Source organism: Salvelinus alpinus, chromosome 4 (genome assembly GCF_045679555.1).
Source record: "Salvelinus alpinus chromosome 4, SLU_Salpinus.1, whole genome shotgun sequence".
NCBI lineage: Eukaryota > Metazoa > Chordata > Actinopteri > Salmoniformes > Salmonidae > Salvelinus > Salvelinus alpinus.
The window spans coordinates 77,948,379-78,221,567 of record NC_092089.1 but is presented as its reverse complement, the minus strand read 5'-3'; the positions used below and the strand labels follow the sequence as shown (position 1 = coordinate 78,221,567).

Below are 273,189 nucleotides of genomic sequence, written 5' to 3'. Positions count from 1 at the left end.
TATGAGGGGGAAAGTAAAGACACTTACTTTACATACGGTATGTTCCTGGCAACCAGTCAGATCCAGTAGCAGCTGGTTTTTCTCAGCTAGAGGGCAGTAGTGCGCTATAGAAGATTAGGATTTCTGACATACGCAGCATTTCTCAGAAATTGAGAAGTAGGATATTACCACATAAGACTGGGAAAAATCCAGTTGAACGGCCCTCCAATTGGTAATTACTAGTGGGAAACTCGTCCTCATCCTGAGCGCCCACTTCTCCCACATGCTGACCTCTGACGTCACCTAGAACGTGACCCCGATAACAGCATTTTCAGCAGTTAAATGCAACTATAAAACATTACTTATAAAAAGCTATGTATTAAATTGTTTTTGAACACTATCATTTCTTTACAAGCATGATATCTGTAGTTTTAGTTTACGCAGCCAATCTGCGTTTCTTAACAAGTTCAAAGCATGTCAATGCATTCAACTGGTAATAATGATTTAACTGGTAAATTCCAACCTCCCACTTGGTTATGAACGCAGCATTAGGTCACAATTGCAGATAAAGCAAACACTGATGCTTCCCTCTAACTGTTTATGCTGTATTGTCAGGATATTTGTACATTTATGTTTTTACATTTTAGTCATTAGCAGACGCTCTTATCCAGAGCGACTTACAGTTAGTGCATTAATCTTAAAATGGCTAGGTAGGACAGCCACATATCACAGTCATACTGTAGTAAGTACATTTTTACTCAATAAAGTAGCTATCAGCAAAGTCAGAGCTAGGAAGGGGTGAAGTGCAAGTGTTTGTTCACCAAAATCTTTAAACAAAATAAATTGGTCGGGGTGAGGAGGGAGTGCGAGGGGGACGTTTTGGGATTATTTAAGATACTCTTTGAAGAGGTAGGGTTTCAGATGTTTTCGGAAGATGGGCAGGGACTCTGCTGTCCTAGCTTCAGGGGGAATCCGGGGTGGTGTGTATTGTTTGAGCAGGACAGTTTCTCTTGATGCTCCGTAGGTAAGCACCATGGTCTTGTAGTGGATGCGAGGTTCGACTGGAAGCCAATGGAGTGTGCGGAGGAACAGAGCGACATGGGAGAACTTGGGAAGGTTGACAACCAGACGGGCTGAAGCGTTCTGGATAAGTTGCAGGGGTTTGGTGGGGAGCCCAGCCAACAGCGAGTTTCGGTAGTCCAGACTGGATTAGGAACTGCGCCGCTTCCTGTGTGAGGTAGCGTCGTACTCTACAGATGTTGTAGAGCATGAATTTGCAGGTGCGAGTCACTGCTTTGATGTTTGCAGAGAATGACAGGGCATTGTCAAGGTTCATGCCAAGGTTCTTTGCACTCTGGGAGGGGGACACCGTGGAGTTGTCAACTGTGATGGAGAGGTCTCTGAACAGGGAGGCTTTCCCACGGGAGAAAGAGCACCTCCGTCTTGTCAAGAATGAGCTTGAGGTGGTGGGCCCACATCCAAGCTGAGATATCTGCCAGGCACGCAGAGATGCATGTCGCCACCTGGGAGACCATGTGAGGAAATGACAGAGCCAAGTGATTTGGTGTTTAGAGAGAAGAGGAGAGGGCCTAGAACTGAGCCCTGGGGGACACCAGTAGTGGGAGTATGTGGTGCAGACACGTGGTGTAGATTTAACTCTGGATATTGACGTGAAACTACAACCACAAAGACAATGTTTGCAAGGGAAGAAGAGGAAGAAGAAGTGAAACAGTTTCAGGAGTTTAACTTGGTTAACACGTCCAATACAGCATACATATTCTGCAAGATGATAACTCTAAAACACACCTGTCCTGAAATTAAAGTGTAGACATTGAATGAAACATCAGTGCAGTTTTTGCAATTGATTGAATTGTGGCCTAACACTCGCTTATTGTACGTAATTGACATAATTGCTCACCCAGAGTATTACTGTGACCTTTCACCAAAGTATTACTGACCTTTCACCAAAGTAATTGAAAAAGCTGTATGTCAGTAAATGTCACTTGCATTCCAGAATATCATCAGATACTTGTACATACAGTACCAGTCAAAAGTTTGGACACACTTACTCATTCCAGGGTTTTACTTTATTTTTACTATTTTCTACGTTGTAGAATAATAGTGAAGACAAACTGTGAAACATATAATATAGAATCATGTAGTAAGCAAAAAAGTGTTAAACAAATCAAAATGTATTTTATATTTGAGATTCTTCAAAGTAGCCACCCTTCGCCTTGATGACATCTTTGCACACTCTTGGCATTCTCTCAACCAGCTTCATGAGGTAGCCATTCAATTAATGCATTTCAATTAGCAGGTGTGCATTGTTAAAAGTTAATTTGTGGAATTTCTTTCCTTCTTAATGCGTTTGAGCCAATCAGTTGTGTTGTGTAAAAGACCAAGTACTTATTATGGCAAGAACAGTTCAAATAACCAAAGACAAACATCAGTCCATCATTACTTTAAGACATGAAGGTCAGTCAATCCGTAAAATGTCAACAACTTTTAAAGTTTCTTCAAGCACAGTTGCAAAAATCATCAAGTGCTATGATGAAACTGGCTCTCATGAGGACTGCCACAAGAAATGAAGGCCCAGAGTTAACTCTGACGCAGAGGATAAGTTCATTAGAGTTAGCAGCCTCAGAAATTGCAGCCCAAATAGATGCTTCAGAGTTCAAGTAACAGACACATCTCAACATCAACTGTTCAGAGACTTCATGGTCAATTGATGCAAAGAAACCACTATTAAAGGACACCAATAAGAAGAAGAGACTTACATGGGCCAAGAAAAAAGAGCAATGGACATTACACAGGTGGAAATCTGTCCTTTTGTCTGATGTCCAAATTTGAGATTTTTGCTTCCAACCGCAGTGTCTTTGTGAGACGCAGAGTAGGTGAACGGAGGAGCATGTATGCTTCCCATCGTGAAGCATGGAGGGGGAGGTGTGATGGTGTGGGTGTGATTTATTTAGAATTCAAGGCACACTTAACCAGCATGGCTACCACAGCATTCTGCAGCGATACGCCATCCCATCTGGATTGCGCTTAGTGGGACTATCATTTGTTTTTCAACAGGACAGTGACCCAACACACCTCCAGAATGTGTAAGGGCTATTTGACCAAGAAGGAGAGTGATGGAGTGCTGCATCAGATGACCTGGCCTCCACATTCACCCAACCTCAGCCCAATTGAGATGGGTTGGGATAAGTTGGACCGCAGATTGAAGGAAAAGCAGCCAACAAGTGCTCAGCATATGTGGGAACTCCTTCAAGACTGTCAGAAAAGCATTCCAGGTGAAGCTGGTTGAGAGAATGCCAATAGTGAGCAAAGCTGTCATCCAGGAAAGAGTGGCTACTTTGAAGAATGTCAAATATAAAATACATTTTGATTTGTTTTACACTTTTTTGGTTACTACATGATTCCATATGTGTTATTTCATAGTTTTGATGTCTTCACTATTATTATACAACATAGAAAATAGTAAAAATAAAGAAAAACCCTTGAATGAGTAGGTGTGTCCAAACTTGACTGGTACTGTATATCAGATACAAGATATTCTCAGCCGACCTGTGAATGACTCAGCCAAAATAGTAATACAGTTGACTACTATTACTGCAGTTGCTTTCTGGCAGGCGTAGGCCAGAGGATCCAGTTCAACATCGCGTGCATCCAATGCATGGACCAGTCATGTTTTTGCTTATGCAACTCCCCAGACAATAAAGCATGAGTCATTATGACTCCCTAGCCTGGTCCCAGATCTGTTTGTGCTGTAAAGCCAACTCCTATGGTCCTTGTCAAACCAGTTTGGCAAGACAGCACAAACAGATCTGGCACTAAGCAAAGCACTCTATGAAGTGAAGCGAACATAGCACTGTGGAAAATGACACCGTCTATTGTAATACATAACCAACTCTCCAGCATTTTCACAATCTGAACGTGCAAGTCAAAATAACAAACCAACAAGTTAAAAATGTCACCCTAACTATACTTGACTCTACAAACCACAGCCGATAACAGAGAGTAAGTGAATGCACAGAAACACTTAATCTACTGGTCTTGCCTGTTTAGTTATAGATTATTGTTGATTTGTATAAAAAGGGTAAAAAACATACACATTCCATAGATTTCTGCAGTTGCTGGATATGCTGTAGGCAACTGACAATAAAGAAAATAAACTTTGCACTGTGGACCACTATATAGAGACTTTTTTAAATCTTTTCTTTCTTCCTAATAATTACTGGGGGGTTTTGTTTTCTTTTTAGTGTCTTTCACGCTCACATATTTTCCAGTTCGAGGTATGTTGACCTGATCAATGTTCCACCATAATTTAATGAACTTTTCAGTTTTGAGAATGGACAGCTATTGAAGTCCAAAATACTGTAGTCAACCTTTAACCTGGTTGCCGGTCTGTTTCTGCTCTCTTGCCAACTCCTTATGGAAGTGGCATGTCAAACTTGGCTATTGAAGTATAACCTTTTACCTTTAACCTTTTCTTTGAAACACAGAAACAATTATTGATGTGCCTAAACAGAACATTTTATTTTGCCCTAAACTCTGTTTGTAACCTTGTTGTAAGAACCAGACATCCTGATGTGCTGGAAGTAGGCCCTACTATGTTTTAATTTGGTAGAGATTGTTTGTCTGCGCTATAACAGGTTGTGCTGAGGTCATCCGAGTGATGCTCAAAGACCAAGGGGCAGAGTTTGACAAGAACGTTGTCACCATGGAGATGTGAATGGAGGCCACTCAAAGCCAGCTGTGTGAGTCTGACTACTACCAAGGTAACCAGTGTACCCTAGTCACGTCATGTTATCGCATTTCACCTCACATTTACAGTACATGCAAACTGTTATGCTGGTGAATGAGGACCCAAAAGCGACTTAATAGAAACAGAGTCTTTAATCCAGTCTTAAACAAACAATGATAAAATCCAAAACAGGAAACTGAAATCCTCTCGTCAGTAGAGAGGAACGACTGGAGACGCGACCACAGACTGCAGGTCGCTTCAGGAAGGCACAGGCCGTAGCTGACATAGACACCTGCTCACACGCAGCATCTGAAGAAGGCAAAAACACGACAGGGCGGAACAAGGACACAGAACAGCAAACATCAAACAAGAATCCGACAAGGACAGAAGCGGAAAACAGAGGGAGAAATAGGGACTCTAATCAGAGGGCAAAATAGGGGACAGGTGTGAAAGAGTAAATGAGGTAGTTAGGAGAATGAGAAACAGCTGGGAGCAGGAACGGAACGATAGAGAGAGAGAGCGAGAGAGGGAGAGAGGGAGGGGGAGAGAGAGGGATAGAAAAAGGGAAAGAACCTAATAAGACCAGCAGAGGGAAGCACAGGGACAAGACATGATGATCAAAGACAAAACATGACACAAACAAAAATGTCTTCATTAATGCAGTTTTATCTGGGAAGGGAGTAACCCTCGAAAAAGATTAACCTTCAAGCATTTTATAAATGTGTATCCTGATGATGTATGCTCTTAATATCAATCAATTGAAATTAATGTTGCTGTTTTACACAAGGTCTCTAGGACCAGCTTATAATAAAAACATTTTTTTATTGGAAAACAGTCATTTTGACAGTGAGTTTTATTAGCACTATGGGTTCACTACTCACTGTAGAAATTCTGCAAAGCTACTTGCAAAAATGCTGCAACACCCCCGAGGGCTTGTTCAACTTGCCCTGATCTGGGCATTGGCTGAATGTTTACTGAAACATCCTTGACAATGTTCTCCTAACAAGGCAGTTTAGATAGCAACTTAGCAAACATGACACTGGCATCCCGGGCTACTAAGCAACACCCATGTGGGCCTTACTGAGACAGAGAGCCCTTAACAAGCTCCATAGGGGGAAGATGATGGATGCAAGATCAGCCAAACATATCAATACAAAATACAGCTGCAACAAATACTGTCTCATAGCTCATGCACATAAGGCGTTGTGAATTACTTATGTATTCATAGGTGTTCTCAGAATCATGAATTTGAATCAGGACTTTTAGATGCTAGGTGATTGAGGAAGTGACTCTGATTTTTGAATTAAGTTTAGAAGTGAAGTGCCCAATGCAGCCGTTTTTTTAAATATATCAATATCAAATCATTTCTGGGTAACATTTAAAGTACCTTACTGTAGTTTTCCATCAAAAGCTTTTTTTAGTAAAAAACTATTTCTCAAGTGAGAATTTTGCTGGGACTGTCTAGGACTGGTCTGTGTGGGGAGGGGAAAACTTACAACTGTTATTGGCAGAGAGGTTTGGAACTCTTTGTTATTAGTCTATTTACCACCTGGTGTTGTCACCAGGCAAACTGAAACTCCCACCCATGCAAACAGGCTGTTCAGAAAGTCCTTTGTAGATTGCATTTTCAACCAGCATCAATTAGGAAATAACCCAATAAAAAATTATCACACTAAGTGTTAGTTTCATCAGCTGTTGTATAATATGATACAAAACACAGGAAACAGAATTTTGACTGCACAGGGACTTTAAATATTTTCCTTTGGATTTCGTTCACAGTTCTTTGGTCTGTGAGGTCTGAGTTTTATTGATTGTATGGGGGGGGGGGGGGGGGGAGATAAGTACATTGAACATATGTGTGTGTGTGTGTTATAATTGTGCAACAAAGTGTGGCTAGACATATCGCATGACTTGACTAATCTTGGGAGAGGAGGGGTGCACATCACGAGGGGTAGCAGGGATGGGAAAGTACCGAAAAGACACGATAACAGGAACTGTGAGTGCAACAACAGGAATGAGGGGACAGACAGCAACACTCAATCAAGATATCAGCGGACCCTCCGAAGCGCTAAGGGGCTGGACTAGCTTAAGCGCCAACACCAGCGATAGGCCAGTAAGTCTAAACCAAACTGGACCTCTACTCTAACAGGCCTGCTCTGAAGCAGGAACTAACACTGTTAGAGTATATAGGGGAGGGGTTTTGGGGTGTTGCCCAGTTCTGTGTCTCATCCTGCGTGATGTTATATTGAACCCGTATATATGAAAGTTGCATTTGCCATTTATTGCTTAGTTAATAAAAAGTATATAGTATACAATCGGTGACTCATCGTCATACTTGTCCTTATACCAGATTGAATTGACGCAACCCTAACAGGTCAGCTCCCTAAATTTGAAGACTGTGGCTTCACTCTGTACCAGATCAATGTGGTAAGGAGACATCTCGCACGGAAACTTTGTAGGTGGAGAAATAACATAAAAGCCTGCTTGTGTTACACCCCTGAAAAAGGGGAGAAAGAATCACGAGATTGATAGGTTAATGTTTACTCATTGAGAACTTTTAGTGCAATGAGAAAAAGACCGCGAATTCTCCGTGAACTTGAGTGGAGACCAGATCAATCGATCTCAGGCTCATAGATTAAGAGCATTTAGTAGATCACAGATTAACACTTTTACCCACGACAACATAAAGTAATCAAGATAACGTTTACACATTCCTCTCACAATTCGTACCCTTTGTATGCTTGACGGATTTTAACACAATTATATAAATGTTATCAATCTATCAACTAATACTGAGTGCATGATCTTCTTAACCTTAGATGTTTTAAGATCCTCACATACTATGAATTTACTAATACTGTTTAATGTATAACAGGCTATTAGTATTTCCTTTAACCTGTCACACTTGCAACATAATGACATTCCAATTGACTCACCCATTATGTGTAATATGTTGTCACGGCCGTTGAAAGAACTTGACCAATGCGCAGCGTGGTGAGCGTACATTTTCTTTTTATTTGAAAAGACGACGAACAAAACAATAAACACTACAAAACAAACCTTGAAGCTAAAGGCTATGTGCCATAAACAAAGTCAACTTCCCACAAAGACAGGTGGGAAAAAGATATTTCTGTTATCAAATTATCATCAAAGATGTCAACTGGCATAGACTGTACATGGTGGTAGGGAGGGACTAGGGGTTGTTTCATAGACTTCTGATAGACTGTACATGGTGGTAGTGGGTAGGGAGGGACTTGGTTGTTGTTTCATAGACTTCTGATAGACTGTACATGGTGGTAGGGGGTAGGGAGGGACTAGGGGTTGTTTCATAGACTTCTTATAGACGGTACATGGTGGTAGGGGGTAGGGAGGGACTAGGGGTTGTTTCATAGACTTCTGATAGACTGTACATGGTGGTAGTGGGTAGGGAGGGACTAGGGGTTGTTTTGGACTGGGACTTCTCATGTTCTCATGGTCTCTTCCTCTTTCTTGCAGATGTCCTTAGCCGACTACGCACTCATGCTCCTGCTGATCCACCACCAAGTCCCCAGCCCCCCCTGCCTTGATGCCTTCCCCTCCTTCCAGAAGTACATGAGGAGGTTGTGTGCCCGACCCAATCTGCATGCTTACCTCGAAAGTGAGGACTTCAAGAACAGACCCATCAGAGCCTAAAGTGGATGTTGCCCTAGTCCTCTTACTGTACCTCAATATTATATCATATCCAATATGCCTCAATATTATTAAAGCATGTATACATTCAACAAGAATGGATCACCCTGCATTGTCATGTGGCGGTTTATTTAGTACTGTGTGTCTTGGAGTATGTATCTTGCTTAAATATTTTGTATATAATCTCCTTTTCCAATTAGAATAAGTGATGCTGAAACCTATTGGCACTTGTAGAGAAAATTGACTGAAACGCTGCCTCAAGTATTGCATTACAAACAGCAGCTCAACTTACATACTGTAAGAGCCAGTTATGGTTGTTGTCAAGTGTCAAATGAAAAAAAGAGCGTGAGAGACTGTACAGGGAGGAGGATCAGGTGTGGTATTTGCAGTCCTATATAGTGAGCATTTACTTTACTACAATATGAATACACAGTTGAAGTCGGACGTTTACATACACTTAGGTTGGAGTCAACCACTCCACACATTTCTTGTTAACAAACTATAGTTTTGGCAAGTCGGTTAGGACATCTACTTTGTGCATGACACAAGTAATTTTTCCAACAATTGTTTACAGACAGATTATTTAACTTAGAATTCACTGTATCGCAATTCCAGTGGGTCAGAAGTTCACATACGCTAAATTGACTGTGCCTTTAAACAGCTTGGAAAATTCCATAAAAATGATGTCATGCCTTTAGAAGCTTCTGATAAGCTAATTGACATAATTTGAGTCAATTGGAGGTGTACCTGTGGATGTATTTCAAGGCCTACCTTCAAACTCAGTGCCTCTTTGCTTGACATCATGGGAAACTCAAAAGAAATCAGCCAAGACCTCAGAAGAAAAATTATAGACCTCCAAAAGTCTGGTTCATCCTTGGGAGAAATTTCCAAACGCCTGAAGGTACCACGTTCATATGTACAAGCGATAGTACACAAGTATAAACACCATGGGACCACGCAGCCGTCATACTGCTCAGGAAGGAGACACCTTTTGTCTCCTAGAGATGAACGTACTTTGGTACGAAAGTGCAAATCAATCCCAGAACAACAGCAAAGGACCTTGTGAAGATGCTGGAGGAAACAGGTAAAAAAGTATCTATATCCACAGTAAAACGAGTCCTATATCGACATAACCTGAAAGGCCGCTCAGCAAGGAAGAAGCCACAGCTCCAAACTGCCATAAAAAAGCTAGACTAGGGTTTTCATCTGCACGTGGGGACAAATATTGTACTTTTTGGAGAATTATCCTCTGGTCTGATGATTGTGGACTACAGGAAAAGGAGCACCGAGCACGTCCCCATTCTCATCGACGGGGCTGTAGTGGAGCAGGTTGAGAGCTTCAAATTCCTTGGTGTCCACATCAACAACAAACTAGATTGGTCCAAACACACCAAGACAGTTGTGAAGAGGGCACGACAAAGCCTATTCCCCATCAGGAAACTAAAAAGATTTGGCATGGGTCCTGAGATCCTCAAAAGGTTCTACAGCTGCAACATCGAGAGCATCCTGACCGGTTGCATCACTGCATGGTACGGCAATTCCTCGGCCTCCGACCGCAAGTCACTTCAGAGGGTAGTGCGTATGGCCCAGTACATCACTGGGGCAAAGCTGCATGCCATCCAGGACCTCTACACCAGGCGGTGTCAGAGGAAGGCCCTAAAAATTGTCAAAGACCCCAGCCACCCCAGTCATAGACTGTTCTCTCTACTACCGCATGGCAAGCGGTACCGGAGTGCCAAGTCTAGGACAAAAAGGCTTCTCAACAGTTTTCACCCCCAAGCCATAAGACTCCTGAACAGGTAACCAAATGGTTACCCGGACTATTTGCATTGTGTGCCCCCCCCAACCCCTCTTTTACGCTGCTGCTACTCTCTGTTTATCTTATATGCATAGTCACTTTAACTATACATTCATGTACATACTACCTAAATTGGCCCGACCAACCAGTGCTCCCGCACATTGGCTAACTGGGCTATCTGCATTGTGTCCCACCACCCGCCAACCCCTCTTTTTACGCTTCTGCTACTCTCTGTTCATCATATATGCATAGTCACTTTAACGATACCTACATGTACATACTACCTCAATAAGCCTGACTAACAGGTGTCTGTATATAGCCTTGCTACTCTTTTTCAAGTGTCTTTTTACTGTTGTTTTATTTCTTTACTTACCTACACACACACACATACCTTTTTTTCCTGCACCATTGGTTAGAGCCTGTAAGTAAGCATTTCACTGTAAGGTCTACACCTGTTGTATTCGGTGCACGTGACAAATAAACTTTGATTTGATTTGAAACAAAAACAGAACTGTTTGGCCATGATGACCATCGTTATGTTTGGAGGGAAAAGGGGGATGCTTGCAAGCCGAAGAACACCATCCCAACCGTGAAGCACAGGGGTGGCAGCACCATGTTGTGGGGGTGCTTTGCTGCAGGAGGGACTGGTGCACTTCACAAAATAGATGGCATCATGAGGCAGGACAATTATGTGGATATATTGAAGCAACATCTCAAGACATCAGTCAGGAAGTTAAAGCTTGGTCGTAAATAGGCAATGACCCCAAGCATACTTCCAAATTTGTGGTAAAATGGCTTAAGGACATGACCTCAATCCCATAGGAAATTTGTGGCAGAACTGAAAAAGTGTCTGCGAGCAAGGAGGCCTACAAACCTGACTCAGTTATACCAGCTCTGTCAGGAGGAATGGGCTAAAATTCAACCAACTTATTGTGGGAAGCTTGCGGGAGGCTACCCGAAACGTTTGACCCAAGTTAAACAATTTAAAGGCAATGCTACCAAATACTAATTGCGTGTATGTAAACTTGGAATGTGATGAAAGAAATTAAAGCTGAAATAAATTATTCTCTACTATTATTCTGACATTTCACATTCTTAAAATAAAGTGGTGATCCTAACTGACCTAAGACAGGGAATTTTTACTAGTATTAAATGTCAGGAATTGTGAAAAACTGAGTTTAAATGTATTTGGCTAAGGGGTATGTAAACTTCCGACTTCAACTGTTGGTCCAATCTTTGGATATAGACTCAATGCCTTGAGGGAAGGTGTGTGTGTTTGTTTTTTTGTCTCTGGAAGGTTATTTGTGCAAATACTGTATGGGGTACATGTGAACAGTAGAGGTGTACTGCAGACAACTCATTAAAGGAGACACATTGGGCCTAGGAAATGCCAACTTTATGAAGCTCAATTTTACAACATGCTGTGTGTTGGCCTAATGCCAGCATGCATGGAATGTATGGCCAGTTGAACTGAAGTATGGTTCTCATGGACTAGGCCTCGGGGAAGATATTTCTTGAATGCTCACATAAGAATCTTGATATGACTTCAAGATACAGTAGGGAAGAGCAGTGCAGGATGACTCTGGCTGGCTACAAAAGCCTTTAATCCAAACTTTAATTAGGTTTGACCAAAACCTAGAAACAAGTCTGACCATTGCAATTTCAACTATTTTGATAATAAGCACAGTCTTGTATACTATTGTGACATTGGGACTTCTTTGGACTTGAAAGCAACCCTTGAGACTACATGAAATTAGTTTTGCTTTTGTATCAGGTTATCATTATTGATTTAGGCTATAGCACATTGGGATTCTTCAATTCATGGCAACAGCGTAACTAACTTGTAAGTCAGTATGACTTTGCAGAAAGTGACAGATGTGGGCGTGTAGTTGGGAGTTTAGAAAGGGACAACCCCATTCCATATTCAAACGTGTTCATTTCACTGGTCACTGTCAGAGCCACCTAGAAGTCACTGCAACACAAAAGTAAGTAGCTAGCGTTAGACAACAATTGCAAAATATAGTTACGTTATAATAAATAAAACGATGTGCAATAGATGGCTAGGACTTTAGGATTTATACTGCGCACAGTCAGATGTTTGTCCTATAGTCGGTCGTGCACGCGGGCGAGCTATTTGCATTTGAATTAGGTTAACTTTAGCTAGCTTACTGTTGATAAAACGTTTACTGGAGACAGGAGACCAAGTGGAGACATAGGACGAGGTGGATAATTTTATTATAAGGCCGTTTTATTAAAGTGTAAAGATATCAGGCAAAAACGTGCACGGCCCCTTTCTGTCAGATTCTTATGAAATCGTCGGAGAAGAGACCCCTCTAAGCAGTACATACAGATTATATAGACAACAAGCAAAGTAGGTTGATCTTGTCGTCTGGCCTTCCGATTGGTCGATCTGGGTCGTAGGTAGTCCTGTTCGGCCTGATGTCGACATTCCATTGGCTTTTCACACAGTTCTTTGTCCTATTCACATCCAAAGGCATCCTGCATGTGCGTTTGTTTTCACAGGCCCTATTCATGGGGGAGGGGATGTGTGTGTGGGTCTGACAAAGTAGAGGGGATGGGTGCATGTTGTGCCAAGAATAGCTTATGTTGAGAAGTGGTTAAAACAAGTTACCAGTATCTTATACAATTTCTTACAAATCCCCCTCTTCACGTCTCACAAGAGACGTGACATAAAAGTAAAAAAGACAAAGCTATGGGATAAAATTTGTCAGAGGACAAATTTTGTAATTCCCCCTCTTCACGTCTCACAAGAGACGTGACATAAAAGTTTCTTAGTCCTCAAATAGATAGACAGGTCCAGCTTCCCCATCATCAAGCAATGGGAACATTTGGGCCCTTTCCTGATTAGGGTCTATTGCGGCAGTGATAACACGGCTAACAAGCGTGCGCGCACATGGAATGCAACAGCATCCACAAAGTACAAGAATGGCCGCAAGAACAGAAATTGATACTAGGATGGAGGAAACCAGCGTCTTATATTTACCAAAGGCATCCATCCATGAGTCCCACATAGAAGTGTCCACTCCAGAATGCTGTTTCATCTTACCATTAAGGGTAGGAAGTCCCTCCAATGCTACAGTCAGACTCCCATTCGTAGCTGTGTTGTTGGGAATTAAAGTACAACACTGTTCACCAAACATTGCACAGACCCCCCCCCGTTCAGCCAATAACATATCAACCGCGATTCTATTTTGAAATGCCATCAGGGACGTAGCTGCCAATTGTCCATGGACCGCCTCAAAGCCTTGTTGATTCCAATTGCCCAGTTTCTGGACATTAAAATGAATGTAGTTAATTCTGTCCACATTTTTACTAACTGTTCACCACCAACAGACAGAAGATTCAAACCCAGCTGTCACTTGGTCCACCAGTTTATATTCATCTGGCACCCCCTAGGGACACCAATAGCATCAATGTAAGTTGAGTCGTAAATGAGCAAGGACCAAAAAGGAGACCACTCCAATAACTACACCTGGAGTGGCCAACCACACATTAGTAAACCAAAAAAACGAGAATATGTTAAACCCTCAGGCCCATCCCTCTATACAACCTGTACCAGGTGGGCTCGTCGCCACCCGGGAACTTCAAACCTTCACAACAGGGAGGACAAACATCACTTTTTATTCATTCAACAACATCAACTACAGCAAACCAAGGGTCCTCCTCTGTCAGCCCACTCTCCTGCGGAAGCTTGTTTTCGTATCAGCCTCTCCAACTGGAGCATCAAGCAACGGCATCATACCAGAGGCCCCTTACACATCTGTAACAAACTTCTTCAAACAAGGTATGATACAGGCAATACAGAAATGAAAAACAACAACTATTGTCAGAAATCCAGTAATCATCATTGCAGTGTACTTACCAAAACAACCACCCAGCCAGGGGAACAGTCCACTCTCCTCCACACCTGCAAGACCCTTCATCTCCACTGATAACCTTGCCAACCCACTCAGAGCTTTTGAAATGCTCCCATCCGGACTAGTATTGTTAGGAACAAACGTGCAACACTGTTCTACAATCTTGTTACATACACCTCCCTGGTTGGCCAGACTTATGTCTAGTGTTAGTCTATTGTGTCTACTGGTTTGAGAGGTAGCATCCAATTGTTCAGCCATCCCTGTAAGTCCTTTGTGGGTGTGTTTAACAAATCATCATTAATTATAGTAGATATAATTGATCCAGACCTTTTGTTTTAGCATCAACAATAGCTGGGCCAATGATGGGCATCAGATGCCACAGGCCATCATTCCTGTTTAATGTCTGGAATTCGGGGGGGACCCCTATTGGGACCCCCAACAGGTTGGTGTGCATGTTATCTGTACCCTCGGACCAAGGAGCGTCACGTTTCTGCCGTCTCCTGGGTTGGTACCGAGTCTCTGTGTCATGTGCAGCTCCCAGAAGTTGATTAGCTATAACCTCAATAATAGGCAATGGTGGTATCAGACTGGCCAAAACACATGAGCAACGACAATTTCCTTTCAAAATGGGGTCAACCGCCTGGCAGGTCCACACATCCACCATACATCAGCAACACCTCTAGTTAATAGTGGCATTAGTGATGCAGTTTGTAGTAGGGAGCCTCCCATAGTCCACACCCCTACCTGTACCAGTGATACAGCTGTAACATCCTCCATATGCCTTAACTCCCCACGGTACCTTCTGGGGAGGTACTTCTGGGAACACAAGACTCAGAGTTTTACACCGGGTTGAATTTGGCTTGAACTTTCCAATATGCACATCCAACCTTCCACATTACTTAGGGCAAATGGGTGAGCAGCCAGAATAGGTCTGGCATGTCCACATACGACACAGTCCTTTCTATTTATTGTTTTGTAGGCCAACCACATATTCTCCCTTTCCTCATATTCAGTTTAAGTCCCCAATTGGTCACTATCTGAGATGTCTTTTACATTTATTACCTGTACCAGATTGGAGAGCTTAGGTGATGGCGTGGGACTTGGTCTTGAAGTGGTGGAGGAGGCCGGCTGAACCCTGGTCCGTTGGAACTGGTGGTGGTTCTGGCAACACTGCGATGGTAACATCCCCATCGTATCCTAATCAGACAGCTCAGGACTACAAGCAGTCCTGTAAAACCCCACCCTCTCCCAAAGAACACATCATCAGCCAGAGGTCAAACAACACTTTCACTTCTATGAACGTACACAGTGAGGAAAGGTCGGGGTCAGGGAATTTTCATTAAGGAGTTGACCCCCGAGCTTTATTAGCAACAGTTCTTCTCCTTAACTCTGTGATCATTCGGCAGTGTCAGTGTGTCTCACCCTCCAAGTGCGATATGCCCCCAGGTCGAGTGAATCACCTTCTCCTTTAATTCACCTGCAACGCATAAAATCCTGGACATACAGATTTGGTTAACCACCAGTTTCTCATTTGTTTTATCTGATTATATATTTAACTTCTATACCTATTTGTTAGCTATAATTTTGAATTTTACATTAGTTTATTTTCCAATAGGCCCCATCCTATCCTAGACCACAATGTACCCCTCCCCCGTTTGATACCTGGCTCTGGCCAGGTATCAACCTTACCTACTCTAAATAATGACTTAGTACATTATAATATGGAAACGCCCCATTCATTCGCCGCATATCCAATTCTCCCTTGGGCGTACATTCATATCTATTCTTTTCCAATTCTCTGTCAAGTGACTTATCTACTTTAAAATGTATCTGTGCTGCTTATATATGTTAAACCCTTTCTCTCCTTTCTTATTTCACAGCCTACCTTGCTCATTTCCTGGTCCACCCTCCCCACTCTACTCTCAAACCTTCAAGGTCTCAACAGTGCGGGGTAGACCCATCTGTCTGCCTTTTTCTAATAATAGTCAATAACAACTATGTGTTCTTTTGCAATATTAACTAAGTGTCTCACTGTTTTGACTTTATCTATCCCAAATGGATTTAAAATAACAACATGTCTTATAGTGTAAATCTCTAAAGTCCTTACATAACCTTAATAAACCTATCTCTATCTTCTAATGGCCAAAACAAATGCTAACCTTATGGTCAAGAGTTATAAACTAGTATCCCAAATGACACAAATTCATTATTCCCACTACATTCTCCCGTGAGTGATCAAGTCACCGGAAAATGCAATGAAAATAGGTCAAAAAGGTTACACCTACATTCGTGTTCCATACCATATCTAGGCATACCAAAAGAACCCTTTATCTTCTCAAAGTCCCCTGCCTAAATAAAACTCAGAAAGTAAAACTCCTATTCCAATATGAGTGTATTCTTTTAAGATATCTTGTCTCTGGGAACACGGAAAACCCCTTAACCCAAACGTTTACCACAAAAACAAAACCTAATAATTATGATAATACCCTTAAATCATTCGTTCTAAATTTCCCCGATGTTTCATGTAACACAACTGTGATAAACGTGTACTGTCCCTTTAAAAACTCCCTGCCAGCACCAGGTTGCGAGTCGTTCATTGTTCCCCATAATGAAAACAGATCACGTTTAGAATACGTTTACTTATTGTTCGAATTCTCTGGTGTTACCTAAACAAAAACCAATAACTTTCAACAACTTTTGAAAAGTATCTCAAAGCTATAATGTACACATTTTCCCTCTAAATGACACAACCAATTTTCTCTAGCATAATTTAATACGGCCACACCCGGTGGGGAAAGTACACATTCTATCCCGTTCCTCCTATAATACTCAATGCTAAATTCAAAGTTGTGGTTAAATATATGGATTTGCCAATCATTATCAAATGTTAAATATACAGGTTTAGTACTTTTATCAAATAGATTAGTATAGTTCAAATAAAGATATGCGTTTACTAGCGCTCAACCTGTGTTCAGAACGCAGCAACTAGCCAATATAATACCAAAAATGACTGTCTTATTCCTGCCTCTAGGCAAAACATCTAGTTACCCCAACTAAGTTTGGCAGCAAAACTATCGTATAAGTAAAATCGACTTCTCAACTTTCTCCATTCCAAAGTGTAAACTTACCATATACTTCGCTAAATTTATATCGCATGTCACCCAATCCATAACAATAATATCATTAGTCTGTAAATTTAACCTGAATAAGTTATTAAACGTATTCTCTCTACTCCGAATTGGTTTTAAGTTTTTTCTCTGTCACCAGCACTCAAACAGGCTCCTGGGAGACCGTTGAGTGCTGCAATACTGCCATCTTCTGTCCATTCTCTGTATAGCTCTCCACCCCCAAACTATCCTAAGAGTTATGAGTGTGTGGAGTAATATCACAAATAAGGGGCCAGATACCCCTAGTCTTGCCCAGGGAGGGAGAAATGTCCCTCTAAATGGGCGAGGTTCCTTTTTCAGGGGAGGCGGAGTTTGATGCCGCATCCCCTGAGTCAGGAATGTCTTCATTTGGAATCGGATTCAAGCTGTTTAAATCAGCTCTGACTTCTGTCAGTGTTCTAGAAGGGATTGGGGCTGGAGTGCAATGTGTGAGGTGGTGCCAAGGTGCGCCTGATTTACCTTTGACCTGGACTGAGTGTGAAGTAACCTCCCTCACTTCGTACTGTCCAGTCCACCTGGGTTCTAGCCACTTTCTCTTGTGGACTTTAACCCCACCCAGTCACCAATTTTTTTTTTTTTACCTTCAGTGATGGCGGATCTCCTGTCAGCTTCCCCATTTGGACCTTGTGAATCTGTGTGGAGAGAGCTGCAGAAAGTTCCGTCAATTATCAGACATTACAATTTGTTATACATCAAGGGCGGGCATATGACCTCCCTCCCTTGGTGGACCGAGCATAATTCTTCCAACCATTATCTCATGAGGAGAGAGATGGGTGCCTGCACCTGGAGAGGCTCTCATGGCCAGCAACGCCAGGGGCAGGGCTTCAACCCAAATCAACTTCAAACCTGCACATACATTTGATTGGCGCGTTCCACGAGACTTTTGAGATTGTGGCCTGTACACTAACCCAAACTTGTGTACAATACCCAATCTTTCCTCCACCTGTCTCAGGTGTTGGTTACTGAAATGGGACCCGTTTGTCGGATCTGATTTGCCTTGGAACTCCATACCTTGGTATGAGTTCAGTTTGGAGCCACTTAATGATCGATTTTGCATCCTCCCTTGCTGTTGGCATTGCCTCAACCCATTTAGAGAACCTGTCTACCATAACTAACAGGTACCTATTTAGAGAACCTGTCTACCATAACTAACAGGTACCTTTTTCCATTTGTCACATTGTCTTGCCCCATATCTGTGTAATCTATGCTGATGTCCTGCTAACCCATTGTGGTCCAACAGTATGGACTGCTCCATGAGCATACGCTGAGTCGGTGTAGATGTTTACAGTCTTTCCTTCAGCTCTTTCCAGAGCTTGTGTCAACCCTATGATTTCAGCTAACTGGGCTGATTCAGGTGTGTGATGATGGCAGATTCCAAGGTCACGTGTGACCTGTCTGGAAGCTGTTGTACCACTGCGTATGCTGCTATGTTCCCTTCCTCTCCTCTATAGCAGCATCCATCTGTGTATAACCATAGGTCCGGGTTGGTGAGTGGTTCGTTCCCCAGGTCAGGTCTCAGTTTCAGTTCTTGTGCAGCTCTTTCTGCACAGGAGTGGGGCAGACCTTCTTCAGCATTGAGTGCGTCTGCCATGTTTTTTTCAGTGTTGACATGTGATGTGTGATTGTGTGCATTTATTCTGGTGGTGCACTTAGCCCATCACTGGCCAAAACTAACAATGTATCTCTGGTGCTGACACAGTCTTATCTCTGGTGTCTGTCTCCCCCTTGTGTACAAAGAATGTTATTGCTTTATGTTTGGCGAATTAATTAAATACTTTCCCAAAGTATTTCGGCAATATCCTTTTGGAACACTCTACTAGTATTATCTAGCGCTTCTATTTTAAATATAATAATAATTTTAGGAACTATTTTCAAACAGTTATTATTCGTTTTCACTTTTTCGATTATTTAAATACTTTGCCAAAACATTTCAGAAATGTCCTTTCGGGACATTATATTAGTATATTCAAGCGTTTCTAGAATAAATATTTAATTAATTCTAGGACTCATTTTTCTCAAAAACTAATTAAAAAACTGAAAACTCAAAAACTAACTTAATTAATTAAATACTTTCCCAAAGTATTTCAAACGTGTCCTTTTAGGACAATATATGGTGTATCCTAGCGTTTCTAGAATAATTATCAAATTAATTCTAACCCTTAAGGATTTACCAACAGCACGAGAGGGAAAAATCAGGTCAACTTATCAGCAGAAAATAGCTGCTTCTCTGACCCGGCGGTCACTTCCAACACAGCCTCAACTTAGCATATGGCTAATTATTAGCAATCGGCCTCGTGGAACGTTCAATCACTCACATTGATTTGGCGTTATCGACTTGTCTCGGTTCTGCTCATGCAACTTATTTCATCGATTCCTCACTGGTATATCAGACTACTTGGAATACATTTCAGCATTTAATTCCTCACTGTTATCAGACTACTTGGAATACATTCAGCATAGCCTTCTGTCTACTGGAATGCCAACTCCAGTAGGCTCAGGTTCGCTATTACCACAATTCCTCACTGTTATATCAGACTACTTGGAATATATTTCAGTTAATTCCTCACTGTTATCAGACTACTTGGAATACATTCAGTTAATTCATTTAATTCCTCACTGTTATATCAGACTACTTGGAATATATTTCAGTTAATTCCTCACTGTTATCAGACTACTTGGAATACATTCAGTTAATTCATTTAATTCCTCACTGTTATCAGACTACTTGGAATACATTCTAATTCCTCACTGTTATCAGACTACTTGGAATGGGATTTTTAACGCAGATATCCTTACAGCATGCCTTAAATTCTAGACAATTCCACATAAATTTAGCAACAATTCACACTCACCTCAGTACTCCTGATCATAATTTAGATATTGGCTATTATACAATATGCAGATTTTGATTAAACCGGCTCTGCTTACCTTAATATTTTCGAGCTCTTTGATCAGTTTCCTGGGTGAGTTGAATCGCCGACGTCTCCCTCGAGCGGGTCACCTCTCCTTCTTGAATCTTTCTCCCACTCGCCTCCTGTCTGATCAACTTTCTATGGACCGAAATCAAAGGTGTCTAATTACCATCCTCTGCTTACCAAGTCTGTTGATAAAACGTTTACTGGAGACAGGAGACCAAGTGGAGACATAGGACGAGGTGGATAATTTTATTATAAGGCCGTTTTATTAAAGTGTAAAGATATCAGGCAAAAACGTGCACGGCCCCTTTCTGTCAGATTCTTATGAAATCGTCGGAGAAGAGACCCCTCTAAGCAGTACATACAGATTATATAGACAACAAGCAAAGTAGGTTGATCTTGTCGTCTGGCCTTCCGATTGGTCGATCTGGGTCGTAGGTAGTCCTGTTCGGCCTGATGTCGACATTCCATTGGCTTTTCACACAGTTCTTTGTCCTATTCACATCCAAAGGCATCCTGCATGTGCGTTTGTTTTCACAGGCCCTATTCATGGGGGAGGGGATGTGTGTGTGGGTCTGACAAAGTAGAGGGGATGGGTGCATGTTGTGCCAAGAATAGCTTATGTTGAGAAGTGGTTAAAACAAGTTACCAGTATCTTATACAATTTCTTACATTACCTTGCCATTCAATTCATTTTGCAACTAAAACTAATCCTCGACGGTATACGAAAAATAAGACCAATAGCTAGCTATTTGGAAGTTATGCTAATTTATTGGCTAATAAGCTAACTGAACAACAGATTACCCTCCCACCCAGTTATGCATGGTGGTTGAGAGTTGGAGTGTTTTTACTTTCAGAATTCATTCAAGTTTCATATTCGAGGATATCTATGCTTTAGTTGGTTGAAGTGCTGTCAGACTGACTGGGTGAATTTGAGCGTCCTGGCTAGCTAGACTAGGGGTGTATTCATTAGTATGATTCCGTTGCAAACGTAACGTTTTGCAACGAAAATTAGTTTATATTGGCCAAACTCGGGTATATCCCTCCCCGTTTTGTGACATTCACTCTGGTTGCTTCCGTTTGTTTCCTAGAGTAAACGTTTTGCAACGGAATATGACTAATGAATACACCCCTGACAATCCGGCTGCTTGATCTGCTAAAATGCCACAGACGCCAGACTGACCACACTGCGAGATTTGTTTGCTAACAAAAACAATCGTTTATTCAAATATTCCAAGGCGCATGGGATTTTCACATGCAAATTGCACTTACAACTTGTCCTATACTAAAGCAATAAGGCATCTCGGGGGTTTGTGGTATATGGCCAATATACCAGGGCTAATCGCTGTTCTTACGCGCGGCTCAACGCAGAGGGCCTGGATACAGCCCTTACACGGAACCCAAACCGGTTGACCAGACCGGATACGTCGCGTGCGCGAGCGTCGCAAAATAAATGTAGAAATCAATGTTATTCAATTATTGCACCCACACTGCTCGCGCGCGCAAACTAGCGTCTGCGATGCCAAGGGCTAATACGGAACCCAAACCGGCTGCGCGCGTGCGCCATCGTCCATACATTTATTTTGCCCCCCCCACACCAAACGCGATCACGGACATGCAGGTTAAAATATCAAAACAAACTCTGAACCAATGACATTCATTTGGGGACAGGTCGAAAAGCATTAAACATGTATGGCAATTTAGCTAGTTAGTTTGCACTTGCTAGCTAATGTTAATTTGTCCTATTTAGCTAGCTTGCTGTTGCTAGCTAATTTGTCCTGGGCTATAAACATTGAGTTGTTATTTTACCTGAAATGCACAAGGACCTCTACTCCGACAATTAATCCACACATAAAACAGCCAACCGAATTGTTTCTAGTCATCTCTCCTCCTTCCAGGCTTTTTCATCTTTGAACTTATATGGTGATATAGGTTATTTTGCCTCTATACCATCTGATATACCACGGCTGTTAGCCAATCAGCATTCGGGGCTCGAACCTCCCAAGTTTATATTATAAACCACAGGTATGACAACATTTTATTTTTTCAGCTCTAGTTGCGTCTTGCCTAAGAACAGCCCTTAGCCGTGGTATATTGGGCTCCCGGGTGGCGCAGCGGTCTAAGGCACTGCATCTCAGTGAATGAGTAATCACTACAGTCCCTGGTTCGAATCCAGCCTGTATCACAAACCCTTTCGTGATTGGGAGTCCCATAGCGTGGCGGTCAATTGAATAATTTTTGTCTGAATTATTTTCATCAAAGTGTATTTTCTTGTAATGAATTGACACATGTTTTGTATCTCTTCTCTCCAGTGGGTCCCTACACAATCACCTACTTTGGAGTCCGAGGTATGTGGAGCCAGTTAATCCTATTCAACATCACATGACAGAGCCTGGTTATTGTTTTGAAATAATAATAATAGCCTACCATTGGAGAGTGCATGGTTGTTCATGTATTCCCTATTATAATACGCTTTTTATATTGATAATATAGCTAACTATTACCAAATCTTTCCTGCAATTTGACCGTCTCTTTAAAAAATGGTGAATGTATTGTAAGACAAAAGCCTTGCACCTGTTACTGCTCACATTCATGAAATGTGAACTTATTTAGTGTCATATCCAAAGACCTTATCGCTGTCATTCATTACCAAGTAGCCTACTGCAGCAGCTTGACTCAATACTCAGTATTGTGTTTCTATTGGTTTTCTAACATAAACTGGAGGTGAAGTCATTCCAGGTCATCTTAACACCATGTGTGATCTTTCACACAGATTTTATGACCTGGATTTCACCCACAATGGCTGTTTACCTTGCAGCCTCACCCATCAGTTTTGATTGTTATCACAGAAAATACTTGGACTACTAGAATGGCTCAGCTGGCCTCCATGATCACCGTTCATACACTTAAAACAGTCTGTGTTCCTTCTGTGTCTGCTGCTTACATTATTCATGGTGCTTTAGCACTGAGAAGGGCTGGCTTTCAGTCAGGAGGAGCATGTGACCCAGGTTAATGTGGGGTGAACAATCATGTCATGGGACTAGGGTTGCACATTTTTGGGAATATTCAGAGGTGGGAATCTATGGGAATTAACAGAAATATATGCAGATTAATATTAATACCATTTAAATGTAGATGTTTTTTTTAAATTGGATATATTTACCATATCATATGGAGACAGAAACATAAACCTTTTACCTTATCATAAGTAGACATAATTGCAAATTATTAAATCCTTCCAATAGAAATTTTCAAAACTATTTAGTTACAAATTGAACTTCAATTAAATTAGTTGACTCTTCACATGGGATAATTTCACTGAGCAACAAAAGGGAATATTGAATGATCCCCAATGATACATCGCATCACCCAAAAACGTTTTCAACATGCATTTGTGAAATGATAGTCTAGACCCTAAAGCGTTGGTTGTCTTCCTCTCAGGCTTTCATCTCTTCTCCCTGGACCTCCTCAATGTCCACCTCTTGAACAGCAGACTCTGAGGCCTCATCTTCACTGTCACTTTCCAACCTTGTTGAGGATGGCTCGTTGTCAGGCTCAAAAAGCCTCAAATTTGCCCGGAAGGCCACCAATTTTTCAACCCTTGTATTGGGCAGCCTGTTGCGTGCTTTGGTGTGTGTGTTCCCAAACAAGGACCAGTTGCGCACTGAGGCGGCTGATGTTGGTTGGAGTTGGAGGATGATGGAGGCAACAGGAAAAGAGCCTCAGATCCACAAAGTCCCTTCCACCAGGTGGCTGATGAGATATGTTAGCACGACTGCCAAATTGCATCTCCATTCCAAAGCCTTTGCTTGGAAGTGTCATTCGCTAGACTGCCAAGAACCTTGCCCTCATCCAGGCCAAGGTGGCGAGACACGGTATCGATGACACCATAGGCCTTGTTGATCTCTGCACCAGACAGGATGTTCTTGCCAACATACTTGGGGTCCTACATGTACGCTGCGGCGTGTATGGGCTTCAGGCAGAAGTCTTCGTGCTTTTTGATGTATTTCAGAAATTCAGTTTCCTCTGCTTGGAGCAACAGTGAATAGGTTTCAGGCTGCTTACCACTCTCTCCTAAAATACATAATCCAGGAAGATCCTCTTGATGGGCCTGTCCATATTGACAGACTGTGATATGGCTATTTCTAGGAGAGACTCCTCCCCTCCAGGAGACTATCAGACATGATGACAACACCACCCCAACGGGTGTTGCTGGGCAGCTTCAGTGTGGTGCTCTTATTCTTCTAATTTTGCTTGGTGAGGTAGATTGCTGCTATAACTTGATGACCCTTCACATACCTAACCATTTCCTTGGCTCTCTTGTCAAGTGTATCCATTGTTTTCAGTGTCATGATGTCCTTGAGGAGCAGATTCAATGCATGAGCAGCACAGCCAATGGGTGTGATGTGAGGGTCCACTTTAGACCTAGCAGCCTTCATGTGCACAGCATTCTGTCACCAGTGCAAATACCTTCTGTGATCCAAGGTCATTGATGACTGCCTTCAGCTCATCTGCAATGCAGAGACCGGTGTTTCTGTTGTCCCTTGTGTCTGTGCTCTTGTAGAATACTGGTTGAGGGGTGGAGACGATGTAGTTAATTATTCCTTGCCCACGAACATTTGACCACACATCAGAGATGATTGCAATGCAGTCTGCTTTCTCTATGATTTGCTTGACCTTCACTTGAACTCAGTTGAACTCTGAATCCAGCAAATGAGTAGATAAAGCATGTCTGGTTGGAGGGGTGGGTGTATGCTGGGCGAAGAACATTCAGAAATCTCTTCCAATACACATTGCCTGTGAGCATCAGCGGTGAACCAGTTGCATACACAGCTTGAGCAAGACATTCATCAACATTTCTCTGACTACGTTCCTCCATTGAGTCCAAAAAAAACTTCTGATTCCAGGAGGACCATGAGCTGTTGATATCGATAAGGTGTCTGATTCATCATTTTCACCTTGAATGGAAGTAGAGGAACTTTTGTCCGAGGTTGTGAGCGCTGAGGGAACTTTGTCACTTGGCCAGATGATTCTGCATCTTTGTTGGAATTCTTCACATATGATTTGGCACATTATTTGCAAATGTACACAGCTTTTCCTTCTACATTAGCTGCAGTGAAATGTCTCCACACATCAGATAGTGCCTGTGGCATTTTCCTGTAAAGAAATGAAAGAATGAGTTTAAAAAAAACAAATACAATTCCATGTACAGATAAATAGTTAAGCAGTTAGATTAAACAACTCCTTTGTAAGAGAAATGTTTTAAATTTAAACATGTATGGAAACAGTTGAATTAACATTCCTCAGTTAGCAGGCTCAAGCAAGCTACAACCCACATGGTAGCAAAAATTAACTAGCAGAAATTGTTAACAAGTTAGAGATTATGTAAACACACTTTGCCGTAGGCTGCTATTTACAAGTTAACAAAAAATCATGTATGTCATAAAATATATTCACCCCACCCAGTATTGTAATCAATCTTGAGAATCAGCTGTACATGTGATGGAAGAATGCACTGTGCATGCAGAGGATTGCAATTCCATTGAATTGGGGATAGTTTAACCAAAATATGCCACAAGACCTAGAATTGCCTTGTGTGTATCCCACAAAAAAAGGTTCACTGTTATAAGCTAACTTTTTTTGACGAATTTAAGCAAAATTCCCAGGCTTAATTTCCCATTCAAATGTTTTATTAAATTTACAGGTAAGTTTCCGACCCTTTGTAACCCTACATGGGACTAAAGGTTCATTGACTTGAACCCGAAAAACATTTTGTACTTGAATAATCAAGAAGGTCGTATAAATAATCCCAGAGATAAAATAGCCTTTTTATTTCTGGATATAAGCTGCCTTTTTATAGACCTACTACTATACATCAACAAGAAAGCAAACTTTGCACCCCTTCATATTTTACTTCGGTTTACAGTATTAACTGTTTATTTTTTTATCTAGTCTGGAATGCATATATTTACACAACACTAGTGCTATTTATAACGCGTTAGATCTGTGCCAAAGCGTCTCATGATGCCAGAGTGTCTTATGATTGAGAGCTGCTTTGTTTTTGTTGACCTGTTCTAACTGTCTCGTGTACCACAGGGCGCTGTGGCGCTATGAGGATCATGATGGCCGACCAGGGCCAGGAGTGGAAGGAGATCCTGATGGACTTTGCTGACTGGACGAAAGGAGATCTGAAAGCCTCTTGTGTGAGTGGGGAATGGATCATTCTTTTGTTACCATCTTTCATTTGTCAACCTGTTCAGTTTAGCCAGGGATGATGGTCTGTTAATAACAGCTGGGATGTGCTTTTAAAGGACAATTGGTTTGTTTAGTGTATACTGTTTGTTTCAACAATCTCTGCCTGTACATTCCATTATTCATATTGAAGTAAAGATATTTTACCTCTAACTCAGTTGCCATCAATGTAGAGTTTATTCAGCTACAATAAATATGTAAACCCCATGTCCCTATTAGTTGTTACAATCTATAATAAATAAAACAACTTATTCTTTTGGTTTTAGATATTTGGTCAGTTGCCCAAGTTTGAAGATGGAGGATTGGTCCTGTACCAATCCAATGCCATTCTGAGACACTTGGGCCGCAATCATGGTAATTGATCTCAATTGTAATGTCATATACACAGAGTATACAAAACATTAAGAACACCTGCTCTTTCCATGGTATAGGCTGACCAGGTGAAAGCTATGATCCCTTATTAATGTCACTTGTTAAATGAAGGGGAGGAGACGGGTAGAGGGATTTTTAAGCCTTGCGACATGGATTGTGTATGTGTGTCATTGAGGGTGAATGGGCAAGACAACAGATTTAATTGCCTTTGAATGAGGTATGGTAGTAGGTGCCAGGCACATCGGTTTGTGTCAAGAACTGCAACGTTGCTGAGTTTTTCACGCTCAACAGTTTCCTGTGTGTATCAAGAATGGTCCACCACCCAAAGGACATCCAGCCAACTAGACACAACTGTGGGAAGCATTGGAGTCATCATGGGCCAGCATCCCTGTGGAACGCTTTTGGAGTGGGGGGGGGGGGGGAGGTTCTAATGTTTGATATTTACATTGTTTTCCTCACTCCATTTATCCTTTATAATCTCTCAAATATTAGACTGAAATGTTATTTCTACTTTCACCTAACTCGAACACACACAGATGCCTATGGGAAAGATGGAAAGGAGGCCGCCCTCATTGACATGATGTGTGATGGCGTTGAGGACCTTCGTCTTAAATATGGAAAAATGATTTACCAGGAATACGTAAGTATTCACCAAGGCTGAAATTCTGACTACGGGTACAGTTAATACAACATTTTACCTTTACTAATGCAGTGCAGTAAAAAAACATTTGGTTCAATGTGTGGCGCCTGACAACGTGACAGGGAAAATAAAAAAACATTTGATATCTGAAATGTACAATACACCTGCAGTGAAGCCGCTCAACAACTACATCATACCAGTCATCCAACAGACTCCCATTCAGAGCGACACACAGGGTCAATGCCCTGCTCAAGGGCACGTTGACAGCTCTCCCACCAGGCCAAAAAACGTGGACCCGAAACCCTCCAAGACCCCCCCCCCCCCCCCCCACAGTTCCCCAATAGCTGTCCCTCAACTATTCGAGACCCTGCCCACGGTCCCACCTCCCCAAGAAGAAAAATAAAAAATACAATTAATTCCATTGCCAAGAACCCCCCAATGCACCAACAACTAATAGAATGAACTAAAGAGAAAAAAGGAAAAGACAGAAGAAAACAGCAACCAACAATGCAAAGTAAAAAAATAAAAAAAATAATAGTAAAACAAAGGACAACTAAAATCATAACAGCAATGCCAACTGTATATGTTTATGTGCATGTCTGGCACTATTACATGTGTGTCTTCTAGTATGTGTTTTTTTGAATGAGAGTGTCTGTATATGCATGTGTACAAACACCTGCACGGCATCAGACTCAGGCAAACCGGCATTAGTTGTAAGAACACTGCCCCTCAGTGTCATTCAAACATACGTTTTATTTTGACGTTTTCAAAAGTGTGTCTTTGACCATCATTCTATCTACCGAACAGCAACTCCACTTGTCTCCAATTCCACATCTCAACCCTCAGCTTCACGCAGCCCATCCCATCTATCTCTGCTGTCCACCCACTTTGGGTTTCTATGCGACACATATCTTTCAACTATGCTGTGATGTTTAACGTACAAATTCAATCTAATTGAATAGAATCCACAGATTGCGAGTTGAAGATAAATACTTTTACTAAGAGTGTTAATATAGAAGTAATTGACTGACCCGGTCGTTCCAGAGCTCCTAACAGTACTATTTCTAGGGTCAATTTTATCTCAATGCTATGCATTTTCAGCCATTGCTGAACCTGAGACCAGAAACGGCCTACCTGAGGGCAATACCAAAATAAATGGTCTATTGATTCTGTATCCTCACAACAAAATCTGCAGAGCTTCGATGATTTTATGCCCCAAATATTCAACATTTTGTTGGTGGCAAGAATTCTATATAATAATTTTACCTGAAAAGCACGAAGTCTTGAATCTTGCGTTGTTTTATATATTAACTCATACACCCTGTACCATGGAATCGGTACATCAAAAATCTCTTCCCAACTATTTTGGAATCTGTATGGCACAGTTGTCAACATCCTGGTCCTCAAATGAAACTGGTATACTTTCCTATTTATGCTATTTTTATTCCTCCGCAAGTTTTGATCCTTTATATTGGACAGAGACCAGTTCCCTACCTCCTCCCGCTGCCACCTGCCTCCATTTTTGGGGTAATGCTGTAATCAATTGGTTGTACTCTTGGATTGAGTAGACCTTCCCGTACAATTCTGATAACTCCATGAAGGACATAACTCTACCATTCAAATTTACAATATAATTTAAGAACAAAATACCCTTTTCAAACATCTTTCCCATAAATACAGGTATTTTATCAACCAGCACATTTGATTTCAGCCATAATATTTGTTGTAATATTTGTTCTATCTTTTCAGAGGGATGAAATTGAAATTGTAGCCAGCTCTGCAATGTTTGTTTGAAAAGGAGAGATACTCTGAAAAAAAGTATAATTTTCAATTAATCGTAAATGAGACATGGCAATCTGCAAAAAGGCAATTTTAAAACAATGGATGAGCTTTTCTTAGTAATCTACTTGAGAACCATTTAGGGTTCAAATAAAACTTTTGAATAAGTGAAGCTTTTAGAGTTTTAGTGCTTTTTATATTTAATCATCTCAACCCACCCTATTCATTATATGGATAGGCGTGTTTTATTTTGTCTGGTTTAGCATCCCAGATGAAGCTAAATATTTTTTGCTCATATAATTTGAAAAATGAATCAGGAGTAGGCAGCGCCATAAGTAAGTGAGACCGGGAAGATTTTAATTTACCCGCCATTTGAGACATTTTTCGGGTAAATTGGGTGCATAATCCAGTAGGGCGTCCACCCATGGTGCTCAGAATGACAGAAATCACATTTTAGATTATGGTAATGCATCTTAACAGAACATGCAACTCATGTAATGAAGCAGCTAATGTCATTTTCAAACATTTGCCAAAATGCAATTTGGGGAAAAACACCATTCTAAACTGCGCACCTGGGAAACACTATTCTAAACAGTGCACCTGATAGCGGTTCCATATGTGACAGAGATGTAAATCTGCTATCTAAAGATGCAACAACTAGGATGGGTTGCTAATATGACTATGATTGTGCATTTGGCTGCGTTAGGCTTTAAACGTTTTATTTTAATTATGATTTTTATGATTAACCACATGACAATGATTTTGAGAAACAAAAACATTGTTATTGAAATGAAGCTGTTCCATAAATATCAAAACTGGCACACAGAACAGTGGGAATGGTAGAATAAATTGTATGCTAACCCCAAACTTGAAATTCATCTGCCGCCTATAAAGTCTTTATAAAATAATTGCCTCCACGTTGTCATTGTCAGATTTTTCCTTTAGGCTACTTTGAAGCAAGGTAAGACAAGCCTCATAATATGAAATGAAACATTCAAATTTCAAACAATTAAGTACAATTTGAAGTCAGAAGTTTACATACACCTTAGCCAAATACATTTAAACTCTGTTTATCACAATTCCTGACATTTAATCCTAGTAAAAATGTCCCTGTCTTAGGTCAGTTAGGATCACCACTTTATTTTAAGAATGTGACATGTCAGAATAATTAGTAGAGAGAATGATTGATTTCTTTCTTTCATCACATTCCTAGTGGGTCAGAAGTTTACATACACGCAATTAGTATTTAATAGCATTGCCTTTTAAATTGTTTAACTTGGGTCAAACGTTTCGGGTAGCCTTCCACAAGCTTCCCAAAATAAGTTGGGTGAATTTTGGCCCATTCCTCCTGACAGAGCTGGTGTAACTGAGTCAGGTTTGTAGGCCTCCTTGTTCGCACATGCTTTTTCAGTTCTGTCCACAAATTTTCTATAGGATTATGGTCAGGGCTTTGTGATGGCCACTCCAATACCTTGACTTTGTTGTCCTTAAGCCATTTTGCCACAACTTTGGAAGTATGCTAGGGGTCATTGTCCATTTGGAAGACCCATTTGCGACCAAGCTTTAACTTCCTGACTGATGTCTTGAGATGTTGCTAAAATATATCCACTTAAGTTTCCTGCCTCATGATGCCATCTATTTTGTGAAGTGCACCAGTCCCTCCTGCAACAAAGCACCTGCTGCCACCCCCGTGCTTCACGGTTGGGATGGTGTTCTTCGGCTTGCAAGCATCCCCCTTTTTCTTCCAAATATAACAATGGCCATTATGGCCAAACAGTTCTATTTTTGTTTCATCAGACCAGAGGACATTTCTCCAAAAAGTACGATCTTTGTCCCCATGTTCAGTTGCAAACCGTAGTCTGGCTTTTTTATGGCGGTTTTGGAGCAGTGGCTTCTTCCTTGCTGAGCGGCCTTTAAGGTTACGTCGATTATAGGACTCGTTTTACTGTGGATATAGATACTTTTGTACCTGGTTCCTCCAGCATCTTCACAAGGTCCTTTGCTGTTGTTCTGGGATTGATTTGCACTTTTCACACCAAAGTACGTTCATCTCTAGGAGACAGAAGGCGTCTCCTTCCTGAGCGGTATGAAGACTGCGTGGTCCCATGGTGTTTATACTTGTGTACTATCGCTTGTACATATGAACGTGGTACCTTCAGGCGTTTGGAAATTTCTCCCAAGGATGAACCAGACTTGTGGAGGTCTACAATTTATATTCTGAGGTCTTGGCTGATTTCTTTTGATTTTCCCATGATGTCAAGCAAAGAGGCACTGAGTTTGAAGGTAGGCCTTGAAATACATCCACAGGTACACCTCCAATTGACTCAAATGATGTCAATTAGCCTATCAGAAGCTTCTAAAGCCATGACATCATTTTTATGGAATTTTCCAAGCTGTTTAAAGGCACAGTCAATTTAGTGTATGTGAACTTCTGACCCACTGGAATTGTGATACAGTGAAATAATCTGTCTGTAAACGATTGTTGGAAAAATTACTTGTCAGGCACAAAGTAGATGTCCTAACCGACTTGCCAAAACTATAGTTTGTTAACAAGACATTTCGGTGTCTCAGTGATTTTGGTGATTTTGCGGTGACGTATTGTCCCCATGAGTGACAGAACACTGAGCCAATCCCGGCACAACGCGAGAACATTACCAACCCATATGCTCCGTATTTTCTGCTGGCCACCCCACCGCAGAAAGCACTGAGCTAGTCTGAAACACCTGCGTTTTGAAACCGCTTTACTCAAGGAAGCAAAAAAAGAGACTGTTTTGTATGCGGCTTTATTACTCAAATTTTTTTTTTTACCTTGTTTGCAAACTGATATGTGACATGTATTAATACCAAAATAACATGCAAAACAAATGCTAATAGCTAAACAGATGGGGCTGAAAACAGGCTCTGCCCTACCTGCTCTGAATGATGGGTTACCACTGAATAAGATACATGATGACTAACAAATACACACAGGCCAATTTTTTATTCCCCCAAAAGTATGCAAATGAATCTATAGACCAATAAGCATTATGTTGAAATGTATTTCCATCAATTAATAAAAAGCATTATTTTGCAACGTTTTCTTTTTTTTCTCCCGGTCATTTTGGCAGGCAACAGTTGTATTTATTGGCTTTTCATTTGCAAGCTAACGGAAACCCTGGTAGCTTAATGTGTAAACATTTATGAAGTGTCATTATTAAACATTTTCTCTTTTTTGTAGGATACTGGTAAAGACCCATACATCAAAGACCTTCCTAACCACCTCGACAAGTTTGAAGCTGTGATGGCCAAAAACAAGACTGGTTTTCTCGTTGGTGACAAGGTAACCAATCCTGCAATGCACAAACAAAAAGAGGGCTATTGAATTATGGAGTAAGTTACCAAAATGTATTCATTAAATGGTTTGGTTCTCAGGTAACAGACAGTACTGTGATTACAAATCACAGAACTAGAATGAGTAGAACATGCATCGCCATTCAAGTTATATGCCAAAATTAGAGTCTATTTCTCTGTTCCCTATCCTACATAGCCTTCGTTTGCTGACTACAGTCTGTTTGAAGTGCTGCTCAACCACCTGGTGCTCTGCTCCAGTTGCCTGGATACCTCCCCCTCCCTGAAGAGCTTTGTCGAGAAGATGTCAGCCCGTCCCAAAATCAAGGCCTTCCTGGGCTCTGACGCCTACAAAAAACTGCCCATTAATGGCAATGGCAAACAGTGATATTCCTGAACAAAGAAGGCTAGATTCCATCCATTTACCTTCGCTGTAACCTGAACGGTTTTGGATAACAGCAATTTTTTACAAGTCCATCTTACACATTAGCCCACAATAAACGTGTTAACTATATGTACAATTGTTAGCTACTGAGTTGATTCATTGTAATTTTCATAAAAAATAAAGGGCTTTTTGAGAAGTATCCAGGTCTTTATGGAAAAAGCACTTTTGAACATTACTTAAATTATTTGTATACAGTTATCACTTTTATTCTCTGCAGTTCTGTGAATATTATGATAACCAGCCATGTAGCAGAATGGTACATACAGTATGGGGATTCCTGGTCAGTTGCACAACTGACTGCATTCAACCGAAATGTGTCTTCTGCATTTAACCCAACCCCACAGAATCAGCGAGGTGCCTTAAGCAACGTCATGGCCGAGTAGTTGTTGGGGCAGAACGGCTGATTTTACCTAAATCCGCTTCTGATTTGTATTAGTCTATAAATAAATCTCTTTGCCAAAATTCGGCATCTCTCCAATGTCTTATTCGACTAGTATTTTTGAAAGTGTAAGGATAATAATTCAGCCATAGTTGTTCTGAAATGTTTGTTTACCAACATTTTACTCCCTCTGTTTAATATAAAAACATATTTATTAATTTGGGTTGCCTATGCTGACATGAAGTTTGTTCTATAGAAAATATTTGACTCTTGCCACAAAATTAAGGAAATTAGAAGAGGGAGGGGGGGGGTTCTGTCGGGGGGGGAGATTTTTGGCACAACACCGGCTCGGAGATTTGAAATGGCAACCTTTCAGTTACTGGCCCAACTCTCTGAACCACTAGGCTACTGTACATGTCGCCCCGCTCCTGTGCCGGGGGAATTCTCTCCTCTGGGAAAATCCTGTCTTCGGTTACATTCAGTAGATGATCAGTAAGGAGTACTCCTCTCCTTGGTTACATTCAGTAGAAGGTGTAGGAGAAAATTCATGACTATGGGTGATTTTCCAGTATCTAGACTGTTCTCCCAGAAGTAGTAAGCAGAATCAACATAAGGTTAATTAATAGACATGTGCAAGCAGAATAAAGGCTGAGCTTAGGTGAATGAACAGAGCTGGGTCAACATGTAAAAACAGAATGTAAGCAGAAAATGTATGCCTGTGCTGTTATAGGCCTGAGGGAAGTCATTACCTGGTCCTGTGACTAGCATTGAGACATTGCATTATGTATGTATGCCTGTGCTGTTGTAGGCCTGAGGGAAGTCATTGCCTGGTCCTGTGACTGGCTTTAGGGCATGTAGTTGTATTGTATGTCTGTGCCATTACAGGCTTGGGGAGAGCCATCGTGTAGTCCTATGAGTATCATTGGACAGACACCTGCATTATGTGTGTGTCTTATTTTTTGTATCATTGCCATGGTTACGTCACCAACAGAATCTGTAAACAAGCAAGAATTGAGACTGAAAGATAATGGTGGCGAGAGGCCACGGGGTGTTAATCATCTACATAGAGGGGAGTGACCATGTGTGTTATCTGAAAGTGGAAACCTATAAAGCCTGAGGTCTGTGACTAGAAGGCAGTACTTCCATGGAATTGCACGGCTTTGTTACTTTTTGTAATAAGGTCTATTTGAATTCACATGCTCCGGTATCTGAGAAATATTTGATTCAATATTTCCACGACAATGGTCAGTAAGAGGCACTCCTCTTGTTGGTCTTTGGGCAGTTCTGGATGGGTGGCAGTAATGGGATAAATTCTTGCTAAAAGGTGTCATCCTTTTGATGAAAAGTCAAAACAATGTCCTAAATCTCACTTGTCTTTTAAGATCCAAAACAATGGTCGCGTTCCCCTGCTCAGATGTCACATGCATCAACCAACGGTTGCGTGCCATGTCATCGACTGACAGATTTCTATAATAAATTGTGGTTATCCAGGCATTGTAAGAAATGGCATGTGTCAGCTTCGCCTGGGCAGAGGAATGCGTCCGTCCACTTTGTCCAGTCCACATTTAATCCAGTGCAGGGAATCAAATACATGTTAGTGCCCAATGTATACTGAACAAAAATATATAAACGCAACAATTAAAGATGTTGCTTAGTTACAGTTCATAAGGAAATCAGTCAATTTAAATTCATTAGGCCCTAATCTATGGATTTCACATGACTGTGCAGGGGCGCAGCCATGGGTGGGCATAGGGCGACCAATTTGGGAGCCAGGCCAAGGCAATCTGAATTGAGTTTTTCTGCACAACAGGGTTTTATTACAGATATAAATACTCCTCAGTTTCATCAGGTGGCTGGTCTCAGACAATCCTGCAGGTGAAGAAGCCGGATAGGGAGGTCCTGGGCTGGCGTGGTTACATTGCTATATTCTCTAAAACAATGTTGGAGGCAGCTTATGGTGGATAAATTAACATTCAATTATCTGGCAACAGCTCTGGTGGACAGTCCTGCAGTCAGCATGCCAAATGCACGCTCCCTCAACTTGAGACATCTGTGGCATTGTTCACATGTTTGAGTGGCCTTTTATTGTCCCTAGCACAAGGTGCATATGTTTAATGATTATGCTGTTTAATCAGCTTCTTGATATGCCACACCAGTCAGGTGAATGAATTATCTTGGCAAAGGAGAAATGCTCACTAGCAGGGATGTAAACAAACTTGAGCACAAATTTGGAGAGCACAAAATTTCAGGGATCTTTTATTTCAGCTCATGAAACATTGGACGAAAACTTTACACGTTGCATTTATATGTGTTAAGTATAACAAGGGCCATGTTCGAAATAATCAAAATCGTAATGTATCATGGGTAACTTGTGACTGACTGACTGGTCTACAAATAATAATGAGTCATTTTTTATGATGCAATGTTCTTTGTTGATCAGTCAGTCCACAGTCGCCTGCAATGTCGGAACAAGACCTCTGTCTTTGGTAAACCTGTGTGAGTACGCCACATTCAAAACAACTGGGAACTCCGACTTCAGTGCGTTCGAGACAATAGGGCTCTGATTAAAGCGACTGAGAAAAATCGTTTTTAACGGTCATCCAACTCGGAATTCCATGTCGGGAACTCGGGCTTCTTCCTAGAGCTCTGACTTTCCGATCTGAAGATCACTGACGTCCACGGGAGGTTTGTGGCACCTTAATGTGGAATGGTATCAAGGTGTTTGATGCTATTTAATTTGCTCCGTTCCAGCCATTATTATCAACCCTTCTCCGCTCAGCCGCCTCGCCTCCTTTGCTGACGTCATGATTTGACCTAGTTTTCTTCCGATTTCCCATGCCGCGTTTAAAGCAACTGGGAACTCGGAAATCTCCGACCTCAGTGCGTTCAAATCAACTCGGAATTCCAGCTCGGGCCTTTTTCTAAATCTCCGACTTTCCGACCTGAAGATCACTGACGTCATGATTAGACCTCATATTTTCCCAGTTTTGAACGCGGTAGCAGTTGTATTGAAAGTACCAATACTTACAAAACAAACCATTTTGAAAACCATTTATTTGATAATGAGCTAACCGATAGCTGACAAACACTCAACGTTTTAAAACGTTCCTCATTGATATTTCTTCCTCTCATTATTCTTCTTCTTCTTATTATTAACATTAATCAACTACTGTATTGCTATCGACACCTACGCGGATCATACATGCTCCAGTACACTGTACCTTGTAAAACGGTTATCCGAGTTGCACAAAACAGGAAATTACATCAATGAGTGCAACAACACAGAGGTCCGACGTTGCAAATAAGGCAGCACTTGTTCAGCCTGCAACCGAAAGACCAGCTTATTACAGAATGTCAGGCATTGAAGAAACTTCACATGTATCCTCAGAATTGCAGGATGAGAGGAGGAGCGAGGAAGGGGTTGAAGAGGAGCCCGAGATTGACTATGAAAACCCGTTCCGTTATATGTTTTACAGGTAGGCTAATTAGCTAGTTAGGCTAAGTAGCTAGCTAACGTTAGCTAGAAAAGTGAATGCATGTTGTGGTTAGTGATGCAAAATTTAGCCATGCATTCATCATAAGTCGAAGATGCATAAAGACTGGTTCACATTGCTATCAGAGTGTAACGTTAATTAGCTAGTCAAAGATCGTTCTCTGTGGAGCAATTTGGTTATTTTTTCCCAACTCCCTGAGCCGGTTTGAATTTGCTGGCTAGCTACGTTAGCTTGCTCGCCGTGAAAGGGAGATTCGATTGATCTGTAATTGATAGTACTCTTACAATTATAGCTAGGTATTAGTGTTTTATATTTTGCATTGATTTAAAAGGGATACCTGAACATGTGTCGTAGCCGCATTGGCGGAGAGAACAGTTGCCCCATTCACTAATGTCCCTCTAGCTTTACCCTCTCTCTCTCCCTCCCGCTTCTGCTCATATAAAAGAGACAGAAAAGAATGGGCTGATTTAGAACCGGTTCCACAAGATGATGGTCCCAATCCTGTTGTGAAGATTGCCTACTCTGACAAGTGTAAGATATTAAACTTGGCATATAATTTAGAACCATACATCCATATTGTTTTATGCATATCATCTCATGCATTTAGCCTACCAAATGACTCCGTAGTCCCTTTGAGTAGTTACGATTTATGTCAAAATTATTTCACTTTGCATCAGAAACTTTTCATTTCACACGTACCCAATGCAACCAACATTTTTGTCTCCAATAGTCACAGACGTGTATGACTATTTCCGAGCGTTATTGAAGAATGATGAAAAAAGCGACAGGGCATTCACGCTGACGGCTGAAGCTATTGAACTGAATGCTGCAAATTACACTGTATGGTAAGCCAATGTTATTATGATTTATGAACACAACAACAGTAGAATACCAATAGTTTTATTTGGTATAACCCTCTCTTCGAAAATGACAAGTGCAAGACCCTAAAGAAAGGGTGTACTTTTTCTCTTTCTGTGTCTGTGAAGGCACTACCGGCGAGTGTTACTGCAGGCCCTGGAGAAGGACCTGAGAGAGGAGATGAGGTACATTACAGCCATCATTGAGGACCAGCCCAAAAACTACCAAGTCTGGTGAGCTCTTCCAATCTAAATTTGTGTCACTATACCAGTATCACGATCTGACAATACTCAATTTTCCATGGCAAAAAGCAAACACGAAGCAGACTAACACTATAATCCTTTAAGAACCTACTTTATGTAAAATATTGTGTGCTGTACTTTGGAAAATGAACAGATGTGACTGGATGACATCATCAGGCTGTTTGTCTCCAACATTTGCTTTTGAGCATATAGATACATTTTCCTTCTCAACAAGTTGAACAATAAACTTGTTCTTCTGTTACACAAAGACTTGTGTAGAACCATAGAATGTGTCAATAACCGTCTTCTCCTTATCCTAGGCACCATAGACGTATGGTGGTGGAGTGGCTGAACGACCCCTCGGAAGAACTGGAGTTCATTGCAGAGATCCTAAGTCAGGATGCTAAGAACTACCACGCCTGGCAGCACAGACAGTGGGTCCTCAAGGTAGGAGCCTCAACAACCAGGTTGTGTTTGTAACTCATGGTGAATTGTTAGCTGTGTGCTAGTAGCGGTCATCGTGCTGGTGACATCTCTTGCCCTGACACATAGAATTACTGTTGTCCTGGACCAAGTGACATCTCCTGCCCTGACACATAGAATTACTGTTGTCCCGGACCAAGTGACGTCTCCTGCCCTGAGACATATAATTACTGTTGTCCCGGACCAAGTGACATCTCCTGCCCTGACACATAGAATTACTGTTGTCCCGGACCAAGTGACGTCTCCTGCCCTGAGACATAGAATTACTGTTGTCCCGGACCAAGTGACGTCTCCTGCCCTGACACATAGAATTACTATTGTCCCGGACCAAGTGACGTCTCCTGCCCTGAGACATAGAATTACTGTTGTCCCGGACCAAGTGACGTCTCCTGCCCTGAGACATAGAATTACTGTTGTCCCGGACCAAGTGTCATCTCCTCATCCTCACCTTGGCTTTTATGGGTCAGTGGTATTGATGGTGCTTATTGAGTAGGAAGTGTTCCTGTGCAGTGTGTCTCTGGATAAGCCCAGTTTGGGACAGGGACTAAACCTACTCTGTTACACATTCACCATCACATATCTTCTTATGAAATGGAAAGTATATGGCTGCCTATAGAGTATGCAAATAACAATCTATTGCTATCAGAAAGGGTCAAATGACAATCTGTTGCTAGTAGAAAGGGTCAAATAATCTATTGCTAGTAGAAAGGGTCAAATAATCTATTGCTAGTAGAAAGGGTCAAATAATCTATTGCTAGTAGAAAGGGTCAAATGACAATCTGTTGCTAGTAGAAAGGGTCAAATAATCTATTGCTAGTAGAAAGGGTCAAATAATCTATTGCTAGTAGAAAGGGTCAAATAATCTATTGCTAGTAGAAAGGGTCAAATGACAATCTGTTGCTAGTAGAAAGGGTCAAATAATCTATTGCTAGTAGAAAGGGTCAAATAATCTATTGCTAGTAGAAAGGGTCAAATAATCTATTGCTAGTAGAAAGGGTCAAATAATCTGTTGCTAGTAGAAAGGGTCAAATAATCTATTGCTAGTAGAAAGGGTCAAATAATCTGTTGCTAGTAGAAAGGGTCAAATAACAATCTATTGCTAGTAGAACGGGTGGTGCCAAAGATTTCCTCTCTGTCTCTGATTGGAAGGATAAGCTGACACTTCTGCTAGACGAGCAAAGCGATGAACCCAGTTTCGGTTGTCCCTTTCCTTTCATTCTCTCACTCCACTTATTACAGTAGTGTTGCATGATTTGCGGTCAAACTGCAAAAGCATTGTGAATGTAGCCTACCTAAGACTCAATGGCCCAATTTTGAAAACGTTATCAGCTCCAGATTTGTGGTAATGAAACCAAATGGCCTTGATTTGCATAATTTATTTTCGCATGTCTATGCAAATGAAGTGACATTTGCATTCTGCCTCCGAACAGACCTCCTGTGGCTCTCTGAAATGTGCTGCATTGATCATATGACTGTGCAGTTTTGTTTTCCTAGTTATGTGTGATTGAATCACTGTATAGTCTTGGAAAGTATCTAGTAGCGGATGGATCAGAAATGTCTCTAGGATATCAGCATGAAGGGAGATTTCTGAACCAGAAGATCCTTTATCTGCAGTGCATATTAATCACTAATCAGTGGTCACATGCCATTGGAATACTGTATAGCAATGACAATGGTGTGTTTGTCTCTGTCATTACTAAATATGTGTATGGAGTGTGTCTGGTCTAAATACTGTGTGTGTATCTGGACTAAATACTGTAAGTGTGTCGACTAAAGTGTATGGCGTGTCAGTACTAAATAGGTGTGTATTGTTCTCCAGGAGTACAAGCTGTGGGACAGTGAGCTGGAGTATGTGGAGCAGTTGTTGGAGGAGGATGTGAGGAACAACTCTGCATGGAACCAGAGGCACTACGTCATCTCCCACACGACAGGCTACTCAGATCCAGCCATACTCAACAGAGAAGTACAGTATGTACCTGCTCTCCCTACATACCATATCTCATGTCAGCCCCACACCTTACTACTCTTGAGTAGAAACTGAAAATGGGAAAGAAACAACCTCATACCCACAAGACACTTAATCCTCCTATCCCCTACCCAATAGACACTTAATCCTCCTACCAACTAGACACTTCATCCTCCTAGCCGCTACCCACTAGACACTTCATCCTCCTAGCCCCTACCCACCAGACACTTCATCCTCCTAGCCCCTACCCACCAGACACTTCATCCTCCGAGCCCCTACCCACCAGACACTTCATCCTCCTAGCCCCTACCCACCAGACACTTCATCCTCCTAGCCCCTACCCACCAGACACTTCATCCTCCTACCCACCAGACACTTCATCATAGACACTTCATAAACTCAGCAAAAAAAGAAATGTCCTCTCACTGTCAACTGTTTATTTTCAGCAAACTTAACATATGTAAATATTTGTATGAACATAACAAGATTCAATAACTGAGACATAAACTGAACAAGTTCCACAGACATGTGACTAACAGAAATTGAATAATGTGTCCCTGAACAAAGGGGAGTCAAAATCAAAAGTAACAGTCAGTATCTGGTGTGGACACCAGCTGCATTAAGTACTGCAATGCATCTCCTCATGAACTGAACCAGATTTGCCAGTTCTTGCTGTGAGATGTTACCCCACTCTTCCACCAAGGCACCTGCAAGTTCCCGGACATTTCTGGGGGGAATGGCCCTAGCCGTCACCCTCCGATCCAACAGGTCCCAGACGTGCTCAATGGGATTGAGATCCGGGCTCTTCGCTGGCCATGGCAGAACACTGGCATTCCTGTCTTGCAGAAAATCACGCACATAACGAGGAGTATGGCTGGTGGCATTGTCATGCTGGAGGGTCATGTCAGGATGAGCCTGCAGGAAGGGTACCACATGAGGGAGGAGAATGTCTTCCCTGTAACGCACAGCGTTGAGATTGCCTGCAATGACAACAAGCTCAGTACGGTGATGCTGTGACACACCGCCCCAGACCACGACGGACCCTCCACCTCCAAATCGATCCTGCTCCAGAGTACAGGCCTCGGTGTAACGCTCATTCCTTCGACGATAAACGCGAATCCGACCATCACCCCTGGTGAGACAAAACTGCGACTCGTCAGTGAAGAGCACTTTTTGCCATTCCTGTCTGGTCCAGCGACGATGGGTTTGTGCCCATAGGTGACGTTGTTGCCGGTGATGTCTGGTGAGGACCTGCCTTACAACAGGCCTACAAGCACTCAGTCCAGCCTCTCTCAGGCTATTGCCGACAGTCTGAGCACTGATGGAGGGATTGTGCATTCGTGGTGCAACTTGGGCAGTTGTTGTTGCCATCCTGTACCTGTCCCGCAGGTGTGATGTTCGGATGTACCGATCCTGTGCAGGTGTTACACATGGTCTGCCACTGCGAGGACCATCAGCTGTCCGTCCTGTCTCCCTGTAGTGCCATCTTAGGCGTCTCACAATACGGACATTGCAGTTTATTGCTCTGGCCACATCTGCAGTCCTCGTGCCTCCTTGCAGCATGCCTAAGGCACGTTCACGCAGATGAGCAGGGACCCTGGGCATCTTTCTTCTGGTGTTTTTCAGAGTCAGTAGAAAGGCCTCTTTAGTGTCCTAAGTTTTCATAACTGTGACCTTAATTGTCTACCGTCTGAAAGCTGTAAGTGTCTTAACGACCGTTCCACAGGTGCATATTCATTGATTGTTAATGGTTCATTGAACTAGCATGGTAAACAGTGTTTAAACCCTTTACAATGAAGATCTGTAAAGTTTTTTGGATTTTTACGAATTATCTTTGAAAGACAGGGTCCTGAAAAAGGGACATTTATTTTTTTGCTGAGTTTATATCTGAAAGGATGTGATCAGTATGAGCATCATAATAGTAGCTCCACCTTGCCCTCTGATAGGTGTAATGCTGGAAGACCCATCTAGCCTATCAAATTGTTTTGGGTCTCCTTGGGTAAGGGATTCTTTCTGGACTGGACAGAGATTTCCAGTGTGCTACATCAGACACATAACTGATCAATGTGTTCTCCTTTGTCTTTTTTAAGGTACAGTCTCAAACAGATCAAGAAGGCTCCCCACAATGAAAGTGTGTGGAACTATTTGAAAGGGTAGGTGTCATACAGGATTCATTCAGTAGGGAATTAAATAATACTTAAAGGGATATATAGGGATTTAGGACATTTGTATGTCTCTGCATTAAGTATGGAGGTAGTTTCGTGAGCCAATGTTAACTAGAGTTAGCGCCATGATGAAGTCTATGGCATCTACTAGCATGCTAGCAGTTACCATAGACTTCCAGTCACTTTGCTAACGCTAGTTAGCAACTTCCTTCAAACTGCACACATGGACATAAAATGATATCCACGAGTTCATCTACACTCTGCGAAGTACTGTAGATAAAGAGCCTCATTGCAAAAATTCTTAAGTATTCATATTTAAGGTCCAATGCAGCTGTTTTTATCTCAATATCAAATAATTTCTGGGTAACAATTAAGTACCTTACTGTGATTGTTTTTCCATTAAAATGGTCAAAAAGAAACAAAAATAGATTCTTATCAAAGAGTAATTTTTCAAACAAGAATTTTGCTAGGACTGGTCTGAGTGGGGAGGGGAAAACTGAAAACTAGCTGTTATTGGCAGAGAGGTTTGGAACTCTTTCTTATTGGTCTATTAATTAATTTACCACCTGGTGATGTAACTAGGCAGGACAAAACTCCATCCCACCAAAACAGGCTAACATTTCAGGCAGTCTTTTTAAACCACTCTTACACTAACAAGGACATTATCATAATTTTCACAATTTCACAGTATTATTTCAACCTCGTAGTGTGGAAATATGTATAAAACACTGGTAAATCAAGTTTTTTACTGCACTGGGCCTTTAATTTGTGAGTCTACAACATAATGGCTAATAATAATAATGCACTTATCTTGCAGTTTCTATCCTCCACCAGCAGATGTCAGAAGTCACCATGTTTAGTGTAGGAGCTCAGAATTGGGATACTGCTTCTGTAGAGTTGGCTGAAGCTTTTCACACCCCTTTCCTCCTCCTTTTCCCCCAGGATTCTGCAGGACCGGGGCCTGTCGTCCCACCCGGGTCTCCTGGAGCAGATCCTGGAGCTCAAGGAGACCCACTGCTCGCCCTACCTGCTGGGCTTCCTGGTGGACATCTACGAGGACTCCCTGGAGAACACCTTAGGAGACCAGGAGGAGGTCCTTAGCAAGGCCCTGGAGGTGAGCAGCACTGGGACCTATCGGACTTAAAGGGATAGTTCAGCCCAAATGTATGGGAAATGTATGTATGGGAAAATAGGCATAATCTAATTTCACATTTGGGATTACTTTATAGTAGTGATATGCATATAAAATCAAATACAATTTTATTAGCCGAATACAACAGGTGTAGACCTTACCGTGAAATGCTTACGTACAAGCCCTTAACCACCAATGCAGTTTTAAGACAAATAAGAGTTAAGAAAAGATTGACTAAATAAACAAAAGTAAAAAATACACAAAATAATAATGAGGCTATATATACAGGGGATACCGGTACCGAGTCAATGTGCGGAGGTACAGTTGAAGTCAGAAGTTTACATACACTTAGGTTGGAGTCATTAAAACTAGTTTTTCAACCACTCCACAAATTTATTGTTAACAAACTATAGTTTTGGCAAGTCGGTTTGGACATCTACTTTGCATGACACAAGTCATTTTTCCAACAATTGTTTACGGACAGATTATTTCACTTATAATTCACTGTATCACAATTCCAGTGGGTCAGAAGTTTACATACACAAGTTGACTGTGCCTTTATACAGCTTGGAAAATTCCAGAAAATGATGTCATTGCTTTAGAAGCTTCTGATAGGCTAATTGACATCATTTGAGTCAATTGGAGGTGTACCTGTGGATGTATTTCAAGGCCTATCTTCAAACTCAGTGCCTCTTTGCTTGACATCATGGGAAAATCAAAAGAAATCAGCCAAGACCTCAGAAAATAAATTGTAGACCTCCACAAGTCTGGTTCATCCTTGGGAGCAATTTCCAAACACCTGAAGGTACCACGTTCATCTGTACAAACAATAGTACGCAAGTATAAACACTATAGGACCACGCATCCCTCATACCACTCAGGAAGGAGATGCGTTCTGTGAACGTACTTTGGTGCGAAAGTGTAAATCAATCCCAGAACAACAGCAAAGGACCTTGTGAAGATGCTGGAGGAAACAGGTACAAAAGTATCTATATCCACAGTAAAACGAGTCCTATATCGACATAACCTGAAAGGCTGCTCAGCAAGGAAAAGCCACTGCTCCAAAACCACCAGAAAAAAGCCAGACTACGGTTTGAAATTGCATATGGGGACAAATATCATACTTTTTGGAGAAATGTCCTCTGGTCTGATGAAACCAAAATAGAACTGTTTGGCCATAATGACCATCGTTATGTTTGGAGGGAAAAGGGGGAGGCTTGCAAGCCGAAGAACACCATCCCAACCGTGAAGCACGGGGGTGGCAGAATCATGTCTGGGGGTGCTTTGCTGCAGGAGGGACTGGTGCACTTCACAAAATAGATGGCATCATGAGGCAGGAAACTTATGTGGATATATTGAAGCAACATCTCAAGACATCAGTCAGGAAGTTAAAGCTTGGTCGCAAATGGGTCTTCCAAATGGACAATAACCCCAAGCATACTTCCAAAGTTGTGGCAAAATGGCTTCAGGACAACAAAGTCAAGGTATTGGAGTGGCCATCACAAAGCCCTGACCTCAACCCTATAGAAAATTTGTGGGCAGAACTGAAAAAGCCTGACTGTTACACCAGCTCTGTCAGGAGGAATGGTCCAAAATTCACCCAACTTATTGTGGAAGGATATCTGAAACGTGTCACCCAAGTTAAACAATTTAAAGGCAATGCTACCAAATACTAATTGAGTGTATGTAAACTTCTGACCCACTGGGAATGTGATGAAAGAAAGACATCCGGGGGGGGGGGGGGGGGGGCTGAAATTAATATTTCTCTCTACTAATTATTCTGACATTTCACATTCTTAAAATAAAGTGGTGATCCTAACTGACCTAAGACAGGGAATTTTTACTTGGATTAAATGTCAGGAATTGTGAAAAACTGAGTTTAAATGTATTTGGCTTCTAACTTCAACTGTATAAACAGCTATAAACTAATTTAGAGACAGATGGTGGCAGAAGTAGGATTTAGTTGTGCACTCAGCTGAAAGGAGTCTTTAGATCACTGTTTCTCAATCCATTTCCTGGAGGACCCGAAGGGAGTGCACATTTTTATTCTAGCCCAGCAGTAGCACACTTGATTCAACTAAACACCAAGCTTTGATGAGTTGAAATGTGCTAGTGCTCTGCCTGAACAGAAATTGTGAAACTGGTGTAGACGCTGAAGAACTTGGCAACAATGTGCAAAGAATGAAAATGGAGTGTTCTACCATAGCTGGGACATCTCCTTTCTTAGTACATTTCCAGTATAAAACATTGACTTCGAGTCAATCAGTGTATAACAGCCCTCGCACCAACAGTTCAAGGCTGAGGAAAAAGGGTAAATCAGTAGGAATTATTCAACGAGTCCACGTGTTGGATTTGAAAACTCTTTCGCCTATCGCACCGGATGTCTTGCGTGCTTTTCCAAGCCTCCAATGTCTACCTGGCAGTTTGAATGACAGCTGGTATGCTGCCTCTGTATTGGGGAACTCAATGCTCGGCTGTGTGTGTGTGTCGGAGTTAATTAGGTTTCTTGGGAGTTTTTTCTTTCTTCTGCTGCTGTTTTCAATAGGCATTGGCTCATTCAGGAAAAGTCACTGCAGGAGCTCTTATACTTATTTTAGTTCCGTCTACTCGGAAATGCATGGACGGGATTGCTTTCAGTTGGATGTTGAGAATATGATTTGTATTTTTCCTCTATTTACTTTTTTAAAAATTGATGTTTCTCGATGCTAGTGCCACCTCGAGAGATGTCAATGTACAGGTAACTGCTAAAATAATGGAAACGCTTGAGTAAATGAGGGATACAAAGTATATTGAAAGCAGGTGCCTCCACACAGGTGTGGTTTCTTTAGCATCCCATCATGACCCTAAGCATGTATAAAAATGCTGGGCAGGCCATTTATTTTTTACATATAGGATGACAGTGCTCCCATCCACAGGGCATGGGTGGTCACCTGAATGGTTTGATGAGCATGAAAATGAAATGCCATCTCAGTCACCAGATCTCAACCCAATTGAACACTTGTGGGAAATTCTGGAGCGGTGCCTAAACCCATTTGTCACCACCACCAACAAAACACCAAATTATGGAATTTCTCGTGGAAGAATGGTGTTGCATCCCTCCAGACTTCCAGACATCTATGCCAAGGTGCATTGAAGCTATTAAGATACGTTATGTTGGTGTTTCCTTAGTTTTGGCAGTTTACCTGTATGTTGAGTAGCCATTAGCCAACTTAATTCACTACCAGTACTCCTACCATGGCTGTGTTAGCTGTGGTAATGGATATAATATAAATAATGACCAGGTAATTTGATTTGCACATAATCAAACGAGCAAGTTTTTTTATTACTGTTTTTATAGGGGGTAGATCAGCTTTAATGTTGCAGATACTGTAGATTGTAGCTTCTATCAATGTAATTGTCTGCATCATTTAAAATCCCCCATATATATTTTTTGTAGATACATAGTGCATTTGGAAAGTATTCAGAACCCTTGACTTTTTCCACATTTTGTTACGTTACAGCCTTAATCTAAAATTGATTAAATAATTTTTTCCCTCATCAATCTGCACACAATACCACATAATGACAAAGCTAAAACATGTTTTTGTTTTTTTGTGCAAATGTATACAAAATAAAAAACTGAAATCACAGTTACATAAGTACTCGCATTTTACTCAGTACTTTGAAGCACCTTTGGCAGCAATTACAGCCTTGAGTCTTCTTGGGTATGACGCTACAAGCTTGGCACACCTGTATTTGGGGAGTTTCTCCCATTCTTCTCTGCATTCAGAGACTTTTCCCGAAGCCATTTCTGCATTGTCTTGGCTGTGTGCTTAGGATCGTTGTCCTGTTGGAAGGTGAACCTTCTCCCCAATCTGACGTCCTGAGCGCTCTGGAGCAGGTTTTCATCAAGGATCTCTGTACTTTGCTCCATTCATCTTTGCCTCGAGCCTGCCTAGTCTCCCAGTCCCTGCCGCTGAAAAACATCCCCACAGCATGATGCTGCCACCACCATGCTTCACCGTAGAGATGGTGCTAGGTTTCCTCCAGACTTGACACTTGGCATTCAGGCCAAAGAGTTCAATCTTTGTTGTTTCATCAGACCAGAGAATCTTGTTTGTCATGGTCTGAGACTCCTTTAGGTGCCTTTTGGCAATCTCAAAGCGTGCTGTTGTGCCTTTTACTGAGGAGTGGCTTCAGTCTGCCCACTCTACAATAAAGGCCTGATTGGTGGAGTGCTGCAGAGATAGTTGTCCTTCTGGAAGGTTCCCCCATCTCCACAGAAGAACTTGCAGACCGTTTCATTTTTAATAAATTTGCAAAGATTTCTAAACCTGTTTTTGCTTTCATCATGGGGTTTTGTGTTTAGATGGATGAGGGGAAAAAATCTATTTAATCAATTTTAGAATGTCTGTGATGTAACAAAATGTGAAAAAAGTCAAAGGGTCTGAATACTTCCCGAATTCACTGTATAACATTCTATTGGTTGCAAGAATTTTGTGTAATTTTTTTATTGAAAAATGCAACGTTTTTTTGAATCCGGCATTGTTTTGTGTATCAGTTTATAAACCATGTACCATGGAATCGGTATATCGTAAATCGCTTCACAGCTATTTTGCAATCTATATGGCACAGCTGTCAATTTTTTGGTCCTTAAATGAAACTGATATACTTTTTTATTTATGACCATTTTCTTTAACCAATTTTGGTCTTTAATGCAGGGCGGACAGACAAGTTCCTTACTTTTCACCCCTTCCACTTGCCTCTTCCATTTTTGCGGTAATGCTGCAATTGTTGTAATTTTGGGTAGAGCAGACATTTCCATATGTTTTCATTAGCTGCACGTGTGACAACTCCACCAGTCCTATTTATGACGTAATTTAAAAGGATTATACTCATGCTAGTTTTTATTCCAAAAATGCTTTTTTAAATAATTTAGTATATTTGCATTTTAACCATAATATTAGTATTCTTTTGTTCTGTCTTTTCTGGTTGATTAAACTGAAATTGCAAACTTTAACAAACTTTATGGTTTGTTAAATATATATATATCTGAGATGATTTTCATTTTCAAATAACAGAGTGAGAGGTTGTAATCAGAATGAAGCGAAAAAGTCCATTCTTGTTCAAGGGGTGAGACTTTTTTACTAATCTGCTATAGAATCAGTTTGGATTTAAGTATAACTTTTGTATGACTGAAGCCTTTAGTGAGAGGTCTGTTTTAATATTTAATCATTTCTGCCCTCTGAATTCATATTCATTATATAAATAGGCTCCTTTGCATTTTGTCTGGCTTGCCGTTCCAAATAAAATATAGTTTTTTTGCTAGGTGTAGTTGCTAGGTGTAAGTCGCAAGGTGTAGGCAAGGCCATAAGCAAATAGGTAAACTGCTGGCACATTGTAGAACCGATGTGAACAATGTAGCCCAAAGATATTGCTTTTGTTGTGTTGCATTTGACAGTAACACTTGTGAGAGGGGATTATAATTTTTTTTTACTCCGTGAACGTTATTTTTGCACACATGTAGCCTTGTGCACTAGATCGATGTCTACTATAGTGACCACTATAATAGAGCAAAAATAGAATGCCTGTTCCCCAAGTGGAATATTTAGATGTGTGTGTGGTCACAAGCATTCTATTATAAAGGCTGTCATGGCTTACTGCAATATTAGTATTGTTTTGTTTTCTCAAGACTTGAGTGTAATTTGCAGTAAAGTCTAGGCAACGAATAACATTGAATTGCTTTCCTTACACTTTTTTAGCTGTGAGTTAGATTCACATGAACCACTTTATCTTACACACAGACTGATCATGTAGATCATTATTCTTTGTTGTTTTAATTAGTTAACCTGCATCCCACCTAGCAGGGATTTGTTTTGCACGTTTCAGTGAGAAAAAAGAACGTCACCTTTTTGGGCCCTCACCAGTTTGCATCCCTGTTTTAAGCCCTGGATTTCTAACCCCTTGATATAATTGTTGGATCTTGATTTTAATAGCTAACATTTCGATGGCCATAATAAATAGATCTGCCGATAGTTGACAGTTTAATACTTTCTGAGAAGCAGCCATTATTTAATATTTTACACCTAGGGTTAATACACATAACTTTAACCCATTGTATAAGAAGTTGAAATATTCCAGGCATTTATAAATACATTTCAGTCGTACTTTATCGAAAGATTTAACAAGCAAGTATTAGCAAATCAGCGCAAAGTTCAAAACACATGGGTTGCAAGAGTGCAAAAAAAAACAGAGAATTGGCATTAATCAGCAACAAAGTGAACATTCTGATTACACCCGACACAGCATTATCTTACCACATCAGTTCTTTCTGCTGTGTTGTGTAAATGGATCTCTTGTCCACTCGGTCCGTCTCTCGTGTCTTGCCCCTTCAACCCTTTAATCCTGCTATAACTCTAACCCTCTCCGTTTCTCTCCCTCTCCTCCTGTTCTCCCCCAAGCTCTGTGAGCTCCTGGCCCAGGAGAAGGACACCATCCGGAGGGAGTACTGGAGCTACGTAGGCCGCTCCCTGCAGACAAAATACTGCTCTAGTGACCCCTCTACCACCAACAGCGCCCCAGAAACTGACAGAGGATCAGCCTCAGTCTCCATTCACCAGGAGACCACCTGCAATAGCTAAAAGAAGAAGACATAGAACCCAATGGGAGTCGAGGGAGCAACCGCTTTTATTCAGCCTGTGTTTGTTTGGCAATAGCGCAGCATTACCACATTGGTTAAATAAAATGCAAAGAGAAATAACAAAAGAAACACTCTAAGCTTACTGTAAAAGAGAACTCACTGCAGATAAGTATTATGACTTAGGGTAGAAGATATGAATGCCTGCTGTCATTGTCATGTATTAAGGTTTATAGCCATAGGTGAGCTAGTTTGGATGTTGATGACTTGAGTGTGTGCTAACCAAGAGTCTTATTGCTGTGGATGTTGGCTTTCAGATCATACTGTATCTAGAAAAATGATGCTTGTTTTGGATTTCTTCTGCTGCGCAGTACACAGGGATATTTGTATGTGACACTGTAGTTAAGAAGATGTTGCCTCTTGCCTAAAAGCCCTTAAAAAATCTCTGTGTAGATAGATATATATTGCTGTCGTTGCCAAAACACTGTATAACCAAACTCGGCATTGCTGTAGGCTACAGAGTCTTTTGTACGCTAGAACTAATTATATGGTTATTCTAAACTGGAAGTTCTGCCCTTGTCTGTTTTCTCTCTCGATTACGTGCCTCTCATTCTAACATGTACCCACTTTTCCCCTTTTTCCCCCTAGTGAGACATTTCTGTCGGCACTACTGGGCATAATGGGCCTGTGTGTTTGAGTTCATACAATAATTGTCTCATCTGGATTCGGTCCCACTAACGAGCGAGCGAAATGAATATAACACATCCGCTCATTGAACAAGCATTTCACCGTATTAGCAGTTGGCTGCTGAGCTAAACTACATTTACCAGGGATTTTGGGGGGTTCATGTAGAAATTGTACATCGAAAGCACGACCCAATCGTAATGGCTTTCCCCTTATGTTGAAACTAGAAAATCTTGACTAATTTATATCTGAGGTCAGGAGGGGAAAAGGCATATCTTAAATCACGGGACTAAAAGACTAATTACAATGAAAAGGAGCAGTGTGAAAGTCCCATACTAGGAATGAAACCATAACGATGTGTGCTGTAAGTGCAACATTAACTTTCCAGTATACCTGCATTGCAAATTAATATTTCAATGCAGACATTTCTCAAGACTGAAACAAGCTGTTTTTTAGTCAGGATCATGTATGACAAATCTTCCAGAACAATACATTATAGCCATATAATAATGCATTACACCAGTTGGCTTCAAAATGCTACCCACATCAGTTGTCAATTCTCTGTAATTCCTCCCAGTCACATCAGTATTTAAGGGCATTAACAAATTGGGCAGAATGTAATCAGACCTCATAGATGCTGGACTGTCCAGGGAGAGGCCAGCCAGACGGCCTAGAGTCCGTTAGCACACGCCACGCTCATTAGCAGCATTATGGGCCTAGCGTCAGTCAGGACACGCCACGCTCATGAGCAGGATTATAGGCCTAGCTATGTTAGCACAAGCCATGCTCATTAGCAGGATTATAGGCCTAGCGTCCGTTAGCACACGCCACGCTCATTAGCAGGATTATAGGCTATGTGTGATTACCGCACCGATCGCTCCCACGAGCGCCCTGATTGCATCATCATAATCACAATGTAATGGCTGCCTGCCAGGGGGCATTGGTAGGCTGGGCACGCAGGCAGGGGGGTGCAGTAGTTGGGGGGGAGGTGGAAGTTAAATCTGTGTGTGTGTTTAAGGGCCCGATTCCGACCCAAGTTAAGCGAGCATATATTGAACATAATTCCCTTTTCTCTCTATGCGTATTTTGACATTTAAACATGAGAATAGCATACTATTCACCCGCTATTCGTTCGGGTGGACATCTAAGAAATGAAGGTGCGGCAGAGATGTCTACAGATAAGCCGTGTACTTTTTATAACTTTTTTTTACCCCCTTTTCTCCTCAATTTTGTGATATCCAATTGGTAGTTAGTCTTGTCCAATCGCTGCAGCTGCCTTACGGCCTCGGGAGAGGCGAAGGTTGAGAGCCATGCGTCCTCTGAAATACGACCCTGCCAAGCCGCACTGCTTCTTGACACACTGCTCGCTTAACCCGTAAGCCAGCTGCACCAATGTGTCGGAGAAAACACCATACAACTGGCGACCAAAGTCAGCTTGCAGGAGATAAGTTGTGTTCTGACCTTGACTTAATTCCCTTATAATTCCACCACCTTTATGTGTGAGGAAACCTGGAATAAGGTCGAGCAAACCTACCGATTCCAAATGGAAAAAGCAAATATTGCATTCTTTCATATAAAAGTAACACCCTTCTCCATGCACTGTAATTTACAACTTGATACGAGCTATTGATAATAGCTAGGTAAATGAGTAATTCATTTGGATAAGGGAATTGTAAATATAAGTGACACCAGTTTTGGATCTATTTTACCTTATAATCGCTGGAGACAAATGTGAAACCAGTCATATGGCAGTAATCTGAAGCATATCAACTTTCCACCAGTAAAATGTATGAAATGCTGTGCCATTATTCAGAATTCTTATTGTGTAGTCTTTTAACTTGCAGGGATGGGCAGTCTTGAATGACTTATTTATAGGCTACCCTATTTCTAGCATGTTAAATAAAAGCCACTATCAGTATCGACCGTCAGTTGGCCTAATAACACATTTTCAACTGGCAATTTTCTGTTAGTTCCCTTCTGTTGGTATAGCCTACATTATCATTCCATTTAATGACATTGTTTCGTTCACCTTCATTTGCTTCCTCTGTAAACTCCGTAATGGCCGTGTGGTTGTTGCTGAGGATCATTAGTAACAGGTGATAATATAAAAAAAAGAAATGTAGGCAAATTAAATCATTATGGAGCGGAGTGTCAGATCAAGTGCTAACAGTTTGAAACTGACGCATGGCACAGTACTTGGTCGTGTCATCACACAGTTCCCTGGTTAGTGCAGGCAATAGACCAGGGTATAGGCTACTATTATACACTGTTCTCCCTATTATAATTATATGTACGCTAATCTTCCAACATTACCATGTGTTGAAGAACAGAATGTGGCAATTTTCTAAATTAATCAAACCACTTTTGTTTTTTTATGATTCATGAATACTTTACTAAATCTAAATAATCTACAAGAAAATAGTATTTTTAAATCTACCAATTGGTGCTGAGACAGAGACAAATATGCATATAAACGGAGTATACAAAACAACAAGACGCCATGACATTAAAAAAACATGCATCTTTGAAATGCAAGAGAAAGGTCAAAATGTATTATTCCAGGTTAGGCGCAATTTTGATTTTGGCCCCTAGATGGCAGCAGTGTATGCGCAAAGTTTTAGACTGATCCAATGAACCATTGCATTTCTGTTCAAAATGTTGTATCAAGTCTGCCCAAATGTGCCTAATTGGTTTATTGATACATTTTCAAGTTCACAACTGTGCACTTGCCTCAAACAATAGCATGCTATTATTTCACTGTAATAGCTACTGTAAATTGGACATTGCAGTTAGATTAACAAGAATTTAAGCTTTCTGCCCATATCAGATATGTCTATGTCTTGTTACTTACAACCTTATACTAATCACATTAGCCTATGTTAGCTCGGCCGTCCCAGGGGGGCTGCTGAGCGAAATCATGTTCAACAGTTTTCCGTGTGTATCACATGGACCAGCATCATTGTGGAACGCTTTTGACACCTTGTAGAGTCCATGCCCGAAAATTTTTGTCTGTTCTAAGGGCAAAAACGGGTGCAACTCAATATTAGGAAGGTGTTCTTTGATCCCTAATTTTCTGAACCCATTCTCTCAATATATTCTAGTGAGTCTGTGGACAAAATTCTAACTAGAAGGTACAGCATATTTAAAGGGATGGCTTAAGATAAATGTACTGAAATCCCTATTGAATGAAAACTCCACCAAACAATCTGTTGGCCAATAAGTGGGACGGTTTCCAGCGGTTGAATGAAATCTATTCAGAGCGTGTAAAGAAGCCACACCTGCAGAGCGTGTTATACGACTGAATAAGGTAAGACTAAATACTGAGAAGTGCGTAGGAAAGACGTGTGAAGGAAAGGTGTAAATTCCTAGGTCGGAATCAGCCCCAAATAAAACTTTGTGGTGGGGGGGGACTCACCAGCGGGGAGTAAACATGTCAGCTTCTATCTATCGGTGGGGCCTGTGCCACATGCCTAATGGCTGAACCGGAGGATTGGAGTCTTAACGTTCTTAAAAATCCAATTTGTTTTGCACAGTGCATTTTGCGTTTGGTCGGTCGCATGCGGTGAAAGCTATTTTAGAACTGGTCTCTCCTTGTGAATGGAGATAGTTAGGTTTGTGTTGTGTTTGTGTTAATGTCGGAGAGGACATTTGAACTGAGACACGTGGAATCATCACCATTGGCTGCACGGAGTGCAGCGAACAACAAGCGAACATTGCCATTGGCTGCACGGAGTGACATTGACATAAATCCCATGCAGCCTTGTTTACAAGTTTGAACACTAGAATGTGAGATGTAATCTACACCTTGATAAGGCTGATAGAAATCCTAATTATTTTCATTTATTTTCAATTTGAGCATCATTATTTCTATATAGCCTATACCAGGGGTACTCAACTACTATTTGAGAAAGTCCAGTGACACAAATTTCCTAGGTGGCAAAGGTCCAGATGGATATCGTCCTTGATCGGCGCTGTAGCACAGTGTAGTAACAAACATGGTCATCTACGATTTAGGAAACATGTTATATAAAATGTACATTAAATACATTAAATGAGACTAAGAGCTTTAATTAATTACAATGTCTTTCGAATGTAAACATGTGCAACATTGCTGAAGAACAAAAGTGGTTGCATAATTGTCTATGCAAAATAGATAAAGTGTTTAAATAACGTGTTTGTTTTATGGAGAACAAAGGAGAGTTGAACAAAAATAATAATCTGAATGCACAGAAGGTCACTGTGGGCCATGCAATGTTAATGTATAAGTCACTCTGGGCCTTGCTCTGCATTAATGAGAGAAATTACACTTTCTGTCTCCTGCCAATGCTTTGAACTTTGGCACAAAGTGTGAGAGAAACTCTGAGACACTGGTGCAGATGTTCATTGGTGAGCCTGGTGTGGTATTTGTTTTTAATAAAGTTAATTGTGGAGAAGGCTGATTCACAGCTGTATGTGGAGCCAAACATGGTAAGGATGTATAGTGCCAGTCTCTTGAGAACAGGGACATCAGCTGCAGGCACCATCTTTCCCCAGAAAGTAACAGGGTCACAATCACCATTCTGCTCCTTCAAAGACACATTTTATTGCAGCTCAATCAACTCCATTTCAGTGAAGCAACATCTACCCATTTGAAGATCTGTTTAGCATCTTCTGACAACTTTGTCACATTTGTGACCAAGAAGGGGTTCTGGATGGGCAACAGCCGTTCTCTTCCAACAGTGAAGTCATCAAAGCGTGCCTTGAAGTTATCCATCAGCTTCTGGGTGAAATATATATGGTTGGGAACATCTTTGTCTCTCTGCGTTTGCACCAGAAGATTGGGGAAGTGGACAATTTCTCCCAGGAGATCATTCTTGAAAAGCTCCAATTTCTTCTGGAAAGTCCGGTCTGCTGTTATCATATCACACACTGTGTTGTCCCGTCACTGCAGCTTAACATTCAGTTGATTAAGGTGTGATGTAATGTCTGCCAAAATGTCTTCCATCTTCTCCTCATTTTCCAAAAACTCTGAAAAATTAGTTGCCTTGTCACTCTTTTGCTTTGATAAGAAAGCTTTGATTTCCTCCTGAAAGGCACAAAAGCTTTCCGAAACCCTGCTTTTGCTGAGCCATCTGGCATTGTTGTGCAGTAGTAAGTCATCAAAACTGGCATTGGCCTCTATCAGAATCCCTCGTAGCAGGCAGTGTTTTAGGGATGATGTTGCTCACAAAAAGTTGATCTGTTTCCTCATTGTTGTCATGACCTCAGAATACTATTTTCCCAGACTGGTACACAGGACAGATTGATGGATGATGCAGTGATATGATGTCAGGTCAGGGTAGTCCTCTTTCAAAATGTGCAACCAGTCCCCTCCCTCTTCCTATCATGGCTGGAGCTCCATCTGTGGTGATGGAGACCACTGAATTCAGATCTATCCCCCTTCTTGTCAGCATCCCTTTGATAGCCTCATAAATATCCTCTCCCTGTGTGTGTGCTTCTAGATTTGTTAAGCCCAACAGCTCCTCACAGAATTCCTTATTTGTTTCGTTATAAAATCTGACAAACACCAGAAGCTGGGCATTATCAGTGTTATCTGTTGATTCATCCACCGCTAATGAAATGCATGGTGCATTCTGAATGACCTCGTCAAGTTGTGAAGTTAAATCTTCAGCTAATATTTCAGTTCTCCTCATTGCTGTGAATCTGACAGTGGGATCTGTTTGATCTTTTCTCTGAGCTCATCTTTTTGTTTCCCTTCAAGGAAGGTGTCAGCAACCTCACACATGCATCATTTTACCATCTCACCATCTGAAAAAGTTTTTTGGGGTGTTTTCCCAAAACCCAACCTATCCTCAGTGAACACTCCATTGCACGTTGTTGGGCTGTCAGGGAATTGACATGGACTTTGGTGGACCTCTCATATTGGGATTTGAGTTGGTTAATCTTGTTTGTTCTCACCTCTGTGTTCAGAGGATACATCTGATCGAATTTACTATGCCTGGTGTCCAGTGGAAATTTTAGCATGTCAATCTTGGTGGGGCAAATGTCGGATGCATGCATGCAAAGCCACTACACAACACTAAACAATACATGAATTGCACTATAACGGTGACAAACGGTGCCCACAAACTGTTAGGGCCTATATAAAGCTGTCCCAACAGCAGTCCCAACACCTTACCACCTGGCTATCAGCAGTCCCAACACCTTTACAGTGCCTTGCAAAAGTATTCATCCCCCTTGGCATTTTTCCTCTTTTGTTGCATTACAACCTGTAATTTAAATGGATTTTCATTTGGATGTCATGTAATGAACATACACAAAATAGTCCAAATTGGTGAAGTGAAATTTAAAAAATAACTTGCTTAAAAAGAATTAAAAAAAAAAAAATTAAAAGTGGTGCATGCATATGTATTCACCTGCTTTGCTATGAAGCCCCTAAGTAAGATCTGGTGCAACCAATTACCTTCAGAAGTCACATAATTAGTTAAATATAGTCCACCTGTGAGAAATCTAAGTGTCACATGATCTGTCACATGATCTCAGTATAAATACACCTGTTCTGAAAGGCCCCAGAGTCTGCAACACCACTAAGCAAGGGGCACCACCAAGCAAGCGGCACCATGAAGACCAAGGAGCTCTCCAAACAGGTCAGGGACGAAGTTGTGGAGAAGTACAGATCAGGGTTGGGTTCTAAACAAATATCAGAAACTTTGAACATCCCACGGTGCACGATTAAATTCATTATTAAAAAATGGAAAGAATATGGCACCACAACAAACCTGCCAAGAGAGGGCCGCCCACCAAAACTCACGGACCAGGCAAGGAGGGCATTAATCAGAGAGGCAAAAAAGAGACCAAAGTTAACCCTGTAGGAGCTGTAAAGTTCCACAGTGGAGATTGGAGAATCTGTCTGTAGGACCACTTTAAGACGTACACTCCACAGAGCTGGGCTTTACAGAAGAGTGGCCAGAAAAAAAGCCATTGCTTAAAGTGTTTTCCAAAAGGCATGTGGGAGACTCCCCAAATATATGGAAGAAGGTACTCTGGTCAGATGAGACTAAAATGTAGCTTTTTGGCCATCAAGGAATATTCTATGTCTGGCGTGAACTCAACACCTCTTATCACCCCGAGAAAACCATCCCCACAGTAAAGCATGGTGGTGGCAGCATCATGCTGTGGGGATGTTTTTCCATCAGCAGGGACTGGGAAACTGGTCATAATTGAAGGAATGATGTATGGTGCGAAATAAAGGGAAATTCTTGAGGGAAACCTGTTTGTCTTCCAGAGATTTGAGACTGGGACAGAGGTTCACCTTTCCAGAAGGACAGTGATCCTAAGCATAGTGCTAAAGCAACACTGAGGGGTTCATGGGTAAACATTTAATTGTCTTGGAATGACCTAGTCAAAGCCCAGACCTCAATCCAATTGAGAATCTGTGGTATGACTTAAAGATTGCTGTACACCAGCGGAACCCATCCAACTTGAAAGAGCTGGAGCAGTTTTGTCTTGAAGAATGGGCAAAAATCCCAGTGACTAGATTTGCCAAGCTTATAGAGACATACCCCAAGAAGACTTGCAGCTGTAATTGCTGCAGAAGATGGCTCTACAAAGTATTGACTTTGGGGGAGTGAATAGTTATGCATGCTCAAGTTTTCAGTTTTTTGTCTTATTTCTTGCTTGTTTCACAATAAAAAATATTTTGCATCGTCAAAGTGGTAGGCATGTTGTGTAAATGAAATAATACAAACCCCCCAAAAATCTATTTTAATTCCTAGTTGTAATGCAACAAAATAGGAAAAATGCCAAGGGGGGTGAATAGTTTCGCAAGCCACTGTACACCTGGCTATCAGCGGAGCCTTGTCTGGCAGCGAAACAGTTCAATCAGCTTCATTTACTGCCTTTTAAAAAACATATCTGATATGGCTGACTTGCTTAAACAAATGTGGTTTCTACTGTCAATTGAGACGTACAAACTATGGCATAAGGGGACGACAAGCAGATAAGAGGCCATGCGTAATTTTGATTAAAACATTAATGAGCGAGCTAGGACAGACGTAGTCAATATAACTATTTGATCAACACTTTTGAAATGTACAGTGACAGAATTTAGAACATGGGCCATTCTTGCAGTGTTCTCCCTGTACACCAAGTCAGAACCGTAGGATAAATGAAGGAGGCATATAAGCAGACAATGAAACCTCTTAAAATATTTGACGATTACATTTCTCAAAAACAGGTTTTAGGCTACATATGCACCACCAAGTCAGAACAGTATGTGAAGTTAAGAGGTGAAAATAGTCCAAATTATTAGAGTGAGGCGGATTGGCTGCTAACAGCTTACTACACAACATACACTTAGTATTACTTTGTTAGCTACAGTATACATATCTCCCTGGAATATTACATAATTTATGCAGCAGCATACAAGACATTTTTGGACTCACCTTGTTGTGCTGTGCTCACTTGAACAGGAAGGTAGCGCGTCTAGTTCGTGGGCAAAGTTTCTCATCAAACTTTGTCATCAAAGTCTGGCATTCTCTGGATTTATGGTGCTTTCAAGACAACTGGGAATTCAAAGAAAAAAAAGGTAGAATCAGAATGACGTCAGTGATCTGTTGTAGCTCTGGAAAGAGGCCTGAGTACCCGATTTACAATTCCGAGTTGGATGAATGTTCAAAACTTATTTTCCCAGTCGTAACTTGTTTTTCACGAGTTCCCAGTTGTCTTGAACTCACAGTTAGCCACTGATTCCTTCCAAACCACTCATTGTTGAATTTGCGATTTCTAACTTGTTGTGTAATGTTTATGTCCAATAATTTCTCTTAATTATTTATCTTCATATGACAAGGATTAAAAAGGATTTGCCAGTAGATTGTCAACTTGACACGACGATGACTGGTAGCTAAGATTTTGAAAGTATGATGTTGACATGATCAGTCCAATCAAAGCTACTGTAGATATAACATGATTTGACGTCATTTTATCTGTGGCCAATAACCTTGAGCCTTCTTGTGTAACTCTATGGCAGCACGCAAGGGGCTAGATTTTTTAAAGTCTACCCTTAGACTTTGAGGTGACGTAGTTTCCCCATGAGTGACAGAAAACTGAGCCAATCACAGCGCAATGCTCCATATTTTCTGCTGGCTTGCCCCACCACCACAAAAAGCGCGGAGCTAGGCTGAAACACCTGCATTTTGGAGCACCCTTACTCAAGAAAACAAAAAAGAGACCATGTTTGTATGCGGCTTTATTATCTCAATGATATATATATATTTTTTACATTGTTTGCAAACTGATATGTGACTCGTATTAACGCCAAAATAACATGCAAAACAGGCAAGCCGCCAAAAAATGTATATTATTTTTGCTAAAAATTTGGGGCTGCCCTGAATGACGGTTCACCACTGCTGGTGTCATAATGGCGCTTAACATTGGCACTTGTCACGAGAGCTACAGACTCGCTGCATATCAGGCATATTGGTTTTGTGTTAGTTGCAGGGAGAATGAATAAATACTGTTCCGTCCACTCGCCTTTGAATATACGGTTTTCAGAGTCAACTTTTTAAAAATGTTTTAACAAGCTATATTAACAAAGATACTGGTAACTAAGCTCCTTCTATCTATGATATTAACAGTTGAACCGTGGTCAAATCGTTCTGTTCTTTCTGCCTGCTTGTCCCAAGGTTCCGCGGAGGATATTTGGATTGATGTGATTGGATAAGTCTTGTATTTGCATATAACCACGCAATTGGATTAGACAGGGCACTAGTAGAGGTGGGCGTTGCTTCCTGAGGGAGTGAGAAAGAGAGGTTGCTGAGTTAGAGGCCGCTGCGCCCGGTAGATTTTTTTTTAAGCTGTCAAAAAATAATGTAACTTTTATATAACAAAATGTGATGTTGTCCGGTTCGGATTGACCCTTCTCTGGGTCCAGACCCAGACCGCGATCCACCAATTGAGTTTAGCTGGCCTATACTTTCTCGTTCTGAACTAATATGAGTGGGATGGGTGTGGCTTCATGACAATGATAAAGAGCAGCTGCTCACCGATTTGACAACTCCAAAGTAGTTACACCTCCAAAACATCTGCTAGGCGGGTGTAGGCTATCGCCGGTTAACGCTTGATCTGATTGAATCTAGGCCTCAGTTTTAGTTATCGAAAAGCTTTATATAAAAACGAAGGGCTCTATTCAATCTGTAAAGCTAAAGCATTACAGATTCTGCGATAGAATGTAAAATGTATGCAGCGGTTTACCGTGGATGCAGTCTACGCTAAAGCGGGAACATTGCCTTTAAATTTCAATCATGCTGTAAAGATCTACTTCCGCCATGCCCCCTAAGGGCTCGTTTCAATCCGTAGCGTTGAAGGCCTGCGATATACTTCAAGCCTTTTCAGTATTTATGTAGCCATCAATTGAGCAATTGCGGTGGTTAGAACATCAATATCAAATTGACATTGAAAACAATGCGGATCATTAATTAAAAAGTATACTGTTATTAAAGTATAGGATTGTTTTTATTAGACAGCGTTGCTGCTTTTGGATACCTGAGTTTACAACTCATAATTGATCAGCAAGCTCAGTCCTGTGACTGTGATCTTCATAAGTTATTGAGGGAAATGCCAAGCACATGAAAAGAAATGGAGTAGAAAGGCATTCGAGGAGGTGTGTGGGAAAATACTGTCAGATATTTCCTTCCCCTACAGCTATCCAGAACTAATCAGAGGCTATGCTGAGCCCCTGTCAGGAACAGAGGTTGGTTTCACACCTACGCACCCACACATATTTCCAAGGTTGTGTGATATGATAAGATGGTTGTGTACTGTACAGATAAAGGAAGCAGTGATTCTGGACTCCAACCAAACACACCGTCCACTATGACCCTGTCCACCATCACCCAATCAGTTAGCAGCAGCAATGGGCCCAGTTCCATTTCACACAAAAATGCTACACTATCATTTGACAGTAGCTAGGTTTCCATCCAATTGGCGACAGATTTTCATGCAAATATTCAAAAATCCGCATTAAGAAAATATGCACATTTTCCCTAGAGGTGTGTTTCCACCAAACAGACTTGTTGCGGATAAAAATCAGTGCGTGATGACAACTTTCACATAAGTTTTTGTGTACCGAATAAAAATCTAAAGTTCTATGAGTTTTCATCGCATTTTCAACACTACCGATAGTTTTGTCACAAACACTTGTGTTAAATAGCAAATGTGCCTACTATGGTCTTGGCACGTGCTCTCTAGCCAACAGCTCGCAGACACATGCCACCAGAATAAGAACCTCAATATTTATTGGAAAGGAGCATCAAGATCATTGTGCACTTTCACCACCCTGTAAAGTCCATCATCGTTTATTTCATCTGTAGCCTAATAAACTGCATGGTTTCCCGAGTTGTAGTGGGAGGATCACACACCTTAACTTCGCGTGAATCCAAGTTTACTTCGATATGATGGTTATATCAATATTTATGCATGAAGGCATTTCCAACACCATTTCTCACATAATTCATTTTATCAACGCAAAAAGATCCCACCATGTCGAACGAACAAATTATTTATAACATTTAACCAAAAGTTCCAGTTTCCAAAACAGCTGTCATGTTTTTTTTATATGGTATGACTTTACTCACATACAAACTGTGGATAAAAATGTGTTTAGAGACACATTGTCTTTCTGTGATTCCTCCCCTCAGACCCTCTTCTCCAATGCGTTTTAGGAAGGAGGGGAGGACATAGGATGCAAGGAATGGAGGAAAGATGAATTAAGAAAGAGACAACATATCCAATATTGGGAAGCAAAGTTCAAACAAAGGCTTTTAGTATGTGACAGCTACCTGTTAGCAGTGGGCTTTGTTTGTTGTAAAGTTTGCTGGCTTTTGACCTAATTACCTCTGACCTAATTACCTCCTACTGCAATGAACTCCTACTGAGATGAATCAAGACGTTCCAATAACAGATGAAAAAAATTAAGCTGTGTGTGTGTGTGTGTGTGTGTGTGTGTGTGTGTGTGTGTGTGTGTGTGTGTGTGTGTGTGTGTGTGTGTGTGTGTGTGTGTGTGTGTGTGTGTGTGTGTGTGTGTGTGTGTGTGTGTGTGTGTGTGTGTGTGCGTGTGTGCGTGCGTGCGTGCGTGCGTGCGTGCGTGCGTGCGTGCGTGCGTGCGTGCATGCGCGTACACGCTCAAGAGTGAGGCATTTGTATTCTTTTTCACAGGTACGATATTTGCCTGATTCCTTCTGAAGTGTCCAACATAAATCTTTGGAACATATAATCCCACAAATATAACATTTATTGTAGTGCCAAGTCCCAACATCCATGACTTTGCTTATATAACCTACTGTACATTTCCATTGATGTCCACAGCTCCTTGTTCGCATTCACCATCAAGCCTTTAAGCTCTACACTGCATTTTTTCCTCGTTTAGGGAAGAACTTGAAATAGGGAGAGAGACGCATACAAAAAATATTGCCGTTTTGAAAGTGCAGTAAAAGTGCAGTAACTGCAGTCAACTGTGTTATTTTGGATGCAATGATTGCAGCATACTGCAGATATACTGCACTCTGACAAAAATATTTTTTAGTAAGGAGTGAGAGCGACCAAGAATATGGTTGCTTAGCGACAACAGGTAAAACTTGGTTCACTCAGCCTTCATTATTTCTGTATGAGTGAAAAGAGGAATGAGTTTGGAGGTGAGGAATGGAAAAGCCCTCCTCCCTCACCTTGTCACGGCGCAGGTAAACCTTCATTTTATGGCCCGACTGGGGACGAGAATACTGATGAAAGAGGGAGGGAGGGCTGTCTCGCCTAAATGTCTCAAGTAGGCCTGTGTCTGTCTGGATTCGTCTGGCACTTATTTTTTGAAGCGTGAGAGCATCTAGATTTTCAATGTACTGTATGTGTTTACATGGCAATATACTGCATTTTGGCCTTTTCTCCTGTTAAATCTGTTGTGATTCCATTGTCTGAGTAGTTTATCAAGAAAGCTGTCAAACTCCATCCAATGTACTGAGACCTGTAGTGAATCATTTGACCTTTGGCTTTGTAAGTGGCAGTGTCTAAGGGACTGGACTTCTAGGGTCGCATACATCGCACTGAATGTGGTTCTCCCATTCCTTTATCGATCGTTCAGCGCGATTCTACATGTAAAGTCGTTTTGAACTCGCTATTCGTGTGTTCGAGCCCTACACCAGCTGCTTTGCACCATAGCAACCACAGCAACGACGGGATCGAAGTAAAAACATGAAGGCAGAAAATAGCAATCTCATCATCTGTCATCTGTCCTCATTGTGACTTTTTTTTTTTTTTTTTACCTGTCAAGCATGAACAAACAAGCTGGCGACACAGTCTTAACAGGACACAGGTACAGACGTCTCACACCAACACAGTCTAACTGGACACATGTACAGACGTCTCACACCAACACAGTCACCAACACTTGCACAAGTAAAAAATAAATACATAAGCATATGTTGCTCATGCATATGTTTGCTGGATGACATGCAGACACACAAGTAAGCATGTGTCTAATATCAAAGATGGCTATAAGAGAGCAGTGTGTATGGATTAATAACCTTATGGTATGATTAATTGATCCCCTTTGGTAACACTTTTTATGCCTCCTGGCTTGTAATGCATCATACATACATAGGCATTCAAACATATAGTGAGCTTTCATTTAGTGCTTAATGGGCAATTCTACCACTGGTCAACCTCCTTTTCATTATCTCCAGCACAATACCAGTGTCTACATATGTGAAAACCATGCATTTCTACGTTTTGTTTGATTTTTTTTTACAAAGTTCTACCTGATGACGTCATCAAAAGTTACATTTTTTAAATAAAAACAGTGACACAGAGATTTGCTGGGAGTGTTAGAAACTCGTTGCAGGTTTTGAAAACCACAGTTTTTCATAGGGTTCTATTCAATATGTATAGCGGAAATTCAGGGTTACAGCATGATTGTAATTTAAAGGCAATGTCCCTGCGTTAGTGGAGACTGAATTCACGGTAAACGCTGTATAGGCTATGTCAGCTCAATCGGAAATGACCTTAACATTTCTATCACAGAATCTGTAATGCTTCAGTTTTACAGATTGAATAGAGCCTTTACTTTTAATCCTACCCTGTGATGCCACAGAGAAGCATTTTTTAGGACCTTTCTTCTTCTCTTTTTAACCACAGATCATAGAAACGTGATGTTTTCACATATGTAGACACGGGTATGGTGCTGGAGATAATGAATGAGGTTGAAAAGTGGCTTAATTGCCCTTTTACATGTTGGCTTATGTCATGTTGTATAATGCATACAGCCATATTTCGAGCCAGTAAATTTTATGAACGCTTATGTTTTATATTGTATATGTCAATGTGTGTAATCCTTCAGGAATGCATATGTAGCATTTAGACATTTATAAAGGGTGTTAAAATGCAATAGTTATGAATGCTTATAGCAAGTCTTATACGTGCACTATGTGGTGATATTAGGCACTACAATTGCATCCATAATGTATTCTAAACAGGTGGCTTTTAGAAACGGCTATTATTATGCCTTCTTCAAATACAAGTTTATGAAAGATGTTTAGTTTAAAACCGCTGATTTGTTATTTTGCTTGTCTAGTTTCAGTTTCACTTTCTCTGGAATTAGTACATTCACATGCGTTAATACAATAACGCCATTGATCTATTGGGAGCGCGGAGGCCACGGTATGACCTGAGCTGTCCATGGTGCTGAAACGCGCGCGCGCGACACACACACACACACACACACAGTTTGGACCAGTGTTCAGGGGTATTCTCTTTTAAGATAGCAAGTCAATCAGACATCGGGATCAGCAGTTAATTGCAGTGATTACTTGCTTAGCGGGATAATGGAGGATTTCACTGGAGGGTTTCATTAGTGCCTTGGATGTCTATGGATTATGTGAAAGGAAACACTTGGATTTGTCAAAATGAATCTGTGGATTTTGGAAAATACATCGTCTACCTCCACAGGGTTTTAGTTCCAGTGAATAGATAAGGTGTGTGTGCTCTCTAGTGTGAATTCTAGATAGAGTCAGGGTTACAGGTGCAGAGAAAGTTCTCTCCTACATCCGTTTAGTCACCTGCCAGTCAGACTGTTGACATTCGCGTTCTTCTACAAGGAGATCTAATACACAGAACATAATCTCAGTCTCTAAAACCCTATTTTATTCAATAGCTAGGCGATTAATTTCATTATCAAGTTCCACAGCTGGATATTTAAACAGCATATTGAAGGCCTACAACATAGAATGTATAATGTCAACATGGTGCATTGATAAAAAGTGTTCTTATGTTCAAAGAATGGATCCAAGGTTAGCCGTACAATGGTTGGATTTAATTATTCTCCCCACCAAGTTGCAGCTATGTCCCCACCACCCTAAAGTTGCTCAAAACAATTTATCACCATATGACCCTGGGTGCTTGCTTACAAATGGGGACTAATATGGCACTAATTCCTGTCACTAACAAAAACAAATTCCATCAGTCCAGAAATTGATTACGATTGGATACCTGCGCCTCCCTGAACGAAAGACAGGTAGGCTAATCAAATGATGTGGACTGTAATGCTTTAAATCACAGACATGATGTTACGTTCCTAGGTTGCCTAGCCCTAGAATTTCCTCAAATTACTTTTCCAACTTTACCAACTAGGCCTACATCCTCGTTAAACTCTGTATGTCCTCACTACCAGTCCCCTCTCGGTTGAGGCTGAGGTTAACGCAATTTCTGCACAACGCACAGCTCGTGCAATACTGAACAGCAACAACCAGGCGTTTATCCTCTTAAAGCCGTGATGCCCCCGCCAACCCCTTCTCCCCTTCGTTTGGCCGAGGTTTCAGCACAATGGACAGCGCATGTAATACTGGTTAGGGACAACGCTTGTTAAAATGGACACAGACTAAAAAGCATGGGGCTATTTGTTTTCTTTTCAAAGCAAAACCACATAGCAATTTTTCACGATTCTGTTTGTACATGAGTGATGGGTCAAAAGGTGTAACAGGCTAGATAGCGGCAGCCAGTATGGCCATTTGCTAGGAGCTGCAAGCCGTCTGGATTCTGAACAATTTAATAGCCGCCTTCTCTCCTCCCTCCTCCCGGAAAGAGTTGTTCTGCGCTCGCAGCGGCACTCCACTGCCGCATGCCGTTTAGCACTCACTGTATGATCGCAATCACGCAGGTTTGAGCTAATGGTCCTACCTTAACAATTTGCACTCGCGTTTGGAGATGTGGCTGCTTGCATAACGGTGTGGATGGGGGGCGAGCAGGGTCATGAGGGTGATCATTACCTTTGAGTTGGATTTTGGGGGTCGCTACCGTAGAAGGAACGCGCTCTTCCTATCAATAATTCATCCATCCCTGAAGCAGCGGGAAAGGGGGGGAGAGCACACAGCTCCGGAGAAACAGGTTTTGAACTGCAGTCACCGGCGTATTATGTCACAATCTGACAGTGCTTCGAGACGGGCTGACGAGGAGGACAAAGGAGGATGAAGGAGGGAGAGGGACCGGGAGAGGCAGAGGAGGAATATAATGAAGTTGAGTGGGAAAGGACTGTGTACCATCGTCTCCAGCGCCCTCCTCTTCGTCTGCGCGGTGAGCGAAGTTGTTGTCGGATTCAAATGCATCTCGCTGGGCACCAAAGTAAAAGTGCATTTTCACCTGTCGACCGCGGCCGGGGCTTTCTACTCGGGGATACTGGTCGGACTCGGGCAGGCGCTGCTGGGCTTTGCGCTGCTTTGTTGCAAAGGGACGCCCGGGTGCCGGAATTTCTTTCTTCTGGGTATCCTGGTGTTTTTGTTGGGAGTTCTCACCGCCTTCTCCGGCGCCGTGGTGGACGGGGACACGGTGTCTCTGGTGGAGCGCAAATATTCCCATTATTGCCTAGACATAGACTCAGTGGAATTAACCGCCATCTGCAACCAACTGAAGGAATATCAGAGAAGTCTAGTCATCTCAACCATTCTTAGCACTTTGGAATGCCTTCTCGGGCTTATGAACTTGGTGATCATCAAAAGGTACAAAACAGCGCAGTTTTACAGACGGAGGCAATCACAGAGGCAGAGCGTGGGGACTATTATTTTCAGTGAGGAGCAGGACTTTACCGTGTCCGAATTCCAACCGGTTTCCTACATTAACTTGGGGGTATTTCAAGTGTTCGACGAAGCAGGTGTTGAAGTACAATGCGGGGGCCACCCGTCTATAGATCTCCCGGGTTACTCACCCACGGATCCCGAGCTCAACCATTCCTACCCCTTTTCTTACCCGCTACCGAACGAGTTACCGCCCGCGTACGAAGACATTTTCCCTGGAGATGAAAGTAACAAATAGCAACTCACTCTGAACAAACAAAAAAGTTGGAACATGAGCTCTAAATTCTGCAGTGACAATCACTGGCTTTCTCCCTTCGGTCTATTCAGTGCTGGAACAAATCATGGAGAGATTCTTACCTAAACCTTTTCCGTTTCCTTCATGCTTATTTTTCTCAGCAAAGGTAGCCTTCTGGTCCACTTTATGCTCATCTACCATTATGTTGCCAATTAACTAGTCTATTGCCATCCATCGATATAGTCGAAATTCCATGGTAATAAATACCAGATCCATAGACCATAAGATGCTACCATACCAGTCCAAATGTCAAAGCAGCAGTTGTTTTGAGTTCAGATTGGATACACATCAAATGCCCATATAGTTTGCTGTTGTTATTGTTTTCTTTAACATATGAATAAAAGTGTATTTACTCTCACCTGATGTTAGAAGTTCTATTCAAAAACCAACCTGCATTTTACCTGCCTAATACTCTAACATCCACAATGGGCTTGTAATGTGTCTTGTACACCCAACAGGTGTAGCCCATTAAATTAGGATAGTGCTTGATTAACAAGACCACAGAAAGGCCCACATCATTCCGAATCGGAAATTAATTCCCGTAGCCATATAAATACAATACATTAGTAATGAAAAAGGTAGATGTATTCCCCTTCCACCTTTTTGCAATCTTTGCGGAGCCAATTACTCTTGTTCTCACTGCAGTATAACCTAATGGGTAGCCTGCATTTGTTTCACATGCTTAACTAAATAGCCACTAAACCATTGAGTATTATGTCTGCATCCCAAATAGCACACTATTCCCATAGTGCTCTGGTCAAAAGTAATGCACTGTAAAGGCAATTGGATACCATTTGGGATGCATCCATTCACTAGTATGAGTCACCAGAGCACCACGCCTCCCATTCACCCCCTAAGTGGCAGATAAAAACTCTCATTGATGACTTCTTTGCTGAATTTCACCCACTGTTGAGTGGATGTGATGCTCTCACTCTCACCTGATAAGATTACTCAAGTTGGGTGTGAAATCACTTCCTCAGCCGTTGCTAGGAACTTTGATATTACCTCTGCTTCTTGTGTGCGACTAGCGAGTATAATTGGATATAAATGGGGTTAGATATTCATGTGATCTTGGAGTACAGGAGTTCAACATATTTAGAAAGACATGTACCGTACTGTATGGGACAGTGGAACTGTAGGGCTGTATGCCTCTGAACTGTAGTGAATCATCTGATATATACACTGTATGCTCAATTCAAAGCAAACTGTGACAATTGTTCAGTTCAAACTGCTGTCTTTACATGGTCATAGTGTTGTAATTTTATTAGGGATAAAATATATTGTGAATTGAGATAAACAACTCGTTTGTTTGTTTCAGGGGGAGAAATGGATTGAATGGGTCTACATGCCCATATTGGGGGTCTTTTGAAAATCGGGCACAGTCATTTGAGCATAAAGACACACAAAACTGCAGGGCCTGCTAGTTGTTGCAGTTCATTATAGTCTATCTGAGATCTCAATGAGAAAGTGATTTCTGGAATTGCTTAGGGACCACGGATATTTTGTTGTTGTTAGTTCTCAGTTTTACCTTGGATATTTTACAGAACAGTTTGCATAATAGGATACCTGTATGATTATGCTTGCATATAGTTATTCCCTGAGATATACCATAAAACTCTTTATTTTACAGTGGTACTAATGGAATCATGTCATTACCAAGCAACAACATATGTAGAATATGTACTTGCAGTTACAGTATATAGTGCTCAGTGGGGATATATCAGTATCCAACCTGGCATGTATTGCTGCAAAGCTGCAAGTCGTTTAGAAGATATTTGACATAATTTGGGTCATATGTTACATTAACACTGTGATGTCAGTCATGTTTAGAATGTTACATTGATGGCATCTTGGCACCCTGTCTTTCTGAATGGTCTATTGTACATCAAAACATTTAAAGCTGACTGAAGTTATCCTTGATTTATAAAATCACTGCTGGTTAATTTGCTTAATGTAATGTATTGCAATGCAATCTTCTTACTTCCTTCCTGCTCACCTCATCCAGTTAATGATTATTCAAATGACCAGGATAAGAACATACAGGGCTGTTTATTAATTCATTTTCAGAGGGCACATGCCCTAGGGCTGTTAATTAGGCAAATTAATAATATTTCCAAGTTGTAAATTCTAACTACATCGCTTATTTGTCAGACAGATAAATGGGGTAAGGGTTATGATTTACATGTATATGGACACGCATTGACTAATGTGACTTTCCTGTGATGTAATCAGGTACAGTAGGGTTCTTTGAAAGCAGTGTAACTTTAATACGAGAGGGCAATTTAGGCTCACGGTTTCACAGGCAGTTTAACTAAACTGATTTACATCATTTGGGCCTTTATGTTATCACTACTAATGCACTTTAGTTTGTAATGAAGTTCTCTAAGACTGCCAGCCAGGAGATAATGGTGGATGTCATGGTGCGTATTCTTTCTGACTCTCCAATAGATATTCATATGGAACTGTAGTACTATCACAGTGGGTTATAGTATCCATGTTAAGTCAAGGTACTGTAGTACTATCACAGTGGGTTATAGTATCCATGTTAAGTCAAGGTACTGTAGTACTATCACAGTGGGTTATAGTATCCATGTTAAGTCAAGGTACTGTAATGCTAGCACAGTGGGTTATAGTATCCATGTTAAGTCAATGTACTGTAGTACTATCACAGTGGGTTATAGTATCCAGGTTAAGTCAAGGTACTGTAGTACTATCACAGTGGGTTATAGTATCCATGTTAAGTCAAGGTACTGTAGTACTATCACAGTGGGTTATAGTATCCATGTTAAGTCAAGGTACTGTAGTACTATCACAGTGGGTTATACTATTCAGGTTATGTCAATGTACTGTAGTACTATCACAGTGGGTTATAGTATCCATGTTAAGTCAAGGTACTGTAGTACTATCACAGTGGGTTATAGTATCCATGTTAAGTCAAGGTACTGTAGTACTATCACAGTGGGTTATAGTATCCATGTTAAGTCAAGGTACTGTAGTACTATCACAGTGGGTTATAGTATCCATGTTAAGTCAAGGTACTGTAGTACTATCACAGTGGGCTGGGAGAGGATGGTATAGATATAATGATGTTGTAGGTAGGCAATCTTACTCTGCAAAGTTCCAGCCAAGCAGTAACACATCTAATTAAACTAATCAGCTAACCACAATCTTCTATGTTTACTTTAGAGTTGTTGAATCATATGTAGCCTAGCCCTTGGCTGGAAGAAAAGCCTGCACCCCCACTGCCCATCCCTTTCTAGAGAATACTGGGCACCTTCTAATGTGGAGAGGAAACATTGGCATCAGAGCCCCTCCATCTTGGACGGTGTTACGTGTAGCTCTCGGTATTGTAATGTAAAGTAGATGTCTGAGGCCAGTGTTTTTTCTGCAGTGTTTCTGTTTGTTTCTCTGTCAGCACTGGCCTCCAGCCAAGGTCCTGACACCCGCACTGTGGTTACTGCACTCAGTCAATTGACAGAGAGGAGGAGGAAAGGAGGAATGGTGGAAGGGAGGGAGGGAGGGTGAGTGGGATGGCGGGGTGAAAAAGAGGCCTACTTCATCTTTCTGCTCAGCAAAAAAGAGCTGGCAAAGTGAAAATCACAGCCCTGGGAAAGGTGGGAGCAAAACAAGCATCCTGGCTAGTGGCTAACATCATATTTTATCATCTGAAGACTGGATTTTTCTTGCACTATTTTTCTCTCAATTTTGTCTCTCTTCAAAAGTTGTTTGATATAGCTACAATCTGGTATTTGTGTGTCAGCCCAACAGCAGCCCCACAACTTAAATTGAGGGATTAGGCTGGAGAACTGTAACCACTCTTACATTCATAGGCACATTTCATGCAAATATTCCAGACTGCACCTTTAAGACAATTTTTGTCAGCCTGAGCAATCGCAGATGGAAGCTTTAAACCCAATGAGACACGTTGCATTAAAGCATCCCATTAATTTGACTCCTATCCAGTGTTTAATAAAACCTGTTTATTCAGTTTGTCTTTATTGCTTGGCCTTTCTGGGCAATTCCACTGAAATCAAGATGATTTACTGCACTGGCTCTCACCGACTAACAGGTGGATCATTTAAAATAGAGGACTGTGATTCCCTATATAGTGCACTACTTTTGACTAAGTTATTATTGTCTTGTTTTTTTTAATTCTGTGCTTGAAGGGCTCTTGAACCATTTGTAATGAAAGACAACAGCTGGTCTTTGGGGAGAACTTTCAGCTGTCTTTCTACTGCCTGGTACAAGGCTCTTATGGGGCCTGATTCAGACTTAGGAAATGTACATCTTTTCTACGAACCCCTTTCCTACGCACTTCTCAGTAGTTGGTATTCAGACTTACCTTATGAAGGTGCACAACAGACTTCGCAGGCGTGGTTCCCTTGCGCGCACTGAATACATTTAATTCAACCGCTGAAAACCCTCCAGCTTGCTTGCCAACATATTTTCTTGTGGAGTTTTCATTCAATAGGGTTTTCAGTATCTAAAGCCATCTCTTTTATCTGAAGCCATCCCTTTAAATTTGGTGTACCTTTAATTAGAATTTTCTCGACAAACTCAAATATATGGAGAGAATGGATCAGAATATTAGGGATCAATGAAAGGAAGCCATATATGCATATTCGTCTACTTTTCGGCACCAATTGGTAGATTTAAAAATACTCTGACGTTGTATATTATTTAGGTTTGGAGAGCCTTTGCGCATTAAATATAGATGAATAAAAAATACAGTGGTTGGACGCATCCTGAAAGTTGCCATATTCAAATGTCCAATCCATTAAATATTAGAAAGTTATGAAAAGCGTATAATAGGTGTTGAACTGTAATCCTATAAATCTACCCTAATAATCCTCACTAATCATGGAACTGTATGACAACAGTCCAGTCGTCTTGAACCGTGTGCCAGGCACAGGTTTAAACTGCTACATATGGTCTGTGTTCCATAATGATTCAAATATGCTACATGTCTTATTGCACAACTTGTAATATGTTAGCCTAATATGATCAACTATTGCTAGCGATCCTCAGGAACAACCACACGAATGTGACAGAGGAAAGAAAGGTAAACTAACAATGGATAACTTGGTAGGTTTGGCACTATACTGTCATTTGCGCTTGGCTACAGAAGCCAATAGCTTGGGTCTCCAAATTTTAACCCAGGTTATAAGCCAGCATTTCATAAACTTCACCATGGAAAAGGTGATATGTTAATATGCTTCAGTTTGCCTGCATATGACTGGTTTCACATTTGTCTCCAGCGATCACAAGGTAAAATAAATCTAAAACAATTGTCATTAATATTTACAATCAACTATCCAAATGACTAATTTACCTAGCTCGTATCAATAGCTCTTATCAAGTTGTAAATTTCAGTGCATGGAGAATGGTGTTATGTCTATCGGAAAAAATAAAGTAGATGTTGTTCCACTTGGAACTGACAGGTTGCGCCACCTTATTCATTGTTTCATTGCATGTAAAGGTGGTGGAATTAGGAGGGAATTAAGGTCAGAATACACACACCTCCACCACACCTTCATGTATTAGATCTCCACCCAAAAGGAATAGCAGGTAAATAGCTTGCTATTCTCATGCTTAAGTTCAAGGTCAGAATACATATAGAGAGAAAAGTGCATAAAAAGGGAATTACCTTCCATTTACGCATGCTTAACTTGGGTTGGAACACCCCCCCCCCCCCCCCCCCCCCCAGGATGCCTATATTGCCTATGGTTTGTGTTGCTGTCCATGGTTCTGAATCTATACATGATGGTGACATTGAGTCTTAGCCACCAATAGCACCCTATTCCCTATATAGTGTACTACTTCAAATCAAATTAAATCACATTTTATTTGTCACATACACATGGTTAGCAGATGTTAATGCGAGTGTAGTGAAATGCTTGTGCTTCTAGTTCCGACAATGCATTAATATCTAACAAGTAATCTAACAAATTCACAACAAATACCTTATACACACAATCTAAAGGGGTGAATGAGAATATGTACATGGATGAGCAATTGCCGTGCGGCATAGGCAAGATGCAATAGATGGTATGAAATACAGTATATACATATCAGATGAGTAATGTAGGATATGTAAACATTATTAAAGTGGCATTATTTAAAGGGACTAGTTATACCTTTATTAAATATATTTATTAAAGTGGCCAGTGATTTGGGTCTGTATGTTGGCAGCAGCCTCTCTATGTTAGTGATGGCTGTTTAACAGTCTGATGGCCTTGAGATAGAAGCTGTTTTTCAGTCTCTCGGTCCCAGCTTTGATGCACCTGTACTGACTTCACCTTTTGGATGATAGCGGGGTGAACAGGCAGTTGCTCGGATGGTTGTTGTCCTTGATGATCTTTTTGGCCTTCCTGTGACATCGATGCTGTAGGTGTCCTGGAGGGCAGGTAGTTTGCCCCTGGTGATGTGTTGTGCAGACCGCACTACCCTCTGGAGAGCCTTGTGGTTGACGGCAGTGCAGGTGCCGTACCAGGCGGTGATACAGCCCGACAGGATGCTCTCGATTGTGCATCTGTAAAAGTTTGTGAGGGTTTTAGGTGACAAGCCAAATTTCTTCAGCCTCTTGAGGTTGAAGAGCCGCTGTTGCGCCTTCTTCACCACGCTGACTGTGTGGGTGGACCATTTCAGTTTGTCCGTGATGTGTACGCAGAGGAACTTAAAACTTTCCACCTTCTCCTCTACTGTCCCGTCGATGTGGATAGGGGGTGCTTCCTTTTGACTGGGTCTATAGGGGTATAGTGCACTGTAGGGAATATGGTGCAATTTTGGACACAGTTATACCTGGAAGCTATATCACTCCATATTCATCTCTCTGACTGGTGCATTCATTTAAATACAGTACATGTATTCTTCCCTATCAACTTTTAGGCCTTATTAAGATGTTCAAGATGGGGTTTTGGATTGTATCTAACATAACTCTTGATAATGTACTTGGCCACTCAGTGAGAATTAATGTGCTGTCAAGTGATGTGCTGTCAAGAGCCAACCTTTACAGACTGGAGTGTGAAAAAGTAATTTCCTTGTTAGTTCCTTTCACGTGAAAAAACAGTATTATATGGAGGTTTAACAACTCAAAAATGAACACCTGTTTTTTAGAAGACATCATTGAAAGTAACCATTTTGCCAAAAATGATTCTGTCTGTTTGAGGACTTGGAGACAAAAAATATCAGGAGGATAACTACACATGATTTTACAATTGAACCTCCACTGTGTCCACTGTGCCAATATAAAGGTGAAGTTTGACAGGAAATGTTGTTGATACAGAAACACTTATGTATAAACATAATGACAAACATAATATACTGTAAGAATGTGTCTCAAATCATGTTTGGGGTTTATCTGCAAACCTCCCTGGAAATATGGCATCAGAGCAATTTTCTCTCCAAAAAAGCAACAATTATAAATCCACAGATGATGTTTATCTTTCAAATTGCCTCCACTGCTCCATTGCCCCCACAATTGTATTTATTTGATAAATAATGACTGGCTGATAGAAGACGGACAGAAATATCAGCCAAAGACAACAGGCCTCATTTATTGGCCCTTTCCATGATTAAATTTACCCTGAGCAAATTTCTATACGTTCTGTAGACAGAGAAATGCTTCTTTGAATAAATTGCTCTTCTTTTAGGATGAGGAAGATAAGCACCTCACAGCCTCACACAGCCTCTAGAAGCCTCCCAATTCCCATCTTGACAGGGGAGTATTCTGTGGGCTGCATCAAACACTGATTGTAAGCCTTTCCACGGAACAAAAACTGGTTGAATCAACATTGTTTCCACGTCATTTCAACCTCAAAAATGCAAAGTGATGATGTTGAATCAACCTGGAAAACTGATTGGATTTGCAAAAAGTCATCAACATAAGGGGATTTCATCACTTTTTCACCCAAACTTTAACCTAAATCCAATGTCATGGTGACATTTTTTGTCGTTTTCAGTTTGAATTCCCATTAGTTGAACTGACGTCTGTGCCAAGTGGGTTTTTTCCTTTCTTCGATCAGTTGAGTAGAAAATACAATACCACAAGTTAGTTGTCAGCTTATCCCCCTGACCTTGTGTTGCTGACTCCCCGAGCTGTTGTCATGAAATGTCCTCCGCTAAGTTCATCAATCACAGAGACAAGACTGCTGAGAAACGATGCTCGTTTTGAGAAATGGCCTCCTGCCATCCCCCAATTGCTCTTCTCTTTGCCTGTGAAGATATAACGGTTGAGAGCTGTGCCAAGAACCCTGTCTATGATTTCTCAGCCCCCAAGTCTCAGACATACAGGGAAAGCCTGTTGGTACAGTCACCCTCTCCCTCCAACTCGTTTCACATTTCAAATACTGCTCGAGCAACACCCAGGGAATGCCAACATCTCTGGTAGCCATTGTTTTTTTCTTGTGCTGCCTAGCATACTTTCTCCCAGCTTTTAGTTTTGTTATTGAAGCTTGGTTTGGTTAAGAAATCAAGACGAGTCGTATTTTGCCTCTACTTTCTCTTACCTCCTTGTAGTTCTCAGAATGTCTAAGCCTAATGGCAGGCGGTTCAAATCATGTGTCACCATGACAGTGACGTTATCCTTTAGGAGATGTGGACAATGTCACTGGATACAATAGTTAGTACAATTTCTTAATTGTTTGGCGCTGTCAAACTGTTTGTTCATGCAAACTGTACTATCATGTCCCACTTTACAAATCAGTAGTTAGAGTGCATTTAGAGTGAGATTAGACGAGGCTTCCAGTGCCCAGGCATCATCAGGGAACAGGGGCAGACTGGCCATAGGGCAATTCTGGCAAATGCCAGAAGGGCTGGTTCCTTATTCAGAGAAGTAGGCCTGTCTACATTTATTTATCTTTTTGTTGCGCAGAATTACCATTATTTTACTAATAATGGGGGCTTCAAGTTAAACATGTCAGTGTGGGGGCTTTGAGTGAATAAATGTGCTGTTAGAAATGCTCAGTCCGATTTCTGGTCCAATTCCGTCCCTGGAAACCACTCTAATATTCTCCATTACTGGTGATAATGGGATAATAACATCATTAGAGGTGAGACTGCTGAGCAGTGATCCCTGGTGATTGTCTTCTCAGTTGCTGTTCAAACAGCCAGTTGATGACTTAATCCCTTTGTTGGGGCTCCTGGGTTAGGCTGCTCACTGGTGGCAGCAGTGGGATCCATATCACTTTTCCTGTAACTGCTGTTATCTCTAACTATTGATTGGGCGCTGTCGCCTGAGTGGTTCGCTGAGGGACTAACTGAGGGTGTGGCCTGACTGGGATCAACTGGGGGTGAATGATGTAATGTCTCTGAAAAGCCAGCTCTCTCTCTGGGCTGCATGTGTGTGTGCGTGCGTGCGTGCATGCGCGTGTGTGTGTGTGTGAGAGTGGGTGTGTCTACCACGGTGACGTGACTATCATTAATGTGATGACATGCTATTTATCGAATAATTAACTATGTTTAATTATTACATGATTAATTTAATAATTTACAATTAGTAAATTAGTAACTTGGGGCACCACGGGAAAAGTTTGTTTAACAACTGTATGGACGAAATACTGTAATGTGGGAAGGATACACCCTTAATTTGTCAAAATGGCTCCGGAAGAGATGGCCGCCATTTTACGGTCTCCTAACCAATTGTGCTATTATGTTTTTTTTCCCGCGATATTTGTAAATTATTTTGTACATAATGTTTCTGCAACCGTATCTTACGGAAGAAAAGAGCTTCTGGATATCAGGACAGCGATCACTCACCTCGGATTAGACGAAGATTTCTTCAACAACAACAAGCAGGACTCACACGATATTCTCCAAACACCCCACAGGGCAGACATCCCAATTATTCGCAAAAGGAAGCGACGCAGTGGACGAAGAGCCGGATGCCTCGTCCAGACCCGCAGAAGGCAACTAGGAAAGCTGCCGTTACCGTCAATATTACTCGCCAACGTGCAATCATTGGACAATAAACTAGACGAGGTACGATCACGAATATCCTACCAATGGGACATCAAAAACTGTAATATCCTATGCTTCACGGAATCGTGGCTGAATGACAACATGGATATTCAGCTAGCGGGATACACGCTGCACCGGCAGGATAGAACAGCACACTCCGGTAAGACGAGGGGGGGGGGGGGGGGGGGGGGGCGGTCTGTTCATATTTGTAAACAACAGCTGGTGCACAAAATCTAAGGAAGTCTCTAGATTTTGCTCGCCTGAAGTAGAGTATATTGTGATAAATTGCAGGCCACACTACTTGCCTAGAGAGTTCTCAGCTATACTTTTCGTGGCTGTTTATTTACCACCACAGACAGATGCTGGCACTAAGACCACACTCAGTCAGCTGTATAAGGAAATAAGCAAACAGGAAACCACTCACCCAGAGGCGGCGCTCCTAGTGGCCGGAGACTTTAATGCAGGGAAACTTAAATCAGTTCTACCAAATCTCTATCAACATGTTAAATGTGCAACCAGAGGGAAAAAAATTCTAGATCACCTGTACTCCACACACAGAGGCGCGTACAAAGCTCTCCCTCGCCCTCCATTTGGTAAATCCGACCACAACTCTATCCTCCTGGTTCCTGCTTACAAGCAAAAATTAAAGCAGGAAGCACCAGTGACTCGGTCTATAAAAAAATGGTCAGATGAAGCAGATGCTAAACTACAGGACTGCTTTGCTATCACAGACTGGAACATGTTCCGGGATTCTTCCGATGACATTGAGGAATACAGTACATCAGTCACTGGCTTTATCAATAAGTGCATTGAGGACGTCGTCCCCACAGTGACTGTACGTACATACCCCAACCAGAAGCCATGGATTACAGGCAACATTCGCACTGAGCTAAAGGGTATAGCTGCCGCTTTCAAGGTGCGGGACTCAAACCCGGAAGCTTACAAGAAATCCCGCTATGCCGTGCGACGAACCATCAAACAGGCAAAGCGTCAATACAGGGCTAAGATTGAATCATACTACACCGGCTCCGGCACCTGTCGGATGTGGCAGGGCTTGCAAACGATTACAGACTACAAAGGGAAGCACAGCCGCGAGCTGCCCAGTGACACGAGCCTACCAGACGAGCTAAATCACTTCCATGCTCGCTTCGAGGCAAGCAACACTGAGGCATGCATGAGAGCATCAGCTGTTCCGGACGACTGTGTGATCACGCTCTCCGTAGCCGACGTGAGTAAGGCCTTGAAACATGTCAACATACACAAGGCTGCGGGGCCAGACGGATTACCAGGACGTGTGCTCGGGCATGTGCTGACCAACTGGCAGGTGTCTTCACTGACATTTTCAACATGTCCCTGATTGAGTCTGTAATACCAACATGCTTCAAGCAGACCACCATAGTCCCTGTGCCCAAGAACACAAAGGCAACCTGCCTAAATGACTACAGACCCGTAGCACTCACGTCCGTAGCCATGAAGTGTTTTGAAAGTCTGGTAATTGCTCACATCAACACAATTATCCCAGAAACCCTAGACCCACTCCAATTTGCATACCGCCCAAACAGATCCACAGATGATGCAATCTCTATTGCACTCCACACTGCCCTTTCCCACCTGGACAAAAGGAACACCTATGTGAGAATGCTGTTCATTGACTACAGCTCAGCATTCAACACCATAGTACCAAGCTCACCAAGCTCATCACCAAGCTAAGGAACCTGGGACTAAACACCTCCCTCTGCAACTGGATCCTGGACTTCCTGACAGGCCGCCCCCAGGTGGTGAGGGTAGGTAGCAACACATCTGCCACGCTGATCCTCAACACTGGAGCTCCCTAGGGGTGCGTGCTCAGTCCCCTCCTGTACTCCCTGTTCACCCACGACTGCATGGCCAGGCACGACTCCAACACCATCATTACATTTGCTGACGACACAACAGTGGTAGGCCTGATTACCGACAACGACGAGACAGCCTATAGGGAGGAGGTCAGAGACTTGGCCGGGTGGTGCCAGAATAACAACCTATCCCTCAACGTAACCAAGACTAAGGAGATGATTGTGGACTACAGGAAAAGGAGCACCGAGCACATCCCCATTCTCATCGATGGGGCTGTAGTGGAGCAGGTTGAGAGCTTCAAATTCCTTGGTGTCCACATCAACAACAAACTAGATTGGTCCAAACACACCAAGACAGTCGTGAAGAGGGGACGACAAAGCCTATTCCCTCTCAGGAAACTAAAAAGATTTGGCATGGGTCCTGAGATCCTCAAAAGGTTCTACAGCTGCAACATCGAGAGCATTCTGACCGGTTGCATCACTGCCTGGTACGGCAATTGCTCGGCCTCCGACCGCAAGGCACTTCAGAGGGTAGTGCGTATGGCCCAGTACATCACTGGAGCAAAGCTGCCTGCCATCCAGGACCTCTACACCAGGCGGTGTCAGAGGAAGGCCCTAAAAAGTGTCAAAGACCCCAGCCACCCCAGTCATAGACTGTTCTCTCTACTACCGCATGGCAAGCGATACCGGAGTGCCAAGTCTAGGACAAAAAGGCTTCTCAACAGTTTTTACCCCCAAGCCATAAGACTCCTGAACAGGTAACCAAATGGCATTTCACTGTAAGGTCTACACCTGTTGTATTCGGCGCACATGACAAATAAACTTTGATTTGATTTGAAGTTTCCATCCAATACGTTGTCTATGTGATATGGAAATTGATGAAAGTATTTAGGTTAAGATAGGAATGGGATTTTAGGAGTCATAAGAGATAACTTCTAATCATATCCTTTGCACTTTAAGTAGCCACGCCCGAGTGAGGTCAGAAGAGCGTGTCAGTGTGATGGAACCGTCCTTTTTGACCAGAGTGCTTAAAAGGACTGGCTATGAATTAACATACGAGACCATAACATTCCATGTTGCTGCTGTGCATGTAAAGTTGTCTGGATCCTGAACCCTGAATAATCAACATGAGGTGTAGGCAAGAAGCTCACTTCCCAGACAATCACTGGTACAGCTCATTAGCTGCCCTAAGTCAGATATCAAGAAAAGCAAATCGAAGTGGGACTATCATACTATGCTGGAAACCATCCCATCCTACCAAGAGTCTCAACTAACTATATGCTCCTAATCTCATCACTGAGGGAAACCGTCGACACGGCTGTCTATCCATCACCCTAGGAGCATTGTCCAGAGTGAAAAGATGTAAGAAGAGGGAAAAGGGGGGACCCTCCCTTTTGGACACCAGAGCCTTACAAGCGTGCTGCTGAAAGGCCAAACCAACATTCTTCCGAAGGATGGCTCATTCCAACAGAGAAACGGTGAACCGCATTAACACATAAATACATGAATGATTTCCGATTCCAAACGGACAGCGGTTTGTGTGCACGATATATGATTAATGTGAGGACAGTCCTCGAATGTATCCACGATAAGTGTCATTTTTCTCTCTCTCTCTCCTCTGCCATATCTTGTCAGTCTACTAGGGACCTTTCTTCTCATGTATTATGTGTGTATTTTATCCTGTTTTCTCATTTTAATTAGCTAGTAAATAAATAATCAAACCAATTGGTGTTTTATTGAATCATGAGTAAGGTTGTGTTTTTTGCAGATGCATGAGGTTACGACATTCAGAATTAGGATATGATTAGAGGTAATAATTAATAAGGTGACTGTTTATCGATGAAATAGATACACAGCTCTGGAAAAAATTAAGAGATCACTGCTAAATCAGTTTCTCTGGTTTTACTATTTATAGGAATGTGTTTGGGTAAAATGAACATTTTTGTTTTATTCTATAAACTACTGACAACATTTCTCCCAAATTCCCCCCCAAAATATTGTCATTTAGAGCATTTATTTGCATTTATTTGCTAGTTTTATCTCCATCAATATATTCGGAATCAATCATGGCCACTCTTGCTGACACTTGTGGCTGCTTCGTGTGATGTATTGTTGTCTCTACCTTTTTGCCCTTTGTGCTGTTTCCATGCCTAACAATGTTTGTAACATGTTTGTGCTGCTACCATGTTGTTTTAGTTTCATGTTGTGTTACTGCCATGTTGTTGTGATGGTGTGTTGCTGCTATGTTGTGCTGCTAGCATGTTGTGCTGTTGCCATGTTGTGTTGTCATGTGTAACTGCCATGTTGTGTTGCTACCATGTTGTTGTCATGTGTTGCTGCCATGTTGTGCTGCTACCATGTTGTGTTTTCATGTGTTGTTGCCATGTTATTGTCATGTTGTGTTGCTACCATGCTGTGTTGTCATTTGTTGCTACCATGCTGTGTTGTCTTCGGCCTCTCTTTATGTAGTGTTGTGGTGTCTCTCTTTATGAGTGTTGTGGTGTCTCTCTTTATGTAGTGTAGTGGTGTCTCTCTTTATGTTGTGTTGTGGTGTCTCTCTTTATGTAGTGTTGTGGTGTTGTTCTTGTCGTGACGTGTGTTTTGTCCAACCAAGAGAGGCCTTTTGCCTTTCATTGTAAATAAGAAGTTTTTCGTAATTGACTTGCCTAGTTAAATAAAGGTACAATATATACAGTATATATAAAATAAAAAGACAGAATAAATGTGAGTGAAAGAAAAGCAGAAGAACAGTATTCAGTCATGAGGGTCAAGATAAAAAGAAACAACACTAACCTATATATTCCCAGTTACAGTACATGGCTCTGATTTCAGACAGAAGGCCAGAGCGTGTCAGCACCTATCTGCTTAAGTTCTTTTTGAGCCTATTTAAAGTCTAATGTGGCCCTGCTGTTCCGTTCCATAAGCCTGATGCCAAAACGTTTGCACAACTCAAGATCATAGTCTGATATAGCTAAGACATGTCAAGGTTTGAGGTAGTCAGATATGGAGGCTAGGCCATTAGTCATGTGATAGCCTACAGCACTGTCCGTACCAAGCCAAAGTCGCTGACTTGCAAATCAAACTAGCTACTGTAATTCATTCTCAGTGATACGTGGGAGGGATTCTTACACACCTGATTACACAGAGGAGAATTGAGATGAATGATAACATATCAACAGCGGTACATGTTTGGAAGGAGTTGGCTGAGGTAGCCCTGAAGGTAAAGTGCTGGGAGCGCGTGTAGGAAGAGGGGGAGGATAGATCAGCAACACAGACATGATTAATCGATTTGATCCACACAACAGTGAATAATGACCTTTATTAAAGTCATCGGTGCTGACTAAGGAATAATCACCTAACCTTAGGGGAACAATTAGTTTATATCTTGATTGAACATAGGGTGGTTCATTTCCTTATACTGTATATCCCTCAAACTCAACTCTGGACCTCCACTCCATTTTTTTTTATTGTTGCCCTCTAATCAGGAACTGATTTAGACCTGGGACACCAGGTGGGTGCAATTAATTATCAGGTAGAACAGAAAACCAGCAGGCTCCGGACCTCGTAGGTTAAGAGTTGAATACCCCAGCTGTATATCACTGGACTGGCGCCACGACCAAGTTTGTAATGGAATCGTAAAATATATCTAATTACCACATTTTTTACATTGACGTCATGTTGGTCCTTTGTAGCTCAGTTGATCGAGCACATCGCTTGTAGTGGGTTTGATAAGTAAGCATTTCACGGTAAGGTTGTTGTATTCGGCGCATGTGACAAATAACATTTGATTTGATTTGATTCCCAGGACTACCCATACGTAAAATGCAGGCATGCATGACGAAGTCGCTTTGGATAAAAGCGTCTGCTAAATGGTATATATTAGATAGCTGAAAGTAAATAGTGCTATAAAGCAACTAAGAGGCAGCTTTGACATCACATTTTTCAAAATGGGCAAATAATGGCAGACAATCTCGATATTAGAAGACAGAGACAAACCAAAAGGGACTTCAAAGCCAATTATGTGTTTAAGTGTTTTCAGGCGGCAATACTTAGTCCCAGTAGTTTTTCCCAGCCATCTCCATCCAGGGTCCAAATATATTTCCAGGGTAAAATATCCAGCAACACCGGTGGGGAAAAAAGTCAATACCCCCCTAAAAGCCTTTCATTAAATGCATATCCATTTGTCTATGCAGGGCTGCCAGGATGAAGTCAATGCTGGAGGGACTCCAGTCCAGTGGGTTTTAAAAGCCAACTGTGGGCCTTCATTTCCTGTGACCAAACCTGCTTCATTATCTCTGTGTGACATTCCAAGCCATTAGCCTTGTTTCGATTCTCTCCGGCTGCTCACACGGTTAACAGCACCTGACACGCTTTAATCTTTCTCAGTAAAGCAGAGACAGAGAATGAATCATGAACCTCTTTTGACAGACAAAAGAAAGCATGACATGATGTTTTCCTTACAGACAGATAATAGCCAAGGTCATATCGGACAACATGGCATGTTACTTTCAGTCTGACAGAAGAAGCGTTGGGTGCAACAGCTCTTTGTGTCAAGGCAGCATTGGTAAAACCATGTTACAAGAAAGGGCTGCCAGTTGAACCTCATTTTTAAGCACTTTCTTTCAGATACAGTCAGGTCCAAAATGATTGGCACCCATGATAAAGATGAGCAAAAAAGACTGTATAAAATTAATAATTCAAATACTGAGCTATATTGTATGCTCAAAAAAGTGAACAATTATATTATTTCATACTAATACAATTGCTCAGAGAAATAGATTTAGTTTAACAAGTATTACTTTTTCCTTTCAATACTTCACCTTGAGAGGATAACGGCACAGCCTTTTTCTAAAATGTTTTATGAGATTGGAGAACACAGAACACATTAGGATGGATCTTAGACCATTCCTCCACACCACAGGTTTTCAATGGGGTTCAAGTCTGGAGACTGAACAAAATGTTGATTTTTGTGGTCAATTAACCAATTCTTTGTGGATTTTGATGTGCGCTTGGGGTTATTGTCTCGCTGGAAGATCCACTTGCAGCCAACTTTCAGCCTCCTGGCAGAGTCAATCAGGTTTTTGGCTAAAATGTCCTGGTACTTGTTTAAGTTCATGATGCCGATGCCCCAGGACCAGTGGATGCAGAATAGCCCCATAACAACAAAGATCCACCACCATATTTTACAGTAGACCTGGGGATCTTTTCGGCATATACATCTTTCGACACCAAACCCTGCACTGGTGTCCATGACCAAAGAGCTATATTGTCATGACATCCAACAAATGTAAACGCCTGGAGTTTGCTAAATGTCATTGGCACTTGGATTGGAACTGGGTGCTATGGTCAGATGAAACGAAAATATCACTCTTTGGCCACGCACACCAGCGGTGGGTTTGTTCTCGAAAGAAGGATGCATATGCAGAAAAGAAGCCCGTACCTGCTGTCAATGGCAAGACGGGCAAATAAATCAGGCTTTGTTGAATGAGATGTCTTGCTGCCAGAATCCAGCTGTCACTTGGGCCCTAGCAGTTTATGATCAGTACTTTATAGGCTTTCTTGAGGTCTGCAAACTGACGTAAACCAGCATGAGCCAGATCTAAAAACTAGGGAGTAGAATTTCTATAATCACAAAGCATGTTATGAATGTCAGGTTTTTCCAATGTGAAGGAAGTGTCCATTGTGGTACAGCATTTTGGGATTCATATACTGTTATGGTTATGTTATGGCTATATAGCCTACTGTTATGATTATGTTATGGCCATTTAGCCTACTGTTATGGTTATGTTATGGCCATGTAGCCTACTGTTATGGTTATGTTATGGCCATATAGCCTACTGGTATGGTTATGTTATATTCAATTACATTTCTTATAAGGTTGTTTTTTCAACTGCAACACACACTCCTGTGACTCAATCTTATTTACCATTCCTTAAAAAAAGAAAAAAATATTGCCTATCCTGAAGTCAGCTACTTCTCTGTGACATCAGTTAAAGGGGCAATCTGGGATTACAAAAAGTTATATTTTTCAAGAATCAATGGTTCACAAATCGATGTACCAATTGCAACTACTGACTAGCAAAGACACCAAACATATCACGCATTTCTGGCATTTCTGAAAGAAAACAAATGAATAAACAGAAACTCAGAAAATATTCAGGTAGACCTACTTAACTTCACATATTTTTAGACATGACAAGGTGCTTTACACATCATCAAACAAGTAGATGAGTAGTCAAATCAAATCAAATTGTATTGGTCACATTCACATTCATATACAGTACCAGTCAAAAGTTTGGACATACCCACTCATTCAAGGGTTTTTCTTTATTTTGACTATTTTCTACATTGTGGAATAATAATGCAGATATCAAAATTATGAAATAACCCATATGGAATCATGTATTAACCAAAAAAGTGTTAAACAAATCAAAATATATTCTATATTTGAAATTCTTCAAAGTAGCCACCCTTTGCCTTGATGACAGCTTTGCACACTCTTGGCGTTCTCTCAGCCAGCCTCACGAGGTAGCGTCACGGTCGTTATAAGGAGTGAACCAAGATGCAGCGTGGTATGTTTCCATCCTCTTTATTTTGAAGAGAAACTCAAAGAAAAAAAACTATAAATCCAAAACAAACCGTGAAGCTGCTATAGTGCTCACAGGCAACTATACATAGTCAAGATCCCACAAAGCACTATGGGGAAATGGCTGCCTAAATATGATCCCCAATCAGAGACAACGATAAACAGCTGCCTCTGATTGGGAACCATACCAGGCCAACATAGATATATAAATCACCTAGATAACCCACCCTAGTCACACCCCGACCTAACCAACATAGAGAATAAAAAGCTCTCTATGGGCAGGCCGTGACAGGTAGTCAGCTGGAATGCATTTCAATTAACAGCTGCGCCTTGTTAAAAGTTAATTTATGGAATTTCTTTCCTTCCTAATGCATTTGAGCCAATCAGTTGTGCTGTGACAAGGTAAGGGTGGTATACAGAAGATAGCCCTATTTGGTAAGAGACCAAGTCCATATTATGGCAAGAACAGCTCAAATAAGCAAGGAGAAATGACAGTCCATCATTACTTTAAGACATGAACGTCAGTCAATGCGGAACATTTCAAGAACTTTTAAAGTTTTTCTAAAGTGCAGTCTCAAAAACCATGAAGTGCTATGATGAAACTGGCTCTCATAAGGTCTGCCACAGGAAAGGAAGACCCAGAGTTACCTTTCCTGCAGAGGATAAGTTCATTAGAGTTAACTGCACCTCAGATTGCAGCCCAAATAAATGCATCACAGAGATCAAGTAACAGACACATCTCAACATCAACTCTTCAGAGGAGACTGCGTGAATCAGGCCTTCATGGTCGAATTGCTGCAAAGAAACCACTACTAAAGGACACCAATAAGAAGAAGGGACTTGCTTGGGCCAAGAAACACGATGAATGGACATTAGACCGGTGGAAATCTGTCTTTTGGTCTGATTTTTGGTTCCAACCACCGTGGCATTGTGAGACAGAGTAGGTGAACGGATGATCTCCGAATGTGTGGTTCCCACCGTGAAGCATGGAGGAGGAGGTGTGATGGTGTGGAGGTGTTTTGCTGGTGACACCGTCAGTGATTTAGAATTCAAGGCACACTTAACCAGCATGACTACAACAGCATTCTGCAGCGATACACCATCCCATCTGGTTTGCGCTCAGTGGGACTATCATTTGTTTTTCAACAGGACAACGACCCAAAACACACCTCCATCCTGTGTAAGGGCTATTTGCCCAAGGAGAGTGATGGAGTGCTGCGTCAGATGACCTGGCCTCCACAATCACCCGACCTCAACCCAATTGAGATTGTTTCAGATGAGTTGGACCGCAGAGAGAAGGAATAGCAACCAACAAGTGCTCAGCATATGTGAGAACTCCTTTAAGACCGTTGGAAAAGCATTCCTCATGAAGCTGGTTGAGAGAATGCTAAGAGTGTGCAAAGCTGTCATCAAGGCAAAGGTTGGCTACTTTGAACAATCAAAGATATATTTTGATTTGTTTAACACTTTTTTGCTTACTACGTGATTCCGTATGTGTTATTTCATAGTTTTGATTCCTTCACTATTATTCTACAATGTAGAAAATAGTCAAAATAAAGAAGAACCATTGAATGAGTAGGTGTGTCCATACTTTTGACTGGTACTGTATATAGAAGATGTTATTGTGGTTGTAGCGATATGCTTGTCACATATCAAAGAGGGGGACAGATGTTGACATTGTATCTGTAGTTGTAGTTGCAAATAACAATAACAGAGCTCTTGCTCACCAGCGAAACAGAAGAGACATTGATCTATTTTTCATTAAACTCAGGATGTCGATTCAACAGTGCTCCACTGAGAATCATAATAAATACATTTGTCAGAGGTGAGCAATTTGTTGATGGATTTTGTTTCTCCGTAATACACAATGACCGAGTCTAAGCGAACAGTAATACTGATGCGAGGCTGACAGGCCCACAGAGTGAATCACTGCAACCCAGCTTCTGTGAGTGAGAGCTCAACGATAGCAAATGCAGAGCTTCTGCTGCGAGTGTGGGTGTATACTGCCTTGATATTGAGAGACATTACTTACATGGATTTGAGTTGGAGGAGAAAAGACTCCATTATCTTATCCCACTCACTACATTGTTTGCACACCTTTCCAGCTCAATAGATTTTTGCTTAGCCATTCTACCCTTCACTTAGTCTGGCAGAGATTTTTCCTCTTCCTCCTCTTTAAGACCCGTTTTTCCTCCCTACAGGCATCTTTGAAGCACTCGCCCGAGGGTTTCTCAACGTCTGTCCACAACACGCTCTGTTTCAGTTGGACGCCGTTTGCAAATGTTTAACTGTGTTGGGGAAATTTTCAAACTTTTTAAAGGGACATTAACACAAAAAAATACACATTTTGTCAGATGTTTCGACCTCAAATGTAGTCCAATGTCTAGATGAGTCCACGTCCCACACCATCGATAATGTAGATTCAGCTACTGTATATACCTCAACCCCAAATTAATGGAAAAGGTATGTACTGGTATGTACTTCTATCATGAACATAATATCACTTGAGGTCTAAAAATACTGGACAAACTTTGATTTTGAAGTGTAATGTCGCTTTAAGCTTTAAACACACACGCAACATTTCTGAAATGGCAGAGTTGCAAAACTATCGACACTGTGAGACACACCAGGGGTCCTCCTTGCAGACAGGGGGATAGAAGGGACGTGATTTGCAGACATGGAATACATGTCTCTTTACATCAGTGGCTATCAAATGTTAAAGGAGCTTGAAATATGGTCAGGATGTTGTCTAGGCACCACCGGTTCACAGAGAGTGCCCATAGAAGCTTTCACAATGTGTGGACCCCAGGAAGAGTAGCAGCTGATGGGGATCCTTGTCACGTTCCTGACCTGTTTTCCTTTGTTTTGTATTCATTTTAGTTGGTCAGGGCGTGAGTTGGGTGGGTTGTCTATGTTTGTATTTCTATGTTGGGATTTTGTGTTCGGCCTGGTATGATTCTCAATCAGAGACAGCTGTCAATCGTTGTCCCTGATTGAGAATCATACTAAGGCAGCCTGGGTTTCACTTGTGTTTTGTGGGTGTTTGTTCCTGTGTCAGCGTTTGGGCCACACAGGACTGTTTCAGGTTAGTCACGTTTGTTGTTTTGTTAATTTGTAGTGTTGGTTGGTTTGCCATTAAATCATGAATACTTACCAATCCGCATCTTGGTCCGATCCATGCTCCTCCTCGTCTGAGGAGGAGAACGACATTGACAGCCGTTACAGAAACACCCACCAAACCAGGACCAAGCGGATTGGAGAAGGACGGCAAAAACAAAAGCAATGGAGAGAAGAGGAATGGACATGGGAGGAGATCCTGGACGGCAAAGGACCCTGGACTCAGCCAGGGGAATATCGCCGTCCCAAAGCGGAGCTGGAGGCAGCGAAGGCAGAGAGGCGCTGGTATGAGGAGGCAGCGCGGCGACGCGGTTGGGAGCCCGAGAGTCAGACCCAAAAATGTATTGGGGGGGGGGGGGGGAACACGAGGAGTGTGGCAAAGCCGGGTAGGATACCTGAGCCAACTCCCCGTGCTTACCGTGGAGTGAGAGGGCGTCGTACTGGTCAGACACCGTGTTATGCGGTAAAGCGCACGGTGTCCCCAGTACGCGTGCTTAGCCCAGTGCGGGCTATTCCACCTCGCCGCACTGGTAGGGCTAAGTTGGGCATCGAGCCGGATGTCATGAAGCCGGCCCAACGCATCTGGCCACCAGTGCGTCTCCTCGGGCCGGCATACATGGCACCAGCCTTACAGATGGTGTCCCCGGTTCGCCAGCATAGCCCAGTGCGGGCTATTCCACCTCGCCGCACTGGCAGGGCTACGGGCACCATTCAACCTGGTAAGGTTGGGCAGGCTCGGTGCTCAAGAGCACGTGTCCTCCTTCACGGTCCGGTATACCCGGTGCCACCTCCAAGTACCAGTCCACCGGTGGCAGCCCCCCGCACCAGGCTGTCTCTCCGGGTTCTCTCTCCAGCTGCTTCCACCTGTCCAGCGCTGTCAGAGCTTTCCTCCTCTCCAGCGCAGCCAGTGCCTATACCACGCACCAGGCCTATAGTGCGTCTCAGCCGGCCAGAGTCTGCCGTCTGCCCAGCGGTGCCTGAACTGCCCGTCTGCCCAGCGGCGCCTGAACTGCCCGTCTGCCCAACGCCGTCAGAGCTGGCCGTCTGCCAAGCGCCATCGGAGCCATCCGTCTCCCCAGCGCCATCTGAGCCATCCGTCTCCCCAGCGCCATCTGAGCCATTCGTCTCCCCAGCGCCATCTGAGCCATTCGTCTCCCCAGCGCCATCTGAGCCATTCGTCTCCCCAGCGCCATCTGAGCCATCCGTCTCCCCAGCGCCGTCTGAGCCATCCGTCTGTCCCGAGCCGTTAGAGCCGCCCGTCTGTCCCGAGCCGTCAGAGCCGTTCGTCAGTCAGGAGCCGCTAGAGCCATTCGTCAGACAGGATCTGCCAGGGCCCCCAACCAGACAGGATCTGCCAGAGCCGCCAACCAGACAGGATCTGCCAGAGCCGCCAACCAGCCAGGATCTGCCGGAGCCGTCAGCCAGTCATGAGCGTCCAGAGCCGTCCAGCCAGGACCAGCCAGAGCCGTCCAGCCAGGACCAGCCAGAGCCGTCCAGCCAGGACCAGCCAGAGCCTTCCGCCAGCCAGGACCAGCCAGAGCCTTCCGCCAGCCAGGATCCGCCAGAGCCTTCCGCCAGCCAGGATCCGCCAGAGCCTTCCGCCAGCCAGGATCCGCCAGAGCCTTCCGCCAGCCAGGATCCGCCAGAGCCTTCCGCCAGCCAGGATCCGCCAGAGCCTTCCGCCAGCCAGGATCCGCCAGAGCCTTCCGCCAGCCAGGATCCGCCAGAGCCAGCCAGCCAGGATCCGCCCCTCAGTCCGGTGCTGCCCCTCAGTCAGGTGCTACCCCTCAGTCTGCTACTGCTCTTTAGTATAGTGGGATTGACATGGAGGGTGGACATTGGGAGGAGGCCACGGAAGCGGGGGTGGACTATGGTGGGGTGGGGACCACGACCAGCGCCAGAGCCGCCACCGTGGACAGACGCCCACCCAGACCCTCCCCTAGACTTTGTGCTGGTGCGCCCGGAGTTCACACCTTAAGGGGGGGGGTTCTGTCACGTTCCTGACCTGTTTTCCTTTGTTTTGTATTCATTTTAGTTGGTCAGGGCGTGAGTTGGGTGGGTTGTCTATGTTTGTATTTCTATGTTGGGATTTTGTGTTCGGCCTGGTATGATTCTCAATCAGAGACAGCTGTCAATCGTTGTCCCTGATTGAGAATCATACTAAGGCAGCCTGGGTTTCACTTGTGTTTTGTGGGTGTTTGTTCCTGTGTCAGCGTTTGGGCCACACAGGACTGTTTCAGGTTAGTCACGTTTGTTGTTTTGTTAATTTGTAGTGTTTGTTGGTTTTCCATTAAATCATGAATACTTACCAATCCGCATCTTGGTCTGATCCATGCTCCTCCTCGTCTGAGGAGGAGAACGACATTGACAGCCGTTACAATCCTAATAAACAATACATGGTTAGTCTTGGGGCTACATTTCCTCACTGCTGAACTCTGCTGAACTCTGCCAAAATACCTTTTCACTGTTGCATGAATGATCTTCTTTTATAATGTCCCTGGAAAGGTGGCAATTATTTATGCAAATATTAAAGTAAACAGCAAACAGACAGCTGCCCTATTCTAAACTAGTTATTGATTAAGTGCCATCTATTTTAAATGTTCTAGTTATTGTAGGAAACTGTGAGGGCTGATGTATCTTTTGAGCCTTTTAGTTTCAGAAGGTTCCAAACCACTCCAAAAGGCTTGATGTATTGCTCATACACAACTTAGACCTGTGGAGGTGAGTGGAAAAGTTGCTTTTGATATGTATCAGAATGAGTGACATGCATCAGAGGGACTGTCCTCAGAGAGAGACCATCCCCGTGTGTTGTGACGGCCACCACACCGGAAACGGGCTGCTGTGCTCATCTCAGCTGCAAACTGCTTAGTGACTCTATTTGATGCCGCCAGCAGAAACAAGTTGCCCATCAGCTGGAGTGTGGAGGAATATCAAGGCATACTGGACCATGCCCACATGAACAACATATGCTGTGGCAGTCATAACCTCATTTTGTGATCATAGTTCACTCTACTGGGACATCTAAATTGAATACAACCAGGTTTGATTTAATAGGGTCCTGTTCAGTTTTAGGGCTATATTCTATTCAGTCTATTAGGACTCTATTCAATAAATTAGGGCTCTATTCAGGCAGCTAGGGCTCTATTCAGTCAGGTGTGGCTCTATTCAGGTAGCTAGGGCTCTATTCAGTCAGTTTTGGCTCTGTTCAGTCAGTTAGGGCTCTATTCAGTCAGTTGCGGCTCTGTTCAGTCAGTTAGAGCTCTGTTCAGTCAGTTAGGGCTATGTTCAGTCAGTTAGGGCTCTATTCAGTTAGTTAGGGCTATGTTCAGTCAGTTAGGGCTCTATTCAGTCAGTTAGGGCTATGTTCAGTCAGTTAGGGCTCTATTCAGTCATTTAGAGCTATGTTCAGTCAGTTAGGGCTCTATTCAGTCAGTTAGGGCTATGTTCAGTCAGTTAGGGCTCTATTCAGTCATTTAGAGCTATGTTCAGTCAGTTAGGGCTCTATTCAGACAGTTAGGGCTTTAATCAAACAGTTGGGGCTCTATTTCTACTATGTCTCGCCTCTGGTTATCTTTTTCATTCCCTTTCACTTACAATCACTTGTCACTCATACCTTCTACTGAGGACATTGATGGACCTTGAGGATCTTGAGGATAGAATCAAGACATATTTCTGTAAACGTCAAGACTTATCACTGACATGGATCTTGGGGTGTGACATGGAGGCAATATCCTTCTCAACATTTCTGGCACATAGAAAATAGAACTGCTGTCATCTGAAGATTCCTTTATCACTTGCCTTCAGAATGATAAGCACCGCAGGCTAAATATGTTCTGATATTCTGTGTTTTTTTTGTGTGTGTGTGTGCGCACATGTCTGTGTAGGTGAGTGAGTGTGGATGTGTGAGTGTGTGTGTGTGTGTGTGTGTGTGTGTGTGTGTGTGTGTGTGTGTGTGTGTGAGAGAGAGGGATTGAACAGGAATAGCTTGTGTAGTTCAGAATACCGTTGCCAAGGCAAAGAATAGAGAAGTATACTACTTAGCTATTGGCGCTATAAGCTAGCAGGCTGAAATTGGTGTGCCTCTGCACTGAATAACTTGGAAACCATCCAATGGAAATCACATTCACGTCCAAAATGAAAGGCCAGGCGAGAGGCATCGTCAGTGGCACAGCTTGGGGAGAGCTACTCAGTGTATGGTAAACAGTAAACTGAATGAAGGAGAGTTCCATCACACAGATGGACAATCTCCTGAAACTCTTTATCTCTCTTTTCAAGTAGATTTCATTTAGTTATCCAGTCTAGATTTGAAATTGAAATCAATTTAGGCCAACCTCCAGCAAATAAAATGTACATTTTAATCCATTTATACAACCCACCGTCACCACCCTCCACCCCCACGCTTATACACAACGATTTGAATACGCAGTAAATGATAGGTGCAACATGCAGTGAGTGACATGCCGTGGCCAAACTCCAAGGCTATTTACTCTAATCGCTATACACCACACTTTGGCTCCTGCGCTGTCCTCGTGAATAGGTCACCGGCAGCAATGATGACTCATCAGCCATCCATCCTGTCGGCAACACTGAAGCTCAGTGGGAGATCAGTGGCCCAACATCCTCACCACCAGCCGGCTCTCCATGGGGACCCCTCACCTCCCAGCTACACTCTCAAACTTGGCCATCACTCAGCAATTAAAATCTTCTCCAAGGGGGGTCTCTGCCAGTACTATCTATCTCCGCTCCCTCTGCCCCCTTGTAACTAGGCTGAGCCTGGCCTGGGTACATGAGGATGCTGAGGTGGACGTTTTTTTCTCATGCTCAGTGGGAGGGATGACTACATCACATGATGCCAAGTTCCATCTCTGAACTTCTCTGTCATGACCACTACTATGTTTAAGTGCTAAGTTATCCGAGCTCCAAGCTAGAAAACACAGTACTAGACCACTGGTGGCTATAAGGAGGAACAGCATTGTGGGCATGCCGGTATCAGACCTGTGTGGACAGCCCATACCGCTAGCAGCCCAATAGCGCACCAACAGTGGCTAATGGATAACTAAAAAAGCTGCTGAGCAAAATGAGCAGTGGGCCATTATAAGCTTCCTATCAGGGATGTTTCCTGAGTATATCAGCAATGTTGCACGACAGTAGGCAATATTCTTATGCAACGAAACCCAACAGGAGAGGATATTGACTCTATCACCACCGTAAATGTCATACACACTAACCCAGCCTAAGCTGCCCTGTAAATCAACCCGATTGTGAGGACTCTTATGTGTCTCATCACACTGTATCCCAAATGGGACTCTTTCCCCTATGTGGTGCACTACTTTTGACCAGAGCCCATGGGCCCTGGTCAAAAGTGGTGCACTTAGTAGGATATAGGGTGTCATTCGGGACACACCCTCAGACTGGAGCATTGGAGAGCAACCATTGGCTCTTAGCACCAGGGGGAACAACACAACAAAACACCAGCATCCACTGGAGGGTCTACAGATACAGCCAGACTATCACTCAGCCTGTCTGGTAGCCACACACTCCTCCTCTGTCTGTTCCCAAGCCTTATTCGGACTCTGTTGAAAGTGTATTAGCATTCAAACAACAAATCCGCCATGCGTTTCCCATGTCACTGGGCTTGGCTGAGAGGCCACCTTTTGTCTGTTGCGCATAATAGCTGGAGTGGCATTAGCGACGTCTGGAACAGTGACATTCTGGGAGAAGAATGGGCCCTGTGGGATTAACATAAACATTGACGCCAGGGAGAGAATGTGATGGAGGATGAGGCCGTTGGTGGTTCAACAGTGCATCTGATTAGCATAACCAATCCTAACTGCGGTGTCAATTGACTTGGTTAGCATGCATGTTGACTTGGTTAGCATGCATGTTGACTTGGTTAGCATGCATGTTGACTTGGTTAGTATGCATGTTGACTTGGTTAGCATGCATGTTGACTTGGTTAGCATGCATGTTGACTTGGTTAGCATGCACGTTGACTTGGTTAGCATGCATGTTGACTTGGTATTTTTATCCAAGGCAGCCTTCATCACAAGTTTTTTTCCTTGATTGCAAGTTGACCCCTACTAAAGTAAGAAGAGGATTTTAAACCCCTGACACTCAGGAATGTCACCACAAACTACTGCATCCTTTAGACACAACAACAACAGGCTCTGAGCATAATAACAGAGGTTGTTCTAAAATGGACACCATACATTGGCACCAAATGAAGGTGTCAAAACCTCTACAAAGCAAGGATTAAATCGGAATGCAATGCAGACTATCATTATTTACTATTCATATGACAAGCATGATGGTTGTTGCTTTAGTGCCTGATGTGGTCTTAAGGTCAAGCTAAAGCTCTACAACTGATATTGTCAACTTTTGGATGACCTTATTTAAGATTGACATACCATTAGATAACATTTGTGGTTAGCACTTTTACAAAAATCACATTTGTGTTTTTAATACTCTGTTTAATTTGGGAACATCTCATTTGTAATGTCCTAATTGTTGGTAGTTTTGGGTATTACATTTCTATATCTATTGTGAATGTCAATTATTAAAATCATGCAAAACAAATGTAACAATTTTCATTATGAGCAACATTTTTACCAAGCCAAACTATATCAAGCATTTAAGTTGTTTACACATTCTACTTATTTGATCAAGAGCCAGTGAGACAAGAGTAGAAATACAGGCCTAACACCTATTTTAGTTCTCTCCCTGCATTGGCAAATCTGATTCAACTACTCAATGGCTAGGTGATTTGTGGATTAGTTGTGTGTCAGTGCAGGGCTATGACACAAATATGGGGAGCAATCCCAAATGGGACCCTATTCCCTATATAGTGCACTACATTTGGCCAGGGCCCATAAGGCCCTATAGGGTATAGGGTGCCATTTGGGACTCAGCATTGGCCTTCTGGTGGTCCCCCAGGAGAGGGGTTGGGTAACACCGTCCCACTGCACTAGGTACTCTATTGAATAATGGTCTCAAGTTTAAAAAAAAGTAGAGTTCCCTATCAACAAAGGGCTTCCAGAATGTGTGAGTGGTCATCCAGGCATTGGGTGGATTAGGGCAGGCAGGCTGGACAGGAAGCCGTCTGAACAGGCACCAGAGGGAGACTCAAATAGAGAGCAGCTTTTAGGTTGCTAGTTTCCGAGCTTCTCAGAGTGCTGTGTGGTTGAGAGGAAGCTTTTTAGCCCTGCTAGGCTGATAGCTCAAGCCCCTGACAGCTGTGTGATTGTAGAGTGGCTTCAGCATGAGCTGTCCAAGGTCCTGAATGGCTTGGGGTGGTGCTGAAGAACAGCTTTCCTCCTGCTCTGTAGTGCCTTCAGCAGCAGGGCTGGAGTGACCAGGAGCTGTCCATGGTCCTGAAAGGCTGGAGGGTGTTGCTGAAAGACAGCTCCTCTGTTCTCAACGGTCCTTCTGTAGAGGCTCAGCGGTTCTGAGAGACAGCGTCAAGGTTTATACCCTCTCACAGTGGCACTTGGGGTTGGGATTATATGTCAATATCTAATGAAAATGTCTGTGACATGTCAAGCCGCCAAGCAGTTGATGTGTATGAGTGTAAATATACTGATGTCCACGGAGTATACAAAACATTAAGAACATGCTCTTTCCATGACATAGACTGACCAGGGGAATCCAGGTGCAACTCGATATTAGGATGATGTTCTTAATGTTTTGTACACTCAGTGTATATACAGTGACAATAAAAAGGATGTGAAACCTTTGAATGACCTGGATTTCTGCATAAATTGGTCATAAAATTTGATCTGATCTTCATCTAAGTCACAACAATAGACAAACACAGTGTGTTACAACTAATAACACACCAAGTATTGCATTTTTCTTTTCTATATTGAATACATCATTTAAGCATTCACAGTGTAGGTTTTCTCCAAAAGCTAATTGGAGTCAGGAGTCAGCTAACCTGGAGTCCAATCAATGAGATGATATTGGAGATATTGGTTAGAGCTGCCCTGCCATATAAAAAACATTCACAAAATTAGAGTTTGCTATTCACAAGAAGCATTGCCTGATGTGAACCATGTCTCAAACAAAATATATCTCAGAAGACCTAAGATTACGAATTGTTGACTTGCATAAAGCTGGAAAGGGTTACAAAAGTATATCTAAAAGCTTTGATGTTCATCAGTCCACGGTAAGACAAATTGTCTATAAATGGAGAAAGTTCAGCACTGTTGCTACTCTCCCTATGAGTGGCCGTCCTGCAAAGATGACTGCAAGAGCACAGCGCAGAATGCTCAATGAGGTTAAGAAGAATCCTAGAGTGTCAGCTGAAGACTTACAGAAATCTCTGGAACATGCTAACATCTCTGCTGATGAGTCTACGAGACGTAAAACACTAAACAAGAATGGTGTTCATGGGAGGACACCACGGAAGAATCCACTGCTGTCCAAAAAAACCATTGCTGCACGTCTAAAGTTCGGATGTTCCACAGCGCTACTGGCAAAGTATTCTGTGGACAGATTAAACTAGAGTTGAGTTGTTTGGAATGAACACACACCACTATGTGGGGAGAAAAAAAGGCAAGGCACACCAACATCAAAACCTCATCCCAGCTATAAAGTATGGTGGAGGGAGCATCATGGTTTTGGATGCTTTGCTGCCTCAGGGTCTGGACAGCTTGCTATCATCGACGGAAAAATGAATTCCTGAGTTTATCAAGACATTTTGCAGGAAAATGTAAGGCAATCTGTCTGACAAATTGAAGCTCAACAGAAGTTGGGTGATGCAACAGGACAATGACCCAAAACACAGAAGTAAATCAACAACAGAATGGCTTCAACAGAAAAAAATAAGCCTTCTGGAGTGGCCCAATCAGAGTCCTGACCTCAACCCGATGTGGCATGACCTTAAGAGTACGGTTCACACCAGATATTCTCTTTTGAGCTTTTCTCTTTCAGCTCCCCAAAACAGGAACGCTTCCCTCTAATTTCTACAGTGGGGGCAGCATGTAGTCTCCTTGTGGGCCTAGATGAGCTCTGAGCTGGGCTTTGATGAGCTCTGAGCTGGGCCTTGATAACTGTCAGCAGTGTAGCCCAGACAATAGGTTGCTAGGCGACAGCATGTCAGACAGGCAGGTATCTCACCTCTGTGTGAGTGAGTGGGGTAGTGTCAGCACCCAGGAGAAAGCCTGGCTCTGGCAACTCTCTTTCTCGCGCTGAAAATTGGTTGCGGAGACGAAAAAGAGCTGTTGACTATGTAGAGACGAAACACAAACCTCCTCCGGTACTGGCATATAAGTCTTTATCTCTCTCTGTCGTTCAGACTGTATATGTTTGTCCTCTATTCTGCTAACAGTGTAAGTTTTAAAAGAATGTTTCCAACAATGGACACCATAAGGATACTGCAGTTATGAAAGAACAAAGGAGTGATTACTCAGTAGAGGCAAGGCACTTTAAAACTGGTAGACTGTAAGTTCTTCCTCGGACAAGGTTGTTATATCAAGTATATTAATATTTGTTGACCCTCTATAACAGAGTCATTTTAGAAAATAAATGCCCTGTGTTGTGCATCTTTGTAAAAGTAACTTTGAATGTCATTTTTTTTTCAGGTGCAACACATTACATCAGGAAACTAGAGGAGTAATCCCTTCAGAGAAACACAAAAAGGCAGAACTGATCATGCTCATCACACAGTCCTCACAGAATGAACCTATTGGGTGATATCCACAATGTCTTTGATGTAAACTGAAATGGAAAATACTATAGCATGTACTTGTGAACTCTGTATCAGTATCTCAGCCCAGTATAATTTAGTTGTCTGGTAGCTCTTGCACACGGGCTGGGGGTTGGTCAGTAAGATCATTTAGCACCTGAAACACCCTTTTCCTATAGTAATAATCATTATGCTTAATTCTGCATATCTAAGCATACCTCTTGAGCTGTCTGGATCCTCCTAACTGGTGTTTAAAAAAAAAAAAGAAAAAAAAAAAGAATGCTTATCTGCAACTGCTAAAACTGGGGTAAAAGATTTTAAGGAATGTGAGTCTTATTCAGTACATTTAGTAATTGCGTGCTGTCCTTAAGTCTACCAACCTACCCAGCAGGCATGCCAGCTAAGATAGTTAGACAAGCTAGCTACTCTAACTTCATTGACAGCCTGAAGTGGCTTCTTGGTAGCTAGTTATGAGTTTGGAAAAGTGGAAACCTTTCTGGGCTAGCTAAAGCCAACTTCATAAAATAACTAGATGTTTTTTTGACACTATCTGAAGGGGTACGTGACCCTGTGGCCCCTATGGGCATGATGCCTCTGCTTGCAAATCATGATCCTAATTGCTTGGAAGCCCAAGATACACCTCCCAAGATTTTTGCTGGCTTGACATCTCCTAGACATTTTCATTGGATATTGACACAAATCCACTCACATCTTTATTCACTCCCATCCTAATCCAATATTTTATGTGAATCCAGACCACACACAGGTCTCCCAACAAAATGTGTGATTGAATTAATACTTATATAATCCTATTTCTGGTATTTCCTGAGTAATGTGGTAATATGATATATTGTTTGGTACTCTGAAGAATTCATCACAATTAGTAGTCTAACTGCCTGCTACCAGGCAATACGCAGTGCTTGTTTCAATGAATCCCAAAGAAAAAAGTCATGAATAGGTAATGATTATGTAATCACCATGTTTGCATAGAATCCATAGATGTAATACCATGGTAATTGCAGGCTGTGTAACCAAAATTAAAAAATACTGTTCCATAGGTTACACTTTGCATGGACCTGAATGGATCAGCTTATCTATAGGGACAGCAGCAGTAACCTGCTAAGCAAGAGCTCAAAATATATTTAAATCATGACCCATAGCCCGAGGCTACTTCAAAACGTGTTTGATACAAAGACAGGTTCTCCAGAGTCTTAAGGTAAAACTCAAGTGTTTAACTGTGTTTAGATCCACCACCCTTACAAAGGCAGCCTTAGCCGATCAGTGTGGGAGGGCTCTGAGTCGATTAACCATCCTGATTTTAATGCCTTCTTATTTGGATACGCCAATGTCAGTATAGCCTTTCAACATTCTTCAGGATAAATCCTTAAAAAGAAGCCTTGATAAATTTTAAGGAGGCAGACATTTTGATAGTTTTCCCATTGAGGTCTTAAAATTTAATCCAAGTAACACTCTCAGTAGCCGATGTGAACGAAACCTTTAAACAGGTCAACATTCACAAAGCCGCTGGGCTAGACGGATTACCAGGACGTGTACTCAAAACATGCGCGGACCAACTGTCAAGTGTCTTCACTGACATTTTCAACCTCTCCCTGACCAAGTCTGTAATACCTACGTTTCAAGCAGACCACCATAGTCCCTGTGCCCAAGGAAGTGAAGGTAACCTGCCTGTGTCTACATCACCAACGAACTATCATTGTCCAAACATACCAAGACAGTCGTGAAGACGGCACGACAAAACCTTTTCACCCTCAGGAGACTGAAAAGATTTGGCATGATCCTCAAAAGGTTCTACAGCTGCACCATCGAGAGCATCCTGACTGGTTGAATCACCGCCTGGTATGGCAACTGCCCGGCATCTGACCGTAAGGCACTAGTGTGAATGGGGGTAGTGCAAACGGCCCAGTATATCACTGGGGCCAACCTTCCTGCCATCCAGGACCTATATAATAGGCGGTGTCAGAGGAAAGCCCATAAAATTGTCAGAGACTCCAGTCACCCAAGTTATAGACTGTTGTCTTTGCTACCGCAAGTCTAGGACCAAAAGGCTCCTCAACAGCTTCCACCCCCAAGCCATTAGACTGCTGAACAATTCATAAAAATCGCCACTGGACAATTTACATTGACGACAACCGCCCCCCCCCCCCCCCCACCCCCCCCCCCCCCCCCAAAAAAGCCTACCTGTGTTTTTGTCCAGTGCTTCTGCCTTTCTCTAGTTCCTGTTTTCTAGTTTCCAAGTTTTGACCATTTTGCCTGCCCTGACCGTGCCTACCAATCTGTACCTTGTCACACTACCCTGGATTACTGACCTCTGCCTGCCCTGACCCTGCCTAACGTTCTGTACCTTTCAGACTCTGCTCTGGATTACTGACCTCTGCCTGCCCTTGACCTGCCGTTTGCCTGCCCCACTGTTTTTGTAATAAACTTTTGTTACTTCAAAACTGTCTGCATCTGGGTCTTCTCCTGTACCTTGATAGTTTCACAAGATCAACTCCCAATAAACTGAGCCATTACAGGTATTTAGGAGAACAAAAATGATAAACGTTCCTTGACTAACTGCTATTCAATTCCTCATTGATTAATAGATTAGTATGTATAGGGCTCTGATGGTGTTTGGGCAGCATCTGAATATCACTCCAATGCATTAATGAACTAAAGGGGAAAGAAAATCTAATCTCAGTTTCCATTTATGGAGAAATTGCAGGACTTTCACAACACAACATTTGTTACATCAAACTGAATAAGGATGCAGACTTCAAAATGGGAGACATCACATCATATACCGTAGTTATATAGTAGTTTATAATGGGAGACAGATGAAGTAGTTAAATAGTAGTTTATAATGGGAGACAACATCATATACATAGTTATATAGTATTATATAATTGTAGACATCACATCATATACAGTAGTTATATAGTAGTTTACAATGGGAGACATTATATACAGTAGTTACGTAGTAGTTTATAATGGGAGAAATCATATACAGTATTTATATAGCAGTTTATAATGGGAGCCATCATTAGGTATATACATCAAGTACTGGGTCGAAACCCCCTTTGCCGCCAGAACAGCCTGAATTATTTGGGGCATTCTACAAGGTGTCGGAAATGTTCCACAAGGATGTTGGTCTATGCTGATGCGATGGCATCATGCAGTTGCTGCAGATTGGACGGCGGTACATTCATGCTGCGAACAGCCCATTCCATCTAATCCAAAATATGCTCTAATGGGCTGAGGTCTGGGGACTGCACAGTCCACTCAAGTAAACGGAACTTTCTGTCATTTTCCAGGCAATGTTTTTCCAATCCTCAATTGTCCAGTTTTGGTGATCATGTGCCCACGAGACGCTTCTGCTTGTTTTTAGCTGATATGAGTGGAACCCAGCGTGGCAATTCTAAACTGTTTGACAGAAGTGATCACCAATGGGGCTGAGTTCTTACCACCATCATAAAGGGAGGGGTTGAATATAAAGCCAGTGAAAGAGTAGATATGAGACCTGGCCTTTACATCATAGAAGGAGACCTGACCCTCCTCATAATACACAAACACCCCCATCTTCTGGGGGTTTCTGATTGAGATAGACGGGGACACTGGGGCCAGAAAAAGCTTTGTACTCTTTGTTACACAGCCACACAGACCAGAATCCATTGTCAGGGCTCAATGTTCAAATCAAATCATAGTTTATTTGTCACGTGCGCCGAATACAACAGGTGTAGACCTTACGGTGAAATGCTTACCGTAACATTTTTAAGTTAAGAAAAAGGTATTAGGTGAACAATAGATAAGTAAAGAAATAAATCAACAGTAAAAAATACATTCCTTTCCGGTTGATAGACTCCTGGGCCACTCCCACCGACCAGCCAGTCTTCTCTTTAATCTGCACCTCACAGTAGAATCTCCCTGAGGAAAAGCCCTCTTTTCCCTGGACACAGACATACTGATCAAACCTCTTTGGGTTGTCAGGAAGATTATGTCTGGTGTCTCCACCTTTCAGCTGTTTCCCATCACCTGACAGGATGAGATAAGGATTTTCTGTATCAGGGTCTAGAGTCTCATCCACTGTAGAATAAGAAATGAGTGTGTGTGTAGTGAAATAGAAATGTCGAAGAGTGTGTGTATAGAAATGTGAACATTTGTGAGCAGAACGTACTATACCTTCAGATTGCTGCATCCCCCTCAGTTCTGTGGACACAAAAGATACCATTCTAGTCTGATGATCAACTTTAAATAAACAAAAAAAGTATTATGTCATGAAAGTAACCTTACCAACATTTAGCAACACTAGATACAGATGAAGTCGGAAGTTTACATACACTTAGGTTGGAGTCATTAAAACTAGTTTTTCAACCACTCCACAAATTTCTTGTTAACAAACTATAGTTTTGGCAAGTCGGCTAGGACATCTACTTTATGCATGACAAAAGTAATTTTTCCAACAATTGTTTACAGACATATTATTTCACTTATAATTTACTGTATCACAATTCCAGTGGGTCAGAAGTTTACATACACTACGTTGACTGTGCCTTTAAACAGCTTGGAAAATTTCAGAAAATTATGTCATGCTTTAGAAGCTTCTGATAGGCTAATTGACATAATTTGAGTCAATTGGAGGTGTACCTGTGGATGTATTTCAAGGCCTACCTTCAAACTCAGTGTCTCTTTGCTTGACATCATGAGAAAATCAAAAGAAATCAGTCAAGAAAAGAACTTGTAGACCTCCACAAGTCTGGTTCATCCTTGGGAGCAAAAAAAAGCACAAAGGCTTCATAATTTATAAAGGTCATGTTAACAAAACATATAAGATCTTCTAAGTCTGTGTTAACCCCACTTTTTTTTCGACGTTTATCCTGAAACCCTATTCTTTCCCCATAGGAATGGCTGAACGAACCAGAGGTAACTCGTTTCCGTTTTTTAGGTCTATAAGCTGGCGAGTAACAGTAATATATTCTCGGGCATGTGTTATTTTATGGTTGCACCTTAAACAGTCCAAAGTATGACAGCTTGTTTTGATGCATCGGTATAGGTATATTCACAAGGGGTGACAAAAAACAAGGAAGTGGCCAACTGAAAAAGAGAGAAATAAAATAGTCATCAAAGCACTCGTATGTCTTTACGGATCTCTCTCCCCCGCCCACCTCTTTTTAACTTACCTGAGTGTGTGTAGACTCCCTTCTTTAGTATGAATCAGACAATGTGCTATGGAAACAATAATTAGTGGAGTTGTGTGGTGTAACTCGATAAGCAGGTTGAACTAACTGAAATAAAGTTACGTCAAGACAGACAATTTTTTTTTATCGGATTCCCAGTTGTCTTGAATGCACTGAGGTTGGAGGTAGGAGATTTTCTACTTCCCAGTCGTTTTGAACGGGCAACAGTTGTGTATAAGGAGGATGCATACTATGAGGCTGAACATACTTCCCTTTTCTCAATTGTAACATGTATAACGCCTCTTATTATGAGGCGTTAAACTGCCCTTTTCTCAATTGTAACATGTATAACGCCTCTTATTATGAGGCGTTAAACTGCCCTTTTCTCAAATGTAATATGTAATATTCAACTAAACACTGACAAGGCAATCTGCATTGGAGTGATTATTGGAAAAAATCAAACCACCCATGCAACGAGAACTGTGAGCGCCGACTGTTTGGGGAGAGGGGACGATTTTAAGTGGAAACATTAATGGATAGTAGAAGACTGTTGAAGAGAAGTGGAAGGAGGGGTGTACTGTGCCAGCAAGCTGCACCGTCCTACTGCAAGAGAAGTTACAGCACCGACTTCTATGGAAGGTTGAATGGAAGCTTTATGGTGGATTGACTAGAGGACCGAATGGAATGGAAGATAAAATGTCGGGGTTGTGATCGCGTGCTGCTAAAGACACAATTGTTGGTATTGCTAAGTAGTTATATAACTAACAAGTTACGTGTAGCTATGTTAATGTTAGCTAGTTAAACTACCTAGATTACATTAGCTACCTAGATTACATTCTTCTTCTTTTTAGTTGTGGTTCTTCTTGTGGTTCTTCTTGTGGTTCTTCTTGTGGTTCTTCTTTTGGTGTTGTTCTTGTTCTTGTTGTTCTTGTTCTTGTTATTTGTCTTGTTCTTCTTGTTGTTCTTCTTGTTGTTCTTCTGGTCTTGTTCTTCTGGTCTTGTTCTTCTGGTTCTTTGTCTTCTTGTTCTTCTTATTCGTCTTGTTCTTGTTCTTATTTGTCTTGTTCCTGTTCTTCGTCTTCTTCTTTTTCTTTTTAGTTGTGGTTCTTCTTGTGGTTCTTCTTCTTGTTGTTGTTCTTCTTCTTGTTGTTCTTTTTGTACTTCTTGTTCTTCTTGTTCTTGTTATTTGTCTTGTTCTTGTTGTTCTTGTTGCTCTTGGTCTTGTTCTCCTTGTCCTCCTTATTGTTCTTCTTGTTATTGTTCTTCTTCTTGTTGTGCTTGTTCCTCTTATTCTTCTTGTTCTTCTGCTTGTTGATCTTCTTGTTCTTCCTCTTCTTCTTCGTCTTGTTATTCTTCTTCTGTTCTTCCTCTTCTTCTTGTTCTTCCTCTTCTTCTTGTTCTTCTTATTCGTCTTGTTATTCTTCTTCTTGTTCTTCCTCTTCTTCTTGTTCTTCTTAGTCGTCTTTTTATTCTTCTTGTTATTTTTCTTTTTGTTGTTCTTGTCCTTGTTCTTCTGCTTGTTGTTCTTATTCTTATTCTTGTTCTTCTTTTTGTTGTTCTTGTGGTTCTTCTTGTAGTCTTCTTCTTGTGCTTCCTGTTGTTCTTCTTCTTATACTTATTTTTATTGTTCTTCTTCTTCTTGTTCTTCTTATTCGTCTTCTTCTTCTTTTTGTTCTTCTTTTTGTTGTTCTTGATGTTGTTGTTCTTGTTGTGGTTCTTGTTGTTCTTGTTCTTCTGCTTGTTCTTCTGCTTGTTCTTCTGCTTGTTCTTCTTATTCTTGTTTTTCGTGTTCTTGTTCTTGTTCTTCTTGTTCTTGTTCTTCCTGTTCTTTTAATTTTAATTGTTGTTCTTGTGGTTCTTCTTTTAGTCTTCTTGTTCTTCTTGAACTTCTTCTTCTTGTAGCCTTCTTGTTGTTGTTCTTGTTATTCTTATTGTTGTACTTCTTCTTGTTCTTCTTGTTCTTCTTCTTGCTGTTCTTGTGCTTATTGTTCTTGTTGTACTTCTTCTTCTTGTTTTTCTTCTTCTTCTTCTGCTTGTTGTTCTTCAACCACATCAAACACCTTTGGGATGAATTGGACCGCCGACTGCCAGCCAGGCCTAATCGCCCAACATCAGTGTGCAACCTCACTAATGCTCTTGTGGCTGAATGGAAGCAAGTCCACGCAGCAATGTTCCAACATCTAGTGGAAAGTCTTCCCAGAAGAGTGGAGGCTGTTATAGAGGCAAAAGGGGGACCAACTCCATATTAATGCCCATGATTTCGTAATGAGACGTTGGACTATATTTTTCATGTAGTGGATATAGGTCTGTTTTTTTAACTCTCTGTCTCTCACTCTGTCTCTCTCTTCTCTCTGCCTACCTGACAGGAATCACCCTCACAGTCCAGGTGAGTACAATACAATAGGCTTGGGTAACAGAACACACACACAGGACAGGCAGGTGAACATTGACTGGCAGAGAATTGTCATTTGGCTAGTCTGTTCCCAAATCTGTTTATGCTGCCACGCTTACTTTTGAATGTGATTTGTTCGTTTAGCACCTGCATGCGAGAACATGCGGTTATGCATTGTAAGGGGTGTAAATTGTTTTAGGTTGTGGCACTCCAGGTAGTGTGAATCATTGCAGACATCAGCACTAGTAAAGGTTGCTATACTGATGTCCCGTCTAGGGAATAGGGTGCCATTTGGAACACAGCCCTGGCATTGAAAGATGATAAACTTACAACGATTGTCAAGCAACTTGGGAATTGGCAGCACGCAACATGAGCTACAGAAAAAGATCTTGAAAATTGCGAGATTTTTTTTATTTACCAAATAAGAAAAACAATAGTTGTCATAAAACCCTAAACCTCAGAGGCAGAAGCACCGAAGGTAAAACCTCTGAAATACCAAGAACCTTAAAGAAAACATAAAGAAACCAAGAAGCTAATGTGCTATTAGCATTAGCCATATAAAAAACAAGCTTGTAACACATGCTGAACACATGCTGATAGCAAGCCATGCATGCCCAGGTGTATCTTTAGAAAATAAATACAAGGGGGTTGAAACGTAATACCCTAAAGATATTATCTACAACAACCAAAGCAAAGATGCGATTCAAAGAGAAGACCCTAAGGGACAACCCAGAGACCCTTTTGAGCGAGATGCAACCTGCTCTTCGTCACCCCACACCCTGGCACTCTGCCATAACTGTTGCCCTGCCCTATACCAGGAAGAGTGGCATCTGCAAAGTAGTGCTGAGCGATTAGTGCTTTTTGAGGTCGGTTCAGTTTTGGTTGGATTATGAAAAAATAATCAGGATTTTTTAGTCCGGTTTCGATTGATTTAAAAAAAACATTAAATCAAATCAAATCATGTTTTATTGGTCACATACACGTGTTAGCAGATGATATTGCGGGTGTAGCGAAATCCTTGTGCTTCTAGTTCCAACAGTGCATCAATATCTAACAAGTAATATATTGCGGGTGTAGAGAAATCCTTGTGCTTCTAGTTCCAACAGTGCATCAATATCTAACAAGTAATATCTAACAATTTCACAACAAATACTTAATTCACACAAATCTAAGTAAAGGAATGGAATTAAGAATATATAAATAAATGGAGGAGCAATGTCAGAGCACCATAGACTAAGATACAGTAGATAGCATAGAATACAGTATATACATATGAGATGAGTAATGCAAGGTATGTTAACATTAACAACATTATTAATGTTGATGATGTGGTTGATACTGACAAGGATCACATGTCTGAGCTCATTAATCACCACTTTATTAAGTCAGGAGTCCTATTTGACTCAACCATGCCTCCTTGCCCGTCCAACATTTCGTCATCTGCCACCCCTTCTAATGTGACTAGCCCCGATGCTCCTCCCTCTTTTTTCCCTTCCCCGCTACAAAGTTTCTCCCTGCAGGCAGTCACTGAAGGAGCTCCTTAAACTTGACCCCCAAGAAACATCTGGGTCAGATAGTTTATACCCTTTCTCATTTAAGGTTGCTGGTCCTATCATCGCCAAGCCTATCTCTAACCTTTTTAACCCGTCTCTCCTCTCTGGAGATATTCCCATTGCTTGGAAGGTAGTCCCGGTTCGTCCTTTATTTAAAGGGGGAGATCAAGCTGATCCTAACTGTTATAGGCCTATTTCTATTTTGCCTTGTTTATCAAAAGTGCAAAAACTTGTCAATAATCAACTGACTGGCTTTCTTGATGTCTATAGTATTCTCACTGGTATGCAATCGGTGTTCCGTTCAGGTTATGAATGTGTCACTGCAACCTTAAAGGTCCTCAACGATGTCACCATTGCCCTTTATTCTAAGCAATGTTGTGCTGCTATTTTTATTGACTTGGCCAAAGCTTTTGATACGGTAGACCATTCCATTCTTGTGGGCTGACTAAGGAGTATTGGTGTCTCTGAGGCGTCTTTGCCTAGTTTGCTAACTACCTCTCTCAAAGAGTGCAGTGTATAAAGTCAGAACATCTGCTGTCTCATCCACTACCTGTCACCAAGGGAGTACCCCAAGGCTCGATCCTAGGTCCCACACTCTTCTCAATTTACATCAACAACATAGCTCAGGCAGTAGGAAGCTCTCTCATCCATTTATATGCAGATGATACAGTCTTATACTCAGCATCCTATGACGGTTTGTGGTAGAGAATCCGAAGCGGTGGATCAGACAGTGAGGAGACAGACAGGATGTTCTGGTGCTTACCGCTCTTAGAGGCTTTTTTATTTACAAATATTGCAGGACTAATTGGCCAATACATTTTGTACGGAAAATACTTTGAAAGTTACTGAGCTCTTCAGTAAGGTCATTCTACTGCCAATGTTTGTCTATGGAGATTGCATGTATGTGTGCTCAATTTTATACACCTGTCAGCAAAGGGTGTAGCTGAAATAGCCAAATCTGTCTCACCCTGATCGGTTTCACCTGTCCTTGTGACTGTCTCCACCCCCCTCCAGGTGTCACCCATCTTCCCCATTATCCCCTGTGTATTTATACCCGTGTTCTTTGTTCGTCTGTTGCCAGTTCGTCTTGCTTGTCAAGTCAACCAGCGTTTTTGCATCAGCTCCTGCTTTTCCCAGTCTCCCTTTTTCTCGCCCTACCCTTGCTTGTCCTGACTCTGAGCCCACCTGCCTGCCCCTGAGCCTGCCTGCCGACCTGTACCTTTGCCCCACCTCTGGATTATAGATCTCTGCCTACCCTGACCCTGCCTGCCTGCCATCCGGTACCGTTGCCCCACCTCTGGTTTACTGACCCCTGCCTGCCTTGACCTGTCTATTGCCTGCCTCTGTTGGATTATTAAACCATTGTTAATTCGATGTTGTCTGCATCTGGGTCTTACCTTCATACCTGATAAAATCCGAAGAGGTGTCAACATACTTTAGTATATACAGTGCATTCGGAAAGTATTGAGACCACTTTACTTTTTCCACATTTTGCTACGTTACAGCCTTATTCTAAATTGTATTATATAAAAATGTTTCCTCATCAATCTACACACAATACTTCATAATGACAAGTCTAAAACAGGTTTTTAGAAATGTTTCCAAATTTATTAAAAAATATAAAAAACAGAAATACCTTATTTACATAAGTATTCACACCCTTTGCTATGAGACTCAAATTTGAGCTCAGGTGCATCCTGTTTCCATTGATTATCCTTGAGATGTTTCTACAACTTGATTGGAGGCCACCTGCGGTGAATTCAATTGATTGGACATGATTTGGAAAGGCACACACCTGTCTATATAAGGTCCCACTGTTGATAGTGTGTGTCAGAGCAAAAACCAAGCCATGAGGTTGAAGGAATTGCCCGTTGAGCTCAGAGACAGGATTGTGTTGAGGGACAGATCTGGGGAAGGGTACCAAAACATTTCTGCAGGATTGAAGGTCCCCAAGAACACAGTGGCCTCCATCATTCTTAAATGGAAGAAGTTTGGAACCACCAAGAGTCCTCCTAGAGCTGGCCGCCTGGCCAAACTGAGCAATTGGGGGAGACAGAGCTCCAGAGTTCCTCTGTGGAGATAGAACTTTCCAGAAGGACAACCATCTCTGCCGCACTCCACCAATCAGGCCTTTATGGTAGTGTGGCCAGACAGAAGCCACTCCTCAGTAAAAGGCACATGACAGCCTGTCTGGAGTTTGCCAAAAGGCATTTAAAGGACTCTCAGACCATGAGAAACAAGATTCTCTGGTCTGATGAAACCAAGATTGAACTCGTTGGCCTGAATGCCGGGGAGACTAGTCAGGATCGATGGAAAGATGAAAAAGCAAAGTACAGAGAGATCCTTGATGAAACCTGCTCTAGAGCACTCAGGACCTCAGACTGGGGCAAAGGCTTACCTTCCAAAAGGACAACGACCTTAACCACACAGCCAAGAAAACGCAAGAGAGTGGCTTCGCCCCATTTAACCCGATCGAACATCTCTGGAGACACCTGAAAATACCTGTGCAGTGTCGCTCCCCATCCAACCTGACAGAGCTTGAGAGGATCTGAAGAGAAGAATGGGAGAAAGTCCTCAAATACAGGTGTGCCAAGCTTGTAGCGTCATACCCAAGAAGACTTGAGGCTGTAATCGCTGCCAAAGGTGTTTCAACAAAGTACTGAGTAAATGGTCTGAATACTTATCTAAATGTGATATTTCAGTTTTGTATTTTTTATAGATTTGCAAACATCCGTATGTATGCTGTTGAAGAGTGTGTATATAGAAATAGTAATATTGAAGAATGTGTGTTTATAAATATAAATATTGAAGAGTGTGTGTATAGAAGTAGAAATGTTAAGGAGCATGTGTATAGAAATGTTGAAGTGTGTGTGTAGAAATGTTGAAGACTGTGTGTGCATGGAAATATAAATGTTCAAGAGCGTGTGTATGGAAATAGAAATGTTGAAAACCATGAGTATAGAAATGTTGAATAGCGTGTGTATAGAAATATAAATGTTTATAAGCGTGTGAATAGAAATGTTGAAAAGCTTGGGCATGGATATAGAAATGTTGAAGCGAGTGTATAGAAATAGAAATGTTGAAGAGAGTGTGTATAGAAACAGAAATGTTGAAGAGTGTGTATAGAAATAGAAATGTTGAAGAGAGTGTGTATAGAAATAGAAATGTTGAAGAGAGTGTGTATAGAAACAGAAATGTTGAAGAGTGTGTATAGAAACAGAAATGTTGAAGAGTGTGTATAGAAATAGAAATGTTGAAGAGAGTGTGTATAGAAACAGAAATGTTGAAGAGTGTGTATAGAAACAGAAATGTTGAAGAGTGTGTATAGAAATAGAAATGTTGAAGAGAGTGTGTATAGAAATAGAAATGTTGAAGAGAGTGTGTATAGAAACAAAAATGTTGAAGAGTGTGTATAGAAATAGAAATGTTGAAGAGAGTGTGTATAGAAACAGAAATGTTGAAGATGGGTGTATAGAAATAGAAATGTTGAAGAGGGTGTATAGAAACAGAAATGTTGAAGAGTGTGTGTATAGAAATAGAAATGTTGAAGAGGGTGTATAGAAACAGAAATGTTGAAGAGTGTGTGTATAGAAATAGAAATGTTGAAGAGAGTGTGTATAGAAACAGAAATGTTGAAGAGGGTGTATAGAAATAGAAATGTTGAAGAGGGTGTATAGAAATAGAAATGTTGAAGAGAGTGTGTATAGAAATAGAAATGTTGAAGAGGGTGTATAGAAACAGAAATGTTGAAGAGTGTGTGTATAGAAACAGAAATGTTGAAGAGTGTGTATAGAAACAGAAATGTTGAAGAGTGTGTATAGAAACAGAAATGTTGAAGAGTGTGTATAGAAACAGAAATGTTGAAAAGCATGTGTATAGAAATGTTGAAGAGCTTGTGTATAAAAATCTAAATGTTGAAGAGCATGTTTCTAGAAATATACAGTGCCTTGCAAAATAATTCACCCCCTTTGGCATTTTTCCTATTTTGTTGCAATACAACCTGAAATTTAAATCAATTTTAATTTTAATTTCATGTAATGGACATACTCAAAATAGTCAAAATTGGTGAAGTGAAATGAAAAAAATTACTTGTTTCAAAACAAAAACAAAAATGTAAACAGGAAAAGTGGTACGTGCATATGTATTCACCCCCTTTGCTATGAAGCCCCTAAATAAGATCTGGTGTTATGAATTACCTTCAGAAGTCACATAATTAATTAAATAAAGTCCACCTGTGTGCAATCTAAGTGTCACATGATCTGTCACATGATCTCAGTATATATACACCTGTTCTGAAAGGCCCCAGAGTCTGCAACACCACTAAGCAAGGGGCACCACCAAGCAAGCGGCACCATGAAGACCAAGGAGCTCTCCAAACAGGTCAGGGACGAAGTTGTGGAGAAGTACAGATCAGGGTTGGGTTATAAAAAAATATCAGAAACTTTGAACATCCCACGGAGCACCATTAAATCCATTATTAAAAAAATGGAAGAATATGGCAACACAACAAACCTGCAAAGAGAGGGCCGCCCACCAAAATTCACAGGCAAGGAGGGCATTCATCAGAGAGGCACGTTTGGTGTTCGCCAAAAGGCATGTGGGAGACTCCCCAAACATATGGAAGAAGGTACTCTGGTCAGATGAGACTAAAATTTAGCTTTTTGGCCATCAAGGAAAACGCTATGTCTGGCGCAAACCCAACACCTCTCTTCACCCAAAAACACCATCCCCACAGAGAAGCATGGTGGTGGCAGCATCATGCTGTGGGGATGTTTTTCATCGGCAGGGACTGGGAAACTGGTCAGAATTGAAGGAATGATGGATGGCGCTAAATACAGGGAAATTCTTGAGGGAAACCTGTTTCAGTCTTCCAGAGATTTGAGACTGGGACGGAGGTTCACCTTCCAGCAGGACAATGACCCTAAGCATACTGCTAAAGCAACACTCGAGTGGTTTAAGGGGAAACATTTAAATGTCTTGGAATGGCCTAGTCAAAAACCCAGACCTCAATCCAATTGAGAATCTGTGGTATGACTTAAAAATTGCTCAGTTTTGCCTTGAAGAATGGGCAAAAACTCCAGTGTCTAGATGTGCCAAGCTTATAGAGACATACCCCAAGAGACTTGCAGCTGTAGTTTCTGCAAAAGGTGGCTCTACAAAGTATTGACTTTGGGGGGGTGAATAGTTATAGTCAAGTTTACTGTTTTTTTGTCTTATTTCTTGTTTGTTTCACAATAAAAAATAATTTGCACCTTCAAAGTGGTAGGCTTGTTGTGTAAATCAAATGATAGAACCCCCCCCCCCCCCCAACCCACCCCCCCCCCCAAAAAAAAAACATGTTAATTCCAGGTTTTAAGGCAACAAAATAGGAAAAATGCCAAGGGGGGTGAATACTTTCGCAAGCCACTGTAAATACAAATCAAGAAAAAATAAGTACATTTTTTTCCAAAATGCCATGCCCAAATGCCACTGCAATTCAAGAATGACCCATTTAGCAAATGTGATAGCATGCACTAAATCTATGTAACCCCAGTTTTCTGAAGGAGATGAGGGAGACATCTCACTATGGGACCTGCATGACGGCATGTCGAACCGAATCGACAAAGAGAACTAGAGATTACATCTTTACAGCTATAACTGTCAGGGCAAACTTTCCATGGCAAATTGCAATTCAATTCCTCATGGATAAAAGATAAGTCAAGGGATGACTGGTTGTTTTGTGCAGCCTCTGAGCATCACACCAATTTAGAAATGAAAAAAGCTCGTACAAACAAATGAGGAGAAAAATGATCAAAAGTTGGTTCAATGCAACTAAGCAGGTTGTCTTTGTACTCAATACAACAAGATGAAATTCAATCTAATCGTCATTCTGAGAAAGCTTGTGGGTATGGCATAAACATTTTCATGCATGTCACTGATCCCCGTTGTGAAAATATAATGAGCTATTATAGACATGTTTGGTGGTAACAATATGTTCTGTGTATTTTTTTTAAAATAATTAATTACAATTGATGACTGGTATATAGTATGTGTGTAACAAAATGGATTTGTCGACGAAGAACGTGTGTGCCAAAACAGATGTTTCAATTAAGAATCAATTGTTCATGTTATAAGACCAAGTTGTTGCGTTCTGCTTTGGATGGAACCTATGGCAACAAAATACATGAAAATATGTCAAGGAAGAACGGGGGTAAACAGAGCAGAGAATAAAATGATACCCTAATCTCCATAGGATTTTACCAAAGGATCATCCTATACAAACAGATCAGCTCAGAATCACTTGTAAAACAAATAAACAACACTATTAATTTGTAGTCTTCCCCCACTGCAACAATAGTCTTTATTTACTCAATGTCGAACAGAGGAGAAGTCACCTGAAAGGCATCATTGCGAAGTAGCATCAATAAAGTTAACTCAACTCACTCTAAGGGTAACTCTTGGGAAATGAAAAGAAGATAGCGATTCCCAAATAAGTCCCAGGGATAATACAAACCAAACTAACAGAAGCAGTTACTTTAAAGCACACAAAGAAATAAAACAGTTTTCAACCAAAGTCCAACTATAACCAAAAAGAGAAGCGGGAAAAAAGTGGGAAAACTCTTTACTTGGCATTTTCACCACTGCAAAGTGTGTATTCTACACCTTTTTTTTAAGTAACATTTAAACATAGTAATCAATATAAATATATTAAAAAAAACTGAATATGAAATAAATCTGAGTGTTGTGTATTGTGATTTCTTCGTGACCTCCCTGTATGAGTCCTTTTGGACCAACTATTGAGGGAGTCGACTAAACCATTCCAACATTTCAGCAACAACCTCCCCATAACAAGCAACTTTTTAAATATGTTCTACCCTCTTGTGGCTTTGAGTCAGTTCCTGAGGTTCAAGGACAAGGTAGTTGCTCTGAAAAGAGCCAAGAACTTGAGAGGAACGTATATCTTCCTCAACGAGGACTATCCTGAAGCTGTGCGCCAGAAGAGGAAAGAACTTATCCAAGCAATGAAAGCTACCAGAGCGTGTGGGGACATTGCTTTAATCAGCTATGACAGGCTTATTGTCCACCCTCCCTCCCAAAAGCCTGGAAGGGACGAGAGAGCCAAGCCTATGGGTTCATAGTTTGAACCCCGCAGCACACACACACACCAACTGATTAGAATTGTTTTTAAATCTTGCTTTGTTTGCTCTTTTCCATATTATGTATATATCTGATAAGCTACCCAGGAAAGGGCTGAAAATAGCCCATATTAATATATGTAGCCTTAGAAATAAACTTCATGAAGTCAATAACTTGCTAACATCAGATTTCTGAGAATCACTTAGATAGTTAATTTGATGATACAGCAGTAGCAATACAATGATATACTGTAACATCTATAGAAGAGACAGGAATGCTTATGGGGGAGGTGTTGCTGTATATATTCTGAGCCACATCCCTGTAATGCTTAGAGAAGATCTTATGTCAAGTGTTGTTGAAGTGTTGTGGTTGCAGGTTCACCTGGCACATCTAAAGCCTTTTCTTTAGATGTGTTGCTTTAGGCCACCAAGTGCTAACCGTCAGTATCTAAATAATATTTGTGAAATGCTTGATAGTGTATGTGATGTAAACAGATACGTCTACTTTCTTGGGGACCTGAATATTGACTGGTTTTCATCAAGCTGTCCGCTCAAGAGGAAGCTTCTCATTGTAACCAGTGCCTGTAATCTAGTTCAGGTTATTACTCAACCTCCCATGGTGTTTACAAATACTAAAGGAACAAGATCATCAACATGTGTCAATCATATTTTTACAAATACTGTAGAACTTTGTTCTAAAGCTGTATCCATACCCATTGGATGCAGTGATCACAATATAGTGCGTATATATCCAGGAAAGCCAAAGTTCCAAAAGCTGGGCCTAAAATAGTGTTTAAGAGATCATACAAAAGATTTTGATGTGACTCTGATGTGGATGAAGTGAAACATATTTGTTGGTCTGATGTGATTAATAAGGTGCATCCAGACGCTGCACTTTTATCAATGATCAATTATTGATAAACATGCACCTGTTAAGAAAATGACTGTTAGAACTGTTAAGGCTCCATGGATTGATGAGGAATTTAAAAACTGTATGGTTGAAAGAGATGGAGCAAAAGAAGTGGCTAGTAAGTCTGGCTCCACATTTGACTGGCTGACTTATTCCAAATTGAGAAATGGTGTGACTAAACTCAACAAAAAGAAGACGAAACTGTATTATGAAGCCAAGATCAATGATATAAAGAATGATGGAAAAAATCTTACTTTAAATGTACTTTAAATTAAATTATGGTCAGAAAGATAAATTAAACTCCAACTTTCATCGAATCAGATGGCTTCTTCATCACAAAACATTTGATGTTGCCAATTATTTTAATGATTCATTAATTGGCAAAGTGGGCAAACATAAGCAGGAAATAACAATAACGAACATAAATCCATCTTACTCATGCATAAAAAACAAATAATCAAAGAAAAGCATTGTAAGTTTGAAATTTGTAAAGTTGGTGTGGGAGAGGTGGAAAAATTATTGTTATTGATCAATAATGACAAACCTCTTGGCATTGACAACATAGATGGAAAGCTACTGAGAACGGTAGCTGACTCTATAGCCACTCCTATCTGTCATATCTTTTATCTGAGCCTAGAGGAAAGGTTTTGTCCTCAGGCCTGGAGGGAAGCCAAAGTCATTCCGCTTTCCAAAAGTGGTAAAGCGGCCTTTACTGGATCTAACAGCAGACCTATCAGCTTGCTGACAGCTCTTAGAAAACTGTTGAAAAAAATGGTGTTTGACCAAATACAATGCTATTTCTCTGTAAACAAACTAACAGACTTTTAGGATGCTTATGAAGAAGGGCACTCAACATGTACAGCACTGACACAAATTACTGATGATTGGTTGAAAGACATTGATTATAAGATTGTGTGAGCTGTACTCCTAGATTTCAGTGCAGCCTTTGATATTATTGACCATAACCTGTTGAGAAAACAAATGTGTTATGGCTTTTCAACCTCTGCAATATCGTGGATTCATAGCTCTCTATCTAATATAACTCAGAGTGTTTTCTTGAATGGAAGCTTCTCTAATGTCAAACATGTAAAGTGTGGTGTACCTCAGGGCAGCTCTCTAGGCCCTATTTTCTATTTTTACCAATGACCTGCCACTGGTATTAAACAAAGCATGTGTGTCCATGTATACTGATGATTCAACTATATATACATCATCATCCAAATCGAATGAAGTTACCTTAGATTGCGGACGACCCTTGACCTAGTGGGGGAAGTATCATACAGCTTTAGGGCCGCTCCATCCTCTTCTGCTGGTTCCAGCTCTGTGACAATGCAGTTGGACAGTGAAGATGAAGAGGGTTTCCTTGCCAATCTATGATTTATCATATTTAAAGTACGTATGCAAGGAGTGGACTTTCTGGAACTGGCGAAGACACACAGCTGATGGTGACAGTGTGCACTGCAGTGTCAACGAGAACAGTGGCAATATCTGGAAGAAACCATTGAGCAGCTAGCCAGCCAAGCAGCACAACAACCTGGAGAGAGCTGGAGAGAGATGCCTAGCGCACAAATCATTATTTGGGTTAAGTTGCTTGTTCAATAAGAGCATTTATACCTTGTTATTAGCTTGTACCTATAATTGTTGATCAGTTAGGTAGCATGTTAACTAACTACCAATACACTGCTTCAAACTATAATTGTTCAGAATGTGTAGGTTTACTAGTTAAAAAGAAAATAAATAAAATGTAATTGTTCAATAATGTGGTATGTGTACATGTTCAATAATTCAATGTGTTGTGTTTAAAAAGAAAAATATCTGATCATATAAAATGTGTTGTGTTAATATTATAAAAATATGTGATAATAAACAAACAAATCTAAACTAACAAATGTCAAATCATATTTTTCGCCGAGATGGCCAGTCAATTTGAGTAACGTTATTGTGTATTCTACGTAATGACGCAGTTTTACGTTATTATGTAATGACTTCATCACGCAATGACATCACAATGTAATTTAGCTACTTTTAGCAACAAATCGCCCTGCCCCCTAGCAACTTCCCCTGAAAATTAGTTGGCAACACTTGGCCAGAACGGGTCTTTTCACAGTCCCCAGGTCCTGAACAAATTCAAGAAAACCTACAGTATTATACAGAGCTATGAGTGCATGGAACTCCCTTCCATCTTATATAGCGCAAGTGAACAGCAAACCTGATTTTTTTTAAACAAATAAAGCAACACAACGCCTCTCCCCTATGTGACCTACAGTACTTGTTGTGTATATGTACTGAAATGGCCTACAGTACACTACTGTTCAAAAGTTTGGGGTCACTTAGAAATGTCCTTGTTTTTGAAAGAAAATCTATTTTTTTGTCCATTAAAATAACATCAAATTGATCAGAAATACAGTGTAAACATTGTTCATGTTGTAAATTACTATTGTGGCTGGAAACGGCTGATTTTTAACGGAATATCTACATGGCGTACAGAAGCCCATTATCAGCAATCATCACTCCTGTGTTCCAATGGCACATTGTGTTAGCTAATCCAAGTTTATAATTTTAAAAGGCTAATTGATCAATAGAAAACCATTTTGCAATTATGTTAGCACAGCTGAAAACTGTTGTTCTGATTAAAAAAGCAATAAAACTGTCCTTCTTTCGACTAGTTGAGTATCTGGAGCATCAGCATTTGTGGGTTCGATTACAGGCTCAAAATGGCCAGAAACAAATAACTTTCTTCTGAAACTCGTCAGTCTATTCTTGTTCTGAGAAATGAAGGCTATTCCATGCGAGAAATTGCCAAGAAACTGAAGATCTCGTACAATGCTGTGTACTACTCCCTTCACAGAACAGCGCAAACTGGCTCTAACCAAAATAGGAAGAGAAGTGGGAGGCCCAGGTGAACAAATGAGCAAGAGGACAAGTACATTAGAGTGTCTAGTTTGAGAAACAGACGCCTCACAAGTCCTCAACTGGCAGCTTCATTAAATACTACCTGCAAAACACCAGTCTCAACGTCAACAGCGAAGAGGCGACTCCGGGATGCTGGCCTTCTAGGCAGAGTTCCTCTGTCCAGTGTCTGTATTCTTTTGCCCATCTTAATCTTTTCTTTTTATTGGCCAGTCTGAGATGTGGCTTTTTCTTTGCAACTCTGCCTAGAAGGCCAGCATCCCGAAGTCACCTCGTCACTGTTGACGCTGTCATTGCAGGCAATCTCAACACTGTGCGTTACAGGGAAGACATCGTCCTCCCTCATGTGGTACCCTTCCTGCAAGCTCATCCTGACATGACCCTACAGCATGACAATGCCACCAGCCATACTCCTCGTTCTGTGCGTGATTTCCTGCAAGACAGGAATGTCAGTGTTCTGCCATGGCCAGCGAAGAGCCCGGATCTCAATCCCATTGAGCACGTCTGGGACCTGTTGGATTGGAGAGTGAGGGCTAGGACCATTCCCCCCAGAAATGTCAGGGAACTTGCAAGTGCCTTGGTGGAAGAGTGGGGTAACATCTCACAAGAACTGGCAAATCTGGTGCAGTCCATGAAGAGGAGATGCACTGCAGTACTTAATGCAGCTGGTGGCCACACCAGATACTGAATGTTACTTTTGATTTTGACGGCCCTTTTTTCAGGGACACATTATTCCATTTCTGTTGGTCACATGTCTGTGGAACTAGACATCTATGAACTTATGTTCATAGAAATATTTATACATGTTAAGTTTGATGAAAATAAACACAGTTGACAGTGAGAGGATGTTTCTTTTTTTGCTGAGTTTATATATTTTTTAAATATTTAAAAAATATCACATTTACATAAATATTCAGACCCTTTACTCAGTACTTTATTGAAGCACCTTTGGCAGCGATTACAGCCTTGAGTCTTCTTGGGTATGACGCTACAAGCTTGGCACACCTGTATTTAAGAATTTCTCCCATTCATCTCTGCACATCCTCTCAAGCTCTGTTAGGTTGGATGGGGACCGTCGCTGCACAGCTATTTTCAGGTCTCTCCAGAGATGTTCAATAAAGTTCAAGTCCGGGCTCTGGCTGGGCCACTCAAGGACATTCAGAGACTTGTCCCGAAGCCACTCCTGTGTTGTCTTGGCTGTGTGCTTAGGGTCGTTGTCCTGTTGGAAGATGAACTTTCGCCCCCAGTCTGAGGTCCTGAGTGCTCTGGAACAGGTTTTCATCAAGGATCTCTCTGTACTTTGCTCCGTTCATCTTTGCCTCAATCCTGACTAGTCTCCCAGTCCCTGCCACTGAAAAACATCCCTACAGCATGATGCTGCCACCACCATGCTTCCCCGTAGGGATAGTACCAGGTTTCCTCCAGACGTGACGCTTGGCATTCAGGCCAAACAGTTCGATCTTGGTTTCATCAGACTAGAGAATCTTGTTTCTCATGGTCTGAGTCGTTTAGGTGCCTTTTGGCAAACTCCAAGCGGGCTGTCATGTGTCTTTTACTGAAGAGTGGCTTCCGTCTGGCCAGTCTACCTAGAAGGCCTGATTAATCGAGTGCTGCAAAGATGGTTGTCCTTCTGGAAGGTTCTCCCATCTCCACAGAGGAACTCTGGAGCTCTGTCATCGGGATCTTGGTCACCTCCCTGACCAAGGCCCTTCTCCACTGATTGCTTAGTTTGCCCGGGCGGCCAGCTCCAGGAAGAGTGTTGGTGTTTCTAAACTTCTTCCATTTAAGAATGATGGAGGACACTGTGTTCTTGGGGACCTTCAATGTTGCAGAAATGTTTTGGTACCCTTCCCCAGATCTGTGCTTCGACACAATCCAGTCTCGGCGCTCTATGGAGAATTCCTTCGACCTCATGGCATGGTTTTTGCTCTGACATGCACTGTCAACAGTGGGACCTTATATAGACAGGTGTGTGCATTTCCAAATCACGTTCAATCAATTGAATTTACCACAGGTGGACTCCAATCAAGTTGCAGAAACATCTCAAGGATGATCAATGGAAACATGATATGCCATTTAGTTTTGTTTTGTATAAATGTGCTAAAATGTCTAAAAAGCATTTTTTTTTCACTTTGTCATTATGGGGTACTGTGTGTAGGTTGATGATGGACAAATGTATTTCATCAATTTTACAATAAGGCTGTAACATAACAAAATGTGGAAAAAGGGGTCGAAATACTTTCCTTATGCACTGTATGTTTGGCTCTGTTAGGGACGAACAGTTCAAGTAAGGTCAACAAGCATTTACAATGTATTTCTTCAAGAATCAACGGTTATACTGTGCCTTGTGAAAGTCTCATTTACTATCCAGCCACACCAGCTCAGGCTCAGGGTGCCAGCCTTCAGATTCACATTTTGAGTATTTGGCGCATAGTGGTGTATGGTGGAGACAGTCCATCAGAAAAGCTGAGAGTGGAGAGACAGAGTCTGCTGGTAGGGAGACAAACAAGACATGTACTGTCGAGCACATCACTTTACATGTGGTTCAAATAAGGAATGGGATCAGCTGGAAACACTAATCATTCAACCTATAGAATTTTGTTTTACAATATAGCTTTTTAAATTTTTATAGATTTGCTTTCCAATGAAAGAAGACAGCAGCTGATTGACCCATTGACTGTATAGACTTTAAACGTATTGACTTAGATAGACACTATACCTTTCCTCTAACAGTTAGCTAAGATAGCTAGCAAGCTAACATTAACTTCTGCTGACGTTAACAGATAAACTTTGACAACAACCATGACCAGTCCAGAAATGAAGCCAAGTTAGCTACAATGTCACAAACTAATTAGCGACTATGATGAAATACACTACTACAATAGCTACAAATACCTATTTTGAACTTATTGGTATCTTCTCCGGCTGTTAACCAACTGACTGACTCTCACAGCGACCGTTTGAAAGTCAGGCGCCGAGGCAGGCTCAAGCTGCAAGGCAGACGGCTCGAGCAGCAGAGGCCAACGCTACTTGGATCATGTGTTTTTGGTTTCTTTAGAGGTAATGCTAGCTCCCTATTAAGGATACTTCAGCAGGCATTGATGTGGGCAACTGACGATACATGTTTGCTGCTATTTACTATGTTGAAAATTACAATCACAGATTTGTAAAACAGTCAATCAATCAAATGTATTTATAAAGCCCTTCTTACATCAGCTGATGTCACAAAGTGCTGTACAGAAACCCAGCCTAAAACCCCAAACAGCAAGCAATGCAGGTGTAGAAGCACGGTGGCTAGGAAAAACTCCCTAGAAAGGCCAGAACCTAGGAAGAAACCTAGAGAGGAACCAAGCAATGAGGGGTGGCCAGTCCTCGCTGGCTGTGCCGGGTGGAGATTATAACAGAACATGGCCAAGATGTTCATAGATGACCAGCAGGGTCAAATAATAATAACCACAGTGGTTGTATAGGGTGCAACAGGACAGCACCTCAGGAGTAAATGTCAGTTGGCTTTTCATAGCCGATCATTCAGAGTATCTCTACCGCTCCTGCTGCCTCTAGAAAATTGAAAACAGCAGGTCTGGGACAAGGTAGCACGTCCGGGGAACAGGTCAGGGTTCCATAGCCGGAGGCAGAACAGTTGAAACTGGAGCAGCAGCACGACCAGGTGGACTGGGGACATCAAGAAGTATTCAGGCCAGGTAGTCCTGAGGCATAGTCCTAGGGCTCAGGTCCTCAGAGAGAGAAAGAGAGAGAGAGAGAATTAGAGAGAGCATTCTTAAATTCACACAGGACACCGGATAAGACAGGAGAAATACTCCAGATATAACAGACTGACCCTAGCCCCCCGACACAAACTATTGCAGCATAAATACTGGAGGCTGAGACAGGAGAGGTCGGGAGACACTGTGGCCCTGTCCGACGATACCCCCAGACAGGGCCAAACAGGCAGAATACAACCCCACCCACTTTGCCAAAGCACAGCCCCCATACCACTAGAGGGATATCTTCAACCACCAACCACCAACTTACTATCCTGAGACAAGGCAGAGTATAGCCCACGAAGATCTCCCACATGGTACGAACCCAAGGGGGGGGGCGCCAACCTGGACAGGAAGATCACGTCAGTGACTCAACCCACTCAAGTGGCGCACCCCTCCTAGGGACGGCATGGAAGAACACCAGTAAGCCAGTGACTCAGCCACTGTAATAGAATCCCAGTGGAGAGAGGGGAACCAGCCAGGCAGAGACAGCAAGGGCGGTTCGTTGCTCCAGTGCCTTTCCGTTCACCTTCACACTCCTGGGCCAGACTACACTCAATCATAGGACCTACTGAAGAGATGAGTCTTCAATACAGACTTAAAGGTCGAGACCGCGTCTCTCACATGGATAGGCAGACTATTCCATAAAAATTTTGCTCTATAAGAGAAAGCCCTGCCTCCAGCTGTTTTCTTAGAAATTGTAGGGACAGTAAGGAGGCCTGCATCTTGTGACCGTAGTGTACGTGTAGGTATGTACAGCAGGACCAAATTGGAAAGATAGGTAGGAGCAAGCCCATGTAATGCTTTGTAGGTTAGCAGTAAAACCTTGAAATCAGCCCTAGCCTTAACAGGAAGCCAGCGTAGAGAGGCTAGCACTGGAGTAATATGATAAAAAAAATGGTTTTAGTCAAGATTCTAGCAGCCATGTTTGGCAATAATTGAAGTTTGTTTAGTGCTTTATCCGGGTAGCCGGAAAGTAGAGCATTGCAGTAGTCTAACCTAGAAGTGACAAAAGCATGGATTAACTTTTCTGCATAATTTTTGGACAGAAAGTTTCTGATTTTTGCAATGTTACGTAGATGGGAAAAAACTGTCCTTGAAACAGTCTTGATATGTTCATCAAAAGAGAGATCAGGGTCCAGAGTAACGCCGAGGTCCTTCACAGTTTTATTTGAGACGACGGCACAACCATCACGATTAATTGTCAGATTCAACAGAAGATCTCTTTGTTTCTTGGGACCTAGAAATAGCATCTCTGTTTTGTCCGCCATCCACTTCCTTATGTCTGAAACACAGGCTTCCAGGGAGGGCAATTTTGGGGCTTCACCATGTTTCATCAAAATGTACAGCTTTGTGTCTTCCGCATAGCAGTGAAAGTTAACATTATGTTTCTGAATGACATCACCAAGAGGTAAAATATTCAGTGAAAACAATAGTGGTCCTGAAACGGAGCCTTTGCGGAACACTGACATTTACAGTTGATTTATCAGAGGACAAACCATCTACAGAGACAAACTGATATCTTTTTGACAGAAAAGATCTAAACCAGGCCAGATCTTTTCCGTGTAGACCAATTTGGGTTTACAATCTCTCCAAAAGAATGTGGTGATCGATGGTATCAAAAGCAGCACTAAGGTCTAGGAGCACGAGGACAGATGCAGAGCCTCGGTCTGACGCCATTAAAAGGTAATTTACCACTTCACAAGTGCAGTCTCAGTGCTATGGTGGGGTCTAAAACCAGACTGAAGCGTTTCGTATACATTGTTTGTCTTCAGGAAGGCAGTGAGTTGCTGCGCAACATTTTTAGATTTTTAGAAGAATGGGAGATCTTTAGAGGAATGGGAGATTCGATAGTTTTTAAAATATTTTCTGGGTCAAGGTTTGGCTTTTTCAAGAGAGGCTTTATTACTGCCACTTTTAGTGAGTTTGGTACACATCCGGTGGCCTGAAAGACAGCAAAAATGTGGCATGCAACCTTGGGTTAGGACAAAGAAATACTATGTCAAAGTTACACAGTTGGTGATACAATTCAGAATTTACCCGGTTTAGATAAGCGGTTTTATTTTCTTGTCTTCTCAGAATGCGCAGGCAGCCCATAGATACTGTCAAAAGTTCCATGAAGGAAAATGTTCGATGTCTCTCAAATATGAGGTGTGCTAAAAATAATAAATGTGACATTATGGAGACGCTTTAATCCAAAGCGTCAGCATGCATTCATTTTCCATTCGTGGCCCCTGGAATCGAACCCCCATTAATGTATTATTTTGCTATGTTAAATAGGCTATAGACTAAATTTGTAACCGTTTAATAGGCTATTGGAGTAATTCAACATGCATGGTTGTAGGCTGCACTCCTTCAGCCTTGGTGCTGTAGCAGACAATCAAATGGAAGATATAGGCCTACGTTTTTAGAAAATACAATTATTCTACGTCCTAGGATACAACAACAAAGTGCAACGAGGAATGTATTATTGTTAGTACACAAGTATTGTCTAGGCTGTAAACTGCAGTGATGTAGGCTAATTTGAATGCTGAAATAAAGCCCTGATTGTACAACCATTTTGGATCAGTTATGGGGTTATTCTAGACAGTTTAGAAGGTCCAGAAAATTACATTAGGCCACTCATATGGTATATTTTGTCAGGATGTATCGGCGTTTACAGAAAGGCCTACCATAGAAAAATAGGCTATAGCCTATGACACTGAGATGGGATACATGATCCTCGACAGACAGCACAAGTCGTCCTATAATTAATGTTGCCACCAGCATATGCCTAAAAATTGCTAATGCCATTATATTAAGTCAGGATTGGCCAAATGACTGAAATTAATAGAATTAGTATGAGTGTGGTAAAAAACTAAATTCTGTAGTAAAAATCTATTCATTTATAGGGTCCTTCTCTATCTAATAGCCTAATAGGCCACATTTGCTTGCAAATGACTGAGCAAATTCAAGTAACCTTGATCAGACAACAATGGGCTGTGTGTTATGGACTGGTACCCTAAACAGCTATCATAATGTGTCAAATGTCAGAGATCTGACAGAATTTCAAACATTTAAAATATACAGGAAAGTGTCTGGAACTATTTTGGAATAGCTGCAGAAAATATTGTCAGGAATGCAGTCATTTTGCACATGTCCACACTGTTTGGCAAGTAACCGAAAGGTTGCTGGATCGAATCCCCGAGCTGAAAAGGTCAAAATCTGTTGTTCTGCCACTGAGCAAGGCAGTTAACCCACTGTTCCCCGGGTGCCGAAGACGTGGATGTTGATTATGGCAGCCCCCCGCACCTCTCTGATTCAGAGGGGTTGGGTTAAATGTGGAAGACACATTTCAGTTGAATGCATTCAGTTGTACAACTGACTAGGTATCCCCCTTTCCCTTAACATATAGAAAACGTCATCCATGAGGTCTGACCTGGATAGCTATCCGAATTCAAATTGGATGTAATATCTGTCAATTAAAGTGTATCTGATAGGTTCTGTTTAAATATCGAATGTGGACCTTCCAGCAAAGTTTCTAGCTCCAGTTAGAGACAGATCTGACAGCCTCGAGATCTGACAGCTCAACTCTCGTGTCACCCTTCCACCGCTTCTAAAATGGCAGTTTCATCAGCTCTGTCTCAGTTTGGAGCCATGCGGTATGGAGGCAAGCCCCAGATATAATCCTGCGGAAACAGGAAATCTGAATTATTATCTGGATTATAATTTATGGAAATGTTTGTAGGGGTTGATACATTTTTCATAAGAGAAAATTAAGTCTGAAATTTCAATGTGGAAATTACAAACTTCAGAAGCTTATTTAAACCTCAAATACACTACAAGTTTTAAAATGTCCTGCTTTGCAGGAAAGTTCTCCTGCAACAGGGTGATCAAATTAAGATCCTACATCTGTAGCTAGGCTATCTATCTTTCCAGGAGACATTTCCATGGTCACACACTGTTCCTCTGGCCAAAATTGCCTCTTTATCCTCTGCGATTATGTCCCAGAAAGGCATAATGGCAAATTCGTCTTTAACTCCCATTTAATCGGAAATTGATCAAGTGCGGTGACCACGGTAATTCACAATCTGGGAAGCTTCACCTTTGTCTAATTCCTTTTTGCAGAGAGAGCCCAGGGGTGTCGGATGGGGGTTATCAAAGTGAGCTTAAGACTTCCAACACATTCAATTACTAGCACTGGTTTGACAAGGGCACTCATTCTCCTGGTCGGGATGATGGCCTATTCAGTGTCTTCTGATGGCAGGCAGTCTCAATCCGGCCAGACTAACTTTGATTAGCAAGGGATCACCAATGAGCTGCCTTGCTGATTGGAGATGTGATTGGCTTAGCCTAGTCTAATGACAGGGGTCATGTCATAGTGATGTGCTCAGTTCATATCAATGAGTAATTTGACCTGATCACGTTTATAGCAGAATATGGTAATAGAACAATAAAAATGTATGCACACGCACAGTATGTGTATGAGAGATGTAGTCAAGAAGGTGAAGAAAGTTTCCCTCTATTTTGCATGTACATTTTATATATCCCCATCACCTTGCCTCCACTTTAATAACATGCAGTGAAAGACAGTGTTTAAAAAAAGGACCTAGCCAACATTTTGTACACTACCTTTCAAAAGTAGCAGACTATGTCCCATCCCTGTCACTAACTAATCACTACTTCAGGAGAGCTTTCTTTTGGGAGAGGCACTATGGCAGTTAATGGGTTATAAAACTAGCCATTCATCTCTGATAGCAGTTTGAAGCCTATTATTTTACCCAGACTGGCGGCTCACTTCGTATCCATGGATACCGGCGGGTGTCATGCAGTGTTGGTTCCACCACCTCTGTGCTAACAATTTCATATTAAGCCATGGAATACATTGTCCTCGCCTCCTCTCACATCATACATAATTAGTCATGTGTTTCATTCTTGATACAGAAGCTGTGTCACTGATCCATTGTGGGAAAGGCAGATACTGTATCTTGGTTAGCCTTTGTGGTTTGCAGTACCACCCTGAGTCCTACCTGAAATTCCCTTGGATGTTTTTCAAGCCATCAGAGCAGACCAAACAAACACCGTCTTGCTATTATGCTGTCAATACCCCTAACGTTAAGTGGTGTTGATTGTACATTGCTATAATGACAATATTAAGGGTAAAAAGCCTGTAAGGGTTGTATATTCCGGGATGTGGGCTGCGTACCAAATAACACCCTATTCCCTTTAATGTGCACTACTTTTGACCAAAGCCGTATGGGCCCTAGGGTACCATTTGGAACGCATTCCTGTTTTTTCCAGCGGAGCTAAGAGTAGCATGTAGTGATCTGGTAAAGTGGGAACCATATTTGGGAAAAGATTGGACGGGCATTCACTGTGCAAATAACTCTTTGTTATCAGAAACTTAACGAAACACATTGAATCAATGGGGATAAAAATGGTTGCTTTCTCCATCAGTCTTCAGCCTTTGGGGATGTGTGTCTATATTGGTGTGCAGGTTGTCATAGGGTATTACCATTTTATGAGGTCTACATTTGGTCTTTCCTACACACTGGGCACAGACGTCAGTTCAACGTCTGGTTTTGTTTAACATTTGATTTAGTTGTCAACTAATGTGAATTCAATGTGAAATCAAAAAATATGTGAACCATGAAATTGGATTTAGGTTAAAAGTTGGGTGAAAAGGAAAAACAAACATTCCCAAAATTCCTTTGATTCAACGTCATCACATTGAATTGTTTTGTAGGAATGACGTGGAAACAATGTTGATTCAACCAGTCTGTGCCCTGTGGGTATGAACATAGGTAATATAGTGTTTTCTGATGTATTCCATATGATTCTTTTATAAAATGTTCTGAAAACGTTTATTTTTATATATAATGATGCAAGTGACGTGTGTTCTATCACTATAATTTTACTACTGCCTTTTTTTTTACTACTACATTTTCATCTATTTATACATGTTGTCTGTAAGTATACTTACTACAAAACCAAATGCTTCTCTGGGTTAAATTAGGACTAGTGTACTTCAAGTAAAGAGGCTTCCCTGTTCAATGTGTGACTAATTGTGACTAATTTCAGGAAATGAGGCGTATGTTGCACGTCACTACATCACAGAAGAGGCATTTGAACGTAGACATACATTTTTTTTAGCAAATTCTTTGGCAGAAATGCCTTCTGGAACATGTGAACTTTCATGTGCTTTAATAACAAACTTGTATTCCATCTGTAAATACAAATAAAATTGCTAAATTACAAGCCTAGTTGGTTTAGGCACAAAAAAAGACAGGAAAACAACATGTTTCTATGTTCTCTAGTTCAAATTATAAGAAGACAATACCTAAAAAATGGCACGATGTCATCAGAAGTACTTCTTAGCCATTTCTAGGCCTGTCCAAAATGGCCGGACAACGTCTGGTTTCTTCTCGTACCTTCTCATGGCCAGATGACCATCATGATCAGCTAATATTATATATTTTAAGGATGATGACCAATATAGAACAAAAAAGGATGGCATGATGGGAATCAGGAACTAGCTATTTTCCAGCTAAAGTCAACTCCAGCCAATCTTATGGGTGTATGAGTGAACTATTACCTGGCTTGCCACTGGAAATAACTCTTTGAATTCGCAAGAGGTTTGCTCAGAGTGTACCCGTGTGTGCAATGATGCAGGGAAGTGTGATCTTTAGCCATTGACAACTGCATCTACCTGGGGCCTGCTATTTTGGCAGGACTGGTCGGACAATGAAGAAGTAAGATAATTACCCGTCTTGCCGATCTGTCGTCTGTCTAGCTGTCTCTTTGGTGCCTGACTGGCAGCCTCTCTGTCGCCTGACTGGCAGCCTCTCTGTCGCCTGACTGACTGCCTCTCTGTCGCCTGACTGACTGCCTCTCTGTCGCCTGACTGACTGCCTCTCTGTCGCCTGACTGACGGCCTCTCTGTCGCCTGACTGACTGCCTCTCTGTCGCCTGACTGGCTGCATCTCGAGTGAAAATAAAGCTTTTTAAATATTCAGCTATGGGGACTTCTGGGGACTGCCCTTTTGTCACGGAGTGTCAACATGCTCAAATGATTCAGTTTTGCATGAGAATGATCACCGTCAGGCTGCATATATTAAAAGGTTAGAGCTGTCCCTCCTTATCACAGAACCACACACCAGCTGACTGGCGGAAGGAAGCAGAGCGTATCCCAATCTCCTCTTTGTCACACTGACGCCGTTCTCTCCAAATACCTGCGCAGGTTAACAGAGAGGTTCTGCACAGGAGGACGGTCGCTGACACAAAGACGTGTGGTAATCTACCTATATTCACATTTCTCTGTGTTTCTCTTTCCTAATATTATTCCTGCTCCCTCTGGCATATCAGTATATTACTGAACTCATGACTTATGTATGGCGACGAAGGGTTATAATGCCAATAAATCCAAATGTTGTCAGGCACCGAGGCACACCATAAATTAAATATGAACGCTGGGGATGGCAAGGGTAATTTGTTTATCGTGAAGTTCTATGGGTAGAAGTTTCAAGCATCTGCGTCTATATGTGAAGAATGTCTTTCCTCCTACATGTTGGATAACATTTCAACTTCTCTGTTTATTATGCGGTGCAATGCATCAACAATGCTTAGTGATTGTTTATGCCCAAGGGAAATCTAACTAACTGGGCTTGTTGCACTAGGACTACTTTCTAAATAAACAGTATTGAGTGTATCTTCAATTATTTATTATGCTGAATTGATAGATCATTGTAACCAACGAATGCATTAGGAACAAAATTACCTGCTTGAGAATATTCTTATTTATTGCCTTGAGTTTGTTTAGAATTTTCTGCCTTTTCATTAAATGTCTACTTCTATTACAGAATGTTTTCCAAATCTCTACAAGTTATACAAATCATGGTTACACATGTCAAATGATGGTTACACATGTTAAATCATTCTTACACATATCAAATCATGGTTAGACATGTTAAATCATTCTTACACATGTCAAATCGTGGTTACACATGTTAAATCATTCTTACACATGTCAAATCATGGTTAGACATGTTAAATCATTCTTACACATGTCAAATCGTGGTTACACATGTTAAATCTTGCCTGACAAATGCAACTTGTGATTGTGGTGACAGTGTCATCTAAACTGGAACATGCAGTTATCAGGAGTCATTTACTGCACTGCGCTTCAAAACAAAGAGTAGGCACGTTCTCAAAAGTGCACTTATCAGGAGTCAACTGTATACTCTCAAACCTTGTGTTGTCTTCAAACCACCAAATCCAGACCCGGCAAAACCTGAAGCCTTCGGTTGCACCTCCATATATATTTGACACCGTGCAATAGGCCTGCTTAACTGTCCTGACAGGTAATCAACTGCAATTTCATGCGCTATTCTAATGCAGCCGTTTGACTGAATCCTGATGTTTTCCTCCTCTGCCTCGACAGACGAGCCAGGATTAGTTTTCGGTGGAGCGTCTCGAGCGAGCAGCTCTGGGAAAGTGACAGGGTCAGGAGCACCGGAACATGACCTCCTAGCTTCAGCGTGTGAGGTAATACACTCTCTCTCTCTTTCACAGACACAGCCCCTAAGTAACGGTAAACCTTGCAACGATGGCTGTCTATCTAAAGGGTAGAGTCTTGTCTGTGTTTCTCATTCCCTGTAAGGTTGATTGGCCCTAAGCAAATCCGTTTTTGTGTTGTCTCCTTTAGAGTTCGGTCTATTAAAGCCCCCCTCCAGTGAAAGTTAAAATGCTGATATTCTTTGATTGTTCATATAGCTTGAACTAAAGTTGCTGTTTTGCAGAAGTCACTGTAGGTAACAATGAAAATGCACAACACAACTCCCAGGAATTGCTAGATGATTTATCATGACTTGTTCTGGGTCTTCTCTGCATGATCTACAAATAGTAGATGAAGCAAGTCATCAAAGTCAATGGTCTTCAATAAGCACATCAAGATGACAGAGGAAGACTGGGGGCTAGGGAGAGAATAAAACTCCCATTAAATCTCAACATGGACTCCTCAGATCTAGCAACAGAGAAAACATGCCCATAGATGTAGAGAGATTTGACAGTGATGCCAAAAAAAAGACAAGCGATGAAAAAAGATCTATGTAAACAAACCATTAGAGGCAAAAAGCCTACAAAGTCCAGAGTGGCCCTGGAGTTTCAGTCTCCTTCAAAGTCAACCCCCTGATGCTTTCAATATGAGATCACAGTAAAAGTCCTATAGTGCTGCTGTATTGTACTGTTACAGCGATTGAAAAATACCCTGCTGGAAATGTTATTTCCGGACATTTGGATGCAGCTTCGATTAAAGCCTGGCTTATTTTTCACTTTTAAAGATGACGTTTTTTTCCTCCAGACTTCTGAAGGAGAAAGGCTAAAATGGTTCTGTGGCTTTGTGTAAACATGACAAGGCTGTAAAGCCACAGCCACAGCGAAAGGGAGTCTTAATACTGGGCTAGAAAGCTAGCGCATGCTGTTCTTTGGGATCACACTGTTTTGAACCAAAGCTGTTTTGAACCAAAGCTACTGCAAAATACAAAAACACAATCACTATACACTACATATTTGAAATTACATGGTTAGGTTCTCAAAGTATTGACAACTAGGTGAATGCAAGGAAACTGTTAAATATTCAAGGCGTCTGAAAGTACTTTCTTCTCTCCAGTGATACTCTTTCATCATGCTGTGAGTTTGTGAACGGATCACGAGGGAGACAGACATCATCTCCTCCTGAGAACTCTCCTCTCAGCCTCTACTCTCTCTCTGTTTACCTTCATTTCTGTTTCCTTGCCCTGTGAAGCTGGGTTGCAGGAATCCCCGGTGAAAGCAACAAGATGAAAGTCTTCAGGCAAAAGCAAAGCTCGGCCCAAAGTTCCATGGCAAAGCAAGGAGAAGAATGACGCAGACAGAGGGGTATTTTGCAAAGAGAGCTGAGCAAAAACCCTAGATAATTTAAAGGTAGACAATGTCAAATTGCGTCTATTTCTGGAATCAGACTCCAGCTGGATTCAACTCACAACCCTAATCAAAGCAGAGCTGAACATTTTGCTACCTGCTAATTCATTCTACACATTGATAGGTAGGAGTATCAAATACAAACATATATATTGGGCCAGTATCAAGAGCACAACAATATTGCTGCCAAGTGAGTTTACCTTTTCAATTATTATTTTAAAAAAGTGGAATTTGTTGCAACAAATCTATCAAATTAATGTCTAGGAGGAAACCTGATTTGATTGGTCAAGAATATGGTTGAGAATAGGGTTGAGGTTGCTCACATTGTAGCAGGTTGCAGATTAAATGTCGAGCAATTACCGGACTACATTTTGAACAAACCTTCAAAATATCTTGAGTTGTTTCTGTGTTTACAGAACAGTTAGGTCCCCAGCCCATTGCGCTGGCTATGTGAAATAAAGCTTTTCGTACAACTCCAAAAACTGGCCCATTTCTGAGCTTTAAGCGTGTGTTACATTGCTGTTTGATCATGTATTTCCTTTCCAAGAACAAAAACTGTAGGCTACTCACTTTCATTTCACAATCTCTCCACACACAGAGAAAGAAATTCAGGGATGTGCTCTGTCTAGACACACTAAACCCTCCCAAGGCCCTCCCTCCCACTCACCCTTCATCACACACACACACACACACACACACACACACACACACACACACACACACACACACACACACACACACACACACACACACACACACACACACACACACACACACACACACACACACACACACACACACACACACACACACACACACACACACACACTCCCCCCCTCCACCACCTTACATACACACACTAAAACAATCAACACACACCCATGCTCTCACATCACGCTTTCATGGTGGTTTCATTTCAGAACCCTTGTTTTTCGTGTCTATCGAGTTTCCCCGCCGTCTGTGAAACGTAAATGATCGGGCGGAGTGTTTCTGAGTGATTCAACAGTGCATCAGTGTCTGGGCCAAACTGGCAAAAACAAGCGATGCATATTGATCAGAGCAGTGACACTTGGAGGAGTCAGGGAGAGCAGAGCAAGCACACTGCTGCTACGGTGGTCGTCATGACAAAAACTACACTGGTCGCTATGACAAAAGCTACACTGGTCGCCATGACAAAAGCACAGAGGAAGCGTCAAGTGGCCACAAGAATATCTAAGCTGTGTCCACAGCACTTCCTGCATCGCAGTCAACGTTCATGCTGGAAATTGGTTTATTCTGAGAGATGCACAAAACCAATGGTAACACTTTACATGAAGGTAATTATAAACCCTTTATGAGATTGAGAGATTTTTTTTTCAACAGAACATTTTACAACTGACAGCAACATGCTGAACTGGGAAGTACAACTTACATTAGAATCCATGGTATGTATAAATGGCAACTGAAAGCAAAAAAAACCTTTGTGGCATCAATAGGAGTCTGAAACATTTATTCCAGTGTCAAAATTAACTACAAATTGTAAGTAGGATCATAATAGTCAGTATATTGCAAAACTGTAAGATCTGTGTAACTGAGATCACGACTTGCATGAGGGTTGTAAGACTAGGTGTGCGCTCTATCCAATCATATAGCAGCAGATGCTCCAGACATTGAGACAGACCCACCCATTACACCGCGCCTCGGACGCAGACTGGTTTACATAAAACAATACATTGCCAATATTATGTTGAAAGAACACTTGGCCCCTCAGCCCTTTATGGAGAGGCCACTTGCTGATGTGTTTTATAGGGATCACTTGAGTCTGCCACTGTTTTGGGAAAAATTCGCAAGCATCTTGTGTCCCCCACGACCTGTTTTGTAACATGATGTTCCAACTCTGGTAATAGATAGTGAGAAAGTTGGCACAACAAAACATGACTGAAGCACACACACGTCGCCACTCGCCAGTGACTTGATTAGCTGATTTAGCTATGTGGCCTGGCTGCTCAATGTGCCTACTAGCTAATACTAGCTAGCTTCATTGACAAACAGAGATGGAATGTAGCTAGCTAGTGATTTTAGGCACTAATAAACAGCGTGTAGATTATACATTATTTACGATAGTTCGGCAGCTTGCTGATAATGAAGTTGTAGACATGTTCTCAAAATTCAGTCCTGAGCGCAGCCAGCAGTGCTCTGACTAGTTATGAAATGTTTTTACTTGAGAAATACTGTACCAAACACCTGTAAAATGCACGACTAATGGTAAAATGTAAAAATGTCTTGATTTATCGTAGATTAATTATGACTATTTGAAGAATTAGTAGTGGCTATGTTGTTGCTACCGTGCCTCAAGAGGGACAAACAGTAACTGCCAGAGTACGATAGCGTACGTAACACACCCACATCGAACCACACACCCAAGACTCAAATCTCTTTATTCTTAATGAGCAGCAGAAAAATGTGGAATCGGTGAGTTCAGCCGCTCTTTAATGTCAAGCGTTATCAAACCAATTTAGAGTCAGCGTTAGCTGGCTGGAATAAGCCTGTGTTTTACAGTCGGTAATATGTAATCTCTCGTGGATATATTCTTGTGTACAGACGTAACGGCGTGAATCTGACAAGGCTCACATTGAATTATGTGAGCAGCAGTAGTTCCTGGTTTAGTCAAGTTATTATTTGGACGAATCAAGAATGGGCGTAGGTGGTGCGTAAACTGGCGCAGTGATTTTCAAGCCCAGATGATAAACGGTTTCCACATGATTCCACAGCCACAAAGTTAAAATTAGCTATATTGTAAAAAAAATATGAAAACAAACAATTGGTATTGTTTTGACCACGATAAACACAGGTAAATTCCCCCCAGAATTAAAACAGGACATGACATTTTTGCAAGACAATTTTACTTCTGGGTAACCAAGATTAGGTAATATGAGATTTCCATAAATATCATTATTTGTCTTTATGATGATGTCATACAGTCTTTTGCTGCCACCTGAGGCTTGGATAGATCTAGCAGCATCTAGCTCGGGGGATCCCTTGCTGCGGCATCAGGGCTGGAGTCAGTGTAGTGGGTGGGTGAGGGAAAAGGGGGATTTTTCTCCTCGGTACCACAACAGGAAAGGAGACAACCGGCATCCCTGTCTCAGCCCCCCAGTAAATACACATGTAAACACAGTTCTCCTAGGCTGGGTTGCCCTCAATTGAAGGACATAAACTTGGAGGGAAGAGATGCTGCCTAAAGAGGTGGCCTGGGAGAAGAGAGGTAGACCCCGCGGCAGGCCCAAACGAGCTGTCCACTGGATCAATACTTCATTCCGCCTCAGTATTTTTAGAACAAGCTCCTTCGCAGCTTTGCCTCCCATAAATTGTTTGGCTTTCTGCCAGCTGCCACTTGGCAGACAGTCAGCTCCTGGATCAAAAGGAGAGTGTGGAGAGTGGCGCCGCTGAAGTAAGCTCAGCCTCAGAGACACAGCTGGATCTCACCAGGGTTGCACAGGCTAATTCCATCGGCTGCGACCGCAATTGGAGAGGCTGCTGCAGCACCTTTACAAACGCTCCCTGTATCGCTGATGGTGGTTCTAAATCATGAGCTAGTCATGATGTGTAGACTGCACTGGTGTCTGACACCGCCAACATTGGAAGACACTTGAGGATGTCCTAAAATGGACACTTTAATTGTTCTGCCCTTACTCCTTCATGAGAAGAATAACCTGTCATCTCACTACAGTACGATTCATATGTTGCAAGTGCCATGCATCTTTCATGGAACTACAACTTGTACTGACATAATCCTCCACTTGGGCCCTTCAGTCCAAAACTGACTGTGTTATCTGATCATTAGATTACACATCACACACCACCTGCTCGGGCCGTTATCTCAACAGACCTTAGGGTTGCAGAAAGTCATTGGGTTCACACTTCAGTCACGGATGTAGCCTAATGAGCTGACAATGCTGGATGGCAGCTGAACACTGAGAGGCTCCAGCGGGTAGTATGGAAACCCAGGTGCACCTGCCTATTCACAGGGGGAGAACTGTGGGAGAAACAGTGTTGCTTATTAAAACAGTGACACATCATAGATAGAGAATAAGTCAGTGGCTTGATTAAAGTTCAACGTAGGAAAGGAGTTTGTTCAGAATGTTTATACAGGGAGTTATCTTGGAATATACAGTAGCAGTCAAAAGTTTTTACACACTTACTCATTCAAGGGTTTTTCTTTATTTTTTACTATTTTCTACATTGTAGAATAATAGTGAAGACATCAAAACTATGAAATAATACATATGGAATCATGTAGTAACCAAAAAAGTGTTAAACAAATCAAAATATATTTTATATTTGTGATTCTTCAAAGTAGCCACATTTTGCATTGACGATAGCTTTGCACACTTTTTTTTTTACCAAATAGGGCTATCTTCTGTATACCACCCCTAACTCGTCCCAACACAACTGATTGGCTCAAACGCATTAAGGAAAGAAATTCCACAAATTAACTTTTAACAAGGAACACCTGTTATTTGAAATGCATTCCAGCTGACTACCTCATGAAGCTGGTTGAGAGAATGCCAAGAGCGTGCAAAGCTGTCATCAAGGCAAAGAGTGGCTACTTTGAAGAATCTCAAATATAAAATATATTTTTATTTGTTTAACACTTTTTTGGTTACTACATGATTCCATATGAGCTATTTCATAGTTTTTATGTCTTCACTATTATTCTACAATGTAGAAAATAGTCAAACAAAAAATAAAAACCTTGGAATGAGTAGGTGTGTTCAAACTTTTGACTGGTACTGTTGGTTTACGCTCATGGCATGGCAAGCTTAACCTAGTTTGAATTTCAAGGCTCTGGGAAGTTAGCAATCAGTAGAACACAGAAAGTAGAAATTTAAAGTCCACATTTCTTTTACCATATACACTCTCCTTTGTATTTATTTGGACAGTGAAGCTAAAACGTTTCATTTGGATCTATACACCAGCATTTTGGATTTGAGATCATGTTTCATATTAGGCAACTGTACAAAATGTCACGAATGTCATGAATATCATACTCCCCCCAAAAGGCTAACCTCCACTGTTATTGGTAATGCCGAGAGGTTAGCATGTTTTGAGGTGCATGATCTTTGTGCCTCTAACATACATTATGAATCGTGAATAACATCATTATTCACAATTCAGTCATAGTTATCCGTAATCATAGTAGCATCCACATTAATGTAGAACTGTTTAGAAACATATTCTATTCTGATTTACAATAAAAGTGACTCCAAAATGACACGATACATTACTCACCATTCAGTTCCTATTGGGCAAAAAATTTACCGAAACAACCAAAACAAACTGTAAATGCATACACGTTTGCAGTCACAGGCTAAATGTAGTCATTGCGTGCTAGGAATATGGGACTAAATACTAAACTTTTGACTACTTTCATACACTGTAAGTGAATTTGTCCCAATACTTATGACACCTTGAAATGGGGGGGGACTAGATACATCAAGTGCTTTAATTTAATATTTCTAACTGGTAAAACAGATATGTATGAAAATACCCTCAAATAAAAGGTGGCATTCTGTACTGTCGCCTCATAAAACATTTGATCTCAAATCCAAAATTAAAAGTTTTAGCTTCACTGTTCAAATAAATATGGAGCAGAGTGTATTCTCTGTGTGGTGAAAATTACACCAAGCTTGAAAGTGCTGTGATATGGACTTCTCTCAGGATCCTCTTCGGAGCATTACAATGTCAATAGCCTACATTGTCATGTACCAAGGTGTGTTCAATTCAATTCACACCATTATGCTCCTATTTGTTGACTATTCATAGGACAATGTGCTTCAATACAAAGTGTTAGGTGAAATCCTCAGAGGTGTAAATGGCTTTATCCCATGTGACTAGTTCCAGTGGTGTGGCTAATCAAAACTTAAACATGAACCAGAAACCTACAAATACAGTGAAACACAAATTAAACAATTAAAATAAAATATATTTCCATCATAAATGAAAAAAATGTAATAACAATATCGACAACCTTTTAGTGTCTGGACGATTGAACTGATAATCAGCATTGACCTTTCAGGGAATTTCGCTTATAGGCTTAATACCAGGGTTTCATTTTTTTCAGTCATTCTCCATATGCTGAAATTAGTGTCACGCTTAAGTCTTTTTGAATAATAAAAAAAACAGGTGTGTAAGCATGAATGAGTGAGTCAGCGAGGCTAAATGAGCCAGCTAGCAATATTCTCCTGCATTGGCTGAATGACAAGATTGGGCTGTGAATTGTTGGCTGTATGAATGTAATATCTTTAATACATTGGCTGAAAATCTTTGTGGTAGTGTACAAAAAGTCACACTCTATTCGCCAATTACTTGAAAATGTGTTTAGTCATTCGGCAATATTAGATCTAAAAAGCCTGATTCATAGACTATCTGATGCAAGAGTAAACAAGGCCTGAAAGACTTCAGGGCTGTGGACATCCAAGCACTGCATTGAGGCAGAAATCTAAACCAGTCCTCTTCCTCCCTTTCTCTCTAGCCCCCCCCCTTCTTTCTCCATCCCCCTATCTCAATTAAGATGCAGACAGGAGCAAACCTCGTCAGTGAGAGAGAGGGAAAGAGACAGAAAATAAACCTTAGGTAACGTGTAATCCCTCAGGCCTTTTGTCCTGCATATTCATGACTTGTTCTGTACCCATCTCATTTTTCTTAGTTTCATACTTTTTTTCTTCCTCAAACGTTTTTTCAGGGATGGAAAGAAGGACAGGTAGGGAATGTTTACTGAACTTCTGAAGGACACTCTTTGGGGATATGGCACACCTGACGGTTCCCATTATCAGCGTTGCAGAAATGTGTGAACTATTACAAAGAAATGGGATGACCGCTGCTGTATTGCTTTCACTCTCGAAGGGAAATATGTCCAGTATTTTGCTCTGCCTGTTGTGTGGGAGGGTTGAAGGGGGATCGTTCTCGGTCTCAAGTGGGAGGTGTTGAACCACCATAGAAGACAGGAGAAGAAGAAGGCTCACTGTTAATGTCATCAGTTTAACTTCATTGCCAGCTTTAACTCAATCACACCTCTCTGGGCTTAGTCTTTTGGGCAGTGCACCACCCTAAATTTGGGCCCTGTTATGCTATGATTCCTTTGCCATAAACACAAACTCAATGAAACATTCACATGGCTGTACACGTGATTGCCACAATTAAATTAGCTACACACTCTCGGGAATGTTGCTTTTCAGTCCAACTGTTGCTTAACATCATGGTTCATCTTAGTCAAAGTGTTCATCTTAGTCAAAGTGATTTCAGAAGACCAATATTCTGATTTGGTCATAAGTAGTTTCAGAAGAGCTCTACTCTGATATGGTCATAAAGTGGATTCAGAAGAGCTCTATTCTGATTTGGTCATACAGTGGATTCAGAAGAGCTCTATTCTGATTTGGTCATAAGCGGTTTCAGAAGAGCTCTATTCTGATTTGGTCATAAGTAGTTTCAGAAGAGCTCTACTCTGATATGGTCATAAAGTGGATTCAGAAGAGCTCTATTCTGATTTGGTCATACAGTGGATTCAGAAGAGCTCTACTCTGATATGGTCATAAAGTGGATTCAGAAGAGCTCTATTCTGATTTGGTCATACAGTGGATTCAGAAGAGCTCTATTCTGATTTGGTCATAAGCGGTTTCAGAAGAGCTCTATTCTGATTTGGTCATAAGCAGTTTCAGATAAGCTCTATTCTGATTTGGTCATAAAGTGGATTCAGAAGAGCTCTATTCTGATTTGGTCATAAAGTGGGTTCAGAAGAGGTATATTCTGTATTATCTGTGTGTAGTCATATCAATCTACCATTGATCCACAAGTAGTTACACAAAAAACGACATGCTCAGGAATGGGCAATCTATTTGAAGAGGGGTGAGAATATTTTTTTCTATAGCAAGATGGGAGTGACATGAAACACGTGACATGAAACATGAAGTGATACAGAACAAAACCTAAAAGGTAAAAAAACAACCTATTATTTGAAAGGGATCATCATCTCTCCTTCACCTCTTCTGCCCACATGGCTTGAAACAAAATAATGTAACACACTAGCAAAATAGAGAAATCTTTGTTATCCACATCAGAAAACAATCTCTGGAGCTGTTGTGTCATATTCTATCATGTACAGGTTTAGAATTCAAGAGTGTATTAGAACATTTAAGCAAATCTATTTCTCCCCCTCCCAATCTCTACCACATCCACAGCCGAGGAGCTTAACTTTTAAAACTTTTTTGTCTTGGCCAAGGTCGACAATGCAAACATTTCTCATCAAAATATTAGCATTCTCATTCTGAGATGAAAGATTACTCTGGAAGCTGAGCTTAGCCATGTGCAATAAGAACTGACGCAGGTACACAGTGTGCAGAGAAGGCTAGACGACACCACGGGTCGCTTACATTAAGTTGTTTAACTGTCGTTGTGCCCTGGGGAAATAGTATTTTTCATTGAACCTTTATTTAACTAGGCAAGTCAGTTAAGAACAAATTCTTTTTTACAATGACGGCCTACCAAAAGGCAAAAGGCATCCTGCGGGGACGGGGGCCTGGGATTAAAACTAAAAATTACAATATAAATATAAGACAAAACACACATCACAACAACAGAGACAACACAACGCTACATAAAGACCTAAGACAACAACATAGAAAGGCAGCAACACATGACAACACAGCATGGTAGCAACACAACATGGTAGCAGCACAAAACATGGTACAAACATTATTGGGCACAGACAACAGCACAAAGGGCAAGAAGGTAGAGACAACAATACATCACACAAAGCAGGCACAACTGTAAGTAAGAGTGTCCATGATTGAGTCTTTGAATGAAGCGATTGAGATAAAACTGTCCAGTTTGAGTGTTTGTTGCAGCTCGTTCCAGTCGCTAGCTGCAGCGAACTGAAAAGAGGAGTGACCCAGGGATGTGTGTGCTTTGGGGACCTTGTGACTGGCAGAACGGGTGTTGTATGGAGGATGAGGGCTGCAGTAGATATCTCAGATAGGGGGGAGTGAGGCCTAAGAGGGTTTTATAAATAAGCATCAACCAGTGGGTCTTGCGACAGGTATACAGAGATGACCAGTTTACAGAGGAGTATAGAGTGCAGTGATGTGTCCTATAAGGAGTATTATGTGGGTAATAATAAAAAAATAAAAAATAAATCTTCTTCTGCAGTTCTTTGATTTTCCACTACTTATATCTGCAATAAGGTCTGACAGTTTCCAGATTACCATCAAACAGATTTTACGTGATTAAAATCATAATATTTAAAAAATTAACGTAGAAATGAAGTCCCAAATGTCACCAGAAAACAGCCAAATGGTTTCGAAAATGGTAAGTAAAAAATGTATTAATAAATAATAAAGGAAAATCTGGCTCTCACAGACCTGTTAGTTTTTCTTTAAGAAGCCCTCCTGTTCTCCACTCATTACCTGTATTAACTGCACCTGTTTGAACTCGTTACCTGTATAAAAGACACCTGTACACACACTCAATCAAACAAACTCCAACCTCTCCACAATGGCCAAGACCAGAGAGCTGTGTAAGGACATCAGGGACAAAATTGTAGACCTGCGCAATTATTAGAAAATAGAAGAAGTTCAAGATGACGGTCAATCACCCTCGGTCTGGGGCTCCATGCAAGATGTCACCTCGTGGGGCATCAATGATCATGAGGAAGGTGAGGGATCAGCCCAGAACTACACGGCAGGACCTGGTCAATGACCTGAAGAGAGCTGGGACCACAGTCTCAAAGAAAACCATTAGTAACACACTACGCCGTCATGGATTAAAATCAAGCAGCAAGGTCCCCCTGCACAAGCCAGCGCATGTCCAGGCCCGTCTGAAGTTTGCCAATGACCATCTGGATGATCCAGAGGAGGAATGGGAGAAGGTCATGTGGTCTGATGAGACAAAAATAGAGCTTTTTGGTCTAACTCCACTCGCCGTGTTTGGAGGAAGAAGAAGTATGAGTACAACCCCAAGAACACCATCCCAACCGTGAAGCATGGAGGTGGAAACATCATTCTTTGGGGATGCTTTTCTGCAAAGGGGACAGGACGACTGCACCGTATTGAGGGGAGGATGGATGGGGCCATGTATCGCGAGATCTTGGCCAACAACCTCCTTCCCTCAGTAAGAGCATTGAAGATGGGTCGTGGCTGGGTCTTCCAGCATGACAACGACACAAAGCACACAGCCATGGCAACTAAGGAGTGGCTCCGTAAGAAGCATCTCAAGGTCCTGGAGTGGCCTAGCCAGTCTCCAGACCTGAACCCAATAGAAAATCTTTGGAGGGAGCTGAAACTCCGTATTGCCCAGCGACAGCCCCGAAACCTGAAGGATCTGGAGAAGATCTGTAGGGAGGAGTGGGCCAAAATCCCTGCTGCAGTGTGTGCAAACCTAGTCAAGAACTACAGGAAACGTATGATCTCTGTAATTGCAAACAAAGGTTTCTGTACCAAATATTAAGTTCTGCTTTTCTGATGTATCAAATACTTATGTCATGCAATAAAATGCAAATTAATTACTTAAAAATCATACAATGTGATTTTCTGGATTTTTGTTTTAGATTCCGTCTCTCATAGTTGAAGTGTACCTATGATAAAAATTACAGACCTCTACATGCTTTGTAAGTAGGAAAACCTGCAAAATCGGCAGTGTATCAAATACTTGTTCTCCCCACTGTATATAATACAAATAAAAAAAAATATTCAAATGTATTTGACTAATTATGCACATTAATAGAATATTGTTAATTTTGATAACCTGACCAATTACGTGATGCTATGTCGTCCAGTGATAAAATGATGCGCCACAATGTAGAGGAAATTATCCTTGACAGTTCATCACTCATTTAATTCCATTGTTAATGAGATCTCACGAGTACGTGTTGTCAGAGATTCAGGATCAACTGTGCAAGTTGAAAAAGTAAATGTTTATACTTTAACATATTAAAGTCTACATAATTTATACTTTATTATAGTTTTATAATTGAATCTTTAACCTCTTGAGGATGTTCTCTCAAACAGTGCAATTGACAAATATTTTTTTTATTGTTCACCGAACAGAAATAAGGGGAAAATGTTAGCACAAAGCTTCTTTGAAAATCTGTTGGGTGAGGGAGGATAAGTAAGCACAGATTGTGCTGTTGTGGTCTTGGATGTCTCAAAATGTTAGTAATTATCGTCTAAAATAGTCCCCGATTTTTCTTAAACTAGAAATTCTAAAATAGTCCCCATTTTTCTCAAACTAAAGAGATTCCACAATCAAGATGCATGACTGAATGGCAGATATTGTGTCCACTACAGAATCAAGGCTGCATCTCTGTACATTTAGCCATAAATAAGACATACAGCAGCTTAGCCCTTCACAGTGGTCACAGCTAACATAAGGAAAACATATTTGACCCAAAAATTAAGACAAAATAACTTACATAGCTATTAGATTAAGGTGAGTAAAACATACATAACAATCACATCTAATATCATATATTAAAAGTTGTGTGATATGCTGCAATCTGCAACTTCATATGCTTATTTACCAGACATGTTATTATTGGACATGGAGAGTCCTTTATAAGGATATGGATCTCTGTTCAAGTTCTTCAAGTTAACCAATCAGATTGTGTCAAATTAACTAACCGCTTTATACATTGGAATTGCATTCAGTATTCACAGGGACATTTTCCTAGGGGATATCTTCATGAAAGAAAACAACTTTAATTTAAGTAAGCAATTTATGAGTTAATTTTGTAATCTAATTTGATTAGCGTGTTAGGGCAAGGGCTCCCATTTGCCAATGATTAGGTTTCACAGGTCTGGCAGAAGTAGGAAGACATCAAATTGTGGATTGGAGCACATATACAATTTTTAGATTAGAAATCAAATGAGAAATACAGAAATAGAAGTGAAATATTGCTTCAAACAAAATGTATTTATAAAAAATAACAGCTTTTAGATGGAAAATGTAACCCAATAAATAATCTTTGTCCCCACACAGCAGGTGAATCAAAATGATCTTTAGATTAACGACATTCACCAAGTGAATCAATTGTCATCTGTATACCAGTAATGATCCACTGTATTCACAAAGCTTTCACTGCATTTCTATATATTCCCAGAGTAAAACATTTGACATAAACAAACAGTTGAAGTCGGAAGTTTACATACACCATCGCCAAATACATTTAAACTCAGTTTTGAACAATTCCTGACATTTAATCCTAGTAAAAATTCCCTGTTTTAGGTCAGTTAGGATGAACCAGACTTGTGGTGGTCTACAAGTTTAATGACTGTTTACATACACTTAGGTTGGAGTCATTAAAATGTGTTTTTCAACCACTCCACACATTTCTTGTAAACAAATTACAATTTTAGCAAGTCGATTAGGACATCTACTTCGTGCATGACAAGTAATTTTTCCAACAATTGTTTACAGACAGATTATTTCACTGTATCACAATTCCAGTGGGTCAGAAGTTTGGGGGGGGGGGGCAGCATCATGTTGTGGGGGAGCTTTGCTGCAGGAGGGACTGGTGTACTTCACAAAATAGATGGCATCATGAGGAAGGGAAATTATGTGGATATATTAAAGCAACATCTCAAGACATCAGTCAGGAAGTTAAAGCTTGGTCGCAAATGGGTCTTCCAAATGGACAATGACGCCAAGCATACTTCCAAAGTTGTGGCAAAATGCCTTATGGACAACAAAGTCAAGGTATTGGAGTGGCCATCACAAAGCCCTAACCACAATACCAAAGAAAATTTGTGGGCAGAACTGAAAAAGCGTGTGCGAGCAAGGAGACCTACAAACCTAACTCAGTTACACCAGCTCTGTCAGGATGAACGGGCCAAAATTCACCCAACTTATTGTGAGAAGCTTGTGGAAGGTTACACGAAAGGTTTGACCCAAGTTAAACAATTTAAAGGCAATGCTACCAAATACTAATTGAGTGTATGTAAACTTCTGACCCATTGGGAATGTGATGAAAGAAATAAAAGCTGAAATAAATAATTTTCTCTGCTATTATTCTGACATTTCACATTCTTAAAATAAAGTGGTGATCCTAACTGACCTAAAATAGGGAATATTTTACAAGGATTAAATATCAAGAATTGTGAAAAACAGTTTAAATGTATTTGGCTAAGGTGTATGTAAACTTCCGACTTCAACTGTACACACACACACACACACACACACACACACACACACACACACACACACACACACACACACACACACACACACACACACACACACACACACACACACACACACACACACACACACACACACACACACACACACACACACATCTATACATATATATATCTATACATACACACACATATATATAAATATATATATATATATAACTAAAAGTATGCATATTACTTTAGGGTATGAAATAGTTGAATAAAGTTGAAATAAAAATGTTTAATTAAAATAAACAGCTTACGACCTGTGTATCCTATGGCAGAAAGTGGGAGGGAAGTATGGCTTGCTATCAGCTTGGAACACATCTACAGTATATCATTTATATAACCTATATAATTGATAAAAGTGTATGGAGGACTATTAGAAATATAATGCAACTGGGATAGAGCACTACAGAGCCGGTGGTCAATAGAAGAACTTACTACTCTACTGGGATAGAGCACTACAGAGCCGGTGGTCAATAGAAGAACTTACTACTCTACTGGGATAGAGCACTACAGAGCCTGTGGTCAATAGAAGAACTTACTACTCTACTGGGATAGAGCACTACAGAGCCTGTGGTCAATAGAAGAACTTACTACTCTACTGGGATAGAGCACTACAGAGCCTGTGGTCAATAGAAGAACTTACTACTCTACTGGGATAGAGCACTACAGAGCCTGTGGTCAATAGAATAACTTACTACTCTACTGGGATAGAGCACTACAGAGCCTGTGGTCAATAGAAGAACTTACTACTTTACTGGGATAGAGCACTACAGAGCCGGTGGTCAATAGAATAACTTACTACTCTACTGGGATAGAGCACTACAGAGCCGGTGGTCAATAGAAGAACTTACTACTCTACTGGGATAGAGCACTACAGAGCCAGTGGTCAATAGAATAACTTACTACTCTACTGGGATAGAGCACTACAGAGCCTGTGGTCAATAGAAGAACTTACTACTCTACTGGGATAGAGCACTACAGAGCTGGTGGTCAATAGAATAACGTATTACTCTACTGGGATAGAGCACTACAGAGCCGGTGGTCAATAGAAGAACTTACTACTCTACTGGGATAGAGCACTACAGAGCCAGTGGTCAATAGAAGAACGTACTACTCTACTGGGATAGAGCACTACAGAGCCGGTGGTCAATAGAAGAACTTACTACTCTACTGGGATAGAGCACCACAGAGCCAGTGGTCAATAGAAGAACTTACTACTCTACTGGGATAGAGCACTACAGAGCCGGTGGTCAATAGAAGAACTTACTACTCTACTGGGATAGAGCACCACAGAGCTGGTGGTCAATAGAATAACGTATTACTCTACTGGGATAGAGCACTACAGAGCCGGTGGTCAATAGAATAACGTATTACTCTACTGGGATAGAGCACTACAGAGCCGGTGGTCAATAGAAGAACTTACTGGGATAGAGCACTACAGAGCCGGTGGTCAATAGAAGAACTTACTACTCTACAGAAACAAAACAAACAACACAACAAAAGGAAGGAATACAAATCCAATGTCAAGTGATTGTGCTTTGACACATTCAAATTAAATAATTTATAACATTTACTCCATTACTCATTTACAGCCCTGCTCAATAAATACATGAACAGACTTCAGTAGAACCCACCACCTTAAAACATCTAAATCTTACTAAAAAAGTTGTGCATACAAGAGACAAAGTTCCATCTGAGAAAAGATACTGCGTACCAAAAGGTGAATTTTAACATTTTTGTTTTCATTTAGCAGACACTCTTATCCAGAGCCACTTACAGGAGCAATTAGGGTTAAGTGCCTTGCTCAAGGGTACATCGACATATTTTTCACCTAGTCAGGTGAAGGGATTCAGACCAGCAACCTTTCGGTTACTTGTCCAACGCTCTTAACCACTAGGCTACCTGCCACCCAAATGAATGCTGCAGTCCTAGAAGTCCAGTGCAGGTACATTCACACCTTCTCCTTCAGAGTGTAGGAGTGGGGTATCCAGAAGTCAACTAGGACAGTATCAGGACCACCATTACCCATGAGTCTTTTCCCTTTGGCCCTTCTCCTTAACCCCTTCCTGAAAGTTGAGAGCCCTCTGAGCGGTGGGCTCCCTAGGGCCTGCTGGAGCTGCGGCTCTGCTCCATGGTGGTGAAGAAGAGGCAAATTGCAGCGGTGAGCAGTGTGTGCATGGACTCATACAGCAGCTTGGGTGAGAAGACGCTCCAGATGAAGAGGTGGTAGCGCAGGGCTGTGACCAACACCACGTAGGCCGCCGCCGGCACGGACCGCAAAAGGGCCAAGCAGTAGCATCCATGGCCGACCGCCACTGAGCTCCTGGAGAGAGGAGGAGAAAAGGGAAAGATGGAGATGAGAGAGGGTGAAGAGATACAATGGGAGAGAAGAGAGAGAGAGATTGATTATCTTTCAATCAGAAGAATGGAAAAACAGATGTCACCAGCAGTCAAAACAACAAATGCCTACTGTACCTGACAAAACAAATGTCATTCGGCATGAGACATCACAGGATTGAAGGTTTGCATCTCATAGGTCACGTTTTAAAGCACAGATTTGAGTACACCACGTGTACATTCAACCTCCACATCTAAAATATTTGATATAAAATAAATGCTATTGAACCGAGGCCTGGACTCAGACAAATCCTATTGCATCTCTCTTAGCCTTGAGGCACATGCTTTCAATCAGCCTTTTAACCTGAGAACTTGTATCTCGTCTGTCTCAATGCTTACGGTTGCATTAGCCTGACATCGACTCCTTAGCACCTCTGAAAAGAGCCTGACCTCATTGTCTATTTAGATAGGGCTAATAGATGCCAGCACATGTAGAAAGTACAGGATATGACCTTCAACGGCAGTCTTTCAATTCAAATGAAAGGCAGAGATGGAGAACAAGTTGAACACTCTTCAAAGGGTTTCCCACATTCTCTCATTCGAAACAATCGGAAATACAGAGAATTGTACAAGCTGTTTGCACATGTTGTCCTTTTATACTGGCTCTCTTTCACATTTGATCTCTTTCACACACAAGTACACATGTGCACAAACACGCATTCAATCACAGCATCTGAAAGCTCCTCTGTCTGAGTCATTTCAATGCCTTTGTCGGTCTGAACAGAGCCACAGTTCATCCCATATTCAGACTGGGATATTGCAGCCATGTAATCTCCAAGCTCAGGAGGAGGAACTGCAGCCAGGTAATCTCAAAGCTCAGGAGGAGGAACTGCAGCCAGGTAATCTCAAAGCTCTGGGGATGGAACTGCAGCCAGGTAATCTCAAAGCTCTGGGGATGGAACTGCAGCCAGGTAATCTCAAAGCTCTGGAGGAGGAACTGCAGCCAGGTAATCTCAAAGCTCTGGAGGAGGAACTGCAGCCAGGTAATCTCAAAGCTCAGGAGGAGGAACTGCAGCCAGGTAATCTCAAAGCACTGGAGGAGGAACTGCAGCCAGGTAATCTCAAAGCTCTGGGGATGGAACTGCAGCCAGGTAATCTCAAAGCTCTGGGGAAGGAACTGCAGCCAGGTAATCTCAAAGCTCTGGGGATGGAACTGCAGCCAGGTAATCTCAAAGCTCTGGGGATGGAACTGCAGCCAGGTAATCTCAAAGCTCTGGAGGAGGAACTGCAGCCAGGTAATCTCAAAGCTCTGGAGGAGGAACTGCAGCCAGGTAATCTCAAAGCTCAGGAGGAGGAACTGCAGCCAGGTAATCTCAAAGCACTGGAGGAGGAACTGCAGCCAGGTAATCTCAAAGCTCTGGGGATGGAACTGCAGCCAGGTAATCTCAAAGCTCTGGGGATGGAACTGCAGCCAGGTAATCTCAAAGCTCTGGAGGAGGAACTGCAGCCAGGTAATCTCAAAGCTCTGGAGGAGGAACTGCAGCCAGGTAATCTCAAAGCTCTGGGGGAGGAACTGCAGCCAGGTAATCTCAAAGCTCTGGGGGAGGAACTGCAGCCAGGTAATCTCAAAGCTCTGGAAGAGGAACTGCAGCCAGGTAATCTCAAAGCTCTGGAGGAGGAACTGCAGCCAGGTAATCTCAAAGCTCTGGAGGAGGAACTGCAGCCAGGTAATCTCAAAGCTCTGGAGGAGGAACTGCAGCCAGGTAATCTCAAAGCTCTGGAGGAGGAACTGCAGCCAGGTAATCTCAAAGCTCTGGGGATGGAACTGCAGCCAGGTAATCTCAAAACTCTGGAGGAGGAACTGCAGCCAGGTAATCTCAAAGCTCTGGAGGAGGAACTGCAGCCAGGGAATCTCAAAGCTCTGGAGGAGGAACTGCAGCCAGGGAATCTCAAAGCTCTGGAGGAGGAACTGCAGCCAGGTAATCTCAAAGCTCTGGAGGAGGAACTGCAGCCAGGGAATCTCAAAGCTCTGGAGGAGGAACTGCAGCCAGGTAATCTCAAAGCTCTGGAGGAGGAACTGCAGCCAGGTAATCTCAAAGCTCTGGAGGAGGAACTGCAGCCAGGTAATCTCAAAGCACTGGAGGAGGAACTGCAGCCAGGTAATCTCAAAGCTCTGGGGATGGAACTGCAGCCAGGTAATCTCAAAGCTCTGGAGGAGGAACTGCAGCCAGGTAATCTCAAAGCTCTGGAGGAGGAACTGCAGCCAGGTAATCTCAAAGCTCTGGAGGAGGAACTGCAGCCAGGTAATCTCAAAGCACTGGAGGAAGAACTGCAGCCAGGTAATCTCAAAGCTCTGGAGGAGGAACTGCAGCCAGGTAATCTCAAAGCTCTGGAGGAGGAACTGCAGCCAGGTAATCTCAAAGCTCTGGAGGAGGAACTGCAGCCAGGTAATCTCAAAGCTCTGGAGGAGGAACTGCAGCCAGGTAATCTCAAAACTCTGGAGGAGGAACTGCAGCCAGGTAATCTCAAAGCTCTGGAGGAGGAACTGCAGCCAGGTAATCTCAAAGCTCTGGAGGAGGAACTGCAGCCAGGTAATCTCAAAGCTCTGGAGGAGGAACTGCAGCCAGGTAATCTCAAAGCTCTGGGGATGGAACTGCAGCCAGGTAATCTCAAAACTCTGGAGGAGGAACTGCAGCCAGGTAATCTCAAAGCTCTGGAGGAGGAACTGCAGCCAGGTAATCTCAAAACTCTGGAGGAGGAACTGCAGCCAGGTAATCTCAAAGCTCTGGAGGAGGAACTGCAGCCAGGTAATCTCAAAACTCTGGGGGAGGAACTGCAGCCAGGTAATCTCAAAGCTCTGGAGGAGGAACTGCAGCCAGGTAATCTCAAAACTCTGGGGGAGGAACTGCAGCCAGGTAATCTCAAAACTCTGGGGGAGGAACTGCAGCCAGGTAATCTCAAAGCTCTGGGGAAGGAACTGCAGCCAGGGAATCTCAAAGCTCTGGAGGAGGAACTGCAGCCAGGTAATCTCAAAACTCTGGGGGAGGAACTGCAGCCAGGGAATCTCAAAGCTCTGGAGGAGGAACTGCAGCCAGGTAATCTCAAAACTCTGGGGGAGGAACTGCAGCCAGGTAATCTCAAAGCTCTGGAGGAGGAACTGCAGCCAGGTAATCTCAAAACTCTGGAGGAGGAACTGCAGCCAGGTAATCTCAAAGCTCTGGAGGAGGAACTGCAGCCAGGTAATCTCAAAACTCTGGAGGAGGAACTGCAGCCAGGTAATCTCAAAGCTCTGGAGGAGGAACTGCAGCCAGGTAATCTCAAAACTCTGGAGGAGGAACTGCAGCCAGGTAATCTCAAAGCTCTGGAGGAGGAACTGCAGCCAGGTAATCTCAAAACTCTGGGGGAGGAACTGCAGCCAGGTAATCTCAAAGCTCTGGGGGAGGAACTGCAGCCAGGTAATCTCAAAGCTCTGGGGAAGGAACTGCAGCCAGGGAATCTCAAAGCTCTGGAGGAGGAACTGCAGCCAGGTAATCTCAAAACTCTGGGGGAGGAACTGCAGCCAGGGAATCTCAAAGCTCTGGAGGAGGAACTGCAGCCAGGTAATCTCAAAACTCTGGGGGAGGAACTGCAGCCAGGTAATCTCAAAGCTCTGGGGAAGGAACTGCAGCCAGGTAATCTCAAAGCTCTGGGGAAGGAACTGCAGCCAGGTAATCTCAAAACTCTGTGGAAGGAATTTCAAGCCTGGGAAATGATCCCTCCCAAACAAATAAAGGCTCTCTGAGAGCTGCACTGAGGCAGTGGGTGGTAGTGTAATTTAGGGTAGGTGTTGAATCAAACACCTGTGGGTTTGTTTGTCTGCGTGTTCGCATAATCAGTGAGCGTCCCCTCACAAGCCCCCATGTCGGTGCCAACATAAATGACTGTACTCAGCGACACACACTGAATGTGTCCTTCTATATCGCTCTCACAAACAGCCATCAATGCACATAGCACACACATTTTAGGCCAGAAGAAAAGTAGTGAAACAAAGTTCTGGACCTGAACTGTATGATGTTTTATCGCAAATCTCTTTAGCTCACAAACCATGAAGTTTTTTTATATCAACTAACATTTACATTTGTAGCATTTACTCTGACAACGACAATGCTATATGAACAGCTAATCAATGGGGTTTAGAATCTAAACATGATCAAGCACTAAATACATTTTAAACTATGTCATCTGCATAGGTGTGGAAGTTGGCACAATATTCAAAGATGATTTTGCTTAGTGGGAGCCATGTATAAGGAGAGAAGTGGACCAATAATAGATCCCTGTTGGACACTGGTAATACCTGTATACATGTTTAAGTAAAAGTAAAGTGGAACAAGAATAGATCCCTGTGGGACAACAGTAATACCTGTAGACTAGATACCAGCATTTTGACTTTGATACCGATACCCTTTGTAGTATCACAATACTCAATACCACGGCAAAACAATAAGGCCAAAGTCACAGAATGGCACTTGATCCAGACTCGGCTACTGCTCTGTTCAATCGTTGGGCATCTTTTAAGTTCAATATTTTACATCAACATCTCTCCCAAAGATGAGATGACATGGGTCACATTATGCCTAGCGAAAACCAAACACTGCATTCCATAGTAAGAACCGTATACCAATGGTCAAGCATGGTGGTGGTAGTAGTGTGATGGTTTGGGGATGCTTTGCTGCCTCAGGACCTGGACGACTTGCCTTAATAAGGAACCATGAATTCTGCTCTGTATCAGAGAATTCTACAGGAGAATGTCAGGCCATCCGTCTATGAGCTGAAGCTCAGCTGGGTCATGCAGCAAGACAATGATACCAAACACACAATCACGACTACAAGAAAACGTCTAAAAAGCAACAAATTTGAAGTTTTAGACTGGCCAAGTCAAAGTCCAAATCTAATCCCAATTGAGATGTTGTGGTAGGACTTGAAACTAGTAATTGATGCTTGAAAACCCACAAATGTTGCTCAGTTAAAGTAGTTCCGCATGGAAGAGTGGGCCAAAATCCCTCCACAGCGACGTGAGACTGATCAACAACTACAGGAAGCGTTTGGTTGGAGTCATTGCATCTTAAGGTGGTACAACCAGTTAATAAGTGTAAGGGGGCAATTACTTTTTCACACAGGGGCATTGGGTGTTGCATAACTGTTGCATAATAAATATGTAATTGTTGTATTTTGTTCAGTCATGTTCCCTTTATCTAATATTAGGTTTTGGTTGAAGATCTGTTAACATTCAGTATAAAAACATTTACAAAAGTAGAGAAAATGTGAAAGGCAAATACTTTCTCACAGCCCTGTATGTGTGGGTTACAGAGATGAGGTAGTCCTTCAAAAATCATGTTAAACAATATTATTGCACACAGAGTCAGTCCATGCAACTTATTATGTGACTAGTTAAGCACATTTTTAATCCTGAACTTATGGGTTGAATACTTATTGACTCATGTCATTTCAGCTTTTCATTTTTTATTAATTTGTAACAATTTCTAAAAACAGTCCACTTTGACATTATTGGGTATTATGTGTAGGCCATTGACAAAATCTACATTTAATACATTTTAAACTCAGACAAATTCAGGCTGTAACACAACAAAAAGTGGAAAAAGTCAAGGAGTGTGAATATTTTCTGAAGGCACTTTTTCTGTTACTCCTACACCAGAGGCGTATGACGCAAGTTACTGTATTAGGTGTAGTGTACTCTTCAGAGACTATACCCTCAAGGCATGTGTTGCTGTTCTGCTCAAGCTGCCTACGTAGCAGGTAGCATTGACTGCATTGGGAGTGTGTGTGCTCAGCTGTGGCTCCGGTCTGCCAAGCTAGTGTAGCAAACCACAACAATGTAATTATTACAATGATGTTGTGATGCAGAACAGGCCATATTACTCACACGCCTGATTCAACAGATATGTAATTAATCAAGGGATCCAGATTAATCCAACTCATTTTATGCCTAATATCTACGTTTTAACGGAATGCACAGGTGTCATGAAGAAAACTACAGATGATTACATAAAAGGTCTACATAACCAGTAGAAAGACATTTGTCTTGTCTTTGTTGTGGTGATCACATCTCTCAGCTCTATACATCCCCGTTCCTTTGCAGCAGGACAGACCTGCCCGGCATCTGGCGAATTATGTGTCTGTTCATGTCCTGTCCTAGGCAAAGGTCTCTAGCTCCCTGATGAGGTAGTAATTGAAGGGCATTCCCCTCTTTGGAAATGAGTTCAGGCATTAGTCAAGCACCTTCACGCCTGTCCCACACCCGCCCACTCTCCCTTTACTTCCTGTCCTCTTCTTGGGCTGGCTTTAGTATTGATCCAGTGCACTCCCTCTATCATGACCCAGGGAGCAGGACTAAAAAGGGATGACTGCCTGTAAAGGAGTGTGGGATACAGGATGTGCGTCAAGGGATACCACCTATAGAACTCTGGAGCTTTTGAGAATTGTCCCCTTTTGACACTCAAAAACACAGCCCTGGCAATGTGTTTGTACACCACATGTATTTTCCCATTTCTGGGTGCTGTCTGCACAGATTTGACCAGGATATATGTTTGAACAACAGTAGCAAATGTTGGGAAAGGGGGTTATTGAATTCTCTTTGTTTGCTTTGACTACTTTGGAGCACTTTTATCCTGGTGAAAACATGGCCCTAGACAGATCCTATTCAACAGTAATGAAAACTTTAGTTTTATCTTCCCCTGTGGTTTTAGGGTTTCCCGACAAGGGAGGTATTGATCAAAGCCCATTTCCAGTATTTGGTTCTGTAGTGTGGATGCTGATGGGGCATAGTGCATTATAAATGAGCTGCATTGTGTCAGACTACTTAAGAGGTTCATTTATCACGCAGACCTCTCAAACTGCACTTTGTGAGTGGGGCCATTCTGGTGGAAAACGGCAGAGCTGGATGGTGGGGATGGAGGATGTGGACAGGAATAATGAGAATTTACAAATCTCGGTCTGCTCGTATTATGTATGAGATACTCAGAGGGGATGGATTGTGTGACGCACGTTTCCCCAGATGAATCAATTGGTTTATGACAGTGTTACAAATATGGGACTTTACTTGAACTGGCTTCCTGCAAGAGCATATGTAAGGGATAAACAATGACAGGCTGACGTAGGGGGTTTGATGAGGTCCCCGAGGCTGAACTTCACAGTTAACAAACCAACAAACTACCTGTCGTTAATATTATTGATTAAAATAAAGAAGAGGGCCGTCAACTGAGAAGGTGACCAGTCTCAACTTGGCCACAGTTACAGTCTGACACAGACAACATCATCGTAGAACAAAAATTGTCGACATATCAGTGGCTCTTGTTAGGGGGGCACAACTGACTGTCCTTGACTTGACACCAGCACCACGGGTGGTCCTAAAAGCCACCCAGATATGCAAATGGTGACATTTCGTGACATAGCGGAACGCGACTCGGTGACATAGAAGCAGACTCCCAAGGGGCGAGACAGGGAGTAATGGGATTTGGAATGTTCTCCTGCATCCACACTATGATGCTACGTCAAAGAGGGGATGATGTGACAGACAATTCTACCCATTTCTCTGCTTTAATTAATGTGTGTGAATGCATGTGTGTGTATGTGAATGTATGTACAGTACAAGTCAGAAGTTTGGATACACCTACTCATTCAAGGGTTTTTCTTTATTTTGATATTTTTTTTTTTACATTGTAGAATAATAGTGAAGTCATCAAAACTATGAAATAACACATATGGAATCATGTAGTAACCAAAAAAGTGTCAAACAAATCAAAATATATTTGAGATTCTTCAAAGTAGCCATCATTTGCCTTGATGACAGCTTTGCACACGCTTGGCATTCTCTCAACCAGCTTCATGAGGTAATCACCTGGAACGCATTTCAAATAACAGGTGTTCCTTGTTATTTGTGGAATTTCTTTCCTTCTTAATGCGTTTGAGCTGATCAGTTGTGTTCTGACGAGGTAGGGGTGGTATACAGAAGATAGCACTATTTGGTAAAATACCAAGTCCATATTATCGCAAGAACAGCTCAAATAAGCAAAGAGAAATGACAGTGCACCATTACTTTAAGACATGATGGTTAGTCATGAGCAATGGACATTTGACTGGTGGAAATCTGTCCTTTGGTCTGATGAGTCAAATTCTTTGGTTCTAACCGCCGTGTCTTTGTGACACGCAGAGTAGGCGAACAGATTATCTCAGCGTGTGTGGTTCCCACCGTGAAGCATGGAGCAGGCGGTGTGATGTTGTTGGGGTGCTTTGCTTGTGACACTGTCAGTGATTTATATAGAATTCAAGGCACACTTAACCAGCATGGCTACCACAGCATTCTGAAGTAATACTCCATCCCATCTGGTTTGTGATTAGTGGGACTATCATTTGTTTTTCAACAGGATAATGACCCAAAACATACCTCCAGGCTGTGTAAAGGCTATTTGACCAAGGAGAGTGATGGATCAGATGACCTGGCCTCCACAATCACCCGACCTCAACCCAATTGAGATGGTTTGTGATGAGTTGGACTGCAGAGTGAAGGAAAAGCTACCAACAAGTGTTCAGCATATGTGGGAAGTCCCTCAAGGCTGTTGGAAAAGCATTCCTCATGAAGCTGGTTGAGAGAATGCCAAGAGTGTGCAAAGCTGTCATCAAGGCAAATGGTGGCTATTTTATTTATTTGTTTAACACTTTTTTGGTTACTCCATGATTCCATATGTTTTATTTTATAGTTTTGATGTCTTCACTATTATTCTACAATGTAGAAAAATAAAGAAAAACCCTTGAATAAGTAGGTGTGTCCAACCTTTTGACTGGTACTGTATGAGTGTAAGTATATGTGTGTTCACAATTCCCTTTTTCCCTCTCCAAGAGCAGGACTTCAAAGTGGTCGTTTTCATCAATTATTGAAACGCTGGCATGCATTAGGAGAAGGGGTCCCCCATGTTGGACTAGGCTTTACGATCTGCATCGGCTGCATTTCGGAGCTAGTTATCACTCAACCTAATTGGAATTAGATGCCAGTAACAAAGAAGCTTAGAGGCCCCTTTAAAGAAAAAAAACACCCACCCACAAACAGCTTTTTGATATTAACCACATCCTCCATCCCTTCTTTTTTCCATTCCATAACTGTTAGCTTATAGCGCTGTGATTCATACTGTAATGTACATTCAAGACACGGGGTAGCAACACTTATCTCATGTATTAATAATCACGTTCTTTTATCTTATGCTCTTTGAATTGTGCTCTAGGTGGATCACTTGTTGCCGGAATAAAATTAATTAATGAGACAATCAATTAGGGGTGCAAGCGTTAAAACGATGTACAAAGTGTTCCCGGATCAAGGCGATCTCTTGCATCTTTGATGATCACTTTTGCATTTCCAAATAACATCCAGGGGTAGCTTGCTGCGCTGCTGTTTTGAATCCAAAATATATTGGCATGTGGCCAAGGCGTTGTCATGACATTATGATCCTGTCCCAATAATTACACACTGCTAGTCTCATGCTAGACGGGAAGAATATACTGTCCTCTGTTGGGTTACTGTCCTCTTTTGTCTTTATGTATTATGGTACGGTAGTGCTCTATTCAGTTTCCATTCCAGTTCCGTAAATCAGTTGAAATTCCATTCATGAACAATTTAATAACTGGAACGTTTCACCAGCCTCTTGTTTTAGGCCGAATCAATGTTGTGGGTACGACGCCCTCCCTGCACAATAAAATTGTAAAAATGTAATTCAACCTTTATTTAACTAGGCAAGTCAGTTAAGATCAAATGCATATTTACAATGAGGTCCTAGGAACAGTGGGTTAACTGCCTTGTTCAGGGGCAGAACGACAGATTTTTACCTTGTCAGCTCGGGGATTCGATTTAGCAACCTTTCGGTTACTGGCCCAACGCTCTAACCACTAGGGCTACCTGTGAGTACATGGACATCCTCCCTGTACTAAATCATCATGTTCTGAGTACGTGGACGTCCTCACTGCACTAAATCATCATGTTGTGAGTACATGGATGTCCTCCCTGCACTAAATCATCATGTTGTGAGTACGTGGACGTCCTCCCTGCACTAAATCATCATGTTGTGATTACGTGGACGTCCTCCCTGCACTAAATCATCATGTTGTGAGTACATGGATGTCCTCCCTGCACTAAATCATCATGTTGTGAGAACATGGACGTCCTCCCTGCACTAAAACATCATGTTGTGAGTACGTGGACGTCCTCCCTGCACTAAATCATCATGTTGTGATTACGTGGACGTCCTCCCTGCACTAAATCATCATGTTGTGATTACATGGATGTCCTCCCTGCACTAAATCATCATGTTGTGAGTACATGGATGTCCTCCCTGCACTAAATCATCATGTTGTGAGAACATGGACGTCCTCCCTGCACTAAATCATCATGTTGTGAGTACGTGGACGTCCTCCCTGCACTAAATCATCATGTTGTGAGTACGTGGACGTCCTCCCTGCACTAAATCATCATGTTGTGAGTATGTGGACGTCCTCCCTGCACTAAATCATCATGTTGTGAGTACATGGATGTCCTCCCTGCACTAAATCATCATGTTGTGAGTACGTGGACGTCCTCCCTGCACTAAATTATCATGTTGTGAGTACATGGACGTTCTCCCGGCACTAAATCATCATGTTGTGAGTACATGGATGTCCTCCCTGCACTAAATCATCATGTTGTGAGTACATGGACGTTCTCCCTGCACTAAATCATCATGTTGTGAGTACATGGACGTCCTCCCTGCACTAAATCATCATGTTGTGAGTACATGGACGTCCTCCCTGCACTAAATAATCTGTTTCAAGGCTTTCAATCTACCAAATCTTCTACTTCATCATTGGTCTGCTACAGTAAGACAAACAAGCTCACAAGATAAACCCATGGTTAGCTGGTACCTGGGCTGTGTATGTTCGAAATAATTAACTTATGAATGTATCATCACTAATGACACTTACTGGTGTGAGGGGGCTGAGTGTACAGTAACTGACCTCTTCTCTGAGCTGAGGTAGCAAACCAGGTGGGCAGCCCAGAGCAGGGGCCCGGCATACGTGCTGAGGGCGGTGAGGAAGAAAGCCGGGGCCTCTACGTAGCTCTCTAGTCCCACGAAGCCCACCGAGATGTCAACCGTGGCAATGCTGTTGGAGTTCCCCTACAGACAAACAGCCAGCCAAACAGAAGATTTATTAAGTTTTATTAAGCTTCATTTTCACACCTAACCTTAGTTTACTTAGCTAACATAGTAGCTAAATAACGTAGCTTAGTTAGCTAAAGTAGCTAACATACAGTAGCTAGTGTAGCTAAATACATTAGCTAATGTGACTATTTAAGTTAACAGAATGTAGCTAAGTTGGGTAACGTAGCTAACTAAGTAAGCTAACTTCAACTACATCTGACTTAACCTTGGGTAAAATTAATATATGAAGATTACGGAATACACTCAATGTTAACTTTCGAAAGGAGTCAGAAGCTGATACTATTAAAATGTGTCGGTCTCCTGCATGCTCCTCCACTTCGCAGGTAGCTATTCAGAGCTTGCTGTCTGTCACCTCACTGGCCTTGTAAGGGCTGCAGTGATGGTATAAAAACTCCCATCCACCTCGTCTCTCCTCCCCACTGTTTTTGGCCCAGTCTCTCATTCCGCTTTTCCATTTCCTGACGAGGGTTCAGGTGTGATGGAAGAGCTTTCGCGATTGCTGCGGGAGCTGAATTAATTCACCGGCTGATGAGGGCCACTAGCTCCCCTCTCTCTTGCCTGGAGGGGTACATGGATGGAGTGAGTGCATGCGTGCGAGTGCGAGTGAAAGGACCCATTCTGTCAAAGAGCCTGACTAAGCCACCCTCCAACGGACAAACTCAACACCATATTTTAGTGGATCAATTAAACCATTGAATCATGTATGTTCCACAGTTCCACAGGGCCGACCATGGAGTGGCTACAATAGGAGTTTTAGGACATTGGACTGCTCAGCTTGGCCTACAGTAGGGCTGGTTTACAGCTTTGTTGAGACTAACCATTACCCAGGGTCAATCATTTCACGTATGGGCACCTAAAGTGGTAATTGGTAATTCCTGACCCCTTCAAAATGATCTGAGAGTGGTAATTAAGTGACAAAATCAAGGGGTTGGAGGAATTCGGGGACGCCAGAAAATGTTTTATTTGCTGAACACTGGGGCTGTGTGTGTGTGTGTGTGTGTGTGTGTGTGTGTGTGTGTGTGTGTGTGTGTGTGTGTGTGTGTGTGTGTGTGTGTGTGTGTGTGTGTGTGTGTGTGTGTGTGTGTCTCGGGATGTTAGGTATTGTGACGGCAAAATATAATTGTACACTTGATTATGTTCACTGAAACAGAAAGACATGAGGAAATCTAGAAGACAGTGATCTCTTCTATCCTGCATGAAAAAGTGACCTACTTACACACACATATAGTTGAAGTTGGAAGTTTACATACACAAAGGTTGGAGTCATTAAAACTCGTTTTTCAACCACTCCACACATTTCTTGTTAACAAACTATAGTTTTGGCAAGTCGGTTAGGACATCTACTTTGTGCATGACAAGTAACTTTTCCAACAATTGTTTACAGACAGATTATTTCACTTATAATTCCCTGTATCATAATTCCAGTGGGTCAGACGTAGACCACAACAAGACAAGAAATCAGCCAAGTCCTCAGAAAGAAAATTGTAGACCTCCACAAGTCTGGTTCATCCTTGGGAGCAATTTCCAAACGCCTGAAGGTACCACGTTTATCTGTACAAACAATAGTACGCAAGTATTAACACCATGGGACCACGTAGCCGCTCAGGAAGGAGACGCATTCTGTCTCCTAGAGATTAACGTACTTTGATGCGAATAGTGCAAACAATCCCAGAACAACAGCAAAGGACCTTGTGAAGATGCTTGAGGAAACAGGTACAAAAGTATCTATATCCACAGTAAATCAAGTCCTATATCGACATAACCTGAAAGGTCTCTCAGCAAGGAAGAAGCCACTGCTATAAAACCGCCATAAAAAAGCCAGACTACGGTTTTCAACTGCACATGGGGACAAAGATCGTACTTTCTGGAGAAATATCCTCTGGTGTGATAAAACAAAAATAGAACTGTTTAGCCATAACGACCATCGTTATATTTGGAGGAAAAAGGGGGAGGCTTGCAAGCCGAAGAACACCATCCCAACCGTGAAGCACGGGGGTGGCAGCATCATGTTGTGGGGGTGCTTTGCTGCAGGAGGGACTGGTGCACTTCACAAAATAGATGGCATCATGAGGAAGGGAAATTATGTGGATATATTAAAGCAACATCTCAAGACATCAGTCTTGGTCGCAAATGGGTCTTCCAAATGGACAATGACCCCAAGCATACTCCAAAGTTGTGGCAACATGCCTTAAGGACAACAAAGTTAAGGTATTGGAGTGGCCATCACAAAGCCCTGACCTCAATCCTAAAGAAAATTTGTGGGCAGAACTGAAAAAGCGTGTGCGAGCAAGGAGGCCTACAAACCTGACTCCGTTACACCAGCTCTGTCAGGAGGAACGGTCCAAAATTCACCCAACTTATTGTGAGAAGCTTGTGGAAGGTTACACGAAACGTTTGACCCAAGTGAAACAATTTAAAGGCAATGCTACCAAATACTAATTGAGTGGATGTAAACGTCTGACCCACTGGGAATGTGCTGAAATAAATCATTCTCTCTACTATTATTCTGACATTTCACTTTAAAATAAAGTGGTGATCTTAACTGACAGGGAATTTTTACTAGGATTAAATGTCAGGAATTGTGAAAAACAGAGTTTAAATGTATTTGGCTAAGGTGTATGTAAACTTCCGACTTCAACTGTACCTCGTTCACATCTTCATTTAGAAAAGGACTTCATCTGCTGTGTCTGCTTTGCACTCAAAATAAGAGATTTAATCGTTTTTTCCCTCATGCTTTTAAATATTTTGGGGGGAGTGCAGATTCCCCTCATCTAACGGTCCCTTACCTGGAAGTAGAAGAAGGCCTGTCCAAACCAGTAGTGCATGATGGTAGTCTGGGCAGCGTCGTAGTGGAGCTTCTTCCAGATGAACTGGGCCATCAAAGTCTGGACCAGCAAGCAGCAGCACAGCACCGGCAGGTTGTGGGCTCGGAACAACAGGGCCACCAACAGAACCACACCACTATAATAAGGTTACTTTATTGTCCAATAACTATGCTTAATGAGTGAATAAGACAAATAAGTGGTTCTAAGCTGACTTGCATGGTTAAATAAAGGTTGAATAAAACAATGTACACAGGATTCAAACTTGCCACCTACCGATTGCTAGCCAGCCTCTCTAAGCTATTTGCCATGTAGGCTACCTACCTGTAGATTTCCCATAAGCCCCTGCTCTTCAGCCGGGCATCGGCTGTGATGACCTGGGACCGCAACAGGTCCTTGGAGCCCGTGAAGAGGATGCCCAGGACGAAGACATACACAAAGCGTGCCTCCACGGTCCCCCTGAGGAGAAAAGAGATGGAGTTTAAAACATTGTTCAAGATACTCAAGTGTCCAAGGGCTGGCCACTCCATCTGAATGGCCAATAACCTGTTACTAGCCCCAGGTCCAGTTCAGATGTGAATTAGTTTGACTTTATTGTCTTTCTTTGTTGATGTAACATGTTTTGTCAGTTATTTTTCTGCTGTGCTGCAGTTTCCACAAAACTTTTTAAAAAATACAGAAACACCTTCAACCTGCATCTGCAGTTGCCCTTACAAACAACACTTTTCATTACAAAACTGCCCCATCTTGTTAAATAAGGCAGCCATTTCGTGCCTCACTAGACATCAGGTATCTCCATGGAGAGACGTGAGAAGTTCATCTGTTTATTTATTTATGAGTGTTTTACTCTCTCATGGGCCCAGAGGAAAAGAACACGGATAGATAAGGTCAAGTCTCCATTTGACAGCATAAAGGGGAGGTGAGTAGAGCTAAGTATACTCTGCTCAAACCTGGAGACAAACCTGGAGAATGAGGCCCAGTAGTGGGAAAAGATATGTTGACTTACTAACCCAAAACAATGTGTTGAGATCTTACAAAGTGAGCTTGCACACTTCAGATAATAAAAATCCAGACTTTTCCCCAAGCTAACGGATTCATTTTCAACACCTCAACCTTTCTTGTTTTCAGCAAATATTGTGAGATGACTGATTCATAGTTCATGTGAGTGCTGATGGTCAATATTTGTATTGTTATAGTTGAGATGTTTTTGGTCTATCTTGCTAGGCATAGCCTATTTTCATACAGTACGTATCTACCTTGTATCCATGAAGTTCAAGAAGTCCAGACCTTCAGACTGTAGTGTACAATTCCATACTTTTTAAAAGTCTTGAAAATGGCTATTTGCCCGTAGATTTTTCACACTAAGACCTGAGCAAGCACCCTGTACACAAGATATAAGACATCTGGATTCTAGATAGGTTTGGGAGATGAAGGGCAAGCCAAACTAGAAACTGATATGATGGTGGTAAGTACACAGACAGTCATCACACAGAGCCCCTCTTATTATGACAGAGAGAACTACACTGTTATCATTTCACACTTCAGAAAATCAGACAAACACCACTAACCTGGTATAAAAAAAAGACTAAGTAAAGAAAGGTCAATACAAAGTCAGCTCCCCAGCCTTTTGAGTCAAATTAATGTGGATACACATACATAAGTGTGTTAGACATAGCAGAAGACACAAGGACATGTGCTTTGACTAAAACCCATACGGGTGAATGATCCTGATTCCTGTGCCTGTTCTTATGGAACGCACAACATTTTCTATGTCTTCGCTCATTGGGAAAAGGTACGACAACAGGAGACGACACATAGCCTCCTGGCACGTAACCATGGAGACAGGGTTGTGTGAACAGAAGTCAGGAGTTTTTAGTGTGAGAAGCCTTAGGAGAGACAGAGTGCAGACAGTCAGTCTGCCAAACAGCAAACAGACCGCCCACCCCCCACACCCCCTCACACCTTAGTACAATATCAGCCTCTCTTTGTGTGTGAGAGAGTGTGTGTGTGTGTGTGTGTGTGTGTGTGTGTGTGTGTGTGTGTGTGTGTGTGTGTGTGTGTGTGTGTGTGTGTGTGTGTGTGTGTGTGTGTGTGTGTGTGTGTGTGTGTGTGTGCGCAAGAGAGAGAGATAGAGAGAGAAGCATGGTTAAGAATATGAAAATGAGCACTGACAAACTACCAGCTAGTGAATAAACATGAACCTAAACAAACTAAAAATACCATGGATTTTGGTGCTGCAGCAGTTGTTACTGCTAGCTACTGTACCTAGGGAAGGAGAGGCAGAGGAGAATGAGGTTACAGCTCATTATCAATAAAACCACGCTTAACTAGCGGGCAAAACATGTTGAAATGACAAGAGCAAAACTGCTTTTATGATGTGATTTAAACCTGCTTTGCCCGCTGGGAAAGCCGTCACCAGGTAAACCTCACTTCCTAAATAAACAAAGTGTCGATAAAAGTAAAACACTCAACCCCCATTCATTTAGACAAATTCAACAAGGAAATAAAAAGAAGAACGTGAATCTTCCAGACACTAATCAGCCTTACAAACAGCCTTCTCGTCAAATATGACTAGACTGACAGCGTGTCCCCCAAAGGGACCAAACATCCTTGAGTTTTAAGGAGCCTGGAGTGATAGGAGTGGAATAAGGGTCTGGTTCACTAGGAGAGGGAGTCAAGCAGGTGTTGCCAATGTATTATTAATTCACCGTTTTTTTTATTGCAACCCTCGTCCCTCAGATGAATGGCAAGCAGTTCCTTCTAACCCTGGAGTTGTGCTAGCTACAGCTCTCGCGTTTATATTATTCACATTTTTTATCCACACACAATTAGATGTGGAGAGAATCCTTCTTGGTTTTTATGCTAAGCATGACTGGAAATCCTCTTCTTGTTGGATTTATGCTAAGCATGACTGGACATCCTCTTCTTGTTGGATTTATGCTAAGCATGACTGGACATCCTCTTCTTGTTGGATTTATGCTAAGCATGACTGGAAATCCTCTTCTTGCTGGATTTATGCTAAGCATGACTGGAAATCCTCTTCTTGTTGGATTTATGCTAAGCATGACTGGAAATCCCAGTCTTGTAGGATTTATGCTAAGCATGGCTGGAAATCCCAGTCTTGTAGGATTTATGCTACACATGGCTGGAAATCCCAGTCTTGTAGGATTTATGCTAAGCATGGCTGGAAATCCCAGTCTTGTCGGATTTTTGCTAAGCATGGCTGGAAATCCCAGTCTTGTAGGATTTATACTAAGCATGGCTGGAAATCCCAGTCTTGTCGGATTTATGCTAAGCATGGCTGGAAATCCTCTTCTTGTCGGATTTATGCTAAGCATGACTAGAAATCCCAGTCGTGTTGGATTTATGCTAAGCATGACTGGAAATCCCAGTCTTGTAGGATTTATGCTAAGCATGGCTGGAAATCCCAGTCTTGTAGGATTTATACTAAGCATGGCTGGAAATTCTCTTCTTGTCGGATTTATGCTAAGCATGGCTGGAAATCCCAGTCTTGTAGGATTTATGCTAAGCATGGCTGGAAATCCCAGTCTTGTAGGATTTATACTAAGCATGACTGGAAATCCCAGTCTTGGCGGATTTATGCTAAGCATGGCTGGAAATCCCAGTCTTGTAGGATTTATGCTACACATGGCTGGAAATCCCAGTCTTGTAGGATTTATGCTAAGCATGGCTGGAAATCCCAGTCTTGTCGGATTTTTGCTAAGCATGGCTGGAAATCCCAGTCTTGTAGGATTTTTGCTAAGCATGGCTGGAAATCCCAGTCTTGTAGGATTTATACTAAGCATGGCTGGAAATCCCAGTCTTGTCGGATTTATGCTAAGCATGGCTGGAAATCCTCTTCTTGTCGGATTTATGCTAAGCATGACTAGAAATCCCAGTCGTGTTGGATTTATGCTAAGCATGACTGGAAATCCCAGTCGTGTCGGATTTATGCTAAGCATGACTAGAAATCCCAGTCGTGTCGGATTTATGCTAAGCATGACTGGAAATCCCAGTCGTGTCGGATTTATGCTAAGCATGGCTGTGGGACTGATTTGTTAACTGTGAGGATACGGAAGAATCAAAGAGTGCGTGGTTCGACAGGTTGCTGGTTCGAATCCACACGCCTACTAGTTTAAAAAAATCTGTCAATGTGCACTTGAGCAAGGCACTTAACCCTACTTGCTCCTGTAAACCACTATGGATAAGAGTCTGCTAAATGACTCAAATGTAAATGTGTGTTGGGATTTTCCACAGGCGTTTGTGTGAGGGCTTGAGTTAGATGATATTGCTCAGAGCAACACAATCAGCAAATGAAATGAGCTGGAAATATGACAAACAAATGCCATGCTGAGGCCAGTGTGTGTTATTTGGTATGAGTGGCACAGATGGGTAGAGAACGAGAAAATGCCGACATGATGCCAGCCCCCTCGCTCTCTCTCTGCAGTGAGGAGGCACATGCTCTCAGGGGAAACCACACACAGAAATGAAATCCTGGTATTTTGATGCTGGCAGAACAACCATGCTAATAATACACTTGAATAAACTGACCAAGTCCATACCAAAAAACAAGAGGAAGTCTCTGAAGGTTTCTGGAAACCATGGACTGCAGTCTGTCTGTCTGCCTGCCTGTATAACTGGTTATTAAACAAGGTGTGTATCCTCACTAGCTTGACTGATGACAATATCCCACGTGATGACAATATCAGTCATCAAAATGCCATAACTGCCATCTTGGAGTAGAGCACAATGGATCAGTCAACTCTGTGTTGTTGTATGTGTCGAACTGCTTTGCTTTATCTTGGCCAGGTCACAGTTGTAAATGAGAACTTGTTCTCAACTAGCCTACCTGGTTAAATAAAGGAGAAATATATATATATTTTTTAATAATTTTAAAAAAGAGAGGAGGACATGTCTCAAAAGCCAGAGACACCTGCCAAGAAATCTAGCATTAATGTCACTGACAGATTGCAAAGCTTATTGGGTAATGATAATTTTGTGTCACTTTTTGGGAGAACAGTTTAACTAGACACCTGCGTTCATTATTTGCTTCATTATTTGCTCGGTATGAAGAAAACATGAGAAACTGACATTGACAAACAGTAGTATCCTGGGTGCTCAAAGGCTTCTAGATTTTTTTTTCAACAGATGTCATAGCCACGCAAAAATGAAAATATGATCTAAACTAATTTAGTGAACAATTTAACAAATACTGGAAAGAATGTAGAAATACATCGTTTGAACATGGTCCTAGTTGATTCTGAAGTAATTATATGGTTGTGACAGAGGGAGGCTTAGAACAGGGGATTGTGGAAAGGCTATAGGCTGAATGTGCGTATGAGCCAATGATAGCTTCATTCTTATCCAGGATTGTCTTTAGAGAGAGAGAGATTGAGCCGTTGCTTATCATACCATGACACCTGCAATCACCTCAGGTGTGTTTTGAATGCTTTGTGTGTGCGTGTTCACGCACGTGTGTGTGCATGTGTGTACTCAAGAGGTTCTGATGAGAGCCTGGAATTAATTTGCAACTTCATGAGGGATCTGCATGAATAAATGTTCCCAAATGAAGTGTCAGCACAACAAACATCTAATCAGGATCAAATAAAGGGGCTGCTTTGGGGAGGTGTTGAGCACTGCAGGAACCAATTGAGATGGTACTAGAAAACAGCCACAAACACTAACAGCGCTTTGACAGAACACACTCAACAGAACTTTTAAGATATTTCAGTCATTTTTGACACCTCGATTGAAGTGGTGTGTAGGTTCCATGTGCTCTGCAGTACATGTATTTTGAGTCATTTATGGAAACTAACTCAGGTTTAGTGGCAACTCTTACGCTTAGAAGCAAGTGTTCTTGTAATAAATTGTCCAAACTATCAAGCTACAACCTTGATCTCTCATTGAAACGTTCATCGCTACAGTACTCACCCCCTCTCTGAACAAGGTGGTTCTCTAGCATAATGAGAAACATGACATTAGCCTGGGTTTGAAGGAGGGTCACCTTTGTTCAAGTATCTCTCAATCTTTACATTTCTTCACAGGAATGGCAACATAAAAGATGGGATATGAAAGAAAAACTCCAGAAGAATGGAACTGAATTAGCGCCGGGAGTGATGATGTTCTGGAGCAAACGCTATGACATCTCAGAGACTACTAATGTCACTATGCAATAATGCTATTTGGAACAATGAAAGCATCCTCTACATTGTTTACATTGTTTCAACTCTGGTGCTTCACTGCAATTGTGTGTGTTTTCTGGGGGTGTTGGAAATAGAACAGAAAACACACAATTCTATTCAGTATGGTGCTGTAACACAAGTCAAGTGTGTTCAGATAACACAGTAGCCTCCCAGGGTCTCTGGGAGACGTATTTCATCACAGAGACATCGGCGGCCCTTAAGCCACTCCTGTAATTCATATTAACTGCACTGGGCTGAGATATTATTTCACGTTGCCATTTAACAAGGGGATGACTTAACAGTGGGGCAGATAACTGCTTGTCACAAAGACTGGACAGTCTTGCCTGCAACTGGAGTATTCTACAATCCAAAGATGTCACAAATGACATTTACATTAAAAGCCGATCACATTTCACATTCAGATGTGGGCATTCCGGGGCCGGGCAATGTATTGTGTGACACCTGATGAAGCCAGCAAAACATGTTGATTACATTTAGGATTAGCTGAGCTAGTATTAGTCAATGTGGTAACCTGCACTTTTATTTTCCTACTAGCACTGTCTTTGCTGATAATTTCTTTATTGAGGAAAGATTTGCATGCTACGACTGTGATATGTGGTTGTCTCACCTAGCCATCTTAAGATGAAAGCACTAGACAAGAGCGACCGCTAAATTACAAAAAATTTAAATGAGGTACAACAAACACACAACAGTTTTAATACTGGCCTACCAATTCTATAATGATGTGAGGTGAATTGTAACATAAAACAACATGGGAAAACCAAAAATAAATAACAAGCAGAATCAAAAACAGCTAATAAAATGTGAAACTATTACAAAAAAGCTGGACGATTCAAAGTGCCTCTTAAACCATCTAACAGTTTGTACATATTATTTCCCAGAATGGCTTTCCTTGCACCGGAGCTACATGGTGACAATTTTCCTTTTTTGAATGACAATACAAATGGTCTGATTGATGACCCCATCTTGTGGGGAGGGGGGGAGGACTCGGCAGCCTCTGCTGGGCTACATAAATCCTGGCCGTTCATCAGGCTGAGGACGGGCGGCACGACATCGAAACGTGAAACAGCAGGAGACCCATCAATTCCAAGGCGTTTTTCCCCAACATTTTTACAGTCGACTCTACAATGCTCTTTTGGAGAATTTGGTGGAACATTTCCTGATGTGCAAAAGGCGAAGAAAGAGTGAAGAAAGGAGAGAGAAGGAGGAATAGAGGAATAAATAAATAGGGCCATTAACTCGATCCCTACAGATGTCATATCTTAATTTGACCCATTTCGTCACAGGAGGAAAATAATCCTGCAGCAGGAGGATTTGAATATCTGAAGAAATATTTAGAATCGCCGCCAAGGGGCAGGTGGAAGCGGTATTTCTATACAATGCACACCGTACCTTATGTAGGCTAGGTGCAGGCTACAGCGTGTCTTCTGTGAATTCTTATGTGGATTATAATAAATGGGCATATTTGTAGGGGGGTAGATATATTTTTGTTAGGGAAAATCTTTTTATTTTTTTGATCAGTTTTATTATATGTTCAAGGCAAGCAATAGGCAGAATAAATGATTGGTTTCCTCAGTGTCTGTGTGGTCAAGCGGTCACAGCCACTGACCACAGCAGATATGCCAGAGCCGACGTGTTCGAAACCAGCCCAATGCCCTTTGACTCATGGATGAACATCTACTTTTGACACATTAATTCCCACTGGTTAAAGGGTTAATTCCACGTGGTTACACGGTTAAAACAGAAACCACTCAATGGGTAAAAGTGTAAGCATTAATTCAGAGTGTTTAAGGTTTTGGTTTGGGGAAGGCTTCAAATAAAATTATAAAAAATGATGTGCCTATGTACAATACATAGTTTTTCAATCAGCATACACTATATGAGCAAAAGTATGTGGACACTCGTCAAACATCTCATTCCAAAATCATGGGCATTAATATGGAGTTGGTCCCCCATTTGCTTCCATAACGGCCTCCACTCTTCTGGGAAGGCATTCCACTAGATGTTGGTACGTTGCTGCAGGGACTTGCTTCCATTCAGCCACAAGAGCATTAGTGAGGTAGGGCACTGATGTTGGGCGATTAGGTCTGGCTTGCAGTCGTCTTTCCAATTCATCTGAAAGTTTTTCGATGGGGTTGAGGTCAGGGCTCTGTGCAGGCCAATCAAGTTCTTCCACACCGATCTCGACAAACCGTTTCTGTATGGACCTCAGGGACATTGTCATGCTGAAACAGGAAAGGGCCTTCCCCAAACTGTTGCTACAAAGTTGGACGCACAGAATCATCTAGAATGTCATTGTATGCTGTAGGGTTAAGATTTCCCTTCACTGTAACTAAGGAGCCTAGCTCGAAACATGAAAAACAGCCCCAGACCATAATTCCTCCTCTACCAAACTTTACAGTTGGCACTATCCTTTCGGGCAGGTAGCGTTCTCCTGGCATTCGCCAAACCTAGATTCGTCCATCGAACTGCCAAACGGTGAAACGTGATTAATCACTGCAGAAAACGTGTTTCCACTGCTGCTTGGCCATGGAAACCCATTTCATGGAGCTCCCGGTGAACAGTTCTACTGCTGACGTTGCTTCCAGAGGCAGTTTGGAACTCGGTAGTGAGTGTTGCAACTGAGGACAGACGATTATTACATGCTATGCGCTTCAGCACTCGGCAGCCCAGGTCTGCGGGCTTGTGTGGCTAACCACTTTGCGGCTGAGCCATTGTTGCTCCTAGACGTTTCCACTTCACAATAACAACACTTACAATTGACTGTGGCAGGGCTGAAATTTGACAAACTGACTTCTTGACAAACTGGCATCCTAAACTCAGCAAAAAAAGAAATGTTCCTTTTCAGGACCCTGTCTTTCAAAGATATTTCATAAAAATCCAAATAACGTCACAGATCTTCATTGTAAAGGGTTTCACTGTTTCCCATGCTTGTTCAATGAACCATAAACAATTAATGAACATGCACCTGTGGAACGGTCGTTAAGACACAAACAGCTTACAGACGGTAGGCAATTAAGGTCACAGTTATGAAAACTTAGGACACTAAAGAGGCCTTTCTACTGACTCTGAAAAATACCTAAAGAAAGATGCCCAGGGTCCCTGCTCATCTGCGTGAAAGTGCCTTAGGTGTGCTGCAAAGGAGGCATGAGGACTGCAGATGTGGCCAGGGCAATAAATTGCAATGTACGTATTGTGAGACACCTAAGACCGCGCTTCAGGGAGACAGGACGGGCAGCTGATCATCCTCGCAGTGGCAGACCACGTGTAACAACACCTGTACATGATCGGTACATCCAAACATCACACCTGCGTGACAGGTACAGGATGGCAACAACAACTGCCCGAGTTACACCAGGAACGCACAATCCCTTCATCAGTGCTCAGACTGTCCGCAATAGGCTGAGAGAGGCTGGACTGCGGGCTTGTAGGTCTGTTGTAAAGCAGGTCCTCACCAGACATCACCGGCAACAACGTTGGCTATGGGCACAAACCCACCATCGCTGGACCAGACAGGACTGGCAAAAAGTGCGCTTCACTGACGAGTCGCGGTTTTGTCTCACCAGGGGTGATGGTCGGATTCACGTTTATCGTCGAAGGAATGAGCGTTACACCGAGGCCTGTACTCTGGAGCGGGATCGATTTGGAGGTGGAGGGTGTGTCATGGTCTGGGGCGGTGTATCACTGCATCATCGGACTAAGCTTGTTGTCATTGCAGGCAATCTCAACGCTGTGCGTTATAGGGAAGACATCGTCCTCCCTCATGTGGTACCCTTCCTGCAAGCTCATCCTGACATGACCCTCCAGCAAGACAATGCCATACTGCTCGTTCTGTGCATGATTCCTTGCAAGACAGGAATGTCAGTGTTCTGCCATGGCCAGCGAAGAGCCCGGATCGCAATCCCATTGAGCATGTCTGGGACCTGTTGGATCGGAGGGTGAAGGCTAGGGCCATTCCCCCCCAGAAATGTCCGGGAACTTGCAGGTGCCTTAGTGGAAGAGTGGGGTAACATCTCACAGCAAGAACTGGCAAATCTGGTGCAGTCCATGAGGAGGAAATGCACTGCAGTACTTAATGCAGCTGGTGGCCACACCAGAAACTGAATGTTACTTTTGATTTTGACCCAACTTTGTTCAGGGATGTTCACATATTATTCCATTTCTGTTAGTCACATGTCTGTGGAACTTGTTCAGTTTATGTCTCAGTTGTGAATCTTGTTATGCTCATACAAATACACTGCTCAAAAAAATAAAGGGAACACTTAAACAACACAATGTAACTCCAAGTCAATCACACTTCTGTGAAATCAAACTGTCCACTTAGGAAGCAACACTGATTGACAATACATTTCACATGCTGTTGTGCAAATGGAATAGACAACAGGTGGAAATTATAGGCAATTAGCAAGACACCCCCAATAAAGGAGTGGTTCTGCAGGTGGTGACCACAGACCACTTCTCAGTTCCTATGCTTCCTGGCTGATGTTTTGGTCACTTTTGAATGCTGGCGGTGCTTTCACTCTAGTGGTAGCATGAGACGGAGTCTACAACCCACACAAGTGGCTCAGGTAGTGCAGCTCATCCAGGATGGCACATCAATGCGAGCTGTGGCAAGAAGGTTTGCTGTGTCTGTCAGCGTAGTGTCCAGAGCATGGAGGCGCTACCAGGAGACAGGCCAGTACATCAGGAGACGTGGAGGAGGCCGTAGGAGGGCAACAACCCAGCAGCAGGACCGCTACCTCCGCCTTTGTGCAAGGAGGAGCAGGAGGAGCACTGCCAGAGCCCTGCAAAATGACCTCCAGCATGCCACAAATGTGCATGTGTCTGCTCAAATGGTCAGAAACAGACTCCATGAGGGTGGTATGAGGGCCCGACGTCCACAGGTGGGGGTTGTGCTTACAGCCCAACACCGTGCAGGACGTTTGGCATTTGCCAGAGAACACCAAGATTGGCAAATTCGCCACTGGCGCCCTGTGCTCTTCACAGATGAAAGCAGGTTCACACTGAGCACGTGACAGATGTGACAGAGTCTGGAGACGCCATGGAGAACGTTCTGCTGCCTGCAACATCCTCCAGCATGACCGGTTTGGTGGTGGGTCAGTCATGGTGTGGGGTGGCATTTCTTTGGGGGGCCGCACAGCCCTCCATGTGCTCGCCAGAGGTCGCCTGACTGCCATTAGGTACCGAGATGAGATCCTCAGACCCCTTGTGAGACCATATGCTGGTGCGGTTGGCCCTGGGTTCCTCCTAATGCAAGACAATGCTAGACCTCATGTGGCTGGAGTGTGTCAGCAGTTCCTGCAAGAGGAAGGCATTGATGCTATGGACTGGCCCGCCCGTTCCCCAGACCTGAATCCAATTGAGCACATCTGGGACATCATGTCTCGCTCCATCCACCAACGCCACGTTGCACCACAGACTGTCCAGGAGTTGGCGGATGCTTTAGTCCAGGTCTGGGAGGAGATCCCTCAGGAGACCATCCGCCACCTCATTAGGAGCATGCCCAGGCGTTGTAGGGAGGTCATACAGGCACGTGGAGGCCACACACACTACTGAGCCTCATTTTGACTTGTTTTAAGGACATTACATCAAAGTTGGATCAGCCTATAGTGTGGTTTTCCACTTTAATTTTGAGTGTAACTCCAAATCCAGACCTCCATGGGTTGATAAATTTGATTTCCATTGATAATTTTTGTGTGATTTTGTTGTCAGCACAACTATGTAAAGAATAAAGTATTTAATAAGATTATTTCATTCATTCAGATCTAGGATGTGTTATTTTAGTGTTCCCTTTATTTTTTTGAGCAGTGTATATACACATGTTAAGTTTGCTGAAAATAAACGCAGTTGACAGTGAGAGGACGTTTCTTTTTTTGCTGAGTATATGACAGTGCCACTTTGAAAGTCACTGAGCTCTTCAGTAGGGGCCATTTTACTACCAATGTTTGTCTTTGGACATTGCATGGCTGTGTGCTTGATTTTATACAGCTGTCAGCAAAGCGTGTGCTTGAAATAGACGAATCCACTAATTTGAAGGGGTGTCACATACTTGTGGTGTATCATCAGTATTCCTAGTATTCTTAGTTCTTGCTAGAGCCTAGTGAACTGTCGTAGCGCAGTAGGTCTAAGCAGCGTGCTCCGGCTCCAAGCCTCATGAGGTTGCGGCCAGTTCTGGGCAATCTAGTCACCAGCCCGAGCCTACATTATGCCCACAAGTTAACAGCATTTATTTCAATGTTTTCAAGAAGTAAAAGAAATAGTATGATAATTTAAACATGAAAGAAAAGTGTCTCAGTTCAACTAAATGGTCTTTGGATAGGCTGCATAAACATCTTGACAGCTTTATGAAATTAAATATTAAAGCCACACAATACAGGCTTTCAATCCACACCAAAGACCAGAACTATATTGTCAAATTATACATAGCCTAACTAGAAAACGTGGACGAGCATCTATACTGGAGGAAAGTTTATCGTTCTACAGTAGGCCTACATCTGTCAATCAACTGATGGCACAAACCAGCTCATCAACTTAGCCAGGGAAACACAAACAGGGAAACACACACACAGATAGGCTAATGGGTATTGGAATATAATCAAATAACAAGGGGCCTATTGCATTCATCGATGGCACTAGATTATCACCAGCTGATGTCTCGTTGAACCATTGACACGGGCTAAATTCCCCTGCATAGCTGATCTCAATTGCAACCATTATTGGTCAACCCATTATGGCTCTCTAAAATATGTTGGTATTACTTGTGTCCTGCTTGCAACCAAAGTCTTTCAAGATACAGTTTAAGTCGGAAGTTTACATACACTTAGGTTGGAGTGATTAAAACTCATTTTTCAACCACTCCACAAATTTCTTGTTAACAAACTACAGTTTTGGCAAGTCAGTTAGGACATCTACTTTGTGCATGACAAATCAATTCCCCAACAATTGTTTACAGACAGATTACTTCACTTATAATTCAATGTATCACAATTCCAGTGGGTCAGAAGTTTACATACACTAAGTTGACTGTGCCTTCAAACAGCTTGGAAAATTCCAGAAAATTATGTCATGGCTTTAGAAGCTTCTGATAGCTTAATTGACATCATTTGAGTCAATTGGAGGTGTACCTGTGGATGTATTTCAAGGCCTACCTTCAAACTCAGTGCCTCTTTGCATAACATCATGGGAAAATCTAAAGAAGCCAAGACCTCAGATTTTGTTTTTTACCATAAGTCTGGTTCATTCTTGGGAGCAATTTCCAAATGCCTGAAGGTATCACGTTCATATGTACAAACAATAGTACGCAAGTATAAACACCATGGGACCATGCAGCCGTCATACCACTCAGGAAGGAGACACGTTCTGTCTCCTAGAGATGAACGTACTTTGATGCGAAAAGTGCAAATCAATCCCAGAACAACTGCAAAGAACCTTGTGAAGATGCTGGGGGAAACAGGAAACAGGTACAAAATTATCTATATCCACAGTAAAACAAGTCCCATATCGACATAATCTGAAAGGCCACTCAGCAAGGAAGAAGCCACTGCTCCAAAACCACCATAAAAAACCCAGACTACGGTTTGCAACTGCACATGGGGACAAAGACCGTACTTTTTGGAGAAATGTCCTCTGGTCTGATGAAACAAAAATAGAACTGTTTGGCCATAATGACCATCGTTATGTTTGGAGGAAAAAGGAGGAGGCTTGCAAGCCGAAGAACACCATCCCAACCGTGAAGCACGGGGGTGGCAGCATCATGTTGTGGGGGTGCTTTTCTGCAGGAGGGACTGGTGCACTTCACAAAATAGATGGCATTATGACGGAGGAAATTTACGTGGATATATTGAAGCAACATCAAATCAAATCAAATTTTATTAGTCACATACACATGGTTAGCAGATGTTAATGCGAGTGTAGCGAAATGCTTGTGCTTCTAGTTCCGACAATGCAGTAATAACCAACAAGTAATCTAACCTAACAATTCCACAACTACTACCTTATACACACACACAAGTGTAAAGGGATAAAGAATATGTACATAAAGATATATGAATGAGTGGTGGTACAGAACGGCATGGCAAGATGCAGTAGATGGTATAGAGTACGGTATATACATATGAGATGAGTACTGTAGGGTATGTAAACATAAAGTGGCATAGTTTAAAGTGGCTAGTGGTACATGTATTACATAAAGATGGCAAGATGCAGTAGATGATATAGAGTACAGTATATACATATGAGATGGGTAATGTAGGGTATGTAAACATTATATTAAGTGGCATTGTTTAAAGTGGCTAGTGGTACATTTTTACATAATTTCCATCAATTCCCATTTTTAAAGTGGCTGGAGTTGAGTCAGTATGTTGGCAGCGGCCGCTAAATGTTAGTGGTGGCTGTTTAACAGTCTGATGGCCTTGAGATAGAAGCTGTTTTTCAGTCTCTCGGTCCCTGCTTTGATGCACCTGTACTGACCTCGCCTTCTGGATGATAGCGGGGTGAACAGGCAGTGGCTTGGGTGGTTGTTGTCCTTGATGATCTTTATGGCCTTCCTGTGACATCGGGTGGTGTAGGTGTCCTGGAGGGCAGGTAGTTTGCCCCCGGTGATGCGTTCTGCAGACCTCACTACCCTCTGGAGAGCCTTACGGTTGTGGGCGGAGCAGTTGCCGTACCAGGCGGTGATACAGCCCGACAGGATGCTCTCGATTGTGCATCTGTAGAAGTTTGTGAGTGCTTTTGGTGACAAGCCGAATTTCTTCAGCCTCCTGAGGTTGAAGAGGCGCTGCTGCGCCTTCTTCACAACGCTGTCTGTGTGGGTGGACCAATTCAGTTTGTCCGTGATGTGTACACCGAGGAACTTAAAACTTTCCACCTTCTCCACTACTGACCCGTCGATGTGGATAGGGGGGTGCTCCCTCTGCTGTTTCCTGAAGTCCACAATCATCTCCTTTGTTTTGTTGACGTTGAGTGTGAGGTTATTTTCCTGACACCACACTCCGAGGGCCCTCACCTCCTCCCTGTAGGCCGTCTCGTCGTTGTTGGTAATCAAGCCTACCACTGTAGCGTCATCCGCAAACTTGATGATTGAGTTGGAGGCGTGCATGGCCACGCAGTCGTGGGTGAACAGGGAGTACAGGAGAGGGCTCAGAACGCACCCTTGTGGGGCCCCAGTGTTGAGGATCAGCGGGGTGGAGATGTTGTTACCTACCCTCACCACCTGGGGGCGGCCCGTCAGGAAGTCCAGGACCCAGTTGCACAGGGCGGGGTCGAGACCCAGGGTCTCGAGCTTGATGACGAGTTTGGAGGGTACTATGGTGTTAAATGCTGAGCTGTAATCGATGAACAGCATTCTCACATGGGTATTCCTCTTGTCCAGATGGGTTAGGGCAGTGTGCAGTGTGGTTGCGATTGCGTCGTCTGTGGACCTATTGGGTCGGTAAGCAAATTGGAGTGGGTCTAGGGTGTCCGGTAGGGTGGAGGTGATATGGTCCTTGACTAGTCTCTCAAAGCACTTCATGATGACGGAAGTGAGTGCTACGGGGCGGTAGTCGTTTAGCTCAGTTACCTTAGCTTTCTTGGGAACAGGAACAATGGTGGCCCTCTTGAAGCATGTGGGAACAGCAGACTGGGATAAGGATTGATTGAATATGTCCGTAAACACACCAGCCAGCTGGTCTGCGCATGCTCTGAGGACGCGGCTGGGAATGCCGTCTGGGCCTGCAGCCTTGCGAGGGTTAACACGTTTAAATGTTTTACTCACCTCGGCTGCAGTGAAGGAGAGCCCGCAGGTTTTGGTAGGGGGCCGTGTCAGTGGCACTGTATTGTCCTCAAAGCGGGCAAAAAAGTTGTTTAGCCTGTCTGGGAGCAAGACATCCTGGTCCGCGACGGGGCTGGTTTTCTTTTTGTAATCCGTGATTGACTGTAGACCCTGCCACATACCTCTTGTGTCTGAGCTGTTGAATTGCGACTCGATTTTGTCTCTGTACTGGGACTTAGCCTGTTTGATTGCCTTGCGGAGAGAATAGCTACACTGTTTGTATTCGGTCATGCTTCCGGTCACCTTGCCCTGGTTAAAAGCAGTGGTTCGCGCTTTCAGTTTCACGCGAATGCTGCCGTCAATCCACGGTTTCTGGTTTGGGAATGTTTTAATCGTTGCTGTGGGTACGACATCGTCAATGCACTTCCTAATGAACTCGCTCACCGAATCAGCATATTCGTCAATATTGTTGTTGGACGCAATGCGGAACATATTCCAATCCGCGTGATCGAAGCAGTCTTGAAGCGTGGATTCAGATTGGTCGGACCAGCGTTGAACAGACCTGAGCGCGGGAGCTTGTTGTTTTATTTTCTGTTTGTAGGCTGGAATCAACAAAATGGAGTCGTGGTCAGCTTTTCCGAAAGGGGGGCGGGGGAGGGCCTTATATGCGTCGCGGAAATTAGTATAACAATGATCTAGGGTTTTTCCAGCCCTGGTAGCACAATCGATATGCTGATAGAATTTAGGGAGTTTTGTTTTTAGATTAGCCTTGTTAAAATCCCCAGCTACGATGAATGCAGCCTCAGGGCGTGTGGTTTCCAGTTTACAAAGAGTCAGATAAAGTTCGTTCAGGGCCATCGATGTGTCTGCTTGGGGGGGAATATATACGGCTGTGATTATGATTGAAGAGAATTCCCTTGGTAGATAATGCGGTCGACATTTGATTGTGAGGAGTTCTAGATCAGGTGAACAGAATGACTTGAGTTCCTGTGTGTTGTTATGATGATCACACCACGTCTCGTTAATCATAAGGCATACCCCCCCGCCCCTCTTCTTACAGGAAAGATGTTTGTTTCTGTCGGCGCGATGCATGAAGAATCCAGCTGGCTGCACCGACTCCGTTAGCGTCTCTTGAGTTAGCCATGTTTCCGTGAAGCAGAGCACGTTGCAATCCCTGATGTCTCTCTGGAATGCTACCCGTGCTCGGATTTCATCAACCTTATTGTCAAGAGACTGGACATTGGCGAGTAGTATGCTAGGGAGTGGAGCGCGATGTGCCCGTCTCCGAAGCCTGACCACGAGACCGCCTCGTTTGCCCCTTTTACGGCGTCGCACAGGGTCGCCGGCTGGGATCAGATCCATTGTATTGGGTGGAAGGCAAAACACTGGATCCGTTTCGGGAAAGTCATATTCCTGGTAGGAACGATGATGAGTTGACGTTAATCGTATATTCAGTAGTTCCTCCCGACTGTATGTAATGAAACCTAAGATTACCTGGGGTACCGATGTAAGAAATAACACATAAAAAAACAAAATACTGCATATTTTCCAAGGAACGCGAAGCGAGGCGGCCATCTCTTTTCGGCGCCGGAAGTTGTCAGGAAGTTAAAGCTTGGTCGCAAATGGGTCTTCCAAATGGACAATGACCCCAAGCATACTTCCAAAGTTGTGGCAAAATGGCTTAAGGACAACAAAGTCAAGGTATTGGAAAGGCCATCACAAAGCCCTGACCTCAATCCTATAGAACATTTGTGGGCAGAACTGAAAAAGCGTGTGCGAGCAAGGAGGCCGACAAACCTGACCCAGTTACACCAGCTCTGTCAGGAGGAATGGGCCAAAATTCACCCAACTTATTGTGGGAAGCATGTGGAAGGCTACCCGAAACATTTGACCCAAGTTAAACAATTTAAAGGCAATGCTACCAAATACTAATTGAGTTTATTAAACTTCTGACACGAGGGAATGAGATGAAAGAAATAAAAGCTGAAATAAATCATTCTCTCTAGTATTATTCTGACATTTCCCATTCTTAAAATAAAGTGGTGATCCTAACTGACCTAAGACAGGGTATTTTTACTAGGATTAAATGTCAGGAATTGTGAAAAACTAAGTTTAAATGTATTTGGCTAAGGTGTGTGTAAACTTCCGACTTCAACTGTAAGTTCACCCTCTGGTTGATATTGTAATCGGAACAACTTAGTCCTTTTTTAACAGACTTTTTTGAACAGGCGATTTATCTATTTGACAAGCATTCCGTACAATAGAAATACCATTATTTTTCATTGTTTACCACGGTAAATCTAATGTGGCAATTTACCCGATCATTTGTATGAATGGAAACTAATGTTGGTGTAGCCTACCCTACTGACTTATTATTTTATTAGTTTACTATTTATGTTATCCAAAGTGTCTGGTATGGTATTTCTTATCAAAATCAGAGGTAAAATATCCCTGGATTGTCCATATTTGAAAAGTGTAAATATATCAAGTCAATCGAGGGGATTGAGTTCTTTGTGCCAGAAGGGTGTAGGCCAGAATCGAACCAATGCCAACAAGGCAGGCCTATATGTGCACACTGAAGGCATCAGCCCTAACCACTAGATCACAATTTAACTCAATTTTGACCTTAGCATACACTTGACACTTGCACGTCGTAGCCTAGTAGAGACTGATATCTATCTTGTGTTATTAAGCTATATAAACAACAGTTGTTGATGTGGATGGCTTCATTTCAGATACATTTTTGTACATCTGAATGTTGCAGTAATAGGGCCTCAGACTAGAATTGGAGCGAGAGCGAGAGAACATTTGCCCTGATCCCAATGACTCGACTGCCCCTGCAATGAGAGAAAGAAAACTGCTGTTTTTTTCAGGGACTGACAAGGCTCATTCGAATTTGCTGATGCAGCAGGAAAATTCTCTGTGACAAGAGTGATCAAGTTAAGATCCGACATCTGTACCTACCAACTACTTACAGTGAAGACCATAAAATGTCACAGGTGATTCTCCATGATTTTAAAGTTAAGGAAATGGCAAGGATGATTATGTTGTCATTGGGAGAGAAAAAAATTCTGCCTAGAGAGCAATACCAAGAACCATACGCCCCAAAAATCAAAATGTTATTTTCTTTTGCTGTCAGTCAAGCCCAATTGTCCTTTAGACTTTGACCTACGAAACACACAAAAAAATTCAGCCTGAACTATCATAACGAGACAGTGTGGGAGACCCTCATTCTGCTATTAGGTCAGTGTGATAAGCCACAAAGGGATGAAGGGGTCTCATGCTACCAGATTAGCCTGGCTGCGAGTGACTGAGCTGGGGCCACCGCTGTTGTAGACCCAACTTAATGGAAATGCCAGGAGGTTGCCGCGGCGCCAGCATAAACACCTTCCCGCGGTGATTAATGACTCGGCGACTTGGCACGGTGGCGTTGTCAATTATACGGAGTGTTGGTGTGCGCCTGGTACTGTGCAACGAGGGGTAAGGGTGGGTAGGGGTGAGAGGTGAGGTGGGAGTAGAGACAATGTCAAGGAGAGCATGGAGGGGGGAGGGAACAGGAACATGTCTAGTAAGAGACAAGGAAGGGGGGTAGGATAACTGGGCAGCAGCACCTGAACACTCATTATGCTCTCACAGTCAACGGGGCTGTGGACAAGATGCAGCTGGCTGGGTACTAAGGGTTGATTAGCTGGCTGGTGGGAGGGATTGAGCCAAGTGGCAGAGCAAAGGAGCTCCACATTTGGTCATTAGAAATCAAAAGCACGGGGGTAAACAAAGCGATCAGCCTCTCTGATTGGACCATTAATCACCTTGATACAGAAAGGGCCAGGCTAAGGACATGAGCACAATGATCTCTAATCAGACAGCAATAAGGGGTTTCAAAGCAGTTTTCCCCTTGGGTTACTTGGCTACAAATGATTGAAAGGTTGTTTTTTCCCCTAGTCTTTCTTCCTCTGTGGCCTTGCTGTGTACTCTATGCTGATGTAGGCCTTAAGGTGTATCCTTCATTAACGAGCCATGATGTGATCACATATCAAATGGCTCGAAAAACAGGCAAATACAACTCAGCATTTTTTTTTTTTTACTTCCATTTTACTTCCATTCTCCGTTTAAAGGCACTTAAATATTTAGTTTTGCCCATTCACCCTCAATGTCACACATACACAATCCATGTCTCAAGGATTCAAAATCCTTCTTTAACCCATCTCCTCCCCTTCATCTACACTGATTGAAGTGGATTTAACAAGTGACATCAATAAGGGATCATAGCTTTCACCTGGTCAGTCTGTCATGGAAAGAACAGGTGTTCATAATGTTTTGTACACCCAGTCGGCGAAAACTTACTTGGACATGTTACCACCGCCATGTTGCCACGGAAACACAACGTTGCCCACCGCCGCCCGGTAGCTGTAGACACCCAGAAGGCCAAGGGCCAGGGCAATCTTGGACACCCAGGAACATCTCCGCTGGACCAGGAAGTAGATCAGAGCCAATGACAAGGCGGCGAACAAGGACAGCACCATCTTGTGTTCCAAGCTGTAGAGACAGAACAGATATACATTTAAACCACTTCAAACTGTACTAATTACACAATAGAGTTAACAATTAATTTGTTACACATCTGTTTTAGAATAATGTATTTGACTTTATTCCGATGAACATTCAAAAATTAAAACAATCAAATCAAACTTTATTTGTCACATGCACCGAATATAACAAGTGTAGACCTAACCGTGAAATGCTTACTTACAAGCCCTTAACCAACAGTGCAGTTCAAAAAGAGTTAAGAAAATATTGACCAAATAAACTAAAGTAAAAAATTATAAAACGTAACACAATAACATAACGAGGCGATATACAGGGGGTACCGGTACCGAGTCAGAGTGCGGGGGTACAGGTTAGAGGTAATTTGTACATGTAGATAGGGATGAAGTGACAATGCATAGATAATAAAACAGCGAGTAGCAGCAGTGTACAAAACAAATGGGGGGGGGGGGTCAATGTAATAGTCCAGTGGCCATTTGATTGTTCAGCAGTCTTATGGCTTGGGGGTAGGAGCTATATTGTATGCATTAAGATATTTCTTGTGGAGTTTAGTGCCGTTCCAGGTTATTTCCTTGGACTCATACCACAGTCATACATTGTAAAATTGGAAAGGGGAAATAAGAATGGCACATTTATTAGGGACGTGCAACTTTCCCTTTCAAGATGATTCTATACGTATCTAGATATATGGGCTCTAATACAATACAGGAACGATACATTTTAGTTTGAAACGATTCGGTGCGATTCGGTTTGATTAGAGAAATGAATCGATGTGATTCGGTTCGATGCACTAACATTTGTTGCATAAACACATTCATTTTCCGTTCTAAATTAAAATCTGCTGCTGATGGAGCGCATGAGCTGGATTTGTCTGGGTGGAGGTGTGTGTGTGTGAACATGTTTAACTATAATTGTGGGGACCAGAAGTCCCCACAAGTATAGTAAACATACAAAAAATGGACCAACTGGGGAAATTGTGTTCGTCCCCACAAGGCCAAATGCTATATCTAGAGGGTTTAGGGTTAGAATTAGTGTTAGTGTTAAGGTTAGTATTAGGTTTATGGTGAGGAGGTAGGGTTAGTTTTAGGGTTAGGAGCTAGGATTAGGTTAGGCTTTGGGGTGTTTGATTTTTGTCCTTATTCACAGGGAATAAGAGAACATCTCAGGGACCAGAGAACATCTCAGGGAGGAAGAGAACATCTCAGGGACCAAAGAGAACATCTCAGGGACAAAAGAGAACATCTCAGGGAAGCAATAGAGTAAGAGAGTACAATAGCTTGAAGGAACTTTCTTTGTCTCCTTTCCTCCACATTATCTACCCTGATGAGAAAGAACTGGACTGGTGATAGCAACTTCCCAGTAAGCATCTACTTTTGTGCTTTCATCTACCCTTCTTTGCATTCATATCAATGCATTTGGAAGAGAGGAGACAAGGAAGAGGAAGCCACATTCAACTATTGACATGCAGCCTAGATATGCCAGAAGGACAGTATAGCCCTGGTATCAGGGCAGGGGGTTGGGTTGGGTAAGAGGAACAGACAGGCACCTTGAAGGAGGAACATTACCCACACAGCATAGAGTAGGGGGAATATAGGAAAAGGGGGCAACGGCAGACAGGAATAAGGTCAGCTAATTCTAAATCCACAATACTCTGAACCCAGTGCCCCCAGCGCAAGGCATTCATCTTGTTACTTGTGGAGCCGTGAGAATGCTAATGGGCAGAAAAACCTTGGGTTCAACAATGAGAACAACGGGTTCGCTGAAGGCTCCTCAAACTTTCTACCACACAGAAGTTTTTTTTGTACATCTTTTAGTGAATCCGAATGTACGGCGGTTCATTGATAATCTGATTTGGGCTCGGATTCGGAGGCTATCTAGGCTTGTTATCTTGGCTCTAAAATCTGCCTTGAGCTTTCTTCACTTTAGAATTACAGGGCAGCCGAAGAGAGGCTTTCAACATACAATAGAAAGGAACAGACTAATGCTACCTGCAGAGACAGCCAAGGATATGACTCATTTCTTTTAGCTCCTATGGGAGTTACTCCACTTTTATTTATAACCTTGATGTGAGGAAACTAGCAACCATTATGGTGCTGCAGAGATAATAAGGTAAGGTAGCAGTCTCTAATGGATAACACTCTATGCATTTTCTCTTGGTCTAAACAAGGAATGTTCTTTCATTCACTAGCCTAGATCCTTTGCCAAGGTACTGGGGGGTTCACCGAGTTCTCTGTATGTTCAGAAGCTCACCCACTTTTTAGAGCCACACTTTTGAATTTCACAATTTTATTGAAACATTCCTAACACCTTACTCAGAGACCATGAGTATAAGGCATTATGATGATGTCATACTGCGTTATATGACTTGTCATAACCATGTACAGTATGATCACCTTATGTCTTAAGAGCCCTAAGGACTGCTTTACCAGGGCAACACTACAAAGAAACTTGGTAATGATCTCCTAAGTTTTTTGGCAAGCTAAAACTTCACTAGGTCGTAGATGTTTAAAAGGCACAGTGCAGTCAAGATTGTGATTTTTCTATACATTTCCACACTATGAGGTTGGGATAAAATTGAATTGTGAAAATTACAATAATGCCTTTTAGTGCAAGAGCTGTTTGAAAAGACCACCTGCAGTTTCAGCCTGTTTTGGTGGGATTGAGTTTGCCTGCCTGACAAAACAATGCACTGACTATTATGTGACTAAAGGGCCCTCCACACCAAGGAATTCAATATGACTATTATGTGACTAAAAGGGCTGTCCACACCAAGGACAATAAACGAGACAAAAATTGTCCAGTGTTTTAGTCGACTGATAATAACTAAAACTAACGAAGGAGGAAATGACTAAAAAGTGACGAATACTAAAATAGCAGCAAAAATGAACACTGTTGTTAAGAAGCTATTTTTGTTTATTTTTGACCATTTTAATTGAAAACAATCACAGTAAGGTACTTCTGATTTAATATTGCGAACCTGAAGTCATTCCAGGGCTGACCATATACATCAAATTAACACTTCCTGGGTGTTTACCACTAAGTTACATAAGCCAGTGGACAAAATCTTGGCCAAAGCATAGATCTAATTGGGTGGAATAGGCCCTGGTTCCGACTGGGAGACCAGCCCGGACAGGTAGGTAGCCTAGTGGTTAGAGCATTGGGCCAGTAACCAAAAAGGTTGCCAGATCGAATCCCCGAGCTGACAAGGTAAAAATCTGACTTTCTGCCCCTGAACAAGGCACTGTTCCTAGGCCGTCATTGTAAATAAGAACTTTTTCTCAACTGACTTGCCTAGTTAAATAAAGGTTCAATAAAAACACATAAATAAAAAGCCATCTGCCTGTGTGGTGGTTCTGCAGCCTTGAGGGAGCTCCAAGGAGGAAGAATGACCGAGTGGATACAATACATAGCTAGACAATGAAGCACTGCCGAATCACTGCCGATGGCCTTACAAAGCAGTGGGGTGCAAAATGTTTGGAGTGTGTACCCAGAATTTGTATTAATTGGGCAAAATATCTGAACTGGCAAAAAGCTAACTAAAAAAGGCTGCTGCAAATGAAGAAAATTAAATATATTCAAATTGCACTACAGTATATAGTAGTGTATGGAGCTCTGCTTATGGCAACATTCATCCTGAGTGAAGTAACACACAACACAACAATACACAGTAAGTATCAAACTTCAGCACACCCACCTGTTGAGCCAGTGTCCCAGGTCAGGCAGGTAAGCCCACTGCACCCCGGTCTGGTTGAGCGAGCGCAGCAGACGACAACACGCCAGGGTGAGCGGTGGGGTCGCCAGGGCAAGCCACTTCTCCGAACCTGCATCCGTCACCCCCAGATCAGCTAACGGTGAGGCAACCGCGTCCCCCTCATTGGAGGGGAGGAGGTAGTCTTCGTCCTCCAAGCTCCCAATGTTGGCATGGCGCTCCCGGAAGTACTTGCGACAGACGTCTTGGAAGACGACCAGGCAGAGGGTGTTAAGCAGGAAGTACCAGACCTGGTGCTCCTCCTCCACGAAGCTGCTGGCCGACAGGCTGAGGGTGTGGCCAGCCGTGCCCGCCAGGAGCAGAATGTCCAGCTCCGACAGAGACCACCCACCACTGACACCACCATGGGATGGAGACTAGGGAAGAAGAGAAAAGGAGAGAGGAAGGGAGAGAGGAAGGGAGATTGAGCATAATGTGATTCTCTTTCTCAGGCCAATACTGGAATATAAAACAACTAATTAAACAAACACATTGGCCAAATTAAGAAAGGAAACAGAATAGAGATGACTTCACAAAGTGATACAATTAATTAACAATTAATACAGAGTCACTCGAACTTGCCAAAATGATCAAGTTAAAGGATGTATTTAAAATCAGGTCCATATAGAGGAACACAAGTGAATGGAGAGAGATGGTATAGACAAGGTCCCTCTAACACGATAACATATCAAGAACACAGATGCCACAACCTAGAAAGACAAGACATTTGGATGCCATCCCCAAAACCCTGCCCTAAGCTGTTAGACAGCAAAACTACATGCAACAAAAAGAGAGTATTTTCCTAATCTAGGACTATGAGTGTGAGACCCTGAGTGTGTGTGTGTATGTGTGTGTGTGTTTTCACTCCACACTGAGTTGTAAAGTACTCCCCCTGGTCCTGTGAACTGCATCTTGTTGACTCAGTATTCAGAGGGGGCCTAACAGAGTAAGTAAGTGCACTACTCTGATCCCGCTAAGTTAACACTGTCACTGGAAGCAGCAGCTAAAACACACAGGGACAGAGTGTTTACTGTGCTTCAGGGCAAACATCTTAATAACGTCAAAAGGAAAGCTCATAACACTAAATCTAATGACTGATTGTTGAAATCTGTTTACTGTTTGCATTATAATATTCATTTTTTGTCTCTCAATCTCCTTCCAACAGGTATGTGTAAATGTAAGTTGCAGTGATCCCTTTCCATGTACACAGTTGTGTGCAGGACAGAGGGGTGAGTGACGGCTCTCCGTGGCGTGTCACGGTAACACGCTGCTCCACAGGGAGCGGCTCGTCCTCGCCAAGCGCAGCTCATCCATCAACGGGAGGAACGCACCTCGCGGCGAGCTCAGCGGAGGGGAAAACATAATATGTAAACAGAGTGCTGTTTGTGTAAACAAAGTTTTGGGTAAAAAAACTCACTCTGTCTATCTCTCCTTTCTTAGTCATCCCTCTATCCCGCCTTGGTTTAAGGTCCCTGAGCTGAGGGACTGAGGGCACTTGAATCCCAACAAAATGTGTCTGAATTGGCTGGGATTTAATGTACAGTCCAATTATGGTATCATAAATGTCAGGGAAAGAAGTGGCAAAAGTCTACACCCCCTTTGGATTTCTTCAAAAAATGTGTTACAATGTGGGATTAAAATTGATTTAATTGTCTTTGTTTTCAACAATCTGTCAAAGTGGAAGAATAGTTGTTATTTTTAAGATAAATAACAATTTCGATAACTAAAACATAGTCTTTGCATAAGTATTCAGCCCCTTTGTTTAAGCAAGCCTAAATTAGTTCAGGAGTAAAATTTGTATTAACAAATCACATAAATTACATGGAAATAATAGGGGTTGACATGATTTTGAATGACTAAACATGCACCTGTTAGAACTTAAGGCTCCATGGATTGATGAGGAAATGAAAAACTGTATGGTTGAAAGAGATGGAGCAAAAGGAGTGGCTAAGTCTGGCTGCACATCTGACTGGCTGACTTACTGCAAAATTGAGAAATGGTGTGACTAAACTCAACAAAAAGAAGCCAAAACGGTATTATGAAGCCAAGATCAATGATATAAAGAATGATGGAAAAAATCTTGAGTACTTTAAATTAAATTATGGTCAGAAAGACAAATTGAACTCCAACTTTCATCGAATCAGATGGCTTCTTCAGCACCAAACCATTTGATGTTGCCAATTATTTAAATGATTACTTCATTGGCAAAGTGGGCAAACTTAGGCAGGGAATGCCAACAACGAACAGTGACCCATCGTATTTATGCATAAAATAACAAATAATCAAAGAAAAGCATTGCAAGTTTGAATTTTGTAAAGTTAGTTTGGGAGATGTGGAAAAAGTATTGTTATTTATCAATAATGACAAACCTCCTGGCATTGACAACTTAGATGGAAAGATACTGAGGATGGTAGCTGACTCTATAGCCACTCCTATCTGTCATATCTTTTATCTGAGCTTAGAGGGAAGCCAAAGTAATTCCGCTACCCAAAGATTGGTAAACAGCATTTATTGGTACTAACAGCAGACCTATAAGCTTGCTGCCAGCTCTTAGCAAACTGTTGGGAAAAAATGTGTTTGACCAAATAAAATGTCATTTCTCTGTAAACAAAGTAACAACAGACTTTCAGCAGGCTTATAGAGAAGGGCACTCGACATGTACTGCACTGACACAAATTACTGATGATTGGTTGAAATAAATTGATAATAAGAAGATTGTGGATTCATAGCTATCTAATAGAACTCAGAGGGTTTTCTTTAATGGAAGCTTCTCTAATGTCAAACATGTAAAGTGTGGTGTACCGCAGGGCAGCTCTCTAGGCCCTCTACTAATTTATATTTTTACCAATAACCTGCCATTGGCATTAAACAAACCATATGTATCCATGTATGCTGATGATTCAACTATATCACAACAATTGAACCGCTCTCCTTGAGGTTCTTGATGATCCAATAAATGGTTGATTTAGGTGCAATCTTACTGGCAGCAATATCCTTGCCTGTGAAGCCCTTTTTGTGCAAAGCAATGATGATGGCACGTGTTTCCTTGAAGGTAACCATGGATGACAGAGGAAGAACAATGATTCCAAGCACCACCCTCCTTTTGAAGCTTCCTGTCTGTTATTCGAACTCAAACAGCATGACAGAGTGATCTCCAGCCTTGTCCTCGTCAACACTCACACCTGTGTTAACGAGAGAATCACTGACATAATGTCAGCTGGTCCTTTTGTGGTAGGGCTGATATGCCGTGGAAATGTTTTTTGGGGATTCAGTTCATTTGCATGGCAAAGAGGGACTTTGCAATTAATTGCAATTCATCTGATCACTCTTCATAACATTCTGGAGTATATGCAAATTGCCATCATACAAACTGAGGCAGCAGACTTTGTGAAAATTAATATTTGTGTCATTCTCAAAACTTTTGGCCACAACTGTGGAAGTGTTCAGAAACAGATAATATTCTTATTTACAATAAAAGTGACTCCAAAATGACAATACATTATTTACCATTAATTTCAATTGGGCACAAAATAATCAGAAATACAACCAAAACAAACTGCAAATGCATCCAACAAATTTGTAGAGTCACAAGCTTGAAGTAGTCATTGTCTGCTAGGAATATGGGACCAAATACTAAACTTTTGACTACTTTATTTATAAGAATCTTTAGGGGTGTCAATAATCTTGACCGTTACCCCTTCTTGAGAACAAATATTATTACTTGTTGAACAAAATATATTAATCAAAGCAAATGTATTAGCATAAAATAGAGCTCAGTATTTTAATGATTTACTTTTACAGTCATTATTGTTCAACTTCATCAAGAGTGTCTATCATTTCGGACCCCACTGATATACACTGAGTGCACAAAACCTGAAGAACACTTTCCTAATATTGAGTTGTACCCCCGTTTTGCCCTCAGAACAGGCTCAATTAGTCGGGGAATGGACTCTATAAGGTGTCGAAAGTGTCCCACAGGGATGGTGGTCCATAATGACTTCAATGCTTCCCACAGTTGTATCAAGTTGGCTGGATGCCCTTTGGGTGGTGAACCATTCTTGATACACACAGGAAGCTGTTGAGCATGAAAAACCCAGCAGCGTTGCAGTTCTTGACACAAACCCATGCACCTGGCACCTACTACCATACCCCATTCAAAGGCACATAAATCTTTTGTCTTGCCCATTCCTCTCTGAATGGCAAACATACTGCAAGGCGCTACAGAGGGTATTGCGTACGGCCTAGTACATCACTGCCATCCAGGACCTCTATACCAGGCGGTGCCAGAGGAAGGCCCTAAAAATTGTCAAAGGCTTCAGCCACCCAAGTCATAGACCGTTCTCTCTGCTACCGCACAGCAAGCGATACCGGATCGCCAGGTCTAGGTCCAAAAGGCTCCTTAACAGCTTCTACCCCCAAACGGTTAATCAAATGGCTAGCTGGACTATTTCCATTGACCCCCTTTTTTTACGCTGCTGCTACTCACTGTTTATTATCTATGCACAGTCACTTTACCCCTCAATTACTTTGACTAACCCGTACCCCAGCACATTGACTCGGTACCACCTGTATATAGCCTCATTATTGTTATTTTATTGTGTTACTTTTTTTGGTTTAGTTTGTTTAGCAAATATTTTTATGCTTATGTCAGCATTTCACAGTAAGGTCTACTAGACCGGTTTTATTCAGCTCATGTGACAAACACAACTTGATTTTATACATAATCCATGTCTCAATTGTATCAAGACTTTTAAAAAACATATTTAACCTGTCTCCTCCCCTACATGGACTTAACAAGTGACATCAATAAGGGTCCTAGCTTTCACCTGGATTCACCTGGTCAGTCAAGGAAAAAGCAGGTGTTCCTAAAGTCTTGTACACTCAGTGTATATACATACAGTGCATTTGGAAAGTATTCAGACCCCTTGACTTTTTTTCTTATGTTACAGCCTTATTCTAAAATTGATCAAATTTACACACAATACCGCATAATGACAAAGCAAATACTGTATTTTGAAATATTTGCTAATTTATAATAATAGAAAAACTGAAATATCAGATTTACATAAGTATTCATACCCTTTAGTCAGTACTTTGTTGAAGCACATTTGGCAGCTATTACAGCCTCGAGTCTTCTTGGGTATGACACTACAAGCTTGGCACTCCTGTATTTGGGGAGTTTCTCCCATTCGTCTCTGCAAATCCTCTCAAGGAGGAATGGGGAGGGTCGCTACAAAGCTATTTTTAGGTCTCTCCCAAGATGTTCGATCGGGTTCAAGTCCAGGCTCTGGCTGGGCCGCTCAAGGACATTCAGAGACTTGTCGCGACGCCACTTCTGCGTTGTCTTGGATATGTGCTTAGGCTTGTTGTCCTGTTGGAAGGTGAACCTTTGCCCCAGTCTGAGGTCCTGAGCGCTCTGGAGCAGGTTTCGAGTCTCATAGCAAAGGGTCTGAATACTTAAATAAGGTATTTCTGTTTTTTATTTGTAATAAATTTGCAAACATTTCTAAAAATGTGTTTTCACTTTGTCATAATGGGGTAATGTGTGTAGATTGATGAGGAAAATGTTTTAATTTATAATTCATTTTAGAATAAGGCTAAAATGTGGAATAAAATGTGGAAAAAGTCAAGGGGTCTTAATACTTTCCAAATGCACTGTATGTATATATCTATAATCCAATACCAAACTGGCACACTGCCTGAGATCCCGTTTGCTCATAATGCGTGTTTATCATCCAGAGTGCTGTTTGTGTTCACGCACCGTCACTTAAGTCTTTGCCTGAGTCCTTAATGACACCCTATCAGGCCTGGGAAATTATTTTCCATGGAGGGCCACATTAGAATGTATTTTTGCCATCGCATGCCAGAATAATATTACAGGATTATACATCATGTGTATGACTATGTTGACAGATATATCTACTGTAAATCACCTCCAGATATGCTACTTATTTTTCTTTTTTAACATGCACAGAAATAAACCACATCCCCATGTTCTCCTTTTGGTAGGTATTTTAATTATTAAACATGCAATGAACTACACGGAAGGAAAAGTATACTGTGCATTCAGCACCACGGACAGAACTCGTTAATGGGTATGCACAAAAAGCCAAAGAGAGAGCTCAACATTACATTTAAACTACTCAATCAGTGTGAGGAGTGAAGTCTCTGATGGGCATTGACTAGAGCAGTGAAGTCCAGTACAGTTTCTGACATTGCTATGCGCAGGATTGCTGAGAGGTGAGAGTCAATAAGAGATGATCTGTGCCTTGAAAATAGCAGAGAGAAACGTGGATAAACGTCTTATTCCGCAGTGAGAATTTGTTGATAAGGGTGGTTTATTAGACTACACAGTACTAGCGGTTGGGAGGTTTTACAAAATCTCACACCAACATGTAAAGAAGCAGTTAGTTTGGTCACAGACAGACATTTACACTTCAAAGTGAAAACTCAAACCCAAAATGTGTTGTAAAGAACACGTGCAGGGGCATGCAAATAATCCAAAACCACACGTTATAAATAAATATAAATATTTGAAAAATATAACAGCAGGTAGCCTAGCGTTGGGCCAGTAACCGAAAGTTTGCTGAATCAAATCCCCGAGCTGACAAGGTAAAAATCTGTCGTTCTGCCTCTGAACAAGGCAGTTAACCCACTGTTCCCCGATAGGCCGTCATTGTAAATAAGAATTTGTTCTTAACTGACTTGCCTAATTAAATAAAGGTTATAATGAAAAAAATGAAAAAATGTAATCACTGAAAATGTCTGTTCACATACATAGGTTGACCCAAACAGCACAAACATCTTCTGAGAATGACTCCTAATCTTTGGAAAGTTTTGTTCATCGAGAGAAGCATAGAACCTTGTCAGTGACATTGTTTTGAATAGCTCTCCAATCACTGCATCAGACTGAAGATCGATGAGCTCAAGTTGCAGGTCAGTGGGAGCCTTATCCACATTGATGGTGAAAGTAGAGGAAACCAACATGTCATTTTCCAACACTTTGAAATTCTCAAAACGACAAGAAAACTCACCGTTCAAAGCACGCAGCAGCAATGTATACTCCCGCTGGTCATCTGAGAGGGAACAGACTAGTAGTGTCAGAAGGTGGGTGAGATTGTTGGCTTCTACTTGGCGGGTCAGGAGGAGTAATTTTCCCTTGAAGGCTTTGACAAGGCTGTACATTTGATGTGCAAAAAGGCCCTTCCATTGTAGTTTGGAATTCAGTTCATTCATGACGGCCATGATGCCCACGGTGAAGGCAAAATCAGCCAACCATTCTTTATCTTGCAGTTGATGGAAATCCACATATTTTCCTTTCATTTGCAAAAACTCAGCAATCTCTGACTTCAGGTCCCACACCCTTTTAAGCACCTTCCCCAAACGCAGCCATCTCACGTTTGTGTGGTAGGGGAAATCTGCATGACTCGACTCTGTCTCTTCCAACAGTGAGACAAACTGCCTGTGAATGTGTTCAGAAAATCAGAAAAACTCTTATGAAGTTTACCACTTTAGTAACTGTATCCACAACATGGCTAATTTTCTGAACACATTTACAGAGCACCTCCTGACGAATAATGCAATGCAGGAAAAACTATTCTGATCTGGGTTCAGCACAGCTACTTGATCTTCTATCCTTTTCAAAAGGCCAACGTTTTTTCCTGTCAAGTTTGAGCACCCATCAGTGGTCACACTGGATAACTTTTCAAAACTCAGTCCCAGTTTTGCCACACACTAATTATCCTCCTCAATAAATATTTCCCTGTAGTTGTGCTCTTCATTGACTGCACTGAAGCAAGCTCCTCTGTAATTACAAAGTCTGGGGTTATGCCTCGAGAGAATATCAACAACTGTGCCGTGTCACGTGCATCACTGCTCTCATCCAGGGACAAGGAAAAATACTTTACCTCGTCTTTCACTGTTGTTCCATATTCTCTGCGATGTCCTCAACGCGCCGTGTCACTGTGTCTGGACAGGGAAACATTTCAAACAACTCTTTCGTGTCGGGGCAAAGCATTGCTGCAGTGTCAATTAAACATTATTTAATGAATTCGCTCTTAGCGAATGGCTTGCTACGTTCAGCAATTTTGTGGGACAGTACATAGCTAGCTCTCACAATTCTGTTGTTCGCTGAACGCAGTTTTGTGAAAAGTCCTTTCTGCTTTTGCAACTGAGAAAGCAACTCTTTCGATGCTCTTGCTTCTGCTCAGAAGACATATTCCTATATTTCTCTGCATGCTTCGTCTGGAAGTGTCAGAACAAGTTTTAGTCTTTCAAGACAGCGATGCTCTCTTTGCACACTAAGCACACAGCTTTCCCCGATACCTCAAATAAATATTTCGATGTCCACTCTTGCTGGAACACCCTGCATTCATTGTCTACTTTCCTTTTCAATACAATTTTTTTGCACAATTTCTAGCTAGCTACCATTTGTAACTGTGACGCGTGTGTCAGCCTGTCAGTCACTGTCTGTCCTCGTGCAGTTGTTATTTATACAGTTGAAGTCGGAAGTTTACATACACTTAGGTTGGAGTCACTAAAAGTCGGTTTTCAACCACTCCACAAATTTCTTGTTAACAAACTATAGTTTTGGCAAGTCAGTTAGGACATCTACTTTGTGCATGACAAGTAATTTTTCCAACAATTGTTTACAGACAGATTATTTCACTTATTATTCACTGTATCACAATTCCAGTGGGTCAGAAGTTTACATACACTAAGTTGACTGTGCCTTTAAACAGCTTGGAAAATTCCAGAAAATTATGTCATGGCTTTAGAAGCTTCTGATAGGCTAATTGACATCATTTTGAGTCAATTGGAGGTGTACCTGTGGATGTATTTCAAGGCCTACCTTCAAACTCAGTGCCTCTTTGCATGACATCATGGGAAAATCAAAAGAAATCAGCCAAGACCTCAGAAAAGAAATTGTAGACCTCCACAAGTCTGGTTCATCCTTGGGAGCAATTTCCAAACGCCTGAAGGTACCACGTTCATCTGTACAAACAATAGTACGCAAGTATAAACACCACGGGACCACGCAGCCGCCATACCGCTCAGGAAGGAGACGCATTCTGTCTCCTAGAGATGAACGCACTTTGGTGCGAAAAGTGCAAATCAATCCCAGAACAACAGCAAAGGACCTTGTGAAGATGCTGGAGGATACAGGTACAAAAGTATCTATATCCACAGTAAAAAGAGTCCTATATCGACATAGAACACCGGGGTTAACACCCCTACTCTTACGATAAGTGCCATGTGATCTTTAATGACCTCAGAGAGTTAGGACACCCGTTTAACGTCCCATCCGAAAGACGGCACCCTACACAGGGCAGTGTCCTGGGGCATTGGGATATTTTTTTAAAAAAATTTTTAGACCAGAGGAAAGAGTGCCTCCTACTGGCCCTCCAACACCACTTCCAGCAGCATCTGGTCTCCCATCCAGGGACTGACCAGGACCAACCTTGCTTAGCTTCAGAAGCAAGCCAGCAGTGGTATGCAGGATGGTATGCTGCTGGCATTAGTGCGGTTATTATGAGTATTCGAACACTGCTATTGTCATGTTAATACATAGCTCCAGAATGTGATTGTCTCTTGGACAGAGAGAGCATCATTGGACAAATCATCCAGCTGAAGGAGAGCCGAACACACAAGATGTCCACTTTGCAAAAGATTTCAAACATGAAAAAAGTGCCTCTGACATCTGGTTAGGCAACCCTAACCCCAAATAACATAAACAAGACTCACACTCTATGGAGAGAAGACCATAACTGCAGTGATCAATGCATGTCAGACTGTACGGAAAACATAACTGAAGTGATCAATGGCTTGTCAGACTCGCTATGTTTCACTGCACAACACGACCTCAACAAACAAGACGATATCTTCCTTCCAGCTCTTTATTTAGGTGCATGGGAAGGGCAATAATTTTTGCTCTGGAAGAGATTCACTTATTAGCCTTTTCTCTCTCTTGACGTTCTTTTCACCTGTCAGCACTTTCTGTTAGTTCCCAGAAGGGGGAGAAGTGGTCACTTCTTCAGACATACTGTAATTAAGAAAGCTTGGTGACACTGGTGTTTCTAATCTCATTAGATGGAGAAAAATACTGGTTTGTCTTTAAAAACTTGTCTGCCTTTATCTAGCAAGGGTAAATTAACGTTCATTATTCACTTCTCTTTTTGTTGCATGCTTGAGGTGCAATTTTGAAATAAACTGTTCGGTCCACTGATTTCGCAAGTAAGACTTGCAGGGACAGAAATAAGTAATTATAAAGAAAGGCGAGTGTAATTTCAAATACTTTTAGTTTCAATGGGTGCGCGGTTTTTTTTTAATCAACATGCTCTTGTTTTGCACTATGACGCTAATGCAATTATTTCACCTGTCTGCGCAATGATGCCGATGGCAGGGAATAGGCTACTGTGGCTGGGGACGGTTAGAGAAGACAATGCACCTTTTCAGACCTCAAAAGTGGTCTAATTTAAATGTAAGAGAAATGTCAGTGAAAGACACTGTTACGATATGCTGTTATGAAATGGTTAAGAGGTGCTTGTTTCAATTACTTCAAAAGAACCCAAAACGTAAAAACGTAACTACTACCATTAATTGCTAGGTTGTTTTTAATACACACAAGGAAAACAGCAGAGTGTAAAGTATGACCAGTCTTTAGAAGACAAAGAGCTACTAATGTCTCAGTGTCGATGTACTCACCTTCCCAGGGGCCATTGCTCCCCTCCTGGCTGCCATGGATACCAGGATGCAGAGCAGGGCTGAGGAGAGGGCCACTGCCCCGAACACCAGTCCCCAGGAGAGGCTGCAGAAGTAACAGGAGCTCTCGGCCGACGTGCACACCAGCACGTGCACGGAGGAGAGGAGCAGGCACAGCAGGTAGAAGGGCAGCGAGAGCAGAGCAGAGGACACAGGGAGATCCACCTCTGAGGCACTGCTCAGTGCCTCGGGCATGGCCAGCAGCAGGAGGAGAAGGAGCTGGAGAAAGAAAGGGGAATGCACACACTGAGAAAATCCTGGAATGAAGTAAAAACAGATTCAATGGTGTATTTACATATGCATGCAGATACAGCACTAACACCGGACAGACCAAGCTCATCTCTATCGTTGCAACTGTTCTATGAGTCAAACAGTAAAGGAAACAGCAGATGGAAAGAGATGGATGGATAAATGGGCAAGCTATGAGGTAACACTTGAGTCAAGGGTCCGCAAGTAGAGTGTGTGGGTACAGAGAACAAACATTTGTCAATCCGTGGTTGATGTGGCTTGGATTGAGTCAAAGCTAAAGCATCATGTGTGCTTCTCGATATTTGCATTTGGATTTTGGCTTGACTGAAGTCTTTCAACTGGAACCTTTGAATGTGCCATCTTGGAAGCAAATATGCAAGCTCTTTCTTTTCAAATTAAACACCAAAGACGCGTGTTCCATGTTCGTTGCTATGCAGTTCCCTTTCTCGTCCCATCTCTACGGACTAAATCTATCAGGGACGGTTTACTAGAAAGATGACTAGTTGCTTTGTCCTTGAGTACTGACTGTAACAAAATGCTGACAAGTCAAACTTTTTCTTTTGAAAACAGCCACTTTTCTCTCTCTTTGCATCTTTCACTTCTTTCTTCCTGATGGTAGGCAGTCACCTCTGAGGGACACTTCTTAGTTTCTATTCAGAGTTAGGGATATTTTTATCAACTTTCCCCACTGCTCCCAATAATGCTCACTGGGGAGTCTATACAGAGCGTTCTATGTCATGCTAGAATTAGCATTTTATCTCTGATAAGAAATAGGTAACTTGTAGGAAAACAGTCTAAAAGTGTGAACATGACAGGAAAGCCAGTGAATTCAAATGGGAAAACAGTACAAACTGGAATAATGACTTGTGAGTAGAGTATTTACCATTTCTAAGCAAATTCTAAAAGTGGATGCAAACTTTTAAAAAGTCTTTTTTTTTTTAATCGACAGTTAAATATCCCAATATTATTTTGGATGATATTATATCGATACTTTGACGCAACGTATTGATTTGTAAAAGCTAGTGCTACGCGACTGTACCTACGCCAAAACTAATTTTCAACCTATAGCTTGTTCTCCATCTTCATTTTAAATAGTGGGCCAACATGTTTTCAGGAATTTTATCTCCCTGACTGATCAAAACTCGCTTTCTCATGGCTCTCGTCTCTCTGCAGCAGATATATGGTGAGCAATATGTTTGGAACATCAAATCGCAATATCGAATCGCAATACATTTAGAATCGTGAGAATTGCAATACATTATCGTATTGACACCTAAGTATGGTGATAATATCGTAAGGTCCCTGGCAGTTCCCAGCCCTATTCTAAACCCATGAGGTTATAACATACAGTATATTTTATAAAAACAGCTCTACCAATGATACAAAACAGTCCTACGTTAAGTCAAACCCTTACACAAGGAATGCAAGTGAGCATTTGCCAACACATTCTGTGATTGTTAATTATTGTTTTCAGCTTTTACCGCAAAATTACCTTTTTGCATATTAAAGCCTCTTCTCCAAGATTAAATGATCAAAACATATTGAAATGCACATTAGTTGTGACTGCAACAGTCAGTGCGGCAGATTTAGCTTTGTTAATTTGTTTTGTGGGAATTGCCCCATCCAATATCGTTCACGTGGCAGAATCGTTGTACAAGCCTAGGAATGTTGTTGTACAGTTACCGCGAGCCCCTTCGGCCCCAGAAAAAGTTTACTTGGAGAAATGCTTGCTCAACAAAGAGCAGTAGAGATCTGTTCCAACTGTCGAATTCTTCTCACACTAGCTCAAGGTCATTTTAATAATTGAAGGCTATATCAACACTATGTAAACCATGGGCTTTAATAAAGTGAAGTGTAATATCAACATTACATTTGTTTAATTAATATTGATTGTGTTCTATGAATATGCCTAGTCTAGATTTTGGGTCTCTTCAGGAGCAGAATTGGCATCTTAAAATGCTAATATATTTGGATGTGGGATCTTTATGGATGTAGGTACCTCATCACAACAGTTTAGAATGCTAAGTGCTTATTTAGGCCAATGCCATACAACATAGATACCATCAGCAATATCCCACCATGGTCACACACCATACCATGCACTGGCATGCATATATACTGTACTTAACAGTTTAGGTATGTAGAAAAGTGTTCCTAATCATGATGCGTTTCTCAGGAATGCTGAACTGTCTGTGTTGCTCTCAACAACCCCCATTCTGTCACACCTCTGGGTAGCTGTTGTGATGACATCCTTTAGGTCTGATATCTGATTGGAAGCTCCCAGACATTTCTTGATAGTCTTTTCCTGTAACTCAACAGTCCTGCTTGCACATTGCTAAATTGTGTATATGGAGTCAGATAACATTTTAATAGACTTTGTTAATATAGAAATTGCATCGTGTTATTACGGGTCACATGTGAGGTATATATACACAAGATATTATCCACTACATCATCACCACCACCACCCTCATCAGGTAAGTTCCTGCCTCCTGATCCTTGGCCCACTACCAGCTCCGAGGTGCTGTTTCCCCTGGGTACAGATCTAAGATCAGGTTCCCTTCAAGCCTAACCTTAGCAATTCGTGAGGATAATTACAAACTGATAAGCATCTATGGGACAACACCCCACTACCCACCTGGAAGACGAGGACCATGCCCACCACCATGGAATACATGTCATATTTGCCCAGCTGCTTGCTGAGGGCTTCGCTCATGGCCCTGAGGGCCTCCAGGTACTGCTTGAACACCTTCTTCCCCATGTTGGTCAGCACCTCTGACGTGTTGCCCTCCACCACCAGCTTCACCCAGTTACCATGGGACTTCTCTGCCACACGGAACTGCTCATAGCCCTCCTCTGTGGGAGAGATATGAGAAGAGGGAGAGAGATATGAGAGGAGGGCGAGTAATGGAAGGTGTAATGACAAAATGTGGGTTTGTGATATAATATGCATATTAATAAATCAATCAATTTCCCATCATGAACAATAAACAAACTACTACTGCTGCTACTACTACTACTGGAAGTTGCACACGTAGACAAAACATAACTAAAAGTATAACCTTTGAAGACTGTGTTGTATATATTTTACAATAACACAATTACATGCTAATAGTTACTCCTGTGGTAGAAAAAAAAAACACAAGCAATCATTTACACAAATGAAACATGGTCAAATAATTTGCGTTGGAGACTTGGAGTAACGCATAATCAATCAACTGCACTTAAATGAAGTAGGCCAACAGTACATTCAATCCATATCATTTGTATGCAGGTGTATAGCTCCATTAGCATTGAGGTTGCCAACTCGGACCCAACTCATAATGGTCAGGATTAGGGTTGCACATTTTGGGGAATATTCAGAAGGTGGAAACTTTCCGTGGGAATAAACGGGAATATATGGGAATAAATGCAAATTAATATTCATGTTTTTTGCATTGGATATATTTACCATATCATATGGAGACAGAAACATAAACCTTTTACCTTATCGTAATTGCAAATTATGAAATGCTTCCAATAGAAATAAAAAAAACAATTTAGTTACGAATTGAACTTTAAATGAGTTGACTCTTCACATGGGATGATTTCACTGAACAACAAAAGAAAGGGAATATTGAATGATCCCCAATGATCCATCGCATCACCCAAAAATAGAACTGTTTGGCCATAATGACCATCGTTATGTTTGGAGGAAAAAGGGGGAGGCTTGCAAGCCGAAGACCACCATCCCAACCGTGAAGCACGGGAGTGGCAGCATCATGTTGTGGTGGTGCTTTGCTACAAGAGGGACTGGTGCACTTCACAAAATAGATGGCATCATGAGGTAGGAAAATTATGTGGAATTATGTGGAGCTTGGTCGCAAATGGGTCTTCCAAATGGACAATGACCCCAGGCATATTTCCAAAGTTGTGGCAAAATGGCTTAAGGACAACAAAGTCAAGGTATTGGAGTGGCCATCACAAAGCCCTGACCTCAACCCTATAGAAAAGTTGTGGCCAGAACTGAAAAAGTGTGTGCAAGCAAGGAGGCCTACTAACCTGAGTCAGTTACACCAGCTCTGTCAGGAGGAATGGGCCAAAATTCACCCAACTTATTGTGGGAAGCTTGTGGAAGGCTACCCGAAACGTTTGACCCAAGTTAAACAATTTAATGGCAATGCTACCAAATACAAATTGAGTGTATGTAAACTTCTGACCCACTGGGAATGTGATGAAAGAAATAAAAGTTGAAATAAATCACTCTCTCTACTATTATTCTGACATTTCACATTCTTAAAATAAAGTGGTGATCCTAACTGACATAAGACAGGGAATTTTTACTAGGATTAAATGTTAGGAATTGTGAAAAACAGAGTTTAAATGTATTTGGCCTACAGTGTATGTAATCTTCCAACTCCAACTGTACATACATAATGCGGTGAGACTCGAGTCGTCCCATCAGCTGGAAGATGGTGTCCCTTTTTGGTCAGTGTCAGTGGAGGAATGGGAGAGCGGAGGGATGTTGAGAGCCAAACCTTCAGTCTGCTGCTCTCTCCCTCCTGTGAGACTGACCATCAGATGCAGGCACTATCAGCCCAGGATCTACTACCGGTGTGACCATGTAACCTACCTCAAATTTGGAAATATAATATAAAACAATGGCCCGAACAACAATGGATTGGAAGGGCAATTCAAGCAAAGCCAATATGCGGTCATAATGTATTGGGCCTATAACTTACTGCACAAACCTCATTGCTACAGTACTGTTTTTAATTGGTTCATGTTGCATAGGCTTACGTTTAAGTCATGCATTTTGACTCAGAAAGTGATCTTGACACAGAAAAGGTTGGTGGCCACTGTTCTAGAGTTTTCCCTGTTAACACTGTCAACGTTTCCCTTTACTGTGGCAATTGTGATCGAATCATTGTAATATTAGCCACCTTGAATGCAACATACCAAAACAAAATGAACTATTGAAGAGATTTTGTTGTAGGCAGAACGCATCGGAGTAGGATTCTATTACATAGACAAGCACTACTCAGCCCGTACTCTACACAGACCAGTGCGGCATAAACAAATCCGAGCTGCAGTAGGCCTATATGCAAATATACCATTGCCATATATGGATCTGTGCCATTTATATTGAACTGGACTGTGTTCACAGCATTAGCTGTCGTGAGTAGATGCACTTGTTTTAAGATCAAAGTGAAAGCTGCATGTAGCCACGTGTGCACATTTTGTTCATATCCTTTGCTAGTTAGTTAGTTATTAGCCCAGTTATAGATCATTTGTAGTCAGCAATAGGGGAGTGATTGCTTCCTACAAGAGCACAAAACGTGTACATTTCTAGGCATCTTTGAAAAGCGAGTCAGGTAAATAACTTTTTTTTTTCATCTTAAAGGGGCAGTGTTGTATTTTGAGACAGGCTTGAATAAGCTAAGTAGCCAATAGGTAGACGGTATCATATTTTGTCTGGTTCTCTGTAATAATGGTATGGGAATAATAACGCATTTTAATTTTGTAAAGTGGTTTCTTGCATAAAACACAATGACATTTTCAGTCACCTCCTTGGTCTGAAGGACAAGTGGATGAACAGGTTAATGTCAAGCCCTGCATGTTTTTTTCTGAAGTCTCATGGAATGTAGGCCTAGATTGAACACCACCCATTGGCTTCTACTGTAGGCTGAATGATAGTACAGCTATTTCCAGGTTAAAATGTTATGGGATGCATTTTATCCATAGTTTTTTATGTTAGGCCACTCTGGTAGGTCTAAATTATGATCAAATAGCCACAGAAGCCTACATCGCCACTGTTAAAACTAACTTAAACTGGATACAGCCTCGATGTTCACAGCAAACGCACGCTGATTTTCACAACATTCAAGCTTGCTCTTAGCAGACCTGAAATTTGCTCGGTGATGAAAAAATGACAGGGAACATTGACAGTGACCATGGTCATTTGGCTGACAAATAACAGTTATCCAAAATTGCATGACCATCACAGCCCTAACTTTGGGAACAATGACAAAAGTAGAGTATAATATAGAACAGCCTTTCTTCGTTTTGGCTTTATTCTAATGTTCTAGAATTCACACTACTTGACTTTTTCCTGATCTGAATAATATGAGCATAACTATGATAAATGGTGATTGTGATTATGTCAGACACAGGAATGGAGGTGGAAATATTAGAGCCTTCAGCAATGGGCATGAATAAAACAATACAGATGATCCTCTGTCAGAAAGAAAAGGAAGAGGGATGGGTCAGAAGATGGCTGAAGGCCACAAGATGCCGGAGGTTATTAGCAAACCAAAGATAAATTAAAAAGACAGAGTGAGAGACATGGGCTGTATACTCTAATGTGAACTTTCATTACCCTATAGTAGTGCTGAGCGATTAACTAACATTTCGGTTGTTTTTTAGTTTTTAAACAACTAATGACGATGTCGGTTTAATTATTTGAATTCCATTTTGTTCTGTTTTTTTTTCTGTGAGCTCAATGAGCAGTTTAACTAGAGATAAATCAGATCCAACCTGAACTGTTCAATGATGTAGTTTCCAACAGGCCAATATTCTACATAGTTTAGCGCATAAAACGTGGTTATTCACTACAATGAGCATAATCCATTGTGATTCTACTTGTTCGGTCTGTGGTTTATTTTACGCCTGCTACGGAAGAGACAGAAGAATGCAAGATCGTGAGGGGATATAGAGAGCAGCTGTTGCTTTGCAAGGTATCTCTACCTGAAAATACAATCTAAGTGTTTGATAGTTGGTATTCAGCAGTCATAAAAGTATTCCTTATTTACTTTGAAGAACTACTAAAATAGTGATTAGTCAGACAGCACAGGCAGCAGCTCTATAGAGATGAGATGATGACTTGGAATGAAATAGTCATCAAATAAAACAAATGTGATATACACATCAACTGAAATATTTTATTTAAGTAATGTAACCAGTTGTACTGCTAAACACCAATTACACAAACAATAACAAAATCATTAAATGTACTCATTCAGTTACTGTACACTACACAGGACCCACTTTCCGTCCTGCTCTGGATTTCCCCAACAGAGGAGCGAAGATGACACACCATCCATTTGGCGCCCTTCAACGTTCATTTAATTCATTGATCATGGGCTAGGAGAGATGAATGCCCTAGTCTGGCATGGCCCAGGTTTTTTATTCCCTCTCCACTGTCTCCTAATGGGACTATTATGGCCCTTACTTTCCTCATCGGGCAGCCAGCTAATTGCTGCAGCCAGGCTCCACTCAGAACGGAGAGGGCAGAGAGAAGGCAGGAAGGAGAAGGACAGAGAGAGAATGAATATCTACAGCCTAGAGAGAGAGTGAGAAAGAGAGAGATGACTGGAAACGCAGACAGCTCTCTCTAGGCTGTAGATATTAATTCTCTCAATGTCGTCCTCCCGCCCTTCTCTTGTAAGTAAGCATTTCACAGTAAGGTCTACACCTGTTGTATTCGGCGCATGTAAGAAATACAATTTGATTGATTTGATTTGAGAAAGAAAAAGAGACAGAGAGCAAGGGAGAAGGAAAGCAAGGAACAGGGAATAGGACAGAACGGCAGAGAGGCAATCAGGGAGAGAGGGAACAATTAGACCTTGAGAAGTCAGTATAGGTACTATCCCAATTTTGGGAAATGTACAGTTCATTACAGCATATTTTAATGAAACAATGGTTTTGCTTTAGCTGAATCCACAAAAGATGAGACAAGTCAAACATTCTTTGAAAAACAGATGTCAATGAGGCCGAGGGCGGCCCTTCACCTGTAGTAGGTTACATCATTCCAACCCGTGGCGGGTTTCTTCAATAATCAATCCAGTCATATTGCTGAGTCATGAAACCATGAGTGTTATTTTTGCCCTCCCACTGAGGGGGTTGGCAACGTTTTTAGAGAGGGGAATGCCACAGCACTTAGGACAGAAATGAGCCCCGTCAGCAAGAAACCAAACCTCTGGTGCCCTCCTGTTCCCCTCATCCATAGCTCCGTACCTCCACTCCAGAGAAACAAATAAATAAGCTCAATCAATCAACCACCAGCGAGACAGATTGCTGCAGACAAAGGAAAGAGGGGGAAGTGCTGTATTGCAGTAAGAAGGACAGGTTAAATGAACTGATGGCTGGGCTGGGTAAAAAACAACATTCAACTAACTTTAAAATGTTATTATTTCCGCACAGGGAGAAAGCATGTTTGAACTCGGCCTAATGTGTAGGAGAGATTCTCTTTGAATCGCACTATAAGCGTTGGTTTTGTTGAGCATGTGAAGAATTCAAACGTTCATCTCCCCCAAAGTAAGAATACATTTCAGTTCATTAAATAGGACCCTGGATTGTGGTAGTTGTTTCATCTCCTAATCAAAATGTAGATTCCAACACCTCTGTTCTATCCAGCATGAGTATCAAAAGTAAAACTACTGTCTTGGTGAACACAAAATTAAGTACTGGTAGTAACGTGCATCTGATACTTTCAATATGGGGGCAGCTTTTACACATTTGGAAGTGCCATGGACTGAACACTACTATCCCTCACATATACTATGTGGTGACTGGGGATATACTATTTTAAGTAAAAGAGGTCATCTACAGCTGCTACATCCATTTTTGGACTTATAAATGAATGATATGGACCCATTGATTCTTGAAGAAAATAACTTATAAATGCCTCATGATCTAAGTTCAACTGTCGTACCCCCATCAGAACCCATATGCTTGTTTTACTCCAATTTTTGTAAACAAAACAAACCGTATATAGCATAAAAACATGGTTAAAACCATAATTTTGATATCATGGTCAGGCTTTACATCCATAGCTCTGTCTATGAAATTGAGCATGATTACATTCCTCCAGCCGAATCCCAGAGATTTTTACCAAAACAGCGGCGGGGATCACTTTGCTATCGTCTCTACTGCTGATTGCGGCAATAAGGGCTCCAACACGGTGACCCTGAAGCAAGACGCCCTTTGTTCATCATACTCTGCCAATAAAATACAAATTTGTGACACACACAAGTCAGAGGTCATAGCCTTGGGGAAATCACAATGTTCGCCCATCAAATATGAACACCAAAAATGTGTACCAGCACCTTTCTTTATTCCAGCACTATGTAATTGTTCATGTACAGCGCCTTCGGAAAGCATTCAGACCCATTGACTTTTCCCACATTTTGTTAGGTTACAGCCTTATTGTAAAATGTATTAAAATAGTCCCCCCCCCCCTCATCAATCTACACACAATACCCCATAATGAGAAAGCAAAAACAGGTTTTTAGAAAAACTGAAATATCACAATTACATAAGTATTCAGTCCTGTTTACTCAGTACTTTGTTGAAGCACCTTTGATAGAGATTACAGCCTCAAGTCCTCTTGGGTATGACACTACAAGCTTGGCACACCTGTACTTATGGAGTTTCTGCCATTCATCTCTGCAGATCCTCTCAAGCTCTGTCAGGTTGGATGGGGAGCGTTGCGGCACAGCTATTTTCAGGTCTCTCCAGAGATGTTCGATCGGGTTCAAGTCCGGGCTCTGGTTGCGCCACTCAAGGACATTCAGAGATTTGTTCCGAAGCCACTCCTGCATTGTCTTGGCTGTGTGTTTAGGGTCTTTGTCCTGTTGGAAGGTGAACCTTCACCCCAGTCTGAGGTCTTGAGCGCTCAGGAGCAGGTTTTCATCAAGGATCTCTCTGTACTTTGCTCCATTCATCTTTGCCTTCGATCCTGACTAGTCTCTCAGTCCCTGCCACTGAAAGAAATTCCCACAGCATGATGCTGCCACCACCATGCTTCACCGTAGGGATGGTGCCAGGTTTCCTCCAGACGTGATGCTTGGCATTCAGGCCAAAGAGTTCAATCTTGGTTTCATCAGACCAGAGAATCTTGATTCTCATGGTCTGAAAGTCTTTAGGTGCCTTTTGGCAAACTCCAAGCAGGCTGTCATGTGCCTTTTACTGAGGCGTAGCTTCCGTCTGGTCACTCTACGATAAAGGCCTGATTGGTGGAGTGCTGTAGAGATGGTTGTCCTTCTGGAAGGTTCTTCCATCTCCACAGAAGAACTCTGGAGCCCTGTGAGAGTGACCATCGGGTTCTTGGTCACCTCCCTAACCAAGGCCCTTCTCCACCGATTGCTCAGTTTGGACGTATGGCCAGCTCTAGGAAGAGTGTTGGTGGTTACAAACCTCTTCCATTTAAGAAGGATTGAGGCCACTGTGTTCTTTGGTACCCTTCCCCAGATCTGTGCCTCGACACAATCCTGTCTTGGAGCTCTACGGACAATTCCTTCAACCTCATGGCTTAGTTTTTGCGCCGACATGCACTGTCAACAGTGGGACCTTATATAGTCAGGTGTGTGCGTTTCCAAATCATGTCCAATCAATTGAATTTACCACAGGTGGTCTCCAATCAAACCTGTAGAAACATCTCAAGGATAATCAATGGAAACAGGATGCACCTGAGCTCAATTTCAAGTCTCATATCAAACAGTCTGAATACTTATTTAAATAAGGTACTTGTTTTTAATTTTTAAATAAAAACCTGTTTTCGCTTTGTCATTATGGGGTATTGTGTGTAGATTGCTGAGGATTTTTTATAGATTTTTTAATCCATTTTAGAATAAGGCTGTAACGTAAGAATTTGGAAAAAGTCAAGCGGTCTGAATACTTTCTGAAGGCACTGTATGCTCACCTTGAGATGGACGTGTTAGGTCAAAAAGGGAAAGGTGCGAGCTGCCTTGACATAGGCACCACCGTGTCAGTCAAATAGTGATTTGTTTGGTATTGCCACAATCAATTGCCACTTTGGTTGAACTTGGAACCACATTGCTTGCTTGGTCCTTGGCTGGATGTGACCTTGACATGTATTAGGGCTGCCTTAATCAAAGTGACACTGACTAGGACAGCAATAACCTGAACCTTGCAGAGTTCACTTTAAGAGCAGCCACTTTCTCCAACTTCCTCTATCTGAGGTTTATGTCAGATTGAATAGTCGATCTGGTTCCCTGTTGCTTTTACTGCAGAAAAATTGAAAAGCCACTCAAAGGAGGTCCCAGTAATTGAACTACTGAATGTAGGAAATACAAGGTAATGAAAAAAAGAAACAGAAAGATAGGAGGTACGCCACTGATTGACTTTAGCATTTCATCATGTCTTGTCTGTGTTTGTCAAGAAAGAAGGCTCATTTACTGAAGGTGGATGCTTGCGTAGATGTCTAGGCACATGCGGCGTGAGATGGCTGTTTGCGTAGAGGTCTAGGCACGTCCGGCGTGAGATGGCTGTTTGCGTAGAGGTCTAGGCACGTCCGGCGTGAGATGGCTGTTTGCGTAGAGATCTAGGCACGTCCGGCGTGAGATGGCTGTTTGCGTAGAGGTCTAGGCACTTCCGGCGTGAGATGGCTGTTTGCGTAGAGGTCTAGGCACGTCCGGCGTGAGATGGCTGTTTGCGTAGAGGTCTAGGCACGTCCGGCGTGAGATTGCTGTTTGCGTAGAGGTCTAGGCACGTCCGGTGTGGGATTGCTGTTTGCGTTGATGTCTAGGCATGTCCATTGTGTACACAGGAAGAACAAGGATGCTTTGAGGTTACTATCTAAGAGTTGTAATAGCCTCAGGAACTAGACTTAGGTCCGCTGCTTGTAAAGGAGATGTCCCAGAATCACTATGGAAACTGGCGAATGAATAATTTGCTGAATAGGCTGCAGTGTGGACAAGGGCCTTCCTGGCAGCCATTTTAGGTTGAAATCAGAACAGTAATTTAAGACCTGTGTGAGTTATCATCTCTCTTGGCAGCAGCTAATGGGGATCCTAATAAATACTAAATACTCTTGAGCTACTCTACTGCAATCTAAATTACAGTTGCACTAAGCAGCCACTCTGATTGATTAGCATGCATTTTTCTACCGTAATGAGCATTCATCACTCAGAGGCCCATGGGGTGACCTAAGAACAGCTGAGTCCTGAAATAAGAAGAAGGAGATGAAGGGGAGAGGGTGGCGGTGAATCGATAATCAGATAGATGATAATCAACCCTGACTTAGGGAGTTGAAGATACACACTTGGTAATTAATAAGTTAAAACTCATATGATTCATTTATGGTACATCAGTGCTCAAAATTCTCCAGTTCATCTAGGATGATTATACTCTTCTTACAAGCTAAATCAGAGGAAATCTTTCACAATGCAGTCAGAATATCACTGAATAGGGAATATAAGCTGAATAACATCACATCTGTTTAGGGCAGTGTTCAACGTACCTGCAATATATTGAGAAATACTGCTTTACAATTAAGTCTGCCAGGTAACACAGACAGAGTGATTAGACTCTCATGAGGTTGTGGTGTATGTAGTGTTGTAGTCAAAATCAATAACTTTACTCACGGTTCAATGTGTGTCATTTATCGAAATACTCAGGTAATGCAAACGTCTTGAACTGTGGCATGTAGAACTGTGTCTGCGTGCATGCGTATGTGTGTGCATGTGTGTGAGTGTATGTCTGTATGTTTGCCTGCGTGCATCTATGTGTGTGATATTTAGGTGGCATGGCGCACGGCGAGCACATAGAGGGCATGTTCTGACCTGACCTCATAGTTTCACTTTGGAATTTGACGTAATTGGATGAAAGTCAATATTTTACCCATTCATATCGCGTGGTTCCAGGGTTAATTTCACGGGGTTACAAGGTTAAACATAAACTGAAAGGGTTAAGTTTAGCAATTTGTTTTGAGTGCTTAAGGTTAGGGCTATGGCTTGGGGAAGGCTTAAAACTAAATAATTAAAAACAATGCACTGTTTACATTAAGTATCATCAAGTACCCTCCCTGCTTGCTAGAGAATGGTGAACTGCCGTGGCAGAGTGGTCTAGGCTGCGCTCTGATTCTGAGTGGCAAAGCGATCTAAGCAGCTCTCTGGCTCCGAGCGGTGCGGCGGTCTAGGCAGCTCTCCGGCTCCGAGCGGTGCGGCGGTCTAGGCAGCTCTCCGGCTCCGAGCGGTGCGGCGGTCTAGGCAGCTCTCCGGCTCCGAGCGGTGCGGCGGTCTAGGCAGCTCTCTGGCTCCGAGCGGTGCGGCGGTCTAGGCAGCTCTCTGGCTCCGAGCGGTGCGGCGGTCTAGGCAGCTCTCTGGCTCCGAGCGGTGCGGCGGTCTAGGCAGCTCTCTGGCTCCGAGCGGTGCGGCGGTCTAGGCAGCTCTCTGGCTCCGAGCGGTGCGGCGGTCTAGGCAGCTCTCTGGCTCCGAGCGGTGCGGCGGTCTAGGCAGCTCTCTGGCCCCGAGCGGTGCGGCGGTCTAGGCAGCTCTCTGGCGCCGAGCAGTGCGGCGGTCTAGGCAGCTCTCTGGCTCTGACTGGTGCAGTGGTTTAGGCAGGTCTCTGGCTCTGACTGGTGCAATAGTCTAGGCAGCCTCTGGCTCCGAGTACTACAGTGGTCAAGGCAGCTCTCTGGCTCTGAGCCTCGTGAGTTCCAGCCCAGTGCTATGCCATAATTTTACATTTTTGGTGGGTGAGCGCCGTCGATGGCATATATCGACGTCCTCCAAACGTTCTCTAATGTCTGAATTCGACGTCTCTTTGTGTCCAGCCTGTGTTTTGACACACATTCACCGATACGAATCTGCATTGTGAGACTTGACGTTGATCAGGTTCAAGTACTCTGAGGAGAGAGACACACTCACGCGCCCATACACAAACACTCACTAACTCAGGGCCACACACTCACCCACACACAAACACTCACTAACGCCCGCGCACGCCCACACATCCTTCTGAAGCCAGCTAGATCAACACATCATTCTGAAGCCAGCTAGAACAACACATCATTCTGAAGCCAGCTAGAACACATTCTACAGCAGGAACGAACCCTACCTCAAAAAGAATATGGAATATGTTCCTGTACTGTTCTATATAGTTGGAACACCAGCAGAGAATCTTCAAGGGATTCTGACATACCACAGTGCCAAACTTTACATATTCAACATGGGAAACCTGGGGAAATCAAACCCACAAACCTGGAATTGTAGGCTCCATGTTCCAACCTAGTGAGACCTCAGAACCACTATTACCTCAGTGTAAATGTACAGAAGTAAACGTTGTACAGAGCGTACAAAATATTAGGAACACATTCCTAATATTGAGTTGCACCACCTTTTGCCCTCAGAATATACTCATTTAGCCAGACTATGGACTCTACAATGTGTCGAAAGCGTTCCACAGAGATGCTGGCCCATGTTATCTCCAATGCTTCCCACAGTTGTGTCAAGTTGGCTAGTAGTGGATTTCTACTACGAAAAGCTTGTTCCATCTCATCCCACAGATACTCAAATTGAATTGAGATCTGGTGAATGGGCAGGCCATTCACCAGATCTGTAAGCTGAATTCACTGTCATGTTTGTGGAACCACTCCTGGACAATCCTAGCCTTGTAGCATGGGGCAGCATCCTGCTGAAAAATCTATTCGCACATGAACGGATGCACCTGATTGGCAATGATGTTCAAATATGCTGTGGCATTTAAATGTTGCTCCAATTTTATCACGGGGCCCAACGTGTGCCATGAAAACACACCCCACACCACCACCACGATGGATGCATGTACCCATGTGTTTTTCTCCATATCCTAGTCACCCACCAGCGTGAACCAGCAGGAACCGGGATTCATCAGTCCAGGCAATGTTTTTCCACTTCTCCAGTGTTTTCATTCCTTAGCCCAATGCAGCTGCAGTTTATTTTTTTGCTGAAATAAGTGGAACTCTGTAAGGTCGTTGGCTGCCATACCACATTCGTGTCAAGGTACGACGAGTTGTGCATTATTTTGGGCACTAATGTTGTACTGGACAGGTGCATCAAAGCAGGGACAGAGAAACTGAAAAACAGCTTCTATCTCAAGGCCATCAGACTGTTAAACAGCCACCACTAACATTTAGTGGCTGCTGCCAACATACTGACTCAACTCCAGCCACTTTAATAAATGGGAATTGATGGAAATTTATGTAAAAATGTATCACTAGCCACTTTAAACAATGCAACTTAATATAATGTTTACATACCCTACATTACTCATCTCATATGTATATACTGTACTCTATATCATCTACTGCATCTTGCCATCTTTATGTAATACATGTATCACTAGCCACTTTAAACTATGCCACTTTATGTTTATATACCCTAGATTACTCATCTCATATGTATATACTGTACTCTATACCATCTACTGCATCTTGCCTATGCCGTTCTGTACCATCACTCATTCATATATTTTTATGTACATATTGTTTATCCCTTTACACTTGTGTGTATAAAGTAGTAGTTGTGGAATTGTTAGGTTAGATTACACGTTGGTTATTACTGCATTGTCGGAACTAGAAGCACAAGCATTTCGCTACACTCGCATTAACATCTGCTAACCATGTGTATGTGACAAATAAAATTTGATTTGATTTGACTGTCAGTTGACTAACTGTTGTCCATCTGTTGCTCTGCACAATGCGTCAGCCTCCTTTGTCCTCTTTCATCAATGACCCGTTTTCGAGTACTGGCCTGCCGTTGCCTGGATGTCCTTTGGGTGGTAGACCGTTCTTGATATACACTAGAAACTGATATACACTGGAGCGTCAAAAACCGAGCAGCATTGCAGTTCATGACACACTCAAACCGGTGCGCCTAGCTCCTACTACCATACCCCGTTTAAAGGCACTTATATCTTTTATCTTGCCCATTCACCCTCTGAATGGCACACATAAATGTCTCAATTGCCTCAAGGCTAAAAAATATTTTAACCTGTCTCCTCCGTTTCATCTACATTGATTGAAGTGGATTTAACAAGTGACATCAATAAGGTATCATACACTATACAGTACCAGTCAAAAGATTGGACACACCTACTCATTCAAGGGTTTTTCTTTATTTTTTTACTATTTTCTACATTGTAGAATGATAGTGAGGACATCAAAATGATGAAATAACACATATGGAATCATGTAGTAAACAAACAAAAAAAGTGTTAAAACAAAACTTATTTTAGAATCTTCTAAGTAGCCACCCTTTGCCTTGATGGGAGCTTTGCACACTACTGGTATTCTCTCAACCAGCTTCACCTGGAATGCTTTTCCAACAGTCTTGAAAGAGTTCCCACATATGCTGAGTACTTGTTGGCTGCTTTTCCTTCACACTGCGGTCCAACTCATCCCAATCAATCTTAATTGGGTTGAGGTTGGGTGATTGTGGAGGGCAGGTCATCTGATGCATCACTCCATCACTCTCCTTCTTGGTCAAATAGCCCTTACACAGCCTGGAGGTGTGTTGGGTCATTGTCCTGTTGAAAAACAACGATGGGATGGTGTATCGCTGCAGAATGCAGGGGTAGCCATGCTGGTTAAGTGTGCCTTGAATTCTAAATAAATCACACAGTGTCACCAGCAAAGCCCCCCAAACCATCACACCTCCTCCATGCTTCACGGTGGGAACCACACATGCGGAGATCATCCGTTCACCTACTCTGCTTCTCACAAAGACACGGCGGTTGGAACCAAAAATCTCAAATTTGGATTCATCAGACCAAAGGACAGATTTCCACCGGTCTAATGTCCATTGCTCGTGTTTCTTGGCACAAGAAAGTCTCTTATTATTATTGGTGTCCTTTAGTAGTGGTTTCTTTGCAGCAATTCAACCACAAAGGCCTGATTCACGCAGTCTCCTCTGAACAGTTAATGTTGAGATGTGTCTGTTACTTGAACTCCATGAAGCATTTATTGGGCTGCAATTTCTGAGGCTGGTAACTCTAATGAACTTATCCTCGGCAGCAGAGGTTACTCTGGGTCTTCCTTTCCTGTGGCAGTCCCCATGAGAGCCAGCTTCATCATAGCAATTTGTGTTTTTTCCGACTGTACTTAAAGAAAGTTAACATTTTCTGCATTGACTGACATTCATGTCCTATAGTAATGACGGACTGTCGTTTCCCTTTGCTTATTTTAGCTGTTCTTGCCATAATATTTTGTATTTTACCAAATAGTGCTATCTGTATACCAACTAGAGGTCGACCAATTATGATTTTTCAACGCCGATACCGATTATTGGAGGAGCCAAATAAGCTGATACCGGCTGATTTTTATATACACTGCTCAAAAAAATAAAGGGAACACTTAAACAACACAATGTAACTCCAAGTCAATCAAACTGTCCACTTAGGAAGCAACACTGATTGACAATAAATTTCACATGCTGTTGTGCAAATGGAATAGACACAGGTGGAAATTATAGGCAATTAGCAAGACACCCCCAATAAAGGAGTGGTTCTGCAGGTGGTGACCACAGACCACTTCTCAGTTCATATGCTTCCTGGCTGATGTTTTGGTCACTTTTGAATGCTGGCGGTGCTTTCACTCTAGTGGTAGCATGAGACGGAGTCTACAACCCACACAAGTGGCTAAGGTAGTGCAGCTCATCCAGGATGGCACATCAATGCGAGCTGTGGCAAGAAGGTTTGCTGTGTCTGTCAGCGTAGTGTCCAGAGCATGGAGGAGCTACCAGGAGACAGGCCAGTACATCAGGAGACGTGGAGGAGGCCGTAGGAGGGCAACAACCCAGCAGCAGGACCGCTACCTCCGCCTTTGTGCAAGGAGGAGCAGGAGGAGCACTGCCAGAGCCCTGCAAAATGACCTCCAGCAGGCCACAAATGTGCATGTCTGCTCAAACGGTCAGAAACAGACTCCATGAGGGTGGTATGAGGGCACGACGTCCACAGGTGGGGGTTGTGCTTACAGCCCAACACCGTGCAGGACGTTTGGCATTTGCCAGAGAACACCAAGATTGGCAAATTCGCCACTGGCGCCCTGTGCTCTTCACAGATGAAAGCAGGTTCACACTAAGCACATGTGACAGACGTGACAGAGTCTGGAGACGCCGTGGAGAACGTTCTGCTGCCTGCAACATCCTCCAGCATGACCGGTTTGGCGGTGGGTCAGTCATGGTGTGGGGTGGCATTTCTTTGTGGGGCCGCACAGCCCTCCATGTGCTCGCCAGAGGTAGCCTGACTGCCATTAGGTACCGAGATGAGATCCTCAGACCCCTTGTGAGACCATATGCTGGTGGTTGGCCCTGGGTTCCTCCTAATGCAAGACAATGCTAGACCTCACGTGGCTGGAGTGTGTCAGCAGTTCCTGCAAGAGGATGGCATTGATGCTATGGACTGGCACGCCCGTTCCCCAGACCTGAATCCAATTGAGCACATCTGGGACATCATGTCTCGCTCCATCCACCAACGCCACGTTGCACCACAGACTGTCCAGGAGTTGGCGGATGCTTTAGTCCAGGTCTGGGAGGAGATCCCTCAGGAGACCATCCGCCACCTCATCAGGAGCATGCCCAGGCGTTGTAGGGAGGTCATACAGGCACGTGGAGGCCACACACACTACTGAGCCACATTTTGACTTGTTTTAAGGACATTACATCAAAGTTGGATCAGCCTGTAGTGTGGTTTTCCACTTTAATTTTGAGTGTGACTCCAAATCCAGACCTCCATGGGTTGATAAATTTGATTTCCATTGATAATTTTTGTGTGATTTTGTTGTCAGCACATTCAACTATGTAAAGAAAAAAGTATTTAATAAGAATATTTCATTCATTCAGATCTAGGATGTGTTATTTTAGTGTTCCCTTTATTTTATACTGAATACTGAACGAACAATGAAAACTTTTATTTTAACTTAATATAATACATCAATAAAATCTATTTAGTCTCAAATTAATAATGAAACATGTTCAATTTGGTTTAAATATTGCAAAAACAAAGTGTTGGAGAAGAAAGTAAAAGTGCAATATGTGCCATGTTAAAAAGCTAATGTTTAAGTTCCTTGCTCAGAACGTGAGAACATATGAAAGCTGGTGGTTCCTTTTAACATGAGTCTTCAATATTCCCAGGTAAGAAGTTTTAGGTTGTAGTTATTATAGGACTATTTCTCTCTATACCATTTGTATTTCATATACCTTTGACTATTGGATGTTCTAATAGGTACTTTAGTATTGCCAATACTAAAGTACCTATTAGAACATCCAATAGTCAAAGGTATATGTTGCACAGAACGCAAGAGAATTGACACAATTTCCCTAGTTAAAAGAAATTCATGTTAGCAGGCAATATTAACTAAATATGCAGGTTTAAAAAGATATACTTGTGTATTGAATTTAAGAAAGGCGTTGATGTTTATGGTTAGGTACTCATTGGTGCAACGACAGTGGTTTTTCGCGAACGCGCTTGTTAAATCACCCTCTTGGCGAAGTAGGCTGTGATTCAATGATAAATTAACAGGCACCGCATCAATTATATGCAACGCAGGACAAGCTAGATAAACTAGTAATATCATCAACCATGTGTAGTTAACTAGTGATTATGTTAAGATTGATTGTTTTTTATAAGATAAGTTTAATGCTAGCTAGCACCTTACCTTGGCTCCTTGCTGCACTCGCATAACAGGTAGTCAGGTAGTCAGCCTGCCACGCAGTCTCCTCGTGGAGTGCAATGTAATCGCCCATAATCGGTGTCCAAAAATGCTGATTACCGATTGTTATGAAAACTTGAAATTGGCCCTAATTAATCGGCCATTCCGATTAATCGTCGACCTCTAATACCAACCCTACCTTGTCACAACACAACGGATTGATTCAAACGCATTAAGAAGGAATGGAATTACACAAATTAACAAGGCACACCTGTTAATTGAAATGTATTCCAGGTTACTACCTCATGAAGCTGGTTGAGAGAATGCCAAGAGTGTGCAAAGCTGTCATCAAGACAAAGGATGGCTACTTTGAAGAATCTCAATTATAAAATATATTTTGATTTGTTTAACACTTTATTGGTTACTACATGATTCAATATGTGTTATTTCATATTTTTGATGTCTTCACTATTATTCTACAATGTAGAAAATAGTAAAAATAAAGAAAAACCCTTGAATGAGTAGGTGTGTTTGAACTTTTGACTGGTACTGTATATACAAAAGCATGTGGGCACCACTTCAAATTAGTGGATTCGGCTATTTCAACCACACCAGTTGCTTACAGTTGTTTAAAATCGAGCACACAGCCATGCAATCTCAATAGACAAACACCTGATACAGAACATCCACTGTAATAGACGAAGGACAGGCCTCACAGCCACACTCTGACATGTATACAACATAGCCTAAACACAGGTGTGTGTGTGTGTGTGTGTGTGTGTGTGTGTGTGTGTGTGTGTGTGTGTGTGTGTGTGTGTGTGTGTGTGTGTAGAAAGAGAAGGATGATTGTCTTCTGTAGAGAGGAAACCAAATGCAATCTTTGTAACTTAAACCGGTTGAATCCTTTGCGGTTGTCAATACATCTATTTACAGACATAAATGGTTGCAGGAACATATGTGCTTTGGGGGTGTGTGTGTATGCCACACATACACATTGCTTGTGTATCCTTGTGTTATTAATAAAATACTTGAATTGAGCCACTTATCTTGGCTTTATCCGAATAGCTTTGTACACACTAGAGGTCTTCACGGGTCCAACAAACCTGAAATTCCGAGACCATAAATTCTGACTTTTGTCTCAGATCTGGGTGGGGTCTTATATAATTGCCACGGGTCTCAGGTATGTGCAATTATAATTGATTTAGCGACTGGATCTGTCCTCTGTTAATTTAATGTGCGAGGTGATCAGAACTTCGCCAATTGCAACTCAATAAAACATATACTGTAGTTAATGTCCAGCTGAAACTGGTTCCGGCCACTCACCTCACGTGCACCTGTTGCTGAAGAGAGAGAGACCACGAGTGAAAGGAGCTTTGGCCTAGGCAACTGTTGATTGCAAAGATGGAGGCCTTTTTCATTTAAGTAAAACAAAAGAGGTGAAAGAGTATAGTCTTCTGTGAGGACAAGTTTAAGGGATAAAGATGAGAAGAACATTGGCGCGGCCAAATGGAATGTGTGCAACTCGCTATTCAGGTTTGATGCTATTTTCAAACTTTTATTTATTTGTTTTCGTATTTATTATAATTTGTTTTATCATTATTATAAGCTTTTTTAGAATCTAAAACATTTCTTTAAATATGCTAAAAGTGTTTTGTTTCATTTTGTTGAGACATTTTCATAGCTAAATTAAGTTGTCTTTTCAATTTTGTGCTCTGTATTTAATTTAAGATACAAGTTTAAAGTAGGCTGGATGTAAAATAAATATCAGCCTATTGCTGTCATTTGTTGGGTAGGCCTACGGATCATATTTTACCTATAAACAATGACTTGACTTACTTTGATATTACCCTAATGAACTTTTGTGAAGGTCTGGTGTGGTATTGTCACTAGGCTTAGCTACTACAGGCCTATGAAGGCAGTGCGCACCAGCAGTCCAACTGACTCAGTTGAACTTGAGGTGAGGAAGAATGTTTTAGGCCTACCAAAGTCAGATTAAAGGAGTAACAATATAATGATCATCTTTATTTTAAAAAATATTATGCACGCCAAATTCTTCCTCCTGTATAGTACGCCTACATCTGTATAGCAGTAGAAGCCTATCAGACAAGGATAGAGAACGCATGTTGGTGGCAGAAATCTCCATCTTTCTCTCTGGGCTAGGCCTAAGCTTCTCTTCCTTTATATATATATTTTTTTTTAAATATCAATATCATACAGTGGAGCCTAGGCCTATAAACTTAAATGCATGCAATGCCCTGATAAATTGAGCGCTCAAATCTCCAACATCTGAATCGTGAGGTGAACAACTTATTGTTTTAGGAAAGTAAAAAACAATAAAACAATAAGCTATAATGTTTGGATTATGCGACACATCGAAATATAATTTTCTTCTGGCTTGTTTTATGTCATTTAGCAGTTTTTAAGGATTGATAATTTGGCCAATATCACTCGTTTATTGATGGCATAGGTTTCTTTCCCTCTCTCGGAGCCGAATGGGTCTTTCAGATCAAAACAGCATGGGTCCGTTTGCGCCTGTTTTTCCACTGGCCATTTCGGAATGGTTCTGACTGTCCTCGGGTCATTTTGGAACCGGTCTCCTTTAAAAAAAAAAATGTTTTATGCATGTTGGGTTGGGTGGGAAAGCCACGGATTCATTTCGGAACGGGTCCAAAGTACACATTGACTTTGGGAGGCTGGAAGCTGATTTAGCCTTGCTCTGATCTGGCACTACCCCTGCACTGACCCACACTATTCCCTCTTACCTTTCTCATAGGCTGGCATGCTGTCCTTCAGCAGGTAGCTCAGCTGGTGACCGTTGAGGTGCAGGAAGCGCAGCTGGTCCCTGAGCGAGGCCTCCTCAACCACGGGCTGGATGAGTCGGCCCACGCTGTTCTGGGAGATGGGTAGGCCCAGACCAAGAGCCAGTGTCGGGGTCAGGTCCACCTGCTCTACTGTTGACGGTTTCTCCATCCCTACTGTTTATAAGGAGTAGAGACAGTATCTCAGGATATAGAAACAAGAGGGCGCAAGGAGGCACACATGCACAAGACAGACAGAAACGCACACGTACACACACAAACGCATGCGTACACAAACACACAAGCGTGCGCGTACGTACATTCACACACGTATACAGTTGAGAAATTAAGTGAAAAGTCACAGGAGCAGAACATATGTACCGCATCTCTAATCAACCCCTACTCCTCTACGTCATACTTCAATAACAATGATTCATTCACTTTGTGTAGCACACCTTAAAATAAAACCCATTATTAAATAAATAAATAAATATAAATATATATATATATATATATATATATATACAGTGGGGAGAACAAGTATTTGATACACTGCCGATTTTGCAGGTTTTCCTACTTACAAAGCATGTAGAGGTCTGTAATTTTTATCATAGGTACACTTCAACTGTGAGAGACGGAATCTAAAACAAAAATCCAGAAAATCACATTGTACATCCATCCAAAGATTTTCTATTGGGTTCAGGTCTGGAGACTGGCTAGGCCACTCCAGGACCTTGAGATGCTTCTTACAGAGCCACTCCTTAGTTGCCCTGGCTGTGTGTTTCGGGTCGTTGTCATGCTGGAAGACCCAGCCACGACCCATCTTCAATGCTCTTACTGAGGGAAGGAGGTTGTTGGCCAAGATCTCGCGATACATGGCCCCATCCATCTTCCCCTCAATACGGTGCAGTCGTCCTGTCCCCTTTGCAGAAAAGCATCCCAAAAGAATGATGTTTCCACCTCCATGCTTCACGGTTGGGATGGTGATCTTGGGGTTGTACTCATCCTTCTTCTTCCTCCAAACACGGCGAGTGAAGTTTAGACCAAAAAGCTCTATTTTTGTCTCAACAGACCACATGACCTTCTCCCATTCCTCCTCTGGATCATCCAGATGGTCATTGGCAAACTTCAGACGGGCCTGGACATGCGCTGGCTTGAGCAGGGGGACCTTGCGTGCGCTGCAGGATTTTAATCCATGACGGCGTAGTGTGTTACTAATGGTTTTCTTTGAGACTGTGGTCCCAGCTCTCTTCAGGTCATTGACCAGGTCCTGCCGTGTAGTTCTGGCTGATCCCTCACCTTCCTCATGATCATTGATGCCCCACGAGGTGAGATCTTGCATGGAGCCCCAGACCGAGGGTGATTGACCATCATCTTGAACTTCTTCCATTTTCTAATAATTGCGCCAACAGTTGTTGCCTTCTCACCAAGCTGCTTGCCTATTGTCAATCAATCAATCAATCAATTTTATTTTATATAGCCCTTCGTACATCAGCTAATATTGTCCTGTAGCCCATCCCAGCCTTGTGCAGGTTTACAATTTTATCCCTGATGTCCTTACACAGCTCTCTGGTCTTGGCCATTGTGGAGAGGTTGGAGTCTGTTTGATTGAGGTTGTGGACAGGTGTCTTTTATACAGGTAACGAGTTCAAACAGGTGCAGTTAATACAGGTAATGAGTGGAGAACAGGAGGGCTTCTTAAAGAAAAACTAACAGGTCTGTGAGAGCCGGAATTCTTACTGGTTGGTAGGTTATCAAATACTTATGTCATGCAATAAAATGCAAATTAATTACTTAAAAATCATACAATGTGATTTTCTGGATTTTTGTTTTAGATTCCGTCTCTCACAGTTGAAGTGTACAGACCTCTACATGCTTTGTAAGTAGGAAAACCTGCAAAATCGGCAGTGTATCAAATACTTGTTCTCCCCACTGTATATATATATATATACTGCTGTGTCCTGTTTTTAGGTTTGATAAAAGCTCAAGCTTAAATCCTGCCAGTTGAGTTGACAGGACAATCCAGAACATGAGCTCTGTGTCCATCATGTGTCTGAAGTCCTACAGTACAAGTTACTGTACCAGCCTGTCCATCATGTGTCTGAGGTCCTACAGTACAAGTTACTGTACCAGCCTGTCCATCATGTGTCTAAGGTCCTACAGTACAAGTTACTGTACCAGCCTGTCCATCATGTGTCTGAGGTCCTACAGTACAAGTTACTGTACCAGCCTGTCCATCATGTGTCTAAGGTCCTACAGTACAAGTTACTGTACCAGCCTGTCCATCATGTGTCTGAGGTCCTAGAGTACAAGTTACTGTACCAGCCTGTCCATCATGTGTCTGAGGTCCTACAGTACAAGTTACTGTACCAGCCTGTCCATCATGTGTCTAAGGTCCTACAGTACAAGTTACTGTACCAGCCTGTCCATCATGTGTCTGAGGTCCTACAGTACAAGTTACTGTACCAGCCTGTCCATCATGTGTCTGAGGTCCTACAGTACAAGTTACTGTACCAGCCTGTCCATCATGTGTCTGAGGTCCTACAGTACAAGTTACTGTACCAGCCTGTCCATCATGTGTCTGAGGTCCTACAGTACAAGTTACTGTACCAGCCTGTCCATCATGTATCTAAGGTCCTACAGTACACGTTACTGTACCAGCCTGTCCATCATGTGTCTGAGGTCCTACAGTACAAGTTACTGTACCAGCCTGTCCATCATGTGTCTGAGGTCCTACAGTACAAGTTACTGTACCAGCCTGTCCATCATGTGTCTGAGGTCCTACAGTACAAGTTACTGTACCAGCCTGTCCATCATGTGTCTAAGGTCCTACAGTACACGTTACTGTACCAGCCTGTCCATCATGTGTCTGAGGTCCTACAGTACAAGTTACTGTACCAGCCTGTCCATCATGTGTCTGAGGTCCTACAGTACAAGTTACTGTACCAGCCTGTCCATCATGTGTCTGAGGTCCTACAGTACAAGTTACTGTACCAGCCTGTCCATCATGTGTCTGAGGTCCTACAGTACAAGTTACTGTACCAGCCTGTCCATCATGAGTCTGAGGTCCTACAGTACAAGTTACTGTACCAGCCTGTCCATCATGTGTCTGAGGTCCTACAGTACAAGTTACTGTACCAGCCTGTCCATCATGTGTCTGAGGTCCTACAGTACAAGTTACTGTACCAGCCTGTCCATCATGTGTCTGAGGTCCTACAGTACAAGTTACTGTACCAGCCTGTCCATCATGTGTCTGAGGTCCTACAGTACAAGTTACTGTACCAGCCTGTCCATCATGTGTCTGAGGTCCTACAGTACAAGTTACTGTACCAGCCTGTCCATCATGTGTCTGAGGTCCTACAGTACAAGTTACTGTACCAGCCTGTCCATCATGTGTCTGAGGTCCTACAGTACAAGTTACTGTACCAGCCTGTTTCTGCCAACGCTTAATTTCCCAGCCAGTCTCTCAGTAAAATCTGATCCACCTGAAATAAACCCATGAGGAGTGATCTAGAAATAGACGTGGCAAATAAAGAAACAATTATCACATTCACACCAACGGCCTCGAACGCGTTCGTCACAGAGCGGCGAGACGTTAATGAGCTCCTCTTCACACAGTGCCAAGACGTCACCGCTTCTCACAGTGAGAGCTCAGCTGAGACAGCCGTGTGTGTATGTTTGTGTGTGCATTTTTTGTAGCCTTTATTTAACCAGGCATGTACGTGTGTGGCACAGGCGCTCTGGAGTAGGCCCTTACCTATCAAAAGTCATGTTAATCCTCACTTAACCACATTTTTCCTAGGTGAAAACAAATGTAAATGGACATATTAGTGGTGGGCCGTAACTACAATATTTTCACTATACTATTATGGATAAGTGTTGTGATACATTTGAACACCGGTGTGCATGTGCCTACTTCAGCAATGACACCAAGACAGACTGACAAACAGACAGAGGGATAACAGGAGAGCCAATGCTTACCTTTCTTCTTGAAGGCGGGGCTGATGAGCACCAGGGGGGTGTTGACCTCATGCTCAGACGAGCCCCCGTGGCTGCCCGTCTCGGACATCCCGTGGTCCCCACACAGCACCAGCAGGTAGGGCAGCGCCCCCTCTGCCTCCTAAGGGGACACGGGACATGGCAGATATAGATAGGTCACATAAGCGGATCAAATGTTAACATAATGGTCGTTTATCAGACACTTTTATTCACTGCAACTTACAGTTAAAGTACCATCTCATTTTAACAGCTCATAATCCAGGGACTACGGAGTGGCTCAGCGGTCTAATGTATTACGGTGCTTCCGGCATCACTACAGACCTGGGATCAATCCCAGGCTGTGTCATAACCGGACGTGACCGGGAGTCCCATAGGGCAGAGCACAATTTGCCCCCGTCGTCTGGGTTTGGGGAGGGTTTAGCTGGGGGGGTTGAACTTGGCTCATCGCGCTACAGCACCTCCATGTGGCGTGCCGGGCACCTGCAGGCTGACTTCGGTCATCAGTTGAACGGTGTTTCCACCGACACATTGGTGCATCTGGCGCGGTTTGGCGGGTAATGAGCCCATTGGGGAGTTGCAGCGATGAGATAAGATTGAAATTAGGGAGAAAAAGGGGGTAAAATAATTTTTGGGGAAACAATCTGTTAACTCTTACTCAAATAATGTTATTGACTTGTCCTATACTTGTATTTGTTGCCAAAGCATACATTCCAGAGAAAGAAAAAAAAACTTTAAAAACCCCACCTCAGACCCCCACCTCAAACAGACCGTTTCAGGATGACGTCATGTTTTAGGCTGAGACGTCCAGAAGAAGAGATGTATCAGGAAGAAAGTGTGGTATTCAACAGGCAATAGAATTGCACAGACAGGGCAGGAATAGGGGTTGTGGAAATATGTGTTTGAAATAGAGTCCTGCTGCTGGAAGAAGCACCCTCGCCTCATGTCCTCCCTTCACTGGAGCGAAACAGTGGAGTTTCCAAACAGCGCCTGAGGGGCTAGGCTCACTCTCTAGCTCTCTCCTCTGGGAATGAAAGGTGGTTAGCTCCGTTTCACTTCAAAGACCCCCTCAGCCACTCTCTTCCACGCTAGCCTGCTTCCTTTAGCAGCCAGCGCAAGCTAACAAAAGCCTGAATCTCTGCCAGTTTAGCTGGTTGCCCTAACAGAGCAGCTAACTTCTTCAACTCATTGGCATTTCATGTTACAGATGTAGGATCTCATTGGCATTTCATGAACGGGAAAGAACTTATCCCAGCCATGAAAGCTGTCAGAGCGCATAGGGACATTGCTTACATCCGCTATGACAGGCTCTTTGTCCACCCTCCCTCCCAAAAGCATAGAAGAGATGAGAGAGCCAAGCCTATGTGTTCCTAGCTTCAACCCCACAGCACACACACACACACACACACCCAACTGATTCATGGACTGCTGAATGTTTTTTTCCCCCTCTTGCTTTGTTTATTCTTTTCCATATTATGTCGATCTCTGATAAGCTACCCAGGAAAGGGCTACAAATAGTACATATTAATATATGTAGCCTGATATCCATAACATTAACATATTAGCCATTTCTGAGACTCACTTAGATAATTAATTTGATGATACAGCAGTAGCAATACAAGGATAACACCTACAGAAGAGACAGGAATGCTTATGAGGTGTTGAGATATAAACTCAGCAAAAAAAGAAACGTCCTCTCACTGTCAACTGCGTTTATTTTCAGCAAACTTAACATGTGTAAATATACATACACATACACACACACATTCATATCTACACACATACATAAACTCAGCAAAAAAGAAACGTCCCTTTTTCAGGACGCTGTCTTTCAAAGATAATTCGTAAAAATCCAAATAACTTCACAGGTCTTCATTGTAAAGGGTCTAAACACTGTTTCATATGCTTGTTCAGCAAGCTGTTTAAAGGCACAGTCAACTTAGTGTATGTAAACTTCTGACCCACTGGAATTGTGATACGGTGAATTATATGTGAAATAATCTGTCTGTAAACAATAGTTGGAAAAATTACTTGTGTCATGCACAAAGTAGATGTCCTAACCGACTTGCCAAAACTATAGTTTGTTAACAAGAAATTTGTGGTGGTTGAAAAATGAGTTTTAATAACTCCAACCTAAGTGTATGTAACAGTACATAGATTTTATGTATTTAGTCTCAAATAAATAATGAAACATGTTCAATTTGGTTTAAATAATGCAAAAACACAGCATTGGAGAAGAGAGTAAAAGTGCAATATGTGCCATGTAAAAAAGCTAACGTTAAAGTTCCTTGCTCAGAACGTGAGAACATATGAAAGCTGGTGGTTCCTTATAACATGAGTCTTCAATATTCCCAGGTAAGAAGTTTTAGGTTGTAGTTATTATAGGACTATTTCTCTCTATATCATTTGTATTTAAATACCTTTGACTATTGTATGTTCTTATAGGCACTATAGTATTGCCAGCCTAATCTCGGGAGTTGATAGGCTTGAAGTCATAAACAGTGCTGTGCTTCGAGCATTGCGAAAAGCTGCTGGCAAACGGAGGAAAGTGCTGTTTGAACGAATGCTTACGAGCCTCCTGCTGCTGCCTACCACCGCTCAGTCAGACTAATCTATTAAATATCAAATCATAGACTTAATTATAATATAATAAACACAGAAATACGAGCCTTTGGTCATTAATATTGTCAAATCCAGAAACTATCATTTCGAAAACAAAACGTTTATTCTTTCAGTGAAATACGGAACCGTTCCGTATTTTATCGAACAGGTGGCAACCCTAAGTCTAAATATTGCTGTTTCATTGCACAGCCTTCAATGTTATGTAAAATTCTGGCAAATTAATTACGGTCTTTGTTAATAAGAAATGGTTTTCACACAGTTTGCAATGAGCCAGGCGACCCAAACTGCTGCATATACCCGGACTCTGCTTACACTGAACGCAAGAGAAGTGCCACAATTTCAGGCACCGCATTGATTATATGCAATGCAGGACAAGTTATTTAAACTAGTAATATCATCAACCATATGTAGTTAACTAGTGATTATGTTAAGATGTATTGTTTTTTATAAGATAAGTTTAATGCTAGCTAGCAACTTACCATGGCTCCTTGCTGCCTGCACTCGGGTAACAGGTGGTCAAGCCTGCCATGCAGTCTCCTCGTGGATTGCAATATAATCGTCCATAATTGGCGTCCAAAAATGCAGATTACCGATTGTTTTGAAAACTTGAAATCGGCCCTAATTAATCTGCCATTCCGATTAATCGGTCGATCTCTAATACACACACACACACACACTACTGTTCAAAAGTTTGGGGTCACTTAGAAATGTCCTTGTTTTTGAAAGAAAAGCACATTTTTTGTCCATTAAAATAACATCAAATTGATCAGAAATACAGTGTAGACATTGTTAATTTTGTAAATGACTACTGTAGCTGGAAACGGCTGATTTTATGTAATATCTACATAGGCGTACAGAGGCCCATTATCAGCAACCATCACTCCTGTGTTCCAATGGCAAGTTGTGTTAGCTAATCCAAGTTTATCATTTTAAAAGGCTAATTGATCATTAGAAAACCCTTTCACAATGATGTTAGCACAGCTGAAAACTGTTGTTCTGATTAAAGAAGCAATAAAACTGGCCTTATATTTATTTATATATATATATATTTTTTTATTATTATTATTTATTTATATATATATATATATACACCCAAATGAGGTGGGGTGATTATAATGAAACAGAAATGAACACAGACTCACATGCCATAACATTTGTTCCAAGATGGCTTAGCAGTTCAGACGTCATTTTTGTCCTCGTATTGTCGTGTCCTGTATATATATATATTTACACCTTTCTTCGCATATCTTTTATATATTTTACTATCCAAGAACTCAACTACAAAAGCTTTCCTGCAAAAGCTTTCCTGCAACCCGCCTCACCAATTACAAAAAAAAGTATTATTTACCTCAAATCTGAAAATCCACAGTGGAAGCTAGCCAGGGGCTAATCAGAAGCTAGCCAGAAAGCTAACCAGAAGCTAGCCAGAAGCTAATCTGAAGCTGCCCAGAAGTTAGCCGGTTTGCTGGCTAGCGTTGGTGTTTCAGCTGCCCACGTTTTGTGGTCATCAGCTATTCCTTTAGCTCGATAATCTACCGGCACTTTTGTGCAACGCGACTCGGACCGGAGCATACCGGGCCTTTTTTTCTCTCTCAGTTTCCCCGGATTTCAGCCGCAGGCTCTGGACATTTGCACCTTGATTTCGCAGCTAGCTAGCTGCAAACCGTGTGACTATTGGCTTACGTCGATCCCGGAGCAAACTTAAATCATTCCGGAGCTAGCCAGCTGAGGAGTTCCATCAGTCATTCCTGGGCTACAGTCACCTATCCGGACCCATTTTTTTTTTTGCTGCAGATACGGAGCCCCACCGGGCCTTCACGACTGACTGCCGACGTTATCTGCCCGAGGGAGTTATCCAACTGGCACCTCCGTCGCGACGTTACCTGAACGCTCATCTGGGGCCCGCTAATCGTTAGCTGTCTTATCGGCTGCTATCTGAATAAGTATATCGGACAATTTTTTTTTCTTGGGTCACTATATCTATTTTGCCAATTGGATTGATCCCCTCTACCACACGGAACCACACTAATCTACCGACGGAAACGCACGAGGTGTCTAAAAATAGACCTCCATCCTATGCTATCTTGCTACCGATAGCCATCTACCCGGCCAGCTGTCTGGATCGCCGTGACCCCAACCAACCTCTACTCACTGGACCCTTATTGATCACTCGATTAAGCATGCCTCTCCTTAATGTAAATATGCCTTGTCCATTGCTGTTCTGGTTAGTGTTTATTGGCTTATTTCACTGTAGAGCCTCTAGCCCTGCTCACTATACCATATCCAACCTTTCAGTTCCACCACCCACATATGCGATGACATCACCTGGTTTCAATGATGTTTCTAGAGACAATATCTCTCTCATCATCACTCAATACCTAGGTTTACCTCCACTGTATTCACATCCTACCATACCTTTGTCTGTACATTATTCCTTGAAGCTATTTTATCGCCCCCAGAAACGTCCTTTTACTCTCTGTTCTAGACGTTCTAGACGACCAATTCTCATAGCTTTTAGCCGTACCCTTATACTACTCCGCCTCTGTTCCTCTGGTGATGTAGAGGTGAATCCAGGCCCTGCAGTACCTAGCTCCACTCCTATTCCCCAGGCGCTCTCTTTTGATGACTTCTGTAACCGTAATAGCCTTGGTTTCATGCATGTTAACATTAGAAGCCTCCTCCCTAAGTTTGTTTTGTTCACTGCTTTAGCACACTCTGCCAACCCGGATGTTTTAGCCGTGTCTGAATCCTGGCTTAGAAAGACCACCAAAAATTCTGACATTTTCATCCCCAACTACAAGATTTTCAGACAAGATAGAACGGCCAAAGGGGGCGGTGTTGCAATCTACTGCAAAGATTGCCTGCAGAGTTCTGTTTTACTATCCAGGTCTGTTCCCAAACAATTTGAACTTCTACTTTTAAAAATCCACCTCTCTAAAAACAAGTCTCTCACCGTTGCCGCCTGCTATAGACCACCCTCTGCCCCCAGCTGTACTCTGGACACCATATGTGAACTGATTGCCCCCCCATCTATCTTCAGAGCTCGTGCTGCTAGGCGACCTAAATTTGAACATGCTTAACACCCCAGCCATCCTACAATCTAAGCTTGATGCCCTCAATCTCACACAAATTATCAATGAACCTAACAGGTACCACCCCAATTCCGTAAACACGGGTACCCTCATAGATATCATCCTAACCAACTTGCCCTCCAAATACACCTCTGCTGTTTTCAACCAAGATCTCAGCGATCACTGCCTCATTGCCTGCATCCGTAATGGGTCAGCGGTCAAACGACCTCCACTCATCACTGTCAAACGCTCCCTGAAACACTTCAGCGAGCAGGCCTTTCTAATCGACCTGGCCGAGGTATCCTGGAAGGATATTGATCTCATCCCGTCAGTAGAGGATGCCTGGATATTTTTTTTAAATGCCTTCCTCACCATCTTGAATAAGCATGCCCCATTCAAGAAATTTAGAACCAGGAACAGATATAGCCCTTGGTTCTCTCCTGACCTGACTCACCTTAACCAACAGAAAAACATCCTATGGCGTTCTGCATTAGCATCGAACAGCCCCCGTGATATGTAACTTTTCAGGGAAGCTAGAAACCAATATACACAGGCAGTTAGAAAAGCCAAGGCTAGCTTTTTCAAGCAGAAATTTGCTTCCTGCAACACAAATTCAAAAAAGTTCTGGGACACTGTAAAGTCCATGGAGAATAAGAACACCTCCTCCCAGCTTCCAACTGCACTGAAGATAGGAAACACTGTCACCACCGACAAATCCACTATAATTGAGAATTTCAATAAGCATTTTTCTACGGCTGGCCATGCTTTCCACCTGGCTACCCCTACCCCGGTCAACAGCACTGCCCTCCCCTCTGCTACTCGCCCAAGCCTTCCCCATTTCTCTTTCTCCCAAATACAGTCAGCTGATGTTCTGAAAGAGCTACAAAATCTGGACCCTTACAAATCAGCCGGGCTAGATAATCTGGACCCTTTCTTTCTAAAACTATCTGCTGAAATTGTTGCCACCCCTATTACTAGCCTTTTCAACCTCTCTTTCGTGTCGTCTGAGATTCCCAAAGATTGGAAAGCAGCTGCGGTTATCCCCCTCTTCAAAGGGGGGGACACTCTTGACCCTAACAGCTACAGACCTATATCTATCCTACCCTGCCTTTCTAAGGTCTTCGAAAGCCAAGTCAACAAACAGATTACCGACCATTTCGAATCCCACCATACCTTCTCCGCTATGCAATCTGGTTTCAGAGCTGGTGATGGGTGCACCTCAGCCACGCTCAAGGTCATAAACGACATCTTAACCGCCATCGATAGGAAACAATACTGTGCAGCCGTATTCATTGACCTGGCCAAGGCTTTTGACTCTGTCAATCACCACATCCTCATCGGCAGACTCGACAGCCTTGGTTTCTCTAATGATTGCCTCGCCTGGTTCACCAACTACTTCCCTGATCGAGTTCAGTGTGTCAAATCGGAGGGTCTGTTGTCCGGGCCTCTGGCAGTCTCTATGGGGGTGCCACAGGGTTCAATTCTTGGACCGACTCTCTTCTCTGTATACATCAATGATGTCGCTCTTGCTGCTGGTGATTCTCTGATCCACCTCTACGCAGACGACACTATTCTGTATACTTCTGGCCCTTTATTTGACACTGTTAACAACCCTCCAGGCGAGCTTCAATGCCATACAACTCTCCTTCCGTGGCCTCCAATTGCTCTTAAATACAAGTAAAACTAAATGCATGCTCTTCAACCGATCGCTGCCTGCACCTGCCCGCCTGTCCAACATCACTACTCTGGACGGCTCTGACTTAGAATATGTGGACAACTACAAATACCTAGGTGTCTGGTTAGACTGTAAACTCTCCTTCCAGACTCACATCAAACATCTCCAATCCAAAGTTAAATCTAGAATTGGCTTCCTATTCCGCAACAAAGCATCCTTCACTCATGCTGCCAAACATACCCTTGTAAAACTGACCATCCTACCAATCCTCGACTTCGGTGATGTCATTTACAAAATAGCCTCCAAAACCCTACTCAATAAATTGGATGCAGTCTATCACAGTGCCATCCGTTTTGTCACCAAAGCCCCATATACTACCCACCACTGCGACCTGTACACTCTCGTTGGCTGGCCCTCGCTTCATACTCGTCGCCAAACCCACTGGCTCCAGGTCATCTACAAGACCCTGCTAGGTAAAGTACCCCTTATCTCAGCTCGCTGGTCACCATAGCAGCACCTACCTGTAGCACGCGGTCCAGCAGGTATATCTCCCTGGTCACCCCCAAAACCAATTCTTCCTTTGGCCGCCTCTCCTTCCAGTTCTCTGCTGCCAATGACTGGAACGAACTACAAAAATCTCTGAAACTGGAAACACTTATCTCCCTCACTAGCTTTAAGCACCAGCTGTCAGAGCAGCTCATAGATTACTGCATCTGTACATAGCCCATCTATAATTTAGCCCAAACAACTACCTCTTTACCTACTGTATTTATTTATTTATTTTGCTCCTTTGCACCCCATTATTTCTATATCTACTTTACACTTTCTTCCACTGCAAACCAACCATTCCAGTGTTTTTTTTTTACTTGCTATATTGTATTTACTTCGCCACCATGGCCTTTTTATATTTTTATTTATTTATATATATATATTGTTTGCCTTCACCTCCCTTATCTCACCTCACTTGCTCACATTGTATATAGACTTATTTTTCACTGTATTATTGACTGTATGTTTGTTTTACTCCATGTGTAACTATGTGTTGTTGTATGTGTCGAACTGCTTTGCTTTATCTTGGCCAGGTCGCAATTGTAAATGAGAACGTGTTCTCAATTTGCCTACCTGGTTAAATAAAGGTGGGGGAAAAAAAAAATATATATATATATATATATATATATATATACATACACTGTTCAAAAAAATAAAGGGAACACTAAAATAACACATCCTAGATCTGAATGAATGAAATATTCTTATTAAATACTTTATTCTTTACATAGTTGTGCTGACAACAAAATCACACAAAAACGATCAATGGAAATCAAATGTATCAACCCATTGAGGTCTGGATTTGGAGTCATACTCAAAATTAAAGTGGAAAACCACACTACAGGCTGATCCAACTTTGATGTAATGTCCTTAAAACAAGTCAAAATGAGTAGTGTGTGTGGCCTCCACGTGCCTGTATGACCTCCCTACAACGCCTGGGCATGCTCCTGATGAGGTGGCGGATGGTCTCCTGAGGGATCTCCTCCCAGACCTGGACTAAAGCATCCGCCAACTCCTGGACAGTCTGTGTTGCAACTGTCTGTTGGTGGATGGAGCGAGACATGATGTCCCAGATGTGCTCAATTGGATTCAGGTCTGGGGAACGGGCGGGCCAGTCCATAGCATCAATGCCTTCCTCTTGCAGGAACTGCTGACACACTCCAGCCACATGAGGTCTAGCATTGTCTTGCATTAGGAGGAACCCAGGGCCAACCGCACCAGCATATGGTCTCACAAGGGGTCTGAGGATCTCATCTCGGTACCTAATGGCAGTCAGGCGACCTCTGGCGAGCACATGGAGGGCTGTGCGGCCCCACAAAGAAATGCCACCCCACACCATGACTGACCCACCGCCAAACCGGTCATGCTGGAGGATGTTGCAGGCAGCAGAACTTTCTCCACGGCGTCTCCAGATTCTGTCACGTCTGTCACATGTGCTCAGTGTGAACCTGCTTTCATCTGTGAAGAGCACAGGGCGCCAGTGGCGAATTTGCCAATCTTGGTGTTCTCTGGCAATTGCCAAACGTCCTGCACGGTGTTGGGCTGTAAGCACAACCCCGACCTGTGGACGTCGGGCCCTCATACCACCCTCATGGAGTCTGTTTCTGACCATTTGAGCAGACACATGCACATTTGTGGCCTGCTGGAGGTCATTTTGCAGGGCTCTGGTAGTGCTCCTCCTGCTCCTCCTTGCACAAAGGCGGAGGTAGCGGTCCTGCTGCTGGGTTGTTGCCCTCCTACGGCCTCCTCCACGTCTCCTGATGTACTGGCCTGTCTCCTGGTAGCGCCTCCATGCTCTGGACACTACGCTGACAGACACAGCAAACCTTCTTGCCACAGCTCGCATTGATGTGCCATCCTAGATGAGCTGCACTACCTGAGCCACTTGTGTGGGTTGTAGAATCCGTCTCATGCTACCACTAGAGTGAAAGCACCGCCAGCATTCAAAAGTGACCAAAACATCAGCCAAGAAGCATAGGAACTGAGAAGTGGTCTGTGGTCACCACCTGCAGAACCACTCCTTTATTGGGGGTGTCTTGCTAATTGCCTATAATTTCCACCTGTTGTCTATTCCATTTGCACAACAGCATGTGGAATGTATTGTCAATCAGTGTTGCTTCCTAAGTGGACAGTTTGATTTCACAGAAGTGTGATTGACTTGGAGTTACATTGTGTTGTTTAAGTGTTCCCTTTATTTTTTTGAGCAGTATATATATATATATATATATATATATATAAATAAATAAATATATATATATATATATATATATATATACACAGTGGGGAGAACAAGTATTTGATACACTGCCGATTTTGCAGGTTTTCCTACATACAAAGCATTTAGAGGTCTGTAATTTTTTTATCATAGGTACACTTCAACTGTAGGTACACTTCATACCAAAATCCAGAAAATCACATTCTATGATTTTTAAGTAATTCATTTGCATTTTATTGCATGACATAAGTATTTGGTCACCTACCAACCAGTAAGAATTCCGTCTCTCACAGACCTGTTCGTTTTTCTTTAAGAAGCCCTCCTGTTCTCCACTCATTACCTGTATTAACTGCACCTGTTTGAACTCGTTACCTGTATAAAAGACACCTGTCCACACACTCAATCAAACAGACTCCAACCTCTCCACAATGGCCAAGACCAGAGAGCTGTGTAAGGACATCAGGGATAAAATTGTAGACCTGCACAAGGCTGGGATGGGCTACAGGACAATAGGCAAGCAGCTTGGTGAGAAGGCAACAACTGTTGGCGCAATTATTAGAAAATGGAAGAAATTCAAGATGACGGTCAATCACCCTCGGTCTGGGGCTCCATGCAAGATCTCACCTCGTGGGGCATCAATGATCATGAGGAAGGTGAGGGATCAGCCCAGAACTACACGGCAGGACCTGGTCAATGACCTGAAGAGAGCTGGGACCACAGTCTCAAAGAAAACCATTAGTAACACACTACGCCGTCATGGAATAAAATCCTGCAGCAAGGTCCCCCTGCTCAAGCCAGCGCATGTCCAGGCCCGTCTGAAGTTTGCCAATGACCATCTGGATGATCCAGAGGAGGAATGGGAGAAGGTCGTGTGGTCTGATGAGACAAAAATAGAGCTTTTTGGTCTAAACTCCACTCGCCGTGTTTGGAGGAAGAAGAAGGATGAGTACAACCCCAAGAACACCATCACAACCATGAAGCATGGAGGTGGAAACATCATTCTTTGGGGATGCTTTTCTGCAAAGGGGACAGGACGACTGCACCGTATTGAGGGTAGGATGGATGGGGGCCATGTATCGCGAGATCTTGGCCAACAACCTCCTTCCCTCAGTAAGAGCATTGAAGATGGGTCGTGGCTGGGTCTTCCAGCATGACAACGACCCGAAACACACAGCCAGGGCAACTAAGGAGTGGCTCTGTAAGAAGCATCTCAAGGTCCTGGAGTGGCCTAGCCAGTCTCCAGACCTGAACCCAATAGAAAATCTTTGGATGGAGCTGAAAGTCCGTATTGCCCAGCGACAGCCCCGAAACCTGAAGGATCTGGAGAAGGTCTGTATGGAGGAGTGGGCCAAAATCCCTGCTGCAGTGTATGCAAACCTGGTCAAGAACTACAGGAAACGTATGATCTCTGTAATTGCAAACAAAGCTTTCTGTACCAAATATTAAGTTCTGCTTTTCTGATGTATCAAATACTTATGTCATGCAATAAAATGCAAATTAATTACTTAAAAATCATACAATGTGATTTTCTGGATTTTTGTTTTAGATTCCGTCTCTCACAGTTGAAGTGTACCTATGATAAAAATTACAGACCTCTACATGCTCTGTAAGTAGGAAAACCTGCAAAATCGGCAGTGTATCAAATACTTGTTCTCCCTACTGTATATATATATATATATATTCAGAGCTACATCCTTGTAATGCTTACAGAACATCTCATGTCAACGGTTACTGAAGTGTTGTGGTTCCAGGTTCACCTGCCTCATCTAAAGTATATTATCATAGGGTGTTGCTATAGACTACCAAGTGCTAACAGTCAGTATCTAAATAATGTGTGTGAAATGCTTGATAGTGTATGTGATGTAAACAGAGAGGTCTACGTTCTTGGGGATCTGATTGGTTTTCATCTAGCTGTCAGCTCAAGAGGAATCTGCTCACTGTAACCAGTGCCTGTAATCTGGTTCAGGTTATTAATCAACCTACCAGGGTGTTTACAATTACTACAGGAACTGGATCATCCATATGAATTGATCACATTTTTACTAACACTATAGAACTTTGTTCTAAAGCTGTATTTGGACCCATTGGATGCAGTGATCGCAATATAGTGGATATATCCAGGAAAGCCAAAGCTCTAAAAGCTGGGTCTAAAATAGTGTATAAGAGAGCATACACAATATTCTGCTGTGACTTATGTGGATGACGTTAATTTGTTGGTCTGATGTGATTAATAAGGAGCATCTAGACGCTGTACTTAATACATTTTTGAAATTGCTTCTTCCAATTATTGATAAACATGCACCTCTTAAGAAACTGACTGTTAGAACTGTTAAGGCTCCATGGATTGATAAGGAATTGAAAAGCTGTATGGTTGAAAGAGATGGGGCAAAAGGAGTAGCAAATAAGTCTGGCTCTACATCTGACTGGCTGACTTAGTGCAAATTGAGAAATTATGTGACTAATCTCAAAAAAGAATAAATTATATTATGAAGCCAAGATCAATGATATAAAGAATGATGGGAAGAACTTTGGAGTACTTTCAATGAAATTATGGGCAGAAAGACAAATTAAAATCCATCTTTCATCGAATCAGATGCCTTATTCATCACAAAACCATTTGATGTTGCGGATTATTTTAATGATTACTTCAATGGCAAAGTGGGCAAACTTATGACAACAATGAAAAGCGAGTCATCGTATAAATGCATAAAAAAATATATATAATAAAAGAAAAGCATTGTAAGTTTGAATTTTGCAATGTTAGTTTAGGAGAGGTGGGGAAATTGTTTTCGATCAATAATGACAAACCTCCTGCATTGACAATTTAGATGGAAAGCTACTGAGGATTGTAGCTGACTCTATAGCCACTACTCTCTGTCATATCTTTAATCTGAACCTAGAGGACAGTGTCTGTCCTCGTGCCTGGAGGGAAGCCAAAGTAATTCTGCTACCCAAGAACGGTAAAGTGGCCTTCACTTGTTCTAACAGCAGACCTATCAACTTGCTGCCAGCTCTGAGCAAACTATTGGAAAAAATGTGTTGGACCAAATTAGGGCCGTTGGCGGTCATGACATTTTGTCAGGCGGTTATTGTCATGCAAAAGACTGCCGGTCTCAAATCAAATCTCATTAGTCACATACACATTGTTAGCAGATGTTAGTGCGAGGTTAGTGAAACGCTTGTGCTTCTAGTTCCGACAGTGCAGTAATATCTAACAAGTAATCTAACAATTCCACAACAACTACCAAATACACACAAATCTAAAGGGATGGAATAAGAATATGTACATATAAATATATGGATGAGCGATGACAGAGCGTCATAGGCAAGACGCAATAGATGGTATAAAATACAGTATATACATATGAGATGAGTAATGTAAGGTATGTAAACATTATTAAAAGTGGCATTATTTAAAAAGTGACTAGTGATCCATGTATTAAATTAGCAAATTATTTGAGTCTCTATGTAGGCAGCAGCCTCTCTGTGTTAGAGATGGCAGTTTAACAGTGTGATAGCTTTGAGATAGAAGCTATACTTGTGCTGACCTCGCCTTCTGGATGTTAGCGGGGTGAACAGGCAGTGGCTCGGGTGGTTGTTGTTCTTGATGATCTTTTTGGCCTTCCTGTGACCTCGGGTGCTGTAGGTGTCCTGGAGGGCAGGTAGTTTGCCCCAGGTGATGCGTTGTGCAGCACACGCACCACCATCTGGAGAACCTTGCGGTTGAGGGAGGTGAAGTTGCCGTACCAGGTGGTGATACAGCCTGACAGAATGCTCTCAATTTTGCATCTGTAAAAGTTTGTGAGGATTTTAGGTGACAAGACAAATTTCTTCAGCCTCCTGAGGTTGAAGTGGCGCTGTTGCGCCTCTGTCTGTGTGGGTGGACCATTTCAGTTTGTCAGTGATGTGTACGCCAAGTAACTTAACTTTCCACCTTCTCCACTGCTGTCCTGTCGATGTGGATAGGGGGGTGCTCCCTCTGTTGTTTCCTGAAGTCCACGATCATCTCCTTTTTTTTGTTGACGTTGAGTGAGAGGTTGTTTTCCTGACACCACACTCAAATACTTATTTCCCTCATTAAAATGCAAATCAATTTATAACATTTGACATGCGTTTTTCTGGATTTTTTTGTTGTTATTCTGTCTCTCACTGTTCAAATAAACCTACCATTAAAATTATAGACTGATCATTTCTTCGTCAGTGGGCAAACGTACAAAATCAGCAGGGGATCAAATACTTTTTCCCCTCACTGTAGGTATTCCTCTCGTCCAGATGGGATAGGGCAGTGTGCAGTGTGATGGCAATTGCATCGTCTGTGGACCTGTTGGGGTGGTATGCAAACTGAAGGTGATATGCTCCTTGACTAGTCTCTCAAAGCACTTCATGATGACAGAAGTGCGTGCTACGGGGCGATAGTCACTTAGTTCAGTTATGTTTACCTTCTTGGGTACAGGAACAATGGTGGCCATCTTGAAGCATGTGGGGACAGCAAAGCGGGCAAAGAAGGTGTTTAGTTTGTCTGGAAGCAAGACGTCGGTGTCCGTGACATAGCTGGTTTTCTTTTTGTAGTCTGTAATTGCCTGTAGAATCTGCCACATAAGTCTCGTGTCTGAGCCGTTGAATTGGCTTTGTCCCTATACAGACATTTCGCTTGTTTGATTGCCTTGGAGGGAATAACTACACTGTTTATATTCTGCCATATTCCCAGTCATCTTTCCATGGTTAAATGCGGTGGTTCGCGCTTTCAGTTGTGTGTGAATGCCGCCATCTATCCACGGTTTCTGGTTAGGGTAGGTTTTAGTCACAGTGGGTACAACATCTCCAATGCACTTCCTTATAAACTCACTCACCGAATAAATCAATGTTATTCTCTGAGGCTGCCCGGAACATTTCCCAGTGCGCGTGATCAAAACAATCTTGAAGCGTGGATTCTGATTGGTCAGACCAGCATTGAATGGTTCTTGTCACGGGTACTTCTGTTTGAGTTTCTGCCTATAGGACGGTAGGAGCAAGATGGAGTTGTGGTCGGATTTTCCCGAAGGGAGGGCGGGCCTTAAATGCATCGCGGAAGTTAGAGTAGCAGTGGTCCAGTGTATTGCCCGTACGGGTGCTACAATCAATATGCTGATATAATTTTGGTAGCTTCGTTCTCAGATTACCTTTGTTAAAATCCCCAGCTACAATAAATGCAGCCTCAGGATATATGGTTTTCAGTTTGCATAAAGTCCAGTGAAGTTCCTTGAGGGCCTTCGTGGTACCTGCTTGGGCGGGGGATATACACGGCTGTGACTATTATCGAAGAGAATTCTCTTGAGAGATAATGCGGTCGGCATTTGAGTGTAAGGAATGCTAGGTCAGGTGAACAAAAGGACTTGAGTTTCTGTATGTTGTTATTGTTACACTATGAGTCGTTAATCATGAAGCATACACCCCCGCCCTTCTTCCCAGAGAGATGTTTATTTCTATCGGCGCAATGCATCTAGAAACCCGGTGGCTGTACCAACAGCATATCCCAAGAGAGCCATGTTTCCGTGAAACAAAGAATGTTACAATCTCTGATGTCTCTCTGGAAGGCAACCCTTGCCCTAATTTCATCTACCTTGTTGTCTAGAGACTGGACATTGGCAAGTATTGTACTCGGAAGCGGTGGGTGGTGTGCACGCCTTCGATAGTCTGACCAGGAGGCGACTTTGTTTTGGGTTGGCCTCTGGGATTAGATCCAATGTCCTGGGTGGTGGTCTGGACAAAGGATCCGCTTCGGGAAAGTCGTATTCCTGGTCGTAATGTTGGTAAATTGATGTTGTGCTTATATTCAATAATTATTCCCGGCTGTATGTAATAGCACTTAAGATTTTCTGGGCTAACAATGTAAGAAATATTACATAAAAAAATAATACTGCATAGTTTCCTAAGGACTCGAAGCGAGACGACCATCTCTGTCGGCGCCATCTTGCTTATTTCTCAAGGTAATTGACCATTAATTAACAAACACATTTAGCATCTCCAGGCCTCCACGCATACAAGTCACTGATGTGCACCTTTGGAACATCTACATTTTTTTTTAAATTTAATATACACCATCACAATAAATCCATTATTTATTTTAGTTATGTCTTAAGAAACATTATGCTATGAAGAAAATGTAATTCAGAAGAACAGAATATGAGTTGACCTACTATATGTTACCTGGCTGTGTGCCATGCCATGGGCTGTAGGCTAGTTCATTTAGCAGACAAGAGACTGTATGCTTAATGATATGCCATTACTTTATATTATATGATTGTATAGTAAGAAGAATATAATTGAACTTAGCTGAAAAAGAATAAAGGATATTTTTCCCATTGCGGAGCGGATGCACATATGAAGTGGCTATGCTGAGCGTAAAAGTGATCATTTTAAACAGGTCCTATATGCTATATTTAGAGTTATTTGGCAACTTTAGTTGTGAATGATACAAACCTTAGAATGTCTTAGGGGCTGTGACTATAGGCTACTGACAATTTGAGAAAGTCGCAACAAAAGCTGTGCTCCGTTCCTTGCCTCAGGCTGCACATGCTGTTCTCTCATCAAGTGATCTTATCTTCACCCATCAGACCCATCAGACTTCACCCATTGTCCTATTATGAAAAAGGGCAGGAACACGGGCAGGGGGAAAAAATATATGTCAGCAGTATGCACTCGAATAGCTGACTCATGACTTCCGGTGTGGTGGTAATAAGGTCACCTCAGACCAAATACAATGCTATTTCTCTGTAAACAAATTAACTTACTTTCAGCATGCTTATAAGGGCACTCAACATTTACTGCACTGACACAAATGACTGATGATTGGTTGAAAGACGTTGATTATAAGATTGTGTGAGCTGTACTCTTAGATTTCAGTGCAGCCTTTGATATTATTGATCATAACCTGTTGTTGAGAAAGCGTTTTAACCTCTGCCATATCGTGGATTCATAGCTCTCTATCTAATATAACTCAGAGGGTTTTCTTTAATGGAAGCTTCTCTAATGTCAAACATGTAAAGTGTGGTGTACCGCAGGGCAGCTCTCTTGGCCCTCTTTTCTATTTTTAACAATGACCTGCCACTGGCATTAACCTCTCTGGGATATGTGGGACGGTAGCGTCACACCTGGCCAACATCCAGTGAAAATGCAGAGTGCCAAATTCAAAAAAATTACTATAATAATTCAACTTTCATGAAATCACACATTCAATATACCAAATTAAAGCTACACTTGTTGTGAATCCAGCCAACGTGTCAGATTTCAAAAATGCTTTACGGCGAAAGCAAACAATGCTTCTATCTGAGGATAGCACCCCAGCTAACAATCACAGACCATCCTATTTCAACCCTCCCGGCGTGACACAAAACGCAGAAATAAAGATATAATTCATGCCTTACCTTTGACGAGCTTCTTCTGTTGGCACTCCAATATGTCCCATAAACATCACAAATGGTCCTTTTGTTCGATTAATTCTGTCGATATCCAAAATGTCCATTTATTTGGCGCGTTTGATCCAGAAAAACACCGGTTCCAACTTGCACAACGTGACTACAAAATATCTCAAAAGTTACCTGTAAGCTTTGTCCAAACATTTCAAACTACTTTTGTAATACAACTTTAAGTATTTTTTAACGTAAATAATCAATAAAATTGAAGACGGGATGAACTGTGTTCAACACCGGAGGAAAACAATGTGTAGCATGCTTTCTGGTCACGCGCCTCTAACAAACAGTACACTTCACTGGAGCCTCATTCTGAACATGGCTACTTCTTCATTTCTCAAAAGAAAAACCTCAACCAATTTCTAAAGACTGTTGACATTCAGTGGAAGCGATAGGAACTGCAGGAAGGTCCCTTAGAAAGCTGGATTCCCAATGAAAACAAATTGAAAAGAGAGTGACCTCAAAACAAACAAAAAAATCTGAATGGTTTGTCCTCGGGGTTTTGCCTGCCAAATAAGTTATGTTATAGTCACAGACATGATTCAAACAGTTTGAGAAACTTCAGTGTTTTCTATCCAATACTAATAATAATATGCATATATTAGCATCTGGGACTGAGTAGGAGGCAGTTTACTCTGGGCATGCTTTTCATCCAAACGTGAAAATGCTGCCCCCTATCCTAGAGAAGTTAAACAAAGCCTGTGTGTCCATGTATGCGTCAGAAACCACAGCTAGTGAAGTCACTGCAAAACTAAACAAAGAGTTGCAGTCAATGTTTGAATGAGTGGCCAGTAATAAACTGGTCCTGAACATCTCTTAAAACTAAGAGCATTGTATTTGGTACAAATCATTCTAAGTTGTAGACTTCAGCTGAATCTGGTAATGAACGGTATGGTTGTTGAGCAATTTTAGGAGACTCAATTACTTGGTTTTACCTTAGATCACTGGTGTCAAACTCATTCCACGGAGGGCTGAGTGTCTGGTTTTTGCTCTTCCCTTGTACTTGATTGATGACTTAAGGTCACTAATAAGTAAGGAACTCCCCACACCTGGTTGTCTAGGGCTTAATTTACAGGAAAAAACTAAAACCTGTAGACTCATTCATGGAATGAGTTTGACACCCCTACCTTAGATTGTAAACAGTCATGGTAAAAATATATAGGTTCAACGGTTATAAAGAAAGTGAGTGGTCTGTCTGTGATAGATGATCTGCTTTTCTGATACCATACTCCACAAAGCAAGTCCTGCAGGCTCTAGTTTTATCTTGATTATTGTCCAGTCATTTGGTTAAGTGCTGCAAAGAAGGACCTAGGTATGCTGCAGTTGGCCCAGAACAGAGCAGAAATTCTTGTTCTTCATTGTAATCAGAGGGCTAATATCAATACTATGCATGTCAGTCTCTCTTCAATACGAGTTAAGGAAGGACTGACTGCATCGCTTCTTGTTTTTATAAGTAACATGAATGTGTTGGAAATTCCAAATTGTTTGCATAGTCAACTTACACACAGCACTGACAGACACACTTACACCACCAGAAATCCCACAGGGTTCTTTTCAAAGTCTCCAGGTTTAGAACAAATTCGAGGAATTTGCTACCGCACGACACGCGAGCGGTACCAATGCACCAAGTCTGGAACCAACAGGACCCTGAAAAGCTTCTATCCCCAAGCCATAAGACTTCTAAATAAGACTGCTAAATAGCTAATCTAATGCCTACACTGACTACCTGCATTGATCCTTTTTGCAGACTATGCACACACACATACTTACACTGACACTCCAACACACACACTTCATATGCCCACACACACGCATAACATGCACACTGACGACACACACACACACACACACACACACACACACACACACTGCAGCTACTGTCTATTATCTATCCTGTTGCCTAGTCACTTTACCCCTACTTATATGTACAGTGCATAGCTAACACAATTACCTTGTACCCCTGCACATCAACTCAGTACTGGTACTCCCTGTATATAGCCATGTTATTTTCTACTCTCATATATATATATTCGTTGAAGTCGAAGTTTACATACAGTTATGTTGGAGTCACAAAAAGTCGGTTTTCAACCACTCCAGAAAATGTCTTGTTAACAAACTATAGTTTTGGCAAGTCGGTTAGGACATCTACTGTGTGCATGACACAAGTCATTTTTCCAACAATTGTTTACAGATTATTTCACTTATAATTCACTGTATCACAAGTCCAGTGGTTCAGAAGTTTACATACACTAACTTGACTGTGCCTTTAACCAGCTTGGAAAATTCCAGAAAATTATGTCATGGCTTTAGAAGCTTCTGATAGGCTAATTGACATCATTTGAGTCAATTGGAGGTGTACCTGTGGATGTATTTCAAGGCCTACCTTCAATCTCAGTGCCTCTTTGCTTGACATCATGGGAAAATCAAAAGAAATCAGCCAATGCCTCAGAAAAATAATTGTGGACCTCCACAAGTCTGGTTCATCCTTGGGAGCAATTTCCAAACGCCTGAAGCTACCACGTTCATCTGTACAAACAATAGTACGCAAGTATAAACACCATGGGACCACGCAGCCGTCATACCGCTCAGGAAGGAGACGCGTTCTGTGGTGCGAAAAGTGCAAATCAATCCCAGAACAACAGCAAAGGACCTTGTGAAAATGCTGGAGGAAACAGGTACAAAAGTATCTATATCCACAGTAAAACGAGTCCTATATCGGCATAACCTGAAAGGCCGCTCAGCAAGGAAGAAGCCACTGCTCCAAAACGACCATAAAAAGCCAGACTACGGTTTGCAACTGCACACGGAGACAAAGATCGTACTTTTTGGAGAAATGTCCTCTGGTCTGATGAAACAAAAATAGAACTGTTTGGCCATAATGACCATCATTATGTTTGGAAGAAAAAGGGGGAGGCTTGCAAGCCGAAGAACCCCATCCCAACCGTGAAGCACGGGGGTGGCAGCATCATGTTGTGGGGGTGCTTTGCTGCAGGAGGGACTGGTGCACTTCACAAAATAGATGGCATCATGACGGAGGAAAATTATGTGGATATATTGAAGCAACATCTCAAGACATCAGTCAGGAAGTTAAAGCATGGTCACAAATGGGTCTTCTAAATGGACAATGACCCCAAGCATACTTCCAAATGTGTGGCAAAATGGCTTAAGGACAAGAAAGTCAAGGTATTGGAGTGGCCATCACAAAGCCCTGACCCCAATCCTACAGAAAATTTGTGGGCAGAACTGAAAAATCGTGAGCGAGCAAGGAGGCCTACAAACCTGACTCAGTTACACCAGCTCTGTCAGGAGGAATGGGCCAAAATTCACCCAACTTATTGTGGGAAGCTTGTAGAAGGCTACACGAAACGTTTGACCCAAATTAAACAATTTAAAGGCAATGCTACCAAATACTAATTGAGTGTATGTAAACTTCTGACCCACTGGGAATGTGATGAAAGAAATAAAAGCTGAAATAAATCACTCTCTACTAAGACTAGCTGTCGCCATTGGTGTTGTCTAATGGGGATCCTAAAAAATCTCAAAGCTATATATTAATTTGAGCCAGTTTGCTAGAGCAGGATAATAATCCTGCAGCAACAGGAAATGTGAATTATTTTGTGGATTATAATTAATGGACATGGTTTCTTTTTTCCAAAGCCAGCTTCAAACTATGGGGGATGGGGTGGGAAAATCTGTCTTTGTGTCTTCAATAGAAAGTCATTTAGGATTTGGTAAACCCATTGTCGGGCTCTTCTGAACTCACCAGGAAGCTAGTAGCACTGCATCATTACACCCTAGTATTTAAACAAGCCACATTTCACCAAAATGTCTAGGCATATTTATTAATTCAAGAAACAATACTGAACCACTGAAACAGTATAAACTGCAAATGTGAAGACAGTAGGGCTTTAAGTAATAGTCATTGGCACTGCGTGGAAAAAGGGGCAAAACTCCACTAGATGAAGACTAATGAATGCTAGCGCTGAGGCCTCAACCCCCCAAAGCGCTTGCTCGACTTTGATTGGTGTTTAATCAGCGAGTCTGGGACCTGCTTGCTGCCACAGCTCTGTGAGGTGTTCTGACTGCTGGGCAATTTGTATTTCTGATTAAACAACCGTAGGGCCTCTTCAAGCGGGGTGTTTAGCACCAGCAGGAAAGTGTCAATCTGCCAGACATCGCAAGTTGCAGGTGCAGTCTGGCGGAAAGCAAGGAGACAAACATTGAAAAGTCTATCAGGGATGAAGATCGATGAACTGCGGGCGGAAAAATAATGTCCTTATCACCCCAGATTGGGTTATTTGTTCAGTTGAGTCTATAAGGAGGCAGAGCAAAAGTATTTTATGAGGATCCCCATTAGCTGTTGCCAAGGCAGCAGCTACTCTTCCTGGGGTCCAAACAGAACAGGGGAGATATACAAATTATCCTTCCCTTCTCCTGCAATGAGGCAGCCATTGTGATTTACGATGCGGTACTGCCAGTGTGCTCATTTGTAGCTTACCAAATACATACGTTGCCGTGCCCTATTCCGATTGATTTAATGCCAAGCTGCTGGGAATAATCCACAAATTGTAAATGTTGCACATCTCAGAATGAACAAGAAAAACAAAAACTTAAAGTTTATTATCTACAAAAAAAAACTCCTCTTATCCCAGCTTCAACAAAAGACAATTTGATATGAGTGTTCAACTTTTCACACGGCAAGTTCTGTGGGTGACGGGGAGTGCAATATGCAGCATCATAACAGAGTTTAGGTCCTTTACATTTTTTACATTTGAGTCATTTAGCAGACGCTCTTAACCAGAGCAACTTACAGGAGCAATTAGGGTTAAGTGCCTTGCTCAGGGGCAAATCGGCAGAGCCTTGTCAGCTCAGGGATTCGAACCAGCAACCTTCCAGTTACTGTCCCAACACTAACCACTAGGCTACCTACCTCACGTCATTCCCAGATTGTAACATGGGAGAGTGATTTGCTAGGAGAATAGGGGCTGACCCTGAGGCAAATTGTTGAAAGAATGAAAAAGGTAAAAGGATGAGAGACGGCAGTGTCCTGCATGTCACCCTCCTATTACCGAGGTCAGCACTCATCAGAGCTTTAAAAATGGGAAGAAAATCTATACTTTCAAACCAAATGACAAACGTTCTGAGCATCCGTGCTGAAAAGTTGATTGCACAGATGCCCACACTGAAAGAGAGAAAAATAAAGAGCTGTAACTCTTATGCCTTTGAATGTCATAGTGACATGAAATATCATACCAAAATGGATAAATGCATGGAAGTTCTCTGGGTAGTCGCACAAAGAGGATGTTTTTATGGATTCTTCTGTGGCTTGAAACAGACTATTCAAATTGGTTTGACTCACAATTGATGTCTGAAATATTCTGGTTTCACCTTTTAAAAATTCACAGTATCTGTAAACATCCTTTGGGGGCTTTGTAAGGAAAATGTTTTACCTTCCCAAAACAATCGCATTCTTTGAGGTTCCCTTAGATGCCTTTCATTTCCACAAGTGACGAGAGACTGCTTTATCAGGCAAAGCTTTCTGTGAAGACCATCTACTTTTAAGAGGTTCAGCTTTGACTTTCTACATTCACATGCTCAAAACATGACATTTCAAGTAGTCAAGGTATAATTGTATTCTATTTGTTAATTATAATATGGATAATGCCATGCATCAGCTGTTCAAGAATTGATCCATACATGATTATATGGGTGTGCATCTTTCTTTAGTTATTTAATACACATATTGATACATGCGCTTCAATATGATAGAGGAACCATTTAATACAATAACATGGTGCAATGTCTGGCTTGGCCTAACGGTAATAAACACATCATAAATGTGTTGGATTAAGGATAAGACCAGAGTGACTGTGGGAAAAGTATTGTCCTGTGTGTGTATAAGGGAACATCCTGCCCTTTAAGACAGAAACACCAATCACTTGATGCTGAGAGCAAAGGTTAACTTGCAGCTGTGCTTTAGAGACATACTTGTCTTAACTTTCTCATTTTGACCACAGCACAGTCAGCTCTGATATGGCCATGTCTTCCTCTGCTATGAAATACCACCTCCGCTGCTCTGTCTGTACAGAAATCTACACCAAGCCTGTCTCTCTCAGCAACCACAACACCTTCTGCATGACATGCCTCCAACGAAACCTGCCCGGAGTGCAACGCTCAGATCAGGGGCAGAAGCTTTCAGATCAACAGGAATCTGAAGAACTTGGCAGAGCAGCTGATAGAAAAGGCGAGAGAGGAAAGGGCCAAAGTGTATTGGTGCCCAGACCAACACCAGGAACTGAGCCTGTTCTGCAAGCTCATCTGCCTGGTGTGTCGGGATGGAAGCGAGCACGTCGGCCACTCAATCAGGCCTCTCAGAGAACAGGAAGATCAGGTGAAGAGGGAGGTGTTGGTTTGTTGGTTCTCTTGTTATTGCAGACCTCAAGACAAAATAGAATAACACAACCACATCTTACAGAAAGAGGAATCTTCTGCTCTGAACTAAGATTAACTCCTGGGATGCCGGCTGACATGGACATGGCTGAGTTTGGGGGGTTTCTAAATTGATGCATACCTAAACCACAAGGTGATGTAATCTGCAAGACTGATACTCCATCCTGCCCTAGAAAACAAATAACGATTTATTCTGTTTCTAACGACATTCCACAGATCATTGTAACAAATTTGTATTAATGTTTTAACCATTTTTAACGCAGTATTTAGGTGACCCTCGTACTTGAATTGCTTTGTATAAATATACTAGTAAACACATAGTACATCCTGAAAAACGATAACAACAACGAACACATTCATCTGAAAAACACTTACATTCTTTCCAAAATAACAAATAGAATTGATAAAGTGATTATGCACGTGAAAGAAACAATGTAATGCGAATGGCTGGTCATTTAAAGCAGCGGTTCCCAAACCTTTTTCTTGCAATTCTACACGTTGCCATGTCTAATGTGTATTCATGCGATATGAGTGACTCAAACGTTTCAACAAAATCAATGGTGTAAAAAACGTTAGCTGGCATGGGCTAGTTGATCTGGATATTTCTGACAAACGATAAATAGCGATAAAAAAAGCTCTCAATTACTAACATGAGGAAAATTGCACTACCCAATTTAAGTTGAAAGCCGAGCTGAGTTCGGTCGACCCCTCGTGGGCGCACCCCACAGTTTGGGAACCACTGATTTAGAGGCCCACTGATCGCATAGAATAGATCCCTACATGGTTACATTCAACAGAAGTGAAACTCAATCTGGTATTAAATTAAGTCTGTATTACAAAATGCCACCCACATCCCACCCCAGGTCTCTTGGCCCTCCCACCCTTACGGGAGGGCAGCTCCCACACAGCCCAATCCAAGCTCTTCTCTGTACTGGCATCCCAATGGTGGAACCAGCTTCCCCCTGAAGCTAGGACAGCAGAGTCCCTGCCCATCTTCCGAAAACATCTGAAACCCTACCTCTTCAAAGAGTATCTTAAATAATCCTCCTCACTTCAACCCCCCTGGAAAAAAGAAAAATGTAAATACAAAATTAAAACCTTAACCAGCACTTGCACGTGACCCCCCCTCGCAGCTCTGACTCTACTGATAGCTACGATTGAGGAAAACTGTACTTTCTATGCCTGTGATATGTGGTTGTCCCACCTAGTTACCTTAAGATGATTGCACTAAGTGTAAGTCGCTCCAGATAAGAACATCTGCTAAATGACAAATGTAAACATAAGTCCTGCTGCTTTTACAATTCTTTAATTTATGCTAAGGGGAAGCATTTCATCAGAGAATGTAAATGGGTAATGCACACAGCACTCCACATTTAATTTAACATGTACATTTCTCAATCAGTGTATTAAAAAGCAGTCAATACAACAATTTTAAAAATCATTTTGATTTCCTCAAGGTATTTGAATAATACAATTGTTTAACATTAACATAATCCACAAACTCATTCAAGGGTTTTTCTTTATTTTTACTATTTTCTACATTGTAGAATAATAGTGAAGACATCAAAACTATGAAATAACACACACGGAATCATGTAGTAAACAAAAAAAAGTGTTAAACAAATCAAAATATATTTTAGATTCTTCAGCCACCCTTTGCCTTGACATCTTTGCACACTCCTGGCATTCTCTCAACCAGCATCACCTGGAATGCTTGTCCAACAGTCTTGAAGGAGTTCCCACATATGCGGAGTACTTTTTGGCTGCTTTTCCTTCACTCTGCGATCCAACTCATCCCAAACCATCTCAATTGGGTTGAGGTCGGGTGATTGTGGAGGCCAGGTCATCTGATGCAGCACTCAATCACTCTCTTTCTTGGTCAAATAGACCTCACACAGCCTGGAGGTGTGTTGAATCATTGTCCTGTTGAAAAACAAATGATAGTGGGACTAAGCGCAAACCAGATGGGATGGTGTATCGCTGCAGAATGCTGTGGTAGCCATGCTCTTCAAGTGTGCCTTGAATTCTAAATAAAATCACAGTGTCACCAGCAAAGCACCCCCACACCTCCTCCTCCATGCTTCAAGTTGGGAACCACACATGCGGAGATCATCCGTTCACCTACTCTGCGTCTCACAAAGACACGGCGGTTGGAACTAATAAACTCACATTTTGACTCATCAGACCAAAGGACAGATTTCCACCGGTCTAATGTCCATTGCTCGTGTTTCTTGGCCCAAGCAAGTCTCTTTTTCTTATTGGTGTCCTTTAGTAGTGGTTTCTTTGCAGCAATTCAACCATGAAGGCCTGATTCACGCAGTCTCCTCTGAACAGTTGATGTTGAGATGTGTCTGTTACTCTGTGAAACATTTATTTGGCCTGCAATCTGAGGTGCATTTAACTCTAATGAACTTATCCTCTGCAGGAGAGGTAACTCTGGGACTTCCTTTCCTGTGGTGGTCCTCATGAGAGCCAGCTTCATCATAGCGCCTTTTGCGACAGCAGTTGAAGACATTTTCAAAGTTCTTGAAGTTTTCCGTATTGACTGACCTTCATGTCTTAAAGTAATGATGGACTGTCATTTCTCTTTGCCTATTTGAGCTGTTCTTGCCATAATATGGACCAAATAGGGCCATCTTCTGTATACCACCCCTACCTTGTCATAACAACTGATTTAGCTCAAACGTATCAAGGAAAGAAATTCCACAAATGTAACTTTTAACAAGGCACACCTGTTAATTGAAATGCATTCCAGTTGGCTACCTCATGAAGCTGGCTGAGAGAATGCCAAGAGTGTGTATAGCTGTCATGGCAAATGGTGGCTACTTTGAAGAATCTCAAATCTAAAATATGTTTTGATTTGTTTAAAATTTTCTGGGTTACTACATATGTGTTATTTTATCATTTTGATGTCTTCACTATAATTCTACAATGTAGAAAATAGTACAAAGAACGAAAACCGCTGGCATGAGTAGGTGTGTCGAAACTTTTGACTGGTACTGTATATCAACCTCCGAAATCGAGAATCAGTTATTTCGATACATTGAATGGTTGCATACACTGAAGGACGAACATTCAGTGTAAACAAGAAATTGGTTTTCACTGGTAAACATACTTCTAAATTCAATTGATTACAAGTTCTGTGTGATCTAGTTCCTGTGTGTGTGTCCTGGCTTTTCCATTTAAAATGTGTGTACTCCACAGAGCAGTTCTACTTTCAAAGACATCCGAGGATATGAGCTGAATTGAATGCATTATCAAAGAAGTCTAAAGTACAAGAGGGACCTCTTCATGATGTTGTTTCATGGCTGATGCTCTACTGCTTTGTGTGAGAATTGGCCCCCTGCCCCTCTTCTAAAAAGTAAAGTCCTCTCGCTCTGGATGATTCAGATTGACCTTGGGATGAGGAAAACCTGTAAGGACATATCTATTTTACACTCGTTCCTCTCTTCCTCTCCCTTTAACTGGGATATAGTCACTCCCGTTGTCTGTAGATAACATGATATCCTTCCTTAGGGAGCTTTTTAGTCATTCAGTTTTTATTGTTATTCTTTTGTTTTTTTATCCTCTTATGTTTGTTGTGTATTAAATATTTTCATAGTTTTTTCCTGTGAAGCACGTTGCATTCCATGTCTGAAATGTGCTGTATAAATAAAGCTTGATATGATTTAATGGTAGAACATCAGTCCTTTGTGTAAAGGCAAGGATTAAAAAGGCCTAGACCATGGCTGGTCTGGAGCTTTCGCACCAAGGTTCCTAGAGATGAAAGGATTTTTAGTTAGACTATCTTCAATAGATTAGCCTTCATAAACTGACAGTAAATATCTTTGGTACCTTAATTGTATTATTTCCTTCTTTTCTGGAGAGGGTGTTGCCTTCAGCAGCCATTACACAGAGGGGGAAAGAGAATCATCTAAACCTCAGTGGACCAGACAGTTTAAATAAGTGGGGACAGGATGTTGACACTAGCAGATATGGCAGATTGTGCCCGCAACGTTTCCTCTTTTGTTGTTTCGGGGATTGGTGGATTCAGCAGTGGCAGGGAACAGACTCACAACGTGGCTGGTTTAAGGGAGTTGACATACGCTGATCAAGCCCGGATTTTCTTTGCCTCCATATTCCCTTTCATCGAAGGCTGTGAGAACCCAGAAGCAGGAGTATATTTGACAGGGCTGCTTTCAGCACCGTGGAAAAACATGCTTAGAAATCAAATTGTGCACGTGAGAAAAGACAACAGAAGATGTGCCAGAGTGGAGTTGGCCTTCAGAGCAATCCATTTTGTTACAGATTGGGGTTTATTCTCCAAAGATGAAGAGACTGCAACTTGGAACGCTTCAACCCAAATCCTGTTTAGTTAAGCTATACAACAAAAATATACCTTTGATGGTCAAGACAACACCAATTCAAGTAAGCATATTGTCAAACATGAACTTAAACCATTTAAGTAGCAAGACTAATGGTTTAGAAAAGCCTGCCCTAGTAAGAATGACCATCTTCAATGATGTCCAGAGTCCGTCCACCTCTGTTTTTAGAAGTAGCCACTGCCCAGTAGCTTGTCCATTAACAAATGTCAGTCCTATTGTATTGTGTGAACACTAAAAATAGCAATTGAATCCCTCCCCCTCCAGAAACTGTAGCTCAGAATGCATGTTGTCCCGCACTGCAGGTACTGGCTTCTCCTTTATAAATCAGGGCAGGACAAAGTAGGCCAGAAGCTCAAACTACCTTTTTACCGGCGGAGCCAAGGAAGCCTGCGTTTGATTGTCTCCCAGACGACCACTATGCACGATGCCTCATTTATTTTATCACAGCACCGGCACAGCGTGAAGAAACAGGATATCGGTAGTTCTGCAAGGTAATGAAAGTCACTGGAATGTTTTATACCTCGAAACTCATTGAAAGTCTACCCGTTATCTCAGTCATCTCAGGGAACATACTTTGTGGGTTTTTCACAGAGCTCTAAGAGAGACTCAATGGGACCACAATAGAATATATTTAGGTCACAATAGTACTGTGTAAAGAACAGTAGAGGCAACAGCAGCAGGCTTCCACTGGGAGAGTTTGGAGCCTTTGAAGCACAATTCATTCAAAGAGCTCCCTGCTGAATATGCGCAAGAGTTAAAAAGCTAGCATGGTTAAATATGCACAAGAACACCGTTTTCAGTCAGGATCCTATTAAAAACAGGAAAAGGACTGTTGAGCGCTTCAAACGCATTTATCAAAACCGGACATTCTCCCAGAAATAAATGATGATACTTGTCATAATTTTCCAGCCGCATTAAGTGCAAGTGATTTGTAAATGGAAAGATGAATTTTTTTTAAAATTTTTTATCTTAGAATATTGATTAGAACAATATATACACAGACTATTTCTTTCAATTCCTCTCTGGCAGTGAAATGGACTGCCTGAATATAATGCAAATGTGCTTTTTAATTTCACAAAACAACCCATTGAGAATGAATAGGCAGCATCTGAACTCCAAAGTAAATATGTGTAATTTTGCTATTGAAAAGTAGGCTGCTATACCTTTAAGATGAGGGAGCCATGAATCTTCTTGAGGATGTCGTCCATCTCCATTAGTTTGGGCTGGATGAGGGAGCTGTGGGGTCCACTGATGTGGCCGATGTGGTCCAGGCCCAGGTAGTGCAAGATCAGAATGTCCCAGTCGTCTCTCTTCAGCGTGCTATCCAGGTGACGCGTCACATTGTTGTCAACCTAGGAAAAGTCAGGGTGGACATACAGTATCAACACAGAAAACTCCTGATTGTGTCATTGTTTCTGAATCTGACAAACTGTGTACAGTATAGGGGTGTGACGTTTAAACTAATTTAGGATTGTTAACGTTTAGAAAAAAATCTGTTACGGGTTACGGAAGCATTCTATTTTTTTACAAAATTAAAATCACAGTGCAGTTATCGCAAAACTACTATTAACTGGTCCCTAACCTGATCATAAAGGCAAAAACTTTAGTAGTACAAATACCTAACGCAACAATGCTGGAAGTAGTAAATAATTTGCCATGGATATAAAGCGCTCCGCACGTCATCGTCATTAACAATTGGAAAAATAGTGAGACAAGAAAGCGACAGCAGCAAAGTTCTGTATGGCAATACTTTGAGAAGTTAAACGAGAAGGTGATGAAATGCTAACTCTGCGAGGTGGAATTGAGCTACAATGGCAGTACAGGTGCAATGCTGAAAGAGAGGCACCCAACCCATTGCTGGCAGCAGTTCGATAAGGGGCGGAGTGAGGAATTCACAGCGCTGATTACAGAAATAATTGCAGTTGATATGCAGCCATTGTCAATGGAAGAGGAAGCCGGCATCAATACCCTAATGGCATATCTAGAACCAGACTACAAGATGCCAGAAATCTGACATTGTACAATGATAGCTCTGCAAGTACAAAGCACGAGCTCTCAAACACCATACGTGGCGATAACAACAGATTGTGGGACGTCTATGAACACGCTGTCATACATCACTGCAACTAGCTATCATATTGATGATAAGTGGTACATGAAGCACGTACTGACAACTTGGAGAAGAGGCACACAACAGAGAACCTAAAACAGCATCAATACCATCATTGCTGAGTGGGTGAGGACAGCAGTAAGGTGAGCGCTGTCTGGTACGGTTTCCACTAGTTACCACAGCCACAAAGTCAAAACTTGTCAAATATGTATAAAAACAAGAAGTATATTTTTGGTTTTAATTTAAAGTTAGGGTTAGGCATAAGGTTAGCAGTGTGGTTAGGGTTAGAATTCAAATCACATTTTAAGAAGAGAAATTGTATAAATAGGCTGGCTTTATAACTTTCTGGCAGTGGTAACTAGTGACAAATGGTAGCATATGGGGTCATATTCAGAACCACATCTGAATTGTGCATTCACGTCATTTTATGTTTTTGTTTACATTTCAACGTAATATTTTTTTTACATTTGTCACATGCCTAGTAGAGTATGTTCGAAATATTACATAATAGAAAAAGATGAAACTTCAGTCAATATGAACCTGACCTTCAAACAGGTAATGACCCTGACTGACCTCGGTGTAGTCGGACACGAAGAAAGAGGTCGTGCCATCGTACTCCATGAAGTGCTTGGGGAAGAGCTTCACCCAGGTGTCGTCCCCGTAGAACACCATCCGCTTGCCCGCTGCCTTGGCCTGCCAGATGAGGTTGTCCTCCAGCAGCGCTGGGGAGTTCAGGTTCATCACCACGTCGATGAAGCCCGGGATACTACCTGTGGTCAGGGCCTAAAGAGGGAGCAGAAGGGGAAGGGCTAAGGGAGTTTGTCAACCTACGTACGTAAGCTAGTAATAGGCTAATTACGCAACATGTTACCAGATGTAAAAGGTAAAAATCATTGGCTCTGTGTAGCCTATCAATGTTAAAGAAAGAGTAAAAATAATTGTCTCTGTGTAGACTATCAATCAGTGTTGTGTTGTTTGAGACCACCTAAAGTGAGACTGATTCAAGACCAAGACCAGAGCAAATCGAGTCCGAGTTAAGACCAAGACCAGAGCAAATCGAGTCCGAGTTAAGACCAAGACCGGAGTGGGGGCACGACCGAGTCAAAACCGAGACCAAGAGGGGATCAAGGGGTCTGAAACAAAGTCAAGACCAGAAAAATGTGAGTCCAAATCAAGACCATGATTGTAATTCTGTCAAATCACCACATAATAGGAGTTCAAAATGTCCAGTATTTCTGTGTTCCTATTTCAGAACAACATATGGATTCTTTACGCATTCAAAAGTGAAAAAAAATGCAGGCTGAGGGAAAACAGAGCCTCTCCACAAATTATTACTAACCCAAACACAGTGGGGAACAATGGGCCTTCCACACCTTCAGAGAAGGGCTAAGGATTTATAAAATAATTATTATAATAATCCGTTTTTGTTGGAAAGGAAATGGTTAACACTGCTAGTCTCTGGGGAGATACATCTAGCTAGCTAAGTCAGCCATTGGCTAAGGCGGCCATCAGAAGCTAGATAAAAGGCATCAGCCAACTGTATTAGGGCAACATTTTGGAGTGACAGTGGAATCAATCACTCAACATTTTGACTTACTGGGTGGAGCTGTTTTTACCCAAAATGTATGGAAACTTCTGCCTTCTTGAAGGCCAACAGGTCACTGTGCAATAGCGAGCAGTAGCTTTCTCACAGTCAAATAGTTAGCTTTTGTTGTCGGCTATTTTTCCGCTGACGCAGCAGGTGTTATGAAAGAGAATGTTGTTGCTAATTTGTTAGCTTCTCTCGTTTAAAGAATAACTTTCAACAAGAAGTTAAGTTTCAAATTAAGATAATCTGGTTAGTGGAACTGTGTTTTTTATTGCAAATGGTCATTTTCACGTTTTCATAAATTCATCGAATGTTTGGGTATGACATATACTAAGGCATTTGTGAAATTTCTATAGTAATATAGAATGGGAAAGCGGCCATGCATTTGGACAATTAGACAATGCAGTAAATAAAACATTGGTCTTGTCCAGGACCAGAGTCTATACAGACCGGTGTGCTATAGTCAATCACAGCTACACAAAAGCCACAAAATACACCTGAATGGATTTCTGCAAATACTGCATGTAAACACCATGGGAGTCCTCTTTCATTTGGGAACTTTACAGTCCTATTGATCAAACAACCATGAAAAGGTAGGCTCTCTCTAACGCAGTTATGCACATCAACAACAAGACCAACAACTAATGCTAGCCAGAGCAAGATGAGCTAAAGTCTAACGAAGGAACATTAGATAAACCCTCTCAAACATTTTCAGCTAGTTGGCCGTCAAAATTGCACTGATAAATGGGGAATTTTAGCCTCCTTGTCCTTCTTCAGTTTGCCTACCGATGCATGCTTGCCCCAACCAAGCACCCAAGCTAACTGGCTAAAATTGGCACGCTAGCTACTTCCAGACACAAATGAGAGAACCCCTCACTCTGACCGTTTTACTCATCGTAGCAGAGCTGGTTAGGCTGTCTATATGTTATCTAGAGCGTTCTTGACTAACTATGACTTTTTTGGCCTAAGTTTACTGACAACGGCCATATTAAGTGGGTGTTGCGCGTTCGTAAATTCATTCTTAGTTCTCAGACGAGAGTGCTCTGAAATCAGATGAGATAGCCAGAATGAATTTGCGAACTCAAGAGATATGCAAACTGGATAACAGTCGTTCAAGTTCTTGCTAGCTAACCAAATGACACCTGCATCTCTAGCTGTGTATAGCCACCGAAAAACGATGAAGGAAAAAAAAAAATCAGTCACTCGCCCACTCCTCCAATGGCTTATACCTGTGTATACCCTCCACTGCACCACTGGCCCTTTATACTTTACAAAACGTGCACTTTCCTACAGTGTGCGCTGGTATTACGATTGCTATCCTTTCAGAATCATGAACCTGTCACACACTGAAGGCCTATAGGTTCGCCAATGCACAAACGTGTCTATAATAAAGGCTGTTAAGATATTAGTGTTTTAATAAATAAGTGTAAATATTTGGGCTGAAGAAGCGCTTTTATGCACCCTCTGAATGAAAGCTGATAACTATGAGTGTTTTACTCTGCTGGTCTCGGGAAGAAATTACGAGTCCTTACTGTCCGAGACGGAGTACAAATGTATCCGAAACCAGAGGGAGACACTCAATATGTGGTCTCAAGACCGTACTCGATTACTACAACACTGCTATCAATGTAATAGAAAAGGTCAAAATCATTGTCTCCCTGACTACCAATGTTATTTCGTTACGCTAGCATCAACATTTACTCAAGTGTAATTTGCAGTAGAAATAGGCTAACACAAGAGCTACTGCAATTACAATGGGAAATGGGTGTAAGATTGTTCCAAACAATCACCGAATGACCAACTGTGTACCATAAACAATTCAAGTATCATTGTATCACATGCTTTTGTGTCCTCCTAAAGCCGATGAAGCAACTCACATAGGCCTGGATGTTGTTGGCAGTATCTCACTACTCAGTCACATGCGATGCATATCAGCATGTTTTCACACCGCAATAATCACAGTGATTTCTCACAATCAGGCATTCTGGGGCAATTAACCTTCGGTCAGCCTCACAGAAGGAAGCAGAAAATGGTGCCAAATCTAAACCACGTGATGGATTCCATGCTTTGTTTTCCTCCACATGGTTGTGCCGGTGCTTTAGTCCATTAGTGCAGCGGAGCTAGCAGTAGTTGGGAGGACCTGCTGGCATTTGGAATTCAAGCAAAACTACCAGAATTATCTACATTTAGGCTAGGCCAAAACTGGAGGAATTAGGCCTATTTTTAGCAGCAGAATGTCTGAATGACTGCAAGCATGCTTGCCTATATTCACATACTCAGTGCATACTACTCAACACTGCCAGAAAACCTTAGCACTCTAGCCTAACATACTCACACTAGCCTAATTGTCAAAACAACTCCACTCAAGGATTGACCAAAGAAGAGTAGCAAGCCTAAGGGGGCGGTTGGCAGTGAGCCAAACACAGACGTGAAGATACGGTGGTGAATAAAATACTAAAACCAAACACTAATTGTTAATCATTATTTTATCTTTTGTACTATTGTGTTTTATTATCTCGTGGGAAAAAAGGTCTGCTAAATCTGGCTCTGGCACCATTTTAAAGTCGATGACGCTGTTGCCGAAGTCATTAAAGTCTTCGAAAATAAATTATTTTGGTGCTTTAGTTTGGGAAGTTCTCATGGATATGCAGTTTTTTAAACTCCCTCAGATTAAAATAATAAGACGTTTGAAGTCGGCGGCTGGGGACAAAGCCACCCTACACCCCCAGTTTTACTCTCCAGCGACACTTCGGGTTCTCTTAAGATATGTATTTTTACACAAACTTCAAAAGGAGGTAGGGCATCATTGAAAATAAATTATATCGCTTCAATGCTGCATGTCGTTAGATCATGAGAGGAACAAGATGTGATAAAGAATCGATGTGATACGTTTGACAATCACCTACCTATCAACTGCATCACGAACATGATCAAAAGCTAGACTAAAAAGGGGGGTGAACTGTCAATCCAAGGAAAAAGGAACTCCTAAAGCTGACATTTACAGTGTGCTGAAAGTACAAATAGCCTACCTCAGATAAAGCCATTTACTTTACCTTGGAATACTAGCCAGAATATTTGTTCATGGAAGCAATTGTTAAAACTACAGTGCTAGCATTTATCTAAAGCTGAATGATCTACCATTCAGAACCCCAAAGTGGTCCAAATGGATATCTTTAGATCACTACTCTGCCACAGCGTCAAACCCTGATTGGCGCCAACTTATTCATTTTCAAGCTAGGCCTACATTTCCAAAGTCAGCAGAAACTTTAGATCAATACTTGACTTTTGATCTTAAGCAGGCTCTCTACACAAACCCTAGAGCAGCAGTTCCCAACTATTTCTATTCCGGGGACCACCATATCACCGTCAAAAGTTCTTGAGGACCACCATTTGTGAATGTAACAAATTAAAGGACTATTATTGTTATTATAAAACCTTAGCATTATGAAAAGGTATGTAAAATTGCTTAGAATACTATTAATACTCCCGACTGTTATTATCTTTGGAAGACAAAAATCTAAAATAAATAAAACAATGTGAACCACCTGTAAGTTGAAAACCACTGCTCTAGAGACAACACCAGTCTATCCATCCTTTATGGTTCAGCTCACACGAACAACACAACCCTCCATCTGTGAGAGAGAGAACTCAGTTGAAGCCTGCACCAGCTTGTTCTTAGACGTGGTGGGAAAACACTCCGATGCAGGAGAAAAGCTTGTATCAAGCAGGGTTTCTACCGATTTCATCATTGGGAGGCTGGAGAAACACAGGATATTTGTTGAGGCGACTCCTTCTCCTGCATAGGATGTGACTGGCAGGCAAAATAAATATGTTTGTTGAGCATTGGAGTCGATGGAGAGAAGAGCTAGTGTTGGGGCCTAGTGGAGGAACAGAGGAAACCAAGGGAAGCCTTGTCTGAGCTCTGGAAGAAGCAAGGACCAGACACAGAAGCTTATTAGTCTGTGTCGGAAACAAAGTAATCATCACTAGTATGTTCAGGGAACACGCTGAAATGCAAACTGCATTATTGAGACTTAGCACTAAGGAGGGCCTCAAAAATGCAACGAGCATTGCATAAGAGTTATAATGGGGGAAGCAGGTAGCCTAGTGGTTAGAGCGTTGGACTAGTAACCGAAAGGTTGCTGGATCAAATCCCCGAGCTGACAAGGTAAAGATCTGTCGTCCTGCCCATGAACAAGGCAGTTAACCCAATGTTCTCTGGGAGGCCGTCATTGTAAATAAGAATGTGTTCTTAACTGACTTGCCGAGTTAAATAAAAGGTTAAATAAAAAAAATACAAACATTAAAATAAGCTAGGTTCATTACAAACGAGGACAGAGATATGAGCATGTCCTAAAATGGACACCACTGGTGCCTTTTCTCCAGAGTCTTAGTAATGCAGATTATCTGATTGCTTTGTTCTTTTCCCAGGGCATTTTCTTTTAGTCCTACATATTGTCCAGAAACCAATATTCTAAACTCAGCAAAAAAAGAAACGTCCCTTTTTCAGGACCCTGTCTTTCAAAGATAATTCGTAAAAATCTAAATGACTTCACAGATCATCATCGTAAATGGTTTAAACTGTTTCCCATGCTTGTTCCCATGCTTGTTCAATGAACCATAAACAATTAATGAACATGCACCTGCGGAAAGGTCGTTAAGACACTAACAGCTTACAGACGGTAGGCAATTAAGGTCACAGTTATGAAAACTTAGGACAATAAAGATGCCTTTTAACTGACTCTGAAAAACACCAAAAGAAAGATGCCCAGGGTCCCTGCTCATCTGCGTGAACGTGCCTTAGGCGTGCTGCAAGGAGGCATGAGGACTGCAGATGTGGCCAGGGCAATAAATTGCAATATACGTACTGTGAGACACCTAAGACAGCGCTACAGGGAGACAGGACGGACAGCTGATCATCCTCGCAGTGGCAGACCACGTGTAACAACCCCTGCACAGGATCGGTACATCCGAACATCACACCAGCAGGACAGGTAGAGGATGGCAACAACAACTGCCCGAGTTACACCAGGAACGCACAATCCCTCCATCAGTGCTCAGACTGTCCGTGATAGGCTGAGAGAGGCTGGAGACTGAGGGCTTGTAGGCCTGTTGTAAGGAGGTCCTCACCAGACATCACCAGCAACAACGTCGCCTACGGGCACAAACCCACCGTCACTGGACCAGACAGGACTGGCAAAAAGTGCACTTCACTAACGAGTCGCGGTTTTGTCTCACGAGGGGTGATGGTCGGATTTTCGTTTATTGTTGAAGGAATGAGCGTTACACCGAGGCCTGTACTCTGGAGCGGGATCGATTTGGAGGTGGAGGGTCCGTCGTGGTCTGGGGCGGTGTGTCACAGCATCATCGGACTGAGCTTGTCATTGCAGGCAATCTCAACACTGTGTGTTACAAGAAAGACACCCTCCTCCCTCATGTGGTACCCTTCCTGCAGGCTCATCCTAACATGACCCTCCAGCATGACAATGCCACCAGCCATACTGCTCGTTCTGTGAGTGATTTCCTGCAAGACAGGAATGTCAGTGTTCTGCCATGGCCAGCGAAGAGCCCGGATCGCAATCCCATTGAGCACGTCTGTGGGATCGGAGGGTGAGGGCTATAGCCATTCCCCCTAGAAATGTCCGGGAACTTGCAGGTGCCTTGGTGGAAGAGTGGGGTAACATCTCACAGCAATAACTGGCAAATCTGGTGCAGTCCATGAGGAGGAGATGCACTGCAGTATTTAATGCAGCTGGTGGCCACACCAGAAACTGACTGTTACTTTTGACCCCCCTTTGTTCAGGGACACATGATTCCATTTCTGTTAGTCACATGTCTGTGGAACTTGTTCAGTTTATGTCTCAGTTGTTGAATCTTGTTATGTTCATACAAATATTAACACGTTAAGTTTGCTGAAAATAAACGCAGTTGACAGTGAGAGGACGTTTCTTTTTTTGCTGAGTTTATATCCTCCTCCCTGAGCAACTGTTATCTTCATTATTTACTGAAGAGGATGACTAACCACACACACACATCACTATGGGTGAACATAACATTCAAGGGAAAGGTACATTGAGATGAAAATGTATAATGGATCTAAAGCAGAACTGAAAGAAACTCCCCATTCTTCCTATTATAATGGAATAAAAAAGGCTAATGTCTGATTTATTGATTGATTTGTCAAAACATTTTTCTCATAAACCCAATGATCCTGATTGGCATTTCACAGGTGGATGAATCCAAATGCTGCAAATCCTTGCAACCCTCATTGAAGTCCTGTACTATTTAGGGTCATCATGAGCAGACAGGTCTTCATGATTTCGGGCCGGTTTCCCAGACCCAGAGTAAGCCTATACAACTGGATATTTACACTGCTGCTACTCGCTGTTTGTTATCTATGCATAGTCACTTCACCCCAACCTATATGTACAAATGACCTCGACTAACCTGTACCCCCCCACATTGACTCGGTACCCCCTGTATATAGCCTCGTTATTGTTATTTTATTGTGTTACTTTCTATAATTTTGTTTATTTCTATAATTTAGTTGAACTCTTTCTTGAACTGCACTGTTGATTAAGGGCTTGTAAGTAAGCGGTAAGGTCTAGCTAGATATGTTGCATTCGGCACGTGACAAATAAAGTTTGATTTGATGTTAAACGTGCTTAATGAAGATTCTCAATTTAAAGTGTCACTCCTGTCTAAATGTTGAGAGTGGATAGCCATTTACTATACATGGTGTGATAGCCTAATTCCCTTTACTGTAACACATAGGCCTATTCAGGCAAGACATTTAATTTGGAAGAAGTCTACCGAATTCCTTTACTCTTTCTTCCCTCTTCCCTCACCAAAACATCTTTCTCCTAGCAGTATGTTCTTGTTACAGTGAAACTGACGGCTTGGAAATTATACACCGGCAACAAAAACATTTTCCTATGTGTCCATTCCAATGAACGGATATGGATGGGAAAGGCAGAGCGAGAGCTGAGAGGTAATTCTTCAGAAGCAGAAAATTCCTACTGGGAACGGGCAAGTCTTTGGAATGCTAATGAGTTCAGTTTGTGCATGTGTTCAATCTGAAAAAAATAAACTAAATATTTCCTTCACACATAAGTGTTTTCAACAGTGCAACCTGAGGGCATGTGTGAAAGCGTTCGTCCCTGATAAGTAGAGATTAACCTTAATTTCCCAATTTCTGGACCAAAGCAACGAGCAAACGGGTCATTGTCGATGGTGAGTGCTGTGGGAAACATTTATCATCAGGGAATCATCAAGTACCACTAGTCCTGTGATGAGCTTGTGTTCACTCACTGGTCTTCGCTTAATAACATAGGCTTCACCTCATTTCATTGTTATTAAGTCTGGATCACACACTACGAACTGCAGTATTTGAGACAGCATAGCCAGTAAAGTATGGTGACCCTGAGAAAGACATCCAAAAATAGACAGAGCCAAAAATACAGGCTTGGTCTTTACCTCGACAACCATATTTTTTTTTCAAATGGCCCCAATTTCACCTTTGTCAAAGGAATAAACCATATACAATCTAACTCATAAGAGAACTCCCTTTCTGCAAAGGTCTTCTCAACTCTGATTGGGTGATTTCTGAACACACCGTTGCTTTACCTGCAAAGGCATTATTCTGTCCTGAAAATACTTTCTCTTATCACTTAAGTGGGTAGGAGACGTGAAAATAATCCAGGGAAACTAATTGGAATGGGCCTGTGTGAGTGTATGCCTATTATCAACAACAGGAAACTGGGCCACAAAAGCCTTTCCTGTGTGCCTCACAACACAAGAGCAGCTCTACCCAGAGTACAATTCTGGCAATATGTACAGTACCAGTCAAAAGTTTGGGCACACCTACTCATTCAAGAGTTTTTCTTCATTTTAACTATTTTCTACATTGTAGAATAATGTCGAAGACAAGAAAACAACAAAATAACACATGGAATCATGTAGTAACAAAAATAAATTTAACAAATCTAAATATATAGCTACCCTTTGCCTTGTTGCCAGCTTTGCACACTCTTGGAATTCTCTCTAACCAGCTTCACCTGCAATGCTTTTCCAACATTCTTGAAGGAGTTCCCACATATACTGAGCACTTGTTGGCTGCTTTTCCTTCACTCTGCCGCCCAACTCATCCCAAACCATCTCAATTGGGTTGAGGTCAGGTGATTGTGGAAGCCAGGTTATCTGATGCAGCACTCCATCACTCTCCTTGGTCAAATAGCCCTTACACAGCCTGGAGGTGTGTTGGGTCATTGTCCTGTTGAAAAACAAATGATAGTCCCGCTAAGCGCAAACCAGATGGGATGGCATATCGCTGCATAATGCTGTGGAAGCCATGCCGGTTAGGTGTGCCTTGAATTCTAAATAAATCACTGACAGTGTCACCAGCAAAGCACCCCCACACCATTACACCCCATGCTTTTATGCTGGGAACCACAAATGTGGAGATCATCCGTTCACCTACTCTGCGTCTCACAAAGACACAGCAGTTGGAACCAAAAATCGCAAATTTTCACTCGTCAGACCAAAGGACAGATTTCCACCGGTCTAATGTCCATTGCTCGTGTTTCTTGGCTCAAGCAAGTATATTCTTCTTATTGGTGTCCTTTAGAAGTGGTTTCTTTGCAGCAATTCGACCATGAAGGCCTGATTCACGCAGTCTCCTCTGAACAGTTGATGTTGAGATGTGACTGTTGAACTCTATGAAGCATTTATATGGGCTGCAATCTGAGGTGCAGTTAACTCTAATGAACTGCAGCAGAGGTAACTCTGGGTCTTCCTTTCCTGTGGCGATCCTCATGAGAGCCAGTTTCATCATAGCGCTTGATGGTTTTTGCGACTGCACTTGAATAAACTTTCAAAGTTCTTGAAATGTTCCTGATTGACTGACCTTCATGTCTTAAAGTAATGATGCACTATTGTTTCTCTTTGCTTATTTGAGCTGTTGTTGCCATAATATGAACTTGATCTTTTACCAAATAGGGCTATGTTCTGTATACCACCCCTACCTTGTTACAACACAACTGGCTCAAACGTATTAAGAAGGAAAGAAATTCCACAAATTAACTTTTAACAAGGCGCACCTGTTAATTGAAAAGCATTCCGGGTGACTACCTCATGAAGCTGGTTGAGAGAATGCCAAGAGTGTGCAAAACTGTCTTCAAGGCAAATGATGGCTACTTTGAAGAATCTGAAATATAGTTTTGATTTGTTTAACACTTTTTTGGTTACTACATGATTCCATATGTGTTATTTCATAGTTTTGATGTCTTCACTATTATTCTACAATGTAGAAAATAGTAAAAATAAAGAAAAACCGTGGAATGAGTAGTTGACTGGAACTGTATATCCAATGAAATATTTATTTTCCTCAACGATTCTCTCAATTACATCCTTCCCCAAACAGTCTTTTCTGGGATCGTTCCTGTCAGACAGCCAGAGGCTGGCTGGTGTATTCCTAATGAATGGGCTGGTTCTCTGGGTGATTCTGATTTGAGTTAGTTGGCTGTGTCATACCAGTTGATTGGGTGCACTGCAGTGATTTGGGAAGACGCAGTATTCCATGACTGCAATCTTGCACTGCCATCTTCTGGTAGGAATGAGAACGTCTCAAAGTTCTGCTGATTCTTCTTTACTGCTTATTCAGTGTAGGCTATTTGTGGCAGCTGTTTGAATCAAAGTTTACATTGAAAATCTAGAAATGATCTATTAGGCCTAATTAGCCTACTTGGTGCTAGATCCATGTTGACATTTTAAAGTAGAGTAATGTAATCAAATGTCTTCAGAATAAGGTGGTAGAGTACAACTTTTCTGTGTCTCTTTGAACCACATAACCTATAGATTTAATGACCTAAGTGGTGACTAATACGAGAGATGTCAAAGGTTCAGGCTGCTACACAGTCACTATGGAAGCTCTAGTCTAGAACGGTTGGTTAAATTGTGTTTAGGAACATTTTTAAACTCCATGGTTAAAGTAGTGAGAAATATATGTAATTGTCGTAAAAATCTGTGAGAGTGCTTCATTTACTATCATCTAAATCTTGAATTATTTAGACATTATTAATGATTTAAATGGTGGTTTGAGCCCTGAATTCTGATTGGCTGACAGCCGTGGTATATCAGACCCTATACCACGGGTATAACAAAACGTTTCTTTTTACTACTCTAATTACATTGGTAACCAGTTTACAATAGCAATAAGGCACCTCTGGGTTTGTGGTATATGGCCAATATACCATCGCTATGGGCTGTATCCAGGCAATCTGCGTTGCGTTGTGCATAAGAACAGCCCTTAGTCGTGGTATATTGGCCATATACCACACCCCCTCGGGCATTATTGCTTAATTATGCTACTTTCCCTATGGAAATACTAGAGACGTAACGTTTTTATCGCACAACAATTCAAGGAAATACAGATCCTTTTTACCTCAGATTGGTGATATTAGTATTAAAATGTATAGTCATCACGATCTCACAATATCGATTGCTTATAACAGATCAGTATCTCTGGTTTAGTATCGGTGTTCGTGATGGGGAGGAGGGTGCGGGCAGCAATCGGTTGTAGAGTATGCACTTAGTTTTACTAGCATTTAAAAGCAGTTGGAGGCCACAGAAGGAGTGTTGTACGGCGTTGAAGCTCGTTTGGAGGTTTGTTAGCAGTGTCCAAAGAAGGGCCAGATGTATACAGAATGGTGTCGTCTGCGTAGAGGTGGATCAGAGAGTCACTAGCAGCAAGAGCGACATCATTGATATAGAGAGATAAGAGTCGGACCGAGAATTGAAATCCTGAACCTGAACTAAATTAGAGTTAGTTATGGTGGTGTTTCACATTCTTACCTTGATTCTGGGCATTGTAACTGTAGGAGGTCTTGCCTTGGCCACAAAGCTGTGTGTGGAGCCCCTCTCCACCAAGTGCCTGATGTAAGGCATGTATTTTCTCCCATTTGGACCAAACACAAAGTCCTCCCTGAGAGCATCGATCAACACTATCACTACTCTCTTGAAAAGGGCGTCCGGGACTTTGGAAGAGTTGAGGGATCTCCCTGCAATGCCAAAGAAAACGCCAGTTACCAACACATTATAGCCATTGCAGACAACACCGTGGAACAAATGGGTAGGATAGCATTTATTCTGTGTGCAAAATAATGACTGTATTACATTGTCATTCAAGCAATTAGTTAGCTAGCTATCCAATGCACAACATCAACATAGCTAGCTGAGAGCACAGTATAACAATATCACACTAATTGGGAGTATAGCTAGATAATGTCAACACAACACACCGGTAAAGGGTTCAGGCAGGACATCTGACAACTTGCTCTTCGATGAAAAAGAAGATTTGATAGGGACTGGGAAAAATCCCCTAAGAAACAAGGCAATGCCTAATACCTCCAGTATGAGACAAAAACAGGCAAAAACAGACGACCGTATCCTCATTTTGCTGACTGGCTGGCTTGCTAGCTGACTGCTATGATATGAAAGGATACACGTTTTCTTGACAACAGCGTTTGAATTAAGCCTCTGACTCTTGCACTAGCTACACTGATAGATAACGTTAGCTAGCTAGAGCTTGCTTGCTGTAATGAATGGCTCTCCCACCGACTAGTTCGCTAACTCGCCCCAATTTTGCAAAATAATGTTTTCTTTACAATAACAAACAAAACATTTTGTGGCATATTCATCACCACTGCAAAACATGTGTTTACACCAGTTGAAAAATTATTTCAGGAGCTGAAGCTATCAACTGGTGTTTTGACTCATGTCCGTGTTGGGTTAAACCAGCTACGGGTAGTCGAAGCAGTCAAAGAATGTACATGAAATGTGTATAAACTTCGAGAATAATCACAATACGTCCAATGATTTATATACACAACCAATGATTTATATACACATCATTGAGTGAAACATGTTTTGAAAAGATTCAAGCTATTGTCGATATTTGTGATTTTTTAAAATAAAGACAAGTTAAATGTATTACATATTTGTGATACGCTGAATGGTCAAAAGAGAGATGTTTGGGTAGGCATTGTAATGTTAGGTAAAATACAGTAGCTTGGCCAACCTTTTTGGATACAACATAAAACAGCTTGTGGTTTGCTGTAATGATTTATTTTGTAAAGCTCTGAGGTGAAGGTTCCCCTGGGTACAAATCTAAAATCAGCTTCCTCTCCCAATTCCAACCTTAATGTAATACTCCAGTCTCCTTTTCAGCTCATTTATCACCTGATGTATTTAACAAAAGTCACATCTCAATAGGGAATCCAGGTATCCTCATGGCACAGCACAAGTGGGGGGGTGGGCCTTTCCTCTTTAGATTTTTTTTTACCCTTTAGTGTGTGTACTTTACTGTATTTATACTTGGGATATCACTTTTCAACAGTAAAGGCGCCTGCATAAATAGGTTCGGTTTGCTCCTATCAGAACTCTGCTAGGCGAAGCGAACTTCTGCGCTTGCATACTCCCTAAAGAGTATTTACCCAGAAACAAAACTTCTGCACCTGCATACTCCCAAACTCCCTTTGCTTAAAAAACAAGAAAAAAGCAGCAATATTACTGTTGTTTGTCCCTCTTGAGCCACTGTAGCAACAACAGAGCCATAATGAAACCTTTTCCCTTAATCGGATAGAAGGCTCATGCTCTCAAAATGTCAGCGCCCGGAGAGGACATGTTTTCGAGGTGAGCAGGATGATTATGAGATGGAGTTAACTCGGGATGCCACCGGGCCACAAGCAAAACCAGGAGAAAAAGGATATTGGGACAGGGACACAGAAAGATGGATTTCAGAGGAGAAATGGAGGGGGAAAAGTGGAAGAAGAGATCAAAGAGAATGAGGAAAGCAGAGGTTGGGTTTGAATTTGAGGAATATGGCAATAAAAATGGAGATGGGGTTTCAAAGAAGATTGGTGTCAAGTGCAAACAGAGTGAGCCGAGCGCCAGACCAAGTTCTGGAGGTGAAATGGAAGTGAATGAGGGCGAGTTAAGTGAGGTGGAAGATGTGGTGAAGAGCTTGGAACCCGAGCCAGGGATCAATGGACATGATAAAGAAGAATCTGGTCCAGTAGGAGTGACAATTTTGGAGAAAGTGGATCCTTGCCTTTTGGCAGATTCATTTGTGGTTTCAGAATGGGTGGGAAAGGCGTTGGGTGCAGTTGAATCAGTGAACGTAACCTGTAGTGGACTTGTGATATTTGTTTGTGTTTCCTCTGACCAGAGGGAGCAGGCACTACATGTCACGCAATTTGGGTCAAGATCTGTTTCGTGCTTTGCTCTTAGGAACAGGGCACCATTGAAAGGAGTGATTTCTGAGGTAACGTTACGTTTGGAGGTGGAGCAATTGAAGTTGAAGATTCCTGGTGTTTGTGATGCCTGCCGTTTGGTGCGAAACAGACCCGGTGGTGAGCGTTTGTGAAACAGAGGAGACACTGTCTTTTAGAGTTTTGAGTCAGAGTCTTTACCCAACAAAGTCATGTTAGGAGATATCAGTTATGGGCCTCCCGAGTGGTGCAGCGGTCTAAGACACTGCATTAATACAACCTCGGGTTTGATCCCAGGCTATGTCACAGCCAGTCGTGACCGGGAGACCCATGAGGCAGCGCACAATTGGCCCAGTGTCATCCGGGTAGGGGAGGGTTTGGCCGGCTGAGATTTCCTTGTCTTATGGTGCTCTAGTGACTCCTTGTGGTGGGCCGGGCGCCTGCAAGCTGACCTCAGTTGTCAGTTTGACAGTGTTTCCTCCGACACATTGGTTCAGCTGGCTTCTGGGTTAAGCAAGCAGTGTGTCAAGAAGCAGCGTGGCTTGGCAGGGTAATGTTTCGGAGTACGCATGGCTCTCGACCTTCGCCTCTCCCAAGTCCATAGGGGAGTTGCAGCGATGAGACAAGACTGTAACTACCAATTGGGGAGAAAAGGGGTAAAAGTAAAAAGAAACAAAAAGTATATATCAGTTATCCTGGTAGAGCTTTTGTGTCGAATCCACTGCGCTGTTTCAAGTTTATGGTCATATTGCAGCAGTTTGTAGGAGGGAGATTCCAAGATGTGCAGGGAGGGCATGTGTGCAGGGAGGGCATGGCCTAGAGGACTGTGTAGTTTCGGTGGATAAATTTGTGTGTGTCAACTGTAGGTGTGCCCATGTTGCTGTTGCTGGGGATCAGAAGTATCCAGAGCGAAGGAGGCAGGTTGAGGTGGCTAGAGTCAGTTTAGTGCAGAAGGTGTCGTATGCTGAGGCAGTGAAGAAACTAGAGAAGGATGGGTCAAGGGTGAGGGATCCTGAGAGGATGACTGTGAGTAGGAGGTCTGTGCCAGCACAGAGTGTTGCAGGTTTAGGTTTTTCCATTTATGTTTTTAGGTTGGAATTGAACACGTATAGTACAATAGCACATAGGCCGCACCGATTGGTGTTGCCTCATTAGTCAGTATGTGTTGCACCTGTGACAGTTGCCATCTCGTTAGTGGGAAGGTGTTTCACCTGTGCTTGCCCAGGTGCTATTTAAAAGTGGCTGACCCAGCGCTCCAGTTATTTTTTGTCATCTGGCAGGCCGACTGGATCTAGCTATCTCGGCTGCAGTACCAGTCAAAAGTTTGGACACACCTACTCATTCAGGGGTTTTTCTTTATTTTTACTATTCTCTACATTGTAGAATGATAGTGAAGACATAAAAACAATGAAATAACACATATGGAATTGTGTAGTAACCAAAAAAGTGTTAAACAAATAAAATATTCTTCAAAGTAGCTACCCGTTGCCTTGATGACAGCTTTGCACACTCTTGGCATTCCCAGCTTCACCTGGAATGCTTTTCCAACAGTCTTGAAAGAGTTCCCACATATGATGAGCACTTGTTGGCTGCTTTTCCTTCACTCTGCGGTTCAACTCATCCCAAACCATCTCAATTGGTTTGAGGTCGAGTGATTATGGAAACCAAGTCATCTGATGCAGTACTCCGTTACACTTCTTCTTGGTGAAATAGCCCTTACACAGCCTGGAGGTGTGTTGGGTCATTGTCCTGTTGAAAAACAAATGATAGTCCTTCAAAGCGTGAACCAGATGGGATGGCGTATCACTGCAGAATCCTGTAATAGCCATGCTGGTTAAGTGTGCCTTGAATTCTAAATAAATCACTGACAGTGTCACCAGCACAGCACCATCACACATCCTCCTCCATGCTTCACGGTGGGAACCACACATGTGGAGATCATCCGCTCACCTACTCTGCGTGTCACAAAGACAAGGCGGTTGGAACCAAAAATCTAATTTGGACTCAACAGACCACAGGACTGTTGGGGCGGTAATGCAACTTATTGGCTGCCAACTGCCACTAAACTCCCAAAAAGACACAGCCATAACACTTCCTAAAAAAAGTCTGAATAAATATAAGATATATCAAGAAATCTGTAATTTTGACGTTTTTGACGTGCAATTTTACATCTAGCTAAGATGTTTACAGTACTTCTCAAGTGAAAACATGTGCATGGAAACTAGTAGTTGGAAACTATTTTTCCCTGTTTATCAAAAGTGTTGGAAAAACTCTAGACCACCTTTACTCCTCACACAGAGACGCATACAAAGCTCTCCCTCGCCCTCCATTTGGAAAATCTGACCATAATTCTGTCCTCCTGATTCCTGCTTACAAGCAAAAACTAAAACAGGATGTACCAGTGACTCGCTCAATACAGAAGTGGTCAGATGACGCAGATGCTATGCTACAGGACTGTTTTGCTAGCACAGACTGGAATATGTTTATTCATTCAATGAGATTGAGGAGTATAACTCCTCAGTCATCAGCTTCATCAATAAGTGCATCAACGACGTAGTCCCCACAGTGACCGTACGTACATATCCCAACCAAAAGCCAAGGATTACAGGAAACATCCGCATCGAGCCTACCAGATGAGCTAAATGCCTTTTATGCTTGCTTCGAGGCGAGCAACACTGAAGCATGCATGAGAGCACCAGCTGTTCTGGACGACTGTGTGATAACGCTCTCGGTAGCCGATGTGAGTAAGACCTTTAAACAGGTTAACATTCACAAGGCCGGACCTCCCGGGTGGCGCAGTGGTCTAGGCCACTGCATCGCAGCGCTAGCTGTGCCACCAGAGACTCTGGGTTCGCGCCCAGGCTCTGTCTCAGCCGGCCGCGAACGGGAGGTCCGTGGGGCGACGCACAATTGGCCTAGCATCGTCCGGGTTAGGGAGGGTTTGGCCGGTAGGGATATCCTTGTCTCATCGCGCACCAGCGACTCCTGTGGCGGGCCGGGCGCAGTGCGCGCTAACCAAGGTCGCCAGATGCACAGTGTTTCCTCCGACACATTGGTGCGGCTGGCTTCCGGGTTGGATGTGCGCTGTGTTAAGAAGCAGTGTGGCTGGTTGGGTTGTGTTTCGGAGGACGCATGGCTTTCGACCTTCGTCTCTCCCGAGCCTGTACGGGAGTTGTAGCGATGAGACAAGATAGTAACTACTAACAATTGGATACCACGAAATTGGGGAGAAAAGGGGGTAAAAATTCCACAAAAAAAACAAAAAAAACATTCACAAAGCCGCGGGGCCAGACGGATTACCAGGACATGTACTCAAAGCATGCGCAGACCAACTGGCAAGTGTCTTCACTGACATGTTCAATGTCTCCCTGACCGAGTCTGTAATACCTACATGTTTCAAGCAGACCACCATAATCCCTGTGCCCAAGGAAGCGAGGGTAACCTGCCTAAATGATTCCCGCTCTGT

The 273,189-nt window shown here is 42.2% G+C and overlaps 4 protein-coding genes and 1 long non-coding RNA gene across 13 annotated transcripts; 4 read left to right on the top strand and 1 right to left on the bottom strand.

The window, feature by feature from the left end:
• The first annotated feature begins 6,928 nt into the window (after positions 1-6,928).
• On the top strand, positions 6,929-8,514 carry LOC139574488 (uncharacterized). Its single transcript, XR_011674784.1, has 2 exons — positions 6,929-7,153; positions 8,222-8,514. It is a non-coding gene; the product is annotated as an uncharacterized lncRNA (long non-coding RNA).
• A 3,544-nt stretch (positions 8,515-12,058) lies between these two features.
• On the top strand, positions 12,059-33,107 carry LOC139574486 (glutathione S-transferase P-like). Its single transcript, XM_071399129.1, has 7 exons — positions 12,059-12,178; positions 22,466-22,501; positions 26,250-26,356; positions 26,672-26,759; positions 27,314-27,417; positions 32,414-32,515; positions 32,723-33,107. Coding segments are annotated over exons 1-7 (627 nt in total). The 5' UTR covers positions 12,059-12,177; the 3' UTR covers positions 32,912-33,107.
• A 2,648-nt stretch (positions 33,108-35,755) lies between these two features.
• Positions 35,756-50,870, top strand: LOC139574485 (protein farnesyltransferase/geranylgeranyltransferase type-1 subunit alpha-like). Of its 6 annotated transcripts, none has more exons than XM_071399127.1 (10): positions 35,756-35,843; positions 36,736-36,823; positions 37,287-37,372; positions 37,572-37,686; positions 37,828-37,932; positions 38,262-38,388; positions 40,244-40,392; positions 42,481-42,543; positions 43,498-43,669; positions 50,128-50,870. In XM_071399127.1, exons 2-10 carry the CDS (start codon positions 36,813-36,815, stop codon positions 50,305-50,307), a joined length of 1,008 nt encoding a protein of 335 aa, XP_071255228.1. In that variant the 5' UTR covers positions 35,756-35,843; positions 36,736-36,812; the 3' UTR covers positions 50,308-50,870. The 6 variants fall into 6 exon arrangements, with proteins under 6 accessions (XP_071255228.1, XP_071255226.1, XP_071255229.1 ...); XM_071399125.1 differs by having other exon boundaries at positions 37,244-37,372; XM_071399128.1 differs by lacking the exon at positions 35,756-35,843 and adding an exon at positions 35,895-36,032.
• Positions 50,871-66,827: 15,957 nt separating this feature from the next.
• Positions 66,828-68,727, top strand: LOC139574484 (transmembrane protein 271-like). The gene has a single exon (XM_071399122.1). The coding sequence runs from the start codon at positions 67,515-67,517 to the stop codon at positions 68,310-68,312; it is 798 nt and encodes a 265-aa protein (XP_071255223.1). The 5' UTR covers positions 66,828-67,514; the 3' UTR covers positions 68,313-68,727.
• Positions 68,728-144,335: 75,608 nt separating this feature from the next.
• LOC139574483 (GPI ethanolamine phosphate transferase 2-like) lies at positions 144,336-268,242 on the bottom strand. 4 transcript variants are annotated; one of them, XR_011674783.1, is made up of 15 exons: positions 267,753-268,242; positions 267,307-267,512; positions 255,441-255,650; positions 253,921-254,109; positions 224,349-224,487; positions 220,332-220,544; positions 200,800-201,017; positions 197,856-198,131; positions 187,098-187,528; positions 183,203-183,394; positions 163,229-163,363; positions 162,869-163,043; positions 159,877-160,037; positions 147,928-148,831; positions 144,336-147,883 (listed from the first exon to the last, which is right to left on the bottom strand). XR_011674783.1 is itself a non-coding variant. In XM_071399118.1 (14 exons), the coding sequence occupies exons 1-14, from the start codon at positions 267,904-267,906 to the stop codon at positions 148,609-148,611; spliced, it is 2,922 nt and encodes a 973-aa protein (XP_071255219.1). In that variant the 5' UTR covers positions 267,907-268,242; the 3' UTR covers positions 144,336-148,608. The 4 variants fall into 4 exon arrangements, 3 of the variants coding, with proteins under 3 accessions (XP_071255219.1, XP_071255220.1, XP_071255222.1); XM_071399118.1 differs by having other exon boundaries at positions 144,336-148,831; XM_071399119.1 differs by lacking the exons at positions 144,336-147,883; positions 147,928-148,831; positions 159,877-160,037; ... (2 more) ...; positions 183,203-183,394; positions 187,098-187,528 and adding an exon at positions 193,116-195,119.
• Positions 268,243-273,189: the final 4,947 nt, after the last annotated feature.

What these genes read in the sequence shown, in the direction of transcription:
- LOC139574486 (XM_071399129.1), top strand. An exon ending in AAATGATTTACCAGGAATAC is followed by an intron (nt 27,418 to 32,413) that starts GTAAGTATTCAC and finishes TCTTTTTTGTAG; the next exon opens with GATACTGGTAAAGACCCATA. An exon ending in GTTTTCTCGTTGGTGACAAG is followed by an intron (nt 32,516 to 32,722) that starts GTAACCAATCCT and finishes TATCCTACATAG; the next exon opens with CCTTCGTTTGCTGACTACAG.
- LOC139574485 (XM_071399123.1), top strand. Translation starts at nt 36,615, where the DNA reads ATGAGTGCAACAACACAGAGGTCCGACGTTGCAAATAAGGCAGCACTT. An exon ending in GTGTGGAACTATTTGAAAGG is followed by an intron (nt 42,544 to 43,497) that starts GTAGGTGTCATA and finishes CTTTTCCCCCAG; the next exon opens with GATTCTGCAGGACCGGGGCC. An exon ending in TCCTTAGCAAGGCCCTGGAG is followed by an intron (nt 43,670 to 50,127) that starts GTGAGCAGCACT and finishes TTCTCCCCCAAG; the next exon opens with CTCTGTGAGCTCCTGGCCCA.
- LOC139574483 (XM_071399118.1), bottom strand. Translation starts at nt 267,906, where the DNA reads ATGAGGATACGGTCGTCTGTTTTTGCCTGTTTTTGTCTCATACTGGAG. An exon ending in CATGCCAGCCTATGAGAAAG is followed by an intron (nt 201,018 to 220,331) that starts GTAAGAGGGAAT and finishes TCTCTCCCACAG; the next exon opens with AGGAGGGCTATGAGCAGTTC. An exon ending in TACCTCAGCTCAGAGAAGAG is followed by an intron (nt 148,832 to 159,876) that starts GTCAGTTACTGT and finishes TCCTCTCTCCAG; the next exon opens with GAGCTCAGTGGCGGTCGGCC.
- LOC139574484 (XM_071399122.1), top strand. Translation starts at nt 67,515, where the DNA reads ATGAAGTTGAGTGGGAAAGGACTGTGTACCATCGTCTCCAGCGCCCTC.